Here is a 288,358-nt window from a genome sequence, read left to right on the forward strand (position 1 = left end):
TAGGGCTCCCTCCATTTTGAGTCCCTTAGTGACCACTTTGAATGTGGGTTTGGGGTGCTTGCTTTTCTTTTCGGCGTGGTTACTGAAAAGTTCATGCAATGGGACTCATGAGAAAAGCAAGTGGCTGCCCTTTTGCCTTTTCAGAACCCTGCTGCATGTAAAGAGGCTGCAGGGAAGGAAGACTTAGAGCCACATTTCGATTCAATTTGGTGGCTGACCACAGGTGAGGTAGAGATTTGTTTGTGTTTCACAAAGTGCTAAATGTGACATTGTGGGTCAGCCAGCGCTTCCCCCATAAACAAAAGATCACAATAAGTAGCGTTAAGATAGATTGCATTCATACAACACTACTAGTTTAGAGGTGGATTAGGTGTTCTTCCTTAGATTGTAAAAAAAAAAAAAAAGAAAGAAAGAAAGAAAGAAATCCTCCATTTGTGCCTCCCTTCTCCTTTATCTGTTGAATTGGATGTTGTAAACACAAAAGTGCTCAATAAATACATCCAGTTGGTGACAGGCTTCGGCATAAAAGCAAAATGGTACTCTAAATTGCTCAAAGAAGTTGGTAATAGTTAGATTTTTTTTTAAAGGCCACAGTGGCATAATTTGGAAAAATCTCCAGTTTCCCTTAAATGATGACAAAGCATTCCAAGCACTATTTCTGTAATGCCTCTGAGTGTCTAGAATAAAAATGAATTAGGGGGGAAGGTCTGAGGGACTTAGCAGAGGGCTTTGTTGTGACAGGATATAGGGTGACATAAATCTGAAAATTCTCTTTGAAGAATTATGTCTATTGATAAGCTTTTCTGAAAGGGCACAGGTAGACCCGTATTAACTTGTAAAAATCATAGATTATTTTGTCCCATCTGGCATATTACCACTGACTTGGGGGCTTTATAAATGTCTCTTCCCTGAGACTTAAGCTTGAAGGCTTTATGAGCAATGGCCAGACTCTGACACTTGTCACAACGTCCCTTACATAGATTTGATAACCCATAAAACACAGTCCCTTAACAAAATGACTTCTTTGGAGCATATGTGTGCAAAAGGGAATCTTTACTTTTACAAAATGATGTTAATGCACATTACATGTAGGGCAAGAGTTGGCAGTGGAATGGTCCTGAAGTATGATGGTCTTTGCTGAAGGTTAGAACTAGGAATAGATGTACATTCTTTAGGGATCCTTTGCTTTCATAGACACGTTATTTAAATGAAGGAGAAAATCATGGCAGAGTTTTCAAAGTGGTATTTAGACATTGTTTAATGGCTCTGCAAAAGACATGAGGTTGGTTCATTGGCAGTTTATGGATGGATTTTCATAAGTGAGCATATAATAATTGAAGCAGCAAATGATTTGTGAGGATGTGTGATAGCTGAGGACAGAGAGGGATATATTGTTCTTTCTAACGATCTACAAATCCACCAGCAAGCACAGAACCAATAGTTCTCTGGGAATGTGGGACTGCCTTGAATGCCTTGGTTTTTAGTGTTTTCAGATTCTAGTCTCTTTATCTGATTAATTTTTACTTCTAATCAGGACTTTTTTTGCAGTCTCCCAGTCCTGGTATGTGCTTTACAAGCCCTCTGAGGGTGACAGAAAAAAAAAATGAATAAATGCCTCAATTGCAAGCAGCTCATCAGCTAGCCCTATGGTTGCTTTTTGGTTTTCGTTTTAAATTTTTACCTTTCAAATTCTCATGCCGAGTCTTCTTAACACAATACCTGCCACTGGAGTCCAGGCTGGTAGCATATTTTAGTTGTCCTCATTATTTTTCAAAACAAGAGGCCTTTGTTCCTTCAACTCCATTTTATGCAGATTTAGGCTAATGACTATCTGATATGCACAGATTTCTATTTAGTATTTACAATAGAAAATGCACTGACCAATAGTCCTGCAGCTGAAGCTTAGAACAGCGACCGACAATGAAGCACCTTTGCTGTGTTTTCCTTAAGTTCTTTGCGACAGTCTTTGCCTCTATAGAACAGGAAATCTTTATAATGGCCTTGCAGTGTTTGAAAAGCTTTATAGTCTTTGAAACATCGCACCTACAACAGAAGCTGCTCTTTTCTAGATGAATCCTTTCTCCTTTTCTTCCCCAGTAATAGAGCTATGGCTGGAGTCAGTCTGGGACTACAGTTTGCAGCCTCTCTTAGACCTAAGTAGGATCATGTGGGAACCTTTAGCCCCAGACTTTAGATTGTCCCTTTTCTTCTTCCTTCCTCCCTCCCTCCCTCTGTTCCTCCCCACCATGCTCGGTCCTCACGTATGTGCATATGTGCGTGCTGGTGCAAGTGCCTGAATGTAGCAGCTAGAGAAAGAACATCAAGTGTCTTCCTCCACGGCTCTCCACCTTCTTCCCTTGAGACAGGGCTTCATCCAGAATTGGGAGCTTGCTGTTTTGACTGGGCTACCTGACCAGTGAACTCAGGCATATGCCTGTCTCTGTCCCTCAACGCTGGGATTAGAGCATGGACAACAATTCCTGGCTGTTTGAATTCTAACTCAGGTCCTTTCGCTTGCAGAGCGAGCACTTCTGCCCAGAGTTATCTCTCAACTCCACAGCTTGTTCCTTTCCTGATGCACCTGAACAATTCCAGTAGAGTAATCTTAGAGACTGGATTATCAAACTCATTCCCTGACTGGGAAGACACCTGTCCTGGGCCCCTGAGTGACTATGAAGAGCAGATCTCTATGTGCTGTAAGCTTTTGAACTTTTAGGCCCATATGAGTGTACTGTGACTAACATCTGCATTGTGACTGAGCCCAGGTTGACAGGATGACGGGTTCATAGAGTAAGAGAATTGGAAGGGACCTTGGAGGTCATCTTGGACGAAACATAATTTTTGCAGGGGAAATGGGCTTTTCTTGGCTACAACACAAGTTAAGTCACAGGACTGGAATAAAATCCCACCTTCATCATGCAACTTTGTGTCATTGTCTATATAAAGTGAGTAACATGTGCAGAATCTACTACCCAGGAGATGGCTCACACAGAACACATGGGCAGATTCTGTAAATGGCATGTAGGCTTTTTATAACCTATAATAGGAATGGCAAGCCCAAGAAGTGGATGGAATTTTACCTAGGTATCTGATACAATGAGCTGTAAGGGCTTTCACCCACCACCTCTCAGCTGGAAGGGTCTGAGGGGAAAATGTCAGCATAAACGGGGGTCCTTCTGGATCTGCTAAGCAGCCTTGGGGGGAAGTGGGCAATCTGGCAATGGAGTGGGGAATGTTTCTGCCAAGGAGCTTTTGTGCTCAAAAGGATTGATCTAAAATGGCTTCTTGAAACATAACCCAACGAGAGAGAGAGACAAGATTATGTTTTTAGCATTTGAACCAGAACACGCTCGCTCCGCTTTAAAAGGTCTTATGGGACTGAAAAAGCCCAGGGAAACAGAAGTTGCTGTTCTCATTAAAGGAAAGAGGTATTTTTATTCATTGTTTTTATTCACATCAGTTAATTTAACATGCCTTGAAGGGGCTGCTTCCACCGTAGCAGTATTAAAGCAGCAGCTTATTCACTGATTATAAACAAACATTAGTCAAGTTGACTTGCAAAAGTTGGTGCATGGATAAAAAGCAAAAGAATTACCTCCTACCTGACAGATGGGATGAGTCCCAAAGGTGTCTTCCAGCCTGATGACAATATGCCATGGAAGAAACTTGGGATGGAATCTAAGTTCTTTAGCGGTAATTTATAATTCTCCCTAGGACCTGCTCTGCGTTTACTTCTCTCTCCCATGTCCCTTCTCTTCTACCTTTGCCTTCTACTTGAGATAGCTACTGAGTCTTCCCTCTTCTCTGCCGCAGCCTCGTCCATGATGCAAAATGCTCATCGTACTGTTCACAGGGACAGCAGTGTCTCTTCTTGGATTTTAACTTTAAATATTACCTCTTTAGGGGCGTTTTCCCTGACTACCTCCATTTCCCTTCAAATCATTTATAGAATTACCCCTTGTTTTATTTATGTCTGTATATTTTCTGATTAGAACCAATCTCCTCTATCGGATAGCAACTAAATTGTTTCATGAGCTATTATGATGTAGCAGGGGCAAGGTTCAACATTGGAATCATCTGGAAACTCCATGTTGAAGCTGGGCTGCAGCTTTGATAGGAGGAAATGGAAATTGAGAGACTGCTAATAGAGGGTGGGACTAGAGACCTGAGCAAGGTTTCTTTTGGACGGCTTGAGTGGACTCGGACATGAAGGTCAATCTCATATGCAAAGGTGAACACAGTCCAGTACCTGAGCGGCCATGACATCAAGATTGAAGAAGGGGAGCGATCCAGAGAGATGGTTGAGTCCGTTAAGTGTTTGTTGCACAAATGCATGGCCCAAACTCAGTCCTTAGAATATATGTCTAAAAGCCTGTCATGATAGCATGCTTTCGTAATTTATACCCCGGAGAGATGGAGACAAGCTAATCTCTGAGGTTTATAGGTCAGTCAGCCTAGCTGAACTGGTGAGTTCCATATCAAAGTGGAAGACCCTGTCTCAAAATATAAGGTAGATAATACCCAGGAAAAGACATCTGAGGTTGAGATTGACCTCTGGCCTCCACACATATGTGAAAACTTATACATCTATGAACACATAAAAATACAAACCCATATTTAAACAAAAGAAAGAAGCAGAGTGTCAGACAGTGTGTGGAAAAATTTGTCTACATACAGCTGTTAAGCCAACATCTCAGCACATCCCTGGGTAGCCAGGTTTTAGATCATTCCTCATCTCCAAATACCTGGGTAATCAGAGGTGAGGATTGATTCTCCTGGCCCAGTAACCCCATCTTTCTTGGGTCAAAGAGACGGAGAGCGTTTCTTTCTTTTCATTGATTTTATTTCCTCCCCATTAAATTCTCAACTGTGTACATACCTTTGCAGATGTTCTAGCTGGCTCTGGCAGTGAATGTGCATGCTTGGTCTAGACCTTAAGTGACCTTCCTATCTCCCTTCACTTTGACTATCCCATGTCCCAGTCGTGCATCAAAACCTTCCCCAAGGTTTATTGCTTCTCAAAGGATTCCCCCTCTAGCCTTGAAAAAGAACTCAGAATTCTACTTTATCTTGTAGACAGCTCTCTACTAAAGGCAATTCTCTTTTGAATCTGTTTGTGTTATTGTGGTAAGGGCAGATGAGCCTTCTGGAATGCTATGTTTATTAGGAATATTGTTGGGAAGACCACAAGACGTAGTTACCTGATCCCAACTTCATTTCAGTTTTTAAAAAAATCCTGCACCCATGACAGTCTTTGCTAGTCTCACAGAAACAAGGAGCGACTGACGGGTAATGGAACCATATCTTGGCAAGAAGTAACTAGCAACATGATGAAATCCGATATCTAGCATGTCCTACTTTATGGCAAACACATACTGCTAATAATACAAATGTGCTTCCATTATCGGGATAAACTGTGCAATAAAATATGTGGATCTAATGGCAACTTCACAAGAGATAAATACATGATAAATGGTATAAACTTGAATTATTTTACTTAGCTTCCATGTTAATATGTATAAACTGAATGAAGCCGTGTATTTAGATGCAAAGAGCCATATCATCCTAAATATATTTGCTAAAACAGAAGGCATAAATTGTAGGCAAATTTAGTAATGCCTAATGTTATGCATGAATGTTTAGTTGTGATTAAATGTGAACAGTTGCTCCTTTAAGGTAAAGGTCTCTGTCTGTGTGATTAATCAAATTGAAATGAAAGTGCAGACAGCTCATGCCATGCCTAGTTATCAGAATGATTGATTTTAGTCTGTGCTTCTAGGTGAAAAAAATATCTGTTAATAACCCCAGCAGCCAAGCCCCTAACGTCAGCGCCGGCTCAATGATAGTGCAGAGCCTGCATTATTGGGCTCATTTTCAGGTAGAGGGTCTACACAATGATCCATTGGTTCTCGGAATTAGAACGTGAAGAATGGTGACATAGATTTATGCAAGAGTTATGACTGCAGAGTGCATTTCATCAGTGAGGAGCTGAAAATTGCTGCTGTTGTAGCTGTCACGGGCCTGTTATTTTCCTTGGTTTGTGTGTAGGCAAGACTGTCAAGGCTGTATCACACAAACGGGTATTTCTGTGTACCGCAGCCCTCTGCTTCCCGATGACAGCCAGCCTCTGAACCGAGTTGTTATTAAGTTTTTAGCTCTAAGATGGTACTTTACCAACTTGGTTGAATTACACTGGATCATAAATACTTTAATGTTTTACGGATATAAAAGGTTCAGAATAAAATAGTAAAACATCTCTGCGCTAAGTACTCTTCTGCATGGTGGATGATGACTACCACATATCATCACTGTGGAGGAAAATGGTGTCAGATTCAGACTTTTCAGTGATATGTTTTCTGGCAGTGAAGCCTCAGGCTGGGATCACAGAAATCTTTGCATATGGAATGTCTGTGTTTCTTCCACCTGGAACCCTAGAATTCCAGGCCAAGCTACCAAACTTTCTGATTTGCTTCCAAACCTGCTCTCTTTTGCCAAGGAACTTTATTCTCTTTCACAGGTAGCACAAGTTCATATCTGGAAGCAAGTTGTTTCAGAATGTATAAGGCAGGGGTAGGGTACTAGGAAGATGTCTCATTCAGCAAAGTGCTTGCTGCACAAACATGAATCTGTGTTCAATCCCCAGAAGCTACATAAAAAATTGGGTGTGGTAGTGTAATGAGCCACCCCAGTATTGAGGAGGCGTACACAGGTGGTCTCTGGGGCAACATGGCCAACCAGGCTAGCCTAATTGCTGAGTTTTCAAAAAACCAAGATAGGCAACACCTGAGAAACAAGAATGACATCCAAAGTTAACCTCTGACCTCCACATAACTGCTCACATGTATCTTCACACATAACACACACACACACACACACACACACACACACACACACAGAGTCTAAGGAAATTTGTCTGGCAATAAATTGTACCTACAATTGTGCATTTTACTCAACTAAATCCAGGAGAAAAGACAGAATAATGGATGGATATTTTGGCAGGAGAGCAGAAGGCATCCGTGTCTTTTGTATGATGACAGAGCATACCAAACATGCCATACCTCTATGGGAGGACAAGCAATGGCAGTTTACCTGTGCTTTGATGATCAGGTTAGAATATGAAGCATGAGGCAGTATGTGAAGTTGAGGGACATGGCAATCACTAAAAATGATAGTGCAGATAAATCATATTAGATTAATTTATTTAATTTTAATTGTATTACTTGTTAAATGAGTGAAGCCTTGCATTCAGAAATCCCTTTTAGGAGATTCCATGTATATAACTGCAGCAACAAAACCCCCTGTTTATCGGGCACTTGTGGCAGGCCAGATATTGTGTGAGACACAATTAGGAATATAATTACAGTACACATTTCTTTGGTAGATAGCCAGATGCTACAGGCTAGAGCAAGACCTACAGAGTAAAGGAACATTCCAGAAGAAACTCACACCTAATTTGCAAACTCCTTCCAGATTGCACCTGGCTTGGCTCTTAAATAGCTCCTGAGGATTCTAACCTATTTCTTAGGGATGGCAATGGCCACTAGCCACACATTGTGTTGAAATACAAATTAGTTGAGATTTGTTATTCTGGTCACATTCTGAAGTGCTCATAGTCGTGTGTGATCTGAGGTTATCCAATCAAGCTCATGGAGAATGTACCCCTGAGAACATTATATTGGGCAGCACAGCTTTCAGATAAACCCCGCAAAGACCCCAGAATTTGGAACGCCCCAAATGTACAAAATACAGGGAAAAAAGCTGTTTAATCAAGTGAGTACCACAACAGTCTGGGGAAAACAATTAGAAAAGAATCAAAGAAGAACCAATTGCACCCTGTAGATGCATTTAATGGCCTCGGCTCCTCTTCAGTGACTCCATAGTTGGTGGAAGTAGGCAGGTTAAGTGGGAAGGATGTTAGTCACCATTCAACATTACTGTCTGCTTCCCTTGGGGCAGACCAGGGATTCTCAGGAGCTATAACAGGAGGAAGACAAAGAGTGATAGGCAAGTCATGGTGGGATGGTTCTGGAATCCTGAATACTGTCTTCAAAAGTGGCCCGTCAGACACAATGTGATTTGAAGGATCCTTAAATGCCTCTGAACTTAATTGTGCTTAGTAGTCAATTAAACTCATTATTTAAAAACAAAGTTGGAGTGGGGAAGCCTGTGCACACACACTCGGAGGCCGCAGGAGGATGTCAGTTATCTTCCTCTATACCTTTGCACCGTATTCTCTTGAAAACAGTTCATTCCTCACCAAACCTGCAGCTGGAAGTTGTGGCTAGGCTTGCTGGCCAGTGAGTCCTTGGGATCCTCCTGTCTCCACGCCCCAATGTTAGGTGGGAATGCACCACTCTGCCCAGGTTTTATATGGGTTTCTCATTCGTGTGTGTCCAGTGCTCTTAGCCACTGAGCCACCTTCCCAACCCTCTGGCAACTCATTGTTTTGAGTAATTCATAGTTATCCATCACATCATGCATTGTTGCATTGATTAACAATGCTTACTTAATTAATCCCAAGAGAGACAAGAGCTAACATCTGTCTTCATCTTGACAATTGCTAGCAATGCAAACGATGGCATTGCCTTCAGAATAAGTCACCAGAATTGAGTAAGTGTGACAGTGCGCTGATGCTTTGCCACAGAGACAAGGTGAAAACTCGGGTGACTTTGAAGACATTTTTTTCAACGTAAAAGTTTCTCCACTTTATTTCATGTACTTTTGTTTTCCAAACAATTTAAGTCACCTCGGTTAAGGGAAATTATAGAATTCTAGCCTTGAAAGATCTCTCCACAGGTAGCCTCGGAGGGAATTTGAATGCAGCAAATTTTGCTGAACTTCACTGAATTGAAGACTGAAATTGTCACTTACTGGAGAATGAAGTGGGTCGCACAGCATTGTCAGCATATTAAATCTTGGGTGAACGTTATAAATATTATTGATTGTTTTTAAATTGGAGAAGTGTCTGTGCATTCAATATCAATTTTAGTTCATTTTGGAGAAATCAAGAAATACATCAGCATGGTAGTGCTAACGGGAACCTCAAATGGTAGTCTTCTCTTTCCTTTTAGCCCTTAAAGCATGCCAGATAGAAGTTATCCCAGGGTGCTTGTTATAAGTGGGGAAGTGGGGTTGAAGCAAAGCCTTGGGCTGTGCACACTGTTGATTCATACTCAAGTGCCAGCTTTACCTCAGTTTCCCCTCAACCCCCTCAGTATCGCTGGATCTTAGGTTCCTTATTAATTAAATGATAGAAATAAACAGGATATTTTTGTGTCACCTCCTATAACCATGGGATTTTTCAGTCATCGCATACTGAATTACCAGAAATGCAGTAGCTTGAGAACATGTCTGTTTATGAACTTGGGGCTTCGGAGTACAGGCATCCCAGAAAGCTCAGTTGTATTATTTGCTTAGGAGTTCTTAAAATTAAAATCAAAGTGTGTTCAGTCAGGTATGGGGCACATATTTGCCATCCCAGAAATATAGAGGCGGATGCAGGGAGATAAATGAGTTAGAGATCCTGCTTCAAGCCTTCCCAAATAAAGCAATAAAATAAAACAAACAAGAGGACAAACCGGGGATGGGGGTGCATGCTTGTAATTCACAGAACTTGGAAGGAGGAGGAGGAGGAGGGATCTAAGTTCAGGGATATGTAGTGAGTTTGAAGCCAGTTTGGGTGACAAGAGACCTTGTCAATGAAGAAATAAAAATTAAAACATCAAGGTGCTAGTCAGACACACTCAGGATAAGCATCCGCATCTGTGCACATCTGCATTGTTGTTAGAATAAGGCTGCTGGGGTTGTAAGAATCCAGGCTCTTGTTTTCTTTCAGGTTTCCGGCTAGTGAAGAGTCACTTTTTGCTTTTAGACACCACCCTCCTTCATGGCCACATTAGTCTTTGCCTAGCAATAGCTCATCAAAGCTTTCTCCAAATCCCATCTTCTCTTTCCATGACCAGCTTGGGATCATGTGATCAGAGCAGGGGCACTTGAATAGCTGCCTTTTTGATGAACTCACACTCAGTTGGTCAGTCATCTCAATTACAAAAGTCAAAAAAAAACAAAACAAAACAAAACAAAAACCCTAATCACTATGTAGTGTAATGCCACTGGGGGAATTGGGTGTGTCAGAGGCAGCCATTTTGGAATTCTGCTTTTCTTAATGACTCCCAGAATCCTTCACTCCATGTCTTGCAAGCTTGCAGAGCATGTCCCTCTATAAAATTTCTTCCTTTCTTCTTTTCCATCTGTCAATCCTTTCTAATATCTCGTGTTAGTTTCTCTTGCTACTATTAATACACATTGTTTTCAGTCCTGTATTCTTCTTAAATCAATTTTAATCTAAATATACACCTTAATGCTGGAGGCAGTGGCATGCTTCTAGTTTCTGTTGCTTCTCTAAATATGATGGCATGTGAAGATCTGAGCCCATACTCAGAATGCATGCAAAAAGTCAGACATGGATGCATGTGCCTGCAACCACAACCACGAAAAGCACAGACAAGCATGTCCTGCTCATTGGCCAGCCTAGAATAAAGCAGCAAGGTTCAGTACAAGACCGTGTCTCAAGGCCATAAGACGAGAGTGACAAAGGAAGAGAGTGACAGCATGCTTTGGCCTCTGTAAAAACATCTGTACACTCATGTGCATGCAACACACACACACACACACACACACACACACACACACACACACACACACACAAGGGTAGGGTGTCTGTGTACATCTAAGTAGCCAGATCTCTGAATAGGTTCTGAACTACTTGGGATAAGATTCTCACAGTGAAATTGTTTGGACAATCACATATGTACATGAAAGTCTTTCTGAGACGACTTGTCAGTCCTTCTAATTGTATAATGCCTGTTAGATAATATGAACTTAGAGAAAGAACACTGGATTTGTTGTCAGCTCTATAATTGTGATCAAATCAACCTTCTGCCCTTCAGTGGCCTCACCTATAAACTGTGAAAAATAGCATTCATTCTATCTCTTCAAGAGTTATTTTACAGGTGTAGGAAAATGGTTTGGTAGTAGATATGGAGAATTAAGAAGTGAGATGGAATGCTATCCAATGAGTAGAGCCAGTGGTCAGTGCGGCAAAGAGTCTGTCTTATCCCATTAAGTTACATCTCTTCGGGCCTGTGGTTATCTTAACATTGGCCCCAAATGCACTGCAGGGTTGAGGAGACAACACTGAGTGTACCCCTGGACCTACTCTCAGTGTGCCACTGGTTCTAGTCCCCCTAAATGTGTTTCCATACTGGTGTGCTGGTTTCCTTTCTGGTCCAAGCAATCTATGGCCTGAAAGGCCATGGATTGGTTTTGGTTCCCTTGACTTTCCCAGCTGGTAATTCACTCAGTCCCCTGCCATTCTGTTCTATTTCCATTGAAGTTGTCTTTATTCATACTCATAGGTCACATGTAGCACTCATATGGCACTTTTCATCTTGAAAGCACTTTATAACATTAGCTAATTAATTTTCACATCACAGTATGATACATGGGTAGGAAGCTAATCTAAGCATTGGAGCTATGGCAATGAAAGCTTTGTCCCAAGAAGAACAAATTATTTTTTATTATTCTTTGGAGGAGGAAGAGATGATTATGTAATTTGTCCCAAACCACAAAAGGCATTATACAGTAGTTGAAATTCAGGCCTGATCTGACAAAGTTAGTTTCTTTGGATCCAGCAAGTTCACAGAGGGTGCGCTGTTGGAATGAGACGTAACAGGTGACTTTCCTTTCCGTCATGTGGAGGGAACAGCTTTAAGAACACTTGAGCTGAACTCATGAGATGCAGAGGTTGGCAGGAATGGGAGGCAATATCCCCAGGGTCAAATAGAGTGGGACTCTGATTTGATATTGAAGTTTAAGTATCCTTCTGACTGGTAAAACCATACTACCGTCCTTGATTGAGTAAATGGGATAATGGGGAAGGTCAAAGCAGTTGGCTTGATCTGCATGAGCTGAAACTCGATGGTCCTGGAATAGAGAGGGAGATAGGGAGTGTAAAGCCTAGGTCCTGGCCCAAAATTTTAATTTTAATCTTCCGGGTTTCCTTAAATTTGACAGGTATTACCCACCTTCCCTCTGAGCTTGAGGACTTCAACAAGAGTCTCCCAAAATAGATTCATGGTGGGAGAGTGCTAGTAACAGTGGTTGTTTTAAAGAAAGGGAACTTAGTCATAATTCTCCAAAACCCTTATTCCCAGACAGTGCATGGATGAGACTCAAGAACAGCAGCACTGTTTGCCGGGTGGTGGTGGCGCAAGCCTTTAATCCCCGCACTCGGGAGGCAGAGGCAGGTGGATCTCTGTGAGTTCGAGGCCAGCCTGGTCTACAGAGTGAGGTCCAGGACAGGCAACAAAACTACACAGAGAAACCCTGTCTCAAAAACAACAATAACAACAACAAACAAAAACCAACCAAACAAACAAACAAAAGAGCAGCAGCATTGAATCTCTAGGCTCTCCCTCTTTCTTGAGATGCCTGATGCAGAATCATGTTCTCATAGGAAAACATCTACTTCATTTTACTGCATCCTGAAATGTGATCAGTATGTGTGAAAATGATAATGTAGGTCACAAAAGCATTAAAGTTTGGAAGTTAGGGGTGGAGGAGGAAGCCAGCAAGAACAAGAGCTGAGCAAGAGCTCTGCCCTGAAAGATTTCCCGGGACTCAGTAATTTCATGCCAATGGGTGTCAATCTGAACACCTAGACAGGTGGCCTGAAAGAGAGGGGAGATGTGACATTTCACTGTTAATTTATCTTACAATGTGGGCTGTCATGTATTATACATGAGGTAAATAAAAGTGATGGACTAATTATGGGGATGTGCACTGCCTTCCAATTACTCTTGGATTACGTGTTTAATATTTTGAAGTATTCTAATTACAGGAGGATTTGCCACTGCAGAAATCTTTACTTGAGGAATCTCGACTTCCTCTGCAGGGCAACTCAACTTACTTACTCCTAGGTAAATGAACATCCCAGACTTTCCAATACAATTGGTATTTTTTTTTTCAGAGCTGAACCATATTTTAGGCTTATATTTTTGACAACCTATTTCACAGTTGGCTGGCCTCCCCCCTCCCAGTATGAGATTCTAGACCATTCTCAAATAGTAGATCCGCATTCGTTGTCATAAAAGGGCAAATTTGTCATTTTTTAAAAGATCACTTTTCTTTAATTCAAGTTCTGTAACTTGTTTTGGTCTATTAACTTTATCACATTTCTTTCAAGAACAATTTTGTTACAAGAAGAATGGATCAACACCGCAAAATAGTTTAACCTTATCCCCACGTCTGGTTAAAAATTAGGTGTGGATTAAAACAAAACAAAACAAAACAGCAGTGACTAAGCTATTTCAAACTCAAGGTAACGTCCCTAGGTGGAACACGGACAAAGCTAACAGAGTGTTTGACTCTGTGTCTAAAGATGTGATGAAACAAAAATTTGTTTTAGATCCATATTCTAATTTAATCTAATTGTGCATACAAACACTATCCCTCTTAACTTTATAAAAATAAAAATTTTATTTAAAAAAATGGATTTTTTAAAGTTGATTTGCTTTTTTAAGCTCAAGATAATTATCATCCAAACCAGAGCTTACAGATTTTATTCCACTCTTTTGCAAATAACAAGCTTCATACAGTGAAGCAAACAGCTCTAATGTAATAATACAAAGAAAGTGGTGTGGGTTTTATGGTTTGAGCATTATATCCATGAGCAGTGATATTGTTTTTATATGCTTGTGTCTAATCCCATTCCAGAAAAGTCATCAGAGAGAGCTTATGTGGATACACATGCCAGAACAGGCAGATTCTGCATGAGTTATGAAACAGGATGAGGTAATCATAAGAATAGAAAGTTAAAATGTACAGAAGGATTGGAGCATAAAAAGAAGTTTCAAGGATGAGACACAGAAAACATTGACTTTCTTGGCATGTCAATCAGCAGGGTAACAGGGCCAATTCTATAGATAAATAACCCTCATGAGACAAAATTCTTGTGGGACACATATACCCGTTCCTTGGATTAAACAAATCTTTTCTTTTTATGATAATTAAGTTTTCATATTAGTATATTGCTATAATGCACCATTCATAAACTTAATATACATAGAAATGTCTTAATACAGGTTTTATTGTTTTGCGTTAGTTAGCTCTGTGACAAAGCCCAACTTTGGATGCTTCGGAATAGCAAACACTTCCTACCTCTACTCTGTTGACTACCTGTAAAGTTCTTTTAGTCTGGGTAGTTTTCCTGGTCATGAAGGGCCTATCCTGGTCTCAGTTAAGGATTCTGGATTCCCTTAACCCAGGGTATTCTCTTATCCTTTAGAAGGCCAACCCAAGCTCCTTCCCATGCTGGCAGAAAGATTCACAGATGTAAGAGAGCGAGCAGGTGCCCATGAGCAAGCACTTTCTAAGATACCATGTGTTTGTTAGTCTCGGATTAGCCATTAGGACAACAGACAGGCTTTATAGCCAACCCAGATTGAAAAACAAATCACCCCTCTTGGAATCACTCTGAGTCTCTGTCATTCTTCTTTGCTCCTGAGGTCTGATTGGAAGTTGAGGAAAGGGGCATTGTGTCTGCTGTCACCTTGCTGTCCTGCACCACTGAATATACACCTCAGTATAGATGTTCTGGGGTGGCCAGTGATAGATATTCCTTTACACATTGTTCCCTAGACTGAGCAGGATGGTGAACTCCAATGGTGGAGGGCACTTGAGAGACATTTCAAGATGAAAAGGCTTATTAGACTTTCTTCTGGGCCTGCAGGTCAGCAGGGTGGGGATTAAGGACACCATCTAGACTGTTCCCCAGCCACAGGCCTAGAACATGCTTCCTCTGTGCCTTGGAAGCTGTGATATCATAACTTTTCCCACGGGACTCTCTGTATGGAAACTTAAACTCTGTAAAATTCACGAACAACCACGGACAGTCACAGCCTCGGGGACCTGTACGTTCCGACGACTGCTGCTCTCTCTAGGCACCTGGCTTTCAGGCTCTGCTGCCAGGTTGCTGTTGCTGTTGTTTGCCTCACCACCTATTCTCCACTGCATCCCAGAGAGCTTTTTCAGCTTCAGTCTGGCTGAGGGATCAGACTTTTCTGCCATGTAGGACTGAAGCACAGCCTCTTCTAGAAAGGCTGAATCCCTCACAGGTATGTCCTTCTTCAGGCTGGGGGTGACACAGAGTTTCCCATTTATAATTCTTCTTTAGCTATAGAGAATAATTCTTGTATGTAACATGCCTTATTTAATCTAAGTGAAGTTTCCAAATGCAGCATGGAAAAAAAAAAGGAAGAAAAAGAAAAATGGGATGAGCGAGAGGATGCCTTCCCTTGTCCTAGAGAAGAAGACACCTCAAGTACATGGACAATGATAACGCTGTAGGAAGGACAAAAATGGAGACAGAGGCAGAAGGTCTTTTCTCTGTTATTTCTGTCTAGGACAGATGTCAGGGATGCAGTTTGGACACTAAAGGGGATCAAGTTCACAAGAGTGCTACAGCTGTGGCACCTTGTTGGTAAGGATCTGTCATGACATTGACCTCTTTGCAAGGTTCTGGCTATTGTTTTTGTTACTTTATAAAATGAAATGAACAATCTGAATTCCCATGATCCAGATATTTCAATGCTGGGAACTGACTCAAGGGAAATGAAAATACAGATCCATGATGAAGACATGTCCAGGGACAGTCAAAGAGGCTTTGTTGAAATGAGCATAAATAGGGAATAGCCCAAGTGACCACAGGTAGGAATATGTAGGAAAAACATGGTAGGCTGGAGATGTAGCTTGGTAGTACATTGCTCACTCAATATATGAAAGATGCTAGGTTCCATCTTCAATCCTGGGAAACAAACAAATAACAGGCAAAGATGTGGCATGTTAATATACATAAATACTACTTATTAAGAAACAGATAGGCTATTAATACATTCAACAAGATGGATCAATCTCCTATCTATTCATCTGAATATCTATCTACACATCTATCCACCTAATTTTTTGGTGTTTTTCAAAGTTAACTATAGTCATCACTGCATTTCTAACTAAATACTTCCCCATACTCACCAATTTATTTCTATTTATTCATAGATATGTAAAATGAACCTTATGAAGAAGATCCATATAATATAATTCTATATGAAATTCTAGATAATGTAAAAGTAAATGTTGGAAAACTATTATGCTGCTGATTTCTGCTAAGGACTTGTAGATGAGATTGAGTCAGAGAGGACAAGAAGGGATTTCTTAGGAAGATTATAATGTTCTGGTGTCTTTTTCTTGTCTTTCAAAAGTAATATACTTTAAGGTAGGATAATTTTTAAAAAAGCAAGAAAACTTAAGAAAAGCAAGTCAAAACCCAATAACAATCCCAACTCAAAATTCTAACATTTTCCCATGGTATGATTTGCTATGAAGTTCAATCCTTAACTATGAAGTATATTCTGCGGCCACACATTCACGTACTTGGAAGACTACAGAACATGAGTAAGTATGGAAAGCTGTTCCACATGTGTTCCAGTATCAGGCTAAGACACTGACCAAACACTGGCGTGTGTATAAATTAGGAGGCTCGATAGGTAGGGAAGGTTCTGAAGAGCTAATGTTGGATGTCTACTTTCCACTAAGATATAGTTATCATGAAGCATTCCCTTTCATGGCAAAATTCCATACATGAAAGATTTATGAAATCCTGGAGTAACAGTCAAGAAACGCTTTCCCAGTAGAGCACCAGTTCTTAAGAGATGTCATAGTCCGCAATGGATTGCCTGAGCTCTTTCACATACCGCTCGCTTCTCTCATGTAACTTCTGCCGAAGTGCAAGCTGAATGGACTTCTCTGAGGAAGGGTCTTTTCCAGCCAGCATTGTCACCACTATCTCGAAGGTTTCACAGTCTTGGTGGTAATGCTTGCTCAATTTCCTTGGGTTTTGATGCTGTTGCTTTGAGGCGGTTGGTCAGGTGATCATCAATGAAGTCTGTGACACCTGTTCTGTTCGACCCAGGTTCTTGTGGCTGATCCAGGGGTGCTACGACTCCAACCTCAGACTCAGACATTTTAGTCAAGTCACTTTCACCTCTGATCTCTGGCTTTTCCATAGCCTGCTTGCTGCGGCTTCAGGAGATCTCTTTTCATTGGACCCACTGAATGTCTTTCACATTTTTGATGGGGAACCTGCTGAAGAATTTGAGGGTTGTGTGTTTGTTGATGGTTTCAGAGACTAGCCAGGTCTCTTTTTTACCTCCTGGCTTTCTATATGGTGCCATGAGCATGCTTGAACCTCCTGGGATGTGACCCAAGCTGTTTGTTTAGTTTTGGAGAGTGCCTTCCACTAGATCCAGATCTGGTGTGTGAGAAGTCCTTTTTGACCTACACTTGAATTTCTGAAAAAATAAAGTCTCCTCTTTATGAGGAGACTATCCTCTTGAATACTGGGAAGAGGAGGAACATTTCTTCTGAAGTCCTCTTTCATGTCTTTGTCCTCGTCCTGTCGGCTTGCAGATAGACCACTTCTTGTTCTCATCAGTTCAGATTCATCACTGCAGGTGTTCTGAGGGGGCTCTTCATCATAAGATACACTAGGACACATGTCTTCTGTAGGCTGATCATGTGTTATGACCAAGGGTAGTAGGGACATGAAACATGGATGGTTTGGCTGGCCACGGGTTCACACAGGCAGTAGATCCTAGCAGTCCTTTGATGGGCACTGAGGCATTGATACTTCTCAAAATTTACCTGCATTCTAAATAGACTGGACTCTAGGAGCCATGGGCTTCATTGTGGATTGATGGATCCAGATTCCAGGATGCTGGCATGTAGACTGCCATGGGAGTAGTTAGAGGTCTTGTAGGTATACGGTCACCCCAATTCTGGCAATCACCGAGTTATCGCCACCCACAAGGACCCCTGCAGAAGTTCTGGTGTTTTTATAGAATTTTGAGTAGCATAAAGGTATGATTGTATATTCTGGATATATTTTATTGTATTTAATAGATTTCATAAAAATGTAAGGAAACATAACTAATAAGTATGCTGAAATTTAGAACAGTCTATAGAGATAAGCAACTTACTTTAAATATGTCCAAATAATGATAGATTGTTGTGTTGATGCTTCCCACATGTGTTAAAAAGGGTCATCCTGGAATGTTAATAGTGGTAACAGGGTTGTAGGAATTTAAGTTTCTTTTTCCATTCTGTGATAAAAATAGTCTGACTAAAGCAACTTCAGAGAGAAAAGGTTTACTTTAGCTCACAGTTCAGGGTACAGTCCATAACAGGCAAGTGAACACAGCTGGTCACAGCTGGTCAGATGAGAGCAATGGGTGCTGACATGCTAGTGCTCAATCCACTTCTCAGCTTCCAGCAGACTAGGGAATGGTCCCTCAAGGGTTGGTGAGATGTCTCAGTTGGTAACATCCTTCCTATAAGAGCAAAAGGGCCTGGATTCAGGAAAGCATGGGCATGACAAGGTGTACCTGTGATTCCGCAACTGGGAAGACAAGAGGAAGGAGGATTCCTGGGGATTGCTGACCAGCTAGTTAAGAAGTCAGAGAGTTCTGGGTTTAGTGAGTCTCTGTCTCAAAAAAAAAAACCCTAACAACTAACTAATAAACTTACTAATAAATTTTAAAAATAGAAAGTGATTGGAGAAGATACCAGTTGTTGACCTCTGGGCCTCCACAGGCACACACACACACACACACACACATGCACATATGCACTCACGCACGCATTCACGCACAATAGCACACACATACATTAATGCTTGTACACATAAACATGAATGTATATACACATGTATAACACAGAGAGAGAGAGAGAGAGAGAGAGAGAGAGAGAGAGAGAGAAAGAGAGAGACAGACAGAGCAACAGAGACAGAAAGAGAGAGAGAGAGACAGACAGACACAGAGAGCACACTTATAATGGGGGGTAAAAGAGGCCAGAGAAAATAAATTGGGATTATGTCAGATGATGATTATTGTAATAGAAAATATAAAGTCAAAGAAGTTGACAGGAAGTCTCAGAATAGAGGGACTAGAGGTCTGGGAGAGACTCATGTATAAGTGATGTTTAGGCAAGGACCTTTGAGATGTGAAGGTGTAAGGCATATGGACCATCAAGAGCAAAGGCCCTGGGGTTGAAGCTTGCTTGCTGTTTTAATTGACTAAGGCAGTCAGTTTTACCTGAAATGAATACTATGACATGAAGCTGAGATGAGCCTGGCTATGGGAGGTTAGAGGAGACAAAGACAACCCCTTACTTTCAGTGGAAAGGGAAGACTCCAGAGAGTTCTGGGCAAAGGTGAGGATGTTACAAATGACATAATTTAAAAATGTTAAGGACCACACCGGCTGTCTGCGAAGACACTGTTTGTAAGGGCTGGGTTGTAATTAGAGTGTGTGGGTTTGGGCCTTTGCTTTCATCTGGGTAAGAAGTAGTGATGACTTGGACCAGAAGAGAGAGCCGGCTGTGTTAAAGGTTCTGGATACATCAAGGCTGGGTCAAGAGGGTTAGCTTAGATATGAAAACAGGATCAGAAAGAAAGAAATCCAAGGAATGACCCCAAGGTTTATGGTCTAGCACCTGGAATGATAAGTAGCAGGTCGTGGGAGAGTATTTGGTATGGCCATAAGGAACCTGAAACTGGACATGTTGAGTCTAGGATGGCTCTTACTATCTCATTAAAGTAGCTGTGTAGGATGTTTGAGAAGTACATCTAAGTTGGAAGAATAAGTTCTGAAGCCAAGGGGGCATTCTGGTGGGTAGGTATAAATTCAGGAATTACTGCACATAAGTGCTGTTTAAAGCCTGGAAGCTGAAAGATCACCCCCAGGGACTGCAAAGAAGTGGGAGATGAGCACAAGGGCAACAGAGTGGGAGGAACCAAGAAGGGACAGCCAGAAACCAAACAAACACAACTCCTGAAGGAGGAGGTGGCACAAGTGTGTCAAATGCAGCTCCTCAACCAAGAGGCAAAAAGTAGTCCTGCCCCCAACTCAGTCACAGAACAGTAGAGATCTGGAGAACATCGTCCATCATATCCATCACTTCCACATGCAGGATACCCTGGGGAAGACCATAGCCATCACCTCCACATGCAGGACACCCTGGAGAAGACCATAGCCATCACCTCCACATGCAGGATACCCTAGGAAAGATCATAGCCATCACCTCCACATGCAGGATACCCTGGTAAGACAATAACCATCACCTCTACATGCAGGACACCCTGGGGAAGACCATAGTCATCACTTTCACATGCAGGACCCCAGGGGAATACCATAGCCATCACCTCCACATGCAGGACACTCTGGGCAAGACCACAGCCATCATTTCCACATGCAGGACATCAGGGGAAGACCATGAGAAGACTAAGGAGCCAAGATCTGGCGACGAAATGTTTCATGAGAAACTACCTGAATCACTTGGTTGGATTGACCTTACCTGTTGGGTTAAAAAGTTCTGCCTATCGGGAAGAAGCTAGGGGGAGCATGACTGATTTAGTCATCAAATAAAGGAGTAAATGAAACTCCGTTTTCTTTAAACGCTTGAACATATAATAAGGAACTAAGTGACCTCACCTCATTAATAAATTGTCACACTCTGAAAGGCTTATTTCTAATCCACTTAACTAAACTGTAATTTTCATGTTTTAAAATATAATTAACAATGTAGATGTGCGTTTTGAATGCATACTGATTACATGGAAGATAGTAGTTTGTCACAGTGCAGAGGGCACCAGAATGTGATACAACATACACTAGTGTGGGACAGTTCTGGGCATTTGATAACATTTCTTCATTAAATCCATTCATTTGTAGGGTTGCTTTTGTTTTGAGACAAGGTCTAATGTAGCCCATGCTCGCCTGGGTCTCTGTATGCAGCCAAGGATGGCCTTGATCTCCTAATCCTCCTGTCTCCACCTCCTGCTGGGATTACAGGCAAGCACAACTGTAGATGTAACCAACCATCTTATTAAATAAGAAACACAGAACCAATGCAAAGAAGAAAGCCAAGAGATCAGAGCTAAGAGCCTTACCCACCTGCTGCAGCTAACCTCTTTAGCCAAGAGACCTCTCTGAAAGAGACCTACTTCCTGTCTGTTTGTCTCTATATAGACTTTCTGTTCTGCCTTCTCATTGGCTGTAAACCCAAACACATGACTACCTCGTCACTGCCTGTATGTACAGCCCTCCAGGTCTTCTGTGGTATTGTGATTAAAGGCGTGTGTCTCCAATGCTGGCTGTATCTTTGACCACACAGAGATCTACCTAGCTCTTCTACCAAGTGCTGGGATTAAAGGTGTGCACCACCAACGCCCAGCTTTTGCTATGGCTCTAATAGTTCTGACCCCCGGGCAACTTTATTTATTAACATACAATTAAAATCACATTTCAGTACAAATAAAATACCACCATACACAGCCATGCCTGCTGTGTGTGGGCCTGGGGATTGAACCCAGGCCTTTGTGTACCCTAGGCAAGGATTTTCCAGCCTAGCTATTTTCTCAGCCCCAGATGGAGATTTAAAGTTATGTTTTTAATCTTGATTTTTACTGAAGATCCTCCAGCCATAGATGAATGCATGGTATGCTTGTTTCTCTCAAAGGTTGCTCCTGTACTTGATGCTAGAAGAGCTGTGGTGATGTGGGCAAAACATCTGATGAACAGGTTTTCTTAAAATTCATTTTTTGTTTGTCTTAGATTTGTCTATTCTCCATGCACGAATGTGTCTGCCTGCATGTATGTATATGCACTCTGTGTGTGTGTGTGTGTGTGTGTGTGTGTGTGTGTGTGTGTGTGCACATGCGTGCCTGGTGCCTGAGGAAGTCAGAGAGGGTGTCTGATGCCCTGAAACTGGGATTATCAGTAGTTGTGAGCTACCGTGTGGGTGCTGGGAATTGAATACAGGTCCTCTGTAGGAGCAATAAGGGTTCCTTCACTCAGAGCCATCTCTAGACCCCTTCTCTCTAGACCTACAGACAGGCTTCCTAAGCCAGTAAGAGAAACTTAGGAAGAGCTATTTAGTTAAAGTTCTCTCGAGTGGATGGAACATCCTTTTTATGAGCCATGTTATCAGGGTCTTCATATTGTTTGTGGTGGGCAGAGATGACATCTCTTAGGAAAGTATCTTAGGTTCTCTTTAAACTGCTCTCCTGAAATAGTTACTTCATAGTCAAGTGGTTCTGGGATGGCCAACGGTTACTGCTTAGGAAACAGCAAGATGACTTGTGGACTACACTCTGTGCCCAGTTTTCTTCTAGTACCTATCCATGAGCCTAAATTCACGATCCGTGTTGATGTTCTTACGAACTCTGTTGAACCTTGCGTTTTCAAGACATTAACTCTGATATGTGTGTGAAGAGACTTAGAAATGGGCAGTATTTATGAATGACTTACCACTCCACCTTGCTGGCCATACAAAAAGAATTATGTGCCTCTGACTACACAGGAGAGGGAGAGAGGTCAGATTCCTATAGTACCCCAACATTGATACAAATGAGTAGTCCTTATAGGACTGTAGCAAAGTACAGTGTGTGTGTGTGTGTGTGTGTGTGTGTGTGTGTGTGTGTGTGTGTGTGAAAGGGGCATTTTTCCTCAGCTATAGTCAGTTTTTTCAGGCCCACTATACCATCTTCAAATTTTATAGGACAGTTGATTTTTATGTAAACTCTCCAATTTTGTGTGTTGCCATTAATTCAAGAATTGGCTTGAGAAACATTTTGCTTGTTTGTTTGCTTTTGTGTTTGTTTGTTTTGTATTTAGCCTAAAGCTGTGTTTTATTGGAGCTGTTTAAGGTTCAGCCAAGTGGTCAGAAGTCACAGTAATAGCATATGTATGTCTTCCCCATATATTCCTGTCTTCCAGACTCCATAGTTTGAATTAAGGATCTCTGTTGGTACTGCATGTTCTATGAGTGTGGACAAATTAGTTGCAACTAAAATAAATCTTAACAGGCAAATGTGCTTTAGAATTGAAACTAAGATATATAATGCCACAGGTCTTGGTTTCAGCCTTCTGGAAAAGAGCAGACTGCAAGAAGGGAGCAGATTTGCGTAGTCAGAAAGATGAGAGACAGGAGAAGAGGTTCTTATTCCTCACTCCCATTTTTTTGCATCTGTCTATGCTTTTCCTGCTCAGTATAAGTTTTATGTTCTGATGAATTCTCTATTTTTTTTATAAATTTGTTCAGTTTGGGTCTCTTTTGCTTGTAACCAAAATGTCCAATACAGAGGTCAAAGGTCAGTATGTGTGAAGCAATCAGAGGAACCAGAGTGAGCAGAACACAGGGAGCTAGATCTTCCACAGGACAGTGAGAAGAGGCAGAACGGCACAGCAGTGGTAGCATAAAGACAGTTTGGTGTAGAATACTGGCATACATGGCTTCTGTGGAGACTGGCTCACAAAACAGGGCCCTTTAAAACAGGGGCTTGGAAAGCAGATATATTTGGGTCAAGGTATGAGCATCACTGTCAGCTCCTGTCCTGAGCCAGGGTGTCCGAGATGCAGCTTAGGTGTTAAAGGTCTGAATGAGACGAGCTATTTGAAACATTAGAGTATCTGATGTAATGATAGAAATGATATTAGCAATGGTAAGGGTAGTTATTGATGGTTATGATGATGGGGAAAAATGAGAACGCTTTTTTTAAAATCCAAATTAACAGTTGGTAAAACCGACAGCAGTGCTTACACAAATTACTAGCCACACATGATCCCCCAGAAAGGAAGCAAATGAAATGCCTCCCCAAGAATATGCTGTACCAGACTGACTCCTCATCCCGCTCCATATTTCTGAAAGGCAAAGGAAATAGCACCCATCGAAGACATTGGGTGAACGAACCGTATCACCTGACTTGGACACTCTCAGCCAGAGTATTTCTTTGCGTGGAAAGCCCAGAGTTTTGAGGCTTTGTAGGCTTTAGAAAGCCTTTCTCTATAATGACCCAAAATTCGTGTTTAGTTTGAGTTTAGTTCTCCTGTTATGAAGTCTAATGAATTTTTCCTTCCTTTGACTTCCTGAAGAACTTCCCGTCTTCCTTCAGACATTCTCTCTTCTATGACACCAGCCTACTGTTCCCCACAATGCTCTTCAAATAAAGTAATTTCTTCAGCTTCCGGTTCCTTTTGTTCAGAGCCTTTTGGGGCTGTGACCCTTCTGCAATGTGGAACTCTTATAACTGGTTGTCCTATTTCCGATGTCTTCATATTTGGACAGATTACAAAAGGACTGATCCTCAGGATGCATTAATACTTTGAATCATCTGATGTTAGTGCTAAGGTCATATTAAAGGGGTGTATTTTACAGCACTGGGTCATTTTTGAACTTGAGAAGAACAAGGTAGATTTTCTAATTTTAATTTAAATCCTAACATCTAGCTGTGCTGTTATTGTTGATAAAAAATAAGCCCCCCTCATATCTCTCTCTCTCTCTCTCTCTCTCTCTCTCTCTCTCTCTCTCTCTCTCTCTCTCTCTCTCTCTCTTTCTCTCTCGGTTGTCATTATCCTTCTTCCTGTTTCAGCATAGCCTGTCAAAAATCTAGATTTTTGTCACCGGTAGCAAGAGCTATTTCTCTTGACTCTATGTCCTTTCCAGTCTGACTCATTATGGTCCTCCATCATGAGCCACTGGCAAAGGGTCAAGCAGGACGGAACCAAGTATGGAACCCTGAAGTGTGCCTAACGATTCCCTTCCACCTTGATTGAATCTCATTAATCACAACTCTCTTGGTGACAGTTCAACCCACTGAGAATGTTCTTTGCACTCTGGCCAGTTTCCGTTCTTACATGGCAATCTTAAAACATTATGGGGTCATGAGCGGTGCCTTGATCTGGGACTTTGGATTCATTGTTCTTTCTGAGAAGCAGAATCAACAAATGTTGCTGTATGTGTCTATTTGTATCTGTATCATCTATATCTGTCTACAGAGAAAGAGAGCTACATATCTCTATATTGTTCTTGTATGGGAGGAGTTTAATATGTCTTAGGCTGGCCTCACATGTACCTGAGGGTAACCTTGAACTTGATCCCCTTGCCTCTACCTTCAGAGGGGCTTCATAGGCCTGCCCTGCCATGTCAGTTTATATGGTTTTGGAGATTGAACTTGGGCCTTTGTGCATGATATACAAGTACCCTTCTAGCTGTGTTCCACCCCTAATAAACATCTATGTCTGCAGAGAGAGCCATTTGTAGAGAATTGGTTCATGTGAGTCCGGAGGCTTGGTCATGGAATCTGAGACAGACAGACAAGCTGGAAACTCAGGGAAGAGCTTCCATTTGGCAAAGGCAACCTCTAACAGAATACCCTCTTTCTTCGGGGAGAGTACTCTCTGTTCTCTCTGGGCTTCAGCTCACTAGAGGAGCCCTTCCACGTACCTTATGCAAAGTCATTTACTTCACTGAACGCCTGTTGACAGTAAATGTTCATCAGGAGGATGCCTTCACAGGGACATTCAGAATAGTGTTTGGGCAAATTTGGGGATTGAATACTTTAGTCTTCAAAATGTTTGTGTTGTCACCCTAACCCCCAAGGTGATAGTATTTGGAGGTGTGGCCTTTGCTGGGTAATTAGATTTTATAGACTATATGACCTTATAAGAAAAGAGAGAGATGCCTTTCCCCCCTCCTTCCCATTTTCCCTCCCCCTCCCTCCATCCCTCCATCCCTTCTCCTTGATCTCTCCTTCTTTTCTTCTCTTCCTCCTCCACTTCCCTTCTATTCAAATGAGAACCCAATTAGAGAGGAGCTGTCCTCAACCCAAATAAGGGGCCCTCACCCCAGCTGAATATACTGACATCCTGATCTCGGGCTTTCCAGCTTCAGAAACTGTGAGCAACCTAACAAATTTCTCTCATTTAAGCCTCCTGATCTACAATATTCTGTGTTGATTAAATTGGTGGCCCAAACAAGGTAACACATGACACGTAAACTCAAGTGCATGTAGACTACCATAAGGGTTTGTCAAGCCGCACTGAACAGCTGCTCCCAGACCTCTCAAAGGCACCGTGATGAGCACGGAACAAGCTTGGAACCGTGGTCAAGTGCTGTTCACCAAACTGCATCTTGGACTAGACTGACATCCATTCTCAGAAAGGGGACACTTTGTACCAGTCGCTAACTCTATCATGATGTTTTGATCAACAGAGCGGTATATATGATATTTGTTCTGAGATTCTGATAGCATGAAAAGAAACCTATCTAGGGGCACCATAGCACCGTCCTTATGGGCGTTTATGGTGATGCTGGTGCAAATGGACATAGTCTTCCGCTGTTGGAGTTCAAGTACATCCCATCCAGCTCTGCACACCGCATGACCCTTAGAAGTGACCAGGAATAACTGCAACTGGTTTGTAAACTTACAGCATCTGATTTTTGTCATTATTCTAGAGTGTATGCCTTTCACTTATACAGAGCTTACTTTGAATTTGTGTGCCATGTTTCAGTGGCCACAGCTAAGGCATCTCATAATTGCCATATTTCTGTCTAATTTTAACCTCATGCCCCAGGAGTGGTAGGCTTTCCCATATATGCATATGCCTGATAGCCCTGTAGGGGTAGACTATACCATCTGAGTTGTGTAAATATATGCCGTGATGTCTTACAATGATGACATCAGCGAAGCCCCCAGTTGTCAAAACTTCATCTGTCATGAAGCAGATTGTGACCATTAACCTGCAACATACTCTTGGACATCTTTTTCTAATTTGCTCAAAGTTATTATGGGCAAGCTGTGGTCTTTTAAAGGAGATGATTTTATCTTACTGTGTATTAATGCATATTATATGTTGGTGGAGGTCACGGTGATACTTTGACACCTGGTATATAGCATGCACACTAATGTAGTCTACCCTTTCCCTATCCACTACTGTGCCCTTCCTACCTCTAGTGACTGTGATTTTTCCCTTAAGGCCAACTTCATTTAGAGAATATACAGCACTTACCTTTCTGTGTCTGGCTCATTTTTACTAACATAATGCTCTTCAGCTCCTTACATTTTGGTGCAAATGACACGGTTTCACTGAAAAAAAGAATCCCATCGTGTGTACGCACCAAAATTCTGGTCTCTTGTGTATGACTTCTAATTCGGCTTCTGCTTCTTGGTCTATGGGATGTCATTTATTTCCTTATCTGCAAAATGGGCAATCATGCATCAGGTTGTAGGATGTAGATCCAGATAAGTTAAGATGTGTCCCTGGTTGCTCTGGTGCCTGACACTTTGGTTATATGCAAAATGGTGGCTTGGGTGATGGTGTTACTTTTCTCTGATCTGCAAAAATATACTATTCACAAAGCCGGGCGGTGGTGGCGCACGCCTTTAATCCCAGCACTCGGGAGGCAGAGGCAGGTGGATCTCTGTGAGTTCGAGGCTAACCTGGTCTACAGAGCGTGATCCAGGAAAGGCGCAAAGCTACACAGAGAAACCCTGTCTCGAGAAACCAAATATATATTGGTTTCTCTATTCACTATAGACACAGCCTTTCTGTATTGTACTGATCCCACACATTCATTATCTGCTTGACTTACTTGAAGATCCCATTTAGAAATGTTGGAGGACCTAAATAACTTCATGAGCTGCTTTCCAAATGTGTGATGTGTGTGTGTGTGTGTGTGTGTGTGTGTGTGTGTGTGTGTGTGTGTGTTGTGGTGTGCAAGTTTGTGTGTGTGTGTGTGTGTGTGTGTGTGTGTGTGTGAGAGAGAGAGAGAGAGAGAGAGAGAGAGAGAGAGAGAGAGAGAGAGAGAGAGAGAGAGAGAGATTTTCACTTGTTGAAATTCATTGTCTGGATTAAGCAGAGACAGTCAGAGTCAGGGGACAGTGTGATGGGCCCAAGAGCTCCCATTGCCTGCAGCACACAGCTGGCAAGCATAATTCTAAGTTCAGGCTGAAGTCCCTTTTGACGCTAGCAAATGAAGACTGTCCTATTTTATCAAAACACGGAGTCCTAGAGAGACACCAAACAAATGACAGCTGAGCAGCCTTCCCAAACAGAGCAGAACACATGGCCACACACAATATTTGTAAAGAAATTAGCAAGGATGAAAAATGCAGGATTGGAGTGGAAAGAGAAGTAGACTTTCTTCCGTTAATTGAAAGGACTTGGCTGACGAACAGCAAAGCATGCTTTACCTTCGTGGAGGAAGGACTTGGAATGATGCAGCCAGTCTCTGTCTTCAATTCTATGGCTGATTAAACTTTCAAAGAGATAAGAGTTTTCATCTGACTCCCCCTTCCAAAAAAAAATAATTCTTAGCATAAATTAAAGGTAAATGATTTGGGAATAAGAATGCATCTTGTGTGGTGTGATTCTGATAAAAATTCAGTTTGGAGAAAGAAATAGCTGAGGTGTGAGGAGATGGTTAAGTAGATAAATTGCTCCCCGAGCATGAGGAACTGAGTTCAAGCCCATGAACCCATATTTTAAGGAGCCAGGCATGGTGGTGTGTGCTTGTAATCCCCATTCTGAAGTGGTGGAGACAGAGATCTTTGGGTCTCTCTGGCTACCTCGCCTAGCCTCATCTGTGTGATCTCTGGGCCATTTAGTGAGGGACTCTACCTCAAAAACTGAGGTTGACCACTGGCTTCCATACACAGATACACATGTGCACCTACACGCGGGTACACACACACACACACACACACACACACACTCACTGTGAATATGATTCCTCCAGTACCAGCATTCTGAGTCTAGCAGACTACTCTAGACATTTCAAATATTTTTTCCTAACAGAGCACATTAGCATCCTCACCGTCTTTCTGCTCGCCCTTCCTCTTTCCTTCTCTACCAAGCTTGTTTGACAGCCACATTGGTAGCGTTTGTGTGCACTTGGCAGAAGGAAACTCAGGGCTGGAGGAGGCAAGGATGCTTCTTCTCAGGAATCCTTCCATCCCTAACTTTCTTTCCTCTTTCACCTGAAATCAGGTCCAAGTGCAAGACGGAAAGGATGAGGGAAAGAAAGAGATGGACAGAGAGGGAGGGAGGGAGGAAAGGGGAAAGATAAAAGGCAAAGACAGAAGAGGATTAGTGGCATACAGACAAGCAGGAATAAAAAGAAGGCGGAGGGAGGTCTTGACAGTGCCCTGGCTTTTTGGCTGCTGTCCATTGAGCAAGATTGATTCTATGATAACTTATCGAGGGCAGAGAGAACTTTGTGCTTTGGATGAGATTTCTGCTTCTGCTGCCTTAATCGGCTCTCAGCTCTGAGGCCCTCCATTGACTCAATTCTCTCTAAGCCATAGATAATAGAATCGGAGCTTCAGAAAAGCCTTTGAGGTTGTCTAGTTCATTTTGTAGCGAGCAGAACTAAAGCTTGGTGAGGGATGACTCAGCCAAGGTCATCCAGCCAGCTGTGGCTGCAGCTGCAGCAGAAGCTGTGTCCCGAGCCCCCAGTGCAGAGTGGACGCTTTTGTCACTGCCGCATGCACAGGCTTGGCCCACTGCTCACCCTCCTCATTATCTCTGCTTTGATGTCACTTTGAGCTTTCCCGAAAATGTGATCAGACAAATGCCAGTTGGCTTGTGCATTAATTTCCTCTTCTTATGCCTTTCCAGGAGGCTGAGGAAACAGGCAGCCCTATGAATTCTAAACACCTTGGCGTCGTATAAAAGTCCTCCACAATCCTCCTCCTCCTCTGCAGTGCTCCAGGGTTCATGCTTCAGTGACCCTAATCCACTTTCTGTCCCCTGCAAACATCCCATCCCACTTTTGCATCCTCTTAAGTACTGCCCTTTCTATCTGAAAAAAACCGGCATAACAACGGCCACAATTGGCATGGATTGGCTGCACACAATGCCTCCCTAACAATAATTAATTGTAAGTCACCAAGATGGATTATCTAGTGACTTGGTCCTGAACAAGCAGGGGTATTAAGAAACCACAAAGCAGTCACCCACTGCTTCTGGGGCTGAAGGGCAGAGTTAATTGTGTTGTTCCGGGTGTTAGTCAGGGATCAGAGAGGGAAATAGACCATTCTAGGTGTGTCAAGCAGGAAAGGCATTAAAAGAGAGGACAGTACATGTAAAAATCAGTGGAGGGGTTGAACAGAAAGGCCATGGGCATGCTCTGCTGGTTTCCTGTTCCTACTGAAGTTGCAGGACAGTTACTAGTAGACAGAACAGGGGTTTCTAGAGGCTGAGCCGAGACCCACACATACACCTACTCTGCAGATGAGCACTGATATATCGCTCTGTGTTTCCTGTCATGAAAACTCTTATTGGTGTTCTACAGACTGGAAACTTGCTGGCAAAGAATTCTGGGAAATGTGATTCCTCAGCTTTTCATCTCTACATACAAGGAATAGTACAGAGGTCAGAATTATGCCAGACTGTATGGGGCTCAGATGATGTTAGTGTTTCTAATTGTGAGGGAAACCAAAGAAAAATCCCTTTTGAGGGCTTGCATCTCTGGTCTAAGTAGGCAGGAATTTTTCTTCATTAAAGGAAGTGAAGCTTCTTCCTTTCATTTCCACAGCATGCAAGGTGATCTGACTCAAAGAGGAAAGAGTTCCCAAGGACATCACATACTGAACACACAGGCATTCCGGTCTACAGTCCTTCTGTCCCTAATGACAACATTAGCGGTCATGAGAACTTTTCTCAAACCTCTTTAGACTTTGTGGGCTATCAGATCCTGCTTGTAGCTATTTCAAAGTCTGCTGTGGTCATGAATAGTGAGTCTCTGTTCTGATATATCTTTATTTACCATAGAAATGGGCAAGATGATCCCTGAAGACCATGGCTTTTGGATCCCTCATCTAAACAAAAAAGCCAAATAGCAGCAGCAAGACACAAAAGCCAAAAACAACAAAATCACCCTCTCTTCTAAATACAGACTTCAACATTTTTTAAAAAATACATATTTCAGATATTTGGTAGAATTATCTGGAACAATATAATGTGAGGGACTATAAGGAGGATACATAGCAGGCAAGAGTGTTTTGATTAGGGGTTCAGAGAGGTAATGTGGGAAGTTCTTAAACTCTGGTTAGGAAACAAAGACTAGAAATAAAGGTGTACCTTTATGGCTGCCTGCGCATTTAAATATGTATAGTACCTGATCCATAGAGCTCTTATCCTAGAGTCCGAATCTGGGTATTCCCAAAGAACAATTTGCCCTCTCCACCATCAATTCTTTTAATTGCAAGCAGCAGAAACCCAATTCAACAGCCTTATGCCAAGAGGAGGAAGACTAGACTCTTGGACTGACAATACCATTAGTGTTCCTGGTTTCGTGTGAAGTTGGAAGTCTGGGTGTATGTGGCGTCAAAAGCAGTCAGTTTCTCTCCATGTCTCAGCTCTGTTTCTGTCTTCATTTTCACTTGCTTTCCTTTAGGAGAGCTGTGTGCATGATCCCTCTAAACCCAGAAGGAAGACATGCATGTTTCTGTCCTTTCAGCTTCAGCAAAGTCCCAGCATATTCTGGTTGGCTCAAACTGGGTCTTCACAGCACAGAATGAATGGCTCTTGAAAGAGCGTAGGAGAACTCCGATTGCTACAGTCAAAATGTCTCCCTGTAGATGGAATCAAGCCAGTCCTCACTGTGTGGCCTGAGAATAAAGGAGGAAAATCAAAAGGTTGTTCTCAGATTTTATTAGTTAGCTTTCCATCTACTGTAACAAAATTACTGAAACAGTCAGCTTATAAAGACAAAAGATTCGTTTTGGGTCATGGTTTTAATCAGTTCTTTTGGACCTGCAATAAGTCAGTAAACAGGAGACACACACACTAAGACAAACCCATTCACCTCATCAGCCAGGGACAAAAGGGAGAAGAAAATAACCATAGTTCTACAATCCCCTTCAGGGACAGAGCCCCAACAAGTAAAGACCTCCACTAAGACCCCACCTCTAATGGGTCCCACTTCCTCTCAATAGCTCTGCCCTTGGGAAGCAAGCCTATAACACCTAGGGAATAAGATCTAAACCACAGCACAGTGAGATGCGAGCTAGGCAAGTAAAAGCCACAGGGGTGCTGGTTGCCCTTTCATTGAGTTCCAAGTTACTGCACACATGCCTAATCACAGGTACCAGAAGGAAGTAGACTACATCGAGCTTGCTCAGTTGAGCATCTTAATGTCCCTCTCAGTAATGGTACTACTTCAGCCATAGGCAGAGAGCCGGTAAGAGATCAGTAAATAAGGCTGAGCAGCCAAATGGAGCTTATTTAATTGGGGCGAGACTAGCACACTTTCCTGATACCTCTGTGTGGCTTGTTGAATGAGGTAGAGGTTTTTCTTTCTTAAACCAGCATCATTTATTTGATCATGCATTTCCTTCCTTTTCTTTTTGGTTCTCATAGCAACAGGTAATCACACACACACACACACACACACACACACACACAGAGTGCATGGGGTGGAGAGACAGAAAGGGTCACTTACTCCCTTTCCCAGAGGCAGAGGCACCTGAATCTTTCCTTTTAGCTTACTCACTGAGGTAGGTGAAGACTTTGAAGCCTCTAATAGCAAACGTGCCCATAGATTTCATTTCATCAGCTTGTAAAGTTGCTGGTTTCCTCTTGCCTGAAACATCCCCTACCCTATCAGCCGTGGCTATGTGATTTATGCATGGCCACCAGGGCCATGGTGTGAGCAGGCAGTGACCTTTTAGATTACTGCCTAAGCCTTCATTAAGAAGAGCATTCAAAATGACAGCCATGCCTCTAAGGAGACCCAGCATTCCACACTGGTAGCCCAAGCAGTGAAAATTGACTTGGCGTGGGATTCTCCTCTCCTGGGCCCCCATGCTGGGAGCCAGGGGCACAAGACAGCGTGTTGGCATAGTCCAGTCACTTAGGAGCTTTCCTTCCTGATTGTGCTTTGTAAGAATGCATCTAGTTAAATCCACAGGGTCATTGCCCGCGGCTTTCAAAACACGAGGTTTTATGAAGGAATTCGGACCAGGAATCCAAGGTCCAGAGCCCAGACCTTCAAACAGATTAATCGCCATGGGGAGAGCAGCAGAGGAGCTTCCCAACTTTAGCTTCGTTCTGCGCCCTAGCAACCATGGGCCTCTATTCAGCAGATCTGGGTCTGCACTATGGTCTGTTGGACAGAGCACTGGGCGGGAAGCCAAAAACTGGGGCAGACTCATTTCAACCCGGCCACTGGCTCCCCGCATCCTCCCTTGAGCGGGTTCTTAGCTGCTCTGTCTGCATTTCCCCACTTATTAAGAGGAGAACAATAACACCCTAAGACGCGTAGCTCTGGGGTTGAGGGGGCAGAGTGGGGGGACAGGTGGATGTGTGTTTTGTGGGCAGGCAGAGTGAGGTATCTGGAAGGCAAGTAAATCATTTGCAATAGGGGAAAGTACCTCGTTGTCTGGTGGGTAGAATAAGTGACTGTTTGGCTGATGTGACTTTTGTCTTCTGATGAGATAAAGAAGAATGATGGGCAGACTAGAGAGACAAATAGAACTGAGAACAAGTTAAGAACGGATTGTGTGTCTTGTGAGTTCAGAACACCCACCGATAAGGCATTCCAGAGATGCATATTTAAATTTAAAACTTTGTTTTTTTTTTTTTTTTCAATTTAAAAGTCATATCCCCCCCATGGGGCTTTTATTAGAAGTGTTAAACAGAGGTCTGTCAAATCAGTAAAATGGCGAATTTTAAGTGGTAGCTAGAAAGCAATGTTAATGAGCTGCTTGATTCTTTTGTGTGCCAGATGAGGAACCTGTGAGGGTCTGTGTGGTTTGATAATGATATTTAGCATTTATTAAATGCTTTTGGTATGGGCTTTCCTGTCTGTTTAGGAATCACCTCCTTCCCTCCTAACAAAGGCTGCAGAAAGTACAGTGTTTAGGGTGCCCCATGTTTTACAGACTGGGAAACCAAGGTCCATGTACAGCAATTAAACAGGCTTTCCTGGGCCCAGTGAGATATAGTTTAAACTCAAGAAGTTTGGTTGATTCTAAACAAGTACTAGTGTCTACCACTCTGTCTGGGATTACTCTGGCCAGGGCTATCACAAGAGACAAGAGGCCCTGGAGCTGAAGACGCCACCAACAAAGAGACACGAGGCCCAGGCAAGAGTGTCAGGTGAGCACACACAGACACTACGTGACCATTTATATTTGAGTATCACTTAAATAATGATAGTCTACTGTAATTATAGCCTATGCACAATTTGGGTTATACAAATAATAAGGAAATTCCTTGTTATTTATTTGAAAATGTATCTGGGTGACCTGCGATTTATCTTATAACCTATAACTTCTCCCTGGAATGCATGGTCACTGTGGAAGACGAAGAGAAGACACCCATGTGTAAATGGGCCGTTATATTTTGGGAGGAATTCAGAGGCAATTTCTGCTCAGATAGTAATAATAACTGTAGGTCTGTGCCTTCCAGCTGCCTGGAAATCAAACACACACACACACACACACACACACACACACACACACACACAGAGAGAGAGAGAGAGAGAGAGTTAATAATTATTTTTGAAGCCCTATCCTTTATTCACCTAAGTTTCCACATACAGTGTCTTTCTGCCTCTTTTCCTTAGAGATTGAAGTCAATAACCTGTTTTAGGACAGCAGCTCCCCAGGAGATAAACAGAATTTAATTTCAAGTCTCAAGTGTCATTGGATTAGGTACATGTAGGCTTTAATATTGTTTGTGCAGATTCTCAAAAATTCTCCTATGTCTTACATATGGCGACGGTCACTGGTAAAATACAAATAACACCCGTAAATAGAGAATGTGCTGTGTATCACGTCACCGTTCTCTTGGTGTTGGAAGGGCAAATGATGTGAACACCAGCATGAGAAGGATGTCCAAGGGGCTGAACTTCAAAAGCAAATAAATTTATAATGACCTAAGAGCAGATACAAAACGTCCATTTTCAGTGAATACGACGCACATCATCATACACACCTCTTTCTCCAAAGAAACAAACAAGACACCTGCCATTGTTAAGCTTGAACTTTCCTTTGCCTGCCCTGGTATAAGCTTGATCTTAAATTCAGAAGATTTGGGCTTCCACCAAGGAGCCACTTTCTGAGTAGAATCATGGTTGAAATTGCTAACTTGTTCAGCTGAAGGCAAGTGTGGTTCAGAGCGGTAAGAAGTAACGCTGATAACCACCTTAGGTTCATGGTTTTTGTTTTCTGTGTTTTGCATTAGTGAATTAAGTAAGTCGGCAGGGGAGTGACTTAAAAAGTTTGCGATGTGGAAAGGTTTTGGAAGACCTATGAAATGCTTCTTAAACTTCCTTTGTCTTGGCTTGAAACTCAACCTTTGATTTTGAAATGGTCCATTGCATACTTAAAGAGGCTGTCTTCTACCATGAAAAGTGACATTTGGCCTAGAGAGAAAACTACATCTCAAATTACTTTCCTGCTGCTAATGTTGAAAAAGGCTGGTGATGAGCGAGTGCCAGTGCTCCGATATGGGGTACAAATGTGAAAGCCAGTTATGGATTTCTATCTGGCCAGTGACGGTTTATCTTCTTGTTCCTTTTATCCTCACCCAAGCCATTAGGTAATCAAGTTTAGACTATTCACATATGCATTTTTCAATATTTATCTTCAGGCCATTTAAACCAAGGTGCATTTCCGTGATTAAAAGTGGCACAATAAGGAGAGTTATGAAAAATGACTATAAAAGAAGAAAATTGGAGAGATAAGCTAAATAAACGAAACCAATTAGAAAACAGGCTCCACAAAGAGATGAAAATACATGTAATTTTGTGGAAGAAATAGATAATGTTAGTTAAAGGTTTATAAAGTGCTCAGGGGGAAATGAGAGTCAGCCATTTACATGTGAGGCAGATGCGGGCTGGCAATCAGTGGAGTTGATGGAGTGGGGGAATAAATTATCCCAGATTCAAGGCTTTAAATGGGGTTTCAATAGCGTTTTGAGACAGAATGTCAGAAGACCAACATGGGTGAATTACAGAGATCAGATGGGAGGTAATGAATAAACTCAAGGAGCCTGCATGAAGGAAGGGACGAGAATGCTTCCTAAGAGATGGAAGTAGGTTGGAGCGTTAATGAGTAGCTTATTGAGACTGAAATATGAATATTCAGCAGGAACACAAGATCATCAGATTAAGTAGTTAAGAAATGATAGGACCCTAACAGGAAATAGAAAAGAGAGCAGACAGAAGGTGAGGTGTGGGTTTTTTAAAATTTATTTTTAATATTAGCAGTTCTGACTACAAATTGAGGGGATATGATAGTTAAAGAAACAAACAAAGGAAAGTAATGTGGAAGGAAGATGACTTCTTTCCAGACCAAAACCAAACCAAACCAACCAACCAAACCAACCAACCAACCAACCAACCAACCAAAAAGCCCCATTAAATTATATTTACTAATTCTTACTCTTCCAGGGAGCAATGGTTGCAAATTTGCATACAACCTCCCTAATTTATTGTATTCAAGTGCCTTAATGAGGGATAATTTTAGGATTTTCTTTCTTCGTTTACAACCACGCCTATGTTGAATCAGTTCTTTTCCCATTTTTATCGTGTACATGGTTTTCATCTCTCTCTCCCACAATGTCTTGTGGTCAAGGGGCTGGCTAGTAGTCCCTGTTCATCTTTCCCCCTGGAGAAAAGGCCCCTGTTCTTAATGGGTTTGCCTGTCTTACTATTATGCAGAGGCAATTGGAGATGTAAAATAGAGTCCTATGTTAGGCATGAGAGACTAAAATTTAGAGTGAAAGTTAAATTCAGAAATAAGGACTCTGACTACAAGGCTAGAACAATATTAAGCCATAAGAATCAGTTCAAGCAAATGTCTGACCGCTGGGGAGGTCAGGTTGACCACGAGTGTAGAAAGGCGTTTTAAGTTGAAAATTGACCGTTAGCTGCTGCCCCATTTTGCCTGACAAGGGCTATCCACACACTTAACAGAAATGGATGTTTTTCTTCTTCTTGGGCAGGCAAATCCATTACATAATTTTTCTAAAAAGGGTTGTCTTCTTGCAGTGATCGCTCTGGAGTGCTTTGTGCCTTGTTAAGAGGCATCACTGTAGGCTTTTGTCCTTAACCTTGACTTTGACCTGACTTCCTCCCAAGAATTTTCAAAGGCCATTCAGAGTCCCACCGCTACAGAGCAAGATGAACTGAGCAACTGAGGTAGCTGAGAAGTCCATCTGGTAGACCTTCCAGTTGAGAAGCCTACTCCCATGTTTCATTTCATTTCACTTTTATTTTATTTTTTTGCATGAAAGTTAAGCTGGTCTTCAATGAGAATCACAGCTGACAGACACGAAATGGATGGCCATGCTTCATGCAGAGGTATTCAGATGATTGACAGTCTAGTACCACAGTGCTGGTACATTGGCTCTCCTGTCTTTGGTTTCCTCATAGACTCATTGGCAGAATATAGAATTACTTTTGCCTGTCACCAAATGACTGCTGGGATCGGATCCCTCATAGTAAGTCTTGAGAAAGCCATCTTCCTGTTCTGATGCCATTCCCCATATCTGTGTGACCAGAGGTCTCTACATACGGTCTTCCACTGTAAAACAAATGACAACCTTTTCTGTGAAACACTAATCTGTATTACAGAGCGCCGAGCATTCTTTTAGACACCAGCAAGATGGAGCTCTTCCTCACTGAAGTGCTAATGTTGCACTTCCCGGAATCAGAGAGCAAGGCATGGAGAGCCGTAGAGGTCCTTATGCACTTCAAAACTCTAAAAATCACTTTCAGTCGACTTGCAGCATGATTTTGAGACCCTTGATTCCGTCAGATGGGAAGCACTTTTTTTTTCTTTCCAGTGGAAAACAACTGAGGAGTGAGTTTATAAGCATGACTTCTTGGGGGAAAAAGAAATAACGAAAAGAAAGAAAGCACATTTCATGGTGCCTGGTTAAGGCTTTGGATTGTGGGGAAGGGATTTGAATGGTCTGTTGCTTCCTATAAATTGAAATTCTTTCTGGATTTACCATGAGTCTAGGTTTGAAAAGGTTGGAATACTTGTTTTCTCACCACCCTTTTCTTCTTCTTTTTTCTCCTCCTCCTCCTCTCCCTTCTAATCTCTTCCCACTGGTATTACAAACTTCTTTAGAAACTTTCATTTCAAATTATCAGAGGAGCTGGCCTTGTGATCCTATTTGGAATTTCCACTTCTCTTTCTCTTCTACCCTTCTTTCCTTCTTTCTCAATTTCTTTCTCCAGTTTCACTATGGGCACAGAGTTGGCACTGGGAATTGGAAGTAGAGGATGCTGGAGCTGCAACATGAAACAAAGATATCTGCTGTTGCCGGGGATGCCATTGTATCTCTATCAGAACTCAAGAGAAGAAAAACAGACATTCATCATTCATGGTGATAGGGGTGACCAGGAACTCTTATGTGAGATGCTTTACCCTGTAGGGGAGAACAGCCAAGAAGATCTGCAAAGGGCTCTTAATATTTCTAGCAGAGCATCAGGGTCACCTAGATGTTAAAGAATATGGAGTACTGAAGTATGATGAATTAATGAATGAATGAAAGAAGAGGAAAAAGAAGATAGAATTGAGGTATCTGTCTCTTTCTTGGTAGGCCAATCAACATCTGAGTGCAGAGAATAGCATGCAGTGTTTGACAACTCAGCTACTCAGGAGGGTAAAGCACAAGATACAGTTTGAACACTCTGAGGGCTTAGGTATCTATCGTGTGTGTGTGTGTGTGTGTGTGTGTGTGTGTGTGCGCGCGCGCGCGTGCGTGCGCACGCACGTTGCTCTCTATATTGTTCTGTCAGTATAAACTATATAATTTTTATAATTTATTAAAATACATTTTACTTAGAATTGCATCACTTTTCCCCTTTCTGCTCTTCAGCCCCCACCAGGTTCCCTCACTCTCAAATTCATAGCCCCTTTCTCTTTGCTTATTACTATTACATACGTGTATCACCCCTGCATGACCATTGCAGATTCTCATGAAGTAGGCGTTGTTGGAATGGATGAAGGTGACTGAGGCTGTGGGAGGATTTTAAGTAGGACAGGAAAGCAGTGAGATCTATACTTTAGAAGGTGACCGTGACACTAGTATGGGGTACAGCTTCATAGCTTCGGAGGATAGATCACACCAGCGTGGGTCAAGGATCCCGGTTCAAGAGGGAAGAAGAGAAGGGAAGGCAGCCCACACTGCTGTGTTTTGAAATGCTTGTACACCATGATGTATTTCCTACAGTGCTGTGGACAGAAGAACTTTAGGAAAACATTTAAGAAACATTGGATTAAAGTCTGGAGGAGACACAACAAGACTGGCTGTCTCCATATTCAAGGCAGAAAACACTGAAGGCTTGGCCTTGGGGACTGTTCTGTGTTGTGAGGTACTACACTAGGATAATTCTCTACTTAATCGTTTGTAGACCTGTGTTGTATATTGCAGGACAGTGGATGAGGGAAGGGATTGGTAATGTGGGAGGGAGTTTCTCTGTAAAGTCTGAGAGCTTGTGCTGTGGATATCGCTCTGTATAAATAAAACACTGATTGGCCAGTAGCCAGACAGGAAGTATAGACAGGACAAATAGAGAAGAGAATTCTGGGAACAGGAAGGCTGAGTCAGGAGATGCTGCCAGCCACCGCCATGACAAGCAACATGTAAAGATAGTGGTAAACCACAAGCCATGTGGCAACTTATAGATTAATAGAAATGGGTTAATTTAAGATAGAAAGAAGTGCTAGATAGCAAGAAGCCTGCCACAGCCATACAGTTTGTAAGCAATATAAGTCTCTGTGTTTACTTGGTTGGGTCTGAGCAGCTGTGGGACTGGCGGGTGACAAAGATTTGTCCTGACTGTGGGCCTGGCAGGACTGGAGAAAACTTCAGCTACAAACTTATTTTAATGTTCCCACTGCTATGAAGCCAGCTTCTATCCTCATCTCTTTAAACATTGCTTGTTTCAGAAAAAGAAAAAAATATTCAAATATATACTTCACAAGTATCTGAGTCCTACTCTAATACTGAAATGGCTGAACTCATAGATATTTCAGAGGTGGTAAAATGGCTCTCATCAAAGGATCCAGCCTTTACCACTAGAGGATGAAATGATTGATCTGTAGCTGCTGCGGCAAATTACTACACACTGGTGGCTTGGGACAATAAGACTTTCTTCTCTTGCCGTTCTCAAGGCTAGAATTCTGTAATTCAAGTGTTGACTGAGCCATGTTCTTTTGAAAGGCTGGAGGCAAGTCAACCCTTCCTCTTGAAGCTTCTAAGGGTTGGTAACATTCTCTAGTTGGTGTCTAATTCCAGTCTTGCCCCTGTTTCTCTCCTTTCTTCTTCATGTTTATCATTTTCTCTGTCTCCTGAAAAGACCCTTGTCATTGGATTTTGGAGTCCAACTCAGGTCCTCCAGAATGATTTTCTCACCCCAAGATCCTCAAATTTAATGACATCTGCAAAGATCCTTATTCCAATGAATAAGTCACATCCACAAGTTCTGGGGATCAAGACATGGACATGTCTTCTGTGAAGGTCACTATTCATCCCTCTGCTGAAGGGAAGCATCTTCGTATAAGATTCACCTGTATCACTTTACCAGAAGTCCTGGCCTATGCATCTGCTAGATGAGCGTCCTTCAAAGGTCCATGTGTTAGATGGTTGAGCAACAGCCTGTGAGCTATTGGAAAGTGGCGGAACACTTAAGAGGTGGAGCCTAATGGTGGGGTAGGGGGAATTGAAGTAACTGGTGTGCCCTTAGAAAGAAGACTGTGTGGCTCGGGCTTCTTCTTTGCAGTGACGTGTGCAGTTTTCCTCCACTGTTCGCTCCCTTTGCAATGTACACTTGGCCTCACCAAAAGCGACAGAGCCAATCAAACAGTACTTCGACCTCCAATGGTGAGTCATAGGTTGATTGTCTGGAGCTGGTGTTACCATAACAGAGAGCTGACTAAGGAGCCGTCCAGCTCACATAGAAGGGAATAACCCTTCTGTGTGTGAGATTGAGCTTCCTGCTGACACAAACTGGCAAAGAACCCAGGATGAGGCACAGGCTCAGAGTGGAAGTTTTATTCCTTATTACTAAGAAAAGGTACTTACTAGCATGTATTTTATCATATTATATATTAATATACAGTAGTATATATACAAATATATGGCTTACACACATATTAATAAATATGTGTACGTATATACTAATATATGCATTCTATAATATACACATATATTATATTATAATATACAATATATAGGTATATATTTTTCTATGCCTCTACTATGGGAAAGCAGCCCTACATTATTTATGTCTCTTACTGCTCTGACAAAGTACCTGGTAGAAGGAAATTAAGGGAGCAAGGATGGATTTTTTTGGCTTACACTTGAAGAGGGTATCATGGTAGCGAAGCCACGGAGGTAGGAGAGTGTGATGGTGCCTGGCTCACATCTCAGTAGACCCAGAAACAGAGAGGAGGTGTGCCAGACACAGGGTCAGTATGTAATTTATAAGGCTTACTCCCAGCAACCCACCTCCTCCAGCGAGGTCCCATCTCCTAAATGATCATCAAATTCCTTAACAACAGTGGCTGGGAACTCTGTGTTCAAGCATGTGAGCCTGTGGGGGCTCTGTGACAGGCAAAACATGAACAAACACCTAAGAAAACAAGATTAGGAAACGTATTGCAAAGGTTTCCTAAGAGCGGCCCACCTATATATGCACTTTTGGAGCAGTTACGCAATCTCTTCTGTAGGGATGGTTTTGAAGTTCCCATGCACTTTGGAGTTTATGTTCCTCTGGAGGAATTACCCAGCAGGTGTCTAACACCCCAGCCGGCTCTCTTCTCTTGTTGCGTGGTTAAGTGTCGCGGTTTGCTCACATTATAACAAGATAGCTGGCAGGCGTCGTCGGAGGCCCTACTCCAGAGCATCTCGTTCCTCTTCCAGTAAATGGGCCTCTGGAGAGCCCCTCAGCAGAAGCTACCTCCTTAAGCAAATTAAAAGTTTTATTGGCGAAATATAACTTGATAACGTACATGCATTGTCATTATAACTTCACAAGAAAGAATATTCAATTCGAGACACCAGGAGAAGAGCAGGCAGAAGTCTGTACGGCACACACATTACACAGCCCTACGGAATTGTGGACGTTCAGTAATTGAGCTTTGAATTTGAACGCCAAAGTCTCAGGGAAGAGCGGGCTGTGCAGTCTCCCCTTTTAAAGGGAACCCCGGGAGAACAAGCCCGGTCGCCAGCTCTCTCTCCCTGTACTTCCGCTTCAGAGCTGGAGACCGGCGACTTCACTTGGACAAGGGTTCAAATAAACCCCTAGTCCCTCAAAAGCCTCGTCCTGGCTGGGATGTGCCTCTGTTCGCTTCCCTTCCCGTTGCATGCCCCTGGCGTTGTATCCACTCTAGGATTCTGGGATTCAAACAGCCCTGCAGCCACAGTGTGCTCTAGTGCTAAATGGCCCCAAGCAGTCTGAGGATTTGTGCCTCTGAAGCCTGGCACCTCTGGGCTTGCGGTTTCAGTTATGAAAACCTCTTGTGTGGCTGCCTGTTCCCCGCTCCCACAGCACCAACCCTTCAACTAATTGCTTATCCTAACTCCTGCCAAGCACCATTCCGTGGGTCGGTCCTGTCCACCAGGGGTCTAGCCTTTGACTTTTTCTTTTTCCCAGTGAGGGAGCGGGAACAAATGTCCAGTCAGTTTCTAGATGTTCAGCTCCAAGTTCTGGCCCAACTCTCAGGTGCCTGCCTCTCAGGCAGCTCAGAGGCTGCCTCAGAAACTGAAAACCCGGCGTCCCCAGGGCGCTCAGCCCTCATAAATATTGATGGGCATCCCGAGTTTGCCTTCTCTGCTCTCGGAGCCAGCGGTTTAGACACAACTTCAATCCACTTTCTTCAAGTAATGGAAGCTGTTTTATATATATATATATATATATATATATATATATATATATATATATATATATATATATATATATATATATATATATATATTCCTATTTGAAGAACTCCTGTGTGTTTATTCAAGGAGCTAAAGAGCGCAACATAGAAAATCTCCAATAACTATTTCATAAGCAGATGAATGGCTTGACACTGTGACCACAGGTAATGATCTGTAACACCATGGAATGAACTCCTCTAGAGTCTGAGGAGAAGACAGGCCGCATAAAATGGGGACACTTATCCCCGGTTATTTTCCAGGAAATAAATACCTATTTTCCAGGAAATAGATGTGCAACTATCATAAACATTTCACACTACATTTGGGTATCAATATTCAACCATACCAAGTGCTAATTTCCTGTCAATCTTTAGCCAGATAAATATTTTCAAATAACCTAAGATGTTTAGGTATGGCGATAGACATTTATAATGCCAGCTACTCCAGGGGTGTAGGCAAAAGCATTGGTTGATCCCAGGAGTTCAAGGCTGGCCTTGAACAACACTGTTGTACTCTGTTTCTTAAAACAAAAAATGAACGAATGAATGAATGAATGAAATATTGAGTTGTCCTCACGCTCCAAGACCGCCAAAAGATTGCCGTTGCTTCAGTGTTTTCATGCACATTTACTCCACTCCAGAAATGCCCCCTCCTGCGTCTGTCTAAATTCTCAGTCCTCTGTTATGGCCCAACATAGCACACTGCACATTATACTAAATTGGAGTGTGTGATTTCACTGTTCCCTAAATAATGCACTCTCTCAGTTAGGAGACTCACAGATGCTTGTCCACATGCCTAACATGCCTCATACATAGACTACACCCAGAGTGTCTCTGGGACTGAAGAGAGCTTTACTCCCTCTCTCTTTCTCTTCCAACTTTTATTCTCTAGTGTCTACAGTGGACCTTGGGCTGTGCTTGAGCTCTGTGCTTGCGCTTTCCTTGGAGAACTGATGTCAGCACAGATTAGCCAGAAAACTGGGCCAAACGGCTAGTGTTTAAGCCTCCAGAGCAAGCTAGACACGTCCAGCCAGGAAGCTGTTGTTGAGTTCATCATCTCCCTTTCACATGAAGAGCAGCGAGCAAACTCCCTCCCAGCAGCAACACACCCTCTCATAACCGCTGGAGTTGCTTGGCTGATGAGTTTCAGACGCCATGGGGTAGAGACGGTTGAGTTCTCTGTAAGCAGGCAGTTGGATGAACTGGAATCTGCAAGGCAGAAAAATGCTACAGAAGGAGGGTGGGACCCTTTTTACTGAGGGAGTCTTAGTAGTCTAGCCCTTTAAAGGGTCTTTTTAGTTGTTGAAAACCAGAACTAGAATATTATCACAGCTATCCTCAACGCCCTCTCCTTAGAGAGGCTATTTTTCTTGAACTCAATGGAGAGTATGGGGAGGGGCAAAAAATTCAACATCTTCCTTTCTAGACTTTTGAGAAATGGCTCCTTGATTCTTTTAAATATTTCATTTCATTCTCATTTTAAATATTTAATTTTTATTATTTTAAATTATATGTAGGGTCTTTTTGTGGATTTGTACTTATGAGTACAGATGCCTGAGTAGGCCAGGGGCATGGGATACTGGAGGAAGTGAATTTACAGGTAGTTGTAAGCCACTGGATATGGATGCTGCGAATTAAACTTAGGTCCTCTGCAAGAGTAATATGTTTTCTTAACTGCAGAGATATCTCTCTGGACCGAATTTATCTTTTGTGAGACACTATTTTTTTAAGTGACAGGGGTATTAAAGAAAAAAAAATGAAAGTAGTATTGATTGTTTTATCAAAACTTTGTGCATTTTAAATTTTAATTGGTTTCTCAATTTTTCTGAATAGTTTGTGAACAGATTTTTTAATGTTTTTATTTATTCTCTGAGAATTTCATAAAATACATTTTGATTATTTTCTTTCCCTTGCCTCAGCTCTTCCAGATCCTCCTCAACCTCCCCGCCCACTGAATTTCATGTTCTTTCTCTCTCTTAAAAAAACAAAACAAAACAAACAACAACAAAAACATAGTCTATTTGGTGTTGACCACTTACTCCTGGGCATGGGGTCTGTCCTGAAGTGTAATTGGTATACCCAGTATCATTCCATTGGAAAACTTATTTCCCCTCTTTCAGCAGATATCAGTTGTGAATACCTCCCCCCACTGCGAGATAAGGTTTCTCTGTGTAGCTTTGCACCTTTCCTGGAATTCACTCTGTAGGCCAGGCTGTCCTTGAACTCACAGAGATCCACCAGGCTCTACCTCCTGAGTGCTGGGATTATGGGATTAAAGGCGTGTGCCACCACTGCCCGGCCAGTTGCGAATAGCTTTATTGACAGGAGTGAGACTCTATGCCCACATTTCCCTCCCCTGTGCCGAGCTTTTGTCGGACTTGACTTTGTACAGTGCAGGTCATGTGCGTGCTGTGATCTCTGTGAATTCACATGGACATCTGCCCTATCGTGTCTGAAAAACGTGTTTCTTTGGAGTCCTCCACCACTTCTGACTCTTAATCTTTGCACTTCCTCTTCTGCATCGTTCCCTAAATCTTGAGGGGAGTGGTGTGATATGGAAACCCCATTTAGGGCTAAACATTTCAAAGTCTCCTATTCTCTGCATTAGCCAGTTGTGGGTCTCTGTGTTCATTACAGTCTCCTGCAAGGAGATTCTTATCTGCCGAGGGGTGAGTGACACACTGACCTATTGGTAGAGCAACATGGCTTTGAGGATTGTCTTACTGATGTGTTCGTTCTGCAGAATAATAGTAGTAGGTTGTCCTCTAGGTTCATGACCTATCTAGTCTCATAAACAGAATCAGGTACAGATTTTTGATTTTATTCAAATATCCTAGAATGCTTGTTTAGAGATAGAAAACCTGAGTCTGGGCCTTAACATGGTTACTTTCTAGATAGATCAATACTGGGCATGTAGTGAGCCTTACCTAGGTTGGAACTCCCTCTGCCTTCTCTCCTCATCCCTCCCTTTCTGCTGCATGGTCTACTCCAGTTCCTATGAGTGGGTTCCATGGCCAGGGACAGCATGTGAAGATCTACCCTGTCCAGAAGGCAGCTGGAGTCAGTGCAGGCAGCCCAATGGTTTGCTGGTGCATTGGTGCTCTTTGTCTCTGAGCGATGAGCTGCACAGCACGCCACTGCCCCACTCTGTTAATGCATCTTTAAAATTAAAGATGGCTGGAGAAAAGGCAGAACATGGCTCTGAAATGCGATAGCAGTCTATCCATCTTATGGGAAACACATGTATTAGGTAGCAGCTTGTAACCCCAAGAGGCAAGGCAAGGTCAGCTTTCCTCCTGAAGCTGGTGGTTTTGTGCCTGTGCCTTACTTCTCCTCCTTGAATCTTTAGCAGATCTCTAAGATCATTCATTCATTCAACATTTACTGAACATACAGCACACACCAGATGGCATCCTGTGCTTGAGACACTGGCTTACAAGGATAAGTAAAATTCTCTACTCTTATGTCTGCTCAGAGATGTAGCCAGATGAATACAGGCTTGTCATCATGCACAAGAATGTGGGAAAATGAGTGGTCTTCATCAGATGGGAAGGGTGGGCATGTATGAATGGACATGAAGTAGACTGTTGACCCTCCACACCTCCTGCCTCAGCAGACACCCAAACACACAGGTCTTTATGCATGTACACATGCACAGACAAACATACGCCACACAACTTAACACATACGAGGGTTCATCATGAAGGAAGAAGTGTAACTGCGAAATATATAAATGCGGGAGGCATCACTCTACCTTATTAAGCAGTGTATCGGTTTAAAGGGAGATAAGCTTAGTTCACAAATGTCTACATGGTAAAAGGAAATGAGATACATATGTCAATGAGATGTAAATGTATGTCTGATGAGGTCCTAAGGAGAGAGCTCTTCCAGCTCAGGCATCAGGAAGGGTCAAGAGAGAGGCTGATCTCTCCTAAGAAGATAAACCTTTCCTCACAGCTGAGAAATTTACTGAAGATTACAAGCCGGGTGCGATAACAGACACCGGTGATCTCAACTCTGGGGCTGAGGCAGGATAAACTCAAGTCACAGGCTTGATGTAGTTAAGGTCCACACTAAGAGTACCAGGCTACCCAGGGCTACATAGCAAGACTGTCTTAGAAACTCAAAAACACAACAAAACCATCCCGAAGGTCAAGCGAAGATTAGTTGGGTACCTTTTATTTATTGATTTTCATGGTGAAATTTTGCACTTGGAAGAAAGTCAGTCTCTAGTTCCCATTCTGAAATGGTGCATTTTCCGTTTAAATATGTTTTAAGTATTGGGTATAAACTAGCAGTGCTGGCCAATGAAAACTTTAACTGGCTTCTGAAATTGCTTGATCGTTTCTACTTGGTTCCTGTATGTATTAGGAGCCAAGTGTATTTGTTCCCCAACTGGGAATAATTTAATGAAATATAAAATGAATAGTGGAAGAAAGAACTAAGAGAGGGGAAGAAGATGAGTTGTTATCTCTATAGCAATTAAATTGCTTTAGAGAGAGTGTTAAAAATAACAGAGGAACTCTTCTGAGCAGAACCATGTTTACAGAGAAAGCTTTGATTTTTTTTTTCCCATCGAGTTTGCTTAAAATAAAATGCTGGACTTAAATCACTTATTTCTATGATTTCTTGTGTAACTTGACATTCAAATTTCATTTCACACATTAGGTATTGCACAATTCTGCCCATGTCCTGGGTCTGTCCAAAGGGTGAGCCCTTTTGCCCACCTGCAGATTTGATCAGAACCATAAACTCACACCGGATACATCAACAGTTGCTGGGTTTTAATTTGGATTATTCTGAGCTGAATGCTGACTGTCAAGTTGACATTGCAGCTTCCACAAGACCTCTACCGCAGAGGTTGATGAGAGAGGGAGAGAGGTCCCTGAAGGACCTGCCGAATACTACTTCTGATTCTTTATTTGCTCTTTGGGCTGTCCCTTTCACTTCACCTTGTCCCTGTATTTACTACCCACATTCTCTACTTCTTGTTGACAATTATCTATCTTTCATCTGGTTTGAAAAGCCTTTGTCTCTAAGTTGGGGTATTTCTCAACAATATTATAATTTAATACACATTTGTAAGTGATTTTCAATATCCCCTTCCACCTTTGCAACAAAAGACTATCCAAATATCAGCTCAGCCAAGGAGTATGCTTTTTACCTAGCAAGGAGTATACACTTCACCTAGCAAGAATTGTACACTACACCTAGCCAAGAGTATGCACCACTAGATACTATGTGCTATTAGGAAGTGGTCCAAAATGAAGTACATCATAAAGACTAAGTCTACATGTGCTTAAAAATAATGTACAGTTGAAAAAGTTGGTAAGATTTTCTCTTGACTATTATTTGAGACATAGATTTCTCGTCACTATAACCTTGGTAGGTGGTAGTGTTTACTGATATCAATATTTTTCTATTTTAGTTTTTTATCCCTTAGCAGACTGTTATGGATATTGATTTTTCTTAATTTATTTTAATGTGCAGCACAGTTTTTGAATCTCAAAACCGTGTTTTCCATACAGAACTACTGGAAATTAGTTAAAATATATGTGATGAAATATATTTACATTTTCCTTTTTTCCCAAAATACTTTCTGAACTACACTGAAATCTTCTATGCCTGATGACTTGTGTATCAGCAAAACCAGTACCCACACCTCCTATGTACTGTAGGGCTTGTAAATTTGTGCTTCTGTCTACGGCATCTGTGTATTTCCACCTCTAGTGAAGAGCCTGGCACATGAAAATGCTCAATAGGTGTTTATCAAAATAGGCCAGGGTGAGCTCTGTAATGATACTTACCTTATTTAGTCAAGCAATTCACACTAGTTCCTATTTTAGATAATGGTCTGTCCCAATGAGTATATCTAACAGCTAACATTCTAAACATCTAATAATATAACCAATATCTTTGGACTTTAGAGGAAATAAAAGCTGGTATTTATAGAGTTGGCATGGCTTATTTTACAAACCAATTCTGGGTTTAGTCAAGTCAGGGAAGAAAAAAAATACAGTCATTGGTTCTAAGAGAGGCTACATACTTGGACATGAGGGAAACAAAATCTGACATTTGTTTCTTTCCAGATGAGCAAATTCTACCCACCTACTTGGACAGCCACTTGAGTTCTCTCAATTTTAATTTTATTGATGAAGTGGGATTGATAATAATAGTATCTAGCTCATAGATTATCAAGATTTGTATTGTATATAAGATATATGCCCCTATTCACACACACATAAATAGATAGATGATAGATAGATGATAGATAGATGATAGTAGATAGATAGATAGATAGATAGATAGATAGATAGATAGATAGATATAGAGAGATAGAGAGATAGAAACATATAATTATGTAACTCACGATAGCGCCAAACTCATGGTGCATTCTAGCCTGGCCTTGAACTATCTTCATGTCTCAGTACTTGAGTACTCTCTATTTGGTTTGGATTACTTAGGATAATGCCTGGTGTCTTTAATACTATATGTGTATTTGCTGTCAGAATTAGGTTTGGCCTGGTTCTCATTCAAAGTTTATCACTTTAGTCAGACCCTCCTATTGTCTCATTTGACTGATTAGGTAGGACCCAGAGAAACTAAATACCTATCTAATAAGTGGATAAGCTCATAGTAACCAAGTTGTTAAACATCTTTTAAAATTCAAGAATTAATTTCCTAAGCTCTCATCTGCCTTAATACCAACACATTTGGGAGGCTGGGGTGGGAGGATCAGGACCTTGAGACTCTGTCTTTATAGTATTATTGGCATTCATCACCACCATCATAATCATCATCACAATCACCACCACCACCATCACCATCATCATCATTTCATAAAGTGGTAAGAAAGTATAAAGGATCATTGATGGACATGGTGATGTGCCCCTATGGTCCAAGTCATTTGGGAGGCTGAGGCAAGAGGATCACTGAAGACCAGCTTGAGTAACATAAAGAGAGCCCGTCTCAAAGTATGTTGCAGTGGAGTATCCATGTGCATGTGAAACCAATTCAAATTCTTGATAGCTGAGCAACTAAGAGTAAGTGTTTAGGGTAGAGATCCAGGGTAGCAAGTTGGTCTTAAAAATGACTTTCAAACATCTGGGAATCATTTTTTTGCTACAGTTTTCTATGTGTGGCTTACATGTGTCTTGCAGGGTTGGTTTGGATTGAAATTTGAAATAGTGTAGTGTTTTGAGTTTTGAAATGTTCTCCACCTGCTCATCTCTGATCCAGAAGTTATCACTATTTTCTAAGGAAAACAGTCTAGTAATGCTGCTGGCAGTCAACACCAGCCATCCCCCAACCTGGCTTCAGATGCCCCTGGGGAGAAGTTTGTAAAACATAAGACATTACGCTTTGAGACCCCCAACTAGTTAGGAAGATGGAATCAGTGGATGTGCTTTCAGGTGGGTTCCAGACTGTCTTTTAAATTCTTTTCCCCAGCTCCCCTCTCTGGGGTCTGCAGCTGAGAGTGCACACTGCTAAGCAACCCCACCATCATCTGGTGGAAAGGGGCTGAAGTGCAAGCGCAAGATCCTGGGCAAATAGCTTTTTGAACAATGGCCATTTTGAACAGGCTTTGGAGATGTAAGAGCCGAGCAGGGACAGATCATCCCACTGCAGTTTGCTGCCTCAAGAGTGTCTGAGATGCAGTTAAATCCACGAGCTGGATTTGGAGATCTTTTGTGCATTACTTTTATGCGTATTGGCTCAGTATCTCACCACATAGGGAACAGAGTTAGAGCACGCAGCTGCACATCTGTCTCAAACCTGAGGTCATTTCCAGCAGAATCCAAACTTTCTCTTTTCCCTTGCCTTGCACCCTGTCTGTGTGAAAGGTCTTCAAATGCAGTGAGGCTGTCAGGCCACAGCTGGTGGACTGAACACTGTTTCTCCTGAAGGACTAGCTGGCAAGAAGGCTAGTGATTTTCCTTGGCGGAACACATGGCTTCGGTTTTCTCAGCACTACACTCCCTGCCTGCCTTTTGGCACTTATCAAGCAGTTCTACATCCTTGATTTTCTCGCCCCAGAATGAGGTTCCTGACTGTTCGACTCTCATTTGCCTGTTCCTTTCCATTACCGCCTCCCTCCCTTGTTCCTCGTTGGGGTGTGCCAGTTTCTAATTCGCGTGCTGGAAATCCTCCTTTCTTTCCTTTCTCTCTTGGTTTCCTCTGGTGATATTTAGTTTAGCACCTTCCTGTAGGAGTCCACAGGCAAAGCCAACAGTCTCTTGACTCCTTGGAGAAGTGTTATTAACTCAAATTCCTCTGAGGGCCAAGTGAGCACTGAAACCTATTCATATATCTGGATAGGGGTTGGGCTAAACAGAGTATAATAATGTGTTCATATGGAGGTTGGCTTGCTAGAACATGGGCTCAAGGCCACCAGAGGTTCTAACAGGACAGTAACCCAAAATCTTAAGTGAAACAGCATGGATTTGAATGTGCGGGATCAACTTACAAAGAGAAAAAGTTTATTTGGACTCATAATTTTGGAGGCTGTAGTCTGTGATCAGTTGGCCTCATTTCTTTGGGCTTGTATGAGATAGCACATTATTCTGAAAAGGTGAAGCCCTTCACCTTATCACCAGGAAGCAAAAGATTCAAAAGCAAAAACTCAGTAGTCCATAGCCTCTATCTTAGGGCATGCTCTTAGTAATGTAACAATCTCCCATCATGCTTTACTTTTCAAAGGTCCGACTATCTCTTGATAACCATCCCAGACCTCAAGTCAGCATCAAGATCCACTCTTGGGACCATTCAGAAAATCCATGGACATGCTAAGTAATTAGAGCTGGGGATGGAGATAGCCCATGAGGCTTCTGTTATCCACTCTTGAAGAGATGATAAGGATCAACCCTCCTAGTCCTCTCTCTCTCTCTGCCCAGGAGGTTGATTCTCTCTGTTGTTTGAGTGCCAGTCATCTCCTCTGGGGAGGACCACCAAGATGTGTGCATGGCTTCCTAGATCAGCCTCAGGGTATTCAGAATGTTCACAGAAGTGAGTGGCAGGGAGGTCGGCTGATGCCTTTCATTCACTTTTCAGGGATACTGAAAAGGTACTTCTGCTCCCAGGAACCCTTTACTCATTTCTCCCCACAGTAAGAGGAAAGAATTAGTTGAGTGGAACCACGAGAGCAGGAGCAGGTGCATAGCTGTGTGCCGTCTTTCCTCTGTCTCTTTCAGAAGGAGGAGGTACCCTATCAGGGACTATGGGGGTCCAGCCCCTCTATAGTCCCCTCCCAGGGTCCGGGAAGAATCTACAACCAGCTGATAATTAATCTTTGATGAAAAGAAATGAATCTATGTATATGAAACTCCTTATTCCATATAATTTATTATTCTGTGACAGTTATAAGCTTATATTCTGCTCTCATATTTAGGTCATCTTTAGCCTGATTTCTCTCTACACTTGTCTGCGATCCCCTCTAAGTTCTACCTTAATTCCTTCATCTAGTTCTGCCCCTTCTAGGTTCTCATCCATCTTGTTCCTTCCCATATCATCTCCTCTCCCGTCTCCTTCTCTCTCATCTGGCTCTTCCTCATCTTCCATCTCATTCCTCTAGTACTCTCCTGTAGCCCTCCAATCTACTTCTTCCCCATCTCAGTTTGTTCCTCTCAAGTTCTTACCCATCTAGTTCTTTCATTCTCTTCTCCTCTCTCTGTCCTCTACTTTACAGTTATATATCTCCCCAAAATCACAATCCTCCCCTCCACCCAGGACACTCAGACTGAACTTCCTCAAGCAGTGATTGTCTGCTATCAAGATCAAATGGAGGGTTGGTAAGAATTACAAAGAGGGGCATGAGTTGTTAATTACCATTTGTGACCCAAAGGGGAAGTGACTAATGAATTAACTAAAGGCTAAATATGGGTAATATCTAAGAAGAGGGAGCTTATGTGCACAACTATAACCTTAAATGTGTTTGGTAAAAGATGTTAAAAATCTATAAGTTGCTAGGTCAATGGGAGAAAATAAAACTGTCTTCTTTATTCCTGTGGCTCCTATCTGTCCAAGCTATCTGCCGTTTTTTCTGCAGGGTGGGGGAAAGTGTGCTCAGTCTCTAGGCAACCTGTGTACAGCTAGATGCCTCTGGTGATAGTTAAAGGGAGATCTGGAACTGGAGGTAAGGTTTGGGAAAGGAGGAAGCTAAGCTTAATTAGCACATCCACCAGGCCTTCTCAAACAGGTAGCCTGGATGCTTAAGTCTGTTCTTAGAGAGTACAGAGGTATCTCTGATAAGGTACTTTCCTCCATCTGGTGATGGACCTGGCCGGATGCTACCAATGATGATAATTACAGGGAGGCTTGAACTGAGAGTTCTGGCTGAGCATAGCTGTTAGCACAGAAGGTTATCTAAATATTCCTAGAAGTGGTTAGGTAAGTAGTTAGAGGTCTATAAAGTTAGTAAGGCTGTAAGAAAGGAGGGGTCTGAGCTAAATTGTGTAAAGCTATTACTTAATGTCTACCTGACCTAGGCGGTGTCCCCTTGTGGAATTTACCTTAAGTCAGGAGACTCCCCTGTGGGTTGTTATCACTGTTAATCCTCAGAAATTGGGTGACCACCTGGGTGATGTCTCCTTTAGTCCTTGAAAGTGGCTAGGGGAGATATCTGATTCCAGAGAAAGCCTTTCCTGAGTCTGTTCTCCAAATGCCTGGAATGTGTATGTCTAGAGAGTGATCAGTCCACATTGTTAGCCCTTCTTAGGGAACAAAAGCAATTGGGAAAACTATGAAGGCACACATGATTTTCATAACAAAATACAGCTGATATATAACAAGCCAAGTAACACCAAAAACTCCTTGGGATTTGGCTTCCTCTGGAGGAATTCCCTGATTCCTCCAGGTAGTGATTTTGCCATAACCAGCTGAGTTCTTATGATATTCCTGTGGCCCGCAGCAGTACCCATTCTGCTCTTGTGTTGCTGTGGCCGTCAGAAGCCTGCAGTGGCCGTTCTGTGTGTGATCTGGTAAGGATGTCGTTAGAATTAGGACACAATAATCTTGAGAGATAGCTCAATAGTTAAGAGTGCTTACTGCTCTCCTAAAGGACCCGAGTGCAGTTCCCTGCACCCAAGTCAGACAACTCACATCTGCCAGCCCTGGGGGATCTGACACTCCCTTTTGGACTCCGTGGACAGCTGCACTCATGCGCACATGCCTACACATGTATACACATCCTAAGTAATTAGAACAGAGGGTGGAAATGACCCAAGGTGCTTCTTTGACCTACTCCCTCTCCGCTGCATGCCTAAGCTGTGTTTGCTGACAGTGAATAATGCTGACACTTTCCTTTCCATGTGTGCCTCACTCGTGTGTTCCTAAGTTGGTTCAAAACATCAGCAGTGATGGTTGATCTCATGATCGAAGTGATGGGCTCTGTTTGTAAAGTGTGCGGCCAATAGTCATGGGAGCCTGAGTTTGATCCTCAACACCCACATAAAATATGAAGTGTGGTGGTACAAGCATTCAATACCGGTGCTGAAGAGATGGAAGGTGCATCGATGAGATCCTCTGGATCGCTAATCTAGCCCCATGTCTCAGTGAGAAGACTTACCTCAGGAAACAGTGTGCATGGCACCTGAGACATGACATTTGAGATTGACTTCTGACCTCCATATACTCACACGTATGTAAGTGCACCTGCGCATACACATGTATTTCTCAGAAAGAGACACAGAGAGAGAGAGACTGAGAGAGACAAAGACAGAGAAACAGAGAGAGATAGAGGCAGAAAGAGGAAGAAAGGAAGAGGAAGAGGAAAGTCAACTCAAAGTAATTAGAAAATAGACTAGTACTTAGCAGAGCCTGGAACTAGTGTGAGGGAGAGATGAGAGAAGATGACTGACATGTTTTAAAGGTGCAGTTAGTGGGAAGATCTCATAATGTACTATGCCATAGTATGATAATTGTGGCTGACAGAAACTAATTGAAATATTTCAAAATATCTAGCTAGGAGGGTTTGGAATGTTACCAAACACAGAGAAAAGATGTGTGTCTGAGGTGACAGATGTGTAGGCTCCTTGATCTGCTCTATACATTAGCATATGTGTACTTAAATGCCACACTGTACCATATCAATGGGAAGAACAATGTGATGATTTGAAATACATTACTCTTTTTTTTTTTTTTTTTTTTTTTTTGGTTTTTCGAGACAGGGTTTCTCTGTGTAGCTTTGCACCTTTCCTGGAACTCACTCTGTAGACCAGGCTGGTCTCGAACTCACAGAGATCTGCCTGCCTCTGCCTCCCAAGTGCTGAGATTAAAGGCGTGTGCCACCACCTCCCCGCCTTGATTTCAGTATTAAAGAATGATCTTTAGATAACTTCATATCAAATACTTTCTACTTTCAAGCTCATCCTAGCTGGAGTCATGTGCCATCCCGTGCTTCCCAGATGTAGTATGTGGGTTATGGTCTTATCCTTTCATTTGTACTCCAAGACCAGGTGACATAGTCATGTCCTGGAGTGGTGATGCCACAAACAGCTGTCTGTTGTCCTCACAACTTGCAGTCAGTTGTTGGGGATGTCTTTCTGTTTGCAGTGAATGTGTTGCTCTGATTGATTGATAAATAAAACACTGATTGGCCAGTAGCCAGGCAGGAAGTATAGTGTAGGTGGGATAAGGAGAGAGGAGAATTCTGGGAAGTGGAAGACTGCGTCAGGAGACATTGCCAACTGCAGCCGCCATGAGAAGCAAGTTGTAAAGATACCAGTAAGCCACAAGCCATGTGGCAACTTATAGATTAATATAAATGGGTTAATTTAAGATATAAGTACTAGGTAGCAAGAAGCCTGCCACAGCCATACAGTTTATAAGTAATATAAGTCTCTGTGTGTTTACTTGTATCTGAGTGGTTGTGGGCCTGAGCGGGACTGGAGAAAACTCCAGCTACAGTCAACATTTTATTTCTACTGTAAACTTTATGTCCATCTAAGATACTATTCTATTGTTGAGAAGAGAGGCCATGATCAAGGCGACTCATAAAAGAAAACACTTAACTGGGTGCTTGCTTACAGTTTTGGAGGATGAGTCCATGAACATCATGGTGGAAAGCAGACAGGTGTGGCATGGCTCTGGAGCAGTAGCTGAGAGCTTTACATCACAGTTCACCTCAGTGACACACCTCCTCTAACAATAAGGTCACACCTCCTAAACCTTCCCAAGCAGTTCCACTAAATGGAGACTGAACATTAAAATATATTACCCTCTGGGGGTCATTCTCATTAGGACCACCATAATATTCTAATTAATTGTCTCTCTGTGTGTGTCAGAGAACAACTTCTTGTGGGATTTGTTTCCTTCTACCATGTAGGCTCTGGGAATCAAACTCAATTCCTTAGACTTGGCAGGCATCTTTGCCTACTAAGCCATTCTGTCAGTCCCCAAAATTCTAATTCTTATATTTTTTACATTAAAAACATTTGCGTGTATATGCATGTGTATGTATGTATGTATGTATGTATGTATGTATGTATGTATGTGTGTAAGTGTGTTTTGAGAGGAGAAGATGCAGCTCCCATGCCAGGGTGCAGCTGTAGATGTCAGAAGATAACTTGAGGGATTTGGTTCTCCTCTTCTGCTATATAGTTCTAAGGATTGAACTCAGGTAGTCATTTGGCAGCAAGGTAACTTCATATTTAAATCACCTCATCTGACCCACTATTTCCATAGATGAGTTGCACCTCGGTGGCATGTAAGAGTACTTGCTTACATGTATGAGGCCCTGGGTTCAATCTGCAGCATTGAAAAAAAAATATCCCTCTGAGAACCTTCCTCCCTGGGCATCCAATCTGGATTTGTATCTAGCAGTTGAATCTCTTGTTATTTTCTTCCTTCCAGTAAATTCATGGGCTTGGATTATATTTATCTTTTCTGATATTAGGCCAGGAAGCAGAGCCAATACATTTGCTGCTCCCATCAAACATCATCAAATATCATCAAATATCATCAAATGTTTGTATCAGGAACATTTGTTTTCTTCCAAATCTTTTAATCACAATTGTATTCAATGAAGGAAGAAAAGGAGGCCAGTGTATACTGGACCTTTGAGGCTCTTTATATTAATCAAAGCCAAGTTCCCTACATTTGGATTTATTAGGAACTGATGGGATCACTGGAGCTGAAGAGGAAAACAAAATGCAGGGTTTTATGAAGAGGACCACAAGCTTGGGGCTGTTGGGAAAAGCACACTATTTATTCATCTCCATGACTTATCCAGCTTTGCATGTCACGTTCACATCTGCCTCCAGCATGTATGTTAAGTCATGGGATGGAAGATTCACTAGTGGATGTATGGTTCTGACCCTTCTATAGAAGAAAATCTTTCCAGGTGCACGGGAGACTCACTTCACAAACTCTGGATGCATTTCCTGTCCCTCAGCAGGTCTCTTCCATTGTAACACTGATTCACTGAGAAACAAATCCTCCTCCATCTTCCTTTCTATACTTGCTCAACTCTGTTCTACTTAAAAACGTTTCTCTCCTGCAGCCATATTTCATTAGACTCTGCTTCCGTGGAAGTCAGTCCTCAGCTCACCTCACTGTGAAATGGTTTAGTGTAGGGAACAATTAATCAGTCAACCCCTTTTACTCACTAGTACCTCCCTATCTTTCTTTTTCCATGAATCACTTGGCAAAATAGAATGCAGACTTCTGCAAATAAGAGTCAGTCTCTTGGGAAATAAACACCCAGAACACACTGGTTCATTCTCTATATCTGTTCTTTATTCTGTTTCCCAACAGTATACTCTTAAGAGTAACATCTATGCTGCTGGCTTCTGACATCGTGAAATTGCTTGCTTTCAACTCTGATGACCTCTCTATGATGCCATAGGCTCCTAATGATTTCAGTCTATTTCCTCTGAACTTCTTTTTTTTAAATTCATTTTGCATACCAACCACAGATCCCCCTCTCATCCCTCGTCCTACTGACTCCTACCTTCTCCCACATCCCCTCCTCAAACAGGGTAAGTTCTCCCATGGGGGGACATCTAAGCCTGGTACATTCAGTTGAGGCAGGACCAAGCCCCTCTCCGCTTTATCAGACGTGAGTAAGGTATCCGACCATAGCTAATGGGATCCAGAAAGCCAGCTCATGCACTAGGGATAGATCCTGATCACACTGCCAGGGGCCTCTCAAACAGACCCAGCTACACAACTGTTTCCTGTATGCAGGGGGTCTAGTCTCGTCCTATGCAGGCTCCACAGCTGTCAGTCTAAAGCTTGTGAGTTGCTTTGAGATTGGTTCAGTTGTCTCTGAAGATTTCCCATCATGAGCTTGACTACCCCACTTGCTCATAGAATCCTTCTTCCCTCTCTTCAACTGGACTCCCAGAGCATGGCCTAGTGTATGGTTGTGGATCTCTGCATCAGCTTCCATCAGTTACTGGATGAAGGCTCTATGATGACAGTTAGGGTATTTACCGATCTGATTACCAAGGTAGGCTAGTTCAGGCACCCTCACCACTGTAGCTAGTAGTCTAATCTGGGGTCATCCTTATGGATTCCTGGGAATTTCCCTAGCACCAGGTTTCTCCCTTACCCCATAATGACTCCCTCTATCAAGATATCTTGTTCATTGCTCTCCCACTCCATCCCTCCCCCATCTCTGGAAGTTAGTATGGTGGTTTCTCAGAAAATTGGGAATCAATCTACCTCAAGACTCAACGATACCATTCTTGGGCATATATCAAAAGAATGTTCAAGCATACCACAAGGACCTTTGCTCAACTATATTTATAGTAGCATTATTTGTAATCGACAGAACCTGGAAACAACTTAGATGCTCCTCAGCTGAAGAATGGATAAAGAAAATGTGGTACATTTACACAATGGAGTACTACTCAGCTGTAAAAAAAACAATGATATCATGAAGTTTGCAGGCAAATGGATGGAAATAGAAAATATCACCCTGAGTGAGGTAACCCAGACTCAGAAAGACAAACATGGTATATACTCACTCATAAGTGGATACTAGATGCAAAGCAAAGGATAATCAGACTACAACCCATAGCTCCAGGAAACGAGGACCTCAAGATCACCTTGAAAAGGGGAAACTGAGGAGATGCCAACGAGTAAACTGGAGGTGGGGGGGCAATAGAGGGTGGGAGATGGGGGGCAATAGAGGGCAGGGGATGGGCATGAGAACATGAGGGAATGGGATCCTCCAAACTTCTAGCCACATTCTTTCTCTTCCCATTTTTGATTAAATTTCTTATATTTTCTCAGTTTCAAGTGCCCTGTTTTCTTCACAGCCACTTTCTTAACACCATGGCCTGGCTTCCAACTTGTAAAATGCTTTCTAGCTTGATGCCTCCAAGTCCTTCTCCTCTCCTGCCCCTTTAGTTGTCTACTAATCATCTCTTCTTCATCCTCACCCCTGTGAACCCAGTGCAAGGTCTTGGCTGATATTTTCTGCGGGCCAAGAATTGTGTGAAATCATGCTGCTGTCTCCCTGTTTTGGTCTCTTCTGCTTATCTTTGCCTGGACAGTCTTGTTTGTATGAATGACTTCGGCAGTCACATTAGTGCTTTGTATCACATGATTCACATCACAAGTTCTTGCCTGTTCTGTCTCCAAATTCTACATTTCTAACTGCCTCCTTGATGTCTCCATGTCTGAGTTCTTTCAAAAGCCAGCCTGCCCTCCCAAGTCCCCTTCAAGGGGTGGCAGCAACACTGCTCCTCCAGTCACACAAAGATGTCATGGTCCTTTCACTTCTCAGGCTATATCCTTTACAACTTAGTATCTCTACTGTATCCGTAAGTCTCCATCCTTGTTCAATCTCTGTACTATTACAATATTCTCCTGAATGTTTTATTTTTAGTCGAATATACAACATAATTAATCTTTATAATACATTCTTCTGTTTAAACTATTTTAATGGCTCCTTGCTTTGTGCCAAATAAAATTCAAATATGTTGCATATCTGGTCTTACATTATTATAGTTGCTTCTAGAACACCACTGCATCAACCTCACACTTCTGAGAAATTTATAATGAGAGATTCACATTCCCACTGTGTTCAGTGTCCAGAATTCTCCTTCTCTTTTCTGCCTCTGGAAGTGTGATTTCCCTATTGTGTGTTACAGAAGGAATCTCCCCCATTAATTCTCTCTGATTCTACCAATTGTCTTCCTTTCATGATTACCAGTAGCGTTTCACTGTAGTCTCTTAACCATGTGTCTGCCTTGCATCAGAGTCACTCAGGTTTCTGTGTCTCCGGATCCTCACAGAATAAGAATGAAGTAGAGGAGTTTCCATTGACTTCAAACCCCAACAATTCTAGTGCCGACTATAAGCTTTTGTCATCTCTAGTCATTTACCTAAACTGCTAAACCTCAATGACTTAGTCTTTCTTGAAAACTTAGAATAATGAGTCCTTGTTTGTGCTAAGGATTACGTGAGACTGTACGTGCCAAAAACTAGAATAAATTTTGCTAGACACAGCAAATAGCTGCAAACAAGGAAATTATTACTAGAACCTAGAAGAAACAGTCTTTCGTTCACTTTATATTTCTATCTTCACATCCATGCGTGTCAAAGCCTTGCTTGGCAGAGGTGACAGTCAGTGTTTGTAGAATAGATAAATGAGCAAGTAGAAGAATTAACTGATTGAAGAACACTGTGTTGAAATTGTTTTATTTATTAATAGAAATTATTGTATTCAAGCATGAACACACATATTAATTCAGTAGTGTTGATTTCTTGATGAAGTTGCTATAACACACTTCTACAAACTGGTTGGCTTAGCCAATAGAAACTTGTTGTCCCATAGTTCTAGATGGTAAAAAGTCTAATTCAGGATCAGCACAATGGCTCAGTCAATAAAGGAACTTGTTACTAAGTCTGATGACCTGAGTTCAATCTTCTTCATGGTAGAAGAACTAGCTCCCACAAGTTGTCCTTTGGCTTCCACATGCATGCCATAGTACACAAGCATGTATGTTCAACACATAGAGTACACACACACACACACACACACACACACACACACACACACACACAGAGGTAAATAAACATGAATATTTTAATTATAAAAAAATGAAGTGAGTCAAGGTGTTGGTGGTGTAGTTGCAGCTAAAGGCTATGTAAACAAATTTACTCTGAGCTTCACGCACAGCTGTTGGATTGGCTGGCGATCTTTGGAGTTCCTAGGCTTACAGAAACATCACCTACGCTCTGCCCTCGTGTCTCATGATGTTCTCTGTGTTTCGCTCTCATCTTCTCCATCTTTCTATATGCCTGTCTTGTGTCTAAGTCACCAATGTCTTGCAAGGATACAGTCATATTGAGCTGGAACTCACCTTAGCAACCTTGTTGCAAAGACCCTGCTTCCAAATAAAGCCATGGTCACATTCATGCATTCCTGGCTATGGCTGACTGCATCCTTAAACTGTAAGCCAAAACTAGCCCTTCTTTCCTTCCATAGCTTCTGTTGGGTGTTTTGTCTCAGCAAGGAGAGCAGGAACAAGCTTCAACATGCTTATGGGAAACACAGCCCAGCTTATAACAGCTTCTAATTTATAGAAACTCTAATCTCTATGGGGATAAAAGACCGATATAAAAATAATTGCTGGACCAACTATATAAGAGTATATATTTAATTATTCCAATGAATGACATAATCCCTTAGCTATGCTTACACGTAATAAAGACAGTGGCTTGCAGGGTCAATGAAAGCCTTGTGGAGCAAGAATGGTTTGAAGGTGAGCTGTTTCCTTAAATAAATGTTATCCCTCAATAAGTATTTTTTTAAAAAATATATTGTTACTGCTTAGCATTTGCAGACAGTTTCAGATTACTGGAGCTAATGAGACAGCTCGAACAATAGGATCGGGCTGTTAATGCTGCACACAATAAATGTGTGTTGAGAGAAGGAAGTTTCCAGGGAACCAGAATTGCTATGGTAACCTGATATATCATTAAAAATGTAATGAATAAATATCATCAGGGTCTCGGATTCATCACACAGGAAAACTTCGAGACTGAGATAACTAAGTCATCCTCACACTGATTGCTCGGTGTTTTGTAAGCTAAATCAGAGTGATTGTCCATTAGCAAAAAGTAGTAATATTCAAATAATCCAAGACTCCATAAGGCACATAAAACCCCCTAAGTGTCGCCTTTTCATTGAAATCACTGCCATTTTTCTCAAAATATTAATTTTAGCTGTAAGTAATAGTCATAATAATAGACCTGATTATATGCTTTTCAAAAGAAATAATATTTTGCCAACTCTTTTAAGAGCACAGTCGACACTATAGTGTTTGGGTGTGTGGAGCAACATTAGGAAGGAGAACCCACTCCTGCTGTTAAGGGCTCCACCCCTCACACCCCACCTTTCCCTTCTCCTCACCCCCATCTCAGTAGCTCACGGACACCCTCAGATATGTTTATCACTTATTCATTTCTTGAATCTCATTTTATCACTATATGCAGAAATGAGGCAGCTACAGTAGCATGTCCATGGCTAGGTAAGATTCAGCTTTGATGGCTGCAGCTCTGGAAGGTCCAGCCTGGAAAGGCATGAGAGAGAAGACATAAATCCCCACTTCCGTTGGGTCTTCCACCAGCTGCTCTTGCACTGGCCTCTCAGTTGGCCTGTGCCTATTTCTCATGAGTGTGGTAATCTCTCCACACCTTTCCTGTGTCCCTCATAACTCAGGGCCTTCACATGGGTCATTCCCTCTCTCTGGAACACTGTTCTTTGTAACTAGAGTTTTCCTGCATTGCCCACAGTCAGGACAAATCTTTGTCACCCGCCAGTCCCACAGCCATTCAGACCCAACCAAGTAAACACAGAGACTTATATTGCTTACAAACTGAATGGCCGTAGCAGGCTTCTTGCTAACTGTTCTTACAGCTTAAATTAATCCATTTCTATAAATCTATACCTTGCCACGTGGCTCATGGCTTACCGGCGTCTTCACATGCTGCTTGTCATGGTGGTGGCTGGCAGTGACTCCCCTGCCTTCCTGTTCTCTCTTTTCTCCTCTCTGTTAGTCCCACCTGTACTTCCTGCCTGGCCACTGGCCAATCAGTGTTTTATTTATACAGAATGATATCCACAGCAGTCCTTTCTGACTCTGCCTGGGCAATTATCCATTTATCCTATACGTTCTAACTCTAGTTCTACTTTTTCAGGCAAGTCTTCACTGGTCTAGCCACATTTCCTTCCCACAAGCTCTTGTAGACCATGGACCTTCCATTCATAATGCCCATCTTGGTAGCATTTTATATGAATGTTTAATCAAGGGAAGTTTTCTTCTAATAGTGATTAAATCTGTTCTGTTTCTCATTGTGTTTCTTATTTTAGCACATAGCATGGTCTCAATAAATGTTACCAAGTAAATGAATGGATTTTTGTGTTTCTGATATTGCACGTAAGAAATTCTGACATGTGGTACTTACGTCTAGGATGTATTTTGTTTCCTGTTTGTACTGGCATAGTGTTGGCAATTCGAGTGACTTGTTCTCACAGTCTATAACTGTGCCGCTAATGGCTGCTGAGAAATGGAAATCTGTCTCCTTCTCTCCCTTCCGGAAGTGTGTTTTCTAAGTCCCACTGCATAGTTACCACATCACCATCCTTGCTGCTCTGTGTCATCCGTGCTGTGGAGCTCACAGCTGTGGATGCACTGTGGATAGATAGCCCCGTGGAGAAGGATGCTGTGCTTGAATGCTTTGGTGCGTGATTGCATGATCACGACTGTAAATAACGCCCGAAGAAAATGACAATAAATGTGCAGTCAGTCTTTGTTGTGTGCCATTAGTTCTTTAGAATTCTGGAAATGTTAGTAAGGTCAGGTAGGGTTTGTGCCATGGACCCAATGGGTGTAAGAGGTTAGAGGATTGTGTGATTGCTCTTATTAGTATAGTATTTTTGAATGTTGGAAAGACATGTGGGAGCTATTCTCTGTGCACAAGAAGCTTATAATCTAGGTAGGAATGGTCTACAGAAACAGAAAATCTGAATTTCTAACAGTGAAATCACACATGTGTGCAAGGGGGGCACACATTTCTGTAATTGTGATTATAAAGTAAAGACAGTACCACCTCCTTATTCTGCAGCACCATTTTCTGGCTTCCCTAGTCTCTATCACACCCACTACTTCCCCAGCCACTCCATTTATGGCAAATGTGCTTACCCATCTTGTTGCTCATATGCCCTCTCCTGTCCTCCGATGCATCCAACACTAACAACACTTCATATTTCACCCTGTAGTTTTGCTAGCTTTTCTCCCCAGAACATAAATTCTCTGAGGTCTTGTTCTTCACTGCTGCATCACCAGGGCACAGCATAGCATTGAACAGGCAGTGGGAGCCCAGTTAGCACAGGGGAGGTGCATAAGCTGAGAGAAAAGTACTCTCTTGCTACTGTGGACCCTGTGGACTCAAGCGCAATTTCTAACCTCTGCCAACCTTCCCTTATTTCCCACCGGAATTGTTATCTCCATGGCAGCATTTACTGGATTCTGAAGTGAGAGACCAGACACTCTTCTCCCCCTGGGCTTCCGTGAGATGGTGTACAAGCCCCCGATAGCTAAGTAACAGCCAGTGGTGTCTGAACGTGTTTCTGGTTAAGTGAGGGAGCAGACACCATAACCTCAGTATTCTCAAGGCTAAGGCAGAATGGTTGCAGGGAAATGGAGGACAGCCTTGGTTACAGTGTGGGGCCCTGTCTCAGAAACAAGACAACAGAAGAGTAGAGAAAGGCTTTCTGGAGAGGCTCTGGTGGTGTCCATCCCAGGATGCCGCATCTGCCGTTAGCATGCAGAAGAGGGTCTGTTCCACACAGAAGGGCGTGAGAAGATCAGGGTAACCCAGACGATCTCAGGTAGCCACCCTCTGCCACACATTGGGTAGAGAATGTTTCATTCTCCAGTGTATTCACATGTTAATAACTCCAAAAAACAAGTCACAATGTTTGGACTCGGTGAAAGATCATCTTGTGGGATACTGGAAATATCCATGGTTTGCATCTTGATGTTGCATATCTTGATAGATGCATATGTTAATTATGAATCTGTATAGTTTGAATATGGTAACTGAAATTCATCCATTCACGATTTCAATAAAAAAGAAAAAAAGTCTATGATTGTAGGTGTGTGTGTGTGTGTGTGTGTGTGTGTGTGTGTGTGTGTGGTCATCAAGGAAACTTTCTCAGCAATGATGAGTTCATGAGAGCCGTAGGAGCATTTAAGAAGGGAGAGAGTGAGACATTTGTCCCTGATGGGAGGCGCAGAGGACTAGGGCTCCAGAAAGCAGAAAGCCCTTGGTTTTCCTGACATTGCTGAGGAGCTGGGAAAGTGATGTTTGTGGAACTATGCAGGGAGGGGTTGGGGTTCAAGGTGTTTGTTGGGGCCACTCAGTGCTGAGTCTCCACACAGCAAACTGCTAAGAGACATTAAACAAGAGAGTTCTCTCTAAAGCTAAAGGAACAACGGACAGAGCTGTGAACCACAGAACTTTCTGTTCTCATGGTGTGGGGAGGTGGGCAGCTGTCCCCTTTGGGAAAGCTGGAGATCACTTTAGCTCTAGAAATTCCAATTTTCAAAGGTCAAAGCCCTAGGACCAAAGGTCTGTGAGGGCACGTGATGAGCACATGGGGATGGTTTACTGCACCAAATTCAGGATGGCAGATCTGAAGAGGACCTCAGGTGCCATCTGATTCAGTAAGCTTGTTCTGGATGCTTCAGAAGGTCAGTGTGGTTTCCTTCTTCTCTCTTTCCTCCTCACTCTTCTCTCCTTACCCATCCCTCCATCTCTCTCTCTTCTTCCCTCCTCTCTTTCCCTCCACCCCTTCCTTTCTCTTTCTCCCATCCTTCCTCTCTTCTCCCGTCCCCCTTCCCTCCCTCCCTTCTTGGGAAAGCTTTAGCAATCTCTTGAATAACGATGAGTGATTACTCTTGAGGTACTAAGAAATTTGTATTTCATTACACTCTAGTCAATAAATTGTTACTGGAATCAAATTGTTTAATGTATTTAAATGTATTCTGAGTCCTTTATCTAATTGAACCTGTGAAGCAAAATAGCTTACTTATTTTCTGCATAGACAGTGTCTTTAAAAATCTGTAATAAGATTGTTTTGGGGTCAATAGCACCTTCACAGAAGGAAGGCAGAATCATTGACATTATAATCTCAGGTAAGCTGTGCAAACAAATACAACAGCACGCCTTAATTTCTTTAATTCCAACGAAGTTGTTAGGAAAATTACTTATGTTCACAGTATGTATTCTTATTTCTGGGTCTTTAAGGCTAAAACAGAAAGGGATGACAAGAAAATATTCAGAGAAAAGTCAACAGTTAAAATCTTCAGACTTAACCTAGCCATCATCAATTAATCAACCAAGGAAGGGAGTCGGTTTTGAGAGGGATTTTAGAACATTTTTAATTAAAAGGAGAGAATTCATTTTCATCTCTTACAGATACTGACGGTGTAATTGATATTTAAATACTATTTTTAAATTGGAAACTGAGATGATTGTTGTTTGCTATATGAAGACTTATGGTGCTTCTTTTATTTCAAATATCAATTTGAAAAAGTTATTTTCACCTTTAAGTAAAATAGATGTTCTTAAGTTAACAAAAAAAAAGTAAGATGTATTTCTCTCTGTGTAAGTGCATACAGGGAAAAATCTGAAAATATAGTCTTTTCTGACCTCTAAAAAAAGGAATGAAGAGAAACATGGGAATGTGAAGATATGTGTTCTCTTTGATCCAATCTCTGATCATAAAGGAAACTGGGCTATGGAAATGTGTGTCTCTTTGATGCAGGTTTTGATCAGAATATTTATAAGCACTGGAGGAATTCTTGCAGAGAGCTGGAGATGGAAGCAGCCTCCGACCCCAGACCTCCTCTGGTTCCGAAGATGTACCTGGTATAATTACACAAAATGCAGAGGAGCTCAACATTTGTTGAAGGGTTAAATCAGATTGCAAACCAGTATTTATCTGACATCCACAGGGCTTATAACTTTGAGCTGCACTCCAGGCACAAACAGCAACCTCTCTGCGATCTGCTCCATGGGTACCAGACTTAAGTATGGTTAAGAGCTTCATACTGGCAAATGGTGCCTTAGTTATTTTTAATCCAGAAACTGGCATTAGATCTGATCTGAAACTCTTACTGCTTTTGTAACATTCAAAAGGTTGGTATGGAAATTCATCCGTGTCCTGGGAAGACCACATCTGTGCTGTCCCTTGGTCCTGATGTGAGCAGAATATTGTCATTTCTGAGTTCTTCAAATCCCAACATCAAGTGGAAATTTCATTCAAATTAGTAATCCTTATTATGCCCTTAGAAACTCGGTGTGGGCTGTGTTTCAGGGTGCTTTTAGACTTCTAATTGGATTTGGGGTCCCCTCCTTGTTCTTCTGCTATACGTTTCTATTGCCAACAAGCTCAGGAGGCTTTTCCAGGTCCCTTATAATAGCTATTGAGCCCATAGTGAGCAGTCGGCCATCCTCCTGGCCTTGTTTCCTTATTGCCTGGGTCTGGGCTGCTTAATTCTGAGCTTCCTCCTTTCCTCATTCTGAGAGAAATCCAATAAAAAGGCAGTGGGATGGGGACGGAGGTGCCCATAACCTGAAAATGATCTCAGCATTGAGAGCTTTTTCTTAACAGTAAAAGATTCAATGTTCCTGGGCCAAGTTTCTAGAAATTTTTATTTTACTAAGTTCTAAGTGAAATTTTCGGATGAGATCTTTTGACTATAAAAGTGACTAGAAAGTATTAAGAAAAATGAAAATGGCCAGACATGGTTGTTCAAGCCTGTAATCCTGGTACTAGGAAGGCTAAGACAGGAAGTCCATGAGTTCAAGACCACCTTGGAGTATATCGTGAGATTCTGTCTCCAGCACATAAAGTATCAAGGTGTGTGTGTGTGTGTGTGTGTGTGTGTGTGTGTGTGTCAGGTAGGTATGTATGTAGGTAGCGCGTGCTGTGCAGTGTGTTTGTGGCAGGTAGGTATGTATGTAGTATGTGACTGCACGTAGCATGTACATATTTGTGCATGGCAATGAGGAAGTATTCATTTTATCACTGCTATATTGGTGTGCTGGGAGTGTATTAACAAAGCACCACGCACTGAGTATCTTCGACAATAATTTATTTTGTCACAACTCCAAAGAGCAGAGATCGCTCTCTGTGAAGGTCTGTGGAAGGATCAATCCCAGGTCTGTTTCTTAGACTTTGGTCACTTCCTGGCTGTGGCAGAACAGCACAGTCCTCTTCTAGGATGTGTCTCTGTCTGCAGAGGTCCTTCTTTTGTAAAGATTCTAATCTTGTTGAATTATGGCCAACCCTAATTACTTTACTGCAACTTAATCAGCTCTTGAAATACTCAGGCTGCTGAAGATGTTTAGGAGTTGGCAGAGTATTTGCCTATCATGCACAAAATCCGTGTTCAATCTCCAGTATAAGTCATCTCCAATCTCCAGTCATCCATATAAATGGAGTGTGATGTTGTACACCTGTAATCCTGGTCCTCTGGAGATGGAGGCAAGAAGATTAGAAATTCAAGGTCAGTCTCTGCTATATAGGAAGTTTAAAGCGAGCCTGGAGTAGATACCTTATCTCAAAAAGAAGAAGGAGAAAGAAGAGGAGGAGGAGGAGGATGAAGAGGAGGAGGAAGAGGAAGAGGAAGAAGAAGAAGAAGAAGAAGAAGAAGAAGAAGAAGAAGAAGAAGAAGAAGAAGAAGAAGAAGAAGAAGAAGAAGAAAGTTGCATTCTGAGGTGCTGCCAGGATTTCAATCTATGAATGCAGTGGTGGACATAATTCAACCAAGAACATCCCCAGTAAGGTGACAATAAGAAACAGATGTGGGGGCTCCCAGTCTCTCCACATCTCTCATCCTCACGCCTCTCTCAAATTTGTTCAGAAACACTGTGGAGAAATAGCCACTGGGATTCCTATTCTCTGCCCTTGAGGTCAGGCCCAGCCAGGCTGATTATGCTCAGCATCGCTCATGAAACACAAATCCTGCCTTCTGCTGACTTTTACTTCCTGACCGTAAGTGAATGGGGGACCAAGACAAATATCCTTGATGGACTACTGGCAAAGTTTATTTCCACTAAAAATCAAACCCACCATCATTTCTTTCTAATGGTGCAGGTGATTCCTGATCAAGATCTACAAATCCACCGAGCTCACAGCCCTCATCACGTTGGGAGACTGAAATGTCAGCTATTTTCTTTACTACACACTCTGTCATGCTCCCCTGAGGCCCGCTTTATGATCACCTTGTCTGTGAGGTGTGGTCTGTGCATAATCTGAAACAGTCAGCTGCAGGCGGAATAATCCTGATTTAAGGCAAAATGCTGTGGATGCACCGGTCTCCCCCTAAGAGTTGCCCGCTTGGAGGAAGGCGGTAAAATGAAGCCCAGGGTGAGAAATGGCTTGGATCTGAACACATGCATATTTACGGAACTTGAGAGGACATAGGAAACAGGGCTGCCATACAGGAGAAACTTCTACCAAGAGAGGATTTCACTGAGCAGTTTCACAGTTACAGTTAGCAGCTCGAACAGCAGAAGAAAGAATATTCATGAAATTTGTAAAGGGCGCCTGATTTCCTGCACTTGATTTAAGTTCAACATGTTGAGAATTTGGAGATGTAGATACAATTGAAGAAGGAAAGGGGAGCTTCACGTAGGATCTTTCAAATTTTGCAAATATGGGACCGATTTTGTAAAAGTGATCCCTAGCAGCCAGAGTAGGGCAGTGGGGGCAGGCGTAGAAAGAGCATGAAAGTGCCCTAATGTGGATCAATGTGTGCCAATAACATAGAGGCTAGCATAAGGTTTTTGAGACTTTTTGACTGTGACTAATAGTGGAAGATAATTTTACCTTTGGACATGGACCATGTGCACTCGCATACATATAAATCAGAAGCAAGGCTGTCAAATCATTCCCTCACTACAGCGTGAAGGCTTCCCCTCCTCTGCGATTGTTGGTTCCTTTCAATTTAATTTCCTTCCTCTCCTCACTTCCCCTCTATTTCCTCATTCCTTCCTTCCCTTCCCTCCCCTCCTCTCCTCACTTCCCATATCCCGTCTCACTCACTCTCTTCTCCGGTTGCAGTCTCTTCCCTCTTGTTCCGATCAAATACTTTGACAAAAGCCGTGTAAGGCAGAAAGGATTGACTCTAGCTCACAGTTCTGGAATGCAGGCCATTATGGCAGGGAAGTCAAGGAGTCAGGAATCTGAAGCAGTTGGTAATATTACATCCATAGTCAGAGAGACCAATAAATAGAAGCTGGTCCTCTCCATTTCTTACAGCCAGGACCCCACCAATCACCACCACCCAGGGAATGGTTTTGCCCCAATTAAGATACATCTTCCCACATCAATCAATGCAATTAAGAAAGCCCCCCCCCAGACACTCTAAAGGGATAACCTTTAATGTAAGCAATCTAGACAGATGTGTTAAAGGCTGCTTCCTAGGAGTTGGAGTTCATAATACTAGCCACCATATTGCCCCTGCTCCTCTCTGCTCCATTCTCTGCTCATCTCCTCTTGCTGTATCCTGTTCCGTTCTGCCTCATCCTGTCCTGTTCTTTTTGTGTCCAGTCTTTTAGTTTCTTCCCATGTTGCCTTACATCACTACATTGAATTTATGCCCCCCTCCACTTACTGCATTACACTGTAGGAAGAATGATAAAATTGCTGTGTATACCTGTGGTTCTCAAAAGTTCAACTCCTGAGTGGAGGATTGTGAAAAATTGGACAAGGGTAGAGGTTTATAAATGCATAATGACTGAAATTTAATTGCTTTCATCTTTAATAAGTGGTTAAACATATTCATACACCAAGGAGTTGTTTTAGATTTCTTTATGGCTTATCATCAATACATGATCTACATAACCATTTTATATAGCTACATACTTAGGGTTGTGTAAAAATGCTTGGGGAAAAGGGAGTCACATGAAGAAATGTTTAGGAAGCCCTGTTACAGAGCACAGCAGGCAGGAGATGAGGCCCAGATGCTGTGGCCTGTGTCAGGAACCCAAGATGTGTCAGGCAGTGGGTGTCAGGTTGCAATGTGAGACTTCATCACAGCTATGGTCCTGAAAACATTATATTGTGCAAGTCCATGCAACGCCAGTAAACGCTGTTTGAGACACTTGGTTCAGATTTCAAACTATGCAATGAACCGCAGTGTGTTGAATATACTACAAGGTTTTCTTCTACTGTAGATCCATGATGCTTTAATTGTAGCAAACTTTAAAAAAATGATCTGTTTTGTGTGTAAGGGTATTTTGCCTATGTGTGTGTGTCTGTGCACCACATGCAGGTCTTCTACTCAGGGAGGCCAGAAGAGGGCATCAAACCCCCTAGGACTGGTGTTACAAACAGTTATGATCCATCATATGGGTGCTGGGAATCGAAATCAGGTCCTCTGGAGGAGGTCCTCTTAACCTCTGAACCATCTTTACAGCCCCAGAAAATAAAATATCTTAACATATTTGCTGCAATTGTTTCTATGCAAGCAACAGTAACATGTCTTTGGCTTACATTGTGGTAAATTGTTTGACTTTAAAAATTGCCATTTTGGTTGCCAAGTTGAGTTTCATTAAAACAACAGCATTAAAGAACCTTGGCTTGAGAACCGAAATTTCAACAGTTTCTGAAATGGCCCTAAACACACTTCTGCATTTTATCTGAGTATTCATGTGGAGCAGCATTCTCAGCATTGACAATTGTAAAACCCAAATATCAAAGTCTGAAAAAAAATGCTGAAGTGCTCTAGGTTTTGTAGCATCAAATATTTCGGCCAAGATTTAATTCTTTATGCAAAAATAAGCAAGTGTCTTATTATTATGCAAATTCGATTTTTTATCTTTAATAAATGGTAAAAAATATTTGTAAACCAAATAATTGTTTTGTATTTCATTGTGATTTACTATTAATAAATGTTTTTTATATTTATACCTATTTTACAAAGTTTATACTGAGGGTTGTGCAAAGAATTCATGGCAATAGAGGGTTGGGAATAGAAAGATTTTAAGAAGGCATGCTTAAGAGAATAGCAAGTAGATCTCTGGAGCTATATGGGGTATGTCACAGTTAGGGTGTGTGTGCAGAGGCCAGGACTATTGCAAAACAATGCATAATATAAATGACACCCCTGTCATGCCAAGAACATCCCTTCCCCAAATGGTAATGCTCATGTTACTGTGCTGCAAGAGAGTGCTGTGTCTGTCTAAGTTCCTGGCCCCACGGAGAGGTTCAGAACCATTCCAGATGACAGGAGTCCTACCCCATGAGGCAGGGCAGAGCAGGCTGGCCAGCCCTCCAGTGAGATACAGTCTTTCCTGCTCTTAGTACTGGGCGCGTCCTCTGGGAACGACTTCCGTCCTTGGCAAGTAGGGACACTTGGTCACTTTATCAAAGGCAGGAGCAATTGTGCTGAAAGGGAGGATGGATGCTCTAGAGCCACCGCTTTCTGGGGCATAAATCTGATCACGGAAGGGTGTTGAGAGCTCGGAGTAAACCTCGAAGGAAGGCATCATTTTTTTTAAATGTTATTAATGGTTTGGGAAACAGTCTTGGGAGGCAAGGCTGAAGACCTGCGTTTTTCTCCCCAGGAGGCGAATCCTGGGGAGAAGAAGGCCTTAATCACTGTCTTCATGGGAACTGAGTGGCACTACTTGAACGATCGTAAGCAGCTGCTCTCGGCTCCCAGATTTGACAGGTTAAGAGGGATTCTAATGAAACATTAGGAAGAACTTCTTGCCTTTAAGGACAGTGTTTGGACTACCTTGTTCCCTTTTTTTTTCCTCCTGAGGAAAGAAGAGATAAGAGCCCATCTTTAAATGCATACACACACACATACATACATACATTCATGCATATGCGGGTGCACATGAGAGTGTGTGTGTGTGTGTGTGTGTGTGTGTGTATTTGTGAATCAGACCCTCCCTGTGAGCGAGTAACTTAGAGCCTCCTTAGCATTTCTCTTTTTCTCATACTATGAATGGTTTCAATCTTGACTGGGTAAGCGCCTAAGGCCAGTTGAACTCTGGAATTAATGAAAAAAAAAAAAAAGACACAAACCTTATCCCTTAGGATATGACATCCCCTCAAAAGTCAATCAAACATCAACCACATCAGTTTGTAAGATCATATCTACATGAAAGGCTCCCTAGAAGGATTTTTTTTTCTACTTCCTGTAAGCCAATTTCCTGGGCTTCTCGGTAGTTCCATCCACACTTCAGAACTTCAACTAATTAAACTTCCACAAGCGACTACCTGACCCCCTCCACCTGACCTACTTTGGGTGCCATTTTGTTATATTTTACTTCAACCTCACAAAGCCTTCCTAGAAGGTCAACAAAATTATTTCAGAGCTATAATTAACGATACCTCTTTTATTCTTTACTTTTCTTTTGAAGCCACAGGAAGTTTCCCTCACGTGTGCTCTGAGTTAGGATGGCAGCTGTGGATCAAGGTGGCTTCTTTTGACATTCTTTCCCTCTAGATGATAGTATAGTATCAATTTCTCTTGTGAAGGCAGAATTTCTACCAAAAAGTGGGGGGGGGGGGGCAAGAGTATGGAGGCATTTCTGTGTGTGGAATAAATGTCTTGAATCGTTTTAAAAATAGAAACTACTATTTATTTCCCCGGTGCGTCAAGCTCTTGTATAGAGGTGACATCTCGGTACAGTCTGACTCAGGAAGTGAGAGGCCTGTTCACTGAGATGGAAACTGCCGGAAAGGAGCAGTAGAGAGAGCCCAGATGCTGTCACCTATGCTGCCCCTGTCTTAGACACTTCTGGGACTTCAGACGAGGGCATCGGAGGGGCCGTGTGCTCACAAATGAGGCGCTTTCTCCAGTCTGTCAAGCTGCTTCCACAGGCAAACAGTGCATTCCCTAACAAGGCAACACCTCATTTCCTTCCCACAGGAGTAAAACATCTCTCATTAAAAGCTCAGGCACTGTGTCACTGTGTTTACAGTATTTTAATTATTATAGACCCATTTGCTCAATTGAAAAGGCTGTGGAAAGCACTTAAATGCCTGAATGGTCTAGCCTGTGCTCTAAGAGTCACTGAGCTCGGAAATACTCATTTGCCAAACCCTGCTGTCTCAGACCACTAGGCAGTACCAAGATCCATAATGATTTGGCCATGTTCAGTGACAAGCACAGAGAAGCGGTTCATTATCCTTAGCACCCACAACAAAACATACGGGTTAGAACTCCCAACTGAATGGTTGCTTTCTCAGTTCTGCCGGAAATGAAACTTAAATAAAACCAAAGCCATCATTTTCCTCCAGTCGCTGTGTTCGTAACTGGTCTCGTGATGGAGATCATGCCCTTAGCAGAAAGCAAGTGCGGAAATCTCTCTTGCCTTTTGGGTGCACTATCATACCAGCAAAGTTCATGCGGCTTGAGTAGAAGACATCTGCACCAACAGCCCACATGAGGCAGTGCACTTACCTGGCCGGGCTGTTCAGAGGCAACAGCATGGCTCAGCATCCATACTAAGAACTACATCATACAGAGGAAAGATATAAAGTGAGTAGAGAGGTTTTCCAATGTGCTATACATCTTCTTGGATTGGCAGGGAAACTGATTGGGTAAACAGTAATGAGCTTCCATTACTGGCGTGAAAACGAAGAGGTATGAAAATACTTTAAGTCCACAATAAATAGGTTTAGGGTGTCTGGAAGGGAACAGATAACGGGAGAAGAATAGAGCAAAGGTCCAATAGACACTAGTGAGCAGATGGGGTCTGAGTCGTCCCAAGATCAGGAAGCCAAACACTCAGTTTGGGGTGTTTATTTGCCATGTAAGCTCTGAAAACCTTTAGTGATATTCAGAGTGTGGTTCCTGCCTTCCTAACCCTCCCTTTGGTAGACTACTGATCACGTTTTAAGCTATTACATGGTGTTTACTTTTTTATTTTCCATGTTTGTTTATGATCTAGCTTTCTCCTCGATGGAGATTTGTGGTATTGGGGATTGAACTCAAAGGCCTTCTGGATGTCGGGTAAGCACTTTACTAACTGTGCTTTGTATCAGCACAAAGAGATAGTTTTGAACATTTCACTTCCGGGTGCAGTGTGTTTAGCAGTTTGATGAGAAGGGTCCCCATAGGCTCATATATTTGAATGTTTGGTCCCCAGTTGGTGGAACTCTTTGGGAAGGGTTAGGAGGAGTGGCCTTGTTGAAAGAGGTATGTTATTGGGGGGTGTGGGCTTTGAGATTCCAAAAGCTCAAGCCATTCCATTTCTCTCTCTCTCTCTCTCTCTCTCTCTCTCTCTCTCTCTCTCTCTCTCTCTCTCTCTCTCTCTCCTCATGCTTGTTGATCACATACAAGTGCTCAGCTCCAGCTCCAGTACTATGCCTGCTTGCCTGCTCCCCGTGATGATAATGGACTCACCCTCACCATGCCTGTCTGCCTGCCGCCATGTTTTTCCCAATGATGGTCGTGGATTCATCCTCTGAAACTGTAAGGAAGCCTCCAATCCAATGCTTTCTTTCATAAGTTACCTTGGTCATGGTATCTTTTCACAGAGATAGAGTAGAAATAGATGGAGTGTGACTCAGAATGGATAGGGGGAAGTGTTGCTTACTGAGTGAATAAATGTGGCAGTGACAGCTACCATGACCAAAATCTTCCTGGGACTTGGGGGAATCTGCAGACTTGTTAGACTGGTGTGTGTGACCTATTTCAATCAGATAGCCAGTGTCACCTGAAGGGCAATTATCAGCAGCCCTTTGTCTTCTGAATTTTCTCTTTCTCAACAGTCTAGCTATTGCCTGCAAAAGTCTGTGGTCTCTCTCCCTCTTCCAAATGCACAGGATGCATTGTATATAGCTGTTTGGGGATGAAATGACTGTAGGCTTGCAGAATCTCATTTATCTAGGGATAGAATTTCCCTCTTTCACCTTTTTTTTAACATCATCATTTTACTTCACATGAGAAGTGTTATTTTTCCCCCAAGTTCTGGATTCTAGAAGTATAGGTGACATGAATTAGAATCTTAATATTACAAATCCTGCATCCTATTTCCTGTTTTTCAGCTCTGGACTTTGCATGTTGACAACTTCTGCATTAAGCTGGCTGAACACATGTAGGCTGTTATTAGACAGATAATAGAAAATCCCTCATAGTCCAGGGTAGCAGTGCAAACAGATGAAGCTGGCTTGCCTGAAACTATAGGGAGAGGTAGGGACTAGGGAGAACTGAATATACTCTCCCATCTAAATTCAAGTTTATATTTTCAAAGGTAATAGTGGCAAAGTATAATCAATACATCTTTATTATCAGATTGAGAATGTTGTTTTCATAATGAGTCTGAAAACTATTTTAATTGCACATGTGTGTGCATGCACACACACACACACATGCATGTGAATTGCACATGGAATTTTTGGGGTAGTATTACAGAATATGGATAATCCTTGTATGTACATATTGTTTAGGGAGGGCTATATATGGGAGATAGGAAGACAATCAAGTAATTTAAATCATTCAACACCAACTACAAAATAGAGCTAGAGGTAATAAGGTGAACATGTCAACTGCTATCCTGTCCTGAGTTTCTGCTGGTATCAGTAGGTATGAGGCCTTCTCACTCACCATACATGGCATGCAATCGGACCCAGAGCTGTCTGTGCTTGGTTCGAATCCCGATTCAGCTTCACTGGATATGTGACCTGGGGAATTACTTGGCAGCTCTGTGACAGTGTCCAGCCCTGCCCAGGAGGGTTTGTAGTGGTTGGTGCTGGTTGGTTAACAGGGATTAATGGGTAGAGTTGCATAGATAGAGCTGGCACTTTAAGAGCATCTCAAAGATTGATTGGTTGGTTGAGTGAATGGCTATTGTTATTATAACATCATTGTTATTTCACAAGGTGGGAAAGATGTGCTGACAGGTTATCTTCATTGGCCCTTCTATCTTTCCCGCCATGTACGATGCTCACTTGTACAGGGCAATTACATTGGCTGAAAGTGATCTTGGTAGCTCTGTACATAACTGCAGATCATCTAATGCCATATTTTTAGAAAAAAAATTTCTGTGGGTTAATGTTTTCTAACTTTAAACAATATAGGAATCATGAGTCTCTAAATGATCATATTCCCAAGTCTGTCTTTTGTTCTAATGACTGGTGCCAATTCCATCAGTAATATTTCACAACCTTGTGAAATTTAGTAGGTTATTAGAACAAGACCTGAATCTGTGAGGTTAAGATGCACCACCCTTCCTGATCAATGGATACCTTTACCCTAGAGATATGGTTAGAAAAGGACTCTCTCTCTCTCTCTCTCTCTCTCTCTCTCTCTCTCTCTCTCTCTCACACACACACACACACACACACACACACACACACACACATACACACACACCTTATCACTACCACCATAAAAGAAAATAATAGCAAAATTTTATCATTTGAGTTGAAATAAAACAATTCCAATATCATTCCCAAACAAGCTCTCCAATCCCCTGTGCACATTAATCCATGCTGGCCAATGCTCATGGAAACAACAGTCAAATTCACCTGCCAAACACGAAGATTCGTCTGTTCATTCACAATCTTACACATCAGCAAAGACGAAGCTCAAGTCCTTCAGTGAGAGATGTGGTTGCCTCTGCTGGCTGCAGGTCTCTCCTAGGCAGTCCAATTGTTTGAGTTCATTTGTAGGAGTTGGGTAAAATCGGCAAAGTTATAAATGAGTTGGCAGAAACTCGCAGAGGCAGAATGGGTTTGAGATCTGAATGCAGCTACTCACTGGTCTGAAATTCTAGACTAATTTTCACATTTTCTTGACTGTGACATTGCTCTAAAGTTAAAATAAGAAGAACACAAGACCTCCCCCAAGCTACTGATAAACAAATGAGATTTCTGAACAAATCACTAGACATTACTGCTGTGGAATATCGTTCTGTATGCTGTGAATGCGTGTTGCTCTGATTGGTTGATAAATAAAATGCTGATTGGCCAGTAGTCAGGCAGGAAGTATAGGTGGGTTAAGCAGACAAGGAAAATTCTGGAAAGAGGAAGGGCTGAGTCAGGAGTTGCCAGCTGGACACAGAGGAAGCAAGATGACAAGGCAGAACTGAGAAAAGGTACCAAGGCACATGGCTAAACATAAATAAGAATTATGGGTTAATTTAAGTGTAAGAGAGAGTCAGTAATAAGCCTGAGCTAATGGCCATACAGTTCAGAATTAATATTAAGCCTCTGTATGCTTATTTGGGTCTGAGTGGCTGCAGGACTGGGCAGGAGAGATTTGTTCTGACTGAAGGGTCCAGGCAGGACAGGAAAAACTTCCAACTACACTTTACCATGGCTTCCCTAGATGAAGAGCAAACCTTACCAGCTGGAAAGGAAAGACCACAGCCTCATGGTCATAAGGATGATTCTAAGGTTGCTAAAGGTGACTTACCTCAAACCCTCTGATTCATTGGAAATTTTTTGTATGTCTGTCCATCTGTCCCTGCTCATTTTCACTTTATTTTTTTCTTTAGACTCTTTCTTGTTATGCCTCAAATTCCTCTTGCCTCAGCCTAGTGAGTATTGGAGTCTCAACTATATATTACTATGTGGCAGGACAGGTCTTGACCATAGGGTCAAGAAAATTGATTCAACCAGCTGCTAAGGCATGTACATAACATACTCCTTATGAGTCAACCTGGAGTGTGCCTGAGTGCCTGTAACAGGAACTGTCAGATTTCCTAGTCGATGTCAGACTCTGATTGTGCAGAGTCTGCCTGAGGGCCCAGCTATAGTCGCTGTCAGAGTTCCTGATCATGTCCACCCAATGAGGGACGACCACACAGACTGGGTGCTGGGAGGAGGGCATATAAGGCCTTCCCTGTTATTGAATAAATGAGTTCATTATTTGCCTTCAACAGACTCCCAGTGTCTGTGCTTCCCAGTCTGCACCTTCTTACCCCTCCCCCCCTTCCCAGGGAGCCGTTAGAATCTAAGCAGCACTACTAGGCGTGGCTTCTCTCAACCTCTTACAAGTGCTACTCCCACCAGATCCAAACACACTTACAAAAGAATGAATGCGATCATTTCTAAAGTCTCAGCAATACGAAATCAATACAGTTTTCAAATGCTGTGTAACCTTTGGGTATCAAGGAAACAGTAGAGCCCTACCTAATGTCTCACGTGGCGATGATACGGTGGCCACAGGACTGTCACAAAAGTACAGCAAGGACAGAAAAACTTGTCAGCTCTCAAATGTCACAACTGTAGACTTTTACTCCACACAACACAGCTCAGATGCTGAAGAAATGTTAAAACATCTGCCTTGCTTCTACATCCATATCTAAGATGTACAGAATTCCAGGAAGCAATATACCATCGTTTCTAGCATAAAATGATGGTTGAAAAAAAATAAATGTACTCACCACCCTGTCCTAAGCGTTTATTCTGTGCCAGGCACTGTGTCTAAGTACTTTGTGTGCATCAATCCGTAACTCAACAGAATCTTGCACAGGGTCACAGAGGCTGAGGCAGGATTTCATCAGACACAATCTGAGCTCACATTGCTGTGCTGCAGAACAGATAATGCCACTGTGAACTTAAAGATTCACCGTCCTGCAGAAGTTGGTGCTCCACTTTCCCCTTGGTCTACAGTAATGTGGTCCCCCACAGCTGGCTGCTCTTGTGGCCTTGTGACTGATTCCTGGCTAATGGGGCACAAGAGGAAGTTTGTGAGAATCTCAGGAAAACAATGCAATTAGATGCTCAAATGGCAAGGTGCCCCCCCCCCCACTCCTTTTTCAGTCTTAGAACTTGAATGGGAGCGCTGACATGGTCACACAGGGCCTTGAGTTTGAAGCCATATGTTGGAATGATGGAACAAAGAGCCAAGGTCCCCCATGAAGCACTACCTGTGTCTGGGCTCCTTTACCTTACTAATATCCAAAACTTTTTATGTATGTATGTATGTATGTATGTGTGTATGTATGTATGCATGTATGTATGTATTTAGTGTATGTGCATGTATATATATATATATATATATATATATATATATATATATATATAGTGTGTGTATGTGTGTGTGTGTACAGGAGCATGCCTGTCATGGTGTGCACATAGAGATCCGAGGGCAATTCATGGGGTTTGGGTTCTCCCCTGCCCATGTGTAGGATCCTGTATCAAGCACATGTCACTTAAACAGTTATCTCACCAGCTCCATAGCCATGATGTTTTTTAAGTCTTTGTTTCAGGGGATCGCCCTTTATTTTTATCCTCTTCACTTTTCCTGTAATTCTGTCTTTACCATCGCTCTCCATCTCTCTATACACCATTTTTCTGCCCCATGTCTAGATGTCCCATTCCCCACCATTCCCCCGCCCTTCATCATCAATAGCGTCTTCCCCAAGATCACTCCTGAACTCTGTCTACAGGTTTCTCACTTTTTGAAAATAGTCCATGTGAGAATTAAGAATGCACACAGACAGTGAGCTGCAATTTTGAATGCAAATACAATAATTGTATTTGCATGGTGGGATTATGGATAATTTCATGACTAACCTGTCACTAATAATGCTTTCTAATGTTATTTGTTTTCACTGAAGTACAATGGTAGAGTGCTCATTTGTAATTCTGTCTAAAGCATTATTAGCCACTTTTTACTTATTTATAACTTTGACTGTTTTTGTTGAAGACCACACAAGTTTCTCTTACCATTTAAAGTGTTTAGAGGTTGCCACTGATGTATAGCCAAGCCCGTCAAAGCACTAAGGAAGAATAATCAGAATTAGAAAACTAAACCATTTTATATAAAAAAGAAATAATAAAACACAGTTTAATCCCCTCCTAAACTGAGGATTTAGGGCTTGTCTTCAGGTTGATATTATAAATGCCAATGACTTGCTCCATGCAGGAGTGGTGTTAATTGAAAATTAATATTTGGTTCATTTAATCCTAGAGGCATATTGCCTAAACTCCCTTTCATGACAGGAGAACAAAATATATACTGGGAAGGAAGAGCAGAGGACAAAGTGTAATAACTTATGCTATTTATTGTTGACACCCAGCAGCTTGTATATAGTAAGGACTCGTCGGGGCATGAACTCAATATTTCTCTTGCCTGGGTGTGGCGGTGCATGCTCTCAGGGCCAGAGCCAGAAGAGAGCTGAGTTTCAGGCCAGCCTGGGCTATATGGAGAGTTCAAGGATCATCAGACTGCAAAGTGAGATTCTGTGTATGCAAACAAGGGCTGGTGGTGCTGCTGGGTAGCAGAGTGCTTGCTTGTCATGCACAAGGTCCTGTGCTTGATTTCCAGCACTCAGAGCAACTTCAGCATCCCCTTCCGTTTACTCAGTGGCTACCTCCATCCTTAGAGTCCCAGCCTAGTTCACAGATTCATAGCCATCACTTCCAGTAGTCTGGTTCTTAAAATTGTTGGCCAAAGAAACCTATTGTGAAAACAGTTCAGAGACTTGAAATTGTCTTTCATTGGTCATATTTTCATTTTAAGGCATCTTTTAGCTTCAAATACATGATGTGGCTTTTCTTCAAATCTTGAGATTATGCAGGTTCCAGCAGAGATTTTCCCTAAGACTACCGGGGGGGGGGGGGATTCTGATTAAAATTTCTTAAAAGAGGAACATTCTTGGCCACTAAATTAAAATTCACTTTCATTTCTGAAACTGGAGTTTGAGCAATCAGTGCTTCCTTACCCATGAATTCTGGGAGCCTGGTTTGAATCACAGGGCTATTAATGGAAGCAGGAAGTCAAGCATTTTCTGGGGTTATTTATTAATGTTACCTGTGCTTTCGAGAGCGGCCCCACCAGGTACGGCAGCTTTGTTATATCCCAGGCTTTCTGAGGGTCTCTTTAACTCTTTCATGCCACCTGACATTTTTCTCGGTGTCTCAGTTTGCTGTCAATAGCAAAAAGCAGGTGGCTCTGATTTGAGAAGAAAAAAAAAAAAACTGCCTATAGTTCCAAGGCAGCTATCAAGAAATGTAATAATTAAGTTATGTTCTGTGAATTATAAATTATGTTGTCTCGTGTAGGTAGTTCAGATGTTTGTTGTCTGTTCATACAGTAAATCTCTCTCTTTTCCCTTTCTCTCTCCTTTTTTCTTACAATATTAAAAGCCAGTTCAATGGTTTCCTTATCTAAGGAGGCCAGCTGTTTCCTGACGTTTGGATCTAGCCTTTCCTTTCTAAATCAATGTCTGTCACAAGGAGACAGAAATATGTGTGTGACTTACAGGATTTGTCTTCATAATGATGAATGTTTAGCTAGAGCATTGATTATAAAAATAGCATCCAGACTCTGAAAAGCAATTTAAAGCCATGGTATCTGTCTGTTACAATCATTAAAAGCTAATGAGTATGTTTCTTTGTTGTACTTAATCTTTCCACAGTCTGACTGGCAGCATTAATGTTGGAAAGATTACATTCCGTGTACGGCAAGCATTTTGTTTATTGGTCTCCAACTTCTATGCTAACTATTTAGCCCATCAGTGAAATGTGGTATATTGTCGAATCTGCTTCTTAATTAACAGACGTGTGGAAAATCACCCAGCTTCGGGTGAACGGAAAGAACATTCCAAGGATCCGTGCATCCCCTACTTGAAGATACATTAAGTGTGATTAGAGTTTGAAATCCTTGTAAGAACAGTTGTCTTCCAAAGAGACCAAGGTAGGGTTTGTGCGCATCTTTTGGCCACTGCCTCATAATTTTATCAAATGTTTGATGAGGCTAATCAACTCATCTACGTTTTCCATGCCTCTTGCTAGGATTATAGTTCATTTTCTCCAGTTTTTAAAGGCAACAAAATCACAGCTTTTGCTCTAAATGAGTGAGTTTATCATAAAGCAAATAGCTCCACAAAACACCTGAACCTCAAGTTTGAGAAATCTGAATTTTTAAAATATCTGTATATACTTATAGCTAGCATGTTCAAAGAAGGGACATCTTGTTCTTTGAGCCCTGTTTAATTTGCTAAAAGAAAATAGAACATTAAAAAAAAATCAATTTTGGGGACAGCTGGGGAAATCACTAATTCGGTAAAGTTTTTAGGCCTTATGTCTAAATGTCACAAACGTCTGATCAAGAGAGGAAATCCTGACTCTCCCTGAAGGAGAGACCACTTCCATTCCCAGAAACTCCCTGAAAACTGCCTAGCATGCTTCACTGCCCAGCTAGTGCAGCGTAGGTCCAGGCTTACTTAAGTAACCAAGGCAAAGAGTTAAACCATTGATTCAGTTATAGGCTCAAAAGGTTTGATCCACCAAGGCCAGTGGCTGGAGGTGGAGACGTACCCATACCTCCCCAAGCCTTTTCCACTGCCTCTTTGTCACAGGGCAACAACCACACCTCCCAATGTTCAGTGATTATACAGATAGTTTCAGCTCCTTAAAGAAGTGTTGAAGAAATCCTTCAATCATAATCAAAATAATCACTCTATCTCGTTTCCGAGGCACTGTGACTAGTCAAACGTTAGCTATGATCGCTTGGTGTGTGATCTTTTAATCAGAGTTTTAATATTAAGATTCCTCCCACATCTCATCATCTATCCATCAAATTACATCTCTAGCTTCAATTTTTACCTTATTTTATATCGGGAGCAGACAGTACTCGAAAGCCTGTCTCTCCAGCATTCACTTGGAACCCAGGTTTTTGAAAGAACGATGTGGGGCGGAACTACCTAGCGATCAACAGTTGCAGGCAGTACCTTGATTCTGACTGTGCTTTCAAAACCCTTTTCAGCTTGTCTTTTAGCATTGTTGGATTGAAAGGTCATTGAGACTCCCTCATCTCCAAAGGGCTCTAAAAATCCCCCAGGGTTCCCAGACTTGCTGCGGAGCAGAGCTGCAATCAGTCGGGGGATGCAAACTGACAGTTGCCGAAGGAACCTTTCTCTGGATGAAAGAAGGTAAAGGCCGAGCCAGGAAACGACTGGAAACTGATTGAACATCAAGTCACTGAGTTTTCCTTTGGTCTCCAGCACTGTCCAGTGTGTGAGCTGAGAAGCCAATGTTAGTACTGTGTCTCTCGATTTCATTACTACGGCAAGGGTAAGGATGCCTTTCCACCATTCCTCCATCAAGTAGAACATAAGCCACAACAGTGAATTCTATAATTGAATGTTTTGTTGCTATGTGCATCGACGCCAATCTCATTATTACATGGTAACATTTTATGCTGTCTTCTTCTCTTAGGAAGTATAGAGCAGCTATGATTGAGCCCAAATGACACAGGAGAAAAATGAGTGAGTATCATAGCAATAATAATTGGTCTTAACATTGTCCTGCTGACATCACACTAATGTCATTAGCATTTGGTGACCAGGATGATAGTGACCATATTCATAGTTGTAGTAGTCACAGCTAAGTCTAGGGTGGTTAAGAAACTAGAGTTAAGTCATTAGGAATAACATCGGTGATATCTATCTTTATAATGTAGGCTTGGTCGTTCAATTTTCTCTGATTAGTCGAGATGGGAAAGTTATTTTTAAAATGAATTATTTTTAATAAATAATAAAAGGATGTAGGAAATATGAGGAAGCAAAAATCACTCTGATTCTGTTAGGCATGGAACACTGGTACTAACTGATCCAAGGAGGGTTTGCTATGTTCAATTGGGTAGCATCTTCCAGTGTTTGACTTATTTGACTTGTAACTAAGGAAAAAAGTTTACAGAGACCTAAAGGTGACTCTGCAGTGTAGTAACTGTTTACAAAATGTTAACTCTGGGAACACTGTTTTAAGTGCTGTGAAGACATTAAATGATATACAACTCAAAATCACTGCTTACACCTATGGAGTAGGCCTGGAAGGCCCTGATGTAGTGCCCTGTTACACGTGAGGAAATTCACAAAAAGACTCAGCCTTGTACATAAGGTCTTACACGCAACACCCCGGGCCACCTGACTCTACAGCCTGTGTCCTTCACATGTGTTGTATGAGGCCATTTGTACTGTTCCAACACTCTCGGGACACCTTGGAATCTGAGAACTTGGAACACTGACAATATCCAGAAATGATGCTCTGCATAATTATTTGGGCTGCTTGTGCTTCTGGGAGACATGTTGGATAACTTGGGGTCTCCAAGCAAAGAAGCTGCAAAACCCTAGCTTCTAAGTTGTTGCCAGTAGACAGTGAAGTTCAACATATGAGTCTGTCAGACTCCCAGGAAATGGTCAAGATGGAGGAGGACTAGGATGTTTTACTGGCCTTCCTTTAGTGGAAAGAACCAATCAAAGCCTTTCATATGCATGACCTGATGTCAGTTGTTTTCAACTTCCAGAACGGACACTGACAAAAGAAATTTTTATTGCAAATCACTGCTAGAAATATTTTTGTTTACTTTAATTTCTGAATAACTGCACATTTGAAAATAGTCAGAATGCAAAATCTAGGATGCCACCCCTTGGGAAGGGGGCTATGAGATGCTGCTCCTGACTGTGTCTCAGTGTGCACCCACTTGCTTTCCATCTGACAGCCTTGACTACCTTCCTCAACATGTCTGCATCCTTGTTTCCCCATTCACTGAAGGAGAGAGAACTTCACACATCTTTAAGGCTGAGCATGAGATTGTTGCATGCTGTTTATAAAAACATCGTAGATAAACAAAAATGTCTCCAAAGCATTTTCTTAAAGAGAATACTATAGTAGCCGATAAAGAGAGGCAAGCTTTTCACTCTATTTTCAGATTAGTTTTTTTAAAATAGTATGGATCACATTTTTGGCTATCCCCCAGAACTCTGTGAGCATTCAGACTTGGCTAGGATGTCTTTAATATTCACTAATTCATTTCGGGATAAACATTGCCCTCTACGGCATTTCTATGGAGGACACTGACCACGAGAGATGTCTGTGCCATGTCTTCTGGTCCTGTGTGAAGGAGCTTCCGGGTTCATGAGAGAATTGCTAATAGGCCAGCTCTTTCACCTCTCTCTTTCTGATTTCTGTTAAGCCTCTTATTTGGTGATGTTCATTTTGCTAATGAGTTTGTTTAGAATGCATTTTCTGAGAGTCTCTCAAGATATGCTGAAGTGTGGCCACAGGTGGTTTGGAAGACAGCTTACTTATTAACAGTGATGAGAGGAGACATACTGTATGGAAGATAAGACAGGAAAGCTGAGAAACCTAGAACAAGGCAGCATAGACTAGAAGAGAATCATTTTCATCCTCATCACATAAGCAGGAGCTAACACTAAAGACAGAACAATAATGGATCCTAGACATGTAAGAGTACTTCCAGAAAGATGAATAAATGTTGCCCCTAACTGCAGGAACCAAAAGAACCTACCTGGATAGCTGCAGGGACTCAGCATAGAGGCTAATCTATTTTATGCCATTGAAGTTGTCTGTTCAACAGAACATCTGATTTCCCTTCCTCAAGAGAAGCCTGAAAGAAATCCAACAGGGGTGGGTGTGGATGATGACTTGATTGGTCAAATGCTCAGGTGTGCTGATGAACTATGGATACCCGGTAGATGCCTGGGTGTTGGAAGAGAATGGATGGAGTCTACTTATGCCCTCCCCTATCCGTGCATGTGCATGCGCGCACACACACTCGTACACACCTCATTCTGATATCATTTCACCGTGACAACACACAAGGGCCTCATTTCAGGTCAAAATGTTTTTGCTGTGAGAGACTGTCAAGCATACTTCTAATTTGTTTTGTTGTCTAAAATACCCTCTCTCTCTTCTGCCTTTTGAAACCTCAACATGGAACTATTAGAAAGAATTAGGACTTTGGAAACAGATCATCTTAATTCAAATCTTGATCTCTGTAATTCCAAAAGGACTTCTCCCAAAAAACATTCTTGGCTTCTGTCTTCCAGATGGAAGACTTAATTCTACCCACAGGCATGACAACCAAAAATATATTCAGGCATTGGCAAATGACATCAAAATTCCCAGCTGAGACTTGGTCCCCTAAACCACCTTTACCTAGTAAGGAGAGCTGTGACTAGCATTGCCGCTTCCTGTTTTCTAGCACCTGGTAGCCTACAAAGCCATCGGAATGTTTTAGAAAACCAATTCTGTTGCCACCAGAGAAAACAGTATGAAAAAGTGGACAGTTATGTCTTACAGTGATCTTCCATGGGGTCTTATCATGGAAAATTGCTGCCCAGTGGGAAGTGAGGAATGGAACTTTCCTCTTGGTTTTTAGCTCCTTTGATGCCACCTGGAGTTCGGGACCCCGGGGCAGGTTTTTTGTTCACTCTCCCCTTCTCCTTTTTAGAAACTGCCAAAAGAAATACTGCCTGTAAAGAATAAGGCATAACTTAAAGTATTAACTCTATTCCGCTAGTGCCTCTCTGAGGTTCCTATCCTTCAGGGGTGTGGAAGAAAGCGGGGAAGGAGCCGTCCATGAAATCTCACCTTCTGCCTGACGGTCAAAAGTCTTTGGTCACAGTCTGTAGGAGAAAACCCAAACGATGCTTTAAACACGTTCAGAATCCAGGGCGGGCAGCTGAGTGTGTGAAATGACCTTGAGGTCTTTAATACGTGTGACCGGGTGCATTGGATGGTTGTCATGGTTTTTGTTCAACATTTTGTCATTTCAGCTATTGATCTTTTCCTACAGGTGTCGTTGTCTAACACGCATGCATGTTTCTGTTCTACCCTCCACCCGCTCCTCTCTCTTTCCTTCCATCCTTCCCCCTCCTTTTGGCCTCCCTCCGTTCCTGCTTCTTTCTTTTCTCTATTTCTGTTTGTCTCTAGAATATGACACTGTGGCCTCAGGTGTTGGAGTAAGAAGAATGCCTTTAGAATCAGATAACTCTGAATTCAATCCTGTGTCCACATGTTTACCATGCCCAGCAACCCAGTGGAGTATGTGATGCAGGAGAACAGCACCTACTCTATCAGCCAAGTCCCTTCAGTGACGAGTGACACATAACCTTCTGCAAGATGACGTAAGGGAAAGGTTGTAAGCAAGGTGTCTGTGAGTACTTCTGGCAGTTAGACCTAGGGTCTAGGTACCATTGTAATGATTTACCTCTTACCTTCACTATCATCAACAAAGGATATATTCTCAGATAAGTAACTATTCATGTAAAAGTTGGGAAATTCAAACACAAGTCTATTGGGAATCTGCGGAGTGAGTGTATGAAACGAGAAATGACTGACTATTCCACAACAGGTTACTGAATTTGATGTGTGGCCCTTAACGCTACCCTGATCCACAGAAGACTGGCTGCTTCTTCTATAGGTCAAGCAGCAGTGTTGAGCATTTGGCACTGATTGGTATCATGGGATGTGAGCTGATAACCGAAGTGGCCACTATATTGATGGAGAATGGGCAGGATTAGCCTGGAGCACAACTGCCTCAACTCAGTCTGGAGCCACCTAATAAAGAGGAAGGCAAAATTCCGGCCATACCATTAAGGGGCTGGGCGGTGATCAAGAAATACAGCAACAAAACAAAATAAAGCCAAAAACCAAAGCTCATAAATCTGCCAAAGCTAATTGAAAAGTTGAATTAAACCATGTTATACAAAAGGCATTCTCCCTACACATGCTTTGAAAAGAGGACACTGTGTTCGGTCAATATTTCAATATATTTTTGTACACTGTGTGCATGAGTATCTTATACTTTCTTCTTTAGATTTCTAGAAATAGTTTATATGCCTACAAACATTGTACATTTTACCCTTCTCCTGTCCTGACCCTGTTCCTTTCTTCCTGTCCCGTCTTTTTCTACACAAATAAGAGTATGTTTTATATATACTGCTACCTTTGATTCCGTATGTGTATCTGAGATGTTTATCTCTACAGAGAAAAGATGCAGCCATAATGATGCGTCCATGTTCTATTTTCCAAATGCATGTATTTGTCCCAGAGACAGATGCACATTTTATTTTATAATATATTGACTTAGTGTTTAAGTCTTTCTTTGCATCTCTACTATGGATCTGCTTCTAATTTCATGTGTTTGGTACTCAGTACACTCATTTCGATTTCTTGTCTAGTAACATAATTCTTTAAGGGTGACATTACCAGTGACAAACAGTTGCTCTACCTCAGTCACATGTGTTCTTGTCATTAGAATTCTATTGTCAGTTTTAGGTATTCTATAATTTTAGTTTACTAATAGCCTCTTTGACGGAGTTGCTGCTTGATAGAGAGCCATGAGATATTCAGCTAGTCGGTGATTTCTGGTTTTGTTTTGCTGCCTGGAACAAAGTAACATTTTCAATCCTACATTTACTTCCTAATTTTTTTAAAAAAGTTATCCTCTGTGGTCTAAAATAGTTCCTCTTTTTTATTTTAAAGCTTATTCATTAGATACCTGAAAACAGAGACATTGCTTTCAAAATAAGAAATTTCATATATGCATATTACAGGTACCATAGTTACTGTTTTTAGGCCTTCTGTATTCACTGGAGGTCTATGTGTATATATTCATATATTATAGAGAGCACTCATATTGATGTAATTTATTATTGTGCCTTTTTTAAAAACAAGGACTCATATCTTAGGATGGCCTCAAATTCCAGAAATGTCATTTTTGTCATTCCTAAAATGACTTTGAACTTCTGATCTTCCTCCATCTGCTTCCCAAAGTCTGGGAATTTCTTACTGTATCACTTATAATTTTGGTGCCCCAGGATTGTTGCTGTATACTTGGTAAACAAGTACTGAGACTCTCTCTGTACTTTGTATCTTTAATACTATACAGCAACCTCAGTGTCTTAGTTATTATTTTATATGGTGAACTTTTGCTGATATCACAATGCCTGCCAGCCATTTTATTATTATCAATCAGTCTTAATCTCTCTGCATTTTACTTCCTTTTAACTTTTTTATTTCTCCTTCTTCTTTCTTCTTTCTTCTTCTTCTTCTTCTTCTTCTTCTTCTTCTTCTTCTTCTTCTTCTTCTTTCTTTTTCTTCTTCTCCTTTTTCTTCTTCTCCTTCTTCCTCCTCCTCTTCCTCCTCCACTTTCTCCTCCTCCTCTTCCTTCTCCCCCTCTTCTTTTTCTTTTTCTTCTTCTCTTTCTTTTTAAATTTTGAGATAGGAAAGGTCTTACTCTATAGCCCTGGCAGGCCCAGGACTTGCTGTATAGACCAGGCTGGCTTCCAATTCACTGTAATCTACCTATCTGCATTTGTCTCCCAGAGTGCTAGGATTGAAGACATGAATCACCATACCCAGCTGCCTCTGCCTACTATATCATACAGGGTGAAGGTTTTCTACAAATATTTTTCTTTTTGATGAAATAAAGTCAGTTTTGAGTAGTGATATGACACATATATTTGGTCTTAGGTTTGTTATTTTAGGTTTGGTTTCTATTATTGTTACTTTTAAATGTTTTACATGTTGCTTTTTCCTTATTGATTTATGTATGTTTTTTTTCTAACAGGTTTGAAGATTTTTCTGTGTTGCTTCTAGTATCATAACTACTTTTCATGTAGCACTTTTAATTGATTTACATGTTTTTCTAACAAGTTTGAAGCTTTGTATGGTGTGTTTATGTGTGTGTTTGTGTGTGTGTGTGTGTGCCTATCTTTGTAGCAACTTTTCGTAATATCTATTATCCTCACCCATTAATCCCCTGCAATGAGTAACAATAAAAGGCTTTACCTTCCTTCTGACCCCCCTTTCCTCTGCCTCTCTTCTATCCCACAGTAGATGGGCTTATCTCTTTATGACTACCTTGGCAACATTGAATAAATGGTTCCTTCTTTTCCACTGTGTCAGCTTTAATTGATTTTCTTTGGTCTCCATCTGTGAAAAATATTAGAAAAATCACTGTGAACATTTCATGTTCCATCTTAAATTCTCAAACTTTTGTTGGTCTTAACATTTCTAATTCCCCAGGTCTCTGCTATTGTGCAGTTTTCTGTAAGACAATGCTGGTATTTGTTTGAATATGAATCCCACATTGGAATAGATGCAATTTCCACTATGAATCTGTTGCAGTAATGTTTTTAAGTTATTCCTTTGTTGCCTTATGTTTACTCCCTAGTAGAATCTTCATGAGTTGATCATAGAAAATATTTTTTGAATTTTTCAGTGTTTAAAGCTAATGATTTTCTTTAGACCTGAGTGGAATTTTGACTACTTTGATATTAAAGATAACAATATCTTTATATTTATTTTATATTTACTTGTTTGTATATTATGTATATATTTTGGTTTTTCCAGACAAGTTTTGCCTATGTAGCCATGGCTATTCTGGACCTCACTCTGTAGACCAGGCTGGCCTTGAACTCAGTGATCTGCCTGTCTCTGCCTCCCGAGTGCTGGCATTAAAGGTGTGTGCCACCACTGCCCAACTTACACTGTCCATTCTTTAGGGCTTCATGGGTTGTATACTGCTTTGGGAGGTTGGAATCAAGGCTCTTCATCTTCACTTTTACAAATCGCTTTACCACTTTGCCTGGCTAACCGAGAATTCTTTGGCATCCTTGACTAATGTGTTGGCACTGGGAATTTGGAGACATGGCTCCCCCACTCTAAGAATGGTGCACCTTTCTAACCGGGAAGATTAAAATGTTTTGCTAAAATTGGAAACATTTTTTATATGCTTGAATGATGCTCTACTTCAGTATTTACTGTTCGTTCTGAGTTCATCACACTCCTGTGCCTGCTCATGGCCATGTTCTTAGGCACCATCCTCTCTGTCCTCATTCCCCTGTCTTTTTATCCCCCACTTTCTTCCCTTCTTCTGTTCTTCCATTCGCTTTCTCTTACCTCCCTTCTGCTCTTCATGTTGCTTAGTGCGATTCCAGCAGATCCCATTCTCTTTCACATCTTCATCCTTGGCTCCCTTTTCCCTTCCCCTATTCCCCTGGCCTCTAGAAGGTTGTGTTTTTATCTCCTCCTCTTTCCTATCCACCCTTTTCTGGGGCCCAGCTCTCAAAGCTTGTTTATTGCATCCTAGAAGCAATCATATTTCCATTCCACTCACAGTGAAGCATGTCTTTATATTTTCATCTGCCCTACTGAAACTTAACCTCCACACTCCAGAGCAGGGGATGGGGCTCAGTGGCTGGCAGTTTACCATAAGGTCCTGGGTTCAATCCCCCTCATTAGAAAAAAATCTATCATTATACTTAGGCTTGTCTTTCTTAATTTCTTTATTGTGGTATCACTGTGTGGTGTCCTTATATATTCCTTTTTTAATAGTTCATCTTGAAATAGGTTTCTATTTCCATGACCACTCTTTGTGGGTAGGTTCTGTGTGGAGGAGGCCCCAAGACCATGAATTAATTGGCTACATATTTTTTTCTTCCTAGAAGATTGTGTCTGCTTTGTTTTCACTTTTAAATATCTCCCTAGATCAGAGACAAATCCAACTGTGAAGTGGTTCATGATGCAAACTTTCTTTTCTCCCCACAGTCACAGACTGGTGCCAAAAAAAAAAAAAATCTAATTTTTTTTCATATTATTCTTTAGTGGCTCAACTCCTGACTTTTCAGAACCAAATCAAGCCCGTGGTCCTTCCAGGCATGGTGTCACATGCTTATAATTTCAGCAGTTCTAAGACTGAAGCAGGAGGGTCACAAGTTCAAGACCAGTTTTAGTTGAACTGATAACTTGACAAAGCCTAAATTCATCTGAGAAGGGAGCCTCAATTAAGGGATTTCCCAGATCAGATTGGCCTGAAGGCATGCCTGTGTGGGGACTGTCTTGATTATTAATCAATGTGTAAGGGCCCAGGCCAGTGTGGGCAGCACCATTTCCTGGGCAGGTAGTCTTGTGCTGTATGTAAAAACTAATAAAGGGGACTAGAGAAACAATTTAGTGGGCAAGAGTGGGAATGGATCTTGCAGAGGATGAGTTAGGATCCCAGAACCCTTGCTAGGAAGCTCAAACCACTTGTAAGTCCAGCTGTGGGCCACTATGGGACACCTGCACTTATATGCACATATCCACACATAGATATACACATACTTTTTTTTAAAAAAAAAAAAAAAAAAGACTGCCTCTAGAAGACTTCTCTCTAGAAGCTAGCAGCTAACATCATCTATTCTTTGGGGCTTCATAGGTTGTATATTGTTTTTGTTCAGAGTGCTTTATCACAGCAGGAGAGATAAAATTAGCCTACCCCAGGCTGCACAGTGAGACCTTCAAAAATAAAATCAATAACATAAAATATCTAGGGATTCACCTGTCTTAGTTAGGGTTACTGTTGTTGTGAAGAGACACCATGACCACGGCAACTCTTATAGAGGAAAACATTTCACTGGTGCTGGATTATAGATTCAGAGGTTCAGTCCATTATCATCATGGCAAAAAGCATGGTGGCATGCAGGCAGACATGGTGCTGGAGAAGGAGCTGAGAGTTCTACACCTAAATCCCCAGGCAGCAGAAGAGACCTGCGTCCCACACTGGGCATAGCTAGAGTATAAGAGACCTCAAAGCCTGCCCCCCACAGTGATGCACTCCCTCCAACAAAACTGTACCCACTCCAACAAGGCCACACCCACTCCAACAAGGCCACACCTCCTAATAGTGCTGCTCCTGATGGGCCAAGCATTCAAACACATGAGTCCGTGGGAGGCATTCTTGTTCAAACCACCATACCACCTACCTGTCTTGTGTCTATTTTGTCTCTCATGGTAGACTACTTAGGTCTTTTCCTTAGAGCGAGATCCAGGAAAGGTGCAAAGCTACACAGAGAAACCCTGTCTCAAAAACCAAATTAATTAATTAATTAATTAATTAATTAATTAATTAATTTTTAAAAATTAAAAAAATAAAATCTGATATATACAAAACAATAACTTACCATATTATAACTTGAAATGTTTTTAATTCATTAATTGAATCTAAACACTTATTTAAGGTACTTCAGCAATGTTTTTTAGTTATGACCAGAAATAACCGCACTTCACCATGGGATGATGGGAATCTTTACATTTACTAATCACTTATTCTCGTCATTTTTCTTTCAATCAAATTTAAATAATCACCACATTATATGTGATCATTTTCAATGATGATTAAATTATAAAAAAAGGCTGAATTGTCCTTAAAATATGCATTTATTTTTTGTTTTAAAAGAATATAAGAACTGACAGACCCTAAGATCTAAAGGATTCAGTACTTAACTTTTACATGACTTTTTTATTCATAGTAAAAGCATTAAAACAACCGGATACATCGTTTATGTGGCCTCTTAGTGCCACAATTCCTAGTTCCTGAGTCTCTTAGCCAAAAGTGTTTGTGACTCCATAAGATGACCACATGGGGTATATGAAATTCAGTGAGTCACAGCTTGCTCCATTTTGCTTGGGGATCTATGTCTGGTTGGAAGGACCTGATTAGAAACTGCACTGTATTAGTCAGGAATCTCTAATACATACATACATATACATATATACATATATATACACGCACACACATATATGTATGTACACACACACACACACACACACACACACACACATCTTAGTTACTTTTATGGTGCTGTGATTAGACCCCCATGACCAAGGCAACATATATATATATATATATATATATATATATATATATATATGTGTGTGTGTGTGTGTGTGTGTGTGTGTGTGTGTGTGTGTGTGTGTGTGTTTATGTGGGGCTTACAGTTCAGAGGGTTAAAGTCCGTGGCCATCATGACAGGGAACCTGGCAGCAGAGAGGCAGGAATAGCACTGCAGTAGTATCTGAGAGCGCATATTTTGAGTCACAAATGTGCAGCAGGGAGCTAAGTAGGGAGGGCTTGGACTTTTGAAACCTCAAAGCTGGCCTCCAGTGACACACCTCCTCCAACAAGGCCACACCTCCCAATCTTCCCCGAAGTATTCAAACATATGAGCCTTTGGGGCCATTCTCATTCAAACCACCACGATATTAAAAGGGAATTTGTTAGACTGGCTTACAGAATGTGGTCCAGGTGGTCCAACAATTGCTGTGTCACACTGGAGAAGCCAAGAATTCCATAATTGTTCAGCCCACACAGCCAGCTGTCTCTGCAGCTTCAGAAGTTGTTGAAGACCTGGAGGACTCCTGGAGAGCTGCTGGTCATCAGTCTGCGTTGGAATCCTAACATAGGTTCTAATACCAGTGGAGGAATGCCACAGCAGCAGGAGAGATGAACTTGCCAGTGAGTGTGAGTGCAAGCAGGCAAAAATCGGTTTTTCTCTTCTATGTCCTTCTATCTGGGCTGCCACCTGAAGATGTCATCCAGATATATGGGGAGGTCTTTCTGCTTCAAATAATCTGAACAAGAAAATCTCTCACAGCAGTGCTCAGCAGCTTGAGTTTCAGCTGATTCCGTATACTAGCCGAGATTAACCATCACCACTACTCAGGTGTATGAAATGGTGCTAAAAGAGAAAGCTTCAGAGGGATTTTCTGAAGCAACATCCAAGTTAGAGCAGTGACTTCCAAACACATGATCTCACACCCTCCTTGTCCCATTCATCCTAGTCTGTAAAATCCTTATGTGGTTCTCCATCTCTCTTAGAGTATCAGTTGGGACTCTTAACACAGAAGCTGGGCTTCTCTGCTCTGCCTCTTGCCTGCCTGTCCACCTCCATCTCTCATCTGGACTCAGTCCTGCTTATACTGGAATAAAAGTCCTTCCTTCCCTCATACTTGGCATACGACCTCACCTCAGGGCCTTTGTGCATGATTTTCTTCTTGCCTGTAAAGACTTGCCCTTCATCTTTTCCTACTCAAGGAGTATTGTCCTTTAGACCCCCAGCTTCCATGTCTCTTCTTCAAGGATTCTTCTCTGGCTTTCTTGACTCCCTGTACTGGCCTCCCTTCTCTTAAAATCTACCATTCCCTTGCAGTTTTTCAATCTCCTTTAACTACAAACTCTACGAGTCTGCCTGTTGGCACAATATTTCACTCCCAGTGCTTATCACAGGGTCTAGAACATAGCATGTACTTAATAAATAATTGTTGAATGAATAACTGGAACAATTACTTAAGAAACTATCACTGAGAACTAACTTGTATCAGCCATCTGTCTTATTTTATCATATAACAGACATTCCTTTGAGAAAATATGAAGTAGAGCAAAGATGTTTTTAAAGAAAAAATGAAGAAAGAAATAAGTCTATTTAAGGGTCCTTGAGGAAAATTTTTGATGTTGTAAGGTTTTGCATATTTACTTCATGTGTTTGTTGAATGCAAAAGGTACCCAGGAGTTTTGAATTTGCATCCAAACTACCTAAACTCTTGAGTTATAAAAATGAGCAAGGAATTTGTTGATGTGGTTTTGGAGGTATATTTGGTCTTTTGTGCTTGTAATTGGATTAGAGTTACAAGAAACAGATAAAATGTTCCCACACATTTCTTATTTCACCCCTTGGTCCAATACTAAGTCAAGCAGCCGATAGCAGTGCATGAAATAAACGTTTTCATGTACTGTGATCTGGGCCTTTGTCTTCCGGAACCACATGCACCTGTTACAAGTTCAGAGCATTAATTTCTCACATTTATCCTGTGCTGATGGGGCTCCTTTGAGTTTGTGAGAGAAGAGAGGGCAGGGGAAATGGTTGGAGATGGAAGGGACCCCATAGTTTATTCAGCTGCATTCCTCCTACAGATGAGGAAACTGGAAAAAGACGGGGTTAAATCCAAGGCCATACCTGATGTGTATCAAATCAAGTTTTCTAGTGATCTTGGCTCAGACAGAGATGAGAAACATCATAAGAAGAAATGAGTTTTGTAATAATGACAGAAATCTGTCATAAATGCATATCATTTTTAAGTCCATAGTCAACAAACTTGTGTTGTGCATGAGTTGTGTGTGTGTGTGTGTGTGTGTGTGTGTGTGTGTGTGTGTGTGTGTTGTATGTTGTGTGTATCTGGGTGCCTGTACCTGTAAGCATGTGAGGAGACCAGATTAGAACATTGAATGTCCTGCCCTGTTACTCTTCATCTCATTCCCCTGAACAGGTTCTACTACTGGCCATAGAGTCAGACTGATGACCAGCTAATCTCAGCAGTCCCTCTGTCTCTGTCCCCCACGGTGCTGAGGTCACAGGCATGTGTAAACCATGCTCAGCTTTTTCCATGGGTGTTGAGGAACCCACGCTCAGGTCTTCAGGCTTCCTCAGCAAGCACTCTGACCTTCGTTTCTATATCATCAAATTAGAATATTGGTACCTGTTTTCTAGATCTCATTTTCCAGTGAATTGATTTGCAGATATTGTGCAATTATTACATTAAATAGTTCCGGTATTACAATAAGGAACAGATGCTGCAACAATGTGGCCATATTAAAGGTGCATGCTTCGTTCCAATGCCCTCCTTGCCCCTGCTTGGTTGAAGCTGGCCTTGTCATCCAACAGAGGCAGGCTATTGAGGACTTTCAGGAAAAGCACCATGTAAATATATCATGTCAGCGTTACCTGACATGGAACATGAACTGATTTTTTTCCCCTGTACTAAGTATTTAAGTGGTTTATAAAATGACCCCTGTGGTGGTAGCTGTTGTAAATGACAGACAAACTTACACGCTCTTATGATTGAAAATTGCAGCTACGTGCACACCAAACTTTCATTAATGTGTTGATGGGGACAGTATTTGCATACTTCCTTCAATGCTCTGTCAGTTTAAAAGACTTGACTATCAACCAGGAAAATAACAATTTTTTTTAAGCACAGACCAGCAAGTTGAAATCAGTCTGCCTCATGAAGCAGATTAAATTCCCCAGAAGGAGACAGCCACTCCATGACACTAAAGGACTATAACATAGTAAGCTGAAATGTTGTTCCAAACCTGCAGGTTCTGGATTTTTCCATTAGAAGTGCTCCAGCTCTGTGGGGAAAGGCAGTTGAGTTTGGTGAGATAATTAAAAAGGTCTTTGACTTCCCAGCACCATGAAGAAGACCTGAATTAGCTTCTGGGTGCTCTAGAGTTGTTGAAAGATGGGGAATAGGAACTCAGACTTGGTTTTCTCCTGCCACAATATGGTGCTGGATAAAGCCATATTCTTTCAGTCTCAGCTTCCCTAGTAGTGGAGATAAGTCTGGAGGAGATACTAGCAAACAGAAAAGCAGTCTGAGACTATCCCACTTCATAGGAGTTTTCCTACTGGTGCTTGGATCTAGTACGTGGCTTCTCCTTACTGGTAGGTGTCTCTATTTGTATACACCATACTCCTGTTCTGAATTACACACGAAAAACACCCTGGAAGAAGACATATTGTTAATCCATTCCTATCCTTGCCAATTTCTATCCCAAATATCTTGATTGCTGTATGTAATTGAGGTAGTTTGACAATAGTCCCAACCACTCTAGAGGTCTGGAGGAGATCATGGGTCCCTGACTATAGCCTGGATTCCAGAATTTGTGCATAATTGGGACCTCACCAATTTACAAGAGAAGACAGAGGCAAAGATTTCTCTGCAAAGGCTTCCATGTGTCATCACGATATGATTTAAGACAATGATGTCAGCCTAGAAAGCTCTTGACGAAGAACAAAAGGAGTATGGCTTAGGATCACACAACCTTAAGAACCTGAGGCATCAGATTATTTATGCTTTCTTTGCTATTTGTCTAAACCAATGTACTCAACAATACCTACTAGAATTTCTCTCAGAAGTTGGCATCTCACACATGAATTTGCAGATTGAAGAATGAATGAATCTCCTTTTTCATCAGGTGGGTGCATTGTCTTTCACCATCTTTCATGTTCTGGGTATTTCCCCTTTCCTCCGTTGGCACAAAGAGAATCAAACAGAATCTTAGAGCTTCTTCCCCTACCCTGAGTTTTAATTACTTCACAAAGCCCCTAAATGTTTTGGTTTTTCAAGACAGAGCTCCGGCTGTCCTAGAACTTACTTTGTAGACCAGGATGGCCTTGAACTCATAGAGAGCCTGCCTCTACCTCCCAAATGCTGGGATTAAAGGCATGTGCCACCACAGGCCAGCTCTAAATGTTCTTTAAGAAGGAGAAGAGGAGAAGGAGGAAGAGGAGAAGGAAAGAGAGGAGGAGGAAACATTGGCCTAGGGAAGTGGGTCAGTTGGGAAACTACTTCCACTACAAGAATGAAGAACCCATGAGAAAAAGCTCTGTGTCGTGGTTCCTGCTCTGAACCCCAGGTCTGAAGTAATGGAGACAGGCAGCTTCCTAGGGCTCCTTGGCCAGCCACTGTAGCCTCTTAATTGAGTTCCAGTCCAGTGAAAAGCACAATCCCACAAACAACAACAATAATGATACATGAGAGATGGCTCCTGAGGAATGAGACATGAGGTTGATCTCTAGTCTCTGCAAACACACACAGGGATGCACACCCACAACACTGCCCCCCCCCCATGTTATCAGCTTATCTTTAAATGTCTGTACACCATGATGCAGTACTAGGGCTTCCCGAAGCTTGAATGTGCAGCCTGTGCCCTTTCTTGTTCTCCTGGTTTCTAATTTTCTCTGCTCAGGTTTTCACTCACTGATGCCACTGAACTGCTCCGTGATGTGTTTTGAGTTTGTAACTACTGTTGATTCTGCCCCCTTTGAATGTGAACACTCTTCCCTTGAGAGTGAAACAGAATCACCATGGGTGTTGCTGACACAGGTTCCTATGCCTTGGTGACACAGTTGTGGAAGCCTTCCCTTTGGTGTTCCTAACTGGTCAATATCTCCTTCAATGTTCTATAATAATAACAAGGAAACCAATTATCCCGGTGCTGTGCAGGGAAATCAGGAATGAGTGAGACACGACCTCAGATTTGAATCTTCAGTGCAGCATGCAAATGTGAAAAGCCCTTCATGCTTGCAGTGTGGACTGTGGTTTCACATGTGAACTTGGAAGACAAACCAAGGGTCAACTCATAGCTCCACTGCCCGGTGGCTGTTTAGCTTGCAACAAAATGTTCAGCTGCTTTATGTTCCAGTTTCCTCATCTACAAACTGGTTGCAGTTGTTAGGACCCTTTCTAGTGCTATTGAGAGGATTAAATGAGTATTTTTAAAGTATCAAATCTTTAGAGTAACACTTGTCACATACAAGAGGTCAGTCATCATTTGGCACCGTGTTTGTTATGAATTGTAACACAAACAACGTTCTCTGATCCCTTACTCCCTTTTCCACACAATCCCCCCACTACTACGCATCAGCTCTTCCTTCTTTTGGCTACACCACTCTGTATGATAATAACAGTGCTGTCTTAATGTGATGGTCTCTCTCCAAGGTCCTGGTTGTCAATATAGGGTAACACTCCTTACTGTTTGCAAAAGCTGTTACCTCAAGGCTAACATTCCATGCAGGGTTGTCATATGCTGTCTTCCTGGCAACTCCCAGACACCCTTCTGAATTTTTTTTTTTTTGGACTTTCTTGAAATGTAGCAATTAAAATGTTATCTCATGACATGGTAGGGGCCTTTAGGGTTCTCCCATAGTGCTGGTTCCTGTTCTTCCCTTTAATTGGCCACTACCCAGCTATGCAATCATTAAATTTTTAAATTCCACCAACACCTCGTCTGTGATCTCTATAGAATATAGGCTCATCCACTATCCATTATCCACTTTCCAAAACTGAAATGGAGTTAAGACTAAGCTGGCTCCCCTCCTTCCTTTTTCCTTCCTTTCTTTTTCTCTTTTCTTCTTCCTTCCATGTTGCTACTAAAACTGCTTTGGCCTCAAGAAATAACAGGAGCTTATCTATAAAGTTTACAATCTTTATGCTGTCCCATGGTATAGTAAACATGATACTTCACATACACACACAAAGGTGATGCAATCGTAATAACCAGTGCCTCAGATTATGGAGATGACATTATGAAATGAAAATATATCCATTTTCTTATAACCCTGAAGTACAAAATGTTGCTTTATTTTGAGGAGTGTTTAGTTCCCAAACTTTCTGGGGAGATTTGAATGGTGTGTGTGTGTGTGTGTGTGTGTGTGTGTGTGTGTGTGTGTGTAGTGGAGGCTAGAGGTCTATTCAATCTGTCATTCCTCAGGAATCATCCACCTTATTATTTGAGACAGGCTTTCCCTTTGGCCTGGAGCTCGCCTAACAGGCAGGCTAAGCTGCTTGGCCATGGAGTCCCAGGTAACCAACTATCTTTACTTCCCTGGCCCTGGGATCACAGATAAGCACCAAGCTTATGTGGGTTCTTTGGATCAAAGTCAGGCCCTCATCTTGTTTGGCAAGTACTTTACTGAGTGGGCCATTTCTCAGCCTAAGATCGGGATTTTCTAGCCTAATATTTTTTACTGAAACCCTGTCTCAGCTCTATACACTGTGAGATATTGAACCATCTGGGTGACCAACACTGCCTCAGATCTCTCAAATATTCTACCTGTAGATGGAAATGACAGTTAGTGTCCACCCATGGAGGTTAGAGTCAGAATAGCTCATGGAAATGATCATAAACAAGGCCTATCTCAGAGGAGACACTTACTTACTAGTCAGTACTATCTTGAAATGTTTGTTGTTGGTATCTCAGGGTGCTGTCCAACTTTATATAAGAGCACACATTAGAGACTCGTGTAAAAGTTCTTGGAATGGTTGAATGAATGAACAGATGACCTCTTTTTCTCCAAACAGTGAGTTGATTCCTTGTTCTTTCTCAGAATATAGGTTAAAAAAAAAAAAAAAAAAAAGAAAAAACAAACCTTCTCATTTGTTATGCTTTTCACATAGCTTACCTTACTCTGGCCTCCTCTTCCTGACAGACTGCTTTCCTGCTTCCCCCATCCCTGCAACGTGTCTTCCTTTCTGACTGTTTACGTGCTTTTCTTCATCCACACCTGTTTGAAGTGCACCTTGACAAACAGTAATGCTGTCTTCCCATTTCTCCCGGCAGCTTTTCTTCATCAGTTGCATTATTTTCCAGAATTGAGATTCTAATGAGCTCCCCTTGCCCCTGAGGCAACAGGCTTTTTGTTATTCCTCCTAAAACACAGGCATCCATCTGTCTTTACCTAGAGCCTTCACAAATCTGCATGCAAAGTGCATATTCCCTTCTTGTGGCTATGACAAACTACAGATAATAGAGATGTCATAACAACCATCACCCTTGGCCTTTATGAAACTATACCACCCATGACACCTCATTTTCAAACGTCCATTTCTGTCCCTCCCATCTCTATTTATGTTTAGAGTCTTCGATCTCAACCTCTTCAAGACCTACAGCCACTGAGTACCTTGGCCATTTTTGTTCCCTGGGAAGGCTTTTCTTCTGTCTTTCCTTAATCCACTAATATTACCAGTAAACCAGCAAATGTTCCTACTGTTTCTCTTGCCACTGCCTCAGGCTGGTGCCTTTTCTTACCAAAAAAAACTCAATTTCATTGTTGGAAAAAAAAGCAAAAATGAATCCACAGCTATGCTTCACCTTGCATTCAAGATCATAAACCTCACATGGGCACTCACGTGGGCCTGAGCAGCCTTCTGTCTCCTAAGAAGCTCATGTGCCCACCATACAGTTGGTGAAGTATCTCTCCTTGACTGGACACCACACAACCTCCTCTGAGACTCCTTTCCTAAGTAGCCCCAACCATGAGTTCTTTCATATGGTTTGTGTATTTTTAACAAGAATGCTGGGTCGGTTAGTGCAAACTCCCCGCCATGGTTGTTTGATCCTCCTCCTCATCTAGTCAACTCCTCACCCCGCCCTTACTATTTTATCTTACCCCTCTGGTTTACCTTTAACTACTGTCAAATCTACTTCAGCAAAATCCCCCCTTTCCTGATGTTTTCCTTAGCATTTTCCATTCACTTCCCCAACTTTGGTCCTTGCCATTGGTGCTCAGAGTTGGGCTGAACTCTTTCACCAGGACAAAACCCCCGGTAGCCTCTGTTGGAAAAAGATCAGATTAAGACCTCTTTTTTGACCAACTTTATGACTCCCCTGCTTCTTCAGTCTTCGGCTTCTCCCTCTCCTCCTCCGGTGGAGAAATGCCTCTCACGAAGACTGATCCTTCCTCCTGTCGTCTGTATCCTATCTCTCTTTGATTTGTCAAGGATTCTGTTGTTCCTTTATCCTCCCTTTCCTAATAAATACCGTTAAATCGCTTTTCATGGACAGCTGAAATCTTGTCATCATTTATGTTCTCTGGCAAAAACAAACAAACAAAAAAGATTCTCCCTTGGACACACACACAGGGACCTACGATGCCCCCCACAGCTACTACATCATCTGCTGCCTTTCATGACCAAATTTTTCAACTCTATGTAGGATGTAGAAATCTCTGCTTTCTTACTTTGCAGTTTTCTCTCTCAGCCTGTCATGATGGGACTGCTGGTTCTGGTATCCCACATGTCCGCTTGTGAACTCCATGGGGCTGAGCCCAGAGGGCTCTTTTCTTTTCCTGGCCTCTGGCAATCCCACACGCATCGGGCCACCTCCTGAGATGGCCTCTTTCATGAGTTTCTGAGGCACCAACCACAGTCACTCTTCCTTCACTGCCTCTTTGTCTACCACTCCTTTCAGTGTTGACCTTCTCAGCTCTCCAGCTTTCAACTCATTTTCTGTATTCTGGGCAGAATTTCTGTAGGTGAGTCTGTCTTTTTCTCAAAAAGAAAAAAAAAAGTTTCTTGACATACTAGTTCCATGTTGACGCTATACACATTGGCAGGTTCAATCCAGGCCATCTGTAGCTCTTTCCTCTATATTCCTCACCTCATAACCACCCCATTCAAAACTAGCCCCACCACCCACAGCCTGTTCTGCTCCGTATGCTGACAGTTCTGCTACTGTCTATTCAAATCCATCTTCATTGTCCTGACAGCAATTGTCACCTTGGCCCTTAGCATCTTCTGCTGGCTCATATAGTCATCTCTATATTTATCTTCTTGGTTCTACATTCATCTTGCTCTAATCTCATTTACACAGGGGTGTAGGATAACCATTAAAATTAAATTTTGACTATTTGTTTCCCTGGTTTAAAACCCTTCAATAATATTCCCTTGTGGCTGGCACAATAATTGACCTGAACCCTAGTTATTAACACTCTAGTCAACACCTCACTTACCTCACTGTGTCCATGACAGTATTCTTCTTGGTTTTTTCAGACAAGGAATGATCTTTCTGTGTCTGGAACATTTCTCCCACACAACCCACATCTGAGATTACAGATGTCTGCTTCAAAGACATTGCTATTTTCCCTAATTTAAAAAAAAATGTAATATTTTATTACTAACTAATTTTCCATCACTCCATCATTTCCTACCCACACGGGAAGTTCTGTGACTACAAGGGTAGAGTGTTTTGTTCATGAACAAACACTTTTTCAGAACCCTGCTTCCCACTCACCAAAGAGTCGGCTACATAATGACTTTAAGACGGATTGGTTCAATGACTGAACTAGGAATTTAGGTGATAGACTCTAGTGCTTCTTAGACTCTGGATTTAGATGATGAACTTCAGAAATATCCTGTAGGTTGGCACAAGGTCTCAGTGTTAATTATTATTTTGTATACTTGTAGAATTATGCCACTTGCCAAAGTATAGGAAATCACTACCTCTTGACCTTCAAAGCATTTTGCCAAAGTAGGGTTTTTAGACCATGTCTACTTCCCTACATTACATGCCAGTCCTCATATTTGATTTCAAAATCAATTTTATACTTATTTTCTGGGATGATAGTAGTGTTTAAAAGGAGAGTAGGACTAATCTTACTGTGGTGCATAATTTTGTTAATACTAAGAATAAAGATATTAGCTAGCCAATTTAGGCTGAACAGTCTTTGGAAATTTTAACAAAAGAAAGCATGAGATGAAATATAGTATAGGTTATAATAACCATAAAGTGAAGCTCATGGGTCTCTATATAGACATTAGCTTTTAACATGAAGCATTTAATAATGTGTATCTTTAGTGCTTTCATAGAAATGTTTTTTCCTTAAGTGACAATTATTCTTATATTGATTGTCATCTCCATACAGTAATATGTAGAAATAAAAATATTCACTATGGCAATAATAGACAGAGGTATTCATTTCCTCATGACCTGAAAAGGCATTATTTGGAGCTAAAAGTTTATTTGTCAGACATCCACAACTCTGTGACAAGAATTCAATATATTTAATAAGTAGTTAGAAAGCAGATATTTCCTTGAGGAGTGTAGCAACCTCTGACTAGGATCATTCAGGTGCCAACATTATTAAATACGATGAGGACTAGAAGAAAAATCAGTGTAATATTTGTAATTTCTTTAAATACTCAATTTTAATAGAAAGAAGGATCATGTGAAATGAGAGAGGATCCATTAATAACCAAATCCTTGCTGCCTAAGAGCAGTACCTGACTTCTTGCACAGGCTTTTACTTTTTGACTAGGCGTAGTCTGCATTGATTAGAAAAATTGCTATGTGTTTTAAAAGAATAGGAAAAATTGATACACATAAAATCAAGTCAACTGAGAAATAAAAGAGAAGAAGCAGTTCTGGGTTACACATGGCTGTAAAAACTAAAGTAACTGAAAGGAAATGTTTTCATTGTGAACTTTTATGTTTAACAAGCCCAGACACTCAGAACCATGTAAGTGATATTAAAGCCTTTTATGAAGAGATTATGTTTTGTATGATGAGTGTTTTAATATAAGTATAGTACGCTGCATAAATTACAACTACGTTTAACTCACCGTAATTATGAGAATTCAGGAAAATTATTTTTCTCCTGTACTATCACACTGATATGGGAAAAAAAATCTTCTTCTGGAACCTTCCAGTGATATGTCACCGCTTCAATTATTTTTGGCAGTATATATTACGTCTCTGCCTCAGCTACCTTTTATATCGACAGTTGGTAGCACAAGCCTTTTAACGCACAAAGGGCAGCGGTGCCTCAGCCAATCTGTGATAAAAGGGAAAAAAATGAAATCACTATGGAAACTGCAAGAAGGATCTAAAAGCTCTCTTTAGAAAGTAAACGTCTGATGTTTGTGACTATGGGGGTATAAAATTCACAAATCACGACAATGCTATCATTCCTGATGTGTTGTCCACACAGCCTGACCTCTGCTTCATTAAGTGTCCCGTGTTCAGGAATAGTAAGGATTCAACAGGAAGAGGACCTGCCGTATGGTCTGCAGGGAGGACTATGGGCGCTGAGAGCATCGTGCAGGAATGAAAGAAGAAACTGTTTGCTTAGAACGTTCGTTTTTTTCTTTTTCTTGCCTGCTTTTCTTTGCCTTTTGATGTGCATGACTTGGTGGAGTCCAGCACCCAGACTCGTACTGTTCTGTCTTTTGTTTTGGCTTAATCACTGAGAAATAAAGTCTGGTACCCAAATTTAACTCAGGAAACTACGTTTCCTCTCATTGCACATCAGGCTTTGATCTTGTGTTGGACACCGCTAACCCTCTCCTCTTCATCCAATGGAAAGTCACTCTCCTGGAGAAGGCTGTCCCACTTTCCTCTCTTCTTTGTGTCCTGGGGGGAGGGGGGCGGGGGGGGAATAACCTAATGGAACTGTGACCACCCAGCTCTAGGGACACTAATCTGACACTGGACAGCAGCAGACACCTGTGTCTTGAAGGAGTTTCCAAATAGAAGTCGGTGCTCAGAAGTTTGATGACTTTCATAAAGTAGCTGAATTGCTATTTAAATATGGCTTTTTTTTAAAAAAAATTGGATAATAGTTTGCCAGTGGAAGAGGAACCACGGGGCCAAGAAGACATGGAAAAGTTCCCAAAAAGTGAAATTCTTCAACTTCAAGAATTGATTCTTAAATCAAAAGAAGATGGATATTCATGTAAGTAGATTCTGTTTTAGAATTGAACAGCTACTATGCTTATTTCTCCAACATTTACAATTGATTATTATTTCATGAGTTCAATTCTCAAGCAATAGTAACTGTTGCTTTTTAAAAAGTTTAAGGCAATTTTACTACAGTGGGGATATATTGAAATGTCAGAAACTGATGTACATGGTAATTGATTGATTTCATATTGTCATGCTATGTTTAGACAGTTATAAACATTGCTAATCTAATGTTTCAAGGTTCTTATGAACAATTAGTGTTCACATACTAGCATCTCAAACACTCGAGAGTATCTTGACATAAGCCCTAAAATCCTAAAAGGATACTTAGGGAAAAAAGAAAGAACAAGACAGAACTTTTCCAGGAGGGAGGCTGCCCAAAGTCAGCATGATCGTCAGGGAGGGACACAGGGCTCTGTAGGCAACTTGGTTAAAATAGTTCACTTACTATTGTACATCTTTCTCTACTAATGAGGAACCCGGCTGTTTGCGTGGCCTTTCCAGTTTCCAAGGGTACTTTCTCTTACCTTCAAGGGCTGTTAATGATCCAATGAGAGTGTGTTTGGGCACCCAAACGGGAATACAGACATACTTTCATTTGAAAATATTTAAATGCCTCATGCATACTGACTTCACTGATGCTTTTTGTGCATATAATGAAAGTCAATTATCTGTGGAGAAAACTTGACTGGGTGGAAGGAAATGAAATTGTTTTTTAAAGACTTCTTTAAACAGTAGTGGCTAGGGAAATGTCCAATAACATTTTGGTTCAGATTGTAATGGCTTTGCCATGTTAATAAATGACACCTTATCCCGACGTTCAGCAAAAGATTTGGATGGGGAAAGATTGCATAGGACAGAAACTTAAGACTGGAACACTTCGTGTGAGACTCTTCCTGTATCGGGACACCACCAGTTGCTGTAAAGCTCTTTCTGGGAGAAGCCAGGTTGGTCCTATTTCACTCAAAGCTCTGACTATAGAATAATGAATGGGTGCCTATTAAGAAAAACTTCCAAAATGGGAATTCCTGAAGGAAATGTGTGTTCTAGAATGTTCTATTTTTTTTAAAGGATTATGCAAAGATACAAAGTAAATGCAGCGAAATCTTTTCCATTTTTTTTTCTTCCCTTGACTAATCCCCTTGTGGGAGTTTCTTAACTTCTGTGAAATGCTTTTGTGTTGGATATCAACTCTCATCAGTCAGTTTCATGTTGACTTCTTATTCATTGTGCTGGAAGTCTGGGAGTACTTGGAAACACATTTACAGGAACACAGAACAACATATTGTTTCATTTACACATGTTACAATGCAAATGTTTTCCTATTGCTACCACTCAAAATATTACCATTCTCTTCCCTGGGTGTGTGTTCACTGACTTGACTTCCAGCAGCTACTTTAGAATAAGGAAGGCAGAGTGTGCTGCCATTATTTCAAAGCATCCTACTGCTTACTAGCTGATGAATAAAAATACCTCACAGGGCTTTTCTAAAGCCAAGTAGTTATCTCATTTAAACTGTATGGCAGGGAATAGATCAGCTAAATCACAAGGCAGTTCAAATCGTGGGACAGTGAAAGAATAATGGGGGGGAAATGTGTGATTTTGCTCCTACTAGAAAGACTGCGTGCTTTGGGGGGGTGTCAGGTACCTCCTAATATTTTCCACTAAATTATCCATGACCTTTTAGAACAAAACTCCCTGAAACAGTATTTTTATCTAACAGTGAATTAAATGGAAACCCAGGTAACCAACCTGTATTGCATTCTGGGACTGAAATCCTGCAATGCCTTGGTTTATACTTTATTACATGTTTTCTGAATAACATAGTTGAGTTTTTTATTTTATCTTTCCATTTTCTTTGTCATTTATGCCAATACTTCCCCCTTGTGTCTTGAAGGAAGGTTAGCTTTCCTGACTATTGTTCACTAACTTTCAAGAGAGCAAAGTTCTGGGGAGTAGAAGTCACAGGAGATCTTAGGACACTAAGTAGCCATGGTCTGAAGGGAGTCTCAGAATTTGTTCATTGCTTTAATGTTCTCTCTATTACAAAAATCTCTACAATTCTGCCATTAATGTGCACCCATCAGAAATCACCATTCCTGACAAGTTTTTACTCCAAATCAAAATTTACTTTGTAATCTCAAATCAGCCAATGTAGATAAGACAGGGACTTTTAATTAGAATTTTAATATGTAATCTAAGCCATTTGTAGATTGTGCACAGAGGTGATTTTCTATGTATCTAATAGCTGCATGGAGAACTTAGATAATGTTTAATTTGGTGGAGAGACTATTTTTAACTTAACTGGAGTTGAGTTACTTCAAGCATTCCTGAAGAGTCCTTCAGAAGTCACAGCAGCATGGGGTTTATTGTGTGAATGAATAACTGAATCAGTCTGTGGCATGTCCTGGGGGGGGGGGAGATTATAAAACATTGGAATATTCTCTAATATAATGAAGACATTATGTTTCCTTCCACATCTCTTCTGGCAAACTCCATCTTGGATCTCTCAGATCAAGCTATATAGACACCAAGAGTTAATACCTAACATCAGAGGACCTAGAGTACCCTGGCTGCTGTGGAGGGTAGGGCCCCACACTCTCCTGTGTTTAGACTTTACAGACCCAGCACATGGCAGTTTGTTTTTCCTTTCAAAGAACAGTTGGCACATCCTGTTGGGCTCTTACTTGGAGGGATTTATTTGGCACCTTGGGGTGGCTGTGAAATATAAGCTTAGAGCTAACCTGAGGGATTGTAGGTTGACACGGGCATTCTAGTAGTAACTTTATGGAAAACAACAACAACACTAAGATTTTCCCAAACTCCAAAGCATGTAAAAATGTGTACCTGGCACAAATTCTGAAACCTATTTAAGCCCAGAAGACACACATATGTGCTTACACTCTCCATACCATGTCTGCTGTGTGTTTCCCTGTGCATATGACTCTCATTAATATTGATAGCACTCTTCACCCGCACCCAGAAAATGGTGCACCCTGACTGTGAGAACTCTCCGTATTCAAACATGTGAAGAGCTGAATATTTAAAACCAGTTTGGCACACCAAAGCTAGTTTTCAGAAGAGAACAGAGAAGGAACAGAAAGATCAAAAGGGGGAGGGCATAAAAGATAACGTCTGGATAGGGGCTGGGCAATGCTCTAATTAAACGCCCTTACTCCTATGTCTTCTCATGTGCTCAGGAGTGAGAGGCTATATGTCCCTTCTCAACTGCAGCCTTAGGGGCAGCACTAAGAGCTTGGAATAGGTGTCACCTCTGCTGAGATCCAGGGCTCTTCTGTAGGAGGTCCTATCTTCCTTGAACTCATTGAATGGGCTTCTGCTATTTTGCTATTAGGATAGTCACAAAAAAGTTGTTTGTTGACCAAACCGAGAACACATTCTCTAAAATGGGCTTAGGGAAAAAAATCAGATTACACCCAGAGAAGAAATGAGCTATAAGATCCATCCTCTTGTTTTCTTCTCGGCTTATACGTTAACATTAGATGTGTTAGTAAGAAAATGTTCATACTTTTTCTCTTTGCTCAGGTGAAGTCAGCAGGCTTCCTGGGTCTAAGTCCCCTGAGTAGAGAACCTAAGGTGATTTTTTCAGATGTCACAAGTTAAGCAATTTTCACTTCTGGGTTTCTAAAGCCTATATTAACTGCTCAGAGTCCTAGTTAAAGCAGCATGGCTCAACATGGTTTCAAAATGCTGGAATTTAGGAGAAGAGCCACTACACTTTTTAGTGCCCCCTATCCCCATGCAGAGTTTTCTAAAACACCCTGATGTAATCTAGTTTGCTTTTAAAAAAATAAATAAAGCAAACTCTAAGTGCTGTGAGAAGCTGTTCGGCAGTACATAGCTGTGTTCTACATGTCTCATTACCATTAACAGCCATGCATGACTAAATCTCCTTCTATTGCTCTGAGTATTTACCCTCTGGCTTTGTAAAGTGATGCCTGAGTGTGGATTTTACAAAGGAATTTCATAACCCTCTCTGCTCTCCACAGCGTACCTACTATTCCAGAATATGCACAGTTTTCCTTGGGGAAATTCTGGCAACAATGTATGACGTTCATTCTAGGGAAAGTAGAGGGCTCATGGTGAGTCTTTCCTTGTCTTAACTCGGTGACAAGCTACTTTTCTTTTATTCATTCTCTTCCCTATTCTCCATTATTGTCATATAACCAAGAGCAAAGCTTCCGTTTGCACCCCATGAAGGAAAACCACTCAATTAATACACACAGTTAAAAACTAGAACACAGTGTGGTCTGCTGAGGTCTTGGAATTTAGAGAATCAAATGTCCTGTCTGGATCTTCAGGCCCACCAAAGAGAACAGGGAATAAGTCATTTTTCTCCAAGCTTCTGTAATTTTGCATGATTTAGGCATTGGTGAGGAACTGGAGATGAGAGACGTTTGGGGGTGGGGGTTCTTGAGAAAACAGTAGAGCTTATTAAAAAGTGGGGGGGAGAGGGGGACCAAAATGAGTCCAAACCTTAGGGAAACAGATTTACTGGGGTTGGCTTTTATAGAGAATGTCTTAAATGGGCTTCACCCCTATGCTCAAGCCTGGGACCCTCTTGGTTTAGGGAACCCCATCTGTGCTGGGACATATATATCCACAGTCAGGATATTTGAAATAACCTTGATTTTCATCGTCCTTTTTGAATAGACAGCCCTGCTCATGTTACATGTCAAGGTTTTTCTCATACGCACTGTCTTCTTCTCATCTAACACTTCATTTCTTCCCAGAAAAAGAAGACATTTACCATCAAATGCAAATTTCAAGACTAGTAGCTAAAGTCCCTCTTTGTAAAAGATGCAGGTTTAGTCCCTGCCATGAGACACCCCCTCTTCCCCAGCCTCAGCCCCAGTTATTTCTCATGGGTGATGACAAGACCTGTGCTTCTCAGCAAAAGGCACTAGGAAAGAAGGAGTTAAAATGAAGGCAGGCTCGCTGGTTTGCTGAGATCTGTCAGAGGCTGACTGGCTGGCTACATATCTGTCTCTGGAACAATAGGTACCTGTATTCTGCACGGGCTGCTGGGCAGCGCTAGCACTCTGGAGAAGGTCTGCCTCTGTCTGCGCCTTCCTGGTGAGAATCCCCAATGACAGCCCTACTTTTTAGAGGAGGGGAAAAAATAGCTGTCGACTGTGTTGATGAAGGACAAAGCTTTGATCATTTTTGTCCTGGTTTCACTTGGCTAGAGGTTTTAGGTTCCCAGTCTCAAGTCAGTAGTTATGCTCGCTTGCTTTCTTTCTCTCTTAGTCTCTCTCTCTGTTGCCTTCTCTCTCTCTCTCTCTCTCTCTCTCTCTCTCTCTCTCTCTCTCTCTCTCTCTCTCATTTTCTTTCTGCCACCCTTCCTCTCTCATTTCATTTCCTTTCGTAGGTTCAATGCAGGCAGATGAGTGTCCCAGCTGTAACTGAGGCACAGAGTAATCAACATATCGGAGGAGCCAATTCCCATGATGGCAAGAGGGGGAACCGGAGGAGGTGACCACAATGACAAGAACATTCTTCTAACAAGTTTTAGGTAAGAACATATTTATATGCAGTGCTTGCATTTCTGCTATCTTTGTGACTGAGAAAGACATTTGTGATTGAAAAAGGAAGTCTCTATAGGGAAATGTATTTAAGAGGGCATCTTCTCTGCCGTCCTTGCCTGGGAACCTGTCTATGTTCACACAGGGCTTTGTGTTACTAGAATCTTCAGAGGTGAGGTGTGAGCAGGGCTGGAGGAAGGGTGAGCTGCTTTTTATGTCTGTGTGGTGACATTTATCATGCTGTTTAAATCTGTATCTGTAAAAAAAAAAGGAATATCTGTTTGACGATAGTAACATTTTGTGCAAGGGGGAGCATATGGTTGTGCAGAATTCAAGTGGTGTTCTTTCATTCTTAATTTGTAATTATTTTTACACTCAACTGTACTGAGGTCACAGACTTTTAAAAATTAATGAGATTCCCTGTGGAGTTCAAATAGTAATATCTATGCAAGCCTCCACAAAGAGCTAAGATTAGGTTGGTATATTTTGGCCATAGCCTTGACGGTCTTACTTTGAATACACGCCATTTGAAACATATGCAGGGTACAATAGTTTCTGGGAGTTGATGTGATTTGGAGACCAGCCCTTAATTTATTGTTTAGTGACTAGGAGACATCCAGTCTCAGTTAAGCTGCTGAAGATGAACGCTGTGTGTGGAGACATTCCTAAAACTTCATAGACATTATTGTCATGACAATAGAGGGTGTCTTGGACTTTCGAGGAAACAGCAAGTGATGAATGAAAAATCTGCAAATGTGTTTTTATTTTAAGTACCATGTAAAAGCTCTGTGGGATCAAAGATTGCTGGTATGAACAAAGAGACAAGGATCCACACAGGTGAAAATTCTTTGTCACAAAATGAGTCTAGAGTGTGGATTCGGGGCAGTAAGTGATTCTTTTATCTTCATTTTTGCGCCACAAAGGTAGTTCGCTGGGTGAGTCCAGGCATTTTAAAAGGTATCTAAGAACTTTCATTTCCCACAGTTTAAAAACATTGTTTGTGTTCGTGGTGCAAGACACTGTTTATATGAGGGGCTCTGTAAAGCAGGGATCTGGGCTAAAGATGTTTTCATCCCCAGCTCCCCATTTACAAGATCCATTCAGGTCTTCCTGTGATATATTGTTATGTAAATACTGTTCGGCCAGGGAAAGCCGGGCTATGGAGATTCAATTTACTTTGAAAGTTGTTCATTATAGCAAGGATGAATGTTATTTATTTGATACGATTCAGAGGCTGGAAATGACTTTTTCATTGTGGTACCTTTTGTGATGGGTGCAGGGCGATCTAATCTTTTTAATTTTGGCTTTCACACCAGTGGAGATGAAAAGAGATCAGAACTCATTTATCGGTTGCTAGGTCCTTCTGGAAGCCCACGTTCTGCTTGTGGTTGCTATGGCCAGCCTGACCTCAATCTCTGTGGTTTGAAGGACTTAAGCAGTCTTTTTTTTTTTTTTTTTTTTTTTAATTGAGGAGCATGTACCTTGATTTATGTCCAAAACTGTAGCTGAAAGTCTTTGTCTGTGGGTGATATATGGTGCAGAACAATTCATCAGTTCTTACGAGTAAACACCGCTGTCCCACTAAAAATATGTTTTGTTCGGAGTTAATGGTATGGAACAAGGCATTCTCCGCAAACAGCTATCTTTTATTGTGTTGGGGCCGCGGAAACGCTGAGCAAAGTGCAGGAAATTGGCATCAGTCCTCGCGTCTATTAGCATTTCATTTGTGAGGCGCATGATGAGACGGTAGGTGGACCGAGGGAGGCAGGAAGGGTGCTTCGCTGTCCTCTCTTTCTCAACTGGGGCCGCCCTGGCGGGTAGCCGCATTCGCCAGCACCGACTAAGTCAGCGTTAGTTCCCCTGAGCCGGTGAGCGTCGCTTTGCCCAAGCGCTAAGGCACAACCCAGGCGGACGAGCTCGGTGCTAGGGATCCGTACTGCAGGCTGGCTCTTTCAGGGAAAGTTGCTGGATCCGATATCGGCAATCCCCAGGAACGTAGCGTTTGTGTGCTACTGAACGGACCCGGGTCGCTTGCTTTCTAGACCCTTGTTAGAAAGGAGCCTGGGTGATTCAGGGGCTGTGGAGAACGCAGCCCCGTTCAGCAGATGAGCCCGAGTACGGTCCTGCTCCCTTAAAAACTGCTAATTGATGGATGCTGCGGGCAACAGACACAGCAAATAAGATGATGATGGGAAATGGGAATGAGGAAAGGCGTGTATTGCCACTAGGACCCTCTCAAAGCGGCTTGACAGGTTTGGGGTTTGGGTTTTTTTTTTTTTTAAAGTAATATGTTAATGTTTTTTATTCTAAATCGTCCAGCACTGACTATCCTCCGGAAAATGGGATCCAGGAGAAGTGACGCCCTCCTCGAACTGAAAGGTAAAGGAAAAAAAAAATCAACGTTTTTTCAAACATTGCATGTGCTTTTTACTAGGAGCATTGGGAAAACTGCTTTCTAAATATGACTATTTAAATTCTGAATAGTTTTCTTTTAGCGTATTAGGCTTGAAGAGAACCAGCTGAAATTTTATTGTTAAGTCATTTGCAAAAGACTGCCTAGCTTTTGTTAACCAAGTGCAATCAGGTGCCTCCTATGCTTCTTTTCAACCTTGGGAATCCAGAGCTGTTGATAGCTTTGGTGTCCATCCTCATGGGGGTGGGGCTGGGGGTGTCAGTAAAAATAATCTTTACTTTATGGAGATGTTATTGTTAGAACTAGCAAACTTCAGCCAGAGCTACAGCATGTCAAAGATCACTTCTAGCTTGAAAATTCTTTACAGGATCCTAGTTTTCCAAAGCCAGGGTAAAGATGCTTTTTATTGTTTAATTGTTCAACTCTTAGCTGAGAAGCTTTCAAAAGTTCCGTGCTGCCTTGCTGGAGTAATACATGGTGGCTTGAAATAATTTTGAAATAATTGATTTTTTTTCACAAGTTTTTTTTTTTTTTTTTTCAACTGCTATATGTGTGCTTTGTGAACCTCAGTTTTGCAGAGCTGAGCTCTGGCTCCCTTTGCTTGGGTTTCTGGCTTCAGGTCTTCTCGAAGGCAGCATTTTTCCGTGAGTCATTAATTTCAAAATAAATACTTAATTGTAGGCATCTGAAGACAAATACATCCTGGTACGTATATAAGCGTATTGTTGTAATATAAGATGTCAAAAATTTCACGATGTGTTTTGCTTTGCTGTTATTGCAGAGGATTTTAAGTAAATCCTGGATAGCACTCCATTTCCAGAAACGATTCAATTCACTCTAAAGAATCTGGGGAAAAGGCCTGTAATGATATTTTGATGACTTTCATTTTAAGGTGTAATAGAAATTGAGTAAGATATTTTAATAGCGACTCTCTAATATCTCACTCCAAATGCTATGTTTTTATTGCTCATTCTAGCTTGCCATTTTCTGGTGCTATTAATGTTGGCTGGTAATTGTTTTCTTGTATGCAGGAGTCATTTTATCCTTATGTAAAAGTTGTTTCAGGAAAGTCTTACTGCCTTTATCTCAGCTCCGCTCCTGAGATGAAACAGTATTTCCAGCTTGCATCTGCTTTTACTTGTCATATCCTAATGATTCTTAAAGGAAGGAGTTCTCAAGATGATAGCCCATGGTTTAGAGGGCAGTCGGAAAATGGCATGCAAGTCAGAGGAGACCTAGAAACAGAAGAAATGACTGATGTGTGCATGTTTTTAAATTTTTAAATTAGACTAAGAAATAATGTCCATAAATATGCAGACATGATATGTTTTTTATTAATAGGTAAATGCAGATATATCAGCTTAATGAGATTCCAGTTAATGTTACCAGGAACATCTTTGCACTTCAATTCTTTCGGGAGCTGTACACACAAGTAGAGCTAATCACGTAGCTTTTACAGAATAAAAGCCTTTGGGACCTGAAGTTGTGACACAGTGGATCAGTTTTCATGGAATTCAAATGAAATCCTTACATCAATTTTTCCTGTGCAAGTTACACAGAGTCAATTGCTTCTAAACTGCATTGTTCTAAATGCTAATTTAGAATTAAAAAATACAATTTAACTTGATGGGAGTGAATATTTAAAGTCAGAATATAATCCTGCTGAATGAATACACCATTAGTTCCATTTTTTCATCAAACTCTCATATCTGATTAAATTATTCCATTCTTGTGATATATTTGAAAATATCTTGGCATCTGCTTTTATTTTGTAAATAATATTCTTTTTCAAACATCTTTGTTATAGTACAGCTGGGTACTAAGAGGGTATGTTTTCATTGACTACTCTAATTTTGTCTTTTGATGTACCATTATTCTTACCTGTCTTCTAGAAAGATGTATTGTCTTCGAGGCTATTTACCTAACCTATTTGTCAGAGTTCGGGCTGAAAACTGGCCCCAAATTTGTCTCATTAGAGATTGCGTCTGAAATATCAAAAGGTCTGAGTTTGGTCTTGGAATATTGTTATTCAAAGGGTTCTTGGAATGCCTTTTCCTGGCAGTAAGAAGTTCCTTGTGTCATTCCATTAAATATTTCCTTAAGCTACCTTAGTTTATTTTTCCCAAACAACATTATCTAGTAAAATGATTACAGAATGTTAACTGCCAGGGGCTGGGCCTTCGGAGATAGTGAGTGAAGACATCATCCCAAGTAACTATTCTAGCAGGTTGGCAAGGATTCGTGATAAAGTTTTATCCACAGGTTTGTATCACATCATATTCGTGAACCCACAACAGATTTTAATTTTCATGGTCATCAATGATACTAGAATGGTTTAAGAAAATAAAAGTTATATTCAAAGCTTAATTGTCTGCGACTTACTAAAAAAGAAATGTTCAGACTTTGGAATGCAAAGATTGTATTAATGGTGTTTCTAATGTGATTAAGTTATTCTTTTCTCCTGATCTATTTCTTGGGAGATGGCATGTATACATTTGTAACGACCTTGAGTCCTTCTAACATTGCTAGACTTTATGATTTTCTAATAATACTAGCAAACAGAACATTTTGCATCCTTAGTAATGTCTCTAAGTCACATATTGATGTCCTTGATGTTGCTTGACATTATTTAGCCATAGTACGCTTGTCATGTATAAATCCTTGAATTTCCCTCATTTTTCTGACAATTGAGTTCACAGTTCAAATGCAAATCCTGAAATAAATTACTAGGCTAGGAGTTTCCTTAGAGACAGAAAGATAAGGTCACACGTAGTGAATAGGAACATATGGCATGGAGTTAATCATCAAAATCTTAAAGATTTTAACAGTTTGTTATAGACCTTTTGAAAAATACTAATTTTACAGGAAGTGTTTGAACAATTCAACTTACTAGAAGTTCCAAGCATGGAAATCAGACATCTGTTTAAAAACACCCTTTCATAGTGAATTTAGAAAGTGTGCCTTCCATAAACATTATTTAGTGTTTATAGTGTGTTCTCGTGTCACTAGTGATTAAGTAATCAACAATATCTGTTTTTTATTCTTATAGGCACCTTAGTAGATGTACATATATCATCATCTTGGAATGTATTTCTCGTGTTGATGTTTTAAATGCTTAAAACATATCACACAAACACATACACACATAGACACACACACACACACACACACACACACACACACCAGTTTAGAAGAAGTTTAGGTATGTCAGTCAGCATGCACCTCAGGAAGTCATCTTACTGATGTATATTTAAACATATTATCTAAATGTATCCTGTCTCTCCAACATTAAGCTCTCCGACACAGCATACACTAAAGAAGTTTCCCCTTCCTTTCCTCTTCCAATGTTTCTTACACTATGTTGAGAGTTTAAATTATAATCTACTATTTAAAGAAGTTCCAATTCTGGTTATTAATGGCTAACACTTGTTCATTATATGCGGCTCTAAGCCCTTTTCTTTCACTATCTAATCCTCTTAATTACTTGTAAGAAAGATATCACCACATTCCTTTTGCAGATGAGGAAAAAAAGGTTTTGAGAAGTTAGATAATCTCCCCCAATGTTACAGAGCTCGTAAACAGCTATGATGACTTAAAGCCCAGGTTCTTCAGGTTGTATTAAATTTTCTAGTCATTCAACAAATATTATTGAGCCCTTGTAATGTCTTAGACTTGTTGAAGACACTCAAAATAACGGTGTAGTTTTAAAACCCTTGGGCTCAATTGCTCCAACCTCTGCCTATAGAGTAAGGGTACCTCATAGCCAACTTAACATTATGATGATATCTCCTTTGCATCCAGTGATTCCCTTTAGCCAAAGGAATGCAATCATAAAATGTCTACCCTTTTCACATCTCTTACCACATAGATTCAGTCCCCCTTTCCAACTGCATTAATGCCTGTTTCTAAACAGGATTTCTACACTGGAAGCCCATCTTCCTCATTACCCCAGTAAAGCCTGTTTTGCATTTTCCCTCATTATCCATGTACCCCAAACAATTTTCCAGTGCTCTTTCAAACAGTTCCCCTGCTCTCTAGTGCCCAAGAAAGAACTTGTGGATCCCAAGAAACCTGTCTTAGAAATGTCCTCACATGTTCTTATCTGCTGTGACCATTTGACCCGTGACGTTTCCAACAGCTAAGGTGAAATGAAACTGAAAAAGGCCCCTCTCATCTCTGCTGTCAGTGTTTGTGGATGTGCCCAGCTGACAAGTTATCAAGGACTCCAGGAAAACAGCATGAAATAAAGGAAGAAAGTCAAAAGTGTAGGGCTGCAAAGTTCGAGATTCAGTGCCCTGCTACCTACCTAACACAGTGCTCAGTGCCCGAACAATATCCCATCACACATCACAAAGCACATATTCCATCACATACCACATAGCACATATCCCATCCACGCTTGGGAGGGAGAAAGAGGGGCAAAAGATAGTGGAGATTTAAATTCGGAACTGAACATCTTTAAAGTCTTTCCAATGCTTCCATCTTGGTTATAGATCACATCAAGGATCGTACAGGTATATACAATACAATAGTCTTCAACTACATTTTGCTTCTTCTTGGGATAAGCTGCCCTTTCAAAACAGCATTTATACATTTGATATGGGATGGACATCTGTTGCTTCTAAGAGAAAATGCAATGGTGACATGGTGATACACTCTGTCACTCAGTCCACAGTGCAGATGACACATACTTTGGTTGGATTCATGGTTTTACTCTACATATGATGATGTGTCTATTATCTGGGGCGTATTTCACTATGATAAAAGTTGTTCCTCCTCCCACCCTCACCTCCACCCAAGAGCCATCTCTTTAACCATGTTAGATTTTACCTTCAATAAAAGTTAAATTCAATCTTCAAGGATCTGATGCAAAAATTTTCTATTAACCATCAGCTCTTAAGGTTATTTTTATTTATGGTTTTGTTCAATTGTATTAAAAAATAGCCTTGATGCACATAGAGAAGTACCTACATATCTATTTTTGTACTGTCTCATTACAAGTTATTTAGGTATAAATTCAGTGGGCACTTTTCTAGAGGCAGAAACTGCATCTGCCTTCTGCTTTAGGGCTTTTCTATTGCCTGTGATGGGCAGGTTTATATATGTAGATATGAATATAGGATTTGCTCCATGAAAGTAATACACACACACACACACACACACACACACACACACACACACGTAAAATATGCACTAATTTTCCTGGGAAATTTGAGCATAATATGTTATGTGATGTACCTTTCAGACTTTTAGGGATGCATGCTTTTGGAACTGCTCTGTGCTTTGGGGATTCCTTGTTCTTTGAAATAGGGGATGGTTAAGCTTTGGCCTTAAGCCTCTGATCTGGCCTTACATTAAAAAACAAGGAATATTTTTCAGTCAGTTGACATAGCAGCAGCCGAACATGCCACTGGTGTTTCAAAAACAAATTGGGCTCCATACCCTTATCGTCCTCTGTGTGATGTTGATAAAGGGAAAAGGCTGGGTTAGAGTTCCTTTAACCCTGACTTCCCGTGGTTCCATCCTTTTTGACATTAATTTCAGGCATGAACCCTGGCACCTCGCTACAGTGTGTAATTGTTGGTGTCTGGCTGCCACCTGGATGCACAGTAGAGAGCAGTGGATTGCATACAATATTTAGCCCCCGTGATTTTGCCATAAGGACAGGCCACAGGTAGTTGACAATAAATATTCAGTTAGACAGTTTCCCCAGTGCACTCTCAATGAGTTAAGTTGATTGAAGTCCCTCACTCACTCTGAATTTTTGATGGTCTCTGTCTTGAATTCAAAATACACAAATTTGGACACATTGACTGTTAATTGGAATGAACAAATATAAGGATTATACTTGAGAAGTAGGCTATTTCTAACTTATTTTTATTGAAAGATTACAAAGAAAACCTCCTTGCACTCTCGACTTTGTTGGCTAGATGTGGACGTAAGATGGAAAAAAGAAAGCAGCGAGAAAGAAAAAAGACTGTAAGTGACGCACGAATAATATTCTGTTTTTAGGCGTGTTGAAGGATGATGCTGTTGATCTTTAAAAGAAATTCCATGTGGTGACATTTACAAAAATAGTTTCATGTTAGCAGCTTTTAATTTTCATTTAAAAGATAGATGGAGAATGGCGAAACTCTCAAGTGGCAAGGCATACCTGCAAGGTGCACACATGCTTGGTGGAACCAGAAGTCCACGGTGGCTCTCACCCGAGTTGTGCTCCTGTCTCAAAAGTGGTAAATGCTAGAGAATAAAACTATTTGAATGAAGAAGCTATTATTTTACAGACTGGACCTTTTTAAAAAAAATCTGGTGTTTTCAAAGAGCTAAAATGATTTGAATCCTTTTAATGATCTTCATCTTCATCCCAGAATTCCATACAGTTGCATCCCACCTGCTTGAGTTCACCCAGCTATCCTGTGGATTTCTAACCTTTATAAACTTTTTTTTTTTTTTGGTTTTTTGAGACAGGGTTTCTCTGTGTAGCTTTGCGCCTTTCCTGAAACTCACTCTGTAGCCCAGGCTGGCCTTGAACTCGCAGAGATCCTCCTGCCTCTGCCTCCGGAGTGCTGGGATTAAAGGCGTGTGCCGCCACCACCCGGCTGTATAAACATCTTAAACTCAGTCTCTTTGGTGGTTTAAAATTTTTTTGTTGTCTGAAATACAATAAAGAAAATGGACATGGAGTAGTTTAAATTTAGCATTTCTCTACCATTTAGAGAACTTAATATTTACAATTCAAATCAGGAGAAAGTTGGTGTCCTATATGGTCTTGGTAACTCTAAACGGTGTGTATTTTACTCAATGAATATGATTGTTATAAATTTGGAAGCTGTAGGCATTCCTTCACTTAGTTCACTGGCCTTTCTCCCCCCTTCATTATCTCATCTAACTATTGTTGTTAAGACTACGTGAAGGGTTTTATATAAGCAGGAAATGTGATCTTTCCTTCATCAACTGTAATAACTGGAGGGAGAAAAAGAACCTTAAAGAACTAATTGGCTAATATAATGAAATTACTCTGTAGCAATCAGACTTTAACACTAGAAAGGGAAAGGCTATTTCTTCACAGGTACAAAGCAATATTAATAACCAAACGTAGCTTTCAGGCTTAGAATATTGGCTCAGATTATCTGTGAGGCAGCGCAAATATGCAGAAGGAAAATGGACTTGGGCATTGTTAGTTGATTTCACTAGCAAAAACACAAGATGTCTGCTTCATCAGAACTTTCAAGGATCAATTACGTAATATTGTAAATTATTAAACTGTTCTGTGCTTTATCAGAGGCTCATAATAAAAGTGTGTGTGTGTGCATGTGTGTGTGTGTGTGTGTGTTTGTGAGAGAGAGTGTGTATACGTGTGTGTGTGTGTGTGTGTGTGTGTGTGTGTGTGTGTGTGTGGTGTTGGGGATCGAGGGCTAGTAAAGTTGACTATTACTACAATAATATTTCAGGATATTGGGCATAAAAGTAAGTTGAAATGTTCAAAGGACTCTTATGCATTGCTTATGCGTCTCTCCTTTGAAACACTTCCGCTTCTTTTCCATCTTGGGAAGACAGACTCCTACACTGTGATGAGAAGCTTACGAAACCGTCTTTAACAACCACAGATGTAGGAACCCTACCCTAACCTTCATTTGCTGTTGGGAACACTGTGCTGTTTTCACTCCTCTTAGATAAAAATGCTACTATAATTAAAAGCTAAACTTCATGTCTTAGTTTGAATCTTAAATATAAAAGTTTAGGTTGTAAAGGAAAAAAAAAAACAATGACTTTGTATGCATGCAAATCATAAATTTCCTAGAAAATCAAAATTAGTCAGCTACAGTGTTTTAAAATTTCATTAAAAAAGTCAAGTTGTGCCCCTACTTCTTTGGGTTGAAAAGCAAAAGCCAGTAATGACTTACTGTGTCTTTTTTGTAAATTTTGAGAGAAGATTTGTTATTTATTTATTTAGCCCCCCTTCTGCTCAGGTAAGGGAAGAATTAGATAGAAAACTATACAACCATTCTCATGACTCATCTCCTATGGGTGACATATGTTGTTCTTTAAAACAGAAGAAGGCAAATACCATTTTATTCAGGGTGGTGAGAGAGACAAACAACGGGTAAATTCTTTTAAGACTTCTTTCACATGAAAGGACATTATACTGGGCCCACCATAGGAAGAATCAGACAAAAGGATGCCGAGACCACTTGGAAAACAGGTTGCAGCATCCTCTATGGCATGACAGCTGTGGATTCTCTGTATCTTTAGGAGACAAGGTTCACCTCCCTCCACCTGTCTAAAACGATACTTACAACAGAGACAGGATACACCTTCTGCCTATGCCTAGGATTGCCTTTGGGCCTCCAACATAAAGATGCTTACTCACCCACATCTACTTTGAGTTATATTTCATTTTGATAGCTGTTTGCAGAAGGTACCTTTGAACTTCATCCAATGTGAAAAGTATGGCTGAGAAATCACTCAGTAGGATTTCTTTCTCCACATCTCCATTTCCCACAGGGTGATATACAACATAAACATTAGAGACAAGAGGCATTGTGTCTGACCTCATGATACACATACACTTTAGGCATGTAGTGTTTGAAGCAAAAAAAAAATCAACCCAAAACTTGAGCACACCCAAGTACTACACACTGGAGAATACAGTAGGTATTTAAATTTGTAAATCAGGAGAGAGGAAAACAATATTTAAAGAAAAGGGTCAAGTGTTCAATTATGGACTCAACTATTTTCATCTTGACTTTGCCTCACTAGATTGTGTGACTCAACTTCTTGTTTGCATAAATATGAACAAGTATTTGGTGCTATACCTTTGACGCAAATATGTTTTAGGGTAGGCATCCTCCTACTGCCCACTCTAAGGAGCTGGTAATTCATTCTGTTGGGTCTCCAATGTGCTTACTCATAATAATGTAACTTTGACATAGGTTGTTTATTACCATCAGAGTCTTTTTTTTTTTTTTTTTTTTTTTTTTCTTTTTTCGAGACAGGGTTTCTCTGTGTGGCTTTGCGCCTTTCCTGGAACTCACTTGGTAGCCCAGGCTGGCCTCGAACTCACAGAGATCCGCCTGCCTCTGCCTCCCGAGTGCTGGGATTAAAGGCGTGCGCCACCACCGCCCGGCCCATCAGAGTCTTTAGTCCAACACTGTAGCTGACTTATTTTGAATAATGGTCCTCTTAATGGTAAATACAATTTTCCAGGCTTCATCTTAAAATATTTAAATAAGCAGTAGGGTTAAAGTGTTGCATCAATGTCCAGGAGCACAGAGCAATTTTCTTGGCCCCCTAGTGAATTCATTTCTTGTCAGTAATCAATGCATTTCTGATTCTCAGAGGCATGTTCATTTTCTCTGAACACAGGAGCACTGGTGATGTTTCTGCCACTTTTTTTCCACATTGGAATTTAGTACCTGGTTGAGAGTAATATATATATATTTTTTTTTTATATATATTTTTTTTTATGTTTGATATTCTAAATTTGAGCTCACATTTTGAAGAGATGCTTGTTAGAAGGCTTCTATCCTTGTGTGATGATGGTTGGGGATCTGCCCAGCTGATGTCTCCTTTTCTTGTTCACTTTGAGATTCAAAGAGTATCAGTAAGCTTGATGGCCAGATGAGATGGCAGGATAGTCAGAAACTCTAAATCAGACAAAATTAGATCAGAGTTCCAGACCGACTATTACCTTGGTCCATGACTCAGCACTTAGATGCACTTTCTTCTGTAAATAAAGCTTATACTACTGACTTTATTATCATCTTCTGTCCATTTCCTCCTCATCAGATACCACAGCCATATATAATATAAGGTAAATGCTATTATCTGCCATGTATAAGTAACTACATAAAGGCTTGGGATGGTAAAGAAAAAACATCACCAGATAAATACTAGTTAAGTTCTCATTAGTTGGTTCTTTTTATTCAGTGGGCTTTGCTTTCAGAAAAAGACACATGGGGTCAAAAGCTACACACACAAATCAACTTTGCCAAAGCTGTCATTTTGTTTAAGCCTTTGTGTATAGGATTAAAGTTATACTGCCGTGTTAATGCTATATTATAAAACTGGAATGTGTATTTCACCCATGTGGCCACATCGCAGACTGATGTTGAAGTGGGCTTTTTAAGTGGCTGTGGAGGGCTGTAGGCTATGAGAGCTACTTCATGACTTTCTTTGTGAAGATGCTGATGGAACTCTCAACTTGATGGGCTTGACTCCTCAATAAAAACTCTAGATAAATGTCCATTGCTTGGAATTGAATGGGAGTCTACATGGCAGTTTTTATACCTACAATAAGTAGTCTATGACATTTGAAAAGAGCCCGACATTCCTAGGGAGTATCTTGATAGCTTTAAAGAATTCTCTATCTGTAACTTGTATGGCTTGATAAAGAAAGAAAGAAACATGATGAAGATACACTTAGAATTTAGAACTTTCATTCTCTTGTGGCTTTATGTGCTGCCCATTTTCAGGACTTTTTTTTAACTCCAGCTTCTTCTACTTCATCTACAGGCTCTTGAAGTCTGTGGGATGCCCAAGTGTGTATAGAAGCTCAGAAATAGCTCAGTCTCTTTAGTTAAGAATAACATGTCAGTTTTCTTCTCTTGCTTTTGTGTGCTCTCTGGAGCTCACCCATGCGTGATGTTCCAGTTGACTTCAAAAGCAAGTCCATGGTTGGATTAGCTCCACAGGACAGAGAACAAGGTACCAAACAGTCTTAGTGCTTTTATGGCCCATGGGGGAGCTGATAGAGCCAAGCTATCTGCTTACCAGGATGAATTTGTTCATTAATGTCCTTCATAGTAGGACAGACAAATTTACATGAGACCTAATTTCATTGTTACCACTAGATTTTCTTTATCTTAAAACTATAAGTGTTGATAAATATTAAAGATCCAAAAAGTTGATATATAGCTATAATTTCTGTATCCATCTGAATTTCAAAATCCACTGGAGGAGATAGAAACTTAATCAATTTGCAGAGAGAAAATAGGATAAAGCCGCAATGGCATGGGACATTGACTACTAGGGGCAGTTTAAGTATTAGAAAAGGGGACCGAGTAAAATGTGTTGTGTATGTCAGAAACTGCAGCTAAGAGATGCTTGCTTTGCAGATATCTCTAACAAGATTGACTTTTCTATCAAGGACAAGACAGGGTCTTGGCTATTGGAGGGCAGGGAGAAGGCTGGAAAGCTGAAGACAGGATTGCAACCTTGGGATGGACACTGGCAGGAGTTACAGATGTGAGAGAGGAATGGTGGTGGGATATGTAGGCACAAGACAAATATGTCAGGGGCAAGGGAGGAGACAGATGTGGCAGGCAGAGTGGGTTGCCCATGTCACTATGAATTTAGGAGAGCCAACTCTATGAAATATCAATGTAGACACCCAAAGAAGGAGTCAAAGAGAGGTCATGGGGAAGAACAGTGCCAGTTCTATAGGGGACTGATGGCAGAGTTGCTTGTGAAGACTGGGGACCTTAGAAACCAAAGAAGTTTATTACCCCTCAGAGAGTAGATCAGATTTTTTAAAAAGGCCAAAAGAACCTGGTTAAGAGAGCAGTAAGTGAACTGAGACCAAAGATGCAATATAAGAGAAACAGAGCTGAATTCAGGAGTTGCAAAGGATAAAATCATTTAAAACCTTGACAGGATCCAACACTGTACAGTAATGGGATCAAAACAACCAAGGGTTGGAAGGGATTAAAAACTGCTTGTAGGAAAAGTTACCCATAGAGAGCAAGACTGGTGGAGGCTATGTAGCCTTCCAGAATGCTCTAGAGGACAAGGCCAACAGAGGCTATGCAGACTTCCAGAATGGTCTAGAAAAAGGACCAACCATATTTACTGTCATGATTCCTTCTGTTGGTCTGTGGAACGGAGAAGAAAGAGCATGAGGATAATTCTTTGCAATTTAATTTATCCCATTTTATCTCCAGGATCACAAGTATGTGTTGCTCAAATTTACATAAAACTAAAAGCAGTTTTTAATTGCTTGCCCCCCTCACTCTAAAGTTCTTTGAGGCCATTTTGTTCAGTATTGTCTGTGGAGACTCTACAGGAGGAAACAGCTGTCTGTGTGGTGACCGAGTACATAGATTTTGTATTACTGGAGCTTAGATTGAATCTCCACTGTGGTTATGTTCTAGTGAATAGAGCAGAAACAGAAATGAATCATTTGCCTCCAGAAATTGTCTCTTTGCCGTTGCTTTTGGAGTTCTTGGCATGGGTACTGAGGCTGTAACAATCCTGCTTTGATTTGTCATCAAACTCTTAGTAGTAGACTTTGAAAGAAAAATATTGTGAGATTCAAATGAGCTTTTCATTGGAAAAAGAAAAGCCAGTACATAGAACTATCTTTTCCAATTATTATCAAGTATGTCTCTTCTAAGACATACACCATGATTTTATGACCTGTGCATGACTCAGTATTTGCTTCCCACTCATGAAACATCTTTATATTTAGTTTCCTAGATCTTATAATGCATTGCTAGACTGTTTATTATTATTTTCTCTTACCTGTAAATTCTAGAAGAAAGAACCATTAGTAAAGTAAGATGATAGTTATAATAAAGACCGAATTTGGAGATGGTCCCATGGCTAAGTGGTGACAAGCCAGGAAAACTTAAAAATCTATTCATATTCAGATAAATGTCTTTTAACTATGCTTTACTCTCTGGTCCAGTGAAGGAGATTAAAAGCTGTAGAAAAATACGAGCAAGTGCAGTAACTATTCATCAATAAATCAGGCCTCCTGTTGGAGATCCCATAATGTACTAGTACATCTTTTGTAAAAGCATTATTGTAAAGTATAAGCACTCTGACAATAGTGGACAAGGGTTAAGTAGGAATGAAATAAAGAAGATATATTCTAAAAATAGTAATTGTTTAAGAAACAAATTCCCAATTCCCCCTTTCTCTCATTTTGTTAGGAGAGGTAATATTAAGAAAACACTGAATGTGACTTGTTTTATGTCTTGCTTGCTGAAGAGGCTGAATACTACTATCAGGACTAGGTCAACTTCCCTGGAAAGTATCTCAGAGATGAATGTCATAGGAAGCAGATAGAACAAAGGGCAGAGAGAAATGGAGGAAAGCTCCTCAGGGAAGCTGAATTTCCTCAGAGAAGCTGAAGTCTGGGCTGGAACTCAGCACAGATGATCACTGGTTCAAGTACAGTGTGTCTCCTGTCCTTAATGTCCTAACATTGTCATGGTCCCTCTCCATATTCATTATGGTGTCTCCATCTCCTTGAAACATGTCACCTTGATGTCTGCGTATTTGAGGTATGTCTTTGTCCCTGCCTGCCTACCTTAATGCACTGAACTAGTGCTTTCTGGGTTGGAGATTCCAACTGGACTCTTTGGTTCCTCCCTAGATCTTGCTACATGCTTGGTCCTGATGATGCATTCAATCCTGAAAGTTCCCGCTTCCCAGTCTCTCATGATACCAGGTTATCCAAATGATGTCTCCTCCTCCATCTCAGTCACAGAGTTGACTCCTTCCCTTTTTTCAAGTTCCTCCTCCTGCCACACACATCATACCCTCTGCTGCCATCCCATGTCAGGATTTACAAGACTCTTAAACCTATATATAGTCACACAAAATCCAGAACTGAGTTCCCAAAAGCTTGCCCTGTGCATCAGGCACCCCCAATCCAATATGCAATAATTAACCTCATCATGGTTCTCCTGGTTTCTCATTCTGTGTTCTCCATTTGTTTTTGTGACATTATTGTCTATTCATCAGAAGCAGAGAGACAATGGCCATTTTTACTCTCCTCTTTTCATTCTTGTTGTTTCTACTTCAGACCAAGGGCTAGAACTAGTTAATTCTCTGTCCTAAATATTTCTCAAGTCCCTTTATAATGGCCATTCATTATCATCGCCAGTTGCAGTTCAGAATTATTGCCTCTTGGGGTTTGTCTCCTGCTGTGACATCTGAACGATTTAGGCATCTGATCCATTAGTGTCAAGTCCATCCAGTGCGGAACCTAGAGTAGATGTGCAGCGGCAAGTCCAAAGGCTTCCAGTGCTGCCCCTCCCTGCCAGATACAGAGCAAAACAGCCCAACCTGCAATCTACCTTAAACCCACCACTTGCCGCCTCTCTCTCGGTCTTTGTTTTCCTCTGACCACCCAGGTCTTATTTCAAATTTGTATCTCTAGCAATATTCAGCAGTGTAGTCTTACACACGTAAATACTATTTCTGTGCATTTACTGATTGTGGTGTTTCCAACTCCCCTTGTACCCCTTTTTCCTGCCCTCTTCTTGTTCCTCTTTTAGATGACACTGTGGTTACCTTCCTGAGGGCCTCTTCCTCTATGCGTCTTGTCTTTATGCCATTCCCAATTGTGCTAAGCCTTATCAGTATCCTGCACCTAAGCTAGTCTGTGCATTAATAAGATGGCTTTTCCATTTGTGTTGATAACTGGGAGAAATTTGCTTCCTTTCACTAGAATGAAGACTTTCTTAAGTAAGAATTTAGCCCAGAACTGGAGAAATGTTTGCTCATTCCACTCCTGATAATTGAGCTATTTTAGAATGCTTATGTGTATATGTGTTTACCTTTAATTTTTCTTTTCACCCCATCTGAGGAATAGTAACCAAGTCACACGTTACAATTATCTTTATTTTACCTTCTTTCCGAGCACATATACTACATGTTACCAATGTCTTGTTCTCAGAGAAACCAAAATAACTAGCTTTTGGCTTGCACAGCGTATCATAATTGCAGTGCCACAGGAAGTTATTTTATGGATTCCAGATCAGTTCCCTTGGTAGTTTCAAGCATTACTTCTTGGTGATTTTTAAACATTTAAAGGTATTTCTCTAACACTTTCATTCAGTCACATACCTAGAACATGGATCTCCCGAGGTAGCCAGTTCCCATGCCAGAGAAAAGCTTTTAAAAGCTTTATTCATCCACATTTCAGAAAAACATTTTTTATACTAAAAAGTAGCACACTGAGTGTTGCTGTCCCCAAAATACTACACATGCTATTTTCTCAGGGAGAGAAGTGAGGTTTATTTTTTGTTAATGAAATGCCAAACAAGCCCAGCCAACTTGCCAGACAGAAGGAAATCAGAACATCGCTGGCAGTACCCTGCACTGCTCCATCCACGCAAATGTTTTGCAAAAATGTAGCTTAAGCAATTATAATTTTTTTTTTGGCCAGGTTCTTTTCAGCATAAAATTGGGGCATTCAGGAATTGGGGAAGTCTTCACAATGTTAGAAACACTTAGAGACACATTAAATAGCAACCATTAAGTTTGCAGTCCTTCAATTCAGGCCTTTCTTGGTAGCTTCAACCTAAGACTTTGGTCTAGGACCAACAGGAATGTGAATGAAGTAGAAAAACTTAGATTTAAGCTTCTATACTCCCTACCAAGGTTTTATGATATAATGTATTCATCGGCTCTTTCTGTTTCTCTGTGTAACAGAGAAACAAACACATGCCCTCGCCTTAAGAACTCAAACTGCAAGTCTCTCCCAAAACCAGATTCCCCAAAGGAGCAGACATACAAATTAGACACATAAAACAACATACAAATTAGACACATGCATATTTTTTAAGTAGCCACAGCATCAACTTTTTTTTTTTCTAGACAGGGTTTCTCCGTGTAGCTTTGGAGCCTGTCCTGGAACTCCCTCTGTAGCCCAGGCTGGCCTCGAATTTACAGAGATCCGCCTGCCTCTGCCTCCTGTGTGCTGGGATTAAAGGCGTGTGCCCCCCCAACATTTTATTAACATATTCGAATCTGTCCAGTTAGTGAGTATTTTAGCTTTCACGGAGAACCTGGTTTCTTCAGTGAAGACTTGCCTTTTCTGATGTGGCTCTAAAGAGAGCAGGGGAGATGCTCAAATGTATGAGGATGGTTGTGTCCCAGTAACTTTTATTTACACAGACAGACAGACAGCATCCTGTGTCTGACTTCCTGCTTGCTGTTTACCAATCCCTCATTTAGCTCATTGTTTTCACTAGTAACTGTTACATAGATTTTAAAATCACAAAATGAAGCCAGATGTTTACTCTACCTTGAATAAAACTTTAGGATGCATTCCAAATAAACCCTTAAATCCCTTAAGGTTTAAAAAAAAAAAAAAGGTGGATTTTTAAGCATCTCTTTTCTTGTATGTGATGTTTTTGTGGTGGTTTAAAAAATTTTGGCTACAGTTTTTAAACTTAGTACTTTAACCTGTCCAGTTAAAAACAAGAAGAAAATCTTATTTGCTGTGAGCATGGGTGCCAAGCAAGGTGGATTTACTGTTACTTTCTACTTATTGGACTGAAGGTCCTCATGGACATCATGTCCCAGACAGAGCTTTGGAAGATCCTGTGAAGGGCAGTGGCCAGGGGCAAGAGAAGGTGCTACTTCTATCCCCATCAGGTACAAATATTTACTTGACAGAGCTTTGTGACTGGCAGGGACAGTTGTAAGCCTGATTGCGGGAGCCTCGGGTTACACTCAGTGTTCTCTGAGTGCAAGTGCTATGGCCTCTAATTCCTGTATTGCTTCAGTAATTAATTATAAAGCTAGTAATGTCCACAGTGAAATGGAATGAGTAAAAAGGAACTGCTTGCAACTACAACCCACACTTTGCCCCTCACTTCCACTTCTTTTCCTGGGTAGAACAGCTGTGAACAATTGATTTGCTTTTTCTTTAGACTCCCATGTAGCCCAGGCTGGCCTCAGGCTCACTATCTAGCCTAAGATGGTCACAGACTGATGTTTTTCTTTAGATTTTCATGTAGCCCAGGCTGGCCTCAGGCTCACTATCTAGTCTAAGATGGTCACAGACTGATGTTTTACTTCAGACTCTCATGTAGCCCAGGCTGGCCTCAAGTTCACTATCTAGCCTCGGATGGTCTTGAACTCTTGATCCTCCCTTCCGGCTCTGCTCCTCAAGAGCTGGGTTTGCAAACTTGTCTCACCAGGTGCAGCCTAAACATTTCGATGTTTTAAGTTTTTTGCTCTTCTCCATATATAAATTTGTCTCTGTCTAGGTAAAGTGTAACTGGGGCTGTATTAATATAATGTTCCATGATTTGCATTCCCACCTAACATGTGCAGTGTGATCATTCCATACCAGCAGATCTCTCTAAATGCCGCTATTCTGTGTATGAATGCTGCCCTTTATATCACCATTTTACATTTTTACTCATTCCTGCTTGAGCATTGTGGGTGGTATGCCCTATGCTTATAACAATATTCTAAATGTGTTTGTATTAATCAATTAAAGAGATTTTTTTTAAAAATCTTTCCTATGGTAGGGAAATGATTATTTGTTTGTATTAATCTAATTTTACTTTTATATAAATGATTGTAACAAAAATGATTGTTGATGACATTGTAGAGTTTTACACCCCTCTCCTACATGTAACTTCTTTTCTTATGGTGGTGTGTATTTCTGCATAACTACATAGGTTTATAATTATACAACCACACATTCATAATTACTTACATATATAGGCTTGTGTATTTGAAGAGGATGATCCAAATAGCTGAGCTCACAAATGGAGATCATTCTGGCTTGTATCTGTTGGGAAAATGACATCTAATGGAGATAGTATGCAGATGTTGAGCTTCCAGAATATTCTACCACTCTTATAAAAATTGCTGCATGCTTCCAGCCACATAAACAAAGAACACTTAGCCTCTTGCGTAGAGACACCTTTATACTACACTTTTCAGAGCCAGTTATTTTTAAATTTTCAGAATTTGCTTGCAGCCTCATTCTCTGCAAGATCTTCCCATCTATTTCAACTGTGTCAAACTATGACAAAAAGAGAAGGAAACGGGGGTAGACTAATGTGTCACTCAGGCTGGCTCAGAGATAAGCTGAGAGAGCAAGAATCGGGTGAGGAAGGAGAAAACGTGTCATCATCTGAAAAAGAACTCTTCCCTTTCCAACTATATATAACTTCCCCATTGTAAATGACTAAGGTTATCATTAGTAACAATAACACCTTACATGTGTCTAGGGCCACATAACTTACAAAGTCCCCTTCGGCTGCTAACTCATCTCATCCTTTGACAGACTGTCAATCTGCCAGCACAGACCCTATTAGTTCCTCTGTGTGTCCCAGCCCTCCAGTGACTTCCTGCTGCTCTTTCTAAACCTGGTACCTCAGATCATTGACACAGGTGAAAACCAGCCATGAGCACCTCCCAGAAGGCATGGTGGTTGGTCATCCTGCTTGGCGATGTGTGGAAATTTGCACACTGCAGTTAATTTCTACTTAGAGATAATTCAAATCATTAAAAACTGAGGTCAGATAGCTGCAAATTATTGAGGTCATGCTATTTTTTTATGGAGACATGACAACATTAAAAATGGATATTATGGATTAATTCCAAAAAATTTATTCTCACTTATATCATAGAGTCATTTGGGCACCATCCATTTCTCTTGTAAATTAGCCCCTGATAATCATAATTATGACCCTTAGGTGCTATAAGACAATGAAATACCTCCTAATTACTAAAAGGTGTTCATTTGTGTCTTTTTGATATACAGTCCAAAGATTTTACTGCCTCGTCATTCCTTGAGAATCGGTCCCCTATATATGTGATCTGTTCATATGATTAAATGTGTCTCACAATAGTAGTTCTGTAAAAGAAAGTCCAATACCTAATGCTGAGTGCCATTAAATCACAGGAGGACTTCCCCTTACACTTCTTGTTAGTGTCAATCATCCTGACGCCCGTGCTCATTAGTGATAAGTCCTTCTTGAAGTGGAACCATGTTGAGTGTGCATCATTATGACGCTTTAGCATAAGTGAATGCTTCCCATGTCACATACATGATCGGATATCACATGAGACCCATGAGGTATTATTCCTGGCATCATATAAAGTCAGCCCCAGGAAACATATGTTGCTCAGAGCCAAATAACTAATAAGTGACAGGGAAACAAAATTCTATCCACACAAGTCAAAAACTTTTCCCATCAAACCGCAGGCACATCAGAAACTAGTCTTGCAGAATTGATGCTGGGAGCTTCAGCCAGCACTGAGTCTCTTCACATGAGGGCTAGCCTGGTAGTTCTTTTAGAGGAATTCATCTCAACCAACAAATTTGAGGTTGAGGCACCTGGTTCTAATCTCCATCATCAGGGTCCAATGATGTCCTCAACATTCCCTTACAGTGCACCCACCTTGGGAGATGTTCACCCAATGCATCATTGTAGAGGCAGTTTTATTTATTCTGAGCTGAAACAAGACCATAACCTGGCAGGTCCTTTTGTAGTCACTTTTTTAAAAAAAAAATTCATGTATGAAAATAGGAAGCATTGAAAGGAAATACTGGGACAGGAGCTCTCCATTTACCTTGGATACAAAATAGATTTCTCTGCCTTTGTCTGATGAACAGAACAGACAGTGCCCACTCTTCCTGGAGAGTGTGAAATAAGAGATAACTTTGAACACAGGCTTCCAGATCAGCCTTTCAATTTAATCAGAACCCGTTTTTAAACAAGCCATCCTGATATTAACAAGTGACATAGCAAAGTCATTGCCTTGAACACGCTCATCTGCACAGTGGCACGAGAAGGTGAGGGACATCTCCGAGGAAGTCAAGCGTGGGCTATTAATTATGTGTAAGGAAGGAATGGTCCCCGGAAAGCCACAGTCAGCTAGAGAAACCAAAACACTGGGCAGACTTCTGCTTTTTCATGAGGGATTGCTGATTCCACATGCAAATTGCCAGTGAGTGGAAAGCTGCTAACAAAGCAATACTGTGCTTCTCTGCTCAGGAATACTAAAAAGAAATGTCTTCTGTATTTATTAAGCACTTATAATTATTCCTGACATGTCAAGTATAGCAGGAATAGAATTGGAGAAGATTAGCAGAATGAAATTTTAACATGATGTCAGTCTTTAAAGAATTGAATGAATGACCCCAGAAATCATCATTCTTTAAGTATGACTCTACCATTTAATGAGAGAGAGAGAGAAGGAGGGAGGGAGGAAGAGAGAGAATATTGAAAGAAATCCTGCCATCACTCTGGGATGAGTGTAATTTTTGAATAGTCAAGCAAAATGGCAAGATCAAGCTTGATGTCACACTGTAAGACTTTTTTGAACCTAAGAACTAAAGGGAATAGAGGTGTGTGGCAGTGAGTGGCCTTGGAGTGAGGGTGTGGGACATCTGGCAGCCCGGTCTTCCCTTCCTCTCCCCTGACCTTGCTTCTGTACCAGCAGGTTCCTAGTGGACAATTAGCAGAGCCTAAAGAAGCAAGATTTCTTAAGAAAAGGAATTCCAGTGTTAGCACCAAAAGAAGCGACTTTTGCCTCTGGAACGTCTGAGGGCTGCTGAAGTGTCGTCTCATTAAAATGCATGACCCGAATTAATTCACATTCATTCTGTTGAGAGCCAAATCACCTGGGTTGAATTTGTGTGTGGAATCATAAAAAATGAATAATGAGGAATGACAACAGGTCCGTGGAGGGACCAGGGAGGAGGCCATAGGTAAGCAGAGTCTCTTTCCCCGCTCTGTTATTTTTTAATGTTTCTTTTGGTGGGCAGGGGAGATAGTTCAGTCTCCAAAGTCGTTGCCTTTCTTCCATCCTTAGAGCCCATGTTAGAAAAAGAGAAGCTGGGTACAATGGCACTTGACTATAATCTCCCTGTGGAGGAGACAGAGAGAGGAGGCACTGCAGGGCTCACTAGCCAACCAAATTACTCTACTTCATGAGTTCAAGGCCGGTGAGAGACCTAGTGGGTGGTACCTGAGGAATGACATTAGATGTCTTTGGGCTTCCACATGTACATACAGGCGCACACACACACACACACACACACACACACACACACACACATATTCACATACACACGTACACACACATGTACTTCCATATGCACAGGAACGTGCATACACATATATACATACTGGAACATGCATACACACACACACACACACACACACACACACACACACACATACATCCAAACCCATAGAGACAAGCACACATTTGGTGCTTTTAGAGGTTATTCTGAAACTGTTATATGCTATAAAATAAATAGAATCTTTAAGACAAATGACAAGTTAAAGTTTATAAATGGCTTTCCATGGTTTCCAAGTATGTGGTAATAAGAAAAAGAAGACAATTCAAAAATAAAGTAAGACTTACACATTTTTGGTAAGAAAATCTGAAAAGCACATTTCATGTTCTTGTGAAGCTTGGGTGAGGAGAGAGGACACAGGGGAGAAGATTCATGAAGTTGCCTCAGTTGGAGCTGCACACACCAGGGCTTTCTGAAGATAATTGTAAAGGCTATGCTGTGCCTGGCCGAGAGATGCTCTGAGGGAGGAAGCTAGAGCCTCAGCTCACATCATCTCAGAGCCGAAAGATGATATCCTTTGTCTGTACAGAGGACTGATGTTGACAGGTATGAGGCCAGACCGGATGGCTCAACCCCTCACTCTGCACCCCCTCATGGCTGTTCATCACCCAAGGCCAACTACTTCTGCTCTATAGATGGTTCCTGGTAGATCATGCTGTCATCCCTTGCTAGGTGAAGACATTTGTGTGAAGTTGATATCAGGAAATGTAATGTTTTTCTAAGACTTCAACCACTCTTGACCTCCCAAGGGTTCTAATTTTAGAACTGCCCATGATCAGCACCTGGCTACCTTGGAAACACACCATCCGCACCTAGAAAACCAGAGGCTGTGTATTTCCAAGACCTCATTTCACAATGAGAGTCTCTTAGAATACAGGTGATAGGTTCTTTCTATCTGAGGAGAGGCCTGGATATTGGTGGGGAGGAATTTGTGCAGAGATGCCTGGAGGGTCCAAACAGGGGAATGGATGCGCTTTTTTTTTTTTTTTTTTACCATCTATTTTTCTGTCTTCCTCTCAAATGAGGCTGTTCAGACATCCCTTCATCGAAACCGTAATTCTGGACCAAGATGCTGCTTTGTACATCAAGGTTCCCCTTTCCTCGGATATATCAGAGAATGTCTGGTCTCTGAGGCAGACAAAACGAAGTATTGGGGCCTCTCACTGTTGGCCTCTTGGGTGCCAGAAATTGGTTGGCTCATCCCATGGCAAGCAGGCCACATAGACAACCCAGTGCATCCTGGGGGAGTGACCCAGAATAGCTTCTCTTTGGGTCTCCTGCTGGGCCTCTGAGCTTTTCATGCTCCCCAGTGGCGAGGTCCATTTTAGAACTGAAGAGAAAGAAGTTTTAGTCCATTCCATTTTCTTTGTGTCTCACTTGTTGTACAGTGTCATATAAACGGGCACCGAACCTGCCATTTTTCTCCTAAAACTTGTATTACTCTTACTTTGGAATATGAATCGTCTTTTCAGGTTCCTAGCCAGCCTTTTCCAAGACATCCATATAGCCTCAAAGAAGTCTAAGCACTTGGAGAAGTGGTTCTCAACCTGTGGGTCGCAATCCCTTGAACAACCTCTCTCCAAATATATATATGTGTATACATATATATATATTTACATTACAATTCGTAACAGTAGCAAAATTACAGTTATGAAGTAGCAATGAAAATAATAGTCGGGGGTCACCACACCGCGAGGAACTGTATCAAAGGGTCGCAGCATTAGGAAGGGTGAGAACCACTGGCTTGGGGTTCCAGGAAGGGAAGCAGGCAAAGTAGAAACAGGCATGAAAGACACACAGAGAGTTGCCCCAGTCTCACACTGAAGAGTTGTTAAAATTGTCTCATCACTCTCCAGACCAAATGCACCTGTGTGACTCTGTGTTGGAATCTGGCTTATGATATAAGAAAACAATGAAGCCAGCCATCCTGCCACACCACCTCAAACAAACCTTCCCTTCCCTTGCAGACACTGCTTCTTCTGGCTTGTGAGATTTTTCTGGCCTCCTTAGGTGATTCTGACATATCCCAGGAATACGCCTATGTTCCTGCAAAAGGAAGCAGAATCAAGTTACATGGGGCTGTGGGTGACAATACAGATTTGAAAGCCATGTCGTTCCTGTGTCCACATCTGCCTCTTCTGAAATGTGTGCTGCTTTCTCAGCCAGGGACAGCCTTTGATCGTCAGCACAGCTGGCGGCTCATGCACATAAACTAAGTCTTCTCCAATGTGCCTACACTGAGTTAAGCATTTAGCATAGATTAATTGGCAGTAGATTTATTTATATTTGTATTTTGTAGGCAAGGAAGCCAATTCATGAAGAGATACAATCACACATATCAAGCTTGCAAAGACAGAGCCAAGATACAACCTTGGGGGGGCCTGATTCAATAGGAGACAATTAGGTGTGGTCTTCTCAAAGGTTCTAGTTAGTCATTTTTACATGAATGAGAAATAGACAGGTAAGCCTGGTGGTCAGGGCCGATCAGAGTCAAATTTAGTTCCAAGCCAATTGATTTCATTCAGATAGAAAGAAGAGAGCCAGTGTAAAGAGATCATCTTTTTGTATAAGCCTCTGAGAATCAAAAGCTTGCAGTTCGGGGACCCATGGCTCGGACAGGCAGATTTCTGTCCGGTGTCAGCATAGACACTGCAGGAGCCCAGCCTCCCATTAAAACCCCAACTCCACCCGCTGGAAGCTGTGTGATTCCAGGCCAATGACTTGCTGTCTCGGTGATTCTGTCTGGTCTGCATGGCGAGTGTAATTGTGCTGCGGTGGGATGAAGGAGGTCAGGTATGCAGATTGGGAATAGCTCCTGCTATCGAGTCAAGTACTCTGGACAGCTGCTGGTTTTCCTGTCGTCCTCACGATCTGCTCCGAAGAGGTGGTGACCTCTGGCATACTGGCAGGGACAGAGGGTTTATGCATCTTATGCAAAAAGCTCTCAGGAACTTTATATAGGAGACGACGTAAAAAGCGACTCCTGTTAGATGCACTTCAGTGACGACGACAACTTTTAGGGGCTGCAGATATCCTGGATATCAGATACTGACATTAAAATTCATAATGGTAGTAAAATTACAGTTATTAAGTATCAACAAAAATAACTTTATGGTTGGGGTAGGGGGTCAGCACAACATGGGGAACTATGTTAAAGGGTCGCAGCGTTAGGGAGGTTGAGAACCACTGGGCTAGAACTCTCTGGCTTTATCTCATTGGAGAGGTAAGTGAGAAGCTGGTCAACCAATAGGTTGCATGGCACTGTGTGAAATTCCAATTTTGCACCTAGCCGAAGGGATTTAACATAACATATAAATGGCATGATTTTCAATGAAATCAGAGGCTGAAAATTTATTCTGAAAGTCTGAATCTTGATCTGGGCAGATGATTGAGTCAACAACCTGCTTGTGGCACGAGCGTGAATACCCAAGTTCAGATGCCCAGAGCACACAGAGAAAGGTAGTGTGTGTGGACTATGGGCCCGTAATCTGAACATGGGCCTGTAATCCCAGTGATGGAGAGGCAGAGACAGGGGCATCTCTGAGGCTCGCTGACCAGCTAGTCTAGTCAAATTAGTAAGCTCCGGGTTCAGTGAGAGACCCTCTCTCAAAAACTAAGGTGAAGAGTAATCAAGAAAGGCATCTAATGTTAACCTCTAACCTCTGTATATTCAGATACAGGTGAGCATGTGCATGCTACACACACAAACACACACACACACACACACACACACACACACACACACACACACAATTCTGAATCTTGACATGTCAGAAAGGGAAATATTTCTATCTGCAAAGGTCAAATGATTAGGAAGCCCAGATATAGCATTTCATCTTGACAATTTGTCTTGGGAAGATACTGTGGGATATCTGATTACTTACAGGTCTGATCGATTCCCACACATACAAGTCTTCACTGCTGTTTTTGCCAAAGAATCAGACTGGATTCCACGAGGAATCCTTAGAGGGCTCTCGTGGGGTAAGGCCGTTTTAAGACAGTTTGGGCCCACTCTGCCAGCTCACCAATGGGAAAAGTTGGCAAAATCCCAAAGATGGCTTGTGTTATATCTGTTATGTCACAGGGCGGAGTGTGTTTGGGTGGGTTAAGGGGAAGCCTATAATTTTGTAGCTATTAGTAGTACATTTCTGCTAAACCTCTTTTTATTCTAAAAATTGGTTGAAAGAATCTTAGCACTCAGGACAATTCTAGGCTGCTCCGTCACCAGAATAGAATCCACCCAGACTTGGTACTAATTTTATACAGCACAGAGTGTAAATATTGACCCAAAAATATTGAGTACCTTTGTCCCATTTTTTTTCTTTTTTTTTAATTGTCTTTTGTGAAGATTTTCCTGTGTAAATAAAAAGATAGTGTTTTGAACTTAATCCTAACTACTTAGAAAAGATGGAGCCACTGATGTCTTGCTTAGAAAGAAGGAGCATGATCAAGCTCACTATGGAGCCATGAATTGCTTCCATAATAATAGCCATCCTTTTGTACCAGATGTACACACATGTGCTTCTCGCTTCTTGAATCGAATTCTAGATGATTGCCCTGTAAATAAATTAGCACAACAATCACGTCATGCTTTTTGTTGTCTAGGGTCATCCTCATGTGATGCTTAGTGATCCCGTTACACTTGGGTAATCAGGTGAAGGAGAGCCTCGTGATCGTCCATGGGTCAGCTATGTGGACTCTAGCTGCCAAAGGCGCTTCTCCTTCTGAACAGAGCGCTTTGCTCAGCCAGTGTAGACATGGCCTGATAAACAATGGAACTCCTCCCTTGAGAACTGGAGTGTGGATTGATCTAATCCTTTAAGAGAAAAGTGTGCTCAGGTTTGATGAACGGTTGAGATGATGACGTTTCTAGTCCAATGGATCCTAAATTGGCGATAATGTGATGAGTAGCATAATTTATAATGAACTTCAAAGGGGGTAGGGCTGAGTGTTCCAAAAGCTAATCAAGGGGCTATCAAATCAAAGGTTTCTTGTGAGCTTAACTATGTGCGGCAGGGAGGTTCTTGCAGGCTTGTATCTGTCAGGTCTTAGCACTAAACCTGTCAGAGTGCTGCCTGGTCACGTCGTTTTTAACCAAGATGTCACCTACCTCATGAAAAGCAACTTGCCTTGTGCCCCCCCCCCCACATACACACATGCACACTCATTTCATCGGAGATAGGAAATGCAGAGGGGATGCCTCTGTTAACACCATGCCTCTGTTTTGCAGATTTGCAGGTTCATGGAGTCAGCAAAGAGGTTTATGAACAGCAGCCCTTGCACTCTGCATAGGATGGCTGCAGGGAATGCTTTCCGGTCTTGCCCAGAGAAGTGGGCCAGGGCCACTGAGATTTAAATCAGGTGTGTGAAGGATGCTGGAAACATGAATTAGTGTCTGTGTTTTTCTTGTCTTGCACTTAGGCCCACCAAGGGAAGTGGGGAAGGTGGTGGCTTAAGCCTCAAAACACGCCCCTAACACAAACCATTGTCTCCCAGGATGTGACATACTCCAAACCTGTTTTTTCCAGACCCTCTCTCTATATCTCACCAAGTTTCCAAGTTGTAAATTTTAAAAGCATGATGATAGTTTTTCATATATTAAAAACAACTTGATTTGGGAGCTATGTTAAAAAATTGAAACTTGAACTTTGATTCTTTTTTATCATTAGTCTATTTCCTCATGGAATAAGTGTTATTGGTGATATGAACTAACTGTGAGAAACTTAAGAAAAATATTTCCTTCAAAGTCTCTTCAAAATAGATGCTCACATTATCTTTAAATGGTGGTTAAGTGGTTCCGAAAAAAAAGCAAGCAACATTAACAGCTTCAGAAAACATAAACCATGTCTCTTTAGAAGATCAAGTTGTGCTTTATAGCCTAGGCACTTAATTCGTTCAGGAACTACACCGTCTCCATGGCTGTATTTTGTTAGAAAGGAAAGAGAGGCTGTTTCTACAGGTGTCACAGAAAAATCAATGCTGAGCCACGGATTATTGGATCCCACGGAACCGTGGAGACTTGGCAGTGAAATTCTTCCAAAGGTGAGTAGGGGCCATTGATTTTCTTTCTCAGGCCTGAGGAAATAGGGCCCAAGGAACAGAGACCAAATTTAGATTGGAAACAAGTGTGACATGACCCTTTACTTCCAGAAAAATGCAGTAACTTCGCCAAACAAATAAGTGTGGAAATTCAATGAGAGCATAAGCATAGAAGTTGGTGTCTTTCAGTTTTCATCAATTTGCTTTAAAATATTGTACACACACATTCTTGGTACATTTTATTTAAAAGCATAATTGTTTGACCTTTTACCTATAGTTCTGATTCCTTAGTTGTTTTACTACATTGCTTAGCATTCCATCTGCGCAGGCAGAGGTGTTCCTGGCTTGGGAAGTATAAATCCCGTGGGAAGTCAACTGGAGAACATTTTACGCATCGCTCATTCTATTATGAGCCTGCAGCTCTTCCCTCTCTCCACAAGGTAAGAGATTTATTGTGAATTGACTAAAAGAGTTAGAGGATGTTGTGTGCTAGGAGAACCCGCTTTCAATGTATATATTCTTTGCAAGTTGTAATGGAGAATGTGCAACTTGTTTTCTAAGTAAAGCATAATTGTGGTGATTAGCCTGCTGGCCTACATGATGTCACACTCATCTGTCCCTGGTGGGATTGGTGTGTTCTGTCCTGGAGCCTGGGTTCTGTGGTGTTGTCTTCCTCATGGGAAGTGGTGTGGGGAACTTTTTATAATGAATTTGAGCAGAGTTGATGATTCAGGAAGATTATTCAGGCTTAAAAGCAGAAAATGGCCAAATTACTACTTTAATCTAGCTAGAAAGCAATATATTTGAATTATACTCATTTGGGCAATCAGAAATTGATTATAAAATATCAGTCTACAAAAAGTGCCAGTTCATGGTAGTGAATGTGATGATCTTGTCATTTATTTTTTGTTCACTGGTTTTTGATTTTTTTTTTTTGAGACAAGTTTTCTTTGTGTTGCCCTGGCTGTTCTGAAACTTGCTCTGTAGAACAGGCTGACCTCAAACTCAATGAGATCTGCCTGCCTCTGCCTTCTGAATGCTGGGATTAAAGGTGTGCACCACCACCACCCAGTTGGGGTTGCTTTTTTTTTTTAAATTGGCCAGTTAAAACAGTCTTATTCTCTTTTCCTTAGCCTAAACTTTTAAATTGGCTGAAACACTAAATGCTGTGTACAATCTTTACTCAAACTTGGATACATTAGACAGTGTCCTGATCCTGATTGTTCCCACATCACTGTTATGTGCAGGACAGCTGGCTAGAAGAGCACAGAATTACACATAAAATAGCTGAAAGTGAAAAATCTTTGGATTTCCCATTTGATGCGGTAAGATTTTATCAAGTGCCATGAAGCTGCATTTGACTTCACCACTGTCCCGTCAGGCTTCATATGCTTTGTCTGAACTGTGACTCTTTTGAGATGTTTAAAACTAGTCTATTTAATGATTATGTTTATATATAAATCAAATAGTTTTTACTCTTTTCCGTCTTCCTTAGCTGTGACTCAGACTACCATTGAAGGTATATAAATAAAGTGAAAATGGTGTACATTAGAGCTCTTTGGGGGAAAGGCCATGCTATTTTCTATTCCTTGCTGAAGTTTAATGACGGGTGCATAAATTCTTTGAAGTGACCAAAGACAATAGCAGTTTTCAAGGGCTCTGAGGTTAAAATGAGAAATAAAGATTTTTGCGATGAGTGATAACCACATGTATACTGTTGCAATGATGGAATATCTTTATGAGAATAAAATTACAACCACCAAGGGTGAGATTATGCAGGAGGTAGACCTGGATACAGTTCAAGATACCTGTGTACACAGTCCAGAATGCACCAGTCTCTAGCTCACTTCAGTCGGCATGAGTGTTGTATGGATCAAAATGAAAACATTTTTTTTCATGCCTATCAAAAAACATTAAATTGGAATCTCTCATAAGATACTGGATATTTGTTATCTACGTCTAAGCAGTGTGATGCAGCCATTTTCCTTCTAGACTAAGGTTAAGCGTGTCTCATGAGTTTTTCAAGTTGAATATTTCCTAATCAGTTTGGGGGAAGCGGCAATTATTGAGGCATCCTTATCTTTAGTGTGCAAGCGATCTGAGATGCCAACATGGCAGAACACACTGTCTTCGACTTAGGAACTTTTCCTTTGTTTGCTGCTCGTCAGCCTTTGGGGGTCTTTCTGGACTCCCCTCTCCTCTGTTTCTCTTTGATGCTTCTATTGTATCCCACCTGGCAGTTAAAGGACAGAAGCAACAATAAGGCTGCCTGGCTACGTTTTCACCGTGCCACCAACTGCGAGTTAAGCTGACAAACATTTTGAGAGCTCGGCCCATTTCATTCACAGCAGGATGGCAGGTAAAAGCATTTCTGTATTAAAATACGCATTTTGTTTCTTCAGGTTTTTTTGGTTTAATTTTTCTGGCTTGCCCGTCAGGGGCAGAAATGGAAGTTGGTTGGGGATCCAGTGCCTGGGGTATTTAATCAAATGCCTGGCAACTCCTGATTACAGGATACAGAAATTTCACTTTTAAGGATTACTGTGGTGCATTTTTGTCAACTCACATGGGCGCCCCCTTCTACACAGCATGGAACTGGTCTGCTGCCATCCCACCACCCCCTAAACAGAATATAGCGGAAGAATTGCAGTGCTTTTGCGACAACTCTTGGGTTATTAGAAACTGAATATGTGAAGTAAAAAATTTCATGGCCTATGGATATCTGTGCATAATGTGTATTATTGTTTGATCTGTGAGAATGAGACATTGAGGTTCAATTTCATGGTGTTCTGTTAACTTGATTATGATTTCTTAAGTGGTAAGTATGAGCCACCCTCCATACTGAGTGAAACTCACTTCATCAAGCAAACATCACAAAGCAAATCCTATGTTGATCTTTGACCATGTGACCTTTCACTCTGCTGTGCTAGACACCGCTAAGTTCGTGCAAACAGGAGCTTGTGGGACAAGACAAGTTGGCTTTCCTCCCTGAGCAGGAGTAAACTGAAGGAATTTCCCCATGACTGGTGAAATTTGGATACATAACACCAGTTTGCACTCATGCTGATTACATTTCTAAGGGAGGTTAGATCTCTAGATACTAGTCACCTGGGACAAATGGGGATAATACTGTCACATTTATGGTGGGAGACGGAAGTTCGGAGATATGTCAGATTAATGTGATGAGAACATTACTCATTATGAATGAATCAAAGGCTCCCCAGCTGGTGTCCAAATTCACAGCTATTGAAGTCAGTTTCACAGAGCTTCTTCTGCTGGAGTTAGCGCCTACGCACGAGCTATCTTACCTTCGACTTTGACTGGCATTTTGTTTTGTAGTCTCTGAGCATCCTATAGATATTTCTTTCTGGATTAGGTCATACCTTAACAAAGGGTGCAGTGTAAAAATAACAGAGCCTTTCTCTGAAGCTTTATAAGGCAAATTATGAATTGAAGGCCCATGGATGCCCACACTATGAGCATGCCTAGACCTTGTCAAAGGTCTGTGGTCCCTTCTGCTTCAGCAGTTGGACAGCTCCTCTAGCCAATTTGTCAAGGCTGACAAAGATTTTCTATTTATAAATGTCCTGTAGGATCCACAAGGAGTGTTGGATACTCATTTGTTTTCTAAAGTAAGACTCAGGATCAATAAGTTAAAAAGTTTTTCAAGTTACTTCTCTGCTTGCCTCTGACAACACCAACTTGGATATTGATCCATTCAGAAGGTAGAGAAGGCCAGCTCCACTGCACTCTAGAACACTAGGTGGGTGCACTTTCTGCTATCAGGAAGAGGTCTTACCTTTGTTCATCTGATGTGTTTTGGCTTTCAAGATAATTTTGCAGGGTAGTTATATGTGAGGGGAAGGTATGGAGTGGTAGAATGAACAGGCAATCTTTCGAAAAGTTACTATTATTATAATTATTCTAGTTTGTTAAATAAAAAATGCTAGAAGAATGTCTTTGTTTGGAGATCAAATAGTTGAATACAATGCAGACCATAGCATGTCCATCATGAGAAGGAGTAAAGGAGGAAAGAAGTGCCCTTCAGCTTCTGGGGTCCCCAAGGTCCCATTAGGCTGATAAGCTGTTGATGAGCTTGAAACTAAAAAGATGGATCATTGCTGTTTCTAATGTTGTATAAGGATAACAGTTCACCTTGATCTGGGTCTTTTCTAATTGTGAGTCCCAGTGGTCCAGGATGCAGGACAAACACGTGTGCCTATGCCTTCGTGAACTGTGCACATCTTTCAGGATGTAATAAAAACAGAAGGGGAGGGAGACTTCAGGGTCTAAGGGTGTTGCTCCAAAGTGGGACATTTCAAATTTGGAGTTTGGATTTAGCCTTCTGTTCTAGTTTTATAACGTGTACTTCATTGTTTAAAAAAATATATATTTCAATATTCTCCTCTGTGAGTAAAGCTGATGTTTGGAATAGGTTTGCCATATCTTCCCCTCTGGACCCTGATAGACCTTTGTGGAGTGTCTCCTGTGTCCCACCAGGCAGTTTAATGCCCAGCATCCTAGCCCACACATCAGACACTTAAATCAAATTTGAAAAATACAGACTAGAAAAACATGGAGTTGTGAACCACCAATGGGCAACCAATGAGTGACTTGTAAATGATGGTCACAGACCTGAACCTATTTTTCTACCCAGAGGTTTTAGGTGATCATCCTCAGAAAATAGAAATGAGTTCCTTGTGAATTTGCAAAAATTTATTGAACTCAAATCAATTCTTTGGGGCTTTAGGACATTGTAGTTTTGTTATCAGTATCTTAGAGATAGAGAAACTTCTTCTTGGCTCCTCATCACTATCTTTGGTAAATGTTCCACATTTCAAGGTTCTATTTTCTTTTCACTTTTGTTCTCTGAAAACTAACTGCTACATTTTATTTCTTGCTTCAAATCTTGTGTACATGGATTGTGTTAAACCAGAAGAATGGAAAATTGGCGTAGGGGGTCCTGGCTTCCCTGGTATGGAACTAGAATAATGGTGTGTGTGTCTGTGTGTACATATGTGTATGTGTGTGTGTATCTGTATCTATCTGTGTGTATATGTGTGAATGTGTATGTTCATATGTGTGTGAGCATGTGTGTGTGACCCAAAGAGAACATTGCCCATGTTAGTACACACATGTACTGGTTAAAGTAGAATTGACTTTCATAGTTTGAATCCCTGTTTCTACTCATTAGCTCTATAAAGAGTTTTTCAACCTGCTTCCTTACCTATAAAATGAGGATATTCACCCTCTCCCTCAGTGTAGCAATAGAAGTTAGGTAGTACAGTGACCCTAAGAACAATGCTTAGTGTATGGTTAAAGGTCAAAAACATCAGTAATCATCTTTCAGGTAGCTAGCATTTATTATGTGCCTTCATGCACACATCTAACCCATATACACATTTTTCAACACAACACATTATTATTCAGAGCATTCTGGATAATCTTCAGGGGCAATCGTGAAAAGGCACTGCTTGCCCTCAGCATTGGCATCTTCCAGTGAGCAGGTGCGTCCTCTTCTTACTCAGTCACAATGCCCAGTGCCCTGCCTCTCTGTCCCTCTTTGCTGGCAGAGTCTTTCAAGTCAGAACCCACAGTTCACACACACAAAGGTGTGGATGACTAAAAACATTTGCTGGACTGCCCTTAGAAAGGTCACTGACCTCTTCTCGGGGATGAAGTACTGAGCCGAGAAGATTGTAGGCACAGGCAGCAGCTGGAGAAATTATTCCGACTGTGCAGTCTTTGCCTGCTCTCTGGAGTGCTCCCCAGAGTTTGGATGGTTAACTGGGCCAAGGGGTGAGGTTAGTTCAGCTGCTGAAGGTGCCTGCTGGGGCTCTCTGTGGGGTTTGTCCGACATCCTCAAAGGCAACCTCTCTCTAAGCCTGGGGCCATTTAGGAATGTCTGTCAGCTTTTCCATTTTTTTAAACCCCACTTTTCATTTATGACAGTGGGCTTTGAATCTTGCTATGCCTTAGACACAAGCTGTAGCCTTTTGAACAGCTGTCCCCATATTCTCCTTCTTGTTTGGATATATATTTTTTTCTACCAATATCCCATACATATATTTCTTCTTACTTGCCCATTGTATTTTTCTCACAAAGGTTTGTATTCAAGGTTGAAAGCTTTTCATTAGTCAGATGGTATTTCTGATACTTTCTTCTGATATATTTTCCTTTGTCCTTTATGAAACTTGGAGGCAGATTTAAGATATGAAATGTTCCAGTTTAAGGTACACCTTCACTAGGGGTTCATGTTTCAACAGCCTTGTAATTTCTCTTGGATGTGTGTGCAGTAAGTAAAGAATTCTAGAGTAACCATGTTACAGGATGCCACAGAAAAGCCCTTCCAAGCAATGGGGGGATTAAAAGAGAGATAACCCTGTCTAGTTTGACTAACTGCCTTGTTTATCCATGGGATGGGAATAAAAGGACCCGCCCACAGTTTGTAAGAACCAATCAGATCACTGCATTTTTTCAACACTGCAGTGGTGCAGACATTTTTCTTAATCTTTTGAAATGCAGTGCACAGCCTTTGATCCCAGGCTGAGGGAGGTGGGTCTCTGTGAGTTCAAGGCCAACCTGGTCTACAGAGTGAATTCCAGTCTAGTCAGGACTACACAGTAAGACCCTGTCTCAAAAAAAACCATTTTTTTCTATATCAGCTACCCTCTCAATGAGTTTTGTTCTAAGAGAGGTCTTGGAGAGATGCAGTATATTTAGTAGCTTGTAAAAACTAGATAGCTTTGTGTCTCCATAAATTCCCTACATGGGACTGCAGAACTCTTCTGTGGTATCCTGTAATGTAGCTGTCAATGGCTACCCTACTTAGCACACAGACATCCAAAAGGAGAATCTTCTCAGAAGTAGACAGGACAAATGTCCAGTTAGAAACAGATGGATACACCAGGATCCAGAGCATTGTGCATTACCTGCCCAGGTTCAATGTCCAGGTTTGCATTAAAGCCACAAGTTATGCTATTTTCAGAATGTCCTGCACAAATGAGAAAATATAAATGTTAATGTCTACTGAATACTTGCTAAATATAAGACACTTATAATAATAATAATAATAATAATAATAATAATAATAATTGTTATATAACAATAATGATAGTAGTCATAGTAATAGCTAATTTGGGGTTTTTACTGGGCCCTAAACAGGCACCAGTTTATACAAGCTGTCTGAGTTCTTAATGTAACCTGTGACGTTTGCATTATTGTCTGCTGTACAACTGAGGAAATGAATTCCAAGAGCAGTGCTTGTTAAGTATACCCCAAAGACTCTGATACACAGATATCCTTTTGTGTATTCGACAGTTAAGGTCACAGAACACTCAAGTCACTTGTCTGCCTGACTCATTGTGGAAGAGCTGGAATGCATGAGGTTACTCTGTACCTCGCGTGCCATCCTGGGTGTTCGAATTCTTAGGAAGGACCTTTCATTATTTTTGTTCTTGTTTTTTTTCCTATTGTCTCTAATATAATTCACCTTAAATTGATGCTTTCTTCAAATAGAATAAAATGAAATTACTAGAAAAATAAAATGACAAAAACAACTTTTTTAGAATTGAATGATAAGAACTTTTATACATTGTATATGTGATGTTTCTTTTTCTTTTTTGGTGAAAAAAATTTCATACAATATATTTTATCATGTTTTTCCCTCCCCCAATTCCTCCTATATCCTCCTCATCTCCTTATCCAATGGGAAAATATCTTTACCAATTATACAACTGATAAAGGCTTGCTATCTAAAGCATATAAGAACTAAAAACCCCAGAACATCAAGAAAGCAAATAATTCAATTAAAAAAAAAAAAAAAACGGCTTATACAACTAGGCAAAGAGTTCTCAAAAGATGAAACACGAATGGATGAGAAGCACTTACAGAAACGCTCGACATCCTTAACCGTCAGAGAAATGCAAATGAAAACTACTTTGAGATTCTATCTTACACAGGTCAGAATGGTAAAGAGCAATACAACAAAGGGTGTAGATGCTGGTGTAGATGCAGGGAAAGCTGGGCAGTCATTCGTTGCTGGTGGGAGTGGTACAGTCACTGTGGATATCAGTGTGGCAGTTCCTCGGGAAGCTGAGATCTCTCTCAAGAGCCACCTATACCACTCTTTAGATGGGCATATACCCAATGGTTTTACTTTTAATATTTATAGCAAAGGCCTTGGGTTATACCCAGGTAGGAAATAGACAAAAAAAAAATACAATTAGAAGTCACTGTTGCTATTTTTTTATATTATTTTATTTAACCAAAATTAAATAGAATGTCTTAACAATATACCCATAAGAATTAAACTCATTTTGTGTGGTATGTATCTAATATGAAAGCCTAGTGTCTCATCATCCACACGACCAAGGGATGAAGTCCCCATTAAATGAGTTCCTGTGAGATAATAGAGATACCATGTACTGGAGGTATATAGCTTTCCTCTCTGGAGGATTGGCTCAGTGTTGTGCTGATTAATTAACATTCTTTCCCATTGCATTTAGGGAGGTTCAAGAAATTCAAAGAAGAAGATAACAAAGACAGGAAAGCAAACATTGTAGGTTCTTTTCTACAGTAATGGGAGACATTCTCTCCTTCTGTGACTTGCTAGACCGAACAAGGTACTTAAGCCTCTGTTCCCTTTGTACCACCATTCCCTGAAGCAAATCTCAAAATAAATATGAAGGTGAATAAATAGGAAATCCATCTTTCCCGGCGGATTATGGGAAGCAGGTAGACGGCAGGTACCAATGTTCATTCCATCTACAGAATTATGTACAGAAAATTGAGGAGAAGAAAAGGGTGGTTAAACGAAAAAAGGTTTAAGTCTTGTGTCTATCTAGCAGCAACATGCCCTAGATTCCAAGCCAAAGCTTAGTTTCTTTTGACCATGCTCAATGTTCTGAGCATACCACTGACTTCTGTAGCGTTGTGTTATAGGTATTGATGCTGGCTTGGAGGACCTTTGGTTTTTGTTGGCTTCTTTGTTGAGACAGGTCCCTGCTCTGTTGACCAAGCCTTGAACTTGAGGCAATATTTCTGCCTCTGCCTCCTGCCTCCTTAGTGCTGTGATTACATGTTTGTGCCACCATTGTCAAGGCTGTTCTGAGTCTTAGCGGAGCTCAAGGAAGAGGCAGCTACTCAGAGTTCTGTTTGGCCCCCTCATTGTGCTTCATGTGTTACATCCATATCAGTGTAGAGCTTCCTCTGCAGTCAGAGAAGGTAAAAATGATGGCCAAAGACATATAGGGACCTTAGTTTGTCCTTATAATGGAGCCTTTGCCAATCATTATGTTGGCCATTTCAGCACCTTGAAATTCACATGCATTCTCTTTCTTAAACATTGCCCCACTATGAGATCTACTTTGTGATACAAATTGAGTTCACACAATAATATATTGATTCTGTGTTTATGGGGCACCCAGTCTATATTAAGTCTGGTGGTGGTGGTGCGGTGGGGTATGTGTGTTAAGGTCTCTGAGACACAATTGTGAACATTTGACCTCACCACCACAAATGAATGCTTGGTGAGGATATCAAGATAGATTTAGAGTATCATAGCCCTTCCTGTAGTGAAAAGAGTGACTGTCCCTATGATTGTAGAAGTGATGACAAACTTGGGTGGTTAGAGTCAGGAAATGCTTCAGCAAACGGTTAACGTTTAACCAAAATACAAAAAAAAAAAAAAAAAAAAAAAAAAAGGAAAAGGAAAAAAATTAACAAGTTGTTAATGACCATCCAGAGATTCTACATTCACATCCTCTTTTCCTGGGACTGTCTCTCAGTCTCTCAGCACAGTGGCTGTGCTTTCGTGTGGTTTTCCTGCATCTCTACATCATGTTCCATAAAACACCTAAGTAGTTAGTGTGACTGAAAAGTAAACTTGTAGTTTACTAGAGGTCCATAGGAGAAAGCGCATGTAAGCCAGCATTTAACTTAACAACCACACGCTTATGAAGGCTCCACCTTTTGTCCCTTAAAAAAAAAAAAAGATTACAGGGGTCTGGAGAAATTGTGATTCAGTGGTTGACTACCAGCCTACCATGTGAAAGATCGTGGGTTCCACTCCCAGCATTGTAGATGAGAGATTTTTTTTTTTTTTTAAAAAAAAGGAAGACAGAGGGGAAAAAAAAAGAAAGTAAATAAGAACTTCATGAAAAGACTAAGTTCACGCAGCTAAGTGTCAGTCAGACAGGGTCCAGAAAGAGAAGAGATGTTTAACACATGCCCACATGAGCCAGCGAGGCTAGCTGTATATTTGTTGGTAAATGAGGCATCTGTGGATCCACACAGAATTGAAGAACCACTCATAAACACCAACACTGCGGAAATGCCAGCTGAAGTGTGAAGGCAGCAAAACTCTGTATATGCCAAGAGGGGGCTTGGGTGGATACCAGGTGTCACTAGCTGAGTTCTGACACATATTCCATCCCCATCCAGGAGGCCACGTGTTTCCCATGAATAGAGTTATACAGGAGATGGTGCTGATAAACAGTCCTTGATAAATGTCAGCTGCTCTTGGTTAAGATGGGTTGTCACTGTTAAAATGGCGTTGCTTTTAAAACAAAACCTTGGCACTGTCTTGGGCCAAAGCTTTTAAAGATTTCAAGTTAAAGCTAGGAATTCAGATATGTATGTAAACTTGTTTGGATGTTTGTTTGTCTAGTTCAAATACGAACATGATATGGGTCAATGGGAAATACACACACACACACACACACACACACCGAGTATGAATTATATCCAACCAGGAGACTATGCTCTTGGGTACATGTGAATAAGGGAAAGTCAGTCATATATCCCAATCATTTGAACTGAGCGTCAGTGTCATAATAATGAACAATACTCTTTTGTATACAAAAAGAACATGGAGCTAGAATCCTGAGTCGTGTGGGTGGCAGATTTTAAGCTCCTTGTCACTAAACAGCTAAGACATTTTTCTCACTAAAACCTGCTTACTTTCTCATCTTTTTTCCCTCATCTATAAAATTTAATGCAACCCCCAGAGTCAGATTTGCTGACTTCAAAACTGAATGTGCCATTCCCTTATTAAAAAATTCAGGTGGCTCCTTCACACACTACCTCAGACTCTAGATCAGAGCCCAACGCACTTCCATGGTTTGTGACTTCCTCCTCACTCATCCTGCCTGTTCATTCTGTTTCATATTTCCATGTAAAATCAAACCTTCTGAAACTCATTTTTTCTTGGTTCTCAATACTTAGCAGTTTTTTCAAACCACACACACACAACTATAACATCTATGGTTAATTTTAATGGAGTTCTGAGAATTTTAAGATGAGCAAGAAATGCAAAACTTGTTGTTTATTATTATGGCTCAATCTTGTTAAGCTATACTGAATCTTAAGGTAATTGGAAGTCAATGTAAGTACCTGATTATGAATGCATAGACATTCTTTTGAATGATGAAGCTTAATTTAAAGACCAGTTTTCTTAAAATGTGCTTCTTAACTCAGCATTTACAGCATGGCATTAGCACATTGACCTAAAATTATTATCAGTGCATAACCTTTCTGTTTTCATTTCTGCTTCTCAACTCTTTTCCGAGTAGAGGAGCTGGTGCTTATGTCGCACCAGCCATATATTTCTTGACCCATAAGAGAATGAATAGGATCAGGAGGAAGTGCGACACCCCACAGTTGGCACCCTGGTCATTTTTAAGGGATCTATAGAATGAAGAGTACGCCAATGCATAATGGAGCAAAAAGGACTTAGACAGGAGTCATAATCGAGAACCAAGCAACAATGGGTGTTATGATGAGTGGGGCCCCAGGGTCAAGGTTCACTCAGTTACAAGTAGTGGAAAGACAGGCTGAACTAGCATCAGGCTTTGGTGAGAGACGAAGTTTATAGCTATCTCGGAAAGAGTGAATTAGTGGAAAGGGATGGAATAACGACATGACGAGGAGGAAACTGAGTCAGCAGTGGCGGGCAGCTTACAGTTTCCATGAGTCCGGTGTTGAGGTAAAAGAAGAAAGGAGTGGGGTGGTTACTACAAGGGGTGTTAGGACCAAAGGAAGCCTTTTGAAAAAGTCGGGCTGCTCCAGGGAGAGCTGCTTGGAAGGAAATAGAAGCAGAAGAGACACACGTTGCCTACACAGCTACTTAGAGCTAGAAGAGGGTCCTTAGAGGAAAATGAGAACACCCCCCTCTTCCATGATGGGAGGAGGAGAGAAGCTAAATTTGTCAGTGGGTACACTGAATCGAGATCTACCTCTAAGGTTCATTGGTACTCTGACAGTAGGAAGCAGGGTGGCCATCAGAGCACTGACAGAACTCTACAGATACGTGTGTAGCATCTGGTTTGAAGACCAGCGCAGAGCGGGGAGCTGAGGAGATGCAAATGGAGGCATTCCTTAGTAGCAGTATAGTGTCACACTAAGAGCCAAGGTCACACCCCTGTGGTGACAGCCTCTAGCCAGGACGTCACTCTTCTTGGCGTCATTGAGTAGCATCAGGAGTAGAGAAGAGCTTTGTTCAGTTTACCCAGAAGGTTGGCAGAAGGACAACGGGGCAAAACATAAACCCATGAAAGAAGCAAGGCGGAGGGTGCGGTAGGCAGAGACTCAATACTCGTGGCTTGCCCTGCTTTTCCCTGTTCCTCTCTCAGAGGTGTAGGCAGAAAGACTTAATTTATTCCAAGGCAGCTTTAAAAGACAGCAAATATTTAGACAGGAATCAACTTTTCTTTTTACTGGATTCTTCATTGTGTAAGGCAACATCGGCGAAGCAAGGCATGAGTCTCTGGCATAGTTTTCCTGAGATGCTGAAGTAAAATGAATTCTCAGGAAGTTCATCTTTTGAGCGGGGTTTTGACTGGGGGATCATTAATTCTTTATGGTAGCAGCTACGTCTGTAACGGCTTGTGTCTCCCATTGTATTTAGTTGGTATGGGAGAATAAGGGCTGACCTCTGGGGAGAGATCATTACAGACTCATTTATGAAGGATCCACCGTGGGCATACGGATCTACTCTGTTGTCATCTGAAGTCTAGCCTTTAATTTGCTGCCATCGAAATTTGCTGGTCTGCCTTCGCATAGAAAAAGACTTTCCCTTCATACATTCTGTGGGATGTGATACAGTGTGTGGGGATGCTGAACTTGTTGGTCCCATTCTGCCCTCAACCACTTAAATCCAAGTGCACCACTTTGCATCTCAGAGCCTCAGTGAAATATGCACAAAAATAACGGTGCTTTTCTCCATATTCTGACTGAGAGCCTGCCACATGGGAAAAATGATCCAATAATCATATCCCCACAGGTGAAAAATCCAGGGCACCTTTCTCCCTTTTCTCTCTCTCCTTCTCAGCCTTCTACCCAGCCCCTTCTCCTTCCCCTTCTCTCCCTTCCATTCTCATATTGAATGAGGTTAGAATATTATAGAAATAAATATTTGTCAGGCCAGGCATTACTTCCTTATCCATCACTATGTGCCCTGCATAGGTGTCCTTACCGATCCAGAAGCTGCTCCGTTGTGGTCCTGGTACAGCAATGTTTCATTCACTTGTTTAGCCAGCCAACAAGTATTTGTTGAGAGCCTACTATGGTATAGATATCTTTCTAGGTTCCGAAGCCTTCTGTGAACGTAAGTGGCTCTGTACTGCTATTTTTTATCTCAAGCGAATGAGGCTTTGTTTTCCAATTTGACTTACCAACTATTCTACAGTGACCTGAAGAGGAGGCTCATAATTCATTTAGTCAAATCCATGCCATCTACTATCATGTGGGACACAGAGTGGGTAGTCAATAAAGCTTTTGGGATAAGTTAATCAGGAGCTAATGCTTTACTAATATGCACGTATACTCATTTCTACTCTGAGATGTACAATAGAGAACATATTTAAGGATGAACTCATATAACTCTCCATAGTGTTGAATACAAAGAAATTCATTTAGTGGGCTGAATCTTTCTCCCATGGCTTAGTAAATGAAAACAACTATGTAATTCTGGTGAAAGTTTCTAGTCAAACTTCCACCAGAAGCATTCTTCTGAGAGTGCCAGCGATTGATGAAGATGTTATGAAATTCTGGTCATAAAAATGAGAGGCAGATGAAGCGCACATGAAAAATAAGATCTTCAGTTCTCATTGTTGTCGTCTAATAAGTGATTTTTCGGTGAGTCACTTATTTGTTTTGTAATTGAGCAAGTCATTAAACGAAATGAGCGCCCACAGCTTTGTCAAAAATAAAGATGGGCTATCACTCACTGTTAGTGAATAAGAAAAGTTCCATGATTGTTAAAAAGCTCCGGTACATTGTATATTCATAATAACATTTTTTTTTCAAAGACCTGATTATTCCATTACTCTGAGTACACAATTATCCCATCTGAAAGGGGCATTTTCACCAAAATGGCAATTGCTTGAATTCCTTGGTTAGAGCCTCCTTGATCTTTTTTTTTTCACACCACAAGTTACTGGCTGCAGAGGAATAGGTGAAATCAATGTTAATCAGGAATGTTCACTCTTTGTGACACCCACCAGTCCCACAGTTGAACAAAGGAGGCAGCTGAACTGCTGCCGTAAAATGAAAAAGAAATGTTTAATATTTTAATTTATCACTGGTCTATTGGCATCATTTCCATCAGGCAAGTATATAGGTATATTTTTTTTATTATTGCAGCATTTTCTATTTTTCCGTTTGGATTTTGGGGAAATTGTATGTCATCTCTTTATGATGACAGATCAAAATTTTCCAGGAAAGGCTTTCCTCCCTGCTCTTTGCCACAGCACCTTTTAAGTCTCGAAGGAAGATCGTATGGGCTAGTGAAAAGAATGTAGGATTTTAATCCTAAGACACCTGACCTTGAATGTTTTCCATATTACCCTGTCTTACTGTGTCTCGTGGTCTCCTGTAGGAATGGGTTCTATTTAGAAGACTGAATTAAATAACTCATTCCAGGATTAAAATGGGAGTAAATTAACCTGGAGACAGTGGTGTTTACTTTGGAGTTGAAAACTATACAGTAGTGGTTCTCAGCCTGTGGGTCACAGCCCCTTTGGGGGCATCAAACAACCTTTCACAGGGGTTGCATATCAGACATCCTGCATATCAAGTATTTACATTGATTCATAACAATAACAAAATTATAGTTATAAAGTAGCAATGGAAATAATTTTACGGTTGGGAGTCAGCACAACATGAAGAACTGTATTAAAGGGTCACAGTGTTAGAACCACTGTTCCATAGTGTGACAAATTTAGAGTAACTCTATCCGTGATGGATGGCTAGCCCAACCAGGACGTTCTTTTATGCTCAACCCCTTACCACTTATGTATTTTAGTGCAATGTCAGCTATTGGAACACTTTGTCTAAACCAGCAAGACAATATTCAGCATATCCAAAACACTTATTTGGATTTTTAGGGACCAATTTCCTGAGTAGAGCATGTAAGAGACTTGGCTTGTCTGTAAGTAGTGTGTAAGGAAATTTGATATGTTTTGTCCAGCCAAGAGTCAGGAGAAATTGCACTCGGCCTTTGAGGATCCAATTTAAAAGACAAGTAACAGATCCGGTTTCTGAAGTTATAATGTAGGACTAGAATTAATGAATAACTTTTTTAAGTGGTAGATTTTTAGCCTAAGACCAAGAATCTTCTAATCACAAGAGTTATTCTGTAAACAAGATGTCTCAAGGAAGATGTTGCCAAAAAAAGTTCATTTTTGATGATGGTAATTGAGTAGAAGCCAGAATAACATGGTCGAGGGTACGTCTGAGTAGAAAGTGGGCCACGTGTACCTGAAAGTCTCCAAGTTTCTAAGATCATTTTTGCTGTATAATGTGTAGTTTCTCAAAATTCAGAGACCACATAATTAATTTGATTGATTGAGTCATTGATTAATTAACTCTGTCTATATGGATGTGTTAGCATATGTATGCATGTGCACATCCTTGTAGAGGCCAAAGGACAGTTTTAGGGGCTATACCTTAGGTTCCATCTACATTTTGTGTTGTTTTTGAGAAAGTTTCTCTTGCTAGCTTAGAATTCACCAAGCAAGCTAGACTGCCTGCCAGTGAGCTCCAAAAATTTGCCTATCTCTGCTCATCCAGCTCTTGGGATTTGAAGCAAGTGTTACCACACCCATACTTTTTGCATAGGCTTTGGTTTTCAAACTCAGGTCTTTGTTCTTGTATAACAAGCATTTTACTGACTGTGCCATCTTTACAGCCCCCAGAGCCAACAAATTTTCAAATAAAAATATGCCTATAAGTGGTGACATTTCAGGTTTCACAATTTTAAAATTGTTTATCTGTCCAGTAGATTTTACACAAAAATAAAATGGAGCTTTTTTCTATTTACCAGCATTGTTTAAAAAAAAGATATGTAATACATGAATTTTACCTCTTTTCTTTTTTTGCAATTTTAAATGGTGACCCTCTGAGATTTGACTGTCTAAATCCATTTTTTGGGGGGGAGTCAGGATTAGAAATGACAGGTTATTCTAATGCCCCAGTATTAATTTTTATGGCACATCCATGTATTTCATCAGCAACCCCTTCAGTGAATTTTCTGGATTTCGATTAGTTTGTCCTAGACTCTTGGCAAGCTAAATTTCTCTAATAGTTTTCAATTCATTGCATTAAAGGCCTGTTCAGCCTTGGATGATATATTGATTTTTTTTTCTCAGCAAAGTGACAAATACCATTTTCATGACCATAATAGAGATTGATTATATTTTATGGAACGCACACAGTAAGAGAGCTGATCTCAGTGAGGCAAACACGGGCCTTACTGAAATGAAATAAAATATGAATTAATAATGAAGTTAATGAATTCTTCTGTTGATGATGAGGTAGAAAGGGTATTTCAAGAAAAAAATGAGAAGTTTTGCGGCAGTAGACACAATGCAGAACTAGACAAGCATCAGTATTTGAAGAGGTACTACTTCTGTCAAAACTTTTAAGCAAGTTAGTAGTCATAGCCTTCAAAGTTCAAGCCCTGCCATGTACCCTCCAGCCTGCGTGAGCATGCGTGAGTTAGAACAGAAGTAAATCATGATCAACAGAAAGTTAATTTGAAAGATTACATGCCTCTGGGGAGCAGTCAATGTTCTGATGTAATTTAGGCAACTTATATTTCAACTGATTCATTTTCGCTCTAATTTTTTAGTAGTTAGGATAGGGCTAGACCAAGCATTAAAAGGTTTTAATTATTCTGCCTTGCTGCTCAATGCTCTTTAATTTAACATCTTAGAGGTATGGCTTGTATCATAACGTGCATACCTTGTCATTGGCTTAAATTATGTAGACCACTGGGGGGAAATGATGAGATATTAGAAGCAAAGAGTTAGTGTTTAAGGTGTTGAAACAAAAAGACAGGAGATATCACAGCATTATTTTCTCTGAAAAATAGATAGACAGACAGACAGATAGATAGATAGATAAATCCATGCTTGCTTGGGACTGTCCCCATTTATCCATCTTGTATCTTCATCAACTAGCATTGTGCCCAATATACATTATGTAGTACAAGCTCCCAAACATCTGCTAAATGTACAGACTTTCCTGATAGTGAACTAAACGGATGTTCTATAAAGGCAACTACACAGTTACATGAAAGTAGACAACAGACAGATAACAGACAGCACACACTCATGTTAGCATTCACCTATAGAAATATGGGAGATTGTTAGCAAGTACAGAAGTAAGTAAAGTAAGGGGATATCAGGACACACATACTATTAGAATCCATGCAGTGATAATCTCAAATTCTGGAAAAAAAAATCTGTGCTACTGTGAAATGATATTCAAGCTAAACCATTGATTTGAAAGAGCAAATTAGACTGAAATAAGTCATCTAACTTTAAGGTAAACAGAGATGTATTCCTGTGCATGTTTCTGACTGAGCCTTCATTTTCAGAAAATTCTCCATTAACAAAGCACAGAGTAACCAATGTGTCTTGAGCTGCTAATATGTGCTATGGAATACGCATGTTATGGTTCTAATTTTCATCAACATATGATGTAGCGTGACAACCCCCAGGAGTGGGATACGTGGAGTCAGCGGGGCCTCAGTGAAGCTGAGAAATATTTAAATATCTACAGAAAGTCCAGGAGGAAGTGTCAGGGGTAATTTCTTTGGATTCCTAGACTTTCTGAAAGTCAGGTCAATTTTACCTGATATGGATTTCCAATTGTTATAGATTTGTGGCCCAATCATCAGAATTCAGAGTTGGCTGTTTCCTTTTATCATATGTTTAGAGACATCTATGATATTTTTCATCGCCTTCAATGTTCTAATTTTACATTTATGGTAGAAAAATTTTATGCAATGACTTAATGAATGAAGAACACTTGCTCAAGTATTCCCACGTTTTAAAATATGACTTTAAAAGTAATCTACATAAAATAATAATGTTGAGGCAGTGTGCTGATTGTGACCCTACCCTGTGGAATCCTGAAATTGTAGCTTTTTCGTCCATGTTACCTGATTAGGCTTGGTAAAACTGTTCCTTGTCTGGAACAGCCAGTGAGAGATCTGTATATCAGCTGTGCTATTATATTAAACACATTTGAAAATTGACTTAATTTATGTCATAATTATTTGGTAATTTAGCTTTTTCTACATGTTTCTTAACATTGGAATTGCACTAAACTCTGATTAAAATCTGCTTGAAAATGTAAAAAAAAAATGAGAATTTTATGGCAGAATTAAATTCTTTATGAACATATTTAAATTCTCAAAGATATTTTTCTGATCTTAAAATTAATAAATTAGCTATGTTGCTTTAAAAATTGTTGGGATAAATATAGAAAAGTGTCCTTCTTGCTCAGTGTAGTGTTACTGATTTCAATAGTATCTCTGGGACACCCTTTTCAGAATGAATTGCTGTGAAGTGCTCACTGTTTGAGTCACAGTATTCTATGGGAACCTGAAATTGCACCATGTTAAGTCAAGGAATGAGTGGAGGGCTGTCTTAGTCATCAAATGATAACATGGCAGAATTTAGTCTACAAATTCAGACACCATATGTAGGTATTTATTTCACATTCTATTTCTTGAGATTTGTAAACACAAATTCTCTTCCATCAATGAAAAGATAGATTAATTAAGATAAAAGGCTCTTTGTAATATAGAAGTCAGTATGTGTATCCATTAACTTTTCTAAGTGATTTTTAAAGGCTGTAATTGCATTAAAATATGAGGCTTTAATTAAGCAAAAGGAACAGGTGCCAGATCCTCCTTCTCGCCACCATCTTTGTGGCCTTATTGTCTGAATGAGCATTTAATTTGTCTTCAAATAGGTATACTTTTTTTAAGGATTTGAAAGTTGACATTTTTTTTTGCCTTTTAAGTTCCCTTTCTTAAACAATGGCTTTTGTTCAGGTTTAAAGAAATTAGAATAATATTGCAGCATGTACATTGCAGTGGGAAGTCTTTTCTTGTCCCATTCTCCATGTCCACTGTGAATGAACATTTTCTGGAAACTAAGGTTCAGGCATCAACAGTCTCAAGAACACATCCCTATTTACCTTAAAAGCTAGATGACATATTTCAATCTCATTTGCTCTTTCAAATCAGTGGTTTATATCAAATAGTATTTAGATTGTAATAGTATACGTGTCCTGGTGTCTCCTTACCTTGCTTCTGACGTACTTGCTAATTGTCTCCCACGTTAGATGTATGTGTACCTTCAGTTATCTGTCAGTAGTGTATTGTCATGTCACTCTATAGCTGCTTTTCAAAAAATGGGTCATGTGCACTGTTTATTATTTATTATACAATGGGACTCTCAAATGACTGTTGAAATGCTAGATCACACTAAGCGCCCATCAATTGATACTAGTAGCTTCTTTCCAGAATCTTCACTAGTACTGAGTATAATGTATTCTGTAGAGGCATTCAAGCCTCTAGTCACCATGTCTTATCTCTGATGACTTAGAGTCCCAACATCTGGAGTGGGTCTGCTAACTTGTGAGTTTGAACAAAATGCCTGGCAGGTGATTCTCAAGTCTGAATTTTGATAAAAATTGGAAAAGTAAATTTAATTTGCTTATAGAGTATTGAAGACTCCTTGTACTGAATTCTCTGGTTGTTTTATTGAGTACATTTCTCTACTCTCTAGTCAATTAGAATCACCTACTCACTCAAAGTAGAGTCTAGACCATTCCATGCCTGGCCCTTCTCCTGGGAAAACTGAATCTCTTCTCTACTTACCTCTCATTACCAAGTCCTAATCCTAACCTCACTTCTTACATGTGGCCTCTGTATGTTTCCACAATGGTCTACTGTTACAGGTGTCTCTTATCATATATGTGGCATTTGGAGTTTCTCTTTGTTGCCTGATTCATGTATGATTCTTCTCTACGTCCCCCACCTTGTCTTATAAAGTCAACACTCTACAAATATGATTGAATGTCAACAGCAAGCCAAAGCCTGCACTTTCACCCCACTCCAGGGAGACCATGTTGCCCTAGCTGCTAATTAGATGTTCCTTATTTTGGTGAATACAATAAAAGCTAATGCTTTCCATTTATTTGAGTGTGTTAACTGCATATTTAAATCACGGAATGTTCGGTGCTTGAGGAAATTAATCCACACCAGAGTTAGAGCTTATAGATGTTATTTGAAATGTATCTTATAAAACAATGCTGGCACTCACTGGTCACTCTATCTTGCTAAAGACCTAGATTGCTTAACTTTTAACTTTATCTCAGTTTTCTTCAAAGAAAACTATTTTAATGTTCAGAATAATTCATCAGTAGTTACAAGCTATCATTGTACTAAGATCATTAGAATAAATGACACAGGAACAGATTGTTTCAAGTATTTTTAATTCCTGGACTTCATTCTTAGTGCATAGAACTAAGATGTACGATTTGTGCTGACCGTGGTAATGAGTTTATAAAACATTTGAGGTGTTATTCATGTGACTGAAAAGAATACTTTCTGAGGCCACAAAATGAATTTTATTGACCAATGTTTGTAAAGGTTGACTTAAAAAAAAAGCACCATTCATTTGAGGAAGATGAAGTTCAGGAGGTAGCCATATCCTAGTAAGATTTCAAGCCCCGGGGAACATTTCATCATTGATTTCCTCTCTTATTTTGAAAGTTGGGCGCTGGATAAGTCACCTTGGAGAAATGGAAGCAATTTATTAATTTGTCATTCGCCAAGGAAGAAACTGTCTGGAAGAATAAAGCCACGTACACCGGACACACTTTCCTTTCTTTGAAGCTGTGTGTCTTTGGCCACATTAGTGTCCTGTAGCTTGGTTGAGGAGGAGCAGGTGTGAGCTTCCAAAGTGTCTTTACAAGTGACTCCATGGGGTGTCCCTCCCTCGCCTCTGCAGGACACAGTCCACCTGTTTAATCCCTATGTTTCAGTCAGCCTTTCTTATTATGCAGACAGGGCTCCGAGGCTCAGCTGGGTTTTGACTCTGGGAATGAATGGATGGGGCTCTTTGATCTTAGCTGTGTATTACATCTGCTTCATCTTTCTTCCTAATGCAGTCTTCCAAACTCCAATCCTAGCTAGTAGTCCTTAAGTAAACCCATAATTATGCAAACAAATAAACAAAAACAAACATTGCAATTTAAGATGCAGATAAAAACATCTTTTTTTTTTTTTTTAAAAAAAAAAGTCTTTGTGGTATGGTGAGCTTTCTTGAAAAAGAAGACAAAAGCAATTTAATTCGCTGCCCTGGAATAGACGATCAGATTTGAAGGTAAATAGGTACCAACTTATATGTATGTTTCTGATGGAGTAGGGTCACATGCAAAGAATATGACAATTGTCTTTGCAAGTTGATATAATAGCATAAAAGCTTATTAAAAACCTTATTGTGGGGGGAAAAAACAAAGCCTACTTAGAGATCCTACCAACACTTATCAAAAAATATTCCTTATTTATGAGAATGAGGAAATCTGGGTTGCAGAAAAAAATCATTTGAATCAGAACAAATTATACAGAGAAATCAGTTTCAAGATCAGATACCTTTAAAAAAAAACGCAGATCTTTAAAATGAAAAATGTATAATAGGTATGTTCTGATATGAAATGGAAATAGAGACATACTGAGAAAAGAGTTGTTTAGAATTATTTAGTTGTATGTTTGTTTTTAGCCATGCCCTTGAAAGCACACAGAGTGATGACTAATTGAACTCTAAGTTGTTAAGTTTTGATATGAATCACTTGGATATTGATCAAGCATTTGGGAGACTTGCATTATTTTTACTTTTAATTCTCATGGATCTTCATTTTTCTTTAAGTATGCCGTGATCTTGTGATGATAATGTAATGTCAAAGCTGTCAGAATAATTCCAGCTGAGCAAGGAATTGATGTTTCCTAAAAGCCAGAGGCCTTTGAGAGTTATGCAAATATCTCTCGGAGAGGAAGATGGTGATATGGCCGGCTGCCTTGTCTGCTCTGTTTAGTGCAGACTTTATCCCAACATATGTGAACCAAATCTACTAATAGCTCTTTTCTTAGATAGATGCTTTTCTTAGATAAATTGAGGGATAAAAAAAATGAAGAATTTGATTCACCATCATAATTACAATATTGTTTTTATAGCACGCTCAATTGTGGTCCACCCTCAAGCTCCTCTGAGATATCCAACTCCGAACTCACATTTTTCAAGGCTATTTTTGTTTCTCATACGGAGGCTTAGAATAACTCAGCAGGAAGGAGATGGGAAAGGTTACCCAATCTTTCTGTAGGCACAACTGCTCAGAGACATGTACTGAAGATAGTTTCCCTCATATTCACTGTGTCTGTCTTGTTATTAACTGGGATACAGTTTTATTTACTTAACCAATTAGTGTTTCAGCTCCGGAGAAAAGACATAGAACCCAGTCAAGCATAGATGGATTGTTTCAGTGTGTCTCACACTCACACATCTGATGTCTGTGCTTTTCTAATAGTGAGATAAAATGCCCATACTTTAGCCTATGGAGATTCTCTGCTATTTGAACTTCTTAAAGGTCTTACTTGGCCTTTCCCCCATGGAACAGGTCAAGACAGATTAAAATCATTTGTTTTATGTTTGTGCTTTCTCGTGATTTATATGTTCCTGAAAGTGTGTTAGAATAATGGCCATTCAGACTATTGATGCAATACTTAGGGGAATGTAATTTGCTACCTTAGAATTTGTATTAAAACTGATAAACAGTGTCGTATGTAGGTCCACGTGTTTATTAATTCTGACCTACTTCATTGCTTTCTACAAAGCTGACCTACTCGCTTGCTTTCTTATAAATTTCTAGTAGTAACTGAGCAGTGAAACTTACCTCCATCATTCTAAGTCTCCATAATTGTTCTGCATTTATCTCCAGAGAAAGTGCTAAACAAACCATTTGTGTTGAATTTGTTGTTGGAGAAATGATTTCACCTAAAGGAATTTCTCCTGAATGTCCTTGCATAGACTCCCTGGCTGTTCCTTCAGGTCTATGGCTATCACATTGTGGCTGTAGCAAGACTCCTTGAATGTCTTTTATACTCATGAACTTTCAGAGGACCAGGTTCAGGTCCCAGAGTCTGCCGAGTGACTGTCCTGTTCAGGACTGTGAGCATGAACAGGCAGTTAAAAGGCCAGAGGAGAATAGGGAGATAGCTCTCTTGGTAAAGTACTGGCCACACAGCCATGAGGGCTGGAATTCAGGCCCCAGTACCCACATGCAGATTGATAGGTGTGAATGCCTGCATATACTTTTAGTGCTCAGAAGGCAGAGACAAAGGATCCCAAGAGCAGACTGGCTGGGTAGACTAGCTGAAATGGTGAGCTCTGGGATCAAACAACAAAACCCACCTCAGTATATAAGGTAAAAAAATCAAGCAAGGCACATGACATCAATTTCTGGCCTCTATACAAATGCAAACACCTACCCAGGCCCCCTGCCGTGATCATTCATGTTGATATATACACAGTACACACACACACACACACACACACACACACACACACACACAGGTCATGAAATCTACCAAGTAACTTAAAATAAATAATACAAAGATTATAAATATCAGAACACACTGCTTACATGAGGCTAAGACTTGCTTCATGAATATATTTTGAGTCTGTTATACTTGCCTACGTGGTAAATGTTTTCTTATGGGTTTCAGTGGAAGAAATCCTGAAAATGGAAACAAACTCTAAACACGGGACTAAATTATATATCCTCTTGTAAGATTTTACTTGAATGCTAGACTTTTAAATCCAGAATATTATTTTCCCATTCTCTTTTTAAAACAATTATCCTCAAGCAATTCAAGGGAATTAGCTCTTGGCAAAAATAAATAATCATGGAAGCCCAGCAAATGCTTCCAGAATTATTACAAGCTGTGCTGTATCCGCTTACAATGGCCTTATTGATTAAACCATTTAGCTTTAGGTAGCTATATAAGGAGAAGGCATGAATATTTAGTTGCACAAGAGAAGTTTCTTGAAAGAATTGTGGTTAATACCTTATTTTGTTATTGGGCCAAACATAATGAATATAAACTATGGCTGCATTCTTGTGTTACAAGAAAGAAAACAGATCCAGGTTAAAAGAAAGTATGTCATTACTTGTAAAAATACTTTGAAGATGTGACCCTTCTTTTCATTAGGAATTATACAACCATTTTTCTTCCTTTGCATCTGCCAGGAGTTAACACAGGGAATCAACTAAAATTTGTGCTTTTATTGCACATTTGCATTGAATCTCATCACTGAAAATGACTAAATTCTGCTCTGCAAGGTAAGTGAGAAAGAAAAATTATATACCTGGGTCTTGCATGAGTTCATATCTTAAAGTTCCCATGTTTGTTATCAAGCACGCCATTCTGTATTATTCACAGTAGAACAGTTTTGGCATCCCATGGCCACCAGCAGGGGTATCTGTCATCACCTGAGAGCTTGGTAGAAATGTGGAGTGCCAAGCTCCACCCAAAGCTACCAAATCAAAATCCACACCTTAACAATACTCACAGTATTTTCCATTGTCATTTAAATTTGAGAACAGGTATATGGGATATGCTGTACCAGTGGCCATATTGACTGTGTCCATTTCTTGGATAAAACATCCCCTGAATGAAAAACTGAAAGCAATAGCAGTTTTCATACTCTACAGCTGGCACTAACTCCCTATTGCTATTCAGAATGGACTGAAAGGGTGTAACAGTGCTGTTGATGAGACCACCCATTAGGTATTAAGGATCTTCAGGTACTGACCATACCATCTAGCCTACGAACTGATGCATTTAGCAGTTGCCTTTCTCCTTGAAGTTTTGTGGATGCTTTACAATGAGGCAACTGAAGCAATGAGTTACCCAAGACGATCACCCCTTACCAACGTAGAGATATTCTGATGGCTAGCGCCAGCTATTCCCAAGACAGTTTCATTGGTAGGAGCACCTTTAAAAATTAAGAAACACATTTTTTTTGGGGGGGGATGTAGGGAAAATTGTGGTACTTCATAGATTCATAAGTGAATACCAGGGGTCCTTGAGATGATATTTGTAATGAGCACTATATTGTCAGATTTGTGTATTTAGGATGCCATGGAATGCCTTGGGTTTTAAGCTCATGTCAGACTTTGATGTTAGCAGTTCACACTTTATTACATACAGAGAACATGTGTTATGTGGCTTGCACACCTGAAGCCCTAAGCTCTGTATTCTTCTGGCATTTAGAGGTCTTGATGTCTCTTTCTCTGACAACAAACCTTTGTATTTTTGTACACGAGAAGAGAGCGCCTTACTTGGTATGACTCTAGAATTGAATAAAATGTGGGAATTTACTGAGTCGCTCTGAATGAAATCTTGTCTAAAGAAGGCATTCTTGGATAGAGATGCTGCAGGATAGAGAAGAGGCTGCAGGCAGGTAGCATTTTGACATTTAGTAGATGAAGAAAATCAACTCGTGCAACACATGGTATTGGAAGTAGTTTTACAATGAGAATTGAAAGCAAGAAGTAGAGAGGTCTTTTCATGGCACAGGTGGATATAAAAGGTTCTACACAAAAGCTGTGAATACCATTGATAGATATGGGAAAATGGAAATTTCTAGAACTATTCACACAAAAATTGAAATCAACTATTCAAGTAAGAACAGCGAACTTTCTTTTATTAACTTTGTATTGATTCTTCTTGAATTTCACATCATACACCCATCCAACTCATCTCCCTGTCCCTCGATATCCACCCTCCACCCTTACATACTCCTCCCCCAAAGCCTTTTCTTACAAAACTTTTTACATATGTTAATATTTTTAAAACTACACGTGTGTATGCAATTATAATGTACCACAAAAAGTGTACATGCATGTAAGTATGTATCTGAAATTTGTACAGAATTTTAAAAGTAATTCTTTCTATTCCAAGACCTTTCCCTATTAAAGCACCCATCATTTTTTTACAGATAATCTCCCAGTATATAAATTAAATACAATATTCTTATCATACAAAAGAGTGATTTACAGCACATATGGTTCTGTGCCATTCTTTGCTTAAAATAAATCATAGAAACAACCTCATCTCAGAACTTCTTTATTTAGTTCAGTAACCTCATGGCATTATTATACTACACTCTTTTTCTATTACGAACAGTGCTACATGTAGGCTCTTTCCCATGCATGATCATATGTGAACACACGTTGCTACATCACATGCATTCTGTGTACACCTGCCGTCTATGTATGTGGTGTGACTGTGTGTGTATTCCCAGGTTTTCACATTCAAAGTCCTTATTTGTTTTGACTGAAATGAGTTAAATGGCAAATAACTAACCAATTAGCCCAGAAGGCAGAGCAATAATAATTGGCAACATCATTTACTATGTGGTACTTTGTAATTACACCTTTAATTCTTATTCCTCATTGAGTTAGATATTAACACTTGTGTTATTGTTGTTATTAATCAGCGGAGAAAGCTGGGCTTTCCTGAAGTCCACTCCAGAAGCTTGACTCTAGAGCCTCTGCTGTACTGAAAAATGTGTGTTGATTTCCAATGGTTCTGTTGCTCCTGTGTTAGTGATGGTGCATTTATTAGATACCTACTGTGTGATAAGCAGCTGGCCTGTGTTATATGCAACCTTTGTCACAGTATCACAATATGTTATTATTGTCTAACAGTCCTAATGAGGTTTAACAATTTTCCCAAAGTCTCAGAGATAATAAGTTAAAATCTAAGAATGGAAAGGAGACAGGACATCAGACTCCTGAGACTAAGACAAGCAGAGGATGAAATTCCAGGCATTCATTTACATGCTTAATGTTCTGGAAGACAGAACTGAAATGTATGTACATGTGAGTTGTAATTAAACATATTCAAGCCATCAGAGACTAGGTAGGAAGTGCTGCCCCAAGAGCCAATGAGAGAAGATTCAGGACACACTAGCAAGAGCATCCACAGCAGAGTCAAGCTTAGTGTCCTGTGTGGAGCCCAAGGGAATCCTCATCCGAGGGAAGTATTTTCAAATGGAGAGTGATTCACCCTCATTGATTGCTTCAATCTTTAAAATATCCCACACCCATGTGTCATGTTTATATAACAATAGCTTATCAATGACAAGAGGCACTAGACGGCTTGGCTCCGAGTCAGGCTTTGTGGCTACGGGCAGCAGAAATCAGCAAGTATCAAATTAGGTAATATGTATTCCAAACAAAGCAGGAGCATGGGGTTTCTCTGGGTGCTGTCCATTCTCTGTACATCCATGGTGTAATTGCCATGTTTCTGGAAATTCTCATCTTCATGGAGAAAGACGGTCATGGTGAATTCAAACCTGTGTAGTCCTTTTAATGGAAACTGTGTATTTGATAACATATTTTCTAGGTCTAGTTGTAACTTTGTGACTGACATTTTGTGTATTTGGAGGCTATTACTAGCATTTTTAGTGGTTTTTTTTTTATGTTTTGCAATCTTGGTCATATCTATGTGTGGCATTTTGAGCTGAAGATACCACATTTTCCTTGTTTCAAAATGTTTCATTTAACTTCATGGGTACTGGATAATGACTGATAGAAAACATGTAATAATTATTTATATGGTAGTTATAATAAGAGAAATGATTAAGCTACATAACAAAGGATATGTGCAAGGGATTTTACATGCGTTGTCTGCTTTAACATCAAAGTCCTATCATGCAGTCATGATTACTGTGCCTGTTTGGTAGTTGAGGTCTTCTGTTTTGCTGTTGAGTCACAGCAGTAAAAGGCAACGCTTTCTAATTCTTTATACCATACTTGATGCTCTGCATCTACTAGTTCTGTGTCTGTGACTTCAACTACCCACAGGTTGAAATATTCAGAGAAAAAAAAACCATGACATCTGAATTAGAAACATGCAGATATTTTTATATGGCATCTACATTATATTAACTATCTTAAATATAATTCAGAATATAGAGGAGAGTTGCATGGGATATATGTAAATGTAAACACTGACTTGACCAGTGCAGATCTTGGGGACCCCCCTACCTCCCCACCATGAATGATGGGGATGGCTACGGTTTCTATTAAGCATTGCTCCTTCTAGACATTTCATCATAAGTTAGTATTCTTCTTAAAAAGGCAATTTTCTCAGTCTTCCTTCTAATCACGTCATGACGACCTATGAGCAAATGGCAAAATTTATTTATTAACTTTTCTTTAGAGGCATACATTTCATTCTATTTCTCTTATAGGGTCTACAGCAATGAAAAACTTTGTGCGTAGTATATTATCTTCTTTGAATTTTCTAAGAGGAAAATCTGTTTTTCAGTCTGAGTCAAGATATTTTAGACAAATTGTAACGTCCTGAATCAGAATCATTTCATGGGAGAATTATAGATACACTTGGCATTCTTTTAAAAATGAGTATTTTAACTCCATTTGGAATCAAGTTTTTTTTATTAATTTAAAAATATATTTAAGAATAAGTGTATGGATAATTGATGTATGTTTATCAATACAGGTTCTATGCATTATCAAGATGATATGCATAGAACAGGCAGCCACTCGTCATCAGCGTACGGTACTTGAGTTACTACTATGCACTAAGACCTCAGGTAGCTGCCAAAGTTGTCACAGTGGACACGGTAGGAAGTCCTCACTTCCAAGCAAAGCATGTTGAAAGTGATCATCAAAGCTTCTCTCCTTGAAGCTGAGCCAGACAGACAAACTTCCATCCTCTGACGTTTCCAGTGTCTTTGTTCTTTTGCTTTTTATGATTCATTTTTTTTTTAATGCCAGCCTTGAGAGATCAAGGTTAAAGGTTCTATTGCTCTCAAGAAGAAACCTAAATCAACAGAGGCATGAATATACAAATAGATTTTTGAAATTTCTGAGACCTTCCTATCTAATTCTGATGAGATTTTGGAGCCCCATCCCCTCCCCCCCTCCCCCTCACAGAGACACTACCCCTAATGAATATATCCCCTGATTTCCATTACATAGCTTTAAGTTATTAAAATCTACGTGTTTATTTTCTTAGGTTTTTAGGCTAAGTCAGCCCAGTGTGGAGACTTGGAGCCCTCTTGTAGTGACGTCCCCACACGCAAAGAGAGTGGGCACAGATGACGTCATGTCAGAACATAGCTTCCCTAGGGTTGATCCAAGACTATCCAGCTGTGAAGCTGTAGTCTCCAGGGGACAGTGCTCTTAGACATATTCTTAGGACAGAATAGTGCGGAAAAGGAAAACAGAAGGGCAGCTGAGAAAGGAAACTCTGACAGTCGCTTTTTAATCTACAAATGAATGTGCATCGTCCTTAGCACTGGACTTCAGGTCAGTTCCTCTCTTGTAACTTTGCAGCGAGCCTGTTGTCTGAACTCAAAACCCTCGGAACGACGTGTCTCAGATCTCAGTGTGTTCTTGGTCTCAAATCAATCTTGTCAGTCCTCGGAAAGCAATGCAAGATAATAAGTCGTATTCACCTGATTGCTTTCCTGCGCTGAGACAGCTAGTGACGTGTGTCTTCCTGATAACCAGGAGTCTCAGATCCGAGGCAGGGATAAAGGGAAGCCTGGGAGCTGGCGGAATCTAAATTTGACAGTCGATGGCTGAGGAGAGGGTCAGCAGGGAGAGAATGTGTGACATGTGTGAGGAGGGGACAAAATCTATCTGCCCTGGTTGCAATGATTAGATGTCTCTTTGTCTGGCTTCCTTACAGTGGGTGACTGATTGTCCCTGCCAGCTGGCTAATATCATAATTAACAAAGTTGCTACCACATCTGCAAAGTTTAATCGGAAAATTTACCAGTGGTATGATGGCATTGTCACCAAGATCACAAGGAACTCAGAGTCGACTTCTGCTCCGGGTGGAACAGCAAGGCTATGTAGCTGAGATGAAAAATTGTGAACTTGTTCAGCCAAAGGTATGTATCCTTTATAATTCTACATCCAGGGTTCTCTTGTTAAGATTTTTTTGTGGTAGTTTGGTGGGTTCTTTCCTGTTTCATGACTGAAATGCTTTACTAAAAGATCCATATTTTTTTATCGTTTGTATCACAGTCTCTGAAAGCTTTAAGATTTTATTTCTCAGAAATCTCAAAATTCAAAACTATAATCAAATAGCTCCTGATACTGATGATAGATTATAGAACAATATTTTGCCGTTGCCATCTAGCTGGCCTTTCTCATTTTCAGAATAACTATTTGGTAACAAATATCAGTTGAATATTTATATTGTGGAACATCGTAGGTGTTTCACCATACAAAAGCCGTTGTTTCCTCTTTTTATCTGTCAGCTCAGAAGAGGGAGAAAAGGGCACGCGCAGTTATAGAAAGTGTAGACTCAATCTTAGTTTGAAGAAGGGTCCAAATTGGAGAGGGGTGGGCTTTGTCCACACCAAGCAAGGGCCCTCTCTTACTCCCAGCATCTTTCCTGAAACGTTGTTCTCCTCTCCCCTGATTGCCTCACCTGTATTTTCTTTACGCTGTGATGTGCTTGGCTTGATTGAATATTCAAGCTCTGGGGTGTTTCTCGAATTATAGCCTTCCCATGTTGTTAATTAATGAGTGTGAATATTGATGAGGAGAGCCGTGCGCCTTTGTGCATATGCCTGTGTGCTTGAGTCCAGAGGAGGGAGGAAGGGTCTCAAGACTGTGCAGCAGGCAAGTTTGGGTTCCTTATGCTGTGTCACACCACCGCTCTCACACCCTGGTAATTGGGGTGCAGTAGAATTGGGGACTACATTACGGCTCTTTTGCTCTCCCTTAACCCAGGCCATTTTGTCATGACAAAACCCTGGGATTTGACTTTTGCCTCTCACTGTTGTCTTTTGTGTTTGTAGCAGTTTTTAAATCTTTCAACACTTTAAAAAAGGAATGTGTGGTGTATGTCTTTTCAACGGGCCCCGTTTCAACTTTTTCATGATTTGATTCCTAATCGTAGAAAGCATTATGTTCTCAAATATATTGATTTGAAAATTTGACAATCAAATTTCACGTTATCAAAATAAGAAATGAATCACCTTGTGGAATTATGAGTTTTGAAGTATTTAAATATGCAAATAATTTTAAGCACTGTTTATCAAAATTGTGGTGTAATTTGACTCAAGTATTCTCAAGCCTTCACTAAAGTTTAATGAATCCGCTCAGAAAAGCTGAAAGTGAAGATTTTAATAGTTTTATTATATTCTGAGGATCATTTTCATAGTATACATATCATAATAGAGATCTTTTTATTCTTAACTTAGAGTCCCCTTCACCTGTACCTTCCCCATAACAGATACTCACTATATATCTCAATACACAGTCACAGACTGAGTTAGTGAATTGAAGTAGTCTGCTGCTCTTCAAATATGATTAACGTGTACTTCCTCCACATCAATAGTTTTGGTTTTCAGTAAGCTTCATCAATAGAACCAAGTAGATGATCATCATAATCCGAGACAATGTGGAAGATTATGTCCCTATAACCACATGATGCTGTTGTAAGCAAAACCTGATTATTTTGTGTACTCGAGATTTGGTAGTATAAGAACTCTGGTGAGTATCAAAGGTATCTAAGGATTAGAAAATGCTGGAAAAGTCATTTGTAGCTGAAGGCCTGGTTTTTCTTGTTGTTTAAAAAAAATAAGTTATCTCTTAAGATATATAGAAGGGGACTTTTGTCAGAGTTCCAAAAGAATTTAATATTTTCAGTCAAATGTGGCAAAAAGAAGATTAGTGACATATGATGAATAATACGTATTCTTTCAAATGGGAATAGGAACATAATGAATGTCCTGCAGGTGATTGGGCCCGTAGCAATTTTATTGAAGATTCAAGTTTGACTGACCTTTGTTAGGGTGATTAACCTCCTGAAATTAAAAGCCCCATCTGAATTAGTCTGTCTAATTTAAATGCAAACATCAAGCAGGCCCGAGTCGTTAAAATAATAATAACAATAAAACCCTTGTATTTTAATTTTCTTTTTTGCATATCTCAATGAAATGATGTCTGGGAAGGACCAGAGCTCTGGGGAGAGCATTGCTCAAGCAGAAAAAAAAAAACAAACCTAGAAATAATGAATACATAATGGGGAGCCATCGAGGGTAATCCCAAGTACTATTTCTCTGCTACAAAACCTAAAAGCCTCTACCACATCCAAGACATGGAGCATGAAGCCCAGCTAAAACAAAATAAAGCCCAGTACAACTAAAAAACAAATGCTCTCCATAGCGAAGCAATGTCCTGAATGGCCGTCCTATCTCTGTCCCAACCCAAAGCAACAGTGGTCACTACACACTGTGCCAGGGTTCAGTTTTATACAATGGTTCCTCAGAGTATGAGCCTTCCACCATAGTTTCTCATTAAGCAGTTCTGAAAGTTGATTTCTGATGTCTGGAATTTCATTCCCATGATCTCCTACAGTCTACAGCTGTATTGAGTATTTTCCCTGAGCCCAAAAACGGTTATAGAAAAGACAAACTTATCTCTTTAGACTTTCACATAATGATTTTGTTCTGTTTCCCTTTGGTAAGTCTTCTGGAAGCTTTTGTGAAAAGTTTGCATATTCACAACGCTTACTATTTTCCTTGATCATACTACTTTTCTTATTACTTAGCCAGTGGATCTCTTTAGTATTGGGTCCTTCCAAGAGTGAATGTGTCCTCCTTTTATGTGTCTGTGAACTATTAAAATGGTAATAAAGGTTCCCTTCATAGGGTATGCAATTCATTCCTCTCTCCTTTCATCAAAGAATCCACTCTGAATGTGTAAAGGTAGAAAGGTCCGATGTATTATAGTATAAAATTAAGAAGCCTGAGGTGCTATCATTTATTTTTGCATAAGCTTTTCATGTGTGCTCTTAACCTTCTCAAAGACAGGCTTCTACAGTAGGCCTGTGAAGAAAGTCACAGAGGAAATACTTGTGACAGAGACTGAGACGAATCACCAGGCGGAACGACTCTGGCCTCCTCCAGAGACTTATAATACCTCAAAGCCCAGATTAACATTATGTTTGACTAGATCCTGTTTACTGTCAGGATGATTTCCTATTCTTAATCATGGGACAAATATTCCCCCTAAATTGCAGACAAATGTGTTGTTCTTTACTCTCTGATAAGGTGCAGACTGCCAGCCTTGGCTTTGGCACAGTGAACTGTCAAACTTTTAAAACCTCATTCTTGCTATGCTAATACTTGTTTGCTTATTAAAAACAATTTTTACAAAAGAAAAACAAACCACTGCTATGTAAAATCCGCTAAACACACGCTATTCATTCTTCAGACATAATTACAAATCTTCCTTAATTTAGCATAATCTCCTTTGACCTCTTATAAGAATGAAGGGGGAAAAAAAGAATGAAGGAATATAGCTCTCAGCAAGACATGCTGCAAATATAACATTCTATGGGCATAACATGCTAAGGTTCACTGTACTGCCCATATCTTACCCTGTAATGTTACCAATAGCCAGGAGTCTTTTTGATGTGAGGGAATCAGAGCTAGAATGGTGAAATACGTATTTCTTAGTGTAGGAAAATGAATTGGTGGAAAAGGAAATGGGGGGTAGGATAAAGTTCTAGGTTGGTAAGCTTCAAATCCAGTCATCTGTTTTGCTTCAGTGTGCTGTAAAGACGTGTGTGTGTGTGTGTGTGTGTGTGTGTGTGTGTGTGTGTGTTACCTTTGTTTTCTGACAATTGGTTCCCTTCTGATTTAATTACTCCCAACCCTGACATTTTCCCTTGCAGCTGTGCAATAAAATAATTGGCCATTAATAAGCCGGTATTAATCCATTCGATATTTGTGTGGACTACATACTTGTGTTGGAGTCCTGTTTAAAAAAATAAACGCAGACTTTGAAAATGCAGCCATTGATGACATTTCACTCACTGCTTAGCGTCCTTTGCTGTGTTTGGTATCAACCACTTAAGTTCACAAAACTCAAGAGAACGCTTCCCACGAGGAGTTTTATTTCACTGAACAAAAGGAAGACAGAAAGTTGCACAGTTAAGGGTTTTCAGGATTTTCTTCTCACAGTTGAAAAGCAGTCACCTACAACTTTTTCATGATGTTATTCTCTTCAACAGACACTAGAGGAAAGTTACTGGCTAATAGTAGTTAAGTGAACTATTTCTTATAACTTGTTTGATCTAATCTAAAAGAAGAAAATACTCAAAAAACAATAAACACCTGACGATAAACTTTCCAGATTAATGAGCTCAATTAATTCCTTAATACTAGTTTTCACATGATGTTGATCTAGCAGAGTCAGGGGAGTGGCCTATTTGACCTTGTCCGAGCAATTTGTACTAAAGTATTCACATCATTTAGTTTGCTGACGAACAGCCAGTGAACACTTAAAAAATTATCTTCAAGGGCTTGGAAGACGGCCCAGGGCAAAGACATGGTTGCTCAAGTCTGACAACCTAAGTTCCGATTTCTCGAACCCGCCTAAAGATCTGACACAGTAGCACAGATATCTGTGAATAGCAGAGCATCCCTATCTGGAGGAGGGGAGCAAGACAGGCTAGGTCTGGGCTAGCTAGCCTAGGGTCTGCAAAAGTGTGCAGGAGAGGCTGCTGCCTCAAAGTAGAAGTGAGTGAGGTCTGACACCCAAGGCTATCCTTGACCTCCAAACCCATAGCTTGATGTGCACACTGACATACCCACACACACCAAACCAAACATATACACTTTTGCATGCACATACACACAAACACACACACACACACACACACACACACACACACACACACACACACAAAGCTGTCTTTAAAAGGTTTATGCTTGCTTCTCTAACTTTGTTTAAGGTGCATCTTTGCTTTCTTTACACCTCTTGGTGACTGTGCTCCGACTCTCTGTTGATAAATGTGCCTTTCTATTTGATAGCACCCATTACTGAAATTGTATCCCAAAGACAGCATCTGTCAGGTTTCGGGGTTGTAGGAAATTGTCCAGTTGTTTATGATAAATTTATCTAAAGGCTATGTGAAAAAAAAAAAAACAAAAAAACACTAACATCATTTTGAAAACCATTAAAAATAAGGAGCAAAAATTGTGCTGGAGTTCTATAATGTGAAGAAAGGACAGCACACTGCTTAGCAAGAGAACTTTTGTTCTCATTTCCTAATTTATTATCAAGGGAAAAAGAGATTTACCCTGAGTTAGACAAAAAAGCAAATCTCTATGAGGTTAGTCCGGCAAGTTCCGGACTTGGGAATGCAATGCTACAGTTTCACATGGGGATTTTTCTACCTTCTGAGAGTTGATTCTGTTGGTGTGTACACTGTCTCAGGTTGGCCCAAAGGAGTGTGTGCATTCTCTAAGGCCACCTTTGTATCCTCCCTCGGGGTTTTAGAAGGTTCCTAATAAATGACAAGAACTAAGGGAATGTTAGTTAAATTGGATTGACAGAACCTCTTACCATTCAAATAAAGCTAAGAGGACTGAAGCTCTACTTCACTGAAAGGGCAGGTGTGCAAAAAGTAAAACCACAACTTGAGGAAGAAAAGACACTGAAAGAACAGGAGGAGAGATAGACGTATAAGCTGTTGATAGATAGATAGATAGATAGATAGATAGATAGATAGATAGATAGATAGGTGTGTAGGCTGATAATCCCTAAATTGTTTCTGTATCGGATGGCTTTTAAAGTCAGTCGCTTGCCAGCCCCACTTATTATTCACCAAAAATCCAACCGGTTTCTCTCAACAGAGCAGAATAGTTCTTCAGAATTATCCTTTTGGTTTATGTCTTTAAAGAGACAAAACAAAAATTGAACAATTCATCACATCCGTTTTGAAAACAAATTTAAAGCCCACCTAAAGGGCATTGTGTAGAATTAGGAACTCTGAATAATATTGGCATGGACATGGGGGTGGGGAGGATGTTATTGTGACTCAAACTGTGAGAGAAAAGGACTCCTGGCAGAGAGGATTTCAGTGTCTGGTGAAGTGAGTCACCAAGAGTCCTGCCTGGAGATGTGAGGCAAGATGGATTAGCAAGTGTGAGCAGACAGTCCCTCCCCACCCCTGCTCCTTCCCCCCCCGCCAAGTTGTATGAATCCTTGAGGTTTCATTAACCATTTCATCTTGCTTGATGGTGATTACACTCTTAGGCAGCTATGAATCAACTTCACTATATGGAAACATTGAGGAAAACATTTATGAAAAATATGATCTAATTTCTGAAAATACAGGCCAATTAAAGACTGGGATTTAATTTAGGAATTTTACTCTGTCTACATGACGTATATATTAATGATGATATTTTTCTTCCCTCATTCTTCATTTTCACAAACAAAATGAGATTTTTTTTTACTTATTGACATATTACTGAAGAATCTAGCTTTTTCCCCAAAATTACACATTTTTTGCATAAATGTGCCTAATTACCTGAATTCAGTTTTGATTAGCAGTGTTAATTGATGCAGCTGTGGACGGGATCTGTTTACCTAAATTACCATGTGCAAACAGCAATATGTCTGGAAGTGAATATGCTAAAGTGAAAATACTAATTAGCTAAGACAGATTGTGATTCAAGTCACATTGTGGAGCTTTCTAATGAAAGCCTGGATATGTCAGGGTTTTATGATATTCAGACAGAATGTCTATATTACATATGATTGCTAAATTTAATTCATAAGAACAGATGGGATGTCAGCCAGGCTTCTTCTGCCTTATTCCTTTATTAATGTGAATATTTTACTCAACTGGAGATACATTCGTATGTTTTTGTAAGAAACTCATTGTGTGCTTTGACAGTGTGCCAAAGCTGTACACAGAGCCTCATCAACTTCTTGATCAATATAGTCACATAGTCACGGATTATATCCACCTACTGTCCCAAAGATGAAGATAAATATACTATCATCTTGCAAGTTTAATCACACCATTTGGTTAATTTAACTGTAGAGCAGAAAGGCTAGTTAAAAACACAGCTTACACTATGTTATTTTTGCCTTTTATCTTTGTATCCCAAATAAACCATAAAGATTGAATCCTAGAAGTCTTAAAAATTCTTATGCATCCCCAGGGCCAAAAGGTGTGTGCCCTTGTCTGTACATGATTTCCATCTTTATTCTTTTTTAAAAAGCTAAGAAACAGTGGTCCTTTTTCTGTGTCTGCTTCAAGATGCTACAGCCTTTTTGTGTGTGTCTTTGTTTCTCATTACCCTTGTTTACCTTTGTCCTAAAACATGACCTGCTTTGCTTAAGGTGTCTCTCCAAAGGAAGCATTCATATTTTACCATCTGCTCCAGCTCTCTGCACTCATTAATGACATTGTAACTGGAAGGTATCTGAAGATTACTGTACCAACCCTACATGTCACAGTGAAGAAGTAATGGACCATCTTCCCTCTCCCAAGAGGCTGAATAACTGTGCCTAATGCATGATGTCTCTTCCTCCCAAAGGCTGGGGAGATAAGGCCTCTTGACTCAACCTGAAGGGTTTAAGATCCCTTGTTAGATATTTTAAGATGCCACGAGCAAAATGGGGATAATTTTCATGATGCAAATTTGAACATAATTATAGTTTGGCATATTTAATTTAGGTTTAAGTGAGAATTATAATTACCAAAATTTTAATTATTTCAATTATGCTAATGTCTATCCCCAAAGTTTTGTGTAATTTGGGTTCTCTAACATAGACTGAGACATAAAAAAATCATAATGGAATTTAATAGGCAAAATAAGAAATCTGAAGCAATGAATCTGTCCTAACTACAGTTTTGCTATCAAAATGTAAATGTAGTGCTGACTAGCTCAGGAAAACTTGAAGTGCTTTACAGAGCTTAAATAAAAAGCATGCAGGGTATTGGGAGGACATCGTGTATCCAGGTTTCCATTTTCTGTATCAATACCAATGCTAGCATGCACTGAGTTTGGGCTGTTTACTATCTATCTAATGCAGATAATCTCAGAACCTTTTAAAATGAAATTTATACATGTCGTAATGATGACCACTATCATTCCTTCCAAAGGTGCCTGGTATAGAGTCCTATATTTGAGGGGAAAAAAAAACACACTTTGGAAGGTTCTATTTCCCAATGGCTGAAGGCAACTTGCTGAATGTTTTATGAATAATCTGAGAGAGCTCAGCACTATGGGTTCAAAGTGTGTGTGTGTGTGTGTGTGTGTGTGTGTGTGTGTGTATGTGCTCCAAAACACCACATAAGCAAAGACTTTGAATGCTTTGCCTGGCCAGCTAGTTCAATTATCTGGGAGGGTTTTGTTTTTGTTTTTGTTTTTTAACCTCTGTACTTCTGGGTGTGCTAAAGAAACTTCTGGAAAACCCAAGACTATATACGAGATGCAGCCATAAGAAGCAGCCCCCTTACCTCTCAGCTCCCTGTTCTCTACAGAGCAATGTCTGGGCTGCTCCTCGCTGCCACCCCTGAGCCTCTCTAGTATTTCAGTGGAAATAGTTCTTTCCTGTTTCCATGTGCAGGCATGAGCTTGTTTTGTGTCGGCACATGGAAGCGTTTCTGCAGGGGCACTTTGACAAGGGGAGTGGGGTCAGAGATGTCACATGAGAGATGTGGCTGTGGCGTCTTATCAGACATCCCAGTAAATTGTCTTGGGGCAAAACACTTAACCTTGGTGCGAAAATTAGTTAATTTTAAGAATAAATAGATCTATCTTTCTGACTTATTAAGGATTTATCACTTGTGCCCAAGGTTCAACTGATCTCCAAATGAGGTGTATGAATCTTTTCTTTGAACTCTAATTGGCATGTGGGGGAGGCAGGTCTGACTGAGTTGAAGGCTGAAGGACTTAATCCTTTGAAGAAATTTTGATTTACTTTTAATACTTGTAAGTATTGCTAATGTATTCTAAGATTAATTTGACTCTTACTGCTTTACTTATCCCAGGTCCCTTCCCAAAGGGTAGATTGAAGGCTCCCTGAGGGAAATCAGCTGCCTCAGTAAGCCTTCCTCAGACCCTTCCCACAGCTTTAGTCTCAAGAGGGCGCCATGCACACAGTAGGTGCTCTAAGTGCCCTTGGAATGACTAGTTGTTACCAGATTAAGAACCATGGCCAATAATCCTATTTGTAACCCTTAGTTACAGGATCTGTATCCCTAACCTAGGGATTCAAACCTTCTGAGGACACTCAAAAACTTTTAAAGCCCCCGGATATGTGAGGTATTTGAAGATGTAAAGTCTTGATGAGTCTGTATTCTGACCAAAGGACCTCTCATGTTTCACAACAGATGTAGTTCATTTGAACTGGGTCTCAGTTAAGCATAGCATGGGTGGGCTACCTTGAGTTACTGCACATTTTGAATGAATGGGTTTGGAGTGATTAGCAAAGCTCTGTGCCAGGCACTTCAATTCAGGGTTTGCTAACTGTTTAACCTTGGGGCATTTTCTTAACTGTCCTGGGCTTTAGTGTACCCATCTGCAAAATAACTCTTTATGTTAGTCATGTATGTATGATGCATGCTTTAACCCAACTCCTAGCATCATGAAGAAAGTGTTAACTGTAGCCACTATGTAAAATGCAGTAACTCTCTACTAAAAACCAACAGGCAGAAGGCTGGAGAATGCTCCAGTCAGAAAAGCCTTGCAATGAAAACATGAGGACCTGATTCTGGCTCCCTTACACCCCCACAGACCAGGCATGGTGGCACAAGTCAGTGATCCCAGCCCTGGGGAGGCAGAGACAGGCAGATCCCTGAAGTTCATTGCCCAGCAAGCCTTGCCAACCTGAGCTCTGGGTTCAGAGAGAAACCTTGTCTCAGAGAACAAGGTGAGGAGTGACTGAGGAAGACAGCCAATGTCAAGCTCTGGCCTCTTACATGCGTGCACATGTGTACACATGCGAACACATACATGCACACATACACACAGAGAGAAGGAGAGGCAGAGAGAGAAACAAGCAACCCGTGAAAACTTTTAAATGGCACTCATAACTTACTTCAACTTGTATTCATATCTTTTAAGCCTCATGTCTTGAAGTTTTTGTGTGTTTGTACAAATACGTAGGGCAAAGGACAAAATCGAACCCTTGGCTCTTTTGAAAGTCCGCACTACATAAGCTACTGGTTTCTGTTTGTCTATTAATTTCTAAGCACTAACATTTCAGCTCAGAAACAGTTCCGTACATATTGTCCTGTGTGATTTCACGGCAGAATGGAAGAGGGAACATTGCCTTCACACTTAGGAATGGGGCACAGCGACTTAGCTCAGGCCACTTACTAAAGTGGGAGAGAGGGGAGGAGAGATGTAGGATGTACTTGTCATCTTCATCTGGATGGTTTGGATAAAAGCACACAGTGCTCTGTATCTGTGGGATATTCTCTGTAACTAGCTCTGTATCCAAGATCAGAGCCCAGGATGAGCCTATTGAGAAATCCAGCATACTAAGCAGGCTTTGACAAGCAAAGCATTTAGTATCTCCTCCTCGGCACACATTTACTAAAATATCCCCCTTGTTATTTACAGTAGTTAAACATTATTCTTAGGGCTTGAGTGAAAGTTGGGTGGGTCAGAGTTGGAACACCTGAGATGAGGAACGGAGATCTCCCTTAAGCTGGGGCAGATGTCCAGTGATCTAAGCATGGGGAAGTGTCTAAGGATTTCTTGAGAAATTAGCCCATAGATAGGTATAGTAGCCATGCTTTTGGTCCCAGTATTCTGGTGATAGAGGCAGGAAGATAAGGGTTCAGGGGGTCATCACAAGACAGAAGAGATTGGAGAGGAACACACAAACACTTTTTATCTGTGAGGTATTTTAAAAGGTATCATAGAAAAATAGACTACAGGGCATTTGCCTTTATGTATTCTAAACCACCAACCACTAAGCTATGATTATGTACCTATTCTTCAAAAGCACGATGATTAAAACTGTAAATCTTGCCTCTTTTAATACATGGGATATAAGAAAGTGCATCCACTCACTCCTATATCCATTCAACAAACATTTGTTCATCCTCACAGTGGGTAGCGGATACATACACAAGCTTAGAAGACAGATGGCCAAGGTTCATATCCTTGCTGCTGTCCTAATTAGGGACAGGGTAAATTATCTGAATCTTCAGCTCTCTTGACTATAGACTTGGGTTGATAAGATTGACATGGGCATTAAGAATGTGTATAAGGAGCTTCCCACTGCAAGGTACATACACTTGGGGATGGAGAAGTAGTTAATTGAATTGAAATAGTCATATACTAGAGCAACCAGTGAATCATAATATAGCCATAAAAAAGTACTGTGTAACACCACCCATATTCCACGGGTCTAGAATGTAGAACTAGGAAAGGGCTTTTAGAGAAAGGGCAAATAACAAAGATGCTTCCTGTACAGTGTGGTGTCTAGAGCTACCCATGCTTTTGTTCAGCATATGCAGCCTGATGAACATTTCCTTGGTAACCACTGTTAATTTAGGGACCTATGACATCTGTGCCGTTTAAATAGGACCAGAGCTCAAACCCAAAACACACAGGGCATGCTTTTCTATTCAGTGTGACTGAATAGGACTCTATCCACCCCTGGCCTTTGATTCATGAACTCCATGGGGCTAATTGACCCTGAGTGGCTGGCTGCCCTCTTTGACAGTATACACGGTAGAGTTGCGGTGTGTTTGGACTCACTCTGGGTTATGTCCAGAAAATCCAAATTAGATTTTTGTCATTAGCCTGTCAAGCTTATCTTAAGCTGCTGTAATGAGGTCTGCAGTGGAATGTCTTTTATGCTCTATGGCCTTTGTGCTCAGGCCCTGCTACTCTCCACTGTGGCTGAGGAATTAATGAAGTTACCACGGTGTTCGCTGGAGGTCTGCTGCTTTGGAAAACATACCCTCCTATGTGTTTGAGTATGTAAATTCTGTTTTCTAGCTTTTAGGGTTTATATCCTGGTGGTGCGTTCAAAGTGCTAGGGAAATGAGACCAGATGGAAGTGACAAGCAGCCATTCGGCAAATTGCATACACATTGCATTTCAGGGAGCCGGTGTACATATGTCTGTCTGGATGTGTTCATATGTTGAATTATTTCTGTTTCATTCAAATGGTTGGGATTTCAGTGAAGCGGTTACCTAGAATGTCAGCACAGGAATTTTCCTGGAGGGCAAAACATGGCCTTGTGCTAAGCCATTTTGTCAAACAGGGCTGAATGTGGGGACAGAAGAATGCCCCCTAAGCATCTTTTTTATGATGTCTTATAGTTGTTTTCCATAGCACTCACCAATCCATGACATAAATGCATTTATTATCTATCATGCCCCTACAATGTAAACTCTAAGGACGAATACGTTTATGCCATTTAGGTCTCTGGTGCTTGGCACGTGCTAAGGGGTAGATTGGTGATGATTGGCACTTCATTCTCCCTCATGCTGAAGGCAACACAGCAGGAGGGGTTTCTTTTGTATCCAATGATAGACATGTGTTTGTGGACAATGGGGATGCCTACCTAACACTTTCATGGTGTCTGCCATATGCTAGACACTGTTCTCAGCACTTTACCCCTAACACAAACGGAAACCTAAGAAGCAGGGGCCACAGCCCTCCCAACTTTATGCGTAGGGACATTGAAACATTGACGCCATGTGTCAGAGCCCCTTGGAGACCCATTAGCCTGATATTCTAGATCACATATTATTGAAATGTGGCCTCTGGGGTTTGGCTATAAGTCATTTCAGGAATTCATCCACCCTTTCAATTAACAAAACCTATCACAACCATGGTCTATTAGTTCTATGTCATTTTTAAACACGCTATTCAGTTCAACCCAGCAGTGCAAGGAGAACCAGTTCCATTTTTATTCTGAGACGCAGTTATCTAAAGAGGTGGTCACATTCCCTGTTTTGAATTGCTTTCTTCATTGATCTCCCTGCCTACCTTCTCTTCAGTAGGAAGAGGAAAAGAAAAGAAAACGGCATGATTAATGCTATAAATTAGCACTGTGGGGTTCTGTGCTGGTTAAAATAGTGCGTGAACAAGCCCAAAGCATATTGCCAGGCTGAATGGAAAATTTGGCATTGAGGATTTAATCTTAGCTTACTCATAGTGACTCAGATTCTTTTGACACAAATTATGATAGAACGATGAAGTTTAAATAGAAGATTAACACACACCACATTTAAGAGCAAATGTGTCTGGCCGGTTGGGTTTAGTTAGGTTTATTTTCAAAAGTAGTTAGTTGGTGCCTTAGCACAGAATGGATATGGTGTTCCAGGCTCTGCCCCAGATGAATGCTGGAAAAAATATGGAGAAGCCAAAACAGAATTATAAGTTCCTGTTTTTAAACAGGTGAACATTAACTCTTGGTATATAGGATGTAATTGTTAAGATGTCTTCAGAATAATAGTATGATTTTCAGGAATGAAATTTTCTGCTAAGGTACATGGCCAAAGACACCATAACTCTAGTATAATTAAGAAATTTGCCTATTATATGTTTCCTGCCTTTCCTAGCATTTCTCCATCCCCCACACAGCAGTATGATCTCACCAACTCATTCCCTTTTCACAATTGCCTATCCTTCCAGATGCCCAAATCAACTTTTTTACATCCATTCCTCCCATGAATTTATCAATTTCATAATGTCCAAAATGACATGGCTTTATTTGGAGTTTGCATATTATTGGCCTATTGTTTCCTTTTATATAATAAGCAGCTATATATCATGCAATCTTGCTATTACCTTATGCCATAGAATCTCAATTCCTGCTCCTCCAAACCTGAGACCATTCTTAGAAGTTTCTGAGTAATATTAAGTACTTGGTAACACACCCCAGTGATATCTCTTTAGGCCTTTATTGTGAAGATCTTGATATACCTTGGAAGAAAAATGCAAAACATCCTTACTTCCTAGATAACTTCTTGATTTTTCCCAGTCAGGGATACATCAACCAAACCATGTTTCCATTAAATGATGGAATTCCTTGCAGACTTTAGGCTCTCTGTATATGTGAAATCAGCTGGTCCTTATTTAATAATCATTTATCATCACCATGATAATTGCATCTCCAAAACTCACTGCCAGTATTTACCATCCCTAAGGGGGATAATTGTGGGGGCTAAGGAAGAAGGAAACATACAATTCAATTTAAGGGGATCAGAAGATCCGTCATCAGTACCATTTCATGACTTAGATGCCACCTTCATCCTTAAATGGTTTCTACCTGGGGTAGATGAGCAAAGCTGTTTTGTTAGCATTTTATGTTCCTAGTCCTCTATATTTTATGAAAAATACTAATTTTTGTGACTATTTTTTGTAGAAGATTTAAAAACTTTTTTTTAAAGATTGTGTTATTTTTTCTAGCCTACACTGACCACAATCTTGGAGTCCTCCTGCCTCCACTTTCTGAGTATTGAGCTAAGAGGCACATCCATTATAATTAATTGAATAAAGGTTTTAGATATAAAATGTATAACATAATATTTTAAAATATGCATATGTCCGAGAATGGCTCAAGTGAGCTGAGTAATGCATAATCCCACAGATGTTTCTCTGCGTGTTGGGAGCACTTAAAATCTATTTTTAGTGATTTTTTCAAAAATTCATGTGTGCTGTTTAAACTATAGTCACTGTGTTCAATGCATAGCTCTTGAGCATATTTATCCAAAATAAATATTTTATCCTTTGAATGCATTCCCTAACTCCCACTTCCATCCCCCAACCCCTGGTACCATGTTGTCCTCTTAGGGTTCAGCCTTTTAGACTTGACACAGAAGAGAGATCTGCCTGGGCCTGGCTCGTTTCATCCACACATTGTTCTTTGGTTTCATCCATGCTGCTGGAAATGGCAGAGTTTCTTCTGTTGAAAGCCCAAGAGCATCTCAGTTTTTATTTATACCTCATTTTCTCTATCCACACTTCTGTTGATCGAAACTTAAGTTGATTCTATTTCTGGGCTATTGTGACGAATGCTGCAATGAGCATGCACTCAGGGATACCTCACCAGCCTACTAATTTTATTTTATTTTTTTGTAATTTGCACCCAGTGAGGGATTGCCAGGTTCTGAAATGGCTGTGCTAATTTACACTCCCACCAATGGCCTACAAAGTTTCCCACTTCCCCACGTCCTTGCCAGCACATTATCTTTTGATAATATCGTTCTGAGAGCTGTGGAGCCATTTCTCAATGTGTATTTTAATTTGTAATTAGTGATAGGTGAGCATTTTTTTTTTCATGTATCTGTTGGTTATTTGTGTGTTATCTCTTGAGACATCTTCTGTGTCTTTTTTGCCTATTGTTTATTTGGGTTACTTCTTTTCTTGCTGTTGAATCTTTTTGCTCCCCCTATGCCTCGTGTATTAACTACTTATAAGGTGTGTAGCTTGCAGATACTTCCTCCACCCCTATTCTTTGTTGCTCCTCTCTTGATGGGTGCTCCTGATGTGAAGATTTTTAGCTTGTTACCATTTCCATTTGTTCCTTTTCCTATCTGTGTTTTAGGCATAAAACAACCAAACCCTCTACCCGAGTGCCTATGGGCAGTACTAACTGGACTAGGTAGGTTATCATGGGGTGTGAGAGAAGAGGATAAGGAATTGGGAGGGAAATGTGGAGTGGTGGTTCAGGGGGAGCTGAGGGATAATGGGAATGAATATGATCAAAACACATTGTATAGATATACGAAATTCTCCAAGAGCACATAAATAGTAATAAATCATAACATTCCATTATCAGGGAGATTTTTTTTCTGTTTTCCTCTAGTACTTTTACAGCTTCAGGTCCTACACTTAAGAACTTAATCCACTTAGAGTTTCTGTATGCTATAAAATAGGCTCGGTTTCATTTTCCTCTACATAGATGCCCAATTGCCCCAGCATCATAGTTTAAAGAAGCGATCTTCTCACAATGTGCATTTTTGGCATGTTTGTTGGGGATCAATTGACTGTTGAAAGTGTTAGTTTATTTCAGGGCTTTCTAGTATATTCCATTGGCTTAAGTGTCTGTTTTTATGCCAGCCCCATGCTGTGTTGATTGCTATAGCCTTGTATATCTTGAAGTTAGGGATGCTGATGTTTCCAGGAGCTTTATTCTTGTTAATGAAGGTTTTTTTTTTTGTGCTACATTATGAATTTTAATTTTTTTCTACTTTGGTGGAAAATAACATGATAATTTTGATAGGGATGTTATTGAATCTATAGTTTACTCTGGGTAGTGTGTGCATTCTGATAACCTGAGTCTATGGACATGGAAAATCTGATATTTCCTTCATTTCTTTCATTATTTTGTAGGTTTTATTGCATAAGTCTTTCATAGATATACATATATGTATATATGTGTATATATAACTTAAATTTTTGAGATCCCTTACAAATGAGATTGGTTTCATGGTTTCTTTTTTAGATAACTTGTTACTCGAATTCAGAGGTGCTGAAAAAGGACCCCTAACACAATGGACCACAAAGAATTAGGATTTCCCTAGGGGTCGTCCACTGGTAGAGGGAAAGGCTGAAGTCCTAGTACAGAGCAGGAGCTTGCCTTCCAGGAAGAACACCCCCCTGCCTGAGGCCAACTCACAGCTCCACTGGCGTGTGTATCTTCTGGCTTTGGCTTCATCTCTTCTATGAAACTATAATACCAGATAGAGGCAAGGTAGAAAGAATCTAGGAGCTGTCTACCCCCAAAAGAACAAACTGTAAATAAATCCATCTTCTTTTATAAAGTTGTGTTTCCCAATTTCTTTTGAAATATTTGGAAACAGAGTTGGTGGGTGTGTGAGTGCCTAAGTGCCTAGTAACACTCTTCAAATGTGAATGAAGAAAGAAAAACTAAGCTCACTACACATTAAAAAATGAACTTAACCAGGTGACTAAGCCAATAACAACCAATAGCAATTGTTTAGGGAAGGCTTATTTTTATTTTATTCTTTCCATGGGGTCCAAAGTTTGAAACCAACTTTAGGCCAAATATATTCTATCTGTCCATAATTAGAACTGAAGCAAAGTCCTCTGAGAATATGGAATATTCTTAATGGAACCAATTGTTAGACCTGGACTTCTGTTTGGATAGCAGAGGACATGTTTTACCTTTCCCAGTGACGGGCAAAGCACGTAGTACAGCTTTTATATAGATTTGTACTTCGAGAACTCACGAAACAGGCCCTTTCCCTTCATAGCCAGAGAACCCATTCTCAGCAGCAAGCAGGCCACCAGAATATCTGTGCATCCTGAAAGCCAAGGACACACTAGCGTGTGGACTGTTTACTGCCATTTTTTTGTTTTGTTTTGTTTTTTAAGACAGAGTTTCTCAATGTAATTGTGGTGCCTGTCCTGGATCTCGCTCTGAAGACCAGGCTGGCCCGAACTCACAGAGATCCACCTGGCTCTGCCTCCTGAGTGGGATCAAAAGCATGCGCTACCTCCTCCCGGCTGACATTTTCCTTTTCAAACTAGTCTGAAATGCAATGCGCTCAGCCTCTGTGTGGTCCGGTGAAGAAGAAAGATGAGGTCTGAATGACATTTGGCAGGAATGCCCCACGTGTGATGTCAGTCTCTTGATACAGATTCAGTGAGGTCAGTTTGAAAGGGAAGAGATAAACAGAGTCATGAACCTGCTCATGCAGAGCATTGAAAACTTCCTCAGCCACATGGTATCATAGACACAACCAAGCAGCTTGCAAACGTACAAATGCAAGCTTTTATTTCCTCTCTCCCAGTTTCACTCTGCTGTGCCAGGAGTCTGTGAAGCACGGATGAGACATAAGAAAGATAGGTTGTGATGACGATGAGCTCTGACTGTAAGCAGTGTTAGTTACGGAAAGGCAGGTCTGAGGCCTGAGCTGCGTAGAAAAACCAGAGATATATACAAAGACTGACTTTCCAATTTCCGTCGAATCTGTTGCTTGGCAGTATCTGTTTCTTTCCTGCTTCCATATGTCAAGAGGCCAAAACCCACCTTTGTGAAGCAATTACCTTCCATCAGAAGTTCAAAATTGAGGGCAAATTGAGAAAGCCAAATGATATTTCGGTGGATGTACCCTTTCTTGGGGTTCCAAGTGTTGTACTGACACCTTTTAATTATTAAAATGAGCACCTGGCAAGGTGGTGCAGGCCTATAATCCTAAAACTGGGAATCAAAGGCAAGAAGATTTCCAGAACAGCAGGGGTTACATAGATAACCCCAGAACAGCCATGGATACACAGTGAGACCTTGTCTCAGAAACAAACAAATCAAAGTAATGCATAGCAGTCTAGATACAGATACATTGTGTTTCAATCATGCAACAGGATTCTTGCTTGAGGGATTTATCTGTGTCCTTTGATTTAGATAATTTAAAGTAGGGTTAGCGAATCCTTACATCTATTGCACTATGGGAAAGAGTCATAAATTTCTGCCAGTTGTTACAAAGTTCAGTTGGAAGTTCCATTCTTGCTTCTGTGGGGTAAATTCAAACTTTAGGATCTTTATTTCCTTGGCTACTTTTTTTGAGGGGGGAGTAAATGTTTATAATGTCGTGTCACTATGGATCCATTGTCTTTTTATAGTATCTTTCCTCAACGCCACCAGGGCCACTCTCTTCTCTAAATACACACAAGTTAACGTGGGATGGCATTGAACTTACCAAATCCTAAAATGGCAAGATGTAGAATCTTCATTCATGTTATTGAAGAAGGTAAACAGAGCTACAGCGCCTAGTTTGCCTATGGACCCTATACTTGTCATAGCAATCCTTCTGATCTGTAAAATGCATCAGTGTCAAATAAAACAAAGGACTAAGAGTTAAGAGTTGGAAGTCACTTCTCCACCTTCCTGGTCATTGTACCCTTCACGGAATGAGGATGTTCACTTTGGCTTTCAAGCTAGCGTTGCCATGCAAGAAGAACACTCTAATTTTGTATTTTCTCATCACTTTCTTTGGGGGATAAGCATTTGCGTTTTCTGCTGTTTATTATTTCAAAGGCATCTATATGCTAATACGTTTTATGCTAATTATTTTCATGTTTGCCCCTCAGGTTATGCTTCATATCACCCACCAGGGAGGATCATCTCTCATGGAAACTTTCAAATTTGATTTTGAAAATTTATTCAGAAAAATTTAAGCCACGCTTTTTCCCAACACAAGAAATAATATGCTCCAGAGAACCCTCTAATTCACAGAAAATGGACTGGGATAACATTCGGGTTCTCATACTACCACAGTCCTCCTGAGAAGGACAGCCAGGTACACAAAGCATTTAACATTCTGACATTGAAGTGTTGGAGGAATGATTAAAATAAAAATCTAATAATATGCATTGAGAAATCACTAAATTACTCTGTGTGGTCCAGGAAAGATGAAACAGCTGTTTTCAGTTCTCCACCAGGTCTGGCATGTGTCAGTGCCTCTCTTGTTATAATACCACGTTTTAATTGTGTGCCATCTTTCTTCTGCATTATTTCTAAACAGTTAATTTGATAGTGTTGATGCCTGCAGCTGAGTCTGTGCACAGAGGAAGGACCAGGTAAAGCAAAACAAACAAACAAAAAACTTGTGTGATAAGCTAGCTTGACATGTCTTCCACCACTTTTATGATGGAGATTTTTCTTGATGAAATTGTCATTTGTCTTACGAGCAAATTGCTATTTGAAAAAAAAATTAAATTAGCCAATTAGCCTGTCTTTAAAACATTTTTCAGGGCATTCCTCTTTTGAAGATAAATGGGTTTGATATGTAATTCCTTGACAAAATGTATTTAAGGTAGACAATTTGGGATAGTGCTTTACATTCCCTCTTGGTTGGAAATTGGACTCCTTTTGTTTCCAAGCACTTTAGGAGTGCCAGAATGTCCTGTTAGACTCTCCACATCGTTGTTGGTCCTGCAGAAAAGCAGTGAGTCTGAAATATTGCGGGGAGGGGAGCCATCTTGCAGATTGAAGCTCATTCCGTCTTAAGCCTCTTCTTTACCTGTTCCTCGTTGCACCTGTCCCTAGCTGTGCCTGAATGCCTGTCTATACTTCAAAGGCTTCCACCTCTTAGTCCTCAAGGGTAGCATCATTTTGCCTGAAGTGCAGCTCAGCTATTGGAATATCTCACTACTGTCTGGCTCATTTTAATGGCCCTTGAGTTCCAAGACACCTTTGTCAGTAGGAAAAGTGTCTTTTCAGGCTTGGGGGGAAAAAAGTCCCTTTCTGTCAAGGGATCTAATCCCTTAAGGAAGCTCTCTTCAAATGGAGGGAGTTCCTAAGCCAACAAAAGGCAAGGTGAAGTTCGCTACATGAACAGCGTGTACCAGACGGCCAAGCAGTGTTTTGACATTTTTAGCCATAATCTCGATAAACAAGATGAATTATTGCTCGGGATATGTTAGTAAATCAGCTAAAATAAATGTTTGTCCTGTAATGATAACGTTGTATTTTGTTGAAATCTGACAATGTGTGGTGCATTTTGCTGTAATCAAAGACCTGCATTATTTAATGTGCTAAAGTCCAGTGACCCATCATTATTATCGTTTTATTCTACCTACTTACCTGTGATAATAGCAAAACAGCTGCACATTTCCCCTTCGAAAAAGTTGTGTCTCAAGAATGATTTATTGAACTAACACATTAGCCCTAACGCAGTTCCAGCTAAGAAGTACTTCCTCCTCATCTTTTTTTTTCCAGTGAATAATTCAAAGATAACCCAAATAAAAACAACAATCTGTGTGTCATTAGGCACCAAAATTTATCAGGTGTGTCCTCTAAACTGTGAACCACACAACCTGATTAAGGAGGCTGCTGTGGGCATATTGTATTCTTTGTGAGCTGCGTTCCAGGAGGGCAGGAAACATCCAGAGCTACACACAGTCTGCTACAATTGCTTGAGTTGAAGTGAAGTTGAGTTCAGTGGCTCTGGCTTTCACTAGTCACGAGCAGTTCAAGTTGGCTCGGCACACCTCCCAGGGTGTGCAGTGTGACTTGGGACTGGCCTTCCTGGCTCTTCTCTGCCTGTGGAACATGGTTTGAAGCTTAGAACCTTTGGAAGAAATAAACAAGCCTGGGTCTGAGTCCCAGTTTGAAGACCCACACATTTTCAAATCTAGACAAATATTCTGGCCTCCCTTGGCCCCATTCTTGAGTTCAGTTTACTGAAATTGTCTGCGAGGGCTAAAGAGGACTAGGATAATGTGTTTTTTGAATGCTCCAGACAGCAAGTGCTCAACTAATGGATACTACTATTAAATACTATCTTCTATGATCACTGCCATTTTAATATGAATGATTCTTGCTACTTTTGTTACTAATGATATTCACAAGTAAAAGACTTGGACTTTTCTTGAGTAACATAAATAGTGCAAGGAGATGGATACTGAACACTTTCTTTTGCAAGTAAAACGATAAAAATGAAAATGTAGGAAACTTCATATATTAAACATGATTCAGTGGAGGCTTATAGCACAAAGGTCTAGTATGACCTATGAACTTGATTATTTTTTAAAGTTTCAAGATATTGTAGAAGGTGGAAATTTTAACATTTCACAAATTTTGTTGCTTATCTCTAACCAATACCAAACATTCAGGTAATATTGAAAGAAAGACAATTACAAAAAGAACTTTCTGCCTTTGGTGCCAAGAATTCAGATGTCCAACTAATGAGCTTGCTGCTTCCCTTTGTGAAGGGTACTTTACATTATGCAAAGCCGCCATGTGATTGGCTTCCTTCGTTGTTGATTGTGATGGTCTGTGGGTAACAGGGGTGCAGAACTGATCAGCGTGAAGACTGCCCATAGGAAAAGACAGCTTGCTGCTTGGAAGGAGCTAGTGAGCTGCCAAGATGCCCCTGTGGGTCCAGAACATCTTAGGAAAGCATGCAGACAGGTCTAGGGGCCATGAAAGAGTTTAGCTCTGCTTCTAAACAAAAGTAAACAGGATTGCGTTTGCTTCCCCACAGAAAGAGAAGTCAGATGTTAATTAAAACTTTGCAGAGCTGGGAAGGATCATGGCATTCTGTATTGAAAAGTCAGCTTTAACTTCTAATTGGCTGCCAACAGAAAAGAAGAGAAAGGCAGAGAGGAAAAATAAAAGACCCACAACTATATTTGCTAACGGAGGTTCCTATTGAACATCAATCACATTTAAAGGGAGAAATCTCCATTTTTCCTTTGTTTTGGGGGAAGACTTAAATGGCAGTGGAATCTTTAGTAGAATCGTATTTTCATTGGATATTTATATGCTTTGTTTAATTCCACTCTCTCCCATGGGTTCCTGCTTCCCCACAGCCACCCTTAAAAGACATGCTAGCCGAAAGCTGATGCTATACTTCCTGATATTTCATCTTAATCATTTCCCCAGAGTAAAGTGCAGCATCCCATAGGTTTCCCTGTGCTTAGCATACAGTAAGAGTGAACAAAATAGCAATTGAAAGCAAAGAGTCACACTAGAGTTAAACTGATGCTTCCCTGTATTGCCCGTCCATTTTGTCAGCCTGCAGAAGGAAGTTGGAGTCATTTCTCTTCAAATGGGCAAGACTTGGAATTTTTCACAGTCACAAACCAGAGAACAAAGTAAGAGAGGTTTTCATTTGTAAGATTGCCTTTCTCTTATCTGCTGGTCTTGTCTCCCAGACTGTCTGTCTGTCTCTAGAAAGTAAAGTCAATAAAAATGATTAGAGTTGGCATCTCACAAATGTACACCCTTAAAGCATGAAGCAGTGCTGCGCAGGAAATATTTTTCTGACCTTTTCAAATTGCATCCAACTGTCTCGGGAATTTCTCAGGGACTCGAGGTAATAAGGTTCAATCCGTTTTACCGTCTGCCTTCAAATTTAGCTCCTCCAGAGCTGGAACTTATCTGTTCCTTGCATCCTGGACCTGGCATTCAGTCAGTACAGAAATCCATGCATCTCATCTTTTCTCACCCCATCTCAGTTTTTTATTTTTTTATTTTTTATTTTTATTTTACCACAGTATGGAATCTACAACCATGTCGGCTTTCCACTTACTGCCCCCTTCAAAAAACGAAATGTTAGCCTGAGACGAATTTGATTATGTGGTCCTTTGAGAAGCCCTTGTTGAATTTAATTAGCTTTTAAATTTCATTCCCTCTTAAATCTCAGGTTCTTACCTGTGTGATTTGTTGCCTCAGTGGTCTTTATAAAAAAGAAAAAAAAAAACTTTTTCAACTTAGCTACACTGTGGGCACTCTTTAAAAAAAATACAAAAGAGGCAAAAACATAGGAGTTTCTTTTGTTCTGAATCGATTTTTGCTTTCCTTCTGTGAGCCCAAATGGAATGGACAAGCTCTCTGGTAAGGAAGGGAATTATCCGAGTGTGACATGTTAAAAGGCAGCTGAGGACCCCATTTTTCTTGTTCTCCTTGAAGGAGGACAGGAAACAGAAGCTAGGAACACTATATATATATATATTGACCTCTTGAAAGCTCCTGGTGTCAGGAAGCCTTGACAAGAAGTTAAAGAACTCCTGAGACATTCATAGTCATAACGTCACGTGCTGAATGTGACTCTGGTGTTGGAGGACATTACAGATTCGACAGTTCACACCATCCCGTCGCCCCATCCCTTGTCCCTGTGCTGCTTTCTGTAGCGAGTAGACCCTTGGCTAGAATGCCACATTGTCTGTCCAGCCCAGAGCCCCCTTCTGACTTGGGAGGTGAGTTCATGGACAAACAGCCACCAGGAGGAGGACACCATTTTTTCTGAGCTGCCCATCTTAGAGTCTCCTCTTTCTTGTGTAGCAGTTTGTTGAGTTTGATCATATAAGAGCTATGGCTTCATAAAGCTGTGGTGGTTCCATATAACCCTATTCAGAAAGCAGGCTTGGGCTGGGCAGCGGTGGCTCACGCCTTTAATCCCAGCACTCAGGAGGCAGAGCCAGGCAGAACTCTGTGAGTTCGAGGGCAGCCTGGGCTACAGAGCGAGATCCAGGACAGGCACTGAAACTACACAGAGAAACCTTTCCGTGAAAAACAAAAGCAAAACCAAAACAAAAAATAAAAAGCAGACTTGGGGAAAGGGGAAAGAATCTGCTTTTATATGTATTTTATATATATAGTGGTGGGTTTTGTTCTTCAAGAGCTAGACCACATGGACTTATACTAAAGTTCACCATTCATAATATAGCATTCTTTTCCATTTAAAGGAGTACCTAATTTTTTCTAATAAACTAAAAATGTTATCTTCAGAGTGTGTTTGAGCAAAGGCTGCTATTTTGTCCTTTGGAACTTAACCCATCTTATTAGTAGCGTTCGATCCTGATGTCCTCCTTTGACAACCTGGACATGGTGAGCTGGCACATCAGTAGAGAGGAAGTTAAAAAAAAAGAATGACACATTTTTAAAATTCATTTTTACCCACTATTTGAAATAAGATAAGTGTCTTCTCACCAATTAAAGAGTACAGGTTTTCATATGTAATGAAAGCAGTTGATTTCTGGAGGGGAGCTACCGTGCACTTGAGGACTTGTGAGTTTAAGTATACACATCTCTGTGCGGACATGTGTGTACAGCCATGTGGGAGGCATGCACCCAACCCTGAATTTGGGAATGGAAGGCAGCAACCACAGAGCCCAGAGATTCTATTTTCTCCCCAGGGATGCCTCTCTTACTGCATTGGAAACTTGGCTATGCCTTGTCTATGAGAACACAGAGTGCTTGTGGTGCCTCTGTCTCATTCCTAAGACATCATTTTATTTTTCTGTCTTCAGGACCCATAAAATAAAATAAAGTCACTATGAAGACTTACCACTGAAATAGTAAAGTGTTTTGAATCTATCAGATTTAAACCTAGGTGAATTCACACTACTGGTTTGTACTGTGCTCATCTACTTTGCTAGGTGTTCTTAGGGCGGCTGGGAAATGAAAGCAACTTTTAGATGGAAAGGCACAAGAGAAAAAAGAAGCCCAAATAACAATGCCAAGGACAATATTAGCTGTTGCTTAAAAGATAGCTGTCAGGTGTGTCCTAGGCCATAAGACAAGGACAGCAGTCCCATAGAGAAGGAAGGAAGTCAGGCCTAGAGAATTTGCAACTGGATTTGTTTTGAGGAGCCAAAGAAGGATGTGAAGAGGACTATTTTTACATGGGAAGAGAACAAAAAAAAGTCACTCAGCTGTTCTGAGTGGCACTTTGATTTTTCCTGATGCCTCCCTCCTCTTTCTCATCTTCCTACATCTCCTCTTTTTTGTCTTATTTCTCTTTCTTGTTTTTCTTTTTCCAAAGAGAGGACAGAATAATGCCAGACTGTTGCAGCATCACTTTGGTTCTTTCTTTAATTTTTATTTATTTTTTAAATGGGGCTGCCATGCTTGTTCTGTCAGAGAATGGCCTTCAGTAAAGCTACTAGCTTTAATGGCGGCCAAGAGGTCTGACTGGTGGTTCATATTATCACCACACTTTTTCTTATTACTTTAGAGCAGCACAGGTATCAGAAGATAGTGACCGGACATCACTCTCACAAGGTCACATTCACCTTGCCCATCTCTGTTTGTGATAATATCCACCCAGGGGAAATGGGACAGGAGCGTGGGAAACAACTTGAAGCAGGAGTGTACTCAGAGGTAATTTATCTATCTGTTTATCTATCTATTTATTTATTTAGTGAAAAATCTGCTTCCACTTGAATAACGTTTGTCTATCAGGATATCCAGGAATATTATATTCCTTCAAACACACAGCTGAGAATTTGTTTTCTATTTGCCTCCAACATCCCTGTAACAAAAACACTCTTGATTTCCAAGGCAGGCTCAGTTCTTGCTGTTCGCTCAATGGAGATATCGACACCCAGGGATTGAATTTCCCTCTTATGGCAATGTCTAATACATTTCGCGATGTGGCTCAGGAACAGGGCTCCATTATTTACCCGGGTAAACTGGGGCTCTTTGGGTTGCCACGGCATCACTCAGGCTCGTAAGTCAGGGTGGGCACCTGCCCAGCACATCGTGTGTTCCCAGGCATATCAGATGGGAAACTGATTCAAATTTAATCAGAGTGGTAAGGAAGGTCTTGAAGGCTGTCACCAACATTTACTGCACACACAGTCTTCCTAAAGAGAATACTTGGAAAATTCAGTCACCATTTCACTAGAAACAAATACACCCCTTTAAAAGTTTTCAGACAGATCTACATAAAAGAGCCAGCATAGTTTTAAATGCAAATGTAATTTAAAAGTGTCTCTCTCCCTCCCTTGCTCCTTCTTTCTCTCTTCCCTGGGGTCTGAGGTCTCTTAAATATGCATGCAGTCAGGGTTCAGGGAAGACTTTGCACTTTGCTCAAGATCCCCATTGATTGCCACTATCAACCTTCTTGGAAACACACTTAAAATAATATGAGCAAACAGGAATAAATCACTCTCCAACTGCCTGTCACGCCCAGCTCCTCTTCAGTACTTTGCTTGCTGACAGCATGGCTCAGCCTGTGGTTTCAGAGTGTTGCACCTGCCCATGCACTGGGAAGCTCCTCTTGCTGTCAGGCTGCAGCAGCACTTATTTTGCCTTAATTGGAACCCCACTGTCACCCTGTGGGATTCTCCCCCTTAGCAAGGCAATATATCCCTATAGAGCTAGAGCAACGATTGCCATGGTTGGGCGTGATAGTCCATTGGGAAATAGTAACATTGGGATCCAAATTTAACCAAGGTTGATGGAGTTTCTTGGTATTCCTATTTTCATTTTTGTTTTGGTGATTGTGTTAGGAGCTCAGGATTTTTCTCCATGTTTATCTTTGAGGTTTTGGTGGAAGTTTAAGTTGATCACTTCGTCAGAGTTTCTTCTGCTTTAGCTCTTTAATTCACTGCTTGGGTCAGAGTGAACCAGGAGACTAACTGTCAGCATACTTATTCTGTTATCACCCCGTGTTGAACCAGTAAGCAATAAACACCAATGGTACGACACTCTGTGTAGAAGTAGAGTAGCGTTCTCAGATGTGTTTCCCCTGCCCCTTTCTGCACGAGCCAGCCTGACAAGATGGCTGCAACGCTTTCCTTGCATTCAAATTACATTAGTTAAAATGTACAACTCTGTCCCGTTGATCTTAACTTTGGGTGTCAAAACACGGTTTGTTTCCTTGGTCTCCGGTGCACAGCCCCTTGTGTGTTTTCAGTTTCAGCATCTGCTTCTCTCGTGCGCTAATTTTATTTTCATCATTAATGTTCATGAAGACTTAATCATTAGCCCTCTAATTTTCCAAGAAAAAAAAAAAAGTTGATTCATTGAACTGGCTACAGGGAAAGAAGATCAATCTGACAGTATAGGTTAATAGTGGAGAACAAAACGCATCCATAATTAGGAGAGAAAGGACTTCCCTTGTTCCTTCTAGTTTATAATAAAAAGCCCCTTGCCAAAGTGTCTTGGAAAATAATGCATTCAGACTGCGTCGAATTACCGCCTAGCACATTCTATTTATCTGTAGCTTAAAAAGCAGCTGCGGTTTTTGTAAGAAGCGATGAATGTGGCATTCCTACTTAAAGGTAGAAGAAAAAGAACACCCCTTGTTTTGTAATAAGGGGATTTTCAATTTAAAAGAGAGAGTGAGCCTGTTGTGTGAAGGAGGGTTATTACAGCCACTGTATTCTATCTCACCCACCAGGAGGCTAATAATGAAGGGGCCGGGGAAGGAGGCCAATGCTACAAGGGTTATCTCACAACCTCAGATGTTGGATAAGTCGAAGGAGGCAGAATCCCTTCTGGATGACATTCAGAAAAGCTGGAGTGATTATTTGGAAGAGAAAACCCTGCCTATTCTTTCAAAGGTAAACAGTTTATTTCATCTCTCAGTCTCATGTTTCAGGGCAAAAATATGTATATATAAAAATATAGATATCTATAAAGTCTGTCTTTAAAAAAAAACCCACAATCTTTTTAGGTACGTCAATATTGTTGAGACCTGCTCTTCTAAAAGTCCGTCCTTAGAAATCTACCTTAGACAAAGGATGCACTCGGAGCCCCGCCACACCTAAAACCACGTTTTGAAGGATCTGCCAAGCTCACTTTTAATCATGAGAAAGAAATTACCCACATGGAGACAGCAGAAAATGAGAAAGTAGAGCTCGTGCTGCGAATAATTCCGGCGAGTGCCAAGGGGCTAGTTGAGGAATGGCTTCATGAGGTGAATATCTTTAGCTTGTACTTAGGGTTTGGTTAGCGTATAATCACTTTCTCTTTTAGGAGCGAATACCATCCTAAGCGTATTTCCCATCCAAGCAACGCTCAGGGGCATTTGTGGGGATGTTGACAGATTTAATATCAGCCTTGCCCGCCCTTGCTGTTATTTATGATGACTAATTTTACATTTATAAATATGCAGAAATCAATTTAGATGGAAAGGCTCTCTGAGCCCCATGTCTGTCCCTGGCTGTCTGTCTTCATGTGCAGTGCTGTGCTGTATGGTGTGCCCAGTAATTTATGTCTCTGTGTATGTGTGTGTTCTTGTCTCTGCTCTGTTGGGAACGTGCACTGGGAGAATTAGCCAAAGGATAGGATCCCAGAAGATGGGACCAAGACTTTCATTGGATTTTTGCAAAAGGTTAAAAAAAATGTATCACACCATTTTCAATTCATACCAAGAGAGGGAAGGTGCCAATTGGGTATGAGTCATCACGTGACCAAACAATCAGGATTCAAATTGAACAACACTTTCGGTGTCAAATTAGTTTGAAGCTCCCTTCTCTTTTATGATGGCTGTTTTAACCCCTTAATGTTTACTTGTTTAAAAAAAAAAAAGTCCCTGACTTCAGCCCCAGCACACTGTAGATCTTTGTTTCATTTTATTTTTCTAAAGATTAGATTCAAGAAAAATAATAGTTTACTATTTCAAGACCGTCATTACACTATTCTCCCCCAAACGTGTCGTTTCTATGTGGGCCAAATTAATGTTTCATCAAGTAGGAAAATAAACAAGTAATAATGTTTTTTCTTCTTTTAAGACTAATTTTGCTAGGCAGTAAGGACAGGGACAGTCCAGGGTCTTTGTGAGTCACAGAGAAAGAATGCAGCAAAACCCCCAGGTTGGATCTCAGTCTTTGATTTCCCACACGGCCAAGTCACAGGATCGCCATGCCAACCTTAAGCAATTTTGGCTCCCAGCAATCCTGTGCCTGGCGTCTTTCAAACAATCCTTCAATCCTATTCCAAAGGGCCAAGGCAAGGACATGTAGAAAGAATGCATTATCTGAGAAAACGCCAGGCTGCTTTCCCATTGGTACATGTGTTTGGTGCCTCAGTTAAGCATCACTGGAGGCAGGAATCTGGATGATCCCCTTTATAGAGTGTGGGGGTTCCTGATGAAAGGGAAGGCATTGAAGTGGCTAAGAAGAGGGGTCATTTCTTCCATGTGTTTCCAAAAAGAACAAGGCAGGGCTCTTCTCTAAGGGAAGAGGCACAGGAGAGAAGGTGAGCCATCTGTGGGTGGGTTGCGTTGGAGAGGGGAGCCACCTGGGAGTGGAGTGAGGCAGGGGAGATTGCCAGCTGGGGGAGGAGGTAGAGGTAAAGCAGAGAGGTAAGGGTGGAGGCAGGGGAACAGCTGTGTTTACTTTAACACATATCATTTAACCCTCACCTAAAAAACAAATTGGAGAGGTTTGGGAGTGCATTAATCTGGACCCAATTAGCATGTCTTTCTCCTTCAAAAAAGTGCAACCTGAGATTAATGAATATCAACCAGAGTTTCAGATGCAGCACTTAAATCATTTGCATGTTCGTGCATGATAATTGAATTTATGTATGCACTTCCTTTCATTAACTATTTCCAGTCTCCTTGTGATTCCCATAAACCAAAACTTCATTCTAGTGATTTCTGGGTAGAAATAGCTCGCTTAGCACTTTACCCCTAAGGGAAAAAACTCAAGTGGTTGGGGTTTTGTACATTCGAATTTGAACAGCATTCTTTTTTAAATGAAGAGGGCAGTTGATGACAAGGTGGAATGCTGCTGCTTCTGGAGTTGGTAAATAGGCACCTCAGATAGAGTTTTGAAAGGCTAGAAAAATATGGAAAATTCCAACATCAAGCTTTCAGGGTTTCGGTTCGGCCATGCGTAAGTGTTTTTATAATGCCAGGAACAAGGCCACTTAAATGTAGCATGAGAAATGTTCTTGGAGTTTGGACCTGTGTTCTTTAGATCACTGAGCAACTTCAGCACCCAGCATTGTTTCTGGCTTAGTTAGAAACTTGTTTCCATAGAAAAGGGTGGGGATGCCCTCAACCTTTGTGAATGGCTACAGATAGGCAGGCAGAACTTGTGAACCCTTGGTGCTATGGGTTTGATCCTCCCTCCCTCCCTCCTTCCCTCTCTCCTTTCCTCCCTCCCCCCTTCCTTCTCTCCCTCCTTCCCTCCCTCCTCCTCGCTCTCTTCTTTCTTTTTTATTATTTGGGTGTATATGGCTTAATGATGATATAGCACACACAGGTTTTAAGATTCTTCCTTTCCATTTGGTATCACATGAAATACGTAAACACAGATAGAGTGTGGAAGAAAGTCAAACAGGAGGCTTGAAATAATTCTCCTGGCTTCAGTTTGTACAGTGATTTGTCTGTCTTCTGTCTATCCTTATGTGTTTCTAAGTTCAATGTCCAAGTGATGAGCTTTTCTCCAGAAATTCTCCCCAGTGTCCTTTGTTTTTGATGACATTCTATGGTTGAATGTTACTGAGTGTCTCCTGGTCTTGTTTCTGGTCTTCGTAGCTAAGAATGTCATTGAAGGATAAAATCTTGTTAATTTGTGATGTTAAAACTTAAGTGTTGCTTTGTGTCACTTACATGTAGCTTAAAATGTTCTCTAATGTAGCATGAAATGATTGGTTAGCTTGGAAATGGTTGTGAAGTCGTGTGAAGAAAATAAGTTTTCCATCCGACCAAGATAAATTCACTCTAGTGCTTTATGGCTTTTTATTCCTATGTGATCGTAATAAAGTCTCATGTAGGGATGGAAGCCATGAAATACATTGTGAAAATTCATCAACTAAGAAGGGGTCGTCAGTATAGAGAACTGTAGCCTGTGGAACGTGATGGAGACGTGAGCTAGTGGACAGCTCTGCTACCTTTCGGTCTTCCTTGAGTGTCTTTATCCTTAGGCATTGACAGCTAATGGAGGTTGCGAGAGTCTTTTCATCTTCCTGACCACCGATTAACATGCACATTCGACTTTGCGCATTTCTGTCTATCATACATTTTCTCCTCCGTTTTTCTACTAACGAACATGCTCTGGGAAAACGTTTAATAGCCCACCCACTTGTAGGCAGCGTTCAAACCGTCTGTGACTTTCCCCCCCGACAACTTTTGAGGTCTTTCTTCTGAAACAAAGAAGAAATAGACAAACCAGATTTGTCCTCTTGGGAATGTGGTCCAGATTTCTCTACTCCCAATCTCCAAAAAAAGGTATACCTCAAGTGGGCTAGCTCCATACCTAGATCCAAAGGTTCCGTAAGAGCCACCTTCCCTTTACAGGTGTGGTGTAACGGAGGAGAGGCCTTTAAATATTTGGAGAGGGGTTGGGCTCGGATATCTTCACCAAGTCAGCTGTGTGACTGGGGCATATGAATTAAACTGTGGGACTCTTTCATTATCTTTAAATGGGGGGCAGGGGTGGGGTGATACCAACATTGTTATAAGGATTAAATGAAAGAACAGATCTAAACTTTGCTTGACACAGTGTTTGACCTTGACTCTGTTTTAAAAAGCTCATGAAATATTAGTTTCTCTCCCTCCCTCCCTCCTCCTGTCCCCTTTTCTCCCCCTCCTGTACCCCTTCCTTCTTCAGATGTTAGTCTATCTAGAACAAGACCTGAGGATCTAAGCTGGACCTCTGAGAAAGAAACGACTCCAAAGAAAGACTCCTTTCCATATGGTTTTAATGACTTTTTTTAACCTGAATTGTTTAAGATGCACTATCAAACCACATTCATCTTTTCTGCTCTCTGTATTTATTTTTGCTTGAATTGCTTTAATATTGACTCTTGAACTGCATATTCATTTTGGACTCTTAAAAGAGAACTCGAATAAAACTTTATTTGTGTTATTATCTCTTGTCTCCCTGTTTTCTCTATACAATGAGACAGTGCCCTGTGTTTTCTAAGTCTCTGACTGCTGTCAAGAGGACAAATTACACTTCTCCTTGGACGGCACTCACTGAGGGTACCATGAGGCCTGTTTCCCTTCTCCCTCAGAGCCCACTGCCTGTCAGTGTGCGGGGAAGAATTGCCAGGGTAATTGTAACTCTGGTGATCACTTCTCTAGTTATTTAAGATAACTAAAAATTAGAATTTGAAAAGCATGAAAGTCTGTAGAATAACTGTGGGTCAGGAAAAGAACTTTGAAAGAGCAAACATAATGAAACTTTTAAAAATTCCACAGTGATGTAAGTGCCTTGCATTGCATTGGGTTGCATAGCACAACGGAATATGGTGAAAACCAGAGATACTTGATTTGCATCCAAAGTGCCTTTGTTATCATTGGGGTTTCCCTTTAGATCCCGTGACTACCCTTACGTCAGTTCCTATTTAATGGCCCCAATATTTATGAGGTATTCAGACATTGGTAAACCAGTGGATGCAAAAAGAAGAAATGAGGAAGAGAGAAGGGGGAAGAGAGAGAGAATTATAGGGGGATTAAAAGAGTTAAAGACTAAGTCACATGTGAAACATGGCTGTTTAAGGAAGAGAGGAAAAACATGTACACAGGTAAATACTGGTGTGCAATAATGAAGACATCTTAGGAGCACTAGGCCACTCAAGGCAAACGTCACAGACAAGCTTAGTATACGGCTCCACACAAGGGAAGTTCCCTAGAATCAAGGGGAAAAAAATCTGTGTTAGAAGCACAGCCAAATTTCCAAGATCAGAGTCAAAGATTTGAAATTCATTTGTCAAAAAATTTATGAAAAGGTTTTATGAATGGTTCTTGGAAAAATTTCCAACGTGCAAAACATTATACCCTAGAGAAGGTATTTACTTCTAAAAATCTTCACAAGTATCATTAGAAGCAGAGAACGGATTTGAATGGACACTGTTAGATTAATTAATTACTGCTGAGTCTCAGTGGGCTGCAATTAGCTATTACCCTGCATGATAGGCTGACTATAAGCTGCCAGAGTATCCATGAGTTTAAGGGTAGCCATATATTCGTGGGCCCACTCACAAGCACGCACATGTGCGGGGACACACACACACACACACACACACACACACACACACACACACACACACATTGTCTCTACTATCCTTTTTACCAAAATCACCTACATTTGCTCATGAAGCATGACAAAGGAGGAATCAGCAGCTCCAGATTGAGTTGGAGATCCACACAGGAGAGGGGGGACCCAGAAATGCTGTGTGTGATTGTTAGCATGAACCTTGAGCATGAAATCTAGGTTTTCCATCTCTAAACCAAAGCTTTGAAGGCAGAGAGGGTTGCCACAGAAAGTTCAGATTATACTATCACTGGAGTGAAAATGCTGATGGCCCCAGTATGAGGTGGGATCAGGTTTAAGAACATCTATTATTATTCTACTAGATGCCCCTTCTCCCTATAACCTCCCATGAAGGAAACTTGTAGACTTGTGGCAGTCCAGATGTAGGTAAAGATAGTAATGTCCTGGCCTTCCAACCTTGCCTTTAACCTCTAGTCCTTATCAGAAAGAATGCAGAGTTGATTTAAGGGAACAGTCACTGTTTCATTCTATCAGCTTACTTCTCATTCTCGTGTTTTGAGCAATACCAAATGCTTTTAGGCAAGACGTGCGAATTTCACTGGAGTGTGTCTTAGTAGAAACTATACCCGCAATTTGTTTGTAGTCTGAAATTAGGTTTCACAATGAAGGTTCAGTTGGTGACAGCCACTTGCTGGAGTTCCAAGTCCCTGTAGTCACCCATAGGCTCACATGGCCCTTAGTCACGCATCTTTCTGAATTCATCCATTACATTCCTCTAACGCATCTACTCCTGTTTTCTTATTCTGGAAATATACCGAATTGACGTCTACTTTAGAGCTTTTGAGGGTATTGTTTCCCATCCTGAATACTTTTCTAGGAAACCCACCTATGTGGCTTTCTCATGGCCTCAGAACTCTGAGATAAAATTTCTGAGATAAATGTTTCAGAAATCTCTTATCAGTGATATTTGCCCTGATTGTCTTTTATGAAATTGTGTCTCCCCCGACTCCACTGGATTTCAGACTCCTCATCCTGATTGGCTCTTTTCCATGGATAAAGCTAACTTTTCTTCAGTACCCTACATATTTACCTGTTTGTTTGTGTGTGTGTTGTTCTACCAGAGTAGAACATAAGCCCTAGAGTCCAGGAGTAAATCTGTCTCTGCTGATGACTATTCTTCCCCAAAGCCTAGAATCCCATCCACATCTAGTAGATATTCAAACATTTGCTGAAGCTGCTGGTTATCTGAAAGTTCCTGGCATTCAAGGCTCTATTTACTGTTAACTACTTAGGACCACAGTGAAAAGTCTACAGTTCTCACTGCATGAATTAGACATATATCTTGTCACACATATAACTTTCCGTTCCTTCTTTTTCCACTTAGTAGTGCTCCACTATGTCTTTGCCTTTTAGCTTTTATCCATTTCCATCTTGAAAAAAAATTCCAAATAATAAGTTAACAGATAGGTGACATAAGCCTGTAATCCTGGCATTTAGGAGGCTGAGTCAGGAGGACCACACATTCACAAGTTCAAGGCAAGTATGGACTGCATACCAAGATCTTGTCTCAATTTCCTTAAAAAATTAATTAATTAATTAATTATTTGTTGTATCTCTCTCTCTCTCTCTCTCTCTCTCTCTCTCTCTCTCTCTCTCTCTGTGTGTGTGTGTGTGTGTGTGTGTCTTCACACATGTATCCAAACTACTTTCTAGGTGTGATACACTAACCCCACTCTTAGGAGAATTCAAATGCAGAGAATTCCATTGACTACTTACATGTCAATATTATGCTTATGTCTACACAGGTAGCCAGATCTTCCCGTCTTCCTGTTGTCTCCATCCTTTGATTCATTTTGCCTAGGAGTAGTCGTCAAATTTTACTGTTTTCATTTACTTTTTCAGTTTAAGAAATTATCTAGAAATAATTAGGAAATTATTTTAGAAGTCAAAGAAAGCCACAGCTTGCAATTCTGCATTCCCCCCACCTACCCTCACCCCTCACACTCTCCTTCTGAGGAACTGTGGCCTGTCACCAATCTACTGATGCCGTGCAGAACTCAGAGTGAGGGACTCAGGGTATTTGACTCAAATCAGCACTTGAAAATGGTGGAAATCATGAGTGAGCTAAAAAGAATAAGTGTGCCCCACACTACCCTACGATGTTAATAATGTCTTCCTGCCCCTATTAAAATGAGTGTCAAAGCGTCCAAAGAATTATCTCTTGATCCTGAGAGATGAATTATGCTCATGGTATGTTGGATGTAATTCAAAGCCATGTTACGTGTTCTGCAGCTAATGAGTTCTGCCATTCTTTGTCTTAGTCTCTTACACATTCTGTCTTCTTCATATTTATCTTCTTTATGAGTTTCATAACATGAGAAGATAAACACTAGGCTGGTAGTGTTGGCCATGTTCCTTTGAATACAAATACAACAAATATATAGACTTTTTACTATCTGTGCTTTTCTGCAGTCAACACAAAAATTGTGATTGGATCTTTGGGGAAGGAGTATTTAAGCACACATATCCACTTTTATACCCTGTAAAGAAAGACATATCAACAGTTATTTTCAGAGACGAAAATGTATAAACTTCCATATTTTTATTCAGAGAAATACACATCAGCATAACATTCGGAATTATATTTTGTCTTTCTTTTGAAATCTTCAAAAGTGGCCTCGAATTTTTTTCTGCATATCTTCACATGATTTCTCTTCAGTCAGGGTGTTCTCATCTTATGCATATATTGGGTTATTATAAGAATGTCAGGGCAGAAAGCCAAATGGCAGTTAACATGGTTGATAAAAGAAAGCACAATTAATAGGCTCTGTTGTGTCCAGAGCTGGTGAAAAATGAAGCAGTTAATTGGTCAATTAGGACATTTGTGCTCCAGAACAGTCACTGTTATATACATGTAAGTCTTAACTTGTATGCCTACACTAAGTTCAGGGGGTCTAAAATTCCAAACTCTTTACACAGAGCACAGTAATGTTTACTGATCAGCATTAATGTCTCCAAAGAAAATGTAAGAGCCCAGGTAAAACAAATGATTCAAATTGACCTGTGTTCCCACCAGGAGCCGTGAGAAATGGTTTAACTATGGCTTGGTATGGTTGTGTGGACAGGTAGATGCGTGTGTGTGTGTGTGTGTGTGTGTGTGTGTGTGTGTGTGTGTGTTTCTATCCATTTGGTTGAGGAACCTAAACTTATTTGAAAGGCATACTTCCCTCCTGAGAGACACTTGGATTTGAAAAACTGCTGCAAATTTTAGATATATATTTATTGATGACACCCTGCTCTTATCAAGATCATAGAAATAATTTCAGCACATATTTTCTTAGCTTTGTCATATCCAAATTGTGAAAGCTAGCTGGGTTCCCCATATCTGTCAACAGTTGCAGTCTGGTCAAGTCTAGAAAACAACTCCTCTTGAAGTGTTTGTGACTTCGCAGTCTCTCCATCCATCTCCACAGTCTTCCCCTTCAGTATCTTCAATATGCGCAGGAACCACAATATGCACAGGAACCATGAAAACCACAGTCTGTCCGTGGCACGTTAAAAAGCCATGTCATTTATACACGTGATTTTGATTCATCTTCTCGACAATATCACTAACAGGTTAACATACTCAAACAAAAAAATATATCAGGGTTTGGAAACTGAGACTCCAAGGTACTGTGTGTAATTAATTGGGTTCCTTTTGACATTAATCCTACATTGTCCCGCTATCAGTGCTTAAACCTAAGGCATGGATCTTATTGAATGTAGCAGCTATCAAGATATCATCTTTCATGTCCAACCCACCTTGTGTATTTTGCTTTTGGTTACATATAAAAGACCTTTATCTTCCTTTTCTGTGTTTTACAATCAAGGAGCGATGCCTCACTGCACCTGTCCATAAATATAACCCTGTGCTTAAGGCATCTAATGATTGAAACTGCCCAGAGAAGGAAAGGCTTGAAAGTGAAAAACAGGCTAACATTGCCTACAACTTCCAGAAGAAAATCTGTCCTAATTAATGCCTATGCCAGGTATATTTCAATTATAGTAGCTATAACAAATGTCACTACAGTTGTGATTACAAATTTCTCACTATGCCCAAGGCACCTTTTCCAGATGCTTTAAATACACACACACACACACACACACACACACACACACACACACACACACCTATGCACATGCCTTCTGTAACCTCACTGTATCTTTCTGCCTGCATTCAATTATTTTCTACAATGCTTACTGAAAATCAAAATGATGCCAGAATAAGTAGGGAAGGCCTTATCAAGACGCATTGTCTCCTGAGTTCTCATGAGACCAACAAAGAGTCGCTTGATCTTTTGGGAGAAGAGTTTCAAGATTTTCTTTTTCCCCTCCTCTTTGTGAAAACATAATTGAAGAGGGCCTGAATTCTAATTCTATTAGTACAGACATGGGACAGACCTAGGGCCTCTAAATATATGTGACAGTTGTGAAGCTTGTTCTATTTGTGGGACTCCTAGCAGTAGAATCACTGCCTGTCCCTAATGCTTCACCTAGCTTTTGGGAACCTATTCCCCATACTGGGTTGCCTCACCCAGCCTCAACACAAAGAGAGGAACTTAGTGCTACCTCAACTTGATATGCCATGCTTTGTTGACACCCATGGGAGGCCTGCCCCTTTCTGAACAGAAACAGAGGAGGTGCAGGAGGGAATGAGAGAAGAGGAAGAAGGACAAACTGTGGATGGGATGTAAAATGAATAAAGAAACTTAATAAAAAAAAAGATGACAACAACAATAAAAAAGAATTTAATAGTACACCTGCTATTATGTCAAAAGCTCACTGGAAGGAAGAAGAAACTTTAGAGATTCCATAATGATGTGGAATATTTGTTTACATTGTAAAGATATGACTGCATTCTGATTGGCTTAATAAAGAGCTGAATGGCCAATAGCTATGCAGGATGTATGGGCAGGACTTCCAGGCAGAAGGAAAGAAGAGGAATCTATGTTCATGGGAGATGCCAGGAGACTCAGAACAAATAGGAGTTACAGAGTGAAAGAAAGGTACAAAGCCACATAGTAGAACATATCTTTAGACAAATGGGTTAGTTCAAGATATAAGAGCTAGTTAGGAATAAACCTAAGCTATAGGCTGAGATTTCATAATTAATATGTCTCTGTGCCATTATTTGGGAGCTGGCCAGAGAGACAGAGAAAGACTTGTTACACCATAATGATTTTTTTTATCCTTGGAAACATTCTAGTAAAACACAGAGCACAGTAGACAATGGCAAATGGGGAACAAGACAGCAGAACAAAACTTCAAGGTTCAACCCTGTCCCATGTTGGATGTATGCCCATGAAGTCATTTACTCTCATCCAACTCATTAGTAACCCAGAAATGATGTCCAACCTTACCATCTCAAGGTATATTGAGGACACTGATCTCCTGAACTGTTTTGGTAAAATGTGACATCACTGTGGACATATAACTTCTGCACGGTTATTATTTTGCAAAATGAAGTAAAATGCAAAAATGTCATTTCATTTGAAATTTACACATGATCCTGGCCAAAAGGCTAAGAAGCAATTTGCTTGTAATTTAATATGCACATTTGAAGTTCCTTCTTGGAGTCATGTGCCATGTCTTGTAGACAGCCAGGTTTGTCGATATTGTGAAGAAGAGAGGAAGTATAGTCTCCAGTAGGGACTAATGACATGATGGGAGGACACAGAGTGAACAAGTAATGAGAGTAGAATGGGTATTGGGAAAAATACCCAGAGTTCAAGGGAAATGTAAAGAGCTACCTTTGCGGGAAGGTCTAAGAAGGTTTCCTGAAAAAGTGACACCCATTTTGGTGTGTTACTAGCTTTCCATCCCTATAACAGAGTCTGTGAGGCAGAGCTGGAGAGATTGGTCAGTACGTAAAGGATTTGCTTGCGAGCATGAAGGGCTGAGTTCTATCACTACAACCTGCACACAAAAGCCAAGTCTGGTGACAAGCGCTGATAACACCGGCACTGAGCTAGTGGAGACATTCTTGGAACTGTCTGGATAGCCAACCTTGCATTGGCTAGCTCAAGCTGATGGGAAGCTCTGTATCTAAAAGCAAGTAGATGGCACCTGTGAAATAATATCCAAGGTTGCCTTCTGGCCCCTACATGTGTGTGTATGCATAATGTATTCACCTATGCACATATATACACCTGAACATACAAGTGCATATGCACACACCATTCCTTAAACAATCAGTTTAAAAGGAGGAAGGATGGGGTGTAAGGGTCATGGTTTCAGTAGCTTCAGCCCATGGTCATTCAGCCACATTGCTATGGATTTGCTAAGGCAAATGATGAAGGGAGCACAGCACATGACTGGACAGATGGGCTCAATGCGTGAGAACTGGAAGTAGGACGGCAGGAAGATGGAAAGAGGGGGATAAAGGAAGAAAGGAAGGAAGGAAGGAAGGAAGAGAGAGAAAAAGAAAGAAAAGAAAGAGAGAAAGAAAAAGAAAGAAAGAAAGAAAGAAAGAAAAGAAAAGAAAAGAAAAGAAAAATAAGAAAGAGAGAAAGAGAGGGAGAGGAAGGAAGTGAGGGGGAGAGACTAGAGACTACATTCTTCAAGGATATGCCCAGTGACCTATTTTGCTCAAATGGTCCCCAAATCCTAAAGTTTCTTCTGCCTCTGTCTTGGTCACTTCCATCACTGATGTGACAAAACACCCACACAGAACAAATTAAGTAAAGAAGGGTTTGTTTTGGCTTACACTTCTGAAGAGTAACTTACCATCTTCATCAATGCTAGAATCCTCCTAGGATTCTATACCTTATGGCCATGGCCAGGAAGTCAGGGCAGCAGGGACAGGAGCCTCGCTAGGCACAATGCATAGTCAGGAAGCAGAGAGCGAGGAATCCAGACCTCAGCTGGATTCCTCCTTCATATGAAGTTCAGGACTCAAGCTCACAGAACAGTGCTGGCCACTCTCAAGGTGGGTCTTCCTACCATCGGTAACCTAGTCAATAAAATCCCTCACAGGCGTGGCCAGAGGTGAACTGAATCTAGATATTATCTCACAGGTATTTCCAGAAGTTTAACTTCTCCATGATCCTAGATCCTACCAAGTTGGTAATATTAGCTACCACAGTTTTCCAATTGCCCATTAAACTGTGAGTCCATACATAGATTGACCCATTGATTCTGATCCACTAGATTGTTATTTGTGATCCAATCACCTCCTGAAATCCCCACCTCTAAACACAGCTGCATTGAGGGCTGAGCCACAAATGCATAAACTTTTGGAACACCTTTAAGATCTAAACCACTATTGGTGAAATTATTAAGGCCATTCCACATAGTTAAAAGGGAGGTTTATTTTGTGGGGTGACTTACAAGTGAAGGGATAGGTTGCAGGGTCTGGGAAAGGTGTAGCCCAGTCCGGCGATGTTCTCTGGAGAACTCTGCTCGGCCTACCTTCAGCGTCCAGGGTCTAGGAACCAAGAGTGCCCGCACATCTGGATCTCAGGGTCCTCTCTTGGCCCTGCCTTGTAGGTGTGACAGTTACCGAAGACTCAATGGGGGTCGGAACTTCCAGATCAAAGCTGGAATGGCTACCCACTACAAACTACGATACCCTGGTTTTAAAAGCCATGGCTTGCTTACTATAGAAGCTAGGATGAGGAGTTCATAGTTCACTGTGTTGCAATTTCCATACCTTATTTAAGGATGCAAGGCAATTCAGTCTGCTTACACACACACACACACACACACACACACACACACACACACACACACACAGGTGTAAAAATAAAATTAAAAGGAATTCATAGCCAAAGGGTGGTAAGTTTTCCACAAAGTATTTTCCATGTTGATGGATCCTCCCTGGGTTGCTGAGCAGGGCCTGATGCCTCCTCATGGTGACATGAAGCAGAAGTACAGTCCCATTTCTCCCGACAGGTCTAAAACAGCAACCACATCCCTCCTTCCTTGAGGGGATGAGAATCCATTTCCTATCTCTACATATGCAAGCCAAGTGCTTCCCTCTAAAGGTTAAACATAAATCAAACCAAAGCCGCCCAGCTGCCGTGAGCCATTTTCCTAATCACATCTTTCTTCCTCACACATAAAACTTGAGGGTTGTCATTGTGTGTGACCCTGACCACATAATTTAACCCGTTTAAAGAAAAATAGTCATACTTCAAGAATCCTAGGAGGATTCTAGCATTGATGAAGAAACGACTTAAAATCGTACCTGAAACACAGGACATTTTGGAAAGGTGTAAGCTGATACCGTGCTTGCAACCTGCATTTCCGTTTTCTTACTTTCTACTTACTCTCAATTCAGTCCAATTTGCCCATAAAATATGACTCGTACGTGTAAATACCTCCTGCTTTCTGTGTAGCTAAATCTAATGAGCTATGTAAGTCTTCTTTTTGCTGACTCCTCTATAACCACCTATCCTGTTGATTCAGAGTTTATAAAAAACCATATTCTCTCCAGTGTCATTTTTCCTATAATGTCATAATGATGTTTTATCTTCTTACCTATGTAGCTATAGGTCTACCTTTCCTTCCTTTCTTTTCCTTTAAGATAAGGTGTCGTACTGCAGACTAGGCAAACCTTAAGCTTGCTGCCATACCCTTGCTCCAGTTGTCCAAGTGCTGGGATTCCAGAAGTGAAGCCACCATAGCTGGCTTACAGCATCTTTCCTAGGGTTGTTGTTGTTGTTCTTGTTGTTTTTCCATTTCTGACCTAAAGCTCTCAAGGTTCTGGACCTTCTCCTAAACATTAGTCTTTTTCTCTCTTTAAAAATCTCCTTCGGGCCTCTGACTTCCACAGCTTTTTCCTTGGTCTGTGTAATGATTAATATGATGATTACTTGGCGGTATCTAGAATCACCTAGGAAACAAACCTCAGAGCATATCTGTGATACAGGTTCTAGATTGCTTCAATTAAGGTGAGAAGATACCTACTTTAGGTGCCACTCTAACTTTGGGTGATACCATTCTGTGGGTTGGATTCCTTGACTAAGATGAGAGCTGAACTCTGCCTCCTAACACAGCTGTAGACACAGCTTAACCAGCTGCCTCTAGCTCCTGACCCATGTCTTCCTACTCTTACTGGATTTTATCTCTCCTTAAACCACAAACCAAATTCAATACTGCCTCCCATAAGCTGCTTTTTGCCAGGTATTTGTCATAGCAACAGGCAAGTAACTGATACTACCTATCTTCTCAATTCTAACACCATAAATAACTGTCTTCTAGACAACCTGAATAGAAGGTTCCAAGTGCATGTCATTGCACTACATTCCAAAAAGAAACTGTCTTCTGACCTTAACCTGGGCCTCCTGAATGCTTTCATAGACTGTTTGTACAAAATCAAGCATGGAAAGTAATCTGCGATACAGTTCTTGATCCACTTCTAATCTTCTATCAGTTGATGGCCTTAAAATTAATCCTTTTGGTATCTGTTAAACACATCTCCCCATCGGGGTCCCATTGCCACTTCCCAAGTTCATGATGACAGAGTTGCTGTCCTTCTCCACTATTCCAGTCTGCATCCTCCTCATGCCTACAGCTTCATGGTGCAGCTCCATACAATTACAGTCTACATCCTCTGCATGCCTACAGTCTCATGATGCAATTCCACACAATTCCAGTCTGCATCCTCTCCATGCCTACAGTCTCATGGTGCAACTCCACACAGCTTCAGTCTGCATCCTCTCCATGCCTACAGTCTCATGGTGCAACTCCACACAGCTCAGCAGGCTCAGTCCCAACATGTTGGTATTCTCTCTCTGAAGTCCTATAGCAGTCTTTATGATTTTAATGTTTGTGGATGTGGAGAACTGCACCTGCACTTATTTAAAGATGAATGTGGAGGCCAGAGGAAAACCTTAAGTCATCCTAAGGAGAGCCATCTGCTGCCCTTATGACAGCGCCCCATCCCCTTTCCTGAAACACACAAATTAAGCCTGACTGGCTGGCTAGCAGGGCCCTGGGACCTGTTGTCTCTGTCACAATTACAGCTACACACTGCAACACCTGACAACTTTTACTTTGGTCCTAAGAATCAGTCTTAAGCCATCTCACTTGCTGGGCAAGCACTTTACCAAGTTAGATATGGTCCTGGTCCCACTTTGATGTTTTCCTAATGTTGCCAAATGAAAGGCACCAGCATGGGATATATGATCCAGTAAGATCTGAAGCCTATCCCCATTGCTTTGGGCATCACTGCCACATCTTCTGAGTCCTCAAATGGCCTTGTTGGTCTCCCCTCTATTCTCTCAGCAGCAGCTCCCCACCGGAAGCCTCTCCAAATACATTACCTCATCCTCCTGGCTAGTTCATCTTCTCAGACTTCAGTTCCTCATCCCATATTCCTCCTCCCTAGTTGTCCACTCCAGATAAGATTCATCTGCTTTGTGTTCCTACCAGTGCACACTTTTTTTTCCTTTTGGGACATTTGACTCTGCCTTTTATTAATTATTCATTTGGGTCATTAATTTGTTTGTGGTCTTCTTTCCAATTGTCAGCGCTTGGTCTCTGTGAAAGCCTGGGCTGCTTCTGGTTTTGTCTGGTTTTCTTCAATGCTTACTTGAGGGCCTGGTCCATGGGAGGGACTCAACATTTGTTGAATAATTGAAATTAAGAGTTTCTCCATCCTCGGGTAAGTTATTAGAACAGTTGATGCTTCTTTTCCAAACCCCCAAATCATCTTCATAGCTTGATCCAGTCTAAGGAATAGATTTGGTAGTTGCGATTGAAATTTTGACTAAGCTTTAATTTTAGCTAGAATTCCACTTTAATAGATACGATTTTCCTATAAAATAATATTTGTTAAATTGAGAGTTGCAAGGATTCGTGTAAACAGCTTTAGATAAACCACACAAGGTTCAAATGTCAGTACAGCTGAAATTAATTTGCAACCTAAATTGTATTCATACGTCAACTAAGTTATAAAAAAATGGCATTAAGTAATTGATATTGTGACATAACTTCTAGGGAGAGTTGAAGTACGTTGCACAGCTGTACTGTCAAATGAGCTCAAGGTATGTCACATTCTTTCATATTCTGATTGATTAAAAATGGATTATTTGGCATTTTGGCAGATCACAGAAATCAGTGAGTAACAAAGACTTTTTATTCTTCATCATTTGCTCTCTTTGAATGCATGCAAATTTTCTTAGAAACAAAGGCATGATATTTTCTCTTCCATAATTTTGTTTCAGTGTTGTATTTTTTGCTGATAATAATAGCAGTTTCTACACAAAAAGTTCCCATTATTAACTTTCATATCACTTTATCTAATTAAAATATAATGTGTAATGAGACATGAACTTCATATTACATTCAGGCTTTTGTATTCTTGTCATTTGTATAGAAAATTACATGGTTCTGTTTTCTTTTCACTGGAGTGAGGGTTTTGAAAACAAGGAAAACCTCAATGGTGATAGAAAATTTCTTCAATTCTGGCTGTCACTGTATCCCTAGGGATGTTAGTTATTCCAGATGGCCAGCTAAGCAATGGTTTGGTCAGTATCCATACTGATGAGATTGGCCAGGGGAGGGCTTAATGGTTCCAGGCTCATTTTCTCTAGTCTATTCAGTTAGTGCTGATTATATAAATATTGCACAGTTGTCCTTCATTTGCTGGGATACCCACAGATGTCTGCTTATGGACCCCACACAGCCTCTAACTTCCAGAAAGTTCTTCAGTACAACATCTCTAGTCAGATGCTCCCACATGTAAAGAGAGAAGATATTTATTACAGGACAGACTGACTACAAAGCGCTGCCCACCAAACTGTCCACTTTGCTCTTCACTGTGTGATGGGAGCTGCACTGACTCAGGAATAGACCCTGACTTCTCTCTAGCACAAGGCACTCCAACTCAGTTGAAGAAATAATCATGATACAGTAGCATAACCACTGTATGGGAGATTTTAATGCCCAGTTGTCAAAAAAGCCACACTGAGGCTGAGATTTGAAGGATGACTAGAAGAAAACCCAGTGAAGAAGGGTGAAGGAGAAGTGTAGAACATTCGGCATGAGAACAGTAGCAGTGGTAAGCTTGGGAGCATCATCCACTATGACAAGATTCAAGATACGTAATCAATTCAGTCCATCACAGATACGAGTATAAAAGAAGAAGTACAAGAAGAAACTCGAATGGTCCATCAAAGGGGTCGTGTATTACATGTGTGCAATACGGAGCCACTTAAGATTCAAAGAAAGGGAGCCCTGATCAGTCTTGCTCCTCAGGAAGCTCTCTCCACATGCAGTGGAAGCAGAAGATAAGATGTGGGCAGGGAGACCCATGTGGAGGCTGACACGGTCACCCAGGAGGGAATTTATCAGAAGCCCGACTACAGTGGTAGCTACAGAGATGCAGACAACAGGAGACAGAAAGCCATTAAGGAGCAATATTAGGTAGGGACTTTGCTACTGATGGAACAAGGCAGGGAAGAGGGAAGCAGGGTTGAGGACAATACCTTGGCTTCTGGGGGCTCCTACACGGATGGAATTCCACTCTGTGAGGTAACATGAGCTCCCTGCTGGCAGTGCTAATTAAAATAAGAAAAAGCAAAACCAAAACAAAGCAAAACAACAAAACAAAAAACTGGGCATACTCCTGGATACTTGATAACTGAAACAAAGGGAGCCATGTCATGCTTCAGTGGGAAACCTTTCTCTCCAGGTAAGTCTGTGGTCTTTTGCCTCCATAAAGGGTCATCCTTGAGGGGCACTGTAAGTTCTTATGTTCACCCTTCCCTCCGAACTTAGCTGCTTTGTAACACATCTCAGATTAGGCTCTTATTAATTTTTTAGTACTTTTTAGCACCAGAATGTGAGTTTTCTTTATTGATGTTGCTGTTTTTTGTTTTTTGTTTCTCAAGACAGGGTTTCTCTGTGTAGTCCTGTCTGTCCTGGAACTCTATAGACCAGGCTGGCCTTGAACCCACCGGGATCCACCTGCCTCTGCCTCGAGTGCTGGGATTAAAGGCATGCACCACCGCCTCCGTCTGTGCCCCCCCCCCCCCCCCGCCCAGAACTGTGTTTCTTTAAGCAAGAACTATATCTTATAAATTCATTATTCAGACATTTGTGAATTCGGTCACATACTCAACATTGCTAGTGTCTACCACACGTCAGACACCAATTCTTAGTTGAGGACCTTGCATGTTGGAGGGCACATGATTTAGTTTGCTGGCATTTGCAGATACTTCTCTGTCCAGTGAGAAAATCATAAAATATAAATCTCCTGCAACAGATTCTAGTGTACCCCTATGTTTAGTCCCAGCTGGACTTTGTATGTTCACCTCCACCCATTCAACTCCAGTTTTGAAAGATCACATGTTTTTTCTGTGTACCCTTCTGGTTGGGATGTGCTTTGGTCATACCCAAAGGTCATGTGGACCTTTTATAGCCTCAGAGCACTCATATTTTTCACCTTCTTCAAAATAGGATGCTGATAACACCTACCTGGTAGAAATGGGTTCAAGAAGAAATGAACTAGAAGGAACCTAATGGAATAATTGTCACACTAAGTTCACTGAATTTACTTTAGAAGATTTTGTTGGCAGAAATGCATCTCAGGTTTTCAGTGTTTGTTTTGTAACCTGCTAAGTAGCACCGAGGCACAACACCTTGTAGAAGGGTGGAAAGTAGAGGAGCCAAGACTTCAGTGTGGTAATAAGCAAATTACCACACCAAAAGGCGACACCTGCCAAGTGCCACAGGTATAGTCTATTGCTGATTCCAGTATAGATTTTTATAACCCATTGGTTATAAATTGGTTACCCAGTTGGTACCAGGCTCCACTCAGAAACTAGCTCATGTGGCTTAGGGATCTTATTAAGTCTTAAAGTATACTCAGAATGGGTCTCCTCTGCTCAGTAAGCTTTGGAACCAGCATAGATAGACTAAATCCACTGAGGAAAAAATGTTTTCAGTGAGATTTCCAAAGAAGGCCTCCTGTAGAGTTAGCTCCGAGGGAAATATGATCATCTTTAAACTTTATATTTTTGTTATAGACAATCAAAATTCAAAGATGATTTTTTCCAAAAACAAAAATAAGCCTGACTCCATAATCATTTCTTTTTACAGCAACTCTCTCTCTACATATGTATTGTCACATTAAAGCAGAACTATTCAATAGGAATAGAAGGAGCCACATATTCAAACCTTGCATATATTTTTAAAATTCCCAAAAATCTACATTATAAAGTTAAGACAAGGTATATAATTTTGTTTTAAAAATTTAGCCTAAAATAACAAAATATTATCATTTCAATGCATAATCAATATAAAACTATTGCCATATGGTATATTATCTTCATATAGTCCATTTTTACAGTTCAGTATTTTATAGTTGTAGTACATTTTAAATTGTGCTAGCCTCATTTCAGGTTCTCAGAAGCCACATATGACTGACTGGCGTCTACTGTGTTTGACAACACAGTTCTAGAGGATACAATTTATATAAAATACAGTAGAGGTTAAAATTGAATCAATGTATTTTGACTACTAGTATCTGGCAGAAGACAAATTCCCTAGAGTCAGAACATGATATGAATTACCTCTAACACGGGTCTAATGAATTTGTATTTTATTAAATGTATGTGAGACAACACTGACAGTGTTGAGGAAGGACAGTTGAAAGTGAAGAGATCAGTTAGCAGTCCAGGGCAGAGGAGGGTGCTAGCCAAGGGAGGGGAAATAGGATGGGGAGACACATGAGCTAACATTCACAAGGACATAGCAGTTGACATCATTTCAGACTCTGCTGGGCAAACAATAGACTCAAAGATGACTCCTCTGCCGCTGGGACTATCCAGAGGAGGAGTTGTTGGAGCTGTTCGTGAGGGGTCTTGTTGGTTTTAGTTGTGGTAAAATTGAGTTCCTCACAGAATATTGGAATGTGAGCTTGGAATTTACATAGAGTGGGAGCTGTGCTCTGCAGAGAGTGGAAATCATAGCGGAGTGGAAGTACAGAGAAATGCAACACCTGCCTTTAAATGCGCAAAGAAATACTCAGGAAAGCAGACACATTTACCATGGTCGCCCTGACAAAAATGGCAGTGGCTGCCAAAACTGTAGAGAGGCAGAATTTATCCTTTTCTGGCAAATGCCTGACTAATATGTAGACAGCTTTCCACGCATAGGATCAAATAAATAGCCACAAAGAAATCAAGCCCTTGGCTCCTAGTTGTCAGCTTGGTTTGACTTCTAATTGATCTTTTCACTTCCAACTTTCTTACTCAAGTTGGTCATTGTTGTCACATGTACATTTAATAAAACGCAAATACATTTTTTGTTGCTGTGACATCATGTAAAACATCAAGAATAGAAACAAGAAGTTTTCTAAACCAATGGTGGTCTTCAATCCAGAGTCGAGCAGTTTCAAACATTTCAGATGAGGCAAATGTAAGAAAACTGCTTATGGCTGAAATCAGAAAGTCTTAAAAATATGAAAAATACATTAAAGTAGCAACCACAAGACTGCAACTGACTTTGTGTTAACAACAATGGACGCAGAAAGACAACAGAGCATTATTAACAAGCTGGGAGAATTATTCTCAGTGTGGAATACTATATCAATGTGAAGCTATCCGTTTAAACTGAAGGCGATGAGATGGTTTTGCACACCAATTAAAAACAGCAGATTTGCATGGAAATACAAAAGAAGTTGCTTTCGGCAGAAAAAAAAAAAGATTTACAGGATTTAGACAGCGCGTTGTGAAGCATGAAGGTGTCAGAGGAATAAACATTACCAGAAAGGGTGAAATTTGAAAATTGGAAGATCTTGTCAATATCAAAGAGTGGTGAGATATAAGAACACACATTTCAGGTTTCTTGAATCAAATCCTGTCATTCTCTCTCATATTGTATGGTAGGTTTTGATCTAACTGAATTATAGTACTGTATCTCTTACCACAGCAGCAGAAGCTGGGACAAATCCATGCACAATGCTGGACATATAGTAAGATTTACCCCATAATCATATATTTATTAGAAAAGCCACCCTCAGAAAAATTGAATGCAACAGAGTGATACATTGAAGACAAGATCAGAAAAAACAATAATTATTTTTGTTTGAGAATTTAACTCTGTCCAACCATATGGAAAATGAGAACACTTTGTTAATTCTAAGTACTTTGTTCTTGAATATTTATACTTTAAAACAATAGAGTAGACCATGTGCTTAGAGAATTTCATCCAAGTTTTTTCCCTGATTATTAAAAAAATGCTTCTTTGAATATTATTAGGAGACAGGAACTAAGAATACAAGTTTAATAATGGACTAAACACTCAGGCTAAGATTGTATTATTTAGAAATAAAATAGTAAAAGTAGTAGCACCTAAAGAAAGGCTGAGGAGTCTCTGAAAGTGTGGAGAAAGGCAGGAGATCAGCCAGGGTCTACTGAACTTCTCCTTCAGCCAAAGGCATTCAGGGTGTTCAAGTACCATTGTATTTGAATGAAGATTTTCACTGGTTACAGAAATATAGAATGAAAGACTTCAAAGTTGATGGCAACCACTAGACTAGTCCAACACCTTCCATGAAGAAATTGATTTTGGTGGAAGACAATGGCGGAAGGTTCATACGACGGCACTGAGGAATATGCTGCTTTCTTGCACTATGAGGGAAGAATTACAGACCCTTGCACATGCCGGTCAAGCGTTATGCCCTGAGCTCCAGCACTAGCCCTATTATTTTTTTTAACTGCATAGAAAACCCAAAGCTTTATCCAATAGAAGTGCTCATGTATGAAACCTTACATTACTCAGGCAGAGAAAATTACCTGGATGATTTCACTGGTGAATAAATCAGTAATCTGAAATGATTTAGCATGGGACTAATGGCACTTTATATCATTTTAAGTACAGTTAAACTTCTTAATTACAGACACTCTAGAGACTTAGAAAAATTGCTACAATAATGGCATGTCATTAATTCTGAGGAAACACAGCTTCCTGGCCAACACCTGCTAGGTATGTACAGTTGCCAGGTTAATACGGAGTTTTAGAAATTAATAGTTTCCTTGTTCTTAAGCTGCAGAGAACTTCCCAAATCTCTACCCAGCTGCACGGTAACCACGGTGATTCATTTCAGTATTTCATACTTGAGGCTTGCATTTTATAACTTTTGAGGTTGAGAAAAGTCAGGATGAGCATCACATGATCACCACAGAATAGGCAGCAGCTGATTCAGAGAGAGCTGCAGGCTGTGAAAATGAATCTTTTATGAGAAGTAATATGTGCTCAGTGCAAGGTGATAGAACAGAAAATAAAAGATGGCACTCTCCATATACCTTTTTCACTTCCAACTACAAAAGTTGAGCAAATAGAAATATTCTCCTTTTTATCATTTCATAGCATTTGGCAGACTAAGAAATATATTTAAGTTCATTTCTTCTACGTTGATTAAATTATTTTTATCTTTAACTATGAAAGCATTCCAGTTTGGGCCCTTCTGATTCAGTCACAATTCTGCTTTACTAACCACAGTATTACATCCTTATTAGATCCTCACAGTTATATAAAGTTTCTGTGCTCTTCCATATAAGCATGGTGATCAAAAGAACTAATAATCTCATCATGGGTTTGCCATATACTATCCAAGAACGATCCAATCAACAAATCAATCTAGTTAGACTATAACTGCATGTTTTGTACATTCATAAACTTAGCAACAGGAGGGAAAAGCAAGTGTTGGCTATCACAGCATTGACAATGGCACTTTGAATGTAGAAATTTGTTTGTTTTACTGAAAATAGATTCTTCTCTCACATAATGCATCCTGACCACAGTTTCCCATCCCTCCACTTCTTCCAATTGCCCCTAACCTCTTTTCTCCCCTAGATACATTTCCCCTCTGTTTCCCTTCAGAAAAGAGCAGGCCTCAAAAGATAACAACCAAACACAACAAAACAAGATACAATAAGACAAGGCAAAAGCCCTCATATCAAGGCTGGGCAAGGCAACCCAATAGGAGGAAAAGAGTCCCAAGAGCAAGCAAAAGGGTCTTCTTGTTTAAAAAAGTGTTTTATTTTTGAGAGTGTGTGTGAGTGTGTGTGTGTATGTGTGTGTGTGTGTGTGTGTGTGTGTGTATGTGTGTGTGTGTGTGCATGCATGAGTATAGGTACCCACAATGGCCAGAAGAAGGCATCAGATCCTATGAGGATGGAGTTAGAGGCAGTCTAAACCTCCTGATATGGGTCTTGGGAACTGAACTTGGGTTCACTACGATGCATATGCGAGTCCAGCCCCTAAAACTTGTTTCTTACTGCCAAGTTTTATGCTAGGAAGACTCTAAATCGGAGCAATTGGTTAACAATGCTTTGTAATCTACAAAGTCCACCATAATGCCTCCTAAAATTTGCTTCACAATACCTTCTACTGAATTAAGAAGGGCAGTAGCCTGTAGCCTGCCAAATAGCCTATATACCTCCTTTTATTGTGAAATCTATGTTATTTTTCACTAAGTTATTTTTTTCTTTTGTGTGATGTAAAGAGACAACAGTCATAGCAATAAGTTACGTGTGTGTGGGATGCTTTCCATGTGTAATGAGCTTCTTCCCTTCCCACCCATCATTACTTTGTATTTAAAAAAATCTTAACATATCTTTAATATTCCTTGCATCTACAACACTGGTTGTGGGCCCACACTTGCCTAAGCTCTCAACTTAGAATCCCCTTTCCATTATGGATTGTCTCACACTTTGGCAAAGGTTCATTCAGGAAACTAAAGATCATTCCTGTATTATTTTCCTGTTACTCCAAATGCTCCTGCTTTTATATAAAATCTCTCCATTACACATCTGAATTGCTACAGCTTCCCAGTCAGTCTTCTTATCTCTTTCAATTATATGTGTCATGTTGTCTCTGTACAACACTTTCCCCTTAGGTTTACGTTCTTGTACAAAATTCCTTATCTCACAAATTTTATTTCTTCCTATGCACTTAAAACACTTGTATTAGAGACAAATACGGGTATTTTATCTTTAAATTCACTACCAATAATTCCCAAAGTACTTTCTATGATGTCACCATTCTTTGAATTCCAGGACTCCTCATTATCTACATTATAAACTGCAATATTATAAAATTAAAGTCAATGTTCTTTGTGGCCTAACTTGTCTTTCCAACTTACTATATTTTTGTTCTCATCGTCATTTGATCTACGAATGATCAGCTTCTGCCAGACAGCATACTGTTTTTCTTCTGTTCCCATTATTGTTTTGCACTGTATAAGCTTTATAACCTTTTCTCATAGATAATACCCTGTGGGCCCTATAAGTGATGGACTATAACCTCAGACAATAAAATAATATGCTAAAAATAACTGAAGAAAGACTATATGGGAAATAATGGGGAAGGTTGAAAGAGGCTCAAACAGAATTCCTATAATCAAAATCTAGAGGGAAAAAAAAATAAAGCAAACACGAAATATAGCTGATAAGAGAATCGGTAAACTAGAAGATTGATTTGGGGAAATCTTCCAGGTTGCAAAAAAGAATGATAAAGCAGAAAAATTGAAGAAAATTTGAAAGAGATGAAAGCCATAGGATGAGTTCCAATAAGGGGGCTAAAAGGGTGATATTAAATTTAATAAAATAGTTGGAATATTTTTCTAAGTGAGAAAAAGAAAAATCCACAAACTTACCTCAACTTGATATGCCAGACTGTGATGACTTCCCATGGGAGGGTTTACCCTCTCTGAGGAGTGGATCAGGGAGTAGGGGGTGGGAGAAGAAGTCAGAGGAGGGGAGGGATGGGAAACTGTGGTTGGTATGTAAATGAAAAAACTTTTAAATAAAAAAAAATTAACTCATAGAGTACTCAATAAAAAGCTATTGCAGAAAATAAAAATAATTCCTCTACATTGAACTTCATGAAATTACAGAACACAAAGTACAAACATAAAATGTGATTTAGAACAAAAGATAAATTTAGATAAAAAGATAGCTAGCCCTTCTGAAAGAGTTGATTGTAGTGACCACAGATGTACCAAAATAGAGGATATAGTCTAAAGGAGTCACATCTTCAGTCAACCTAAAATTTCACTCCCTACTAAAGTCTTCTATAAGTTTACAATAAAAAAAAAATCCATTCATAAAAATCACAGAAAGGTATAAAATGATGCTGCTCCCTTGAAACATTATGAATTTTGAGGATATTCTTTAATTTCCTGGGAATTTATATACGCTAAGAAAAGGTGACCCATTCATTTTCTCATTTATTTTGACTGATGTCTTATTTTATATTAGGTCTATTCTAGCACTGTTCTGTCTCAAGCTTGTTTTCTGATTGGTGTATGCAAAAAATGAACTTTTCCCTGGCCGTGGAACCCAGCCGTGGAATGTTTGCTTGACATGAGTGAGCTCTCATATTTGCTCCCCAGTGCTTACAAAAACAAAAGCAACAGACGAAAATTCATCTTCATCCGGTGTGTCTTTGTTGCTGAGAACGGAACCCAGCACCTTGCACGTGATAGACAAGTACTCTACCAATGTGTTGAGTAGTCTTCTTGTCGAGTTGACGTAAGTTAGAGTCATTTGGGAAAAAGAAAAATCTTCAATTGAGAATATGCTTCCTACAGTTTGGCCTGTAAGCAAGCCTGTAGGGCATTTTCTTGATTTGTGCTTGATGCAGAAGGGCCCAGCCATTGAGGGTGATGCCTCCTCTGGGCAGGTAGGTGGTCTTGGGTTGTATAAGAAAGTAAGACACAGAGAGAGCAAGCTGGTAAGCACTGCTCATTATTGGTTCCTTCAGTTCCTGCCTCCAGGTTCCTATTTGAGTTCCGGTCCTGCCTTCCTTTGAAGATGAACTGTAACTTATATGTTGAGATAAACCCTTTTTTCCCCCAAGTTACTTTTGGTTAGTTTTTTTGATCAGAGCAACAGAGGCAAAGTAGAGGAACCACTGAACTGAATCTCCATTCCTTTTCCACTCCTTATTTTCAGACAAATCTCCTGAGCTGTCACTAGGTCTTGAACTTGTGATTCTCCTGGCTTGGCCTCCCGAATAGCTTTGGTTCCTGACTGTTTCCTGAGACCTGACCATACTGCTTTTTACTCAAAAACTCTTAAGGGTTTGCTACCCAATAACACCAGGACTTGAAAACTTTTGCTCAAAATATTTTAAATATTCTGTACATTGCTTAGGCTTGAGGATTACACATATTTCTCTTGCATATTCTTCCCTTACTGCTGTTTAAAACTCCTTTTTAAAGTGTCAGAACAATCATAGTACAAGTGTTGGACAAAAATAGGCAGCAGGAGGTATTTGCTTAGGATGTCTTTGGCTATCCCCTGATCTAAGCTTGTCCTTCAATGTCCTGTGCTTTCTTGCATAATTTCTTACAAATATTATACTACAAGGGAAAATCTTATTCTGATTTATTCAACAGAATGAACTATATTCGCCACAAACTACAAATTCACCTTCTAGGCTGTTCTAAATATCATAGGGTTGGTGGCGAAAGGGCAGTTGTTAGTCAGTGGGATTCAGAAAGAATTCGGCTTCCACAGGGCTATGATTCAGAAATGAGGATTCAACGGGAGGTTTTATCAGTTTACATTTATCCTTGAAATTAGGTTCACACATGCTAGACCATAAAAAGTAAAAGAGTTCTTTTCAGAATCAGTAAACAGCTTGACATCACATCTAATGACTCTCTTAATTAGATCAAGACACTGGGTTAGTCGCCAGAATTGTGTGGTCGCCAGGTTTCCAGCACTGTGACAGAATACCAGAGACAAGCAGCCTACCAGAAGGAAGGGTCTGTTTTGCTTTAAAGTTCCAGAAGATTTCAGCCATGGTTGCTCAGCTCCATCACTTTGAGTCTGTTGTACATGGTACATCATGATGGGAACATGAGGTATGGGAGGCTTGTTCACTTCACAGCAGCCAGGAAGCAAACAGAGAAGAGAGGTCTGGCCTCAGTAACTCCTTCGTGTAGACATTTCCAGTGACATGCTATCATTCCTCAAAGCCATACTTCCTGCAGGTTCCACTACCTCCCAAGAGCATCACAGATCTGGGACTTTGGGGGCCACTTATCCAAACCACAGTGGGATGTAAGTCTGTGCAGGACCGCAGCATTTCAAAAAGAAGAGAATTTAGGTGGCTTAGACAAAAACTACACTCTTGAACTCAAGATCATCAGTTTTAAAGAATTTTCTATTAAAAGAAACTCATAGGAAAAGTCTAGAAATTTCTGCACAGTTACCACACACTGTTCAAAAATCAAAATCAAAACCCTTCTGTCATGTAGAAAAGCAATTGGCTATTTCAAGGTTGTTCTCTGACTACAATTTTTGTTTCAAAAATTAAGAACTTGTTTCTGTGATTTCCAATTTTTATGTACTCAGGTAGATCCTTGTTATTTTCCTATTTAGAGAGGGTTTACAATGAACTCTGTCTTAAGTTATTTATAGTTTCTGTAGAGTGTGATATGTGCATGTGTGTGTGTGTGTGTGTGTGTGTGTGTGTGTTTTGTAGGTGAGAGTGATAATGCATATTGCTGAAGATAAAGAGATGAAAAGGACTCTTTCCACTTCCTTTTCTTGATCTCTTAAACAACCTAGAAATCCCTGTGAATTCAGCTACACACTCAACCATCAATTCCATTGCTCAATCAAAACCCCAATGCAATCATCTTCCAGATCCCCACACAGCCCAGCCCCAACCTCTCCATGCCCGAGCCATGGCATTAACAGAATGTATTAAGTTGCTCGCAAAGCTCCATTCACCGTAATCAGAAAAAGATGCCAAGCAGGCACATTTATCACCGTGACCGTGGAGTTAGGAGGTGAGGTGCTCCAAAGGGAGAAGATACCTTTGATTAAGTTAAGACAAACTATAATGGATGAGGGCTGTGCTCGGGTCCAATAAATCACCAAAGCCTTTCTAAGCTGGCAGACATAGGAATCGCTGGTAAATTAGAACTTGCTGGCGTAGCTATGCTGATGCCTCTAATGTGCCTTTTGTTGAGACACCTCAGCAGAGGCAAGCCTGAAAAGGAAGCAGAAGCAGCCTTCCGAGGGTATTTGCAATTGACGACAACAAGGTGTGTGACCCACTGGATGTATGCCGGGCTATGTATGCCCTCCTAGTTGTGGGACATGGTGAAAAAGCCACAAGGCACACTGTTAGTGCTCAGATGGGCTGAATGACATGGCAATGATGTTGGGACCATTCTGCGAGAGGATCCGTGTCTTCTCAAAGGGCCTGGGAGTCAGAAGGCAGCATTTGAAGTAAGGAAAGTGGGAATCTTTTTGTCTTGGGTTTCTCCACGTCTGTAAGTTTCTAGAATTTTTTTTCCCTGGGATTCTGAGACCATGAATAAAATATGAGCACGTTCTATTTCTTTTTCCTTAATGAGAGATTGCCCAGGATGCTAGGACATTCCCTACACACAGAAAGCCACGAACTGGATTTATTAACTCTTAGCAAATGTTTGTTCGGTGCTGAGTAATGAGGAGGTTTGCAGGTGCGGCAAGATAAAAGGCTTCTCCTCTTCATGTTGATCCTCTGGGTAATGAAAAAACAAATTGGCGAGTTTGTATTTTTCCTGTTGGAAATGCATAAGGTCACGGGGGGCGCGGGGAGTGGGGGCACAGGGGATGTTAACTGGCATGAACACTTGCCTGTAAGCACGGGTGCCAGAAGCGAAAGGTCACACATGGATGAAATATCCCAAGCTATAACCAGGGCTGCTGCAAATGTGAGGCCCGGGGGAAAGAAATTGCATTTAATGAAAGCAGTGCCCTGGGATTTGGGGCTGACGGGCATGCAATGCATCCTGTGTGTAAGCACCTTCTGGAGACCCAGTGGAACAAGAGCTTTGTTTTATTCCTACCATCCACTCTCCTGCTCTACTGGCCCCGCCCCCTCTCCCTTTGTGCTCTCCTGCTTTGCCCCTCCCCCTTTACTCTTTCTTCTCTCTCTGCAGAGAAAAGCTTTTCTCGAAGGGGTCAAAGGGTGGCAGTTGCAGAGGCTTGGGGATCCGGAAAGCTATAGCTTTTCGGATGATTGATACTCTCTGCGGAGTTCAGGGCATGCAGACCGGCCTTAAGCTTCAATTTCCTAACTTTTCTCTTTTCTTGACACAAAATAAGCCTCCTCCTCCTCCTCCTCCTCCTCCTCCTCTTCTCTCTTCTCCTCCTCCTCCTTCCTCTTCCTCTTCCTCTTCTTCTTCTTCTTCCTTCCTCTTCCTTTTTTCTTCTTCCTTAGATATTGAGTCATGGGGAACTAGAGAAATAGGATTCCATCCCACTTCACAAATATTTCAATCAAATACATAGCTACAGAATTACAGCTGGTCATTCCCTTTGGATGAACAGAACAGTGTGGTTAAGGACCCTGTTACGGTAGAGGACAAAGGTCAAGGTGGATCTTCATGGCAATCTCCCTTCTCTGCTCTAAGAAGCACGGACTCTGGGAATATCTCTTCTGTCTCACGTCAGTCTGGACAGGCTCAAACTCAAAGGAAAACTCCTCGCTGACTGCTTTTCCAGCAAACAGAACAAGCCTGGTGTTGGTAGACAAGGTGATGTCTGTCACTAAAACAGAAAAATGAAGGAAGAATGGGAGAAGAGAAAGATGGCAGGGAGCTGGGGAGGCTGGTAAGAGAGGTGGAAAAATGGCAGCCATAACAGATTAAGCTATGGGGATGAAGAGAACTGTAGAACAGAGAGGGGCTAGGGAAAAAAACATGCTGGAGGCAGTTTGTTTAAAACGGAGTGGACAAGGATTGGAAGGAATAAGTGCAATCAAAGGAGGCTTTGATTGGATTGCAACCAACTCTCATGTTTGTGTCTTCCTGAAGTGGAGCGTTACTGCATTCAAATCGGAATAGCACAACTTCTCGTCTCCTTCACTCCATGTCTGGATGGAGGGGAAGGGAAGGAAGTGCTCAGAGGAAGAGACACGGTGCATCTGCTGGCTGTCAGTTGGAAGCTTCGAAGAAAGATTCGGTAATGGCACCTTCAAGTTGGAGAGACCATTGACAACAATCAGATCTGGTGTGGTCATGCTACACCTGAGAAAGTCGAGGTCTGAATTGGAGGAGAGTAACACAATGTCAACACAGCTTGTTGCAGGGAGGCAGGTGGGAGTTGACCCCAGATTCTCTGCCTCTCCGTCATGTGACTTCTTCAGGGGCTGCCAGAGCTAAGCGTTTATTCCTCATTGCAGGTGCCTGGTCTCTGACAATGCCCTGGGCTTTTGCCAGCTGCTCACGTCTCACAGCTCAGACACTAGAAACAATGGGAGCCACAAGAGGTTTCTAAGCAGAGGAGTGAGGTAACAATAGAGAACTATTGTCGCAGCTGAGTGTAGTGAGCAGACAGACCAAAAAGAGATTATAATGCCATGCAGAACTGATATAGTATTTGTGTGACCCTGAACAAACCTATGAATTCATGGACCCTGTGTTCTCATGCAAAAAAAATGATGGCATTGGATGGTCCCACGCACCTTTAATGTTGTATGAAGTTGAACCATACCTGCTGTTCTGTAGTTAACATTATTTAACTGCAGCATCTGACGGCTATGACATCCCTGTCATTTATTTCAGTCAGTGTTAGCTACTTAGTCCTAGAGGTAACCTGGTCATTCCGCAGACAAATCCTTGGAAAACAGTGATTCTACCAGCTTGCCAGAGTCTGGACCATGGGCCCACAGATGTCTGTTTGACTCCACTGCCTTGATTAATGAATATTATTCAAGGCAATAAACTTCAACTGCAAAAAAAATTACAGAGACTCTCCACAAATTTCCCCAACTTCTACCAACTAATGGAAATACAGTCCCAGAGGTTCTGAGGGAAATAGTTCAGTGTTTAATTGAAGTTGAAGAAATAGCAGTCAGCTAATGCTGTCATTGGTGACATTGTCAGCATGAAGAAAATCTAACTCCTTAATTGTTTCAGATCAGTTGCGCTCTTGCTTTATGTTTTAAAAGATGTCATTTCAAAGAAAAGGTCAACTCATGGCAGAATTCACCCTTTAAAATCAGGTTGATAATAGCCCATTATATAGAGAAAGGGGTCAATAATGAGAATTTGGAAGATAGTTAGTTCTTGTCATATAAGAAGACAGAAGAGCTCTCTGAAGGAAAGAAAAAATTGCACAGAGAATACCATTCGGGTATCCTCAGAAATGTGTGAGCTTGTCTTCATAAAGTGATCTCTGAGGTTTTCAAAAAGGTAGTTTTAAATGTTTCATTAACACGAGGTGGGAGGATATTGATCAAAGACAGGAGGGAACTAAGCCAGAATTTATTGTTGGAAAATCAAACTTTCTATCCCCAAGTGACAGGAGAAGGAGGGGCAGAAATGTTGTTACAGGCGATGGGTTGTCTGGACAAACCAGTTAAGTATCAGTGACTCTCTGATCTGAGGTGTGTCTGACTGACCAGCCTGGAGGAAGCCGCCGGATTAGGACAGCCTCCATTTTCTTCTCTGGGTTTTCTTCTTTTTCTTGGGAGGAACTAACAGGTCAGATCACAACATGAGCTGAAACACAAACAGGGCTTTGTGTTTTGTGGCAGCCGTTCATTAGAGATTTCCAGATACATTTACTGATCCCAGTTAAAAGATAAGTTTTAGATAGTGTGTGGCAGCGATGAGGCAAGTCCAAAAATGCAACCGAACATTAACAGTGTTAATACCAGTGCTGAGGGGGGAAAAGGCAGTCCAAGATGGTAAACAAGCAACAGAATGAGAGAGGTATCAGTTCTCATAACACATGCACTTGGAGCTTCTCTATGTTAGACTCGGGACTATAAACATAAGGTCCCCTCTGAATATTGTATTGAATATTATCTAATGAATGCTTTCACTCATAACCCACTGGAAGTCAAACACTTGACTAATAAACTGAAACCTCCTGTGCTTTTGGCCATGGTTTTAACTCCAGATATTATTGTGATCATGGATAAATTAGGTTTCTCACTATTTGTGTGTGTGTGTGTGTGTGTGTGTGTGTGTGTGTGTGTCTATGTTGGGTGGGTATGCACAAGTGTTCACAGGTGTGCAATATACATGTCAACACACTGCATCTGGCTTTTTTGTGAGATCTGGGATTAACTAAGGCCATCAAGCTTGAGCTGAAGCTCCCTTGCCTATGAAGATGGCCCTAAATTTAGACATCATAGTTAAAAACTCTCAAATAAGCTATGCTTAAATAAAGTCATTAACAATGTTCCCTTTTTCCTCATTTCCTCTTTCTTCTCATCGAGTTTTTCAGATTTAGGACATACAAAGCACTTTGATATTAACAAGATGGGTACTTTTTCCTCTATAATAAAATATTCATGAGTTTGATGCATTGACTAAGCAGCAACTACTCTTTGTTCTCTTCTCTTTCTTTTTCTTTTTTCTTTTTTGCTTTTTGTGTAGTGGTCAACCTGATTGTTCTTTAGTCTGAACCCTTGTGTTGGTTTGAGTAAGAATGACTCCCATAGGCGGATACATTTGAATGCTTAGTCACAAGGGAGTATCACTACTTACAATTATTAGGAGATGTAGTCATATTGGGGGAAGTGTGTCACTGGGGGGTGGGCTTTGAGGTTTCAAAAGCCCAAGGCAGGCCTGGTATCTCTTTCCTTCCACTTCCTGTAGATCTGGATATGGAACTCTCAGTTACTTCTCCAGCACCATGTCTGCCTGTCTACCCCCATGCTTCCCTCCATAGCAATAATGGACTAAATCTCTGAAACTGGAATCAAGCCCCAGTTAAATGCTTTCTTCTATAATAACTGTCATGGTCATGGTGTCTCTTCACAGCAGTAGAATACTGACCAAGGCTGTCTCATTCCTTTCTTATATCCTACATGGTCCTTTCTCTGGCTCTTTACCTTGATTTTACTGGAGTGCATCCTCAAGTAACAAATTCAAGACCAGAAGATGAACACTGCAGAGTCATATCATTTCAGAAAATGTGATTTTACTGACACTTGCTGGTTAATTTCATTAGGTAGAGACCTTCAAGATTAATTTTATTTTCTTGAAATTTTGAGGGCTCTGAATTTTTTCCCAGCACTTTTATTAGTGGTAACATTTTTAGTAATCACCTGTCTATGACTAGTCTTTTGTTGTTGTTAATTTGGATATTACTAAGCAAGCCATAAGAGCAAGCCAGTAAACAGCACTCCTTCCTCCAAGTCTCTGCCTAAGATCTTGCCTCTAGATTCCTGTCTTTCATTCTTCCTACTTCTGTGATAGACGAGTGGACCCTGGTTCAAACTCTTTCCTCTCCTAGTTGGTTTTGGTCATGGTGTTTTATCACAGCAACAAAAATCCTAACTAAGAGAGTTAGCATGTTCACCGGTGTGACCAGATAACTGACTAGCTATTGAAACAATGACAGTTTGTTTGTTTTTAACATTACTGAATCAGGAGATTTCATCAAGCTTGAATCTCCTGAGTTCTGGAGTTTTAGTACTCACCACTATGCCTAAATCTTTATATAATCTTTTAGATATCCTTACCATTGGCATTAAGAAAATTTAGAAAATACGGAGTGATATTTATTGCTTTATATCCATTTTGTGTCTGATATGCTTTTTCAAGTAAAAAAAATATTTCTCCCTTCAGTGCTGGGAACTTTTGATCACATTTATTCATTCTGTTTTAATTTTTATTTTTATTTACATTAATCTGCTTAGAGGTTAGTGCTCAATTCATTCGAACATATTCAGTACTTCTTCACAGCTGAAATTAACACTGCAAATGGTGGGTGTTGTTTGTTAGAGAAAATAAAATGATTCCAGACTTCATAAAGCCTTCTTCATTCTATCTCCCTGTCACCTGCCATGCCTGCCTAGCCTTCCATCTGAAGGGAACCTTAGATTTTTTCCCCTGATTTTACTTTTACAGAAATGGAATAAAGAAATGTACTATTGTGGTTTTTGCAGTTTTTCTAGTTTTATGTTTTTATCCTTTTGATTAAAATCTTAAGTGTTGGACTTTCTAGACTTACACTATTATACTGGGTGTGGTTTTTTTTATTTTTGTGTGTGTGTGTGTGCTTTTTTAGGTGCACACACAGGGACATAGCTTCAGCTTATTTATTAATACTTTACATGGGAGTTATAACTTGGGTCAGAAGCGTTCTTCTCCCTGATGCTTATGTGTTTGACCGTTGGTCCTAAGTTAATGGTGCTCTTTTGGGAGTCTGTGGAGCCTGGCAGAGGTGGGACACTGTGGCAGACCTTTGAGAGTCATAGTCCAGCCCTGCTTCTAGTCATGTTCTCTGGTTCCTCATCGGCCACCAAGATGTGACGGCTGCCTCACATTCTTATTACTGTGGACTCAACTGCTTCTGCTGACATACCACCATGATGAACTGAAATCTCCCAATTCAGTAATGTTAAAAACAAACAAACGAACAAATGGTCATTATTTTAATTGCTTGTCAGTTATCTGGTCACACCAATGAACACGCTAGCTGTCTTAATTAGGATTTTTATTACTGTGATAAAACAACATGACCAAAAGCAACTTGGAGAGGAAAAGGTTTCATCAGGGTCCACTCTTGTAGTCTATCATGGATGGAGGAAATCAGGGCAAGAATGAAAGGCAGAAATCTAGAGGCAAGAATTTAAGGGATCTTTGATTGATATGTAAAAAGAATAAAAAAAATTCTTAATTAAAAAAAAAAGAATTTAAGCAGGGGCCTCAGAGGAGGAGTGCTGCTGTCTGGCTTGCTCTTATGGCTTGCTCTGCCTACTTTCTTATACACCCCAAGACAACCTGGATGGCACCACCCACACTGAGCTGGGCACTCCCACACCAATCACTAAGTAAGAAAACACTCTCAAGCTTGGCTACAGGCCAATCTCGGGCATGCGTGGTCTCAATTGTACTTCTTTCTCAGATAATTCTAGATGGTATCCACTTGACAAAAATAAACAAACAAACAAACAAACAAAAACCCCTCAACCAGGACAGTAACTAACATAAGCCATTTTGTTTACTGATTTCTAGGTACTTTTTTTCTTGGTGTGTGTGTGTGTGTGTGTGTGTGTGTGTGTGTGTGTGTGTGTGTGTGTGTTGGGTGCTCAACCATAAAGGCTCTAGGCTGTCACCAGGATATTTTTCTTACCAATAGTTTCTCCACTCTATTATTTTAGACTGGGTCTCTCAGGGAGCCTAGAGCTCACTGTTTCAGTTAGAAGAGCTGGCCAGTGACCTTCCCAGGTGCCCTGTCTCTGCCCACCCCAATCTACCCCCATGCTCCAGCTTTAAGATGCTGGATATTCATTGCCACGCTAGCTTTTTACACAGATGCTGGGGTTGAATTTAGGTCCTCTCTTTACCCATTGAATCATTCTTCCAGATCCATAATTAAGATATGTGTACACCTGATGTGTACATCATATCAGGCCAGCAGCCTTCATAGCAAACATCATAGGTATTTTGTTTTAACAGCAAAAGACAGACTGAAACAGCTCAGAAAGAAGGCACCTTTACCTTGAAGTCACTGCCATTTGGGATTTAGGCAGGCAAGTTGCCCAGCTAGATTGTAGTAGTGGCACCCTACTTTAAAATACTAAAAATTAGTTAGGTGTGGTACACGCCTATGATTCTGACAATTGGGAATCTCAGTTGGGGGTTCTCAAATTTGAGGCCAGCCTGGGCTACAGAGTAAAACATTATCTTTAAAAATATACAAAAACCACACCCCCACACCCAATACAGCAGCTAAGTCAGTAGAAATAGATAATAAATTGAAACCGAATGAAGGAAGCCAATCTTAAACAGAAAGACTGAAGAGATAACCACTCTCATCACTCCTCTTAGGAAGATCAGAGGAAGTGGGACATGGTCCTTCTCTTGAGTTTCTCAGGAAATGAGCTTTTTTTATACTGGAAGAAATTTGTCTGACCCCTAAGACATTTTTTTTCTATAAGGGAGACCCAGGAATGAACCATCTCATAGCTACCTAGCCCCAACCCTGAAAACTTCCAAGGAAATCCATCACTTCCAATGGCTTCTCTAGTAACCTGCTTCAAAGGATGAAGACCAAATAAAGTTTCAGTGAGATATGTGCACCTTGATGAGGCAAACCTTATTGGTTCACTTAACTAAGACATCAAGCAATGGACACAACATTGAGCAGGGCTGGGTCCAGTGACAAAACCATGTCATCTGGATTTAATTTCTCTCCATCTTCTTCCTCTTCACCCCCAACTTTTCACTTTTCTGTATGTAGCGTAAGAGTGCAGGTGTACAGATGCCACTGTGTGCAGGTGGAGCCAGGCGACAACCTCAGACATTAATTATTATCTTCCACTGTGTTGATAATAGGATCTTCTATTGTTTTGCTATTGCATATGCCATGATCTTCTGGAATTCTCCTGTCCCCTTGTCACAGTGGGGACACCAGGATTACAGGCACACATATGGCATCCAGACTCTGCTAGTGTCTGTTTATGGAGCCATCTCCTAGTCCTTCATTTCTTTTTTTTTTTAATTAAATTATTCAGCTATAATCCAAAATTTATTCCACCTCTTAAGCAAATTCAATGAAATAATAATGCCCCACTCCCAGAATACCAGTAAAATGCTGTGATTGACTCTGACTGTCCTGGTTTGAATCAAGAACTTTCTCATTATAAGATTGCTGAGATGAAGTCATTTGTAAAGTCCAGTCACTCGTAAGTCATACGTCCAATATTGGAGCTGAGAGATTAGATCAACATCACTTAACTTGAGTCTGGGTGTGATGAAGTCACCATGCTGGACAAGCCCTCAAAGTACCTTGAGATTTTTTTTTAAAAGAAGTAGATTATAGCCAGGCCCAATACACACACACACACACACACACACACAAAGAAGAAGAAAAGAAGAAAAAGAGACAGAGACAGAGACAGACAGAGACAGAGAGACAGAGATACAGACAGAGAGAGAGACAGAGAGACAAAGAGAGACAGAGAGACAGAGACAGAGAGAGAGACTTCCATACCCATACTTACAGATGTTCATATCTCAAAATGAAGAACCCAGCTAGTAAAATCCTAGATAGACTGGATTTTACTCTGAGAGAATTTATCCCTTTGCTCTCATCCTCCACAAAACAGCTTTAAGTTTCAACCCTGCACATTTTACAGTGAAATGCCACGCCATAAAGGAACTAACTTCTTGGCTACGGGTCATGCAACAAAGTCGGCTCCTGTATATCCCGTGGACTGGAAATATCTCTTGGCAAGAAAATAGTGGAGTTACTGCCCTCATCACAAGAAAAAGAGCCATGGGTAGCTTATGTCTGAAATAAAAAACCCAGTGCACACCAGATTGTCCCCAGTGCTGGTGAGCTGTGGGCAGTGACAAATGAAGCCTTCTCAGGCTGGCTGCCTCTTGTACCTTATTTGTGTGTTGAACAGGACAGAGCTGTAGCTGAGAGTCCCTGAGGCATAGAGCCCAGCTGATCCTTAGTGCCTGTGCCAAGACTATCGGACAAAGGGTTCCATTATTGTGGCATGATAGGGCTGTGGGTAGCAGTATACTAGGAACTGGATGGAGACCACCAACTCATCGACTGAAATACTTTTCCCCAAATCCTTCCCCAAACGGTAATCAATGTCTGGCACTTAGTATTCATGAGCCATCCAACAATACTGATCTTGATGTGCACATACTTGTGAAGCAAGAAAAATGGGTAAGCCAAGCAGACTTCCCTTCCAAACATCAGATGAGCTGCAAGCATTGAGAAAAATCAATTTAGGAAAATTATGGCTGGCCCTGACTACCTTTTTAATTGCTGTGTTTAGTGCCGATGAGTCTGATTTTCTTCGTGCATTAAAAGAAGAACAAAACGAAGAAGAGGAGGAGAAGGGTGTGAGGAGGAGGAGGAGGAGGAGAAGGAGGAAGGAGATGGGAACAAAAGGCTTGGGAATCAAGAGTCCCTGGAATTTTCTTCTAAATTTCCAGGCTCAGCACCACAGGACTGGCTCTTTCTCTTTATTCCTTGCTAAATGATCTCTCTTTCCGTGTTGGGAGGTTATTCTCTCGATCCGTTGCAGACCGTTCTCTCTTATTACTTTAATTCTCGGTAAGCTGTTGGCAATTGCTACCAAATTGCTTCATGGATCAATTCTTCCCACATAGCCCATTACACTTTGCTTTTTTTGTCCTGAGCAAGAAGTCACAAACACATTTAGTTACATTTGGTCAGCAGGCCATGAGCCTTTTTTTTTTTTTTCAGAACTTCCTGCAATAGACTCACATTATGATTTCTGAATGTCCTGTGTTTATGGGACTTTTCGATATTCAGCCCCATATCTTGCTGTTAGGGAAAGGTCTGTGGGGATTGATTGCTGGTGTTTGCCTGAATATTTAACCAGGAAGAGGTGTAATATAGAAGGTGTAGCTGTATTTGTTAGTTCCCAATAGTTATTTTGTAGATTATGGAAATGGTCAGGTATTGGTATTTTTTGCTGGTTAAATTAGTATTTCCTATTTTGTTCGCTTGGCAGTGTGACTGACTCTGCCGCTCCTTGAGGTTGGATATTTCCCTCCCCACCAATTGTGTTCTGCCCAGGGACTTGCATTAGCAAATGACTTGTTGCAGAATTTAATATGTCAGTCACATGCCTGGGTTTCCAGAGGCCACTTTGTAAGGCATCACCACAGGGGAACATGTGGTATATTGTGTTCCCCAATATATTGTGCATCCTAATAAACTTATCTGGGGTCAGAGAACAGAACAGCCCCTAGATAAACATAGAGGCCAGAAAATGGTGGCACATACAATTTTAATCCTAACATTCTGGAGGCAGAGATCCATCCGGACCTCTGTGAGCTCAAGACCACACTGGAAACAGTCAAGCATGGTGACACACGCCTTTAATCCCAGGAAGTAATGACAGGAAGCATAAAGGTATATAAGGTGTGAGAAGCAGGAACTAGAGCCTGGTTAAACTTTTAGGCTTTTGAGCAGCAGTTCAGCTGAGATGCATTCGGATGAGGACACAGAGGCTTCCAGTTTAAGGAAGGAGTTCAGCTGAGGAATTGGCAAGGTGAGATAGTTGTGGCTTGTTCTGCTTCTCTGATCTTCCAGCATTCACCCCAATATCTCTCTCCTGTTTTTTTTTTTTTAATTAATAAGACCCTTTAAGATTTGTGTTACAGGAACAATCTCAGTCTTGCCTACTAGAAGACAGAAAACCACATGGAAAATAGTCATGGATCCTCAGCCTCTAATAAACCAAGACATCCTGGCTACAGACCCCAGACAGAGCTGAGCCCAGTCCGAGTTACTAACCTCTACAGCTAAGAAAGTATTTTTTGTTCCAAGCATTGAGTTTGGAGATGGTTTGCTATAGCACAGACCATAACTGATAGAACCCAAGCTGCCTTGGTTCTTTTTTTATTATTATTATTTTATTTTATTTTATTTTACAACACCATTCAGTTCAACATAATAGCCACAGATTCCCCTGTTCTCCCCCTCTCGCCCCCCCTCCCCCCAGCCCACCCCCCATTCCCACCTCCTCCAGATCAAGGTCTCCCCCAAGGACCGGGATCGACCTGGTAGACTCAGTCCAGGCAGGTTCAGTCCCCCCCTCCCAGACCGAGACAAGCGTCCCTGCATAAGTCCCAGGATTCAAACAGCCAACTCATGCAACAAGCCCAGGACCCGGCACCAATGCACAGCTGCCTCCCAAACAGATCAAGCCAAATGACTGTCTCACCCATTCAGGGGGCCTGATCCAGTTGGGGGCCCCTCAGCCTTTGGTTCATAGATCCTGTGCTTCCATTCATTTGGTTATTTGTCCCTGTGCTTTATCCAACCTTGGCTTCAATAATTCTCGCTCATATAAACCCTCTTCTTTCTCACTAATTAAACTCCCAGTGCTCCACCAGGGGCCCAGCCGTGGATGCCTTGGTTCTTTTAACCTATAAATCTATCAGACACTGAGCAGTCCTTGCTCTATGGCTCATTAGCAAATGGTCTATTAGCTTGTCATTTCTACCTACAGTGGTATATAATGCAACTTCTCTCTTAAAACAATCTACAAGCACTGCCTCCTTCCACAGTGGGATTTTAGCATATCCATTCATCCTTCTATCTCTCTCCTTCCAATCAAAAACTGATTCTGCACTACGGGGAAGCTTGATTTCCCCAAACTTGTGATGACCCACCCCTCCCCAACTCTCTTTTCTGACTATCATTCCACCGCCTGTGATGGCCTTCCTTATTTCTGCAGGGTAAACCTACACAGCCACCACAGTACCTCTCAGGAGCCTTTCCAACATGCCCTTGTGAGAAGGGATGACTTCTTCCTTCCTCAGAATGCAGAGTGGCCTCTGTGTCTCTCAGTAGTCACCAAAGGCAGCCATCGTATGATTCTATTGCTTTGTGTTCTGCAGTATTCTGGTGTACAATGTCATGACTAATGTCCTTATCATAGAATTTCTGAGTGTTTATCATAGGTGAGACCCTTTGCCTGGCACTGTGCAGATAGTAGCTCGATCATTTTTCTCAATTGTTCCATCTGATAAGTTTAGTAAGTTTCAGTTTATAGATATGGAAGACAAAACCCAAAAATCTAAATCCCGGCTAAGGTCTCACAGGGTGCAGGGCCATGACGTTGAATGCAGTTTTCTATTCGTCCTCTCGGTTCTCCTCCAAAGCTTTCTGTGTAAGAACACACAGTGTCTGGAAGATCAGTGGGTTGGGCGTGGGGAGACTATTGGCTAAGCTTTGACCTCATACATTGGTTAAAAGGGGAACCTTGCCTGAGAGTAGTTAACTGAAAGAAAGCTACTGCCCAAGAGAGTTGATGGGCGACATTGCCTTGAGGCGGCCAGCTGGTCACACTGGAGCTAGACCAGGGCTCGCTTCTTCACCTTTGCCTCCTCAAGAAGGCTCAAAAGACTTTATGAGATATCATTGCCAGATAGTGGCTCACCACCAGTTAATAAGCTTCCTGTGGGTTTTGTTAATTGTCTGAGAACTAAAAGCCCCTTCCTTCTCGTCATAATGAATATTCATCCGCTGAGTTTAGCTTTGTCCATAAGATCAACTATGGGACACCCCAGAGGTTGGTGCTAATTGATCAGATTTCATTATGGCCACTGTTGTTGGGCCCAGGTACTGCTGAGAAGGTTGGCAACAGAGATTCAGAAATGAGAGGGGGAAGCTTGGCTCTGTTGCTTATGGGATACAGGCAAGCCTCTTTCCTTTGCCAGACACTACATCACGGTTAGTTGATTTGTTCTGAAAGCCATGGATCACTCTTCACACACATGCCTATAGTTGTGATTTCCTTCTTAAAATTGTAAAAAAAAAAAAAAAGAAAGGGCCCCCAAAGCATCATGGTTTGTGGTCATCAAAAGGTAGACAAAAGTCTGTTTCTAATTCAGTGGTGCAGGGAGGAGATCTGAGTCTCCCAGACTGCTCTACTCCAGTTTTGGACACAGTAATCCTATTACTCCTCATTCTGGGTAATCATGAAGTGGTGTCTGCAAGACAGATAGAGCTTAAACTTGTCCTTGAACCCAAGGTGATTAAAAGGCAGGATTCTTGACCAAGTGTTTCTGTTGGAGAGTTTCCTGGGTCCCTAACTCAAGAAGGGTTCTTACCTTGCCAGATCCTCAATGTGACAACCTTGGCACTTGTTTGTAGAAGACAGTAGGGAATTCCGTCTTACCCAAAGACATAACTGTCCACTGAAGAAGGCTCCGAGCTATCACCTCTCTCGCCACTGAAGTCCCATACCAAATTTAGAAAGTGGTAATTGATACCAAATTCCTTCCCTGGTTGCTATGAAGCCTGGACCCTAAGGGAGCTACAGCAAGCTGATGGAAAACAAGCTCATGATACAGTTTGATACACGAGTGCCTGCAGGATCTCTGAGGGCTGCCATCATGCTAGGCCCAGGGGAGAAATAGATCCAAGCTCTGTCTTCTAAAACTGCTTCAAAGAGATGACCAAGATACATACCAGAAATCAAAATGCAGCGAGTCACAACTCAGAGTACAAACTACTCCTTATCATGGTTCTCACATTTTTCCTCCATGGGTTTCCACATTATCCTGTGGTGTGCAAAGGTCATTCTACACAGCTCAGATGACAAGTTTGCATGTCCTTGTACTACTGAGGATAGTTCAGTTCAGAGCTATATTTGCTGTGCCCTTGTAGAATGCTAGTGTCATTGTCCATCAAATAGAATAAAGCACTCTCATTTAATTTGATAATGAAAACTTCCCTTTCTCGGAACATTCATCACCCTACAGACAAGTGATCGTGGATCTCTTCAGTTGTCTCAGGCCTCATCCGGGTCTTCAGCTCCATCCGGTCTCCCCGTAGGGACATTAAAATCGTTTCTCTGACAAGCTTCTTACAGATGCACACACCTGACACACAGGCACACTCCCCCAGCTGAGACTGTCTTCCGATAGCACCGACTATGTAATCCATCCAGACACACTCTCAATGGCCTTGGCCTCCTACACAAGGCTTTTAGTAATAAAGACTACACATAGACTTAGCTTCAGCAAGTCCACTACCCCCCATGGCTACTATGTGGCAGATCTCAACAGCAATGTTCTCCAAGAGCTGCTTGTTTGCTTGCAAACCTACTGTATGCAAAAGTCTCAGTTACCAAAGCCGTGTTTGTCCCTGTAGGTTTCCATTCAGAATAGGACTCTTCTTGGAGCAGCTTTAGGTGACAGTGGCCATGAACTTGCTAGAGTTCACAAAGGCAATGAGTTCTTCTCCCCTCGAATGCCCAAATATCTCCAGGTTTCCTGAAGACTCAAAGTACACTCTCAGCCGCATCCCAGAAGAAATTTCTCCCACTCGGGTTTCTACAGAACTCTCTAATAGTGTAGTGAGAAAGAACAACTAAAGAACCTCATCCCAACCTTCAGAACCCAAAGTAGCAGCTACTCCTGATAATTTACTCCTGATAACAGGGTTACAGAGAATAAGGCTTAACAAACCTTTCCAATTTAGACACTTCCCACATACACTCACTTATTTAACTTTATTATACTTTTGTGAAGTGTGTGTACTCAATACACACCTAAAACATGACATTGGGGATTACACAGGACAAATTACTTGCTCAGAGTTACTATTTGGTAAGCAAGCATTTGAATTCAAAGCTGTCCCACTTAAAAACTGTTGATTTCATCATCAAATTTGACTGAGTTCAGAATCACTGTGAAGCACTCCAGAGTATAGGTTACTTAATGTAAGAGGGAATGCCCACCCGGAAGTAGGCAGAAACCCTATGGTCTGTGGTTTCAGATGGTAAAATCAGAAGCAAAATGAGCACAGTGGTCATCTCCCTCTGCTTCTTGGCCATGGTTGCAATATGATCAGCTGTCCCATGTTCTCACTGCCATGTCCTCCCTCCCAGGAAGGACTATGCCTTAGATTTGTAAGCCAAAATAAACCCTCCTTTATTCTGAGGTTACTGGCTGGAGTAGCTTCCAGCTCAGAATGAGCTCTCAGGCTCCTGTAAAGTCATCCACACTTCTTACAGGTACCTGTCAGGACACTGACAAGAGCTGAAGTTCTGGATTCCATCCATACCCCCCTCCTTTTCTGCCACCTACCTCCTCCCTCTGCAAAATAAACCCTGGGATACATCATTTTACCCAAGACGTGCTAACCAAATTCCCAATTTTGGCTGACCTAAATTCTCTAAAAAATGATGATGATGAATATGCCTTACACTAAATAAATTGATTTGTGGGTCTCTCAGAAAGCGAGCAGAAGTCGAATCTAATAACCAGCATAAAATTCCAACTTTGATTATCCGTGAATGTCGTATCCATGGCAAATGCTTAATCCCACATGAGGTAACATATGCAAAAGGGCTTTGAAATGTATAAGATATTCTACAAATGCCAAGTACAATTATTCTTGTCAAGGCCACACTTGCTTGCCCAGCAGGTATATGCTAACCGAATACGAATGACTTCAGGATTACTCTAAGCCAAATATAATTGGGAATGTGAGCTGTGTGATAGTGAGGGACAGGGATGTCAGGGTAAGAGCTATCATGTAACAGGGTCTGATGTCTGAGAAGTGAGAAAGCTGTCGGCTTTTTTTTTTTTTTAATCATAATGTATTGCTATTCAAAAATAATCACAGTATATTGATTAATTCACAAGCATTGATTATTCTATATTTACCCCACACTGTATGTGTCTTCTAAGAGTTTTATGGATAATATCTCATTGTGTTCTCACAGCAGTCCCCTGCCGTGGTATTGACCCCATTTCACAGATGCATAACAGAGACCAGGAAGTATTAAATGTTACCCCACTTCCTATAGCAAATATTTGAATCCTAAGCCAAATTCTATTTGCCAAATCGAGTTGGAATAATTTGAAGGCCATGCGTGTTCTGCCTCTATTTCACTTTCCTGAGAGTTACCATGGTGAGATTTAGAATTCCCAAAGAAAGAAGACGGCTCTCATTAGAATCCCAGGGGGAGCAAGTAGAATCCTAATGGCTAACACAGGCACATGATTGATTATGACCGTCTCCTAGCCTAGGAGCTGCATTTCGCCTCTCTTTAGAAAGCACCTTTCAGAGGGAGGTTATTACTAGGAATATCTTGGGAGAAAGTGGAAAATTGTGTTTGTGTCTTTGTGTTGTAGCCTTCATCTGAAACTTCCACCCTGTGTGCATGTGGGCTTACATGCACATGTATGTGTGCATGTGTGTTTATGTATGTATACGAGTGCATGCACGTGCATGTTTGGGTGTGCATGTGTGTACAATTGTTTGTGCATGTGTGCTAATGGTGTGTGTGTGTGTGCGCGCGTTACAAGTAGGAGTTTTTATCTAACTCACTAATACCTAACACAGTTCTTGGTAAATAGCAGACCAATGGGAGAATTAATGTACATGTGTTTGCAGGACAAATAAATGTCTGGCTTCATACCTTTACAATTTTTGTTTCATCCTAGTAGAGCCAAATAAATGACTAGTAGAAATCAATGGCGAATCTCCTCCTTTATTATTTGGAGTCTAAGAAACTTAGCTCAGTGGCTTATAATTTGAGTCACCTTAAACTCACATCTTTGGCCACTGTGGTTCTCTGTCTTCCAATTGTGGACTAGTAGTAGGCATTGTTCTCCATGAATACCCTGGTTCTATTTTCATCTACTTCCAGAAATGTCCTTATGCTCAGTTCATGGGGTTCTATTGGAGCTGACACCACTCTCTTCCCTTCAGCTCTGAGAGTGAATTTAGGGTCCAGATATGAACAGCTAAACACACCCTTCCCCTGGCCAGAGTGATTGCTATACAAGAGCCTATCTTCCTGGTCGCCCAGACTGGCTGGTATAGACCCCAGCTTAGTCTGAGCTTTTGGGCTTCTGGAAAGGCATCCATCCTTAGAAACACCCTCTCTCCACAAGCTCTCCCAGTAAAAACCAAAACTTCTGTTGAACCAACAAAGAAAAGTAAGATCTTTTCTACTAAGGAGACAAAGTCAGTTAAGTGTCAGCCTGTGGCAGCTAGTGGTCATCATATAATTGCAAGAAGAGCCAAAATAGAAAGAAGTGTTTTTTGACAGCCCGGTGTACCATTTCAACATTCTTCCATGTGTAGAGCCAAGTCTGATTATTGTCATTCAGCTGCATAGTCCAATAAACTCAACCCCCTCTTGCGCAAAGGGAATGTGTGTCTTTGTGATCTGGTGACTATTTTGAGCAGACAGACACCTCCCCCTGTTCTTGTTGATAACTGTGCTGTAAGTCCATTGACCTATATTGCTCCTTTGACAGGACATAGACAGTGCTTCCATTTCTGACCCAGGCCACGGTTGTATAAAATCAGAAACCCTTTGTTCTCCAGCTGTTAGACTATGGAGAACACCTGGATTCTAGGGTTGCTGTCTTTATACCTCTTAGTGGGGATAAATGGACATTTCCAGATGCTGATATAGAGGCATGGCCCCATAGTAGAGTGTCATAAAGCAGGGTTCCATACTTCAACCACTCAGCAGATGCAGAATAATAAACAAAATGCTTTGCCTCCATGAGATCTATAACTCTTTACTGTGAAATGGGAATAAAAACATCTATTCTACAAAAATATTAGAAGAGTTAGTGGAATAAATATGTAAAATAGACAGAACTTGGAAATACATATTAAATGCTCCATTAAGGGTAGCTATTATGTAGGTTTCTTTTCACAGGCTTAAAGATTCCTATGAGAGAGATGCACCTCGTCTTAAAGTGGAGTTGCATTTCAGTGAACGTGCTGAAATTTGGGAACAGTGTAAATTAAAATTGTGTTTAGAACACTTTACCTATTGCACATCATCATTTTTCAGTACAGTATACAGTAGAGGGTCAAGTGCTTGCTTTTATGACTGTACGGCAGCTCATATCATACAGTACATCGTTATTGCAAGACAAAAGCAAACTCAAAGCATGCTCTTCACTGAATGCATCCTGTTCTCACACTGTAAGAAGAGTTGGAACATAATAACTAAATTATTTGGAAGTCAGGGATCCGTTGTGAGTCTGATCTCCATCTCTGTCTCTGTCCCTCTGTCTCTGTCTCTGTCTCTGTCTCTCTTCCTCTCTCTCTCATCTCCCCCAAATCTGGGCACTGTGAAAAGAAAAATAAAATGCTATAAAGAATGATCCTTAAAACCGCTCGGAAGAACTTCAGACACCAGAGGTCCAGAATATGCTGTTTTACAACATTGGTTTCATAAAGAAAGAAAAATGCACTGAGGTTTTGTTTGGGGTCTTTTTTTTTCTTTCTTTTTACTTAAGAGCACTTGGGCAGAACAATAAAAACTTACAATTTATAAAACGTCAAATAATTTATATGAATACAAAGAAATATGGAAAACCATTTTAGATTTCATTAAAAAGCATTGCAGAAGTGTGGGTAGGACTTGATATGAAGCTGACTAAATCAAATACCACAAGTAAACAGTATGGGGAAGGCTTTATTACTGTCATTTATTTGCACATATGCAATATTGTACTGTGAATTTTTTAAAAGGCAAATGTATAGCATAGAAGGAGATAAAAATAGTCTCTGAAAAAATAAAGTTACAAAATGGGGTGAAAAACCAAAAATAATGTAGTAGAAAAGAATTGTGAAGAAGAACACTACAAGAGTATGCTGAGAACTCGTAAGACATGAAGATTCACAGAGAAAATGGAAAAAATGGTTGGAAGGGAGATGAGTTGTAGATCAAAGGACTAAGGATGACATTGTGTTCCAGAGATCTTTGAATTTACTCAGGAGAAAATGTTTCCTGATCAGCAGAAGAGGTTAAGTGAGATTAAAACTGTAGATAAAGAAACTGGGTCTGAAAACCAACAAGGAATAATCAACGAAAAGTTCCCCTAAGAAGGAGTGTTACATCCACAAGGTACAGCACGGTAGAATTAAGTTGGAGAGAAATAAGATGGAGAAGGACAGGAAGAATGCGGGATTTAAGAAGCCAATGGTAGAGTGTGGGCATTTCCCAAAGTTTCTTTTAAGCACGTGATCACTGGGGAGCTCATGGGTTCTGCGTAGAAAGAAAGAAGGATCCAGGATCTATGATCAAGTATGGATGGTATGAAGTTCTTCATGGAAGACTTTGTGGAATCTTTTGATGGGATATTGAATGAAGGTTTAAAATAGAAATGGGGATCTATATTCAAAAGACGGAGAGAAAGAGGGAGAGAGGGACCTCTTTTATGGAAGCTCTTTTCACACTCAGAAATCAAACACATTGAGGAGATGAGGCTGTATTCTGCCCACATTAGCCTACCCCTAGGCAAATATATCTTATCTGGGCCAAACCACAGTCATAGAGTCATAGGCTAGAGCCACCCTTTTCTTGTACTCCAGAAATCAGAGTTTAGTAATCCCACATTGTCTTCACCTGTGATTCCAGATGATATATGAAGTCATTCCTCAATGCTAAACACATCTCCTGCTTTCCAGTAGGATATATAAAGCCTAGCCCTTTCTATATATGATCCACTCTGAGTCTACCTCATATTTCTAATTGAGTTTCTACCACACTATATCCTAGTGTTCACTGAGTAAGTCCTTAATTTATTAATACATTCTTAATAAATGAAGGCTGTGTGGTCTGTCACAACCACCACAAATCTTCCTGTGTATCTCAGAGTTGGACTTTTCCTAAGTAATTGTGTTGGGGGCTAACAGAAATGAACAGTTGATGCCCTAAGAGCCCCACTGATTGACAGCTGAAGGCCCTACAGCAGAAACCATTTCCTTTCCTCAGATAAGGCTGGATGCCATCTCCTTTGCCTTGGGCCCTTTCTACCTCCGTCCCTTTAAATGTCACATGTGCCTCCATCACTCATTATAGTCTGTGTAGGTCAAGATGTTTCCCCAGCTCGGCTAAGAAGGATGAAGTCTTAGCGCCAAGGATTCATCATTTTTAGAGATGTAGAATCTGCTCAATGGGGGAAAAATGTCTTTAGAGAAAGCTACACAAAAGCTCTTAATTCCAAGAACTTCGTCCCAAGAAATATTTTGAATGATACTTGGATTTCTCCTGTGGCTCTTTTACAGAAAAGAGACCACTAACTGATTAGTAGGAAAAAAATGTTAATGGTCACTTGGCTATTTTAATTACCATTATCATTTCTCCTCCTGGGCACACAGGTCCATCAGGTATGCGTATCTTGTGTTGGAGATGCTAATCAAGAATCAGTCTAGACTGGATGGAGCTTGGGGGCAGGCCTGCCTCTTTGCCACTAGATCTGTGCTGCATCTGTGTGATACTTCATGATGACGATGTGTTTCAGGAGGAAAGTTCTCCTTGAATCCTTTCTCACTCCCCCTTAAAACTTGTAATTGGTGTGCTGTGTTTAAATCATAGTCTAACTTTTGTTTCTTCAGTTAACTCTCCCCGGATGTCTATTTTGAACAGAAATAGCAAGAATAGGAGGAGAGTGTTTTGCCTAGAGAATTAATCTAAGAACCCAAACAGAATTTTTTTTCCAGAGGCAAGAAAATTGACAGAAAGTGATGGGTGAGACATGGCTTGCTGTCAGGGTAATCATCTTTCGTTGCAGGAAGGGGCGGAGGGTAAGAATGAGCACCATTAAATGACACAGGTATTGTGGAGGACGCCTTTCCAGGGCCACATTCTAATGGAGATGCTTCATCAACCCCCCTATCTCTCAGCAGCTCTGCAAGGATCATTCTGCAAATGGCCATTGCAGTGTGGATTTCATTGGTTCACATTTGCACCTTGTAGCTTTTAAGGGCCATTAGAACCTAAATACTGTCCCATCAAAGCTCAACCTAAAAGGGGTTATTGCCGGCAGCCAGATAGCTTGTGGAATCTCAGCCTTTGACAGCTCTTAACAGGTAAATACTTCTGCTTATGAAGAAAATGATGATGTGGGATGATGTAGAGATGCTGATGCTCCTACACTCTGTGTCCCTGAGCAGTTGCAAATTTGACATCAGTGACCATCAGAGTCTTAGGATAGCATCATTGTCCTGGGCTTGAACGTCCCAGACCTTGTCTATGAAATATTTTGCATAATATGAGGCATTAAAATTAAGGCTGGTGTTTGCTATTCAGTGCCTTTGTAGCTATTACCAATGAGATATTATTTCCCCGGAAATGCTTCCTTTCCCTGCCAGTAACTGGATGCAATCACACAGCTTAGCGTGGGCTAGCATACCAATTAGAGGGCTTGTCTGGATGGCGTGTGATGCGTTCCCTTCTAAACTCACTGGTTTGTCTGCAGACAAACACATACAGAAAGAAGAAAACCCAGTCTCCATAAAAACCTTGAAACTGTTTCCATTCTTTAAATGACACATATGCATCTCCTCAAGGTGGGAAGCAAAATAGCCATAAAGCATGGCAAATAAAAGAAGATTAATGAGCAAAAGGATCTGACAAAAATATTTAATTAGAATGCAATGGCCTGGCCCTATTATCTTGTATTATTATACATCTTGTCATTAACCAAATCTGTAGCTAAACTGTGGGCATTTGTCTTCATTATGTAGTAAAACTGTATAATGAGCAGGTTCCAAATAATGAATAAATGCCCTGAAATGCACATGAGCCTGGAGAATGGGTGGGGGCATTTCCATTTCTACTCAAGGGGTTCTCAAAAAGAGAGCTCATCCTTGCTTTGAAAAGTTAAGTGAAAGAAATCTTTCTGTGTCACAGAAATCAAGTGAAGCCCTCCAAATTTAGCATCCATGAGCTTGGTTCCCACTATCCACTCACCACGAGACCTTTTGCTGTATTAGTCTTATCTGTCAGACATGATAAATCTCTCTTGCATCAAAGGTCTCTGCCAGAGCTAATATCCCCTGTTCAAGAAAATGATATGAATTTGTAAATTTCTATTTAGGGTCAAGTTTAACTAATATGTAGGAAGCCATTTCTCCATCATTCCTTTGTCTATCCTTCAAGAATTTATTGAATGTCAATTGAATGCCAGATACAAGTACTAATGGTCCAGAGAAAAATATTCTGCCTTTAAGCTAGTTCTGAGGTACCTAACCCAGCTGCACCTTTAGTCAACTGAAGAAACATTTTAAAACATGAATACCTAGGCTCTGGCCTCAGAGATTGCAATTAAGTTGTTTTGCAGTAAGTCTCTATATACATACATTTTCTGTTGGTATAGTAAAATGCTAAAGGCTGGGTAATTTATAAAAAAAAAAAATTGTAAAGGCTTATCCAACTCATAATTTGTGAAGTTCAAGGGCACAGCACCGGCATCATTTGACGCCAGTGACGTCCTGGAGGCAGATGGCATCCTGTCAGGCTGTCAGGAGCACAGGTGTGGGGAAGACATCATGCAGCGAGACAGGGAGCTACAGGAGTTGGAAGAAGTTCAGTTTGTTCTTTTAGAGTAATTCTTTCTCTCAGGGATGAGAACCACATCAGTGAGTTCATGGGTAGCATGGTGGAGGGTTCAGGCCTAAATGAGACATCTATGTCAGGTGCCATTATTACCCCAGAGGCTCAGAAATCGTTGAAGAGGAGGAGGTGGAAAGATTGTAGGAGCCGGAGTTGGTGGAGAACTGCGGAGAAACAATAGTTACCTGACATGACTGGCCAATCCACACGTGCACTCACAGCACCTATGATTGCCTGCACAATATCTGCACAAAATGAAGCCAGCCCAAATTCCAGCGTGGGTGAGGACAGAGTCGCAAAGTCTTACCGCTAGCTGAGTAGCTAGCTATTAGTGCTTGGTGGATAGGGGGGGGGCTGTTTTCTTCAGAGATTCGGTTGCTGGTAGGTGGCCCATGTTCCAGTGGATGGCTCTACACCCACGTACATGTTGGCAGCATTAAGTGGACTTAGTGGGTTAAAAAAACTACATGAACTTAGGCGGGAAAGACGGTGCAATTGGAGGAAACAGAGTGGAGGGAGTAGAGATAGATTAGATCAAAACTCATTATATTCATATATAAAATTCTCAAACGATGGTGAATTTTTAAAAATAATGAAGAAACAAAATTGATGCCATTATTCAATGTCAACCATACTGATAAACGCATCAGGGGCTCAACAAAGCAGAAGGCGGCTCTTGTCAGCTGGACAATCGGGACCACCTGGTGGTTTGGAATAATACCCCAAGATAGACATGAGCTGTTGCTTGTTTGAGGGAGCATGGTTTTACTCTGTTGCAGCAGAGTAAGTGCCCCTCTAGTTAATAGACAACTAGAAAACTTCTGTCTTGGTAAGGAAAAAAAAAAAACACTATTTATGGAGGGTTGGCTTTTATGAGTACCTGCTTTTGTGAAGCTCTGTCATCAAAAGTGTGACGTGGGGGATGTTTTCAAAATCCCGGCCAAGGAATAAATTCTTTGCATGACCATTTTTTCGCGCACTGCCCCTTGCCCTAAGACGATGTGAGAAGGGTTTTGGAGTGTTTGCTGTGTGCTAGTATTCCTCAGTGTCTGAAAAATCATAAATGAATGTTGTTCATTCAATAACAGGGTTCGGCTTTAGACGAGGAAAACCCAGATGTAATTCCAAAAGTCTGTGTTAGTAGAAGGGTTCGAGAGTTGGTCCTATGTTGAACATGCTGGGATACGGTTCCAGTGTGCAATTCCCAGCCTCTGGGGTAGTACGAGCTCTCAGACATTTTATTGGGTTTTGATTGAGAATATTTGCAGGAGCAATTTCCAAGGGGAACATTTAGGTGATATGCCTCAGGAGGCTACGGAGCTCGTTGCAATCTGGGGTCCTGAGGGGAAGGAAATCAGCAGTGGAAACGTGACTATTACTGGGGAAATAGATCTTTCTGACAGGACATAAATCAGAAGCTCTGACCAGATGAGGCAATGAAAATGCCCTTGGTTGTCCTATGAGATCAGAGGTGTTAACCCTGACACCATCAGGGCAGGCTAGCAAAGAATATTGGTGTGCACACCAGGGCATCCCATCCTGCTACAGTCTGTCATTTAGAGGCTTGCTGGCAAATCTGTAAATTCAATCATGTCAGTTATGGGTGACTTTCTGGTTGCCATTGGCTCGCACCTTTGTTTCTCTGCTGCTGAGTGACCTCATTCAGCCTTATGCAGGGCACAGACCACTTCGCCTTACCGTCCCAGGGCTCTTGTTCTTTGTATTTCTCTGCTGCTGTGGGGCTTGTGCAGCAGGAAGCTCCCCTCGGCTCTGCCAGCCTCCTTTGCTCCTGTCTACTCTAATCTCTCACCTTCTCATGCTCTCTCCTTCATCCAGCTCCTCCACGTCCTTCCCTGGTCTATAGGATTCTTATTAGGCCACGCCTACCAACTTTTTTTTTTAAGATGTATTTATTTATTATGTATACAATGTGATGCCTGCATATATGTCTACAGGCCAGAAGAGGGCACCAGATCTCATTACAGACGGTTGTGAGCCACCATGTGGTTGCCGGGAATTGAACTCAGGACCTCCGGAAGAACAGTCAGTGCTCTTAACCTCTGAGCCATCTCTCCAGCCCCGCCTACCAACTTCTTTACAGCTCTTCTGGTAGCCCTTTTCATCATTCCCCTAGCCTGGCCGGCTCCCATTGCCTGTAGGAGTGCACAGCACCACTGCGTCTCTGTGGTGACAGTGGTGGTGGGAGAATCAGAGCCGAGATGTTCCTCTCTTTCTCCGTGTGTTCCCCCTTAGGAGAGGCAGTTCTACGTGGTGTGTTCAGTCCAAGAGTCTAAATAGTGTACTTCCAACTGTGTTCTCACCATTCAATGTGCTTACTGTTCTCAGGGCAAGAGCTTACACTGACTGTGAATGATTCTAATGATATAATTAGCAAGTGGCAATGGATGCTACTTTTACATGGATAGGGTTCTAAGAAATGATAATAAACTACCTCCTAGTACACACCTCTCCTTCTAATGGCTAAAACATAAACACAGGAACAACAATAGATAATAAGAGACTATTAAATGGAAGAGGGAGTGGAGGACTCCAGATCCAACCTGCTCCCACCTTTCGAAGGGTTCTTGGGTGGAAGAGAGAGAAATGAAGAAATGAAAGATAGAAAAAGATGATAAGAAAGACAGAGACACAGGATAGCTTTGAGAGGGCCCTGGGCCAATACCCAGCTGCCCAGAGCTTTATTCAAAAGGGCTTTTTATAACATGCCAAAAGGAGAGGCAAAAGCCCCCCCCCCCTTGCAAGATCAAAGGACCCTGTACAGCCAAGTATAGACCCTTCCAAACACCTGGTAAACATGCCTCTGGCCAAATCATCCTATTATGCAGCCCTGCTGGGTAAAGCAAGCTCAGATTCTCTGAGCTTGAGTAATTTCTCACTAGGAAGCCTCTGTGGGCCACCAAAAGTGAGGGCCAAATAGGAAAAGGAGAGGAGGAAGGGCAAGAGGAGAGGGATGAAGATATTGATGAAGACAACCATGACAACAGTCCTCCAGAGCAGAAGAGACCAGACAAGCTTTCAAGATCTGACCCAGGACCCACTCACACATTTTCTATAGTCAGAGTAAGCCAAGAATCCTAACGTTTCTAACAAGACATTTAAAACCTCTCTAAGAAGATGGAATGCTTGGTCCTAGCTCTCTTGTCTGGAATCTCTTGAGGAGTAAGGAAGCAAGATATTAAAATGCAAAGAATGCTGAAGTTAAGAAAAAAATGGCTTTTAGTCACAGCATTCTCTCTTACTATCTGAGTGCTCCTGGATGAGTTACTTACTGAGGTTCCATTTACTCCATGACAAAAGTAGAAATACACACTTTTATCTATGGGTCCTATCTACACTGAGTCGTAGCAAGTCAGGAATTCCAGTGGTCAGTATAGATGTGATCAGCTGCAACTTTGTCTCTCTCTTCTGAACATTAATCCTATCTCCATCAAATGGCAGAATGATTATTTGCTTTTCTCCCTCAAAGGACTGTTAGGATCCATCATTAAGTAATGTACATTAAAAGAGCAGCACACATCATAAAGCTCTGGATAATGTAAGCAAGACATTTCTGTTGTTTCACTGCTTGGCAATTACTGTTACGATTCCTCTAATGATTATTTATGGGGGCCTGAAACATAGCACTTTCCTTTTAAAATGTTAATGATCCAGAGTTTAAGAAGTCCAACTATGATGCTCACAGGCTGTGCACGACACCCCTGGGAATGATTCCCCCATATGAAAGAAAAGAAGAAAACCAACACTAGAGAAAAGTTGAGCAGCATCCTGCAGAGGAATGTAAACAGAGATGGAGCATCCTGGGACCTGGCCTTGGCTCTAAAGTCTCTGTGTCTTTAGACAGGAAGACGGAAGACAGTCCAGAGTTGTTCTGTTACAGCAGAGGAGATTAACTTTTAGCATGCAGTCAGCCTTCTATGATGGAAGTCCCTCAGCTGGGGCTGGAGAGATGTCTAGGGTGTTAAGAGCACGTCCTGTTCTTGCAGAGGTCCTGAGTTCAATTCCCAGCACCCATAACTAACCTTCTGTGACTCTAGCTCTGTGAGATCTGACACCCTCTTCTGTCTCTCCATGAACACCCACACACATGTGATAACATACACACACACATACACACACACACACACACACACACACACACACACACACACTAAAATAAATTTCACTAGCTGATGAATTTCTTTCCTTTATATCAAAACTCAGCTCAAACACCTACTATGTTGTAAGATTTTTACTCTTCTATGTCTCATAGCATTCCATGCTCACCTATATTAGCACAATGTCACCCAACCATCCTTCCATGCTTCCCCTGTCCAGTGACGATCTATTGAATATCTTCCATAAACAAGACAATACAGTAGGTGCCCACAGTTTAATAGCTTGCTCACTCACTGCTTGCCTCTACTAACCTAAAAGTTGTATGACTTTGTTTTCATTCAAGCCTATATCCTCAGGGCTTAACCCAGGGCCTGGTATGTAATAGACACCCTGGAGACAATCTTGTGCTGTCATTAAGAACCTGGCAAGTTCTGCACACTTTCCTTGCACCTTAAACCTCATCTTCTTCACCAGATACAGGGCTATATACTTATAATACTGACAGGATCAAAAGGACATACTCATAAAAGCACATGGTAAGGCACGAGGATCTGTTAAGTGCTGTGCAAATGACAACTGTAATCAGATGAATAAATTACCTAGGTTTATACTACCAGGCCTGGGAACCTAACTTGTCATGATGGATGGGGAGGAAGGTTCATCCTCTTCTTCCCCCTTGCCCCTCACCACCAATGTGCCCATGACTATATCCATATTCAGTAGCATCTTCTGGAATCCTCTCAGGCATGAGCTTTGCTGGGCTAGAGAACTCACTGTGCTTTCTGACAAGACTTTCCAATAGCAGGTGTCATGTGTCTGACTCTAAATAATTCTGTCCCTCTTTCTGTTCTCACATCAAGGAGTCACAAAGCCCCAAAGGGTAAAACTCATATATGAGCACAAAACACTTCACTTTCGAAGCAACACTGAAACTGTCTGGCCAGGAACAATGCCTCTTTCTCCAGGATTAATGTTGCCTTTTCATAACTGCTGATCAAATTAAGACTACAATGTGAGAAAGCAGAGACAGGGCAGGCAGACAGGAGTCTGCAGAGCACGGAGAATCACTGTTCCCTCCCTCTGTAGCCAACCACACAAGGCTGGAAGCTAAAATAAAATTAAGGGGAAATAGAAAAGAGACCAAACTGATTAGCACTGGTATGCAGTTTAGAAAACCGGTATAATTGGCATTTTTTTTTTAAAAAAAACTTCTTAAAAGCTCTGTGGTGGTCCCCCTTATTGGATTTAAAAATTTATAACCTGAAATAAAATCCACTTTGTCACTCTGTCCTGCAGCCAAGTGAGGGTGATGCCCAGCTAGTGACAGCTACAGTTATACTGTCACCAGAAAGAACTGTAATGAAAAATATGGCTGGGTCACTCCAAGCTATGTTCTGTTCTAGATCCATCCCTCTTGAGCTGTGGACAAGTTTTGAACCTCTCTGAGCCATGTTGCCATTGGTCTGGGTGGGTATAATAATACCCAGCTCCCACTGGGAAATAATAAAGACTGTGTGAATCTTAAGTCGTCTTGCATTGCTGTAATAAAACACCTGAGGCTGGGGTGTTGTTTGCCTTGGCTCAGGGTTTTGGAGGCTGGAATGTTCAAGAGCAAGTGTCTTCATCCAGCTGTTTACATCAAGGGCTTTCCTGCTGTGTTACAGTACAGCAGAGAAACAGAAAAGATAAACAAATGTGTGTGCCAAGGGGACGCTGGTAAGGGAGTGTAAGGATGTTGCCAAGCTCACTTTGTGAGAACTCAGCCATTCCCATGAGAATTCAAGTCTTGACAAAAAACCAACCCAGTGCCTTGATAGAGATATTAGTCCATGTGCAGGCCTCCTTCAAAGGCTTCTTTACTCTGACAATGAAAAACATTTTAAAATATGTTTTTAATTGTAATAGAATTACAACACTTTCCTCCATCCAGCATCTTCCAGGTATCTTCCCTCCAACACCACCCCATGTCGCACACTCAAGTTGAAAGACTTTTTAAATTACTGCTACATACGTGTGTGTGTGTGTGTGTGTGTGTGTGTGTGTGTGTGTGTGTGTGTGTATACAATTATACAAGTACAACCTGCTGAGTCTGTTTTTTTTTTTTTTTTTTGTTTTTTGTGTGTGTGTATGTTGTTTCAGAGCTGACCACTCTGCACTGGACAACCAATGAGGTGGCTATGATGGCTATTCTTGGTTGTCAACTTGACCCTATCTGAAATGACTCTAGAGAACCCTGTTAATACTGGATGCTTCTGTGCTTTGCTGATTTAGAGTGGTCCTGTCTGAAGGAAGGATGTAATAAATTAAAAATTCTCCCAAGCCCCTTGAACCCTAGGATTTTAGGGAAAAAATATGAATCACATCTTATGTCCACAACATCTAAGCATGTATTGTAACTGTGAGGGCAACATGAAATAGAAGGTAATTATGCTTTTTTAGTTGGATTATAGCAAGAAACAGTTTGCTTAAACTCCAAGTAGAAGAACTGAAACACCCAGGAGGCAGAGGCAGGCAGATCTCTGTGTGTTTGAAGCCAGCCTAGTTTACAAAGTGAGTTCCAGGACAGCTAGGTCTATTACACAGACAACAAGCCCATTTCGAAAAACCAAACAAACAAACAAAAGAGAAACTGAAGTTCTGAGGATAGGGGATGTCTCCCTTGGGGATAGGATCTGAGACAGGCTTCTCAGAGAGGGTGTGGGAAGCAGAAGGAGGGGGACTAGGGTGATGAGATGTCTGACTTAAGGAAGACTTTTCAAGTCTTTGTAATCATAAAACCTACCAGAAGCAACTAAACAATGGACAATACCATATGATTTGTGGTTTTATTTATCCCTGCTCAGTAGCAGCCTGAAAGTTTTAAATGTACAGAACGGATAGTAGAAGAATGTGGACTTTGTGACTTTAGATTAGGAAAGCAGTTGAATACTTTAAGTGGGGCTCAATGGGCCATCCTAGTAGGAACATGCAAGACAGTGGCACTGAGGGAGATGTGAATTGTAGACCTGGCTCAAGAGGCTTCAGAGGAGAATAATATGAAGATGTGGCCTACAGACTATGTTTGTAACATTTTTGGTGAAGAATGTAGCTGTTTTCTGCCTTTGTCCAAAAAATCTGCCTGAAGCTGAACCGAAGAGGTATGGATTAAGAGCTTTGGCAGAGGACATTCCAAACAGCCTGGCATTGATGGTGCCCTCTGGTTATTAGTGTTCACTCTTAGGCAGATCTATAGTGAAAAGGAGCAAGCTGAGCAAGGAAAAATACAAAATGTACAGATTGAAGAGAAAAGGGGACACCAGGAAGTAGAATGGAGCTAAGTCCTGTGTTCAAGGACATAAACAGATAAAAGAAAAAGCCTGATGCTAAATGGAATAAAGGGAATGGTGACCTTATAGCAAGACCCCGCCCAGCTAAACTTCCGACTTCCGAAAAGGAATTAAAGAAAAGTGAAAAGGAATTAAAGAAAAGCTTAGGAATAGGCATGGTGGGGCACACCTTTAATCCCCGTGCTGGGAAGGCAGAGGCTGACCTGAGTGCAAAGTCAGGCCAGGCTGCAGAGCAAGTTCCAGGACAGCCAAGCTTAAGCAGTAAAGGAAACTGTCAAAAACTTAAAGCTGACAAAGATGTGATTGAATGAATGGTTCTTCTTCCAGCCTTGGAAAGCAGCAGAATTTGGACGCTTCTGCCATGTAGTTCTGGTTTTAGAGTCAAGGATAGAAGAAAGGGGTTATGGAACCTCCCTCTGTGATTAAGAAAAGCCACCAAGGCCAGATGTGTGTCAGGAGTTTCCCTGCATGAAGCCTTAGAGAGGCCATTTCATAAATCTGTGAAGTTGAAGCCTAGGTTGCCTTGGAGACCCCCACATATTGGAGATGCCAGTCATGGGACACTTGTCAAGGACAGCTGCTAACAGGGGATGGAAAAAGCCCATGAGAAAGAAGTGTGTTGCAGTCAACAAAGCAGAGAGGAGTTTGAGAGCTGAGGAGTGCCTTGACCTCAGACATGGAGATGCAGAATTTGAAGTTCGCTCCACTGGTTTTTGGTCTTTCTTTGGTCGAGTGTTTTCCACTATGCTCCCTTTTGGAATAGCAATATATATTCCGTACTATTATATGTTAGAAGTATGTGATCTGATTTTTTATTTTGATTTTATAGAGGATTACAGTTAAGAGACTGTCCTAAGTCTCAGAAAAAAAAAATTGGACATTTATGGGGTTGAGACTATTTTAGACCATTAAGACGTTGAAAGTTGAACCTAATGCATTTCTGCATTATGATTGGCTGTAAGCCTATGGAGGCTAGGAAGTAGAATGTGGTGGTTTGAAAGGAAATGGCCCTCATAGGCTCATAGGAAGTGGTACTACTAGGAGGTGTGGACTTGTTGGATGAAGTGTGTCACTAGGGGTGGGCTTTGAGGTCTCAGATGCTCAAGCCAGGCCAATGTGTCCCACTGTCTTCCTGCTGCCTGTGGATCCCAAAGTGGAACTCTCAGCTCCTTCTCCAGCACCATGTCTGCCTGCACGACACCATGTTTCCCTTTCTGACAATAATGGACTAAACCTCTGAACCTATAAGGCAGCCCCAATTAAATGCTTTCATTTATGAGAGTTGCTGTGGTCATGGTGTCTCTTCACAGCAAAAGAAATCCTAAGACAGTGCCTCATCCCTGGAAGATGGTAATGATCTTTTTTCCCAGCAGCCATTAGTTCTTTGTGTAGGGATGGGAACCTGAGAAATATTTTCCTATCTGAATTCATATGTCCACTGATATTGCTATTGTTCTGGTCTTGTTGTAAGCAGTCAAATTTTAACATGGACTTTGGCAGGATGAACCACATCCAAACTACAGCAATATGTAAGCATACTGACCTATAGCGGCTGCTCCAGCTAATAGTTAATTAAGCTTGGATCTGTGAAGAACAGTACTTTGCTTCTATTTGATTGCTTTCAAATGCAAATGCCCATGCAAAGGGGAACTTGAAATTACTATCAATTATTTATCCCCAAATGGGCTTCAGATTAATTTTTCCTGAATAAATAAATAAGCAAGATTTCATGGTACGTGGGATGTGCTCATTACAGGGTGTAGTACTAAATGCTCAAGAGAGCAAGAACACCTTTGACTTTGTGTCACCCTTAAGGGTTTACTGGTCTTTGATATTTCTCTCCCTCCCTTCCTTTTACTTCTTCATTCTTTTCTTCCTTTTTATAAAGTTTTATCTCATAAATGATATTTATCTTATTGTATAAAGTAATGAGTAAAAAGTTCAAACAAGTGACTGCTACAAGTAAGTGTTCCTTGAACATAGAAATGTGTCTTGGGACTGCTAGCTATTGTAGCCATAGGCATACCCATGGCTATGTACTGTTTTTTTTGGCTTTGTGAAACTTCTAAAGGCTAAATGGACACACACACACATACACACACACACACACACACACACACACACACACACACACACTATATTCCATTTATATATAAGCAGTTCCCTGTGGATCATCTTACAAGCTTTCAACTTTACCAAAGTGTAGACACAATATACCTTCAATAGAAATCATACTCCAAACTGTGAATTTGGATATTTTCCTTGGCTAGTAATACTCCATAGGATTGTCTCTTGAGATGCTGGGTAGAGCCATGAATCACATCTCCTCATCTCCATGGCCATAGACCTAAGTAATTGTTTTTCTGCATGGTGCAGTGCTGTTGAGCTGTGAGCAACTAATTAGTTGTGTCAAATGTTAAGTTCTGACCTGCGCTCTTCTCTCCTGACAATGAGTTGATGAGGGTGTCACCCTGTAATAAATCCAAAAGAATCAGTACTGAGTGCTCGGTCTCCTCCAGATACTGAGCCTCTTGTGTACATTATAGGTGGCCTCTCAAAAATCCTGATTAACTTAAGTCTATTTAATTAAGGTTTTTTTTTAGAATCTAGTTTGAGCAAGAGAGGAGAGAGAGAGAGAGAGAGAGAGAGAGAGAGAGAGAGAGAGAGAGAGAGAGAGAGAGAAACAAAACAAGTCCAGATCTTCAGTAGGACCAAGGGACTCAAATTTCTCTGTCCATCTCCCTTCTCTTCTTGTCTCTGTTAGGCTTGTGCTTGGGAAGGCTTTTTTCCAGAGCAGGCTTTTCCCCAGGTTTCTTTAGGCCAAATTCCTACTGGCCTTTTAACTCTAGCAACTAAAGGTTATTTTCCTAGAAATTCCCTAAGAGAGGCTCAATAAAAGTCTTTTTGTCCCAGATTGTATTACCTGCATGATCTTGAAGCAGCTCCCAGGACCCAGGAATGAGGAGCTCTGATTGGCCAGGTGCAGAGCCCACATCAAATCTCAGGAGCCAGAGGCAGCTGACAATAGAAAGAGTGTTTCTTTAAAGACAAAGTGATATACCCCAGAGTCAAGTGAGTGTCCTGACTTATGAACAGATGCCCACCACAGCACTGTGGAAGATAGACACCATTGTCTCTGTTTTACAGGTGAACAAATGGAGTATTGAGGAGGCCAAGAGACCTCATCAAGGTCAAAGAGCTATCTAATGACAGAGTTGAGTTGACACCTGCCAATTCTAGGACATTCTCGCCTCTCCATGTTACTCTGTATAAACTGGTACTTGACCTTGAATGAAGCAGGTAGCTTGGTTAGCTAGGAGAAGGCCTCACTGAATTGAGAAAATTCATTTTTGATTGTTTTAGAAGTCATTATAAAATGGACGTTTTTCCCTCGTGGCTAACATATCCATCCCCCTCTCTCATTTCTTTCTTCTAAACAGATAATGGCTAGCTACACTTCTTGACAGGCAGGGCCTGCACGTAAACAAATTCTTATTAGCAAATTTAGCAGTCATGTTCATCGGCTTCCAGCTCTTTATAAAAAAAAAAAAAAAAAGGAACAAAAACATTATTTCTTGGCCATGTCAGTCTTGTCAAACTGAAAAGTGGAGAAATTTAAGTGTGGCAGTGAGGGGCCCATGGTGGTGATGGATTTTTATTTATTTATTTATTTATTTCTGCATTTGTGTTAAGGTCAGTGTATTCATTTCACAGTAGGGAAGGATGAATTTTGACATTTTTATAAGGGTGATTGATTGGTTTGTGTCCATTTGTGAGACTACATGGCAAGAGGCCATGACTAATGGAAGAGGAAAGTGGGGGGAAAAAGACTATTTTGGTTGGACGCCTGCCTATCAGCATTTTGGATGATACCCAGAAATTCCGAACAGTATGCAATGCTGAGCAGAAGACAGAAAAGTATTTGACACACATTAAAGTACAAAGGGTGGTTATTGATGGGAATTGCATTTAAATTATATATCCTAGATGCCTTGAGGAAGAGTTTTCCGTCTCCCCCAGGCTCCCTGTGGCTGGCTGGTAAACTTTCTGGGCTGTTGTTAATGGAGCATCATAGAAGAAAATCTCTACAAAATGGCAGCGTGTTGGACTCTTTGCCTGGAGCTTTCCTACCTTCCCTTTTCATGGTTTCCAGTTGAAGCTTGGCTTCTGTTCCTTACTTTGGGGAGTGGTGGGAGGCTTTGTGGAGCCCGGACTGACTCTGTCTCCTGATAGTCTGGCCTCCACACGATGGTAAGTGCCAACAGTGTGTCAAGGCTCAGAGATAATCACATCTCACTTAGTAAGGGTAAGTCATAATATTTACATCAGGCATCGCCAAATACTTGCTGGGTGGATCAATGATGGGCTTTGCAACCAGTCATTTGTGTCTGCCTTCTGAGGGTATCAGGTATCACGACTAAAGGAGCTTCATTTTAACTGCCTTGCTAGGATATCAAGCACTCATGAATTATCAGACACCTGCCCCCAGGAAGCCATTTCCCTTAAAAAATCTTAAAGACAGAATATTGTTCCTTGTTTAATTACCCGCATTCTTCTGTGCTAACATCACAGACTAACTGCAAGAAGCTTCCCTGTGGACATAAGAGCTATTTGTTTGTATGGATCCATGTACATTAGGTTTAGAGTGTTCGGAGTCAAAATAATTGTGTATGAACCATGGAATTGGTAACCTCCATCCTCTCCATTCTAATGGTGGCAATCTTAGATGTGAGCATCTCATGGCTGCACTTGTATCTTCATGGTACCAGGAGTTAGAAAGCAACATGGGTAGTTCTTCCATAATGGAATGGCCGAGAATCTCAGTTAATTATGTCTACAAGGGTACTGCACTCTCTGCTTTGGACTTTAGCTTTTGCCAGATTACAAAGAGACAAAATTCTATTAACGTATGGTCCCTCTGTAGCTCCTTTCCTGCTTTCTTCCTTGACAGAAGATCTGGCCTTATGAATCAGCTTTTCCTCTTCCACTGTGCTAACAATTACCCAAGTGGTTTCTTGGGTTTCTGTGTAACCGAATCTTAGATGGAAAAGTAGAATATGAACCACCTAATCCAAGAGCATGCACCTGTCAGAGTGTCCTCTTCAGAGGTGATAAGCTGGGTTGCAGAGTGGAGTGTGATGTCTGGGGAGCTGCACTCCCACTTTCATATGTACTTTAGAGTATGGGATGAGGGTTCCAAGGGAGATGAAATGTTGTAGTGAGAAATGAGCAGGGAATCTCTGGGAATTGTACAATATGAGAACAGTACATGAAGACTAGATTGCCAATAAAAATTTCTGTGAATTACAAATACCAGACTACTTTATGGTTTTCAAGACATAAGACTTTTGGAAGTTTTGTTGAACTGTACTTCTCTTTGGATTCTGCAAGTATCTAACAAAAAGGACAAGAACCCAAGGCATTTCAGCCCCTTTCCACATGTACTCCCAAAATGAGCTTGCTTGCCTCAGTCCCCTTCTTAGAAATCCTCTCCTAGATCTCTTCACCCTCCTCGTGTGTTGTGGTTTGAGTGAAAATGGCCGCTATAGACTCAGGGAGTGGTATTATTGGAGGCGTGGCCTTGTTGGAATAGATGTGGCCTTGATGAAGGATATATGTCACTGGGGATGGGCTTTGAGGTTTCAGATGCTCAAACCAGGGCCAATGTCACTCTCTCTTCCTGCTGCCCACTGATCCAGATGTAGAACTCTCATTTAGCTCTCCAGCACCATGTCTGTGTGCATGCCACCACGCTTCCTACCATGATGATAATGGACTAAACCTCTGAACTGTAAGGCAGCCCCAATTAAATGTTTTCTTTATAAGAGTTGCTGTGGTCATGATGTCTCTTCACAGCAATAGAAACCCTAACCTAAGACATATGTCCTTCTTTCCTAATTTTCACATTACAACCAACCTTGACACTCTCCTCCAGACTAAGAAGGCCATGGAATTGATGTGAACAGCATCATGGCTGTGTGCTCTTCATTCCTCATCCATGTGACTATAACTGGTCCTTGAAAATTATATCCTATCCCACTAGATCAAATTTCTGTAGAGTAGCCAAATGTTCTGCATCTAACTGCGACCCTGGAAGAAGATTCAGAGAGTGTATGGTTCTCTTTCTGAATGGCTGCTTCAGAGGAGTCTCGTGCATTTGCCTCAGTTGCCCTTTATAGTGCTACCATCCCCAAGATAACCCAAACTTGTGAGATTGTTTTTGACTACTCTATCATTTGTTAGAGCAAAGTGTGTCTCCAGCTCAGTGCACAACGCACCTCATGCCCTTTTCTGAATTTGCCCTTTTCAAAATTCAGAGGATGGTTAATTGCACATATATTTTTTCAAAGAGCTACATGCTTCTGTCTTTTGATGAAAATGGACCAATTATTTGTTTACATATGCTTTTAAATTGACAAATAAAAATGGATTTATTTATGGCATGTGGCAATACAGTTTGATATACATGTACTTTGTGCAATATCTAAAACAAGCTAATTAGATTCATGTGCATTACATCACCTATTTTGTTTTCTGATGAGATTACTAAAAATTTGCTGCCTGAACAATTTTCAAAGATATAATACTATAGTTACGCTAGTATTTTTTTTGTTTTTGACAATAAATCTCTTGAAGATTCTCCTGCTTTCTTTACTGGAATTTTCTATTTCTTAACTTGCATTTCTCCAATCTCCCTCACTCTTAGGCACTCACATTCTACTCTATGGATTTATGAATGTAAGCAAAAGCAGAGTTTCTCTGCCTTGATCGCCCAGGCACAAACAAACATACAGAAGCTTATATTAATTATAAATACTCAGCCAGTAGCTCAGACTTATTACTAACTAGCTCTTATACTTACATTAACCCATAGTTCTTAAGTATGTTTAGCCACGTGGCTTGGTACCTTTTCTCAGTAAGGCATTCTCATCTTGCTTCCTCTGCATCTGGCTGGTGACTCCTGACTCCACCCTTCTCCTTCTCAGCATCCTTAGTTTGGCTTTCCCAACAAACTTCCTGCCCAGCTACTGGCCTGTCAGCTTTCTATTAAACCAATTCAAGTGACAAATCTTTACAGTGTACAAGAGGATTATTCCGCAGCCTATGAGTTTAACTATTTCAGATCCCACATGTGAGGGAGATCCTATGGTATTCATCTTTTTGTGCCCGGCTCATTTCACATAACACAATGCCCCCTCAGGTCCATCCATATTATTGAAAATAATGACAAGGTTTTTTTTTTTTCTTAAGCTGAATGATGTTCCCTTGTGCATATATTTTACATTTTCTTTACCCACAAACCTGTTGATGGGCTCAGATTGTTTCCATCTCTTGATTGCCATGAAAGAAACTTTAACATGCGAATCCCACTTCTATTTTCATCAAAGGCACGTCTCTTTCTCCTACCCCAACAGAAATTCTATTGATTTCCTCCTTCCTTTCTCACTTATAGACATGGAATATACCATTCCACTCTTCCCAGATGTCCTGTCATTAGCAAAGAAGAAGAGAAAAAAAGCAGCCAAGAAGCTTGTCTTCCTAAGGTTCTGCATTGGGCACAGTGTGTGACGCATAGCAGGAACCCAATAAATATTTATTAAAGGAATGATTCTACTTCAAAGATCCCTAGCACTGTGTTCTCACAATATCAGGTGGAATGGAAAATTAAGTTATCAGTTTAACACACGTAGAAATTGCTCAGTGGTATTGAATGGGGTTTTATTCATTCAGACAGTAGGAATTCTACCTGGGCTCTTGGGCAAGGTCTGAGATGGATAAAGGGCATGGGTTTAGAGGATTCAAAGCCTTTGCTTTAAATCCGGGCTCTATCATGTTTTCCCTACAAGGTTTTAGGGAAGAGACTCAACTCATTCAGCTCTTTCTTTCTCCATCTGAAAAACAAAGATAAAAATGCCTTTTCCTCAGAGTAATGAGAAGGAAATGAGATAAGGAGCTTCAGGTAGGACAACCAAATGGCGAACATTCAGTCAATGGTCACTGCAGGAATTGAGGTATTCATTGAAGTTGCTACCCCCACAATATTGTAAGCTTTGAGCATAGTTAATGCAGATTCATTTTTTTTTAAAGAAAAAAAATTTTATCACAAGAAAGTTGCAGCTATTTTTATAGTGAAACAGTGTCACCAATGAAATTGAGCCTCACCTTCCCTATGCAGGGTTTAATTACCTCCATAGAAAATGACTTTCCATAACCTTCCACCAAATGGTTCCAAGTATACTTGGAAGCTGTTAGTTGACCTAGAACTCTAGAAAGTACAATTTTATTTCACTGAGCTTGTTTTTTGTTTGCCTGGGCATAATGGAAATAGCTCCATGTCGTAGCTCTTCCCGTCCTGGGTCTTCTGTGCCACGGAGGAACCCAGCACCAGTCAGCACCTTTGTGTGGGCCTGCAGAAGGGCTGCTGTGGTTTGTGCTGGCCTCTGCTTGCTGCTTTCATCCTTTTGGCAACCATCCCTGGGAAGCTAGTCATAAATGCTAATGAAACTGTAATTTCTGGTGGAAGATGCAATCCCAGAATATTTGAAAGCTCAGTAACTCTCTTTGCTGTGTAGTATATTGATAGGTATATTAATACTCTTCTGAGACCTATTGTGGGTTGTTTGTTTGTTTGTTTGTTTTGCAGTTGTCAATATCAACTTAAAGAGCAGTTATCACAACCTAAGCAAAGTCTTTGGAGTTTATGCACCATTGGTTGGGGTGACTCAGTCTCACCCTCTGGCTGAGGTATAAAGGATATTATCATTCTCCTTTGAGTTTTTTGGGTGCCTTGGTGGTATGTGCTACATAAATCCATAGCTAGGGACATGTGAACTGTCAATCTCTCAAGAGATATATCAATAGGAGCACACACACATACACACACACACACACACACACACACACACACACACACACATACAAACAGTGCCATGATTTCACATGCTATGCTTTCTTAGAACCATGGCTTTGATAAGCTGTGGTGCTTTTAAAAAAAAAAGAATTAGAAAAGAATAAAAAAGGAAACATAGGGAACAAGTGATATAAAAGCTGCACTATTTAATGCTCATCTTTCAAATGAGCAAAAATTGACTTCCCACAAAACTGTCAGGGGCCTCCACAGCTCAAGATGCTGTTGAAGGATGTATGAAGGGAAGAAACACACACCAGAGTCAACAAAAGGCAAGGACATTGTGCACTCTCTGAAGAACCCATTGGTAATACTGTAATTATAGCTTACCTTCCTATGTTAATTTGTGTGTTTCTTTCTCCCACACAGCCCGATCCCCTCACCGTAACTGCCACTGCACACTGGTGTCTGATGCTTCTCTGTAACGTTTCAGTTCTTGACAGTGTTTCCCATCACAGTGTGAAAATTTTCTATTTTTCTCAGGCCCTTGAGAGCAGCTCTGTCTTTTGTGAGAGGAGGCTTTTAAAAGACAGCTGAAGTGGATAAGAGCGACTCTGGGCTCGCCAAGGAGGAGGCCTCGCTTGAGCTGCCAACCGAGGCATTAGCGGGCTCGGGCTCAGCTCTGGAATAGCTTGTTTGGAGAGGTTTGGCTTAAGCCTATGGAAATAAAAAGACTTTTCAATTCTACCTGTCGCTGGGATGGGCCAGAGTTATCACTCAGAGAGCACAGGGGGCCCAGCCAAGAGAAAAACCAAGAAAAGTAATTTGAATTGCAGAAGACGAGTCCCACAGCATAACACTTTTTAACAAGGCCAGACTAATGCAGCCCTCTGTCCTGGCCTTTTTTCTATTTTCTTGGTTTATTTATGCATGCAATAATGCCATCAGCAGCCAGTTGAACTCATCTCTCCTTGAGACATGTATGCCAAGGTTGGACTTCGGAAGGCGAATTCTGTCCATCAGTCAACCAGATTGCTATCTGGGTTAAGTAAGAAGAATGTTGTCATGTGTGCCAGACAAGAGAAAACCATCACGCCAAATCAATATCTCCTTAAACACCAATTACTCTAATTAGGTTGGGAGAGGGGAGAAGCTGTGCTCTGATGAAAGGGGTGAGTTTATTGTACTCTTGACTTTTTAAAAACAACCTTTCATTTCAATGGGTCAAGACATCATGGAAGCTCTTTCTTAAAGCCCTGAGCTGGCTCCCTCTGCCTGGAGAGCTCCAGAAGTCATCATAAGATAACAGTTAGAGTTGCCATAGAAATTATAAGCTCAGACTAATATGAGCTCAGATTGGCTCTGTGAGTCAGCAGGGGACAACATAGAGGTGGCATGGACCAGGACATTTGTTGTTCCGTGGAAAGTGATGCATGGAAGGTTTGCTGGTATTATTTCTGGATTAAGCTGCAGAAAAATTAATCTTCATTTCATCATGCTGGATAGAGACAACCAACAAATATCAATGCCTCTATTAGAAGTGTAACAGTCAACACATGATCACTTGCAAATAAAATCATTGTTTCTGCAGAGACACATTTCCACACAGAGAGATCTTTGGGTGGATAAGAAATGGTCCACTCTATGTCCCCTAAATGCAGACCTATACACATAATAGCAAGCCCCCTCTTGCTCCAGAACACAAACCTAATCAAAACCATATTAGCATTAAGCATGTATTCTAGCTGTGTTCTCTGATGGGAACAATGGATATGCTTTCATATGGAGCCATAACTTAGTTAAGTATTACAGGTCTCCAAAATCCCAAAGGAAATAATGTTCAACAACCTTTTTGCATAATGGTTAAGCTGATGGAATGAAGTGTTAGTCTGAGAGGAGCTTCCAGAAGTGAAAAGGGTACCATCATGTGAAGATGAATGTTAAGAGTACCAGGCATCTGATGTTGACCCATCCATACAGGATCAGAAGAGATTGGAAGAAGGCTAAAGGTACAGGTACATATTTATGCAGGAAGATGACCACTGTCAGCATTTACTGAATGCTTCCTTGATTTCACCCCTCCTGGTTGGCATGCTTATGTGTGACCTCTCCCTGAATACAGTGACTAAATTTTAATGAATAGAATATGGCAGGAACGATAGGATCTCACTACCAGGATTCATTTACAAAGAAGAGATGACTTCTCCAGACTCCATGCTCTCTCTGATACTTGCTGCTTGCTTGCTTGCTTGCTTGCCTGTCTGCCTGCCTGCTTGCTTACTTGCCTGCTTACTTTGATGAAGCCAGCTGCCACATCGGGAGCTGCCTATAGAGAGACTCAAGTGGCAAGCAACTGAGGGTGGCCTCCAGCCAGCAGCCCAGGAGGAACTTAATCCTGCCAACGGCCATGTGACTGAACTTGGAAACTGCTCATTCCCCAGCAGAGAGACTTGAGATGACTGCAACTCGGACCAGCACTCTGATTGCCGTGTGTGAGTGATCCCAAAGCCAGAGGACCTGGTTAAGCTGCACCTGGACTCCTGAATCACAGACACGGTGAGAAAACACATGCTATTATGCAAAGCCTCTGAGTCTGGTGCCTCTTCACTTAGCTACAGATAATGAGCACAGTGGAAAGATCTCCTGTAATGACTTAAACCTCAAATTAATATTCCAATTTTAAAGGAATACAATTGTTTTTGTGTGTGCAATACAAGAATAAAAACATCATGCAACTGAGTTACTGTTCAGGTTAAATAGGAGAATATTGTCATGTGTATCATATAAGAGAAAAACCAATGTACAAAATCATTATTATCTCCTTCAGTACAGTTATTGGGCAGATGTGGTTTAGAAAGATAAATGATCAGAAAGGAAAATAAACTTTATCGATGAACCAAACCTAGACTAGAGGCATACAGCGAAAGCAGAAGCCAAGAGGCTGTTCCATTTGAAAGAAAAGCCAACATGGATGTTGCTGGTTTTTGCTTCCCATAATCGGTGATGTCCAACTGATGATACGTAACCTCAGGGAAGAGCGAAACAGGTGAGCAGCGGATGGCACTGGCCATCACTGAAAGGTCAGGATAGAGAAGGTAAGAATATAAACAAAAGGCTGCATCCGAGATTTCTGTTAGTGTAGAAAAGTGCTCAGCCGTTTTTTTCTTTGAATCGGATATTAAATATTTAATCTTCTTAGGGCATGTGGTCCTGACGTTGACATGCAAAAGCAGTCATAGACCACACAAAAATGAACAAGGAGGTCTGAGCGCCAGTAAAATTTCATTTACTAAAGTAGGATGCAGGCCAGAGTTGGCCTGTAGGCTGTGGTTTGCCTACCCTGTGTTATAGAACCAAGTATCTTGCAGTATAATAAATCCAAAGCAAAACAAGCCCACCACTAAAGGCCAGAGGCAATTCCCTGAGCCAAGAAGTAGGCAAAGGAGAATTAGCAGTATAGAATCTGGGCTGGACAGAATGGCCCAGACAGCTCCTCCTTCTGACCTTTGATCAGCATTCAGACAAGCAGGAAAAGATGCGTGAGCATGGAGAACACAGAGAGTCTCCAAGTGAACACAAAGGAGCTGGAAGGAGGACAAAGGACTAACTTGACTCAAAAGACAACAGCATGTGGTCAAGTACACAATACTGAACTAATGTGAAGTGTCCTTCCTCGGGGGTGGATGGGGCAGGATACTGGCCAGACACAGCCTCGAAGCAATACGAGGCTTGCACAGGATTCTGTTTCCAGCCCACTTTGCAGTAGGCAGGGACTTCTCGTATGTCTCCCCCTGCTTCAACCCTGGTGTTCAGTCTCATCAGAAATGCATTTATTGATATTCTACATGGTGAATTTGTTTCTAAATTTCTTCATAGAATTCAAAGGAGCAGTTTGATCTGAGAGATTCCATTTATACTCAAAGAATAAGTCCGTAATTCATCTTTTCTGCGCTTCTATCCTGTCTGACAAATGGAACTCCAATTGTTATTCTTTGTTCAGAGGCAAACACCATCTTGAAATTGTTTATTCCCATTGTTTAAAATAATTCTGCTTTCTTGATGGTCCCTCTATCTTGGGGAAACAGCATACATTTAAGAAATTAAAAGTCAAATTATTTTTCCCATTGAAATAACTTTCTTTTAGAAAAACACTGTTTTCTATGAAAGTGGCATGTCTCAATACTTTCTATAATATTTTTCACATCATGCAAGATGGGATATGAGATAGCTGGGAAAACTTGATCCTAATTTCAACTCTGAAATTGATTATTATGTGGCATTTTTTGGGAAACTGTCTGGTTTTATTTTATTTATTTGCTCATCTTTAAAGAGAGAAAGAAATACTAATTTCTGTTCTGGCTATATCAAAAGATGTTGAAAGAATCTGATGAGCTAAAACTTGCAAATATGAGATAAGAATATTTAAATTCTGTAAGCATTTCAGGCATCATTCACCCAGTATTTATTTTGTTCTTATTTAATATCAGTACTGTTTAATGTACATGAAAACAAAAATAAATAAGATATCTCTCTTCTATCTTTGTCTGACTTCTCTTGGTATATCAAAATGGGTGAGGCAGATTACTTTATAAGGAAAAGAGATTTATTTAGTGCATAGCTCTGGAGGTTCAAGACCTCAGTATCAGAATGTATTGGGCTCTGGTTATGATCTCATGATGGATGTCATCACAGTTAAAACAGCTGCTGTGAGAGTGGTGTGCAGCAGCATGTACAGAAAAAGGAATTCTAAGAAGGCAGCAGACTCCTTTATAACAACCATCCTCTAAGGATTTCATCTACTGCCTGGGACCAGCATCAACCCTCTCTGTAGGCAGATCTCCATGATTGACTCATCTTCCACTTAGGCTCTCCACCTTTTAAATGTCTACCACTTCCACACCACCACATTCCGAAACCAAGATTCATGGACATAAACTTTGGGCTAGGGAATGCACTCTCACTGTATCCAAACAATAGCACCTCCAAACGTTAATTGCATTCACTATTCTTAAGTAGAGTAACACACATTTTTTAGAATGACTTATGTTCTATGCTCATTAAGTAGCTCTTCTGTAACCTTTATAGCATTATTATAATTATTACTTTCATTTTAAAGTGCCAACATTAACAAAAAGAAAAGGCAAGTCTGGGATTCACACACTTATCCAATAAAAAACTAAGATAAGATCTAAGCTAGAAGGTTTATTCTTACAGTCCATGTGGTCCAACATTACACCATATTGAGTATTAGGACCATACATGCTTGCATTGAAGTGATAATTTATCTTAGAACATAATCAGAATAATGAAAGTAGAGATGACTAGGAAAAATAATTACTCCCCTAAGTAATGTTTCTATAATTAGTGTTTGTCAGTGTGCTAGAAATATAGTAAATCTATGGCTTTAATATATTTGTGTGAAAAGTATGTGTATTTTCCAAAGTAAAATAAAATTTCATTTAAAAACTGCCATTTTAATGTTTGTGCTTTACTGCATTTTTTTTTTCTGTTACCAGCTTTATAAGACATCATTGGAGTCTTATATCTTCTTCTGTGTTTGCTTTGTATGAGTTGTTACTTTTGGGTGAAGAAAACACTGCCTTGCTCAGGCACTATTAGGGAGAGCACTGCACTTAATATTTTTTCAGAGGATTTTGAGTATTCTTTGATAATATATCAAAACCTTGAAAATGGCAGTTTCTAAATGATCCATTGTAGTAAAGAGGGTAGCACATCAGTGAACTCTTCATCCATGATGAATTTATTTCCCAGCCTAAACCCATCTCATACTTTAGATTTTATCCATCTAAGACTTTACTATATCCCGCTTTGGCCTTTTAGAAAATACCAGTTCACAGGAACCATTTAGATATCCCAAATGTTGACATATTTCACTGCGCATTATGAAACACATTTACAAATATCACATTCATCTTCTCACAGAAGTCTTAAAGGCTTGGGCAGCTAGTGAACTCACAATAGTCTTACAAGACTTTCTCAGAATTCTAATACTGATTTTAAAGCTCTAATGTGATCAATAGTAAATATTGTCAATCTTTTCCTTAAAATGGTAGCATTCTTACAGTGGCCATCCTTTCTGGTTTGTCCTCAATGAGGGGCTCCCAAGAAACTGCTGAAGTTTCAATATAATACCAGGGAAATATTTAGAGACACTCAGAAATATCTACCAATTCCCAACTCAACGTAACAATAGTCTTTCTGTTGGTCATTCTCTTAGGCAAAAAAACAACGTTGCAAGACAAATACCTCTAGTTCACCTGGAAACTCCTATCACTGAGAGGTAGATTCCTTCAGGACAATGGTCTTCATTGTTTTGAATTAGCTATGCTTTCTATTTATTGTTTACCACAGAGAATACAAAAAGGACTTATACTCAAGTGTCAGTGTTAATAAAACATCAATTTTGACAGTTCCATCAGTGGTATTTTAAAACAAAAATAGTTTATCTTTTTTAAAATGCAAGTACAAAGGAGTAAAGAATGTGATGAACTACTCATACTCTGATGTTACTGGACCCATGCTAAGCTTGACACATCACTGAATCAAGTGATACTATTGGGAACTATCGGCAGAATTTACAGAGAAAAACAAACCATTATTTTCTACCCTACTAAAATAGTTTGACCACAGGTACCCCTTATCTCCCAGAATCTGAGAACCAGATCTTAGAAAGCCCTTTCTTGGCACGTAAGTCCCCCAGAAGCTGTCCCTATGTCAGAATTAGTTCCTACATTTATCCCCTTGTAAATAAATACATCTTCCTGCCAAGGTCGAGAGAGGTGTTTGCTATAAATTTACAAAGCATACAAACTTTGAGTGCTCCCGCTCTGGGAACAATGGAATGAGGACTCTGCCTGAATATCTACATGAATCTATTATCAGGAACTTGGTAGTCCTTGTGATGATGAATCTTAATTGTCAAATTATCCGATCTCCAAAGCATCATGGAAAAGGATGTCTGAGTGTGTTTGTGAAGGACTATGTATTCCAGATCAGTTAACTGAGGTTCGAAGATCCACTTCGGATGTGGGTGACACCATTTCATGGGCTGAAGTCCAAGACTGAATACAGAGGAGAAGGTGGGTGAGCACAAGAATTCATCACTACTTCCTGATTGTGGACACCATGTGACCACCCATTTCCTGATCCTGTTGCCACAACTTCCCTGACATGTGGACCCCAGACTATATATTCCACAACAAACAAGCAAAAACAATACCTGCACCAAAAACCCTACCTTCCTTCCCTTAGGTTGCTTTTGTTAGGGATTCTGTTGTAATATAAGGAAAGAAACTAATACAGTCCTCTATCTTTAACCTTCTAAGTGAATCCACCTTCTATGATTCCCACTTGTTATTTTTATTGCTCTCTTTGTAAGAGGGGTCAGCACAGAACATAATTCAATCTCTGGTGCATCACACCCCCACTGCATTATTTGAACATCCTTTAATATTTTAACAGGCAATAGTCACAATTAAGGCACAAGATGAGCACTGAGAAAAACGAAGATGGGAACTATTTTCAAACTAGTAGAAGTTTTATTTTTCCTTTTATAGATAGTAACGTTTTGGACTATGACACATGCTTGGTATCTGAGACTGATGTTGTTAGCAAGCTATCTCGATTGTACTTCTAAAAATAAAAGCGATGTCATGTAATCTCGAGGTCTCTGCATGAGACAAAGCCATGCAATGGGAAGTGGATGCTAAGGCAGCTTCCTCAAGTACAGCTGCCCAGGGCTCTTCTCCATCAGAGCATCTGCCATATGCCACTAAAGAATGAATTCAGTACAACAGTGATGTGTTGCTACATCAGGGTGAAAAAAAATCCAAAGTGAGATTGCCAGGTACTCATATTCCTTGGAGGCAGGCATTCCTGTGCTTTAGAGTAAAAAAAAAAAAATGTAAGCCAGAATTAGTTTATCTATACACTTGTACTTTTTGCTCATGTAGCATTTTACAGCTTATTGAACCTTTAATATGTACCATCTCTGTCTCTTCATAGTATTTATCAAGTGGGCTTTGGTGATTTTTTTTTCTTTGTTTGCTTGCTTGTTTTTCTATTTGATCCAAAGAAGTCAAGGGAACAACGATTATATAAGGTCCCACCACACTCAGTGCCTGCTGCAGGCCGCAGGAATATATCATAAGAACTCAGCTGGTTATGGCAAAGTCACTACCTGGAGGGATCAGGGAATTCCTCCAGAGGAAGCCAAATCCCAAGGAGATTTTGTTGTTACTTGGCTTGTTATATATCAGCTGTCTTCTGTTATGAAAATTATGTGTGCCTTCATAGTTCTCCCTATTGACTTTTCCCTAAGAAGGACTAATAGTGTGGACTGATCACTCTCTGGACATACACATTCCAGGTATTTGGAGAACAGCCTCAGGAAAGGCTCTATCTGTAATCAGATTATCTCCCTTAGCCACTTTCAAGGACTACAGCAAACACCACCAAGGTGGGCTCCCAACTTCCAAGGATAATAATGACAGCCCACCTGCAAGTCTCCTGACTTAAATTCCACAAGGAGACACCGCCCAGGGGGGCGCCCAACTTCGGAGGACTAACAGTGATAGCAGCCCACAGGCAAGTCTCCTGACTTAAGGTAAATTCCACAAGGAGACACTGCCTAGGAGAGGTGGACGTTAAGTAATAGCTTTACACAATTTAGCTCGGACCCTCCCTTTATATACCGGGACGTCCGGGGCACAGGACAGAGAAGAGAAAAGAGAATGGAAGAACTAGATAGGTAGGAACTTGAGAGGAACAAACTGAGATGGGGAAGAACTAGATTGAAGGGCTAGAAGAGAGTACTAGAGGAATGAGATGGAAGATGAGGAAGAGCCAGATGGGGAAGAACAAGATGAGGAAGAGCCAGATGGGAGAGGAGCTGATAGGGGAAAGAACTAGATAGATGAGAACCTAGAAGGGACAGAACTAGATAGAGGAATTAAGATACACCTAGAGGGGACAGTAGATAAATATAGAGAAATCAGGCAAGAAAGGAGCTAGACATGAGAGCAGAATAGAAGCTGTGTAGAAAGAGAACTATCACAAAATAATGAAGTGTATGAACTAAGGAGTTTCGTGTACATAGATTCATTTCTTTTCATCAAAGATTAATTATCAGCTCGTTGTAGATTCCCCTGGGAGGGGACTATCAGGGGGCTGGACCCCCATAGTCCCTGATAAGTGCCCAGCTCAAGTCTATGGACTCAAAGTCTAATGCAGTATCTAGAAGACTTCAACAGTCTCCCGGAAGGTTTGATGATATTAAAAAAAAAAAAAAAGTAGGACTGAAAACTCAAGTAGGTTAGATTACCCCCACCCTATTTATCCACTGTTGCTCATCTATTGGCAATGCAACACCATTCTCTTCCCCCAAATGTATTCTAGGGGCTAAAAGCCTGGGGGTGTACATTTCCCAGCATCCCTGACCAGGACAGTTGTGAGTTGCTGAGGGTTGCTAAGGGGATAAAAGACTAGAGGCAGACATGATTTTGTTGTTTCTTGGGCCAAAATGTCCAGATTCAGCTTCAGTGAACCTGAGGCTCGCAGCTACCCACAGCTGGTTTTCAGTTTTGCACCTTGATTGGTGTCTTACCCATCATGGTTTGCTGGTGGTCTTCCACAGCTCTGCAACTCTCTGACTCTCTGAGAGCTCATGGTGAACCCTAAGAACACTAGAAACTTTACATACCTGTGACCTTCAACCTCATCATGGGGTCCATAACATCTACAGCTCCTGAACTAAATACTCTCCACTTGAAATACCTGGAGTTGTTCCACTCCTCTGAAAAGCACTAACTGTTAATTTGGCCAACTCCATGAAAACGGCAGTGAGTTGGCAAAAGAGGCATGAGAAGGCGGGTTAAAACAACAGTAGAGAGAGAAACACTGTTTGGCAGCTGCATTTGTGATTTAAAAGTGAAAATGGATATCCCAGGGAATTGGAACCGAAGTGCAAATATGTAGAACGATGAAGGAGTACTGCCATTAAGACTCCTCTAAGGACTGAGGAAGAGAAAATACTAGGTAGGCTTGATGTCCATCGTCCAGGAGGGGGCTGAAATAGGTGAACTGAAGGAATATTTAAGTGTAGTTTAGAGATGGGAAAACTTTTTCTTTAAGGGGCCCTACGTTAATCTATACAAGCAGCTATAGCAAAATGCCCTAAACTGAATAGCTTTTAAGTGACAAATGGAAATCTGTTTCTCATAGTTCTGGAAACTGAAAAGTCCAAAATCAAGGTGCTGGCAGACAGTGTCTGATAGTGTCATTTCAAGATGACCTCACATATGGAACAAGAGACCAAGCAGGGCCTCTCAGATAAGGTGCCAATCCCCCACCCCCAATGAAAGTTCTGCTTCCATGATATAATCAACTGCCAAAGACATCATTTCTTTTTCTTTCTTTTTATTTTTTTAGGGGTTATAGCCTGAGAGAGATCAGAGGAATAGGAACAACCACAGCTAACCTTACCTCACCAATTCTGCAGCTTCCAAAGGCGAGTGACTTCCTATCTACCCACACCTATATGCCTTGCTGTTCTGCCATCCAATTTGCTCTCTGTCCAGCTACATCACTTCCTCTTCCGGCCCAATTCTGTCATTTCCTGTCTGTCCGTACAGACCTCTAGACCTCCAGGGTTAACTAGTATTGGAATTTTAGGCATGTGCCACCACAACTGGCTCTGTTCTTAGTGTTAGCCACTGGGCAAGAAAGTGCCCTTGCGACAGTATGCAGTCCAAAACGGACAGACAGGACACAGATATCATTTCTTAAAACTGCCACATGACAGTGGAGCTTTCAATCTAGGATGTAGGGGTGAATGCAAGTGTGGAGACCTCAAAAAGCCTGGTGAGAAATGGTTTAGGTATTACGTGTCCTATTGTTTCTATCAAAACTAGTCGGTTCAGCTACTGCCTTACAAAGGCAACCATAGGTAGTACTTAAGTGAATAGACCTAATGATGCCTCACTAAAACTTTAATTTATAAGACAAGAGATGGGTCAAATTAGGCCCAGGGGCATCAGTTATTAAGTCCTAATTGGACCATTAGGATCTTTTATTGTTATACACCATCTCCCCATGCAAGAAAGACTAAAATGAAAAAAATCTATTGTCATAAATACCAGATAGAGATGAATGGTGGTTATGGGTGAATCTGGCCAAAAAGCAAGGAACTACATACAAGCTAGAACATTGTGCCAGAACTCCATAGATACCATATAAACCCTAGCTCCTGAAAAGGATGCTTTTTGGACATACAAAGGTGGTTGATAAAGGAGGCACTAAAGGAAAGAAAAACAAGTGAATTTCAAGAGGAATGCAAATCCACAAGTCTGGTGTCCTGTTGCTTGATAGACCTTGAAAATAATTGTATGTATGCATCATTTGAATAAATTGCAGATAAGTGAAGAAATCCACAATAGAGGTATTTAAGGCATGGCATACAGTTTTGATGAACCCCTGGAGTTCTGATAGTGGGTCTTACTAGCCTGATTTTCCAGATCAAGAATCTAGAAGTTGGAACCTTGAAACTGAATAGCACAGAGGAAATTCCATTGCATTAGAAAAGGTAAATAAATGTTTACAATTGGTAAGAGTAGGTGAAGTTATTAGAAAATTAGTAGACGGTATTAGTAATACCCACAAATAAATAAAGTATTGTGGAGTGTTTACAACTGCAAGTGTGAGCCAAGAACATATTCAATAGCCAGAAGCCTAAATTGAAGGTATTGGTTAAGGGGAATGAGGTAGATCATTGAATCTACTCTGAGAACAAAGATAAAGAAATAATAGGATAAATGGGGAGAACACTGAATCTACTCTAAAAAGAAAAAGGGGAAGATATGAAAATGACAAAAGGTAGATTTTTGAATCTATTATGAAAAGGAAAAAGAGAGAATATGGGTATAATAAGATAAAAAGGGAAATTATTGAATCTACTTTTAAAAAGGAGCTACTTATTTTACACAGGATAAGTAATAAATTTTTTTTGTCTGAGTTTATCAAATGTTACTGGACTGGAAACTGTTAATATATATAATAGTATTTTTTGTCTGAATCTGTCAAATGTTAATGGACTAGACATAGTTAATGTAATTCTTTACTGTATATATTGTATATACTTATTGGATATAGTTTTTCTTGTATTAGTTATAAGCTTTTTTAAATTTTAGACAAAAAAGGGGAAATGTGGTGATATTGTGTTCCCCAAAGTATTGTGCACCCTAATGAACTTATCTGGGGTCAGAGAACAGAGCAGCCACAGATACAGAGGCCAGAAAATGGTGGCACACACGCCTTTAATCCTATTACTTGGAGGGCAGAGATCCATTTGGATCTCTGTGAGTTCAAGGCCACACTGGAAACAGCCAGGAATGGTGACTCATGCCTTTAATCCCAGGAAGTAATGGCAGAAAGGTACATAAGGTGTGAGGACCAGGAACTAGAGGCTGGTTAAGCTTTTAGGCTTTTAGCAGCAGTCAGCTAAGACTCATTCTGATGAGGACTCAGAGGCTTCCAGTCTGAGGAAACAGAATCAGCTAAGGAATTGGCAAGGTGAGGTAGCTGTGGCCTGTTCTGTCTCTCTGATCTTCCAACATTCACCACAATACCTGGCTTCAGGTTTGAATTTATTAAGAAGACTCTTTAAGATTCATGCTACAGTGGAACATTACTGGCATTGCACTTTGTAGCCTCAGCTTTATATCCTCACATTGATGATGTAAAGAAAAAGTAATAGTCAATTGAAAATTATTAAGTGTGCAGTAACACAGAAATTGTAGTTTAAATGTGAAATGTCACCTAAGAGCTCATTGGTTTCACATTTGTCCTAGATGGTGGTGTGATTGTGGTGATTGTATCACAAGGGCACTAATATCATTAATGGGTTTATTTATTGATGGGTGCATAGGTACAGGAAGCCAGGGTCTATCTGGAGGAAGCAGGTCATGAGAGAGAAGCATCTTGAGGTTATTTCTTGACCAAAGCCTACCCATGCATATCCCTAACCCTATCACTATCCCTGTCCCTAACCTAGCCTGTATAAGGCTATTCCCAAGCCTAAATCTAACCCTATCTCTATTTCTAACTCTAATCCTACACCTGCCTCTAACCCTATCCCTAACACTAACTCTAACCATAAACAGTAACAGTAACTCTAATGCTGTCCATATCCCTATCCCTATCCTAGCCCTATTACCCTACCCCTATCCCTATCCGTACCCCTACACTGACTAAGACCCCAACCCCTTAACCCGACCCCTATCTCTACCACATCCCAACTAGTAAATATATCCCTACCTGTCCCTAACCCAACACCAACTCCTAACCCTCACCCTATCCCTACCCCTATCTCTAACCCTACCCCTATCCCTCACCCTGTCCCTATCCTTAACCCAACACCAACTCCTAACCCTACCCCTACCCCTATCCCTAACCCTGCTTCTATTCCTCTTTTCCTGTCCTTCTTAGCTCCGATATGTGAGAATATTGGATCTGCCATATTCTTCCACTATGATGGAAGCCTTACCTTAGTCCTGAAAATAATGGGGCCAACCAGCAGGTACTTAAACTTCCAAACCTATCACTCATAAAATGCTTTTCCTCATTTAAGTTGTTCTTCCTAGCTCTAGTTGATTCCATCTTGGAGAAAGTACTGTAATGAGGCTTTAGGTTTGAGGTATAAGTGTCACAGACAGGATCAGATTGTGGGGACATGGCTTAGATAACAGACACATGTGATGCTGGCCTGTTCCATTTCTGTGGATTATCATTGTATATGTGTAGATAGGTAGATAGATAGATAGATAGATAGATAGATAGATATAGTAGATAGATGATATGTTTGAATGTGAATTTGTTAGTGATAGTTCATTCCCTTGTGAGACCAAAATGAGCCATCTTAAAAATAAGACCAAAATGCTTTCACCCTAAAACTAAGGCCTGAGATACCTCCTTTTAGGTACAGGGCATGAGTTATTAAAACCAGTCAGTTCAGATTCCAGAAACCAGGAAGTGTAAAAGTACAGAGTCACAAGGTAGTCATGAGGTAATGACTGCCAGACTATGGAATGTCCTTTCCCTGGTTTCTAGGGTAACTGAACACAGAAATGTCCCCACCTGAGGGCAGCCAATGAGAAATGGTGGCGGGTAATCACTCCTTTAGAAGTAAGATTAAGCCATGATTTCTAGAAAGCCCCTAGAAGCGAGCCAATCAGAATTGTACCTGTACTAGAACCCCTAAATGATGTAACCTTGTGGCTTTTCCTTTTAAAAACTGAACTTTCAGATAGGTGGGCACTTCTTCCAGCCTCCACTGTGTTGGATGTATTGGATGAAGTTCCTGCCTAGGCTTGTATATCCAGAATTAAACCTTGCTTTTGCATTCCGGCATGCTTGTCTTTGGTGGTTTCTCTGGGGGTCATGATCTGGGCACAACACCCTCACCTATTACACTTGGAGAAAATACCTCAAGTAAGAAAATCCTAGCAGACAGAAGACAGAGCTCATAATTCATTCTCCATGGCTGTGAAAATTTGCTTGGATAACTAAGAATCACCCCAACTGCCTTTCCTAATCACTCTGCTTATTACATGCCATAGGAAGAGGATCAGATCTAATCTAACAGACATGGGTAAGAGGAAGAGCTAACAAAAGAGCAGCCTTTCTTGGGTAGCACATTGCCCTTTTTTTCTTGCTGGCTTCAAGTAACTAAAGCTACAGCTTTCCCTTTCTTTAAAATAGAGGTCACTGTGATGGTTAATTTCATGTGCCAACTGGAATGGCTATGGGGTGCCTATGTATTGGGTTCAACACTATTTTGATTGATTCTCTGGGGAGTTTTTAGGGTGAGACAGGCATTGAATTGGGAGACTGGAGGAAGTAGAATATCCTCCCCAAATCAGGCGAGCCTTATCTGTCTGTGGAAGGCCTGGGTAGAATGAAATGACCCAGTGAGGGAGAACCTGCCATTGCTGTGTTAGATTTTCTTTGGTTGGAGGCAATGATTTTCTCCTAGGTTTGATCTTGAACTTACACAACATTCTTCCCTATGTCTCTAGATTGCCAGGAGCAGACATTAGAATTAGCTTCTAAAATCATGTAAGCAAATGCTTTAAAACAAATATCTGTGTTTATTTCTGCAGCACTGAATTTATCTGTATGTTTTCCATTGCAATCTGTTTCTTCTTTTTGCACAGATTGTGTGCCCCTGTGCTCATCTGCACATGTCGGGGGTGGTGCTACAAGTTGATGTAGGGTGTTACTCTATGGCTCTCCACCTTCATTTTGAAAGATTATCTGTCACTGAACCTGGAGCTCACTGATTCAGCTAGACTGACTGGCTAGTCAGTTCTTCATGGGTGGGTTTACTTTTGCCACTCCTACTCCAGTGCTAGCATTACAGATGTTTACCACCATACCAAGCTCTTGCATGTATACTAGAAGTCTGGTCTCAAGTCCTTACATTTATGCAGCAGGCATGCTACCCACTGAACTGTGTTCCCAGCCCAAGAATTCTGCTGCTTTGTGATCTTATGCTGGGAAATATTTTCCTCATTTGGGTTTCTGGTGAAAGGTTTTTGTTTTTTGTTTTGTTTTGTTTTGTTTTCTTTTTTCATTTATTTCACATACCAACCACAGTTTCCCCTCCCTCTTCTCTTCCCATTCCCTTCTCCCACCACACATTTCTCCCTCCCCCTATCCATGCTTCTTCACTCCGAAAGGGGCAAGCTTCCCATGGGATTCAACAAAGCATGGCATATCAAGTTGAGGCAGGACCAAGTTCCTCCCCTGCATCAAGGCTGGGAGAGGTATCCCAGCATGGGGAATAGATTCTAAAAAAACAGCTCATGCACCAGGGACAAGTCCTGATCCCACTGCTAGGGCCCCACAAACAGGCCAAGCTACCCAACTGTCACCCACATTCAGAGGGCCTGGTTCAGAGTCTGTGAGCTTCCACTAACTCAGGTCAGCTGTCTGTGTGGGTTTCTCCATCATGATCTTGACCCTTCCTTGTTCGTACAGTCCCTCCTCTCTCTCTTCAACTGGACTCCTGGAGCTCAGCCCAGTGCTTGGCTGTGGATCTCTGCATCTGCTTCCACCAGTTGCTGGATGAAGGCTCTCTGATGACAATTAGGATAGTCACCAATCTGATTACAGCAGAAGGGCAGTCCAGGCACCCTCTCCACTCTTGCCAGGAGTCTTAATTGGGATCATCCTTGTGGCTTCCTGGGAGGTCCCTGGTACCAGGTTTCTCCCTAACCTCCAAATGCCCCCCTCAATCAAGATACCTCTTTCATTACTCTCTCCTTCCATCCCACCCCCAACTCAACCAACAAGATCCCTCATGTTCCCATTCCCCCCATCCGTCATTCCAGGACACCCTCCCTCCTACCCCCAATTTAGCCAGAAGATCTCATCTATTTCCCCTTACAGGGTGATCCATGCCTCCCTCTTAGGGTCTTTTTTGTTACCTAGCTTCCCTAGGGCCATGGATTGTAGCCTGCTTATCCTTTGCTTTATATCTAATATCAATTTATGAGTGAGTACATACTGTGTTTGTCTTGGGTCTGGGTTACCTCACTCAGGAAGATTTTTTTCTGGTTCCATCCATTTGCTGCAAATTTCATGATGTCATTGTTTAAACAACACCCTTTACAATAGCCACAAGTAATATAAAATTATCTTGGGGGTAACTCTAACCAAACAAGAGGAAGACCTGAATGACAAGAACATCAGAAGATGGAAAGATCTCCCAAGCTCATGGATTGGTGGTATTAACACAGTAAAAATGGCATTCCTACCAAAAGCAGTCTATGTATTCAATGCAATCCTCATCAAAATTCCAACACAATTCTGCACAAACCTCAAAAGAGCAATGCTCAACTTCATATGGAAAAACAAAAGACTCAGGATCGCTAAAACATTCTGTATAATAAAGGAAATTGAGGTATCACCATCCCTGGCTTTAAGCTCTACTATAGAGCTATAATAATAAAAACTGCATGGTATTGGCATAAAAACAGACAGGTGGATCAATGGAATCAAATCAGAGACCTTGACATAAATCTACACACCTGATTTTTGACAAAGAAGCCAAAATTATACAATGGGAAAAAAAGCATCTTCCAGAAGTGGTTCTGGCATAGCTAGATTTTTCTCCTGTAGAAGAATGCAAATAGATCAACATCTATCGCCCTGAACGACAGGTTTTATTTAGTCAATAGCACATCAACAGAAATATAACACACTGGTGAAAGAGACAGGTCTCATGGCATCTGCTTATAAAACACAAAACATCCAAAAGTACCAATGATTGTTGATTGCCCTTCGAGAAGAAGCAATAGGTTACAGATAAAGTTATGAAATTGTAAGGACAGACAGAAATGGCTCCCTGCATATTCATAGTAAGATTTCAGGCTAATCACAACAGGCTTCTACTAAAAGCCTATTTGGAGGCTAAAATGTGGTGACATGAATAATCTCTTGTTTAATCAATTTAGTATAGAGTCAGAGGTCAAAAGATTACCAGAGTATTTAATTGAGTAGTAGATATGGAACCCCAATCCATATTCAGTGAGGGTCCCTGGCAGTTCAACCTGGATCCTCCCACTTCATCTGTACTCTTATGGTTAAAGAGTATCTGCTGATATCACTAAGCGAAGGAAGATTTCTCTGGTACAGTCGGAAAGCAAACACCCTTTGCTGCAGGATCTGGGTTGACTGCATGCTTTTAATGAGAGAGGGAAAGCTTCATTTGGCACGAATGGTTCCTATCTTCCCTCTGTTAGTCACTGGAATAAGGTTATCCCCTAAAGAAAGCCTACAATCTTCTGTCTTGGACTCCTTTTAATTAAGGCTCTGAATGGCTAATGACCGGTCTTCTAGAGGTTAGAGTGAGATTGTGGGCATGGTATGTGGAAGTCTCCGTGGAGTAAGATGCCACTGGCTACATAAGCTATTAGATACCAGGCATCCAAGATCATTATTCATAATTGCTTAAAATGATCTCAGACTGTCACTGAGATAAATGTTGAATTATAATATCATAAAAGATAAATTTTTGTAAAGTAGGTACAATGCCATAAAAGATTAAAAAAAAAAAGATTGAAAATGCTTCATGATCTTCGAAGCACTCATATACCCATAGGTGGGACATCACTGAGACTTTTGTGATTAACACTGGACCAGTGACCTGAGCCTCCTGTTGATGCATTGGAGTAGAAACACTGTCTATTACTAATACAATAACGCATACTGCCGAGTTATAAATTGTATTGGTAATATAAATTTACCTTTTATATAAGTGTGTACCTTGGTCACACATCTACCAAGTATATCCTCATTTATTTGAAGTAATCATAAGTTCTTATTTCCTACTTTCCAACCAGGAATTGCCTTCTGAGGCTGAACAACCCAAGAAACTCGAACTCTTACAAGACAGTGACAAACAAAGGTAATTTGCTTCTGGATAAAAGCCCCAATCTTTCATCTCGCTCCAAGTATTGCACATTTTCTGGAATGTAGGGCACAGCTTATCACAGCTCCTTGCAGCTATACAGAGTATGGATTTGATATTCTGATATGATGAAGGGTAGCTCAGACTCAATTCTGCTGCTGATTGCAAGAGTCTCTTTATCCTCACTTGTGGTCAAATGAGTGCTTTGAAGACTGTGGAAGCATTTTAAATAGCTTTTTAAAATCTTGTGTGTCTGCATATGAATTTAGAAATAATAAATCCATCCCTTATATTATAATAAAATAAAACACCCAGATCTGTTGTTCTTTGCTTTTTGATGGAAGCCTAGAGGGCAAAGTACTCAACTCCCTTAGGGCATCTTTCCACACATGCTCTCTTCCATGTGCATACATATATGAACATGTACATAAACATACACAGATAAACAATTTTCCATTAGGTTTTAAGAAATTCACTTTCCTTGGCTATGTGTCATAATGATTTTGTTAAGGGATAAAATAGTGTAAGGAGTAATATGTTTGGGCGTTGTATTGGTTTACACTCCATCACTATGACAAAATACCTGTTGCTGAGTAGTATATAAAGAAATATGCTTAGGATTTGGTAAAGATGCTCCTAGACACATTGTACCATGGCATGATGATAAGGGAGTGTGTAAGATAGAAATGTCAGAGTATAAGAGAGGAAGCTAGAGAGCAGGCCAGGGGTCAGGCTCACTCTTCTGTAACAACTCCCTGAGGACTAACCCCTGAGTTCCATGAATGACCTAATCCCCGAGTTCCTTTAATAAACTAACCCCTGAGTTCCATGAATGAATTAACTCCTGAGTGCCATGAATGACTTGATCCCTGAGTTCCATGAATGAACTAACCCCTGAGTTCCACAAGAACAAAACTGATTCTTTCAGAGGGCCCCACCTTGAATGACCTAATTATTTTCCACTGGAATCCACTTCTTAAGGGTTCTTCCATCTCTCTTACCACCATACTGAAGACTAAACTCTTGGGACATGAATGCTTGGAGGTCAAACCCAAATCATATCCAACAAGAATGGGTGGGAAGAAGACAAAGTGACCAAGGACAAGGCTGTAGTTCACAATTTAAAGAGCAAGCATTGATTATATCATTAAGCAAGTTGCTCTGAGAAGCAATTTCCTCTTCAGTTAAAAAATACTGGGAGATTTTGATCACTGATTGTATGTGTCAGCTTGCCTGGGCCATGGGATAGCCAGGTATTTGGTTAAGCATTAGCCAGGTGTGGGAGATGGAGGATTCTGGGGAAGTTGAATACAACTATTTTTATAACTCAGTTTCTGAAGAAATTATCCAATTTTTTTTAAATTAGGGAAGGAACAATGAGAGGGAGCAAAAATAAACTGGAAAGAAAGAAAAAAAAGGAGAGAAAAAAAGAAACAGAGAGGGAAAAGCAGGGGCAAGTAGAAAGAATTAATGAGAGAAGTTTAACAAATTTGTGTTGCTTGTCTCCTTCATAGTAGGCAGGGGTCTAGAAAGAGGGCATAGACATATCAACACCACACTTTTCCTGGAGTGGTTCACAGAATGGGAAAGGTGCCAGTGTGAGATCCTTTGGGTCTATTGAGAGGTACTCAAACTACTCCCATGCAACAGTGAATACCACAGGAAAGGCTTCCAGGAAGAGGAGACATCTGCATGGGACTCTGAAATGTGGCAGCGATGTCAAGAAGGCCAAGAGGGCTCCATAGTTTCAGGTTTCTGAAGTGACCATAAGCTTATGCTGACAGTGTGAATCGTTGATTGTGTGGGACTCCTCTTCCATCTAGAATCCTTGGACAGACATAAATTGAGTATCTTCCGGAGGAGAGGACTGGGGAGGAAAAGGCTCCTTATGTTGGTCCTGTATTTTGCAAGAACTCAAAGAATAGAGCAGTGCAAGTTAATAGCACTTTTGAATACCAAAGAGAGAGGCTGGAAGGAGAGCAGTGGCCAAGACTGGCCACACAGGACAGCATGGGCCCTGAGAGACACTTTCTGGATTCAAATAGCATCAAGAGGAGGGGCTGGCACTACACTGAACCTCGGAAAGCCGCCTGGCTCCGAGGTCCCACATCTAAGCTAAGGGTAGCAACCCCAGAGTCATAGGCAGAGAAATTGTCCCACGTGACCCTTTCTTACCGTTTTCTCAACCTTGCTAGTTTGTAAATTTGTCATTTGCATCTGTTCACCTTGTTTTCACTCAGTCCCTAAAAACTACAAGCAGACCCAATGAAGACCTTTGGGAGCCAGCCTACTTCTGCTTAGGTTAGTGGAGTTAGTGGTGCATATCTAGAAAACATATATGTAATTGATTTCAGTGACTGTCTCATCTGCTAATGTGTTTTACCACAAGCAAGGTCCTCACTCATATGACTCCCCAGGCCACTCACTCCTTGGTTTGACGTTCTTGTAAGACAAGGGTCTTGAATGCCTGTCTCATCAGAAGGGAAATTAAGAAAGAAAGAACACAAAATTGCCCACTCAAAGAATACCCACATTCTCCCTAAGCGTGTAACCTGTCATTTATCATTCCCAAGATGTTTAGTGATGCCTACATCATGCCATCCTTAGCTCTAGGCACTGGAGGTAAAGCAAGAGGACCGGGAAACCTAGACAAGACCCCCAGCCTGCATAGAACTTATATTCTAATTGGCAGAGGTACCCTACACACAGGTACTGAATTAATGGCAGTCACATTCTGTGGCTAATGGTCAGACTGCATATAAAACAGCATCACCTAGTGACACTCAGCCTTCTGAGCTCGTGTAAGCACATACTATGGCAGTCACCCAACAATGAAATTGCCTAATGACACATATCTCAAAACTCATCTCGTTGGTAAGCAATGCATAACTGGGGGCCATATGCCAGCTGCATAAGCGCTATGAAAGAAAATGAAGCAAGGAATGGACGGACAGGCAGTGCTGAAGTGAGAGATAGTGCAATATAAGGTAAAGTAGACAGGGAAGGTCATGAGCAACTGATGCAGAGCAGACTTTCAAGGTTCTACACAG

The 288,358-nt window shown here is 40.9% G+C and overlaps 1 long non-coding RNA gene and 1 pseudogene across 7 annotated transcripts; one reads left to right on the forward strand and one right to left on the reverse strand.

Moving 5' to 3' along the window:
• Positions 1-16,759: 16,759 nt before the first annotated feature.
• LOC114700578 lies at positions 16,760-17,611 on the reverse strand (annotated as a pseudogene).
• Positions 17,612-111,012: 93,401 nt separating this feature from the next.
• Positions 111,013-203,536, forward strand: LOC114700555. 7 transcript variants are annotated; one of them, XR_003735706.2, is made up of 12 exons: positions 111,013-111,546; positions 111,842-111,985; positions 114,315-114,374; positions 140,493-141,741; positions 143,542-143,660; positions 165,911-166,003; positions 171,393-171,597; positions 190,565-190,773; positions 193,995-194,074; positions 196,939-197,084; positions 199,111-199,273; positions 199,387-203,536. It is a non-coding gene; the product is annotated as an uncharacterized LOC114700555 (long non-coding RNA). The 7 variants fall into 7 exon arrangements; XR_003735713.2 differs by lacking the exon at positions 193,995-194,074 and having other exon boundaries at positions 111,017-111,546; positions 140,493-141,304; positions 141,614-141,741; XR_003735712.2 differs by lacking the exon at positions 193,995-194,074 and having other exon boundaries at positions 111,018-111,546; positions 140,493-141,304; positions 141,630-141,741.
• The last annotated feature ends 84,822 nt before the right edge of the window (positions 203,537-288,358 follow it).

The sequence above is a fragment of the Peromyscus leucopus genome, chromosome 18 (assembly GCF_004664715.2).
Source record: "Peromyscus leucopus breed LL Stock chromosome 18, UCI_PerLeu_2.1, whole genome shotgun sequence".
NCBI classification, from domain to species: Eukaryota; Metazoa; Chordata; class Mammalia; order Rodentia; family Cricetidae; genus Peromyscus; species Peromyscus leucopus.